We start from the raw sequence: 288358 nt of genomic DNA, 5'->3' as shown, positions 1-288358 counted from the left end.
CCTTCTCTTCATGATGCTTTTGTTGTAGTGTGGTGCCCAGTTTTGGTCAAACTCAGGTCTCCCCAGGCATTGTTCCCATGCAGGTGTCTGAGCCATGCTGCTCAGATATTCTGACTGAGCTTGTCTTGGAAATGCCCCACCATCTTCACTTTTGCAGTAACCTGAGTGTTTCTCAGATGGTCTGAAAGGGCCAGCCAGTGGGGCAACACTGAAAGAGGAAGTCTGAGGGTTGAATGAGGCCACACTTGTGGAGACCTTTGAATTCCAAAATAAAGAATTTTGACCTTGCCTTTTGGACCCAAGCTGACAGACAACCTCATGTGGGCACCTCCCCTAACTCACAGTCTGACGATGCTAATTTACCACTCTATTTCCTATTGTCACACAGCTTGCTTCAGAACCCTTTCCAACAATGCTCAAGACAGCTGCTTCCAGTTGGTTGGTATTGGTGTGGGAATGTCATCATGTTCCTGCCCTACTATCACTCAGGTGGAGCCTTTGTTGGTTTCTCTGCTGAGAAAAAAAAATAGAAAAAGCATCCATGAGCCAGGAATAGAAGTTGAAGCCATTAAGCAAATGTCCAATTATCTTTCTTGATGGTGACTAAATGTGCTTTCTGCCTGCTTATCTGCTGCTTTTCTGAGCAGCAGGCTGCCTGCCTTTGGAAGTTGACTATATGAGGATGGCCAGTACAGAGCACATGAGGGCTTTATTTTGCTGTCATGAGTATTTAATATTTAGTATTTTAATATGGATAAAGGGAATTTGCTTCCGTGTACAGTCAAAACTATTTTATCGGGCATCTTTCTTTTCCAGGACAGGAAAATCTCTGTGTTTCATTGCATCCCAGCCCCTCCAGCCGGAATGTCATTGTGACATGATCACATAGAGGAGCTGGTTAAAATTCTGCCTGAAATGCCCAGAACCCTCCCAGTGACTTGTCCTCCCCAAGCTGTGATGGCTACTAGTCTCCTTTAGCCAGTCATTAAATTACCATTTTTGCAGTGAGGAAGTTATGTCTCAGGAAGGTTAGCAGCAGAAAGTAGGCAACATTATCCTCACTACATTTGTGAGATGAGAGATGATGAGGCAGCATGGGCAGGTGCAGGCAGAAAAATCAGTGCACATCATTAAAGGATACGGACACTCAGGTGTTGGCCTGTGGCTGGCCTTGCAGTCAGGCCTGCCTTGGCCATCATAGCACTGTGGACCCTGCCAGTAACAGCAGACTGTCACTCAGCAGCACTGGCCACCTTGAGGGATGTGGACCTTTCTTGTGCTCCTCATGTTAATACTGACAGATGTCTTACAGAAGACTTTTATTTTGTTTTAAGATCATTCAAGAGCCTGTATTAAAGATGATATTTGGACCTCAAAATATTGGATTAAAATTTCTGGGACAGCAAAGGGGAGTATTTGATGTGCTGCATGTTTTTAAAAGTCTGAGCTGACTACTTCTCTGGATGCATGATCCTTGTCATCTTTGTTGCTACAAGTAATTGGTCAAGTGAATAGCCAATCTTTATGAGGCACATTTGGGCCTACTAGGGTCACATAACTGGCTGAAGTGACCTCATCTGGCTCCACCAGGCAACTCTCTGAGCAAGACATGTTACTCCTGCTGCAAGGATGGTGAGGCTGAGCCTCAGAGATGTCAAGCCATCTTCGAGAAGATGGAAGAGGACAAACTGGAATTTAAAGCAAGTCTCTGGGGATGCCCAGCTGGCTCAGTTGGTGGGGTGTGCAAATCTTGATCTCCGGACCGTGAGTTCAAACTTCAAGTTGGGTGTGGAACTTACTTAAAACAATTTTTTTTAATTTAAAACAAGTCTCTGGCTCTCATTCCTGACTCCTATTCACCACATTGTATGCCTCCCTTTCCCTTCCAAGAGCTAACCGCCTACTCCCTCTTTTATCTCTGGTTTTCCCTTTGTTCTTTCAGTTCTGGAGCAAACAGAGCTTTGTTTTGTTTTGTTTTTGTAAATAATTTCATTGAAAAATAACCAGTGTATGCCAGAGCCAGCTTGTATAAATTCCTGAGGCTTGATTGTTAAATTTTTAGGAATCTTAGGACCTGGTTGTTAACAACTATTATTAAATATTAAATTGTGTAAAACTTACAATTAAATGTTATAGTAAAAATAAAGTAATAAACACTCAAAACTCGTCACTTCCTATTTGTTTTACTACATTTGCTGATATCTTTTCTCTTGAGGGTACTTACATCTGTTGTATTTACTACTCCTCCTAACTCTGTTTGTGGGCACCTTATTAGTAGCTTGAAAGTAGCCTTTGTTGGGGATATTTATCCACAGAATTTGGCAAATACTGCAAATTAGAGCTTTTCTGCCCAGACAGCTGGTTGTTAAACACTTGCCAGCACACCATGGGGAATGACAAACATGGAGTGTACAAAACTTAAGTGCTGTACCCCTGTGTGACCATTGCCCAGCTCAAGATGTAGAGTGTTTTCTGCAGGCCCCAAGAGAATCCCTCATGCCCTTGCCTAGCCTATACCACCTACTTCCCATAAGGTAGCTACTGTTCTGACGTTTCTCACCTTAGTGTAGGTTTACTGGCTTTGGTCTTCATCTAAATAGAATAATACAATAAGTTCTTGTTAGTGTACAACTTATTTTGCTCCACTAGTATAAGTGAGGTTCATAATGTTGCAGTGTGTAGAGTGGCTTATTTCTTTTTATTGCTGGACAGTATTCCATTGTATAAAATATCCCATAATGTATTTGTCCATTCCCTTGTAGATGGACATTTAAGTTGGTTCCAGTTTGTAGTGCTTATGACTACAACCTCTGCAGATGTTCTTGTCCATGGACCTCTGCAGATGTTCTTGTCCATGGCTTTCAGCAAACAAAAGGCCCTTATTTCAGGCACACTGGAGCAGAGTGTTTGGGTTGGAGGGTAGTGCATATTTATCTGCTGCAGATGTGAGCAGGCAGCTCTTGAATGCCTACTGTAGTAAGTCTCTGGAATTGAGATTGTAGCTGTTAGAAGAATAATTTGGAGACATCCCCTGCCTCAAGGCCCATCACTATCTAAGGAAGATAGATGTGTGTGTGCATGATCTATAGCCCAACAGCATTTTGAGAGTTCAGTGAAGAAAGAAATGTTTCTTTTGGGGGGTGAGAGGGTGGGAAGAAGAGAGGAGATTGAGAAAGGGCACGAGGACAGGGAGTATGAGGAAGTGCACTTGAACATGTTCTTGCATGATAGGACAGACTAGGCTTGGAGAATATGGGGGCACAAGGTGGAAGGGCACTGTGAGCAAAGGTGTGGGGCCAGTGCATGTGGCACCACAATGAGCTTTACATCAGCTCACACTTGTGGTCCATGTCTGGGTTAATGTGCTTTGGTCCATATCCCTTGGGAAAGAAAGGAGAGGATGTTTCTCAGGTTCAGTAGACAGTGTATTTTTATTGGTACGTAAGGGCCACCAAATGAAATTCTGATTCAAAAATTTCTTTGCTGAAAGATTCTTTGACCAAAGCTAATACACAATTTGATAAACTTAATAAGCTAGTCTCATTTCCCTAGTAAATCCTCCTCTCCTTGTCCTCCACTTGCCTACCTGTATCCAGTTCCCCCTCTGCCCCTCTCCTTCTGATCCCTGTCCCTCTGCACCTTCCACCACTCATCTCTCTCCTTCCTTTGTCCAGACTCCCTACTTTTACTCAGGACTCTCCTAAGACTTCGGAATTCCTGTTGCCTCTAAAAATCCATCCCTCCCATAAGCCAGGGATGCAGGCAATGACAGAGTTTAAACTTTGGACCCAGGTTGAATTAAGATGTATAATTAAAACAATTTTTTTGATGTTTATTTATTTTTGAGAGAGAGAGAGCACAAGTGGAGGAGGGACAGTGAAAGGGGGAGGGACAGAGAGAGAGGGAGACACAGAATCCAAAGCAGGCTCCAGGCTCTGAGCTGTCAGCACAGATATCGTCATGGGGCTTGAACTCACGAACTGTGAGATCATGACCTGAGCCGAAGTCGAATGCTTAACTGACCGAGCCACCCAGGCACCCCAAGAGCTATAATTAAGGATTTACATAATCCCAGACAAGGCCAGTTATTTATAGAATAATTTAGAATTCTTTTGGGTACATATGACCCAGGGTTACTGTGATTTTATGTGTCAACCTGACTGGCCCAACTTGCCCAGATATGTGATTAAACATTATTCTGGACATGTCTATGAGGGTGTTTATGGGTGTGATTAACATTTAAATTGGTGGACTTTGAATAAAGCAGAGTGCTTTATTATGGACTGCTGCCCATAATGTGGGTGAACCTCACACAATAAGTTGAAGGCTTGAATAGAACATAAAATCTACTGCTCCCATCAAGAAGAATGCTACAGCAAATGGTCTTGAAGTACAACATTGGTTCTTCCTGGGGTCTCCAGCCTGCTGGTCCACCCTGCAGATTTTGGACTTGCCCACCCCCATTATTATGAGTCTATTCCTTAAGCTAAATGTCTACACACACACACGCACACACACACACACACACACACACAATTGTTTCTGTTTCCCTAAAGAATGCTGACTAATACAGTTACTTGACCTATATGAATGTGTGCTCATATTAATCAGAACTTCAGATGCTAAACCCTGTATGGCAAAAGCTGATTGGACTAATCTGGAAAGGGACCCACAAAAATCCTTCTTTCCACACTAAATCAGAGGGTCAACAAAAAGCCTATTAATTAGGGTAAATCCTCCTAAAAGCCATGCCTGAAATGTTTTCAGTAAAAGTCTATTGGACCATAACTGTACAATGCAAACAAAGAGAAGATAAAAGTACAGGAGATTTTAAGGATAGACTAGGAAATACATTGCTTCAACATTTGAGAATTAAAGAAGGTGCCGATTTGAAAGGGCAAGGCTTTCACCTCATTTTGTCAGTGGAGTTAAACTGAAATTGGAGGCCTAATTAAAAAAAAAAACAGAAAATAGAATAGGAAGCAAGCCTTCACCTGAAATATAGCACCTGGCAGAGCATGTGGGAAGGGCTTCAGAACAAAAACAACAGAACCCTAAATAAACGTATTATCCTAGGACCCAACAGCTACAACCAAGCACTAGCTGACAAGGACACTGTAGATTTGTAAACAGAAGGGACACTGGAATAGCGATTGTTCTGTTTTACAAAGGAAAAACTGAGACAAAGAAAAATCATAAAACGCAAAGCACCCAATATCCTGCCATACACTTAAACACTTAAAGTGTTTATACTAGAAATATAGATGGTCCACCTCATTGTTCCTGGTAGCTGTGGGTGCTATTTATTTTACGTTCAACCTTGCCACCTTTGCTCAACCTCCTAAGAGTAAACAACACAAGGTGGTAGAAATTTTAGATAACTCAAAGACTTTCCCTGTTTCCCAGGCTTAACTGTAACCCTTGGGCATCTGACCAAAAAAGGTTTCTTCCTGCTGCATGATTCTACCTCTGCCAATTTAATAGGGAGAGACTTAGTATGCTATGGAATTGTGATATTAAATGCACACCAGAGGGACTATTTGTTGAGATTTCAGAAGACTCCTTTATTCATAGACAAGTGTCTTCTCTGGATACACCTTTGCCTCTTCTATCATGTTTGATGCATGACCCTGATAAAGATGTGCCTGACATCTTGATGTGCACTGTGCCTGACACTCTATGGGCTATAAGTTCCACTGACAAAAGGAAATTAATTTGAGTAGAACCTACTAAAATTCATATATATTCTACAGAATTGTTACCCAAATTTACCCAATGTCACATGAAGCAAGAAACAAAGGAAAGGCTCAAAACTAGGGTTGAAAGAAAGTTGATATATAAAGCCTTCTTGTACACTGCACTAGCCTTAAACACTCCTGTCCACTAGTAAATAAACCAAATGGATGAGGATATCAATTTGTTCAAGATCTCAGGGTCATCAACAAAGCTGTTATCACTTGCTTCCTTGTGGTACCTAACCAAACCCTGTGATACCTAACTTAAATACCATCCTGCCATCAATTCCTCCTGAAGTAACTCGCTTGCTTCACTGAAGTGGATCTTTGCTATGCCTTTTTCAGTTGCCTCTAGGTTGGGAACTGGGGAGGAAAACAGTTCCCCTGATAGTCATGTGCCAGGGGCTCACTGAAGCCCCCCCCCCCCACTTTTCTCAGGTCCTCAATCAAGAATTTAAAGATATAAATTTTTCTTGTAATTTAGGTCTGATAAAATATGTGGATAATTTCCTGTTTTGTTTCTTTTTTTGTTTTCAGAGAAAGGAAAAGAAGAGAAGCCTATAAAAGCTTCCATTTATTTGTTCTAGCCATGGCAGAAAAGGGACAAAAAGTTCCAAAAGCTAAATTACAATTTTGCTAGATCACAATCCATTATTTAGGACATGACCTATCTAAAGAGGGAAAAACACTCTGTGATAGACAAAAGACCATCCAAGTTTATCATAGACCTGTTACAAATGGCAGTTGGGGGGATTTCTAGTCTAACTGGACACTGCTGACACTGGAAGACAAATTTTTCTGAGATTGCAACACCTCTTCATCAATTGGCTAAGTCCCCCATGAGAGAATTCTGCTCAGAGACCCAAAACATGAACAAGCTCTGGAACTTGAAGGCTCCTCAACAGCCTCCTTCATGAGGCATCCTCAACTACAAAAATCCACTTCATCTATTTGTGCATAAGTGATCTGGACGGGCCTCTTGTTGGCTAGCGCCCTTATGAGCTTCCTAGGTGGAATCTGAAACTGGCTTCTATGCACGGAGGGCAAGGAGAGGTAGATGAAAGAGGCAGGCACTCTGGGTTGGTAGGTGGTAGGTCTAATAAGTAAAGGAACTTATATAAGAGGCTTGTCTTGCGTGGTAGCACATGCTCGCCAAATATTAAGGCCTTAACTGGGTTTAGTCATGTATACTTCCAGATGGTCTCAACACCACATCACTATCTCAGAGCTTTGTCCTATAAAACAGCTCTCATTCTGGAATGCAAACTGGTGAGGCCACTGTGGAAAATAGTATGAAGTTTCCTCAAAAAATTAAAAATAGAGCTACTCTATGACCCACCACTTCCACTGCTGGAAATTTACCCAAATAATTAAAAAACCCTAATTTAAAAAGATATATGTACCCTTATGTTTACTGCAGCATTATTTATAATAGCCAAATTATGGGAGCAGCCCAGATATCCATCAACTGATGAATGGATAAAGAAGATGTGAGTTATACATATAGTGGAATATAGCTCAACCATAAAAAAAAATGAAATCTTGCCATTTGCAGATTGGATGGATCCATAGAGTTTAATGCTAGATAAATAAGTTAGAGAAACACAAATAGCATGTGATTTCACTCATGTGTGGAATTTAAGAAACAAAACAAATGAACAAAGAAAAAACAACAAAAAACATACTTTTAACTATAAAGAATAAACTGATGGTTACCAGAAGGGAGGTGGGTGTGGGGATGGGTGAAATAGATGAAGGAGGGAAAATCTCCCATTGTGGGAAAGGTGGGATTCCAAGGACAGAATTCCAAGGACAGAAATGGGGTGGCCTGGGGCCAGCTCTCAGGTGAATTGATGGTCATGGCTTCTTGATGACCTCCCTCAGCATTCCACCTCTGGTGACCTTACAATCTTTTATGACCCTTTTTTCCCCACTGGGTCTTTAGTGGTCAGCAAGGGATTCCACTAGCATGGAGGTGGTCCTTTGGCAGCTATCTGGCTGCATAAGATACCACAGCAATAGTATATGTACATGGAAAAAAAAAGATTTAGCTAATGATCCCAAAATAAGTAGCAATTTCTTCAACCAAGAGCCCCATGATCCGAACCACCAATTTAATAAGTCTCCTAGCCTAGGTGTCGTGTCACTCATGGTGTTCCTTTGTGTCCTCATGTGATTTCATAAAGATGGCACATTATGAGACTCATCATGTATGAACACACAAATTTGGCTGATAATGGCACAGGTGTCTCTCTGACTCAATAATCATGTCCAAGGCCATTCTATTCTGAAGTATGGCTTATCTCATTAGAGGCATTTCAAAGTTCAGTTAATACAGGCTTTATCAGCTTGTTGGCTTTAAGCCTTTCTGGGTGAATTTAGTAAGAGCTTCTCTATGTGCTATATTCTCCTCCAGGCCAATGGAGGGAACAAACATGGTGGTTAGATGACTGTACCAGTGGAAAACAGAATGTGTCATTCTGGCTTTGAGGAGAGGGAGGTTGCAGCTTTAGCAAGTTAACCTGTTTGTACATACCACACATGTTGACCAAGGGGAGGCAGCACTGTCAGGTCTGAGGAGATGGAGTGGGGTCAGGTTATGCCAGACCAGAACGCCCACTGCCTCCCCTCTTTCGGTGGTGCATGTTCCATTCCAAGGATAGTGCATTTCAACGGGTCTGGCTTTCAGCAGGACAATGGGATCTCAGTGGAGATTGAGTAGTTCCCCCTCAGGGTGCGAAGTAACTTAACAGCTGGGTGGGATGTCCCATTGCAAGCTCTGGATCAGTATTTCATTGAAAGTTCCAGTAGATAATCTGTTTCCCAAGTGCGATGGGACTTGGTGTTCTCAGCAGCCTAGCACGTTGGCACACAATGGGAGTTTGGGCAAAGGCTATTTCCCATGACTTCCATACCTTATGGCATTGGGTGTTTTGGCAGGGGTCTCTGGTCTGGCATATGGGGCAGTAAGCCCTTGGTTGGTCATTGAAATGCATTACTGTCTGGGACAGTAAGGCAGTTCACCTGGCCAAGGTGCTTTTGTCTGTTAGTAATTTAATCTGCTGCTTTAATCTCCCATTGTTCCTTTCCACAAATCTTGCTTCTTACGGGTTAGAGGGGAGATGGGACTTCCATTCAATGTCATATTTTTTGTGCCTAGTCTTGCACATCGTGACCTATGAAATATGACCCCCACTCACTCTCTATTTGATGAGGGTATCTGTACATGATACTCAACCTCTCTAATCCCCTAATGATGGAGCTTGGTTTTCTTGGGAACAGGGAAAACTTGGTTTAGGATGGAAGCAGTATCCACACAAACCAAGGCATGTTTAGAATCCTCACTTGAGGGAGGGGGCCAATATGAGCAATTTGCCATTTGCTCCTGGTTGGTAACTAGAGTGAATGTTCCCAGATTTCTTTGGCGGTGTCCCTAGGCACTGTTTAAAACACACAGGATGTTCTCAGTATTTGAGTCTCTTATGGTCTGCCTCCTTCCCGCTCTGTAACTACCCCCCTTTCCACTCCCCCATGGTCTTCTGTTAAGTTTCTCAGGATCCACATATGTGTGAAAACATACAGTATCTGTCTTTCTCTGCCTGACTTATTTCACTTAGCATAATACCCTCCAGTTCCATCCACATTGATACAAATAGCCAGATTTCATTTTTTTCATTGGCAAGTAGTATTCCATTGTATATACAAACCACATCTTCTTTATCCATTTGTCAGTTGAAGGACATTTAAGCTCTTTCCATAATTTGGCTATTGTTGGAAGTTCTGATGAGCACTGGGTGTTGTATGGAAACCAATTTGACAATAATTTATATTTAATATAAAAAATGTAAATGAAGCTTCCACCAAAAACAAAAAACAAAAACAAAAACACAGGGTGTGTTGTTACTGCATTCATCAAGTCACTGTATTTCAAAGGCAGTCCACCAGCTTCACTAATAGGCCATCCCACCTGGACACTCATTCTCTGTTTCCACTGAAGGGTCAGTTATAAAAGCGTATACCTGACTGGGGGCATCAGTTTCCTGATTGCCAGAGGATGTTAGCACATTATGAACAATTACGTGGAAAACAGTGAAAATTACCTCAGACTTTTGCAGGTGAACCCAAATGTCTTTCTACCTATCTTGACCCCATGAAGGTTTATTTATGATTATGCACCTTCTTACTGTCTAAGCTGTAGGGGTAATCACGTTAGAACAGCCCAGATATCAAAACAAAGGTTTGATGGCCAGGGCTCATGAGTCGTCACCAGCCAAACCACCCTGAGTTCAGTCTACTGACTTCTGTGGTTCCTTCCTGTTTCCAGCATCTGCATACCAGGCATCAGCGGGCATTTCCCCTACTCCTTCCCTACAGGCCATAGGGGTCATCACAGGAATAGGGGTAGACTCATTTGAAGAATCTATATGCTCTTCAGGGCTTGGTAGCACCCACACTTTTAGAGACAGTAAACTGGTAGACAGGGTACTCCTCTGCCCCTAGTAGCCATAGCACTTAATCAATATGGGAGTTTGAGCCATGCCAAAGATGGGCGAATGTTCTCACAAACCCCTTGTTAGAAGGGAAGCTCTTACCATGGTATGCTATTCCTCTGTGAAAGTTTCTACCTGGAGGAGCACTGTGTATATTACTAGAAAAATCATTCTTTAATCTCATTGGAAGAGACCGTATCAGGAACTGTTGAAAACAAATACAGCTGGAAATTCCAGGGAGTCCATCCTTGGATTCAGGTTTCACAACTAAAGAAGCAATTGAAAATCCCACACAATTTGGAAGACTACTCCAATAAGGGACCTCAAACCAAAGATTTTCAGAAGCAGTTGATAATTGGAAGCTGGCAGAAGACCCAAGAACTTTAGAACCAACTGATGACTTCAGATAATGGACAGCTTCTGCCTGAGACATAAGATCAGGATCTCTGTCTAATTCCTGGTTTTTTTTAAATCTTCTTGCTTATAATCATTTTCATTTTCTATTGATTTCCTGGCCGTTACCATAGTCTCCTACTTCTGTATTCTTCCCTTCTTGTTACAATGTTAGGTCAGGACATACTCATTCTAATACCATTCTTAGGTTATCCCAAACAGCACAGCCCTAAATCCTACCTATTGTTGAATATGCCATCCATCACAGACCCCATGATGAAAACTTTTGGCAATTCTGACCTCGTTAAATAAGACTATAGGAAATTATAGCCAATGGTGTTTCAGATTGTACCCATCTGGACAAATAACCTTAACAAAATAAACCTGTGACTTTTCTAGGATCCCTCTGTCCCTTACAATATATAGATCAGAGCCTGGATAATCCTAAGTCTGAATTCAACAACCTTGATGTGGTGATGGGAAAATACTTTCATTCTATAAATTACCAAGCCTGCAAATTCCAACTCACATGCAACTTCAAAATAACGCCTCCTTGATTATTCAGGCACCTTACTAATTGCTTATGCAAAAAATCAGAGTAAAGTTCCAACAGTGGGGATTTTACAAATAGAAGTCACTAACTCTAGCAGTTATAAATGGTGCCACCTCTGCCCTACATGGAATACTGATCAGTCTCAACTCATAGGCATGCACACTGGTAGCAATCACAATCACATTGTTCTAGATTCATATATATATATATATATATATATATATATATATACACACATATATATACACACATATATCTACACACATATATATACACACATATATATACATATATATATTTAATTTTTTTTGACACTAATTTTTTTTGGAGATAGAGCACAAGCCAGGGAGGGGCAGAGAGAAACACAGAATCCCAAGCAGGCTCCAGGCTTGGAGCTGCCAGCACAGAGTCTAACATGGGTCTCGAACCCACAAACTGTGAGATCATGACCTGAGCTGAAGTCGGATGCTTAATGCACTGAGCCACCCAGGCACCCAACAGATACCTTTTCATGTTAGTGTTTTTGTTTCCTTTAGATATATTCCCAGAAGTGGAATAGCTGGATCATATGGTAGTTCTGTGTTTAATTTTTTGAGGATCTTCCATACTGTTTTCCACAGTGGATGCACCAAATTACAATCCCACCAATGGTGCCCAAGGGCTCCCTTTCTCCACAGTCATGCCAGCATTTACTATCTCTTATCTTTTTGATTATGGTCATTCTAACAGGCGTGAGGTTTTAGTTTGCTTTTCCTTAATGACTAGTGATATTGAGCAGCTTTTCATGTACCTATTGATCTTTTGTAGGTCTTCTTTGGTCCTTTAACCATTTTTTAATGCCTGAGCCATCAAAAGTTAAGTCAGAAACTTGCATTAAAAAGAAAAAAAGAAAAGGACGAAAGGAGGAAGGAATGAAGGAAGGTGGGAGGGAAGGAAAGAAAGTAGATCAGGAATTGCACTATAATATGAGAAAATATATTTGCAATAGGAGGTGATTATTAATCTACCTATTTATTTATTTATTTATTTATTTTTTAATGTTTATTTTTTTCAATATATGAAGTTTATTGTCAAATTGGTTTTCATACAACAACCAGTGCTCATCCCAAAAGGTGCCCTCCTCAATATCCATCACCCACCCTCCCCTCCCTCCTACGCCCCATCAGTGCTCAGTTTGTTCTCAGTTTTTAAGAGTCTCTTATGCTTTGGCTCTCTCCCACTCTAACCTCCTTTTTTTTTTTCCTTCCCCTCCCCCATGGGTTTCTGTTAAGTTTCTCAGGATCAACATCAGAGTGAACACATATGGTATCTGTCTTTCTCTGTATCACTTATTTCACTTAGCATTACACTCTCCAGTTCCATCCATGTTGCTACAAAGGGCCATATTTCATTCTTTCTCAATGCCACGTAGTACTCCATTGTGTATATAAACCACGATTTCTTTATCCATTCATCAGTTGATGGACATTTCGGCTCTTTCCACAATTTGGCTATTGTTGAAAGTGCTGCTATAAACATTGGGGTACAAGTGACCCTATGCATCAGTACTCCTGTATCCCTTGGGTAAATTCCTAGCAGTGCTATTGCTGGGTCATAGGGTAGGTCTATTTTTAATTTTTTGAGGAACCTCCACACGGTTTTCCAGAGTGGCTGCACCAATTTGCATTCCCACCAAAAGTGCAAGAGGGTTCCTGTTTCTCCACATCCTCTCCAGCATCTATAGTCTCCTGATTTGTTCATTTTGGCCACTCTGACTGGCGTGAGGTGATACCTGAGTGTGGTTTTGATTTGTATTTCCCTGATGAAGAGCGACGTTGAGCATCTTTTCATGTGCCTGTTGGCCATCCAGATGTCTTCTGAGAAGTGTCTATTCATGTTTTCTGCCCATTTCTTCACTGGGTTATTTGTTTTTCGGGTGTGGAGTTTGGTGAGCTCTTTATAGGTTTTGGATACTAGCCTTTTGTCCGATATGTCATTTGCAAATATCTTTTCCCATTCCGTTGGTTGCCTTTTAGTTTTGTTGGTTGTTTCCTTTGCTGTGCAGAAGCTTTTTATCTTCATAAGGTCCCAGTAGTTCATTTTTGCTTTTAATTCCCTTACCTTTGGTGATGTGTCAAGTAAGAAATTGCTGTGCTGAGGTCAGAGAGGTCTTTTCCTGCTTTCTCCTCTAAGGTTTTGATGGTTTCCTGTCTCACATTCAGGTCCTTTATCCATTCTGAGTTTCTTTTTGTGAATGGTGTGAGAAAGTGGTCTAGTTTCAACCTTCTGCATGTTGCTGTCCAGTTCTCCCAGCACCATTTGTTAAAGAGACTGTCTTTTTTTCCATGGGATATTCTTTCCTGCTTTGTCAAAGATTAGTTGGCCATACGTTTGTGGGTCTAATTCTGGGGTTTCTATTCTATTCTATTGGTCTATGTGTCTGTTTTTGTGCCAATACCATGCTGTCTTGATGATTACAGCTTTGGAGTACAGGTTAAAGTCTGGGATTGTGATGCCTCCTGTTTTCTTTGGTCTTCTCCTTTGAAATTACTTTGGCTATTCAGGACCTTTGTAGTTCCATACAAATTTTAGGATTGCTTGTTCTAGTTTTGAGAAGAATGCTGGTGCAATTTTGATTGGGATTGCATTGAATGTGTAGATAGCTTTGGGTAGTATTGACATTTTAACAATATTTATTCTTCCAATCCATTAGCATGTAATGTTTTTCCATTTCTTTATATCTTCTTCAATTTCCTTCATAAGCTTTCTATAGTTTTCAGCATACAGATCTTTTACATCTTTGGTTAGATTTATTCCTAGGTATTTTATGCTTCTTGGCGCAATTGTGAATGGGATTCGTTTCTTTATTTGTCTTTCTGTTGCTTCATTGTTAGTGAATAAGAATGCAACTGATTTCTCTACACTGACTTTGTATCCTGCAACTTTGCTGAATTTGTGTATCAGTTCTGGCAGACTTCTGGTGGAGTCTATCGGATTTTTCCATGTAAAATATCATGTCATCTGCAAAAAGTGAAAGCTTAACTTCATCTTTGCCAATTTTGATGCCTTTGATTTCCTTTTGTTTTCTGATTGCTGATGCTAGAACTTCCAACACTATGTTAAACAACAGCGGTGAGAGGGACATCCCTGTCATGTTCCTGATCTCAGGGAAAAAGTTCTCAGATTTTCCCCATTGAGGATGATGTTAGCTGTGGGCTTTTCATAAATGGCTTTTATGATCTTTAAGTATGTTCCTTCTATCCCGACTTTCTCTAGGATTTTTAGTAAGAAAGTTTGCTGAATTTTGTCAAAGGCCTTTTCTGCATCGATTGACAGGATCATATGGTTCTTATCTTTTCTTTTATTAATGTGATGTATCACGTTGATTGATTTGCCAATGTTGAACCAGCCTGCAGCCCAGGAATGAATCCCACTTGATCATGGTGAATAATTCTTTTTATATGCTGTTGAATTCAATTTGCTAGTATCTTATTGAGAATTTTTGCATCCATATTCATCAGGGATATTGGCCTGTAGTTCTCTTTTTATACTGGGTCTCTGTCTGGTTTAGGATCAAAGTAATACTGGCTTCATAGAATGAGTCTGGAAGTTTTCCTTCCCTTTCTATTTCTTGGAATAGCTTGAGAAGGATAGGTATTATCTCTGCTTTAAACGTCTGGTAGAACTCCCCTGGAAAGCCATCTGGTCCTGGACTCTTATTTGTTGGGAGATTTTTGGTGACTGATTCAATTTCTTCGCTGGTTATGGGTCTGTTCAAGCTTTCTATTTCCTCCTGATTGAGTTTTCGAAGTGTGTGGGTGTTTAGGAATTTGTCCATTTCTTCCAGGTTGTCCAGTTTGTTGGCATATAATTTTTCATAGTATTTTCATAGTATTCCCTGATAATTGCTTGTATCTCTGAGGGATTGGTTGTAATAATTCCATTTTCATTCATGATTGTTTCTATTTGGATCATCTCCCTTTTCTTTTTGAGAAGCCTGGCTAGTGGTTTATCAATTTTGTTTATTTTTTCAAAAAAACAACTCTTGGTTTCATTGATCTGCTCTACAGTTTTTTTAGATTCTATATTGTTTATTTCTGCTCTGATATTTATTATTTCTCTTCTTCTGCTGGGTTTAGGCTGTCTTTGCTGTTCTGCTTCTGTTTCCTTTAGGTGTGCTGTTAGATTTGGGATTGGGATTTGGGATTTTTCTTGTTTCTTGAGATAGGTCTGGATTGCAATGTATTTTCCTCTCAGGACTGCCTTCATTGCTTCCCAAAGTGTTTGGATTGTTGTATTTTCCTTTTCGTTTGTTTCCATATATTTTTTAATTTCTTCTCTAATTGCCTGGTTGACCCATTCATTCTTTAGTAGGGTGTCTTTAAGCTCCATGCTTTTGGAGGTTTTCCAGACTTTTTCCTGTGGTTGATTTCAAGCTTCATAGCATTGTGGAATGAAAGTATGCATGGTATGACTTCAATTCTTGTATACTTATGAAGGGCTGTTTTGTGACCCAGTATGTGATCTATCTTGGAGAATGTTCCATATGCACTCGAGAAGAAAGTATATTCTGTTGCTTTGGGATGCAGAGTTCTAAATATATCTGTCAAGTCCATCTGATCCAATGTATCATTCAGGGCCCTTGTTTCTTTATTGACCATGTGTCTAGATGATCTATCCAATATTGTAAGTGGAGTGTTAAAGTCCCCTGCAATTACCACATTCTTATCAATAAGGTTGTTTATGTTTGTGAGCAATTGTTTTATATACTTGGGGGCTCCTGTATTCGGTGCATAAACATTTATAATTGTTAGCTCTTCCTGATGGATAGACCCTGTGATTATTATATAATGCCCTTCTTCATCTCTTGTTACAGCCTTTAATTTGAAGTCTAGTTTGTCTGATATCAGTATGGCTACTCCAGCTTTCATTTGACTTCCAGTGGCATGATAAATAGTTTTCCATCCCCTCACTCTCAATCTGAAGGTGTCCTCAGATCTAAAATGAGTCTCTTGTAAACAGCAAATAGAAGGGTCTTGTTTTTTTGTCCATCCTGATACCCTATGTCTTTTGTTTGGCACATTTAGTCCATTTACATTCAGTGTTATTATAGAAAGATATGGGTTTAGAGTCATTGTGATGTCCATAGGTTTCATGCTTGTAGTGATGTCTCTGGTACTTTGTCTCACAGGATCCCCCTTAGGATCTCTTGTAGGGCTGGTTTAGTGGTGATGAATTATTCAGTTTTTGTTTGTTTGGGAAGACCTTTATCTCTCCTTCTATTCTAAATGACAGACTTGCTGGATAAAGGATTCTCGGCTGCATATTTTTTTCTGTTTATCACATTGAATATCTCCTGCCATTCCTTTCTGGCCTGCCAAGTTTCAGTAGAGAGATCGGTCATGAGTCTTATAGGTCTCCCTTTATATGTTAGAGCATGTTTATCTCTAGCTGCTTTCAGAATTTTCTCTTTATCCTTGTATTTTGCCAGTTTCACTATGATATGTCGTGCAGAAGATCGATTCAAGTTACGTCTGAAGGGAGTTCTCTGTGTCTCTTGGATTTCAATGCTTTTTTCCTTCCCCAGTTCGGGGAAGTTCTCAGGTATTATTTTTTCAAGTACACCTTCAGCATCCTTCCCTCTCTCTTCCTCCTCTGGAATACCAATTATGCGTATATAATTTCACTTTAGTGCATCACTTAGTTCTCTAATTTTCCCCTCATACTCCTGGATTTTTTTTTATCTCTCTTTTTCTCAGCTTCTTCTTTTTCCATAATTTTATCTTCTAGTTCACCTGTTCTCTCCTCTGCCTCTTCAATCTGAGCCGTGGTTGTCTCCATTTTATTTTGCAGTTTCATTGATAGCATTTTTTTAACTCCTGCTGGCTATTCCTTAGTCCATTGATCTCTGTAGCAAGAGATTCTCTGCTGTCGTTTATACTGTTTTCAAGCCCAGTGATTAATTTTATGACTATTATTCTAAATTCAATTTCTGTTATATTGTTTAAATCGTTTTTGATCAGTTCGTTATCTGTTGTTATTTCCTGGACATTTTTTTGAGGGGAATTCTTCTGTTTCGTCCTTTTGGATAGTGCCTGCAGTAGTGCAGAACTCTGTTCTAGATTCTTTTGGCTATAATGTTGTGACTGCTACTGCTAATACTTCCTTCTGTTCTTGAATCAATAAAAAAGTCTGATGGAATAGGCTATATGCTTCAAAGAAGAAGTACTTGACTCTGTAAGGTTGAACCTCATGGCCTATGGGATTTGTTTTCTTGCCCTGAGTTGGGCAGTTGAGTTTCCTGGTGTGCTGACCAGGTTTTTAGCTCCTGTAAACTTGATGGTTTAACATATGCCCTGCATGAATATACCAGATACTCCTTTTTCTGAACAACACCACAATATGACTCAGTCATCTCTCCTTTTGAGTATCATGCCTTGGTCCACCCCCACTCCCTGAGTATTCTTCTCCCAGGGGTGCACTTTTCAAATACAAACTATCCCACCCAGTGTCTACACCACCCCCAACAACCAATAAGGGTAATGTCTCCTCTCCTATGCTATGTGCAGAAACCACAGGAAAGGCTTGAACTCACATGTCCTCTCTCTCTTTCCCCTGGCTCTGTGTCCTCACTCTTGGTGGGTGATTCCCTATGTGAGTTCTTTGTGGTGTGATGTGTACTCCCTCTCTTGAGAACTATAAGTATAATGAACTATCTTTTTAGTAGTAGTCGTATCCTGGTCTGTGGCTTTGCCATAACTACATAATAATAGAACACATTAAAACACCTGGTTCTTAAGCATCTTACAGACACTATTCATTGTTTTTAGTTTTGTTTTACTGGTCACAGCACTGATTCATTGTGTTCTGTTCAGAATATTAAGCCTCTGTTCAGTCCAGCTCTCATTAGGTGATGACCTTTATGATACAGCAACAAAAAGTTTGAGAAGTTCTTGAAATACAATTCATGGTGGAGAGGACTGGACACCCCCAGGCAGCATAGCTCTGGATCTCTAGCCTCTCAGAATTGGTCAAACACTTGCAAGTGAGAGAATAGCCTAAGGGGGGACTGAGGGACTGATTATGCAAATGAACAATGTCCAGACCATACATAACAACAGAACCTGACCCATACTCTGCAGCAACCACAACCTGGGGCAACAATCAGTGCCAGGGTGGTCAGAATTTGGCAAATAACTGCCAGCTTCACTGAATCTTGTCTTTGCTTCTGACTCATGACCAACTAGAGACCTAAACATGATACCCAAATAAACCACCTATCAGAAATAGATACCCTATTTCTACTTACCCAGCATCCAGCCCTCCCTGAAGCCAACAACTTTTAATCTAACTGTACCTGAAATCTTCTCCTTTTTCCCACCATAAATCTTTCCTGCCCCCTGACTGCTTTTGAGTATCTGCCAAATGCAAGTGATGCCAAACTCCTGACATAGGAAAGGAAAGATTTTATTTGAAGTGATTACTTCAAGAGGACTATTGGCATACTGGGAGAAAGACCATGGTAATAGGGGGTGAAGGATGACTGCCTTAGGGAGACCACTGTGACCTGAGGCTGCAGCATGTCCATGTCTTCCTTTCATAGGGAGAAGTGGACAAAGCTGGGAAGAAACAGCAATGCAGTAAGGTGAATAAGTGGAGGTGGCAAGAGGTGACCCAATGGCACAGCCAGGAATATGTAACCCCAACATCTGCCTGTTCTCAGAAGGGGCCTCATAGTGGGCTGTATGCTGGCTCAGGCTGGAGGTGGGCAAAGTTTAAGGTCTGAGTGAAGGAGTGACTGCTAATCTGAGTTTGACTGATAAACAATTTGTTCAGAGTGGTTAGTAGGTACCACACAGTTCAGCTAACAAGTGAAGAGGCAAAGAATGGGGATCTGGAGGGCCAGTGCTGTCTTTGTCACAGGTAAGAGGGGGGCAACATGGGTCTTATCTAACCTGTCCAAGGAAGTAGTCCTTCATAGTAAACCCTTTCAAGAACACAAAGGGTGGGGGATTCTTTACCTTCCCTGTTTTCCAGGAGCATTGGGCTCAGGTAAAGGTCAATATTGTCAGTAGTACATAGCAAGTTGTGGGTAAATCACCTCTACTTGTTCTCCTTTTCTTTTACTTCCTCAGTTAGGAGAGCTCAGGACCCAGGCTGTGTCTTTGGTTTCTTATTCACCCTCTGTTTCCATGCCCTGTTTCCTGCTTCTCAATCTTCCCCTGTCTTGGTTCACAAGCTCATTTTCCTGAAGGCTATGTTCTAGTAACTTCCTTAGACACATAATCTAGGGGCACCTGGATGGCTCAGTTGGTTAAGCATCTGACTCTTGACTTTGGCTCAGGACATGATCTCACAGTTCATGAGACTGAGACGCACATCAGGCTCTGTGCTGACAGCATGGATCCTGCTTGGGATTCTCTCTCTCCCTCTCTCTCTCTCCCTCCCCCACTGGTTCTCTCTCTCTTTCTCTCTTTCTCAAAATAAAGAAATAAATACTAGATTAGGTGTAAGTTTCCCTCCAGTTTCTCAATTTTTGTTCTTGGTCTTCTTATCTTCTGGAGGTGGCTGCGACATTCTAATGACATTCAAATAGCTGGTCTTATGTGTGGACCTGGGCTTTTTTATTCCTCTTTGAAACTGTTAAGTCATTTCTTTATATCCGAATTATGAAATGTAATGAGAATTCACAAGACTCATGTAAAATGCTTTGAAGCTATTCTTAGCTCATTTAATTATTAGCCTTTGAGTTCATTTTTGTGGTTTTCCTCCAATGTCTGGTGACCCTCACTATCTTTTTATGAATGTAAAAAGAAGTGCCGTTGGCTTGTGTTGGCCTTTCACTGATGATTTCCTGAGGGTGCAGCAGACAGAGGCTGTTTCCCTGGGGCCCTAGCATCTGCATCTACAGGCTGCACTCTTCAGCCAGCTTCCAAGGGACTAAACCCATATTTCTCTTATTACTGGGGGGCTTATGTATGTTTATTCTCTTTATATCACCTATTGGACTTTGGGAAAAGAGCAGAGATAAACTATGCATTCAGTTCATCGTTTTTAATTGGATGATCAGCCAACAATTTAAGAAAATAAGTGTTCTGCTGACCTTATTTTTCTTGCCATCTTATTTACTTATGTATGTATGTATTCCCATCATCCCATTTTATTATGTGGATATCTTGAGATGAACCTTGCCAGACCTACTCTATTCTACTTGCCTTCCAAACTTCTTTTTGGCACCTGCGTTTTCTGCCTTACAGTTTCTTCCTAGCACTTAAACTAGCCTGGAAGACCAAGAGTGCTCCATACATTGGACTTCAGCTTCAGTGGTAAAGCTTTGTCAGAACCTGACAAAGGCATGCTTTAAAAAAAAACACATTTATTTAGGATGAGCACACATCAGCATCTTAGGAGGTAAAGCCCACAATACACATTTAAATGAGTGCCCACTGTGTGGAGGGAAGCGGTGAGTGTTCATGAACTCTGGATGCAGGAAGCAAGGCAGAGGCTGCTTTCTCTGAGACTGAGTCTGGGATCCAAGCAGCAGCTCTGAGAGATAGGTACCATATGGTTTAGTGCACAAATTCATATTTTAAGGCATGAAACAAACAGCCCAAGGTGAAGCTAATTCATAGAAGTCTCTTTCCTTCAGGACTTTTTGGTTGTTAAAGATAACTTCCCCTCCACTGACCCCACTCCTCAGAAGCATCTAGAGGCCAAACAGCTTTTACTGTTTTCCCTGCAGTCTTCCATAGGACAGCACATGCCCTTGAAGACACAGACGGTCTCTTTTATGTCAGTTTATGAGGCTCAGCCACTGGGGCCTTTATCTGGCTTCTAGTGTAATTAACTTATTTTTTAAATTACCAAATCATGATAAATGCCCATAAAGCATTTAGAAAGTATCAAAACACCAGAAATCTCGACACAAAGAAGCAATGATGATTTTCACTTGGCATACTTCTCACTTCCTTTCCTATCCATTGTTAAATGTTTGCCCCAGAGATAATACTCTTCTATGCCATGATGTATCCTGCTCTGCTAAAAATAACAAAATCAAGAACAAGAACAAACAGAAAACAAACTTTAAAAACTTTAAACTGAAGTTGTATGAAGTCCAAATCATAAATGAACAGCTCATAAACTTTTTACAAGCTGATTCACCTCTCACCTTGTAAGTAGCACATAGATCAAGATGCAGAATGTCTCCAGCCCCCTGAAGCTCCTACGTATGAGGTCCCCCAGGCTGCCATGTCCAACAGCATCAGTGACTCAGGGCAATGAGACATGTTTCAATTCTCCTGCAGAAGCAGGACCATGAGTCAAGTTAGTGACAAAAATCTTGGCCATGTTGGTTTTCCTTTCTTTCTTCTTTTTCTATTTTCACTTTTTTGTTGTTCAGAATAAGGTGCTGTTGTTGAACCTTCCTGACAGACAGAATTTAATGGGGTTGGGTGTAGCTGCAGCCAGCAGGTTTGTGTCGTGATTCTAGCCTTGCAGGACAAGCGGGGCCTTGGTACTGGCTTGTCCATGAAAGAGCTTTGAGGTCAGCATTTATGGTCAGAGCCACCTGGAGTCTGCCTGTTGCTAGAATTCTGTTTCTCAGATGCTGCTGAACCTTGGTCACTAGCTGTGCTTCATATTCCCTGCAGTCCAGCCCAGGGCCAGGTGCACCTTCACTGGCCTCCTGTACACTCTGGCTCTGGGCACAGGGCCCCAACCTCACTGGCAGCAGGCATATTCCTCCTTGGAAGCCCTGGGGAGAAGGCTGTCAATCAACTCAACGTTCCCTGACCACCCTGAACCAACAATGTAGAAATACCACCTCTCAGCTTGGCATAAATGCATTTTCAAGTCTCCCCAATGGTGTTATATGAACAAACAGGACTTTGTGCTGAGTGACTTATTTTTACCTGGCACACAGGTTCTTACACATGCACATTTGATTGTACATCCATAAACCTCAAAGGTCTTAGAAGCTATCCATGTCCAAGTTCATTTTGAGGGGAGCCAAACCCCTGAGCACAGAGCAAGACCCTTGGCTGGTGGTGAGCAGAGCATGGAGCAGGTTGCAGCCTGGGCATCACAGAGCCTCATCCTTTCCAACAATTCAAGTGCACTAGGGCCACACCTTACCTTTGCCCACATGCACCCCAAGTGGTGCCAGCACACCGGGGTCTGTAGGAAAGTCAAGTGAAGGAGCAGCCTGGTGGATCAGACCTTCTAGGGAATCCTGAGTATGAATGTGGAGGAAGAGGTCCCAGGGCATGTGAGTGAAGCCTCCCTTCCAAGCATGGTAATGTGAACAAACCATGCTGTAACTCTGCACCTGTGGCTTCATCTGAAGGTGAGCCTCATGTCTACCATGAGTGATGTCAGAACCCCTAGTGACCAGGACCAGACTCTACCCTGACAACACATCTAAGACAGCTGGCTAGCCTTCCAGGTACTCTTCCTAGCTCCCCATTCAGTCTTTTCCCATGGATCAGAGTGCTGGGGACACCTTCCTATTGTCTCCTTAGGGCCCTCTGGAAGTGACCCACACACTGTTGTTCTGAAAGCCAATGTATCCTTGGCTGTCTGCCTGAAAGCACTCTCTTTCCTTGGGTACACACAGGCGGGCCGGAAGTGGCCGAGAGTGACTGTCATAGGGACCTATTTATATGCCTTATTTTATCTTCATGGCTGTAGGGATAAAGATGGGGTCTGCATCTTTCATGTCCTCCACAGTGGATAGCATGTAGTCCCACATAAGTTGGGTCTTCAATAAATACTGACACACAAACATCAATGTGGTTGTCTGGGAATTGCTCTTAAATTACCAAATTCCAAGACATCAGTGTTTTCCTTATTTGCTGTTCCAGACCCTAGAAACATAGCCAAATTAGTCAAGGGGGCACAGTTCATGCTTCCTGAGCTGATGAGAACATAACATACAATTTAAGCATCTGATTCAGAGCCAAAAATGTTAACCTCCAGTTAACTTATATCCTCCTGACACCTATAATGTTAGGATTATGCTAATGCATGAGGTTATTAATCATGTCTAATTATTCAATTACGGAAGAGCAAATACCAGTGGAGACACAAGCTTGTGAGTGATTTGCTAGAAAAGTACAGTTTGGTAAGCCTACAGCCTGCAACGTGGTGGTAAGAAAAGAGGATTTCTGGGGCACTGAGTGGCTTTCAGGGAGGAGTGAGGGATATCACCCAGCCTCCCTGGAGACTTGGGCCTTGGAAACCAGATTCTATTTGTGGGGTCAGAGCTTGTCCTGACAGAAAAGTATGTCTACCTTTTTTCCTTAGAGCTGAAGTGACTTCTAGCCCCCAGCCCATGCCTCTGCCTGTGGCTAGGTGGGCCTGTCTTGGCCTCTTAGCAAGGGGCGACCTGTTTAATGTGTATCAACTCAACACAGGTCTTGAATGTTGGCTGAGTTGTGGGTCAGACATTGAGACAATCATGGCCTGGAGAGAAATATGGACTCCAAATTAATTTGGAAACAAACAGATGATGTGACTTTTCACTTGGACACCTGAGCCCTGGGGTACACAGACTTTGCCGGGGTTCTTGGCAACAGTTACACATGCCTAGAGTTTACATGATCTTCTCACTAAGTCAGATCGGGACACATGCAGGTTCCCTCTGCCATTCCCTGTCAGCGATGCCCACAGATTCCTCATGTCTCCTATTCTGGAAAGCAGGACCATTGGAAGATTGCAGGTGAATGTGGGATCCAAGCCCAACAGAGATTTTCCCTGCATCAAACCTTCAGTGTTGGGGTGAAGTGTTGGAATGCTCAGAATCTAGAGGTGTCACAGAGTGCAGCAGAGGGATTGGTAAATTTTTCACTTAATGTTCATTTAATGACCATGTCCCTTCCATGCCCAGACTGTAGCCAAAGACTGCAATGCTCTTGGCAGACAGCCCTGTGGGAGCAGAGAGAACATCAATAAGAAACATTGCAATCAATTTTTTTCATGAGTTTAAAAGTAACAGCTTTCTCTCTAATCTTGCCAATGCTTGTCATCTGGATATGTCATTTTGCCAGAAAGAAAGTATCTCTGAACAGCCAGAGTAGTACTGCTTACAGCTTAATAAAAATTATAGTTTAAACATAATTCAAAATTTGGGAGGAATCACCAGTTTTTTTTTCAAGATACACAAACAAAAATTTGTTGATTAGAATTTTGTGTACCTTATTCAAAAGGATGTTAAAACCCATTTTATCAAATCAGAGAGTGAAATATTTGTTCAAATTACAGTCAGTCCTTATCTTTATCAAGATAAATACTTTCTTATTTTCATTAACAAAAAATTATATGCAACTGCCATACCCTTAGGTTTTTACCACTTTTACCATCTCTTTTCTTGAATACAAGAGAAACTTCAATTATTATGTCTCATAAAGCTGATGAGGCCATTTATGATTTTAATAGTGGGTTCTTAATTATTCACAAGGCTTTTATCTTATATTTTATTTTGTAAATAATCTTTCCTACATATCATATTACATTATAACAATTTCTACAATGAGAAACAGCATTTATACTTATCTTGTTTTTATAATGTTATAGCATAAATATGGAATTAACTGTATCAATTTTAAGTCTTCTTTGTTTTTTAATGTACCTTAAAGTATTATACATTATACTTTAAAAATATGCATTAATATTTTATTGTGGTAAGATACACATCACACAAAATGTACCATCATAAATATTTTTAAAATGTACAGTTCTGTGGCATTTGCACCATCCTAAATATTGTTAAGGTGTACAGTTCTGGGGCATTAAATACATTTACACTGTTGTGCAGCCACCACCACCGTCTGCCCTTCTTTTCATCTTGTAAAGCTGAAACTCTGTATCTGTTAAATGATAACTCCCTATTCTCTCCTCCTCCAAGCCACTGGAATTTGACTACTCCAAGTACCTCATAGAAGAAGAATCACACAGTATTAATCTTTCTGTGATGGACTTATTTCACTTACTGTTATGTCCTCATTAATATTGTAGCTTATCACAGACATTCCTTCCTTTTGAAGGCTGAACAATAGTCCATTGACTGTAATGCTACAGTTTGCTTATTCATTCATCCATTAGTGGACACTTGGGCTGCTTCTACATTTTAGCCATTGTGAATGAGGATAGGAGCAGGTGTGTACAGATATCTCTTAAAGAGTCTGCTTTCAATTTTTTTTTGGGGGAAAGCATACATCCAGAAGTAAAGTTGCCAGATCATGTGGTAATTCTATTTTCAAGTTTTTGAGGACTCTCTGTATTGTTTTTTGACAGTGGCTGTCTATTTGGCATTCTGACTAGCAGGGTTAATTCCCATTTCTCCACATCCTGGCCAACACCTGTTTTCTGTTTTTTTTTTTTTTTTTTCTTTGAAAGTAGCTGTCCTAAATGGTGTGTGGTGTTACCTCATAATTTTGATTTGTATTTCCCTGATGACAAGTGATGTTGAGCATCTTTTCATGTGCTAATTGGCCATTTGTATGTCTTCTTTGGATAAATGTCTATTCAACGTCTTTTGCTCATTTTTGAATTGGGTTATTTTTGTTGTTATTGCTGAGTTTTAGGAGTTCTGTATATATTTTAGATACTGATCTTTTATTAGATTAAGAGTATCATCTAAGTTTAATCTTGATTGCACAAGATACATATCCAAATTTATTTGTCAGTGATTTTTATACTATTTCTTGAAACACACATGCACATGTTTGGTTGAGCTGAGAAATGGCATGTGCCTTCACCCAGCAGGAAGTCCCATCTGGCAGTTAATTCAAGTCCGTGGAAGCTGCCATCCCCAGCTTTCTAAGCACGCCATCAGTGGTTCTCTGTCATTTGGGCTGGCTAAGCCTCAGCCTCAAGATCTTGATGAATATATATTTAAAGCATATAATAAAATAAAGTCTAATTTTTTCTCTTCATAGGTTGAACCCAGTGCCTCTGAGTGGAAGCAGTCAGGCCTGTTTGATGGTCTTCTGCAAGTTTTGTAATGGGGCCTTTGTGAAGATGTCCCAGACACTGACTAGTATGATCTGAACGACTTGATGACATATCCCCTTTTTAAGGCAGGTTGTTTCTAATTCTTTGTTTTCAACAAAGTCAAAAGGAGATATAACTGCTATACCTCAGAAGGAGTTCTAAGAACTGAGTAATAGTTGTTGGTATAACAAAATCCTCACCTACTCTCAGAAGTGAACAAAGTTTCTATGTGCTTACAGGTATAAAACAAAAAACACAAAAAACAAACGGTGACAATAAAATTCAGGCCAAATCTGCCTTGCTGAATTCTAGAAATAAGCAAAGTTTATCCATGGCAAGCCCCGCTCCACCTCCCCCCACACCCCGGTTGAAAAGACAAGTTACCCCAGCAAGGTGAATTTGTTTCTGTATGAAACACAGGAGGAGGGCCTGCAATGACCTCTGGACAGGTGGACCAGTCATGCTGTACCTCCCTTTTCTTTCCTGATCTAGGGCACACATACAAGGGAAAGATCCTCAGGAAACAGAACAACTCCAAAATCATCTCCTTAAGAGAAGCATTCCCAACATAATTTCACTTTATACATATATAATAATTTATCAACATCTTTATTCTATTATCTTGAATTGATCAATTATATATCAAGAATAATTGCAATAACTCAATCTAGAAAAAAATTTCAAACACCCAGAGCCTTTAGTTCACAAGAAATAAAATAATTTCACTTTATATACATGTTTCTGTTGCAGAGTTTTATGAGGATAATAAAGCACTTTCAAGCATAAAATTTTATGACATTAGAATAAAATTCTATGAAGTAAGTAGAGTGAAACTATGTTCAAGAAGAAAATAAAGTGGTAAGATTTCTGTTAAAGTGGATATTATCCATGTTATTTTTGTTGTTGTTCATGTATTTTTTTAAAATGGAGGGGCTCAGTTGGGTAAGCACCTGACTCTTGATTTCAGCTCAGGTCATGACCTCATGGTTTGTGGGATGAAGCCCCAGGTCAGGCTCCATGCTAATGGTGTGGAGCCTTCTTGGGACTCTCTCTCTCTCTCTCTCTGCCCCTCACATTCTCTCTCAAAATAAATAGACATTTTAAAAATGGATAATAGTGGGTTTTAACTTGTCTTGGTAGTTTTTTTCCTATTGCATAAATTCTAAAGAGAGACCTAAGAGTTTCTTTTTTAGGTGTGAATATTTACAATATATAAGAAATTGTATATTTGTGTGAAAAAGTTAGATGCAACTTTAAAACTATGTGAGAGGAGCATCACACTTGTGTTAAAATTCTGTTGAGTGCGTGAAATGGTGGGGGAGCTGCTGAGACAGAAGTTGGGGAGAGCCCACTGTTTCCAGAAAACTGCTTGAAGCTGTCTATTTAGGTACAGTGGAATGACTGAGTCAGGAGAGGGAAATATGGTGAGCTTGTGGGTGGAGAGGCATCTAATCACAGAGGTCTTGGGTGAGAAGCCAAGGATTCTGGAGTTTCAAAGGATATTTAAATAGCAGGCTAGGGATGGTGAGGGCCATTTTAGAAAGTTTGTTTGGTGCTGTGACAGTGCATTATCTGGCATATGGAGAGGACAGAGGGACAGGAAGCAGGGATGTGAGAAATTAGGATCTGAGAACTGAGAAAGGCAGACATTAGGCAGGGGTGGCAGCAGGGAGGAAAGGAGGTGGGAGGACACATATTTGGCAAGTAGAAATGACAGGTGTTTGTGACTCACCAAAACAGGGTGCAGATAAAAGAAAGGGGGATCCAGTCTCAGGTTTCTGACTGATTCTCTGGGCACAAATACTGTGTGTGTGGGGGGGGGTGGGGTGGGTGGATGGATATTAGAAGTAACATGAGGTCATTAGATGATACCTTAAACTATTTTGGGATTAAAGGAAAACAAAATCTCATCCTTGTTACCCTTATTTTTCCAAAGATGAACAAAAATGTGCTTTTCAGTCTCTCAACTGACTCTAAGTTATGGAACCAGGGGAAGAAGTCTGGAATTTGGCTCCTCCATGGACAGGTGTGCAGTGTGCTATTTTCATGTTGGGTGTCGAAAGAATAGTAAAAGTCTGTATTATTTTATAGATGAGGAAGCTGAGACAGAGAGAGAATGTAATGGACAAAATTAATAACCATTTGGTTGGCAGTTTTCTTCAAGATGCCTTGGCAAGGAGTAGAATGGATAATGGTTCATACTGTGTGGGTAGAAGGTAAAATAAGTGCTTTGCTTCTGTTATCTCTATTGAAGAAGGCAAGTTTCAACTGGTTCAAACTTTCTAATTAAAAGGCAGAGAATGGAAGAATAGATCAAGAAATATGATGCGGCCATATGATAACTAAAAGACACATTCGAGATTCAGAGACATAAATAGGTTGAAAATAAAGTATGGGAAAAGACATTCCATGCAAATAGTAACCTAAAGAGAGATGAAATGGTTGTACTAATATCAGACAAAATGGAATTTAAAACAGGAAGAGATTAGAAACAAAGGACATTTTATAATAATAAAATAGAAAATCCTCCAAGAAGTTGTAACTATAAACGTAACAACAGAGTCCCAAAATACATGAACCAAAACTGACAGAGAGAAATAGAAAATTCAAAATAATAGTTGGAAACTTCAATACCCCATTTTCACTGATGGATAGAAGATGGATAGACAGAAGATCAGCAAATAGCAAAAGACTCACAACACTATAAAAGCTGATACCTAATAAGACAATCTAACAGCAGAAAACATTTTTCCCAAGTGCACATGGAACATTTTCTGGGATAGACCACATACTAAGTTGTGAAATAACTCTTAATAAATTTGAAAGGATTTAAATCATACAAAGTCTGTTCTCTGGCCACAGTAAGATAAGTTAGGAATTAATATCACAAAGGAATCTGAAAATTTGAAAATTGAAAATTTGAAATTCACATATATAAAAAGTAAACATTACACTCCTAAGTGATCAATAGGTCAGAAGAAAATCACAAGAAATTCAAAAATATTTTGAGATAAATGAAAATGAAAACACAACATATCAGAATATATGGGACACAGTGAAAGCAGTGCTCACAGGGAAATTTATAGCTGTAAATGACTACATTTAAAACGAAGAAGTATCTAAAGTCAATAATGTAGCTATCTACCTTAAGAAACTAGGCACAAAAGAGCACTAAACCCAAAACAATAGTGGGAAATACAGAAAAAATGGAAATAAATGAAACAGCAGGAAAACAACAGAGAAAATATACAAAACCAAATGTTGGTTCTTTGAAAAGATTAACAAAATTGACAAACCTGTAGCTAGACTGATTAAGGAAGAAAGAGAATTGACTCAATTACTAAATCAGGAATGGAAAGGGGGACATTACTATGTACCACACAGAAGTAAAATAGGTGATAAGGAAATACCATGAAATGATTGAGGGCCAACATTTAGATTACCTATATAAAATGGAAAAATTGCCAGAAAGACACAATGTAATGTAACCTACTTAAGAGTAAATAGAGAATCTGAATATATTTATAACAAAGATATTATGTTAGCAATAAAAAAACTTCCCACAAAGAACAACCCAGAACCAGATAGATTCACTGATAAATTATATCAAACCCTTAAAGAAGTAACACCAATTCTTCACAAAGTCTTCCAAAAAGTAGAGGAGGGAAAAAGAAATCTCAACTCATTCTACAAAGCCAGTATTACCCTGATATCAAAACCAAATATACCACAAAATCCTCAACAAAATACTACCAAACCAAATCTAGCAGCATCTAAAAATTATCATTCACCATGTGTGATTTGTCCCAGGAATGCCAGGTTGGTTAATATACAAAAATCAATCAACATAATACGTAATATTGATAGAAAAAAAGTGTAATAATCACATGATCTTCTCAATGATACAAACTCTTGACAGAATCCAAAACCCTTTCATGATAAAAAAAAAAACAAAACACTCAATAGACTAGGAATGGAAGGGAATTTCCTCAAGCTGATAACAGCATCTATGAAAAACACATGGCCAACTTCATACTTAAAGGCAAAGGATTGAAAACTTTCCCCTAAGATTAGGGATAATATAAGGATGTCTCCTTTCACCACTTCTCAACATTGTAATAGAAGTTCTATCCAAGCCCATTAGGCCAGAAGAAGAAATTTAAAAAAAAAAATGCAGATTGGAAATGAAGATGTAAAACTACATGCATTTGCAGCTGACATGATCTTTTACATAGAAAATCCTAAAGAGTGCACAAAGAAAGTATTAGAGCTAATGAGAGACTTCAGCCAAGTTTCAGGATACAAAATCAATATACAAAATCAGTTGTATTTCCATATGTTGCTAATAAACAATCTGAAAATAAAGTTAAGTAAATAGTTTCATTTGTGATATCATCAAAACTAATGAATTTAACCAAAGAACTGTAAGGCTTGTATGCTGAAAACTACAAAACATTGCTGAAAGAAATTAAAGAACACCTAAGTAAATGAAAAGGCATCCCATATCATGGATTGGATAAATATGTTAAGATGGCAATACTCTTCAAATTGATTTGCAGATTATATGCCTTCTTAATCAAATTTTTTTTCAGAAATGAACAAACTGATCTAAAATATTTATGGAAACAGGACCTAGAATAGTCAAAACAGTCTTGAAAAAGAACAAAATTAGAAGATTCATACTTTCTTAATTCAAAACTTACTACAAACATAGTAATCAAGATAATGTGGTATTGGCATAAGACAAACCTATAGATCAGTGGAATAGAATTGGAGTCCAGAAATAAACCTATGCATCTATGATCAATTGATTGTCAATAAAAGTGCCACAATGACTGAATGAAGAAAGAATAGTCTTTACCACAAATAGTACTGGGACAATTGGATTTAGGCAAAAGAATGAAGTTAGACTTCAAACAATATAGAAAAAAATAGCTCAAAATGGACCAAAGATCCTGATGTAAGAGCCAAATCCATAAAATGTACAGAAGAAAACATAGCTATAAATCATTGTGACCTTAGATTAAGCAATAGTTTTTTTAGATATGATATAAAAATCATAAAAAAAGACAAACAAAAAATAAACTGGACTTTATAAAAATTAAGAATTATGGGCATTGCAAGACACTACCTATAAAGTGGAAAGACAACCCACAAAATGGGAGAAAATATTTGCAAATTATATATCTGATAAGGATCCAGTATCTGGAATATAAAAAGATCAAGTAAAAAGACAATAATTTAAAAAATGGGCAAAGGGCTTAAATAGCCATTTCTCCAAGAAGATCTACAAATAGCCAACAAGCATATGCAAAGATACTCAACATCATTAGCCATCATGGAAATGCAAATCAAAACCATGTTAAGATACCACTTCCTACACACTAGAATGGATATAATCAGAAAGACAATGACAAGTATTGATAAAGATATGGAGAAATTAGAACCGTCACACGCTGGTGGTAGGAACGTAAAAAAATTCAACTTCTGTGGAAGACAGTTTGGAAGTTCCTGAAAAAATTATACATGGGTTTATCTATGACTCAGGTATTCCACTTGAAAGTATATATCCAAAAGATTTGAAAACACATATTTCCCCAAATGCTTTGTAAACAAATGTTTATAACAGCATTATTCACAATATAAAGAAGGTTGAAACAACCCAAAGACCTTCAAGTGTAATGGACACACAGAATGTGGTATGCCCATTCAATGAAGTATTATTTAGCTACAAAAGGAAGAGAGTATTGATATATGCTATCATGGATGAACCTTGAAAATACTATGCTAAATTAAAGATGGCAGATACAAAAGGCCACTATTATGTAAAACTCACAATATCTATGGCATTTATATAAAATGTCCACAAGGTAAATCCATAAATACAGAAAGTAGATGAGTGGTTGCCAGAGACTGGGGTAAGGGAGCAATAGAAATGACAGGTAATGAATATGTGTTTCTTTGGAGGGGAAGTGATGAAAATATTCTGGAATTGGGTAGTGACTCTGGTTATAAAATATTGTGAATATATTGAAACCACCTGAATTTTACACTTCAAGTGAATTTTATGTTGCATAAAATTTTATACCACCAAAAGAAAATCTCTGTATGTTGTGATGATGCCAAATTACATATCCTGAGTTGCTTTTCTCAGTAAGGAGCTTGGCTTGCCTAGGCTCCAGAAGGATATATAATAGAAAGATTTATGATTACTTTTCTCTTTGACCATATGTCATTTTCTCTTGAAAGGGCTCTAAGCCCAACGCTGGGAAATCATCCTACGCTTCTGTGAGTAAACCACTTTGTCTCAGACCTGAGAGAATATTCTTTATTTTGAAAAAGGAGGACATGCCCATCTCTATTTCTCCTTTAAGCAGTACCCTGTATGTTATCTGGCACAGAGTGGGTGCTTAATTGCAGGTAACTTACCAGATGTCTTCACAGCATTCATTCATTTACTCATTTGCTCCATCCCTCCTCACTCATACATTTCGTGTCTTTAACACACATTATGTGCCAAGCACTGCCATTTTAATTAAATTCGGCCAAAATTTATTGAAGCACCCATTATATACCAGATAAAACATCTGGTGGGGGTGGTCAGGGAGTACAATGAAAGCAGAAATGAGACCCTCTAGTGGCTCATAACTAAAGAAGGGTAGGCAGTTACAGACTAAAGATATTTGTCTGTTAAAATGAGTAAAGTTAAAGTGAGTAAAAATCATGATCATGGTGGACATTAAAATACATGTCCTGGGACCTGGGCAAGTATAGCTCAGACTCATTGCGCCAATATGAAGAAGAAGGGATTCCAGAAGAACCTGTGGGCCTCTATCACTGAAGTACATAAGCCAACAGTTACCAATTGATTACTGAGGACTCAGACCTCCTAAGTTCAATGCTCTGTTGACTATGACTCCTATGTAAGAACTTTGTCCACTCTGCATAAAGGTAAAGTTTCATATGCCATCATGTGCACACCAGCATGGGTGGGAATGGTGACATTTTCTAATCTGGGGAAAGGACAGGAAATTTATACAAGCACACAACTCCCCACAACATCCTATGAGGAAGATGTCATTACTCATTATCACTCTACAAGTGAGGGCTGGAAGACCCAGGGTGACTTGCAGACCCTCACAAGACCACCCAGCCATAGGTTTCAGTCCCAGTGCAGCAAGTGGCACTCACTAGTCCTGGCCAAGCAGAGTAAGGTGCACAAACCAAAGCTCATCAGTGTCACTTTCCCTGCACCTGGCCTAATCTTTCCCCAAAATGCCTAAAATGCTACTACTGAGAAACCTTATTAGCAGTGGGGGACCCTCTTAGAAAAATGTCTGGAGAATTCATTCAAATGCTGCAGCATGATATCCACATCTGAACTAATTGATCCTATTGAACTTTAAAAATTATCATTTATACATTATCTGCTTGCAGACAGAATTTCAAGTGGCATAGAGACTTCAAGTAGATATCTACATCATAAAGGAACCAAAAGAAGCATTTGGAGAGTGAATATAAAAACTAGAGTTATTAAAATTGACCTTTATATATTGTTTTGAGTTTATTAAGAGCCAAGTTAGTAAAAAGGAAACATAATGAGTTACAGAAGAACAGCGGTCTTTTTTTGAACTCAAATTCAAAGTGTTTAATTACAATGGACCTTGAACAACTATGATGCATAATGGCTTCAATACTAATTTTATGGTTTCTAGTTGAAAATACCAATGTAAAGTTATTTATATTTTATTACTTACCAACCAAAAAGATCCCAAAGGAATGAAAAAATGGAGAGGAAGTCTCCATGTTCAACTAAGCTAGAAAAAAAAGCCACTACCTCAAACCACACACTGTGAAGAATGGCTGGAAAATAAGGTATAATTTGTACCTAATCAAAAATAAAAAAGTACAAAGTAATGATGACTACCCAGGCGGGGTAAAGTGGGAGCACACACAACCATCAATAGATCAGATTAGCTAAAGTTAAGTAAAAACTAAGTGACTATAACATGAAACAATGCACTTGTGTTAAGATGTTTTACCAGCTCAGTTTATTTCCTTTCCCTTCAGTTGGTAACACTCAGACAGGAACCAGCAACTAATGCAGTGATACTACCCCCCAAAAGAGGAAAGAACTTAAAAAACAATACATGTCTGAAGGCTTGAGCTATAAATAGAAAGGAATTTTGGACAAACATTTGTGAAGTATGTTGGCTACCAAGCTGTCTCCTCCTGGCTGTTGCCCTCCTCTCTGCTCTTTGATACAAGGTCTGGGACTCTGCAGACACATCCTGATCTCTTAATGGCTCCCCATTTGGCTTTTCCAAGAGGGGGATGTTAGAGGGAGACTTCAAGGCTGTAAGAGGGACAAGAACCCACTATTTCCCTCCTGAACACTTCCTGTCCCTGTCAGCATTACTGGAGTAACTCTTCTTCACTCCAGCGGTGGCAATTTCTTCTTATAGCAGCAGCTGAATCCTATTTACAGTTTTCTCACATTCATAGAACCCAGTCACCTCCTGTCATTCAGAGACACAGGCAGCATTCAGCTGGGACCCCTCCTTTGAGTCTGGGTCATAGTACTATGAGACCCCTCCTTGAGATCCTGATGTATCATGACCAGCCAAGCATTGCCTCTTCTCTTGTTCTTGGTCTCAACTCCTTGGACCTCTCCCTATGAGGTTAGAGAGACAAGTATCGGACAGGTAGCACCCCCTCATCAGGAGTCTTAGCTCCAGTATATTCCTCTCAGTTCCTGATATACTACCACTGGCCAATTAGTCCCACCCAGAGATATTTGGGCCACAGACCCTTGGGAAACTTCCACGGAGCTTGGAAACACCAGCATAACCAAGCAGCAACCCCTACTCAAAAGTCTAGTTTCCAGCTTGAGGATGTCCATTTGCTAAAGTTATATACCTTAATATTCCCACATTTTACTTTGATTCTCTGGCCTAAGGATGGTAGTGGCTTTCAACAGTCATTATCTTCATGATACCTCAGTGTTTCTCTTTTTCCTTTTCAGTTCTCCAATACTTGATTGATCATGTTTTATATTGATTCTTTCTGTTGACATGCCTGAGGAGGCTTATTTTTAAACTGGACACTGGCTGATGAAATAAGTTGTAAGGAAAAATAACACAAAGAAAATATACTACAAATAAGAGAAGAGGTAAGATAATGGAGGGATAATATTGGACTGGATGAGTTAAGGAAGAAAATAAAAGTAAAATGATAAAAATAAAGTCTCATTAGAAGCACAAACTGTTAAAAAAAAGCCAACATTAAAAGTATAAGCAGAGGTATGGATCATATACTTGGAAAATAACAAAGAGATACAAATAATTAGGGGAAAAATTAAAAAAGATACAACCATATATACATATAAATGGTGGTCAAGAACACAAGAATTCAAGAAGTGGAAGAGAAAAAAATATTAAAGTAGAACACAAGAAAATACTCCTAGAATAAAGTAACCTGATTGAACAGAATGAGAAGGAATGTCATGACTTAAGAAAAACCGATACAGAAAGAATATCTTCCAAAAAGTATCTTGGTGAACATTTCATTATTTGAAGATAAAGAAATAATTTTTCAGGGTCTTACACAAAATATACAGTTAATAGAAAAAGGGTAAAATCAGTTTTGTTCCAGTCTTCCCTAAAGGAAGAGTGAATGCAAGTAGATTACAATGCAATATGTTTGAATTTATTAGATGAAAAAAAACCCAAGAGTTAAATTTCTGGAAAATTTTTCTGATATAAATTTAAAAGTAGATGTTTTCAAATATACCAAAACTTGAGAAACAGCATTCATACATCAACCACTGCTGAAAAAGTAACCTTCAACTAAAAGTGGAAGCTTTTATAAAAACGATACAGAGAGACAGGAAGATGGCGGCGTAGGAGGACGCTGGGCTCACCGCGCGTCCTGCTGATCACTTAGATTCCACCTACACCTGCCTAAATAACCCAGAAAACCGCCAGAGGATTAGCAGAACGGAGTCACCGGACCCAAGTGCAGACGAGAGGCCCACGGAAGAGGGTAGGAAGGGCGGCGAGGCGGTGCTCGCTCCACGGACTGGCAGGAGGGAGCCGGGGCGGAGGGGCAGCTCGCCGGCCAAGCAGAGCCCCCGAGTCCGGCTTGCAAAAGCGGAGGGGCCTGACGGACTGTGTTCCGACAGCAAGCGCGACTTAGCCTCTGGGAGGTCATAAGTTAACAGCTCTGCTCGGAAAGCGGGAAGGCTGGAGGACAAAGGGAGGGAGAGCTGCTGAGCCCCCGGACGACAGAGCTCAGTTTGGCGGGGAACAAAGGCGCTCGCCAGCGCCATCTCCCCCGCCCATCCCCCAGCCAAAATCCCAAAGGGAACCGGTTCCGGCCAGGGAAATTGCTCGCTCCGCGCAAACACCCAACTCTGTGCTTCTGCGGAGCCAAACCTCCGGCAGCGGATCTGACTCCCTCCGGCTGCCACAGGGCCCCTCCTGAAGTGGATCACCTAAGGAGAAGCGAGCTAAGCCTGCCCCCCCCCCCCGCCGCCGTGCACCTTGCCTTCCCACCCCAGCTAATACGCCAGATCCCCAGCATCACAAGCCTGGCAGTGTGCAAGTAGCCCAGACAGGCCACGCCACCCCACAGTGAATCCCGCCCCTAGGAGAGGGGAAGAGAAGGCACACACCAGTCTGACTGTGGCCCCAGCGGTGGGCTGGGGGCAGACATCAGGACTGACTGCGGCCCCGCCCACCAACTCCAGTTATACACCACAGCACAGGGGAAGTGCCCTGCAGGTCCTCACCACACCAGGGACTATCCAAAATGACCAAGCGGAAGAATTCCCCTCAGAAGAATCTCCAGGAAATAACAACAGCTAATGAGCTGATCAAAAAGGATTTAAATAATATAACAGAAAGTGAATTCATATAATAGTGATAAAATTAATTGCTGGGCTGGAAAACAGTATACAGGACAGCAGAGAATCTCTTGCTACAGAGATCAAGGGACTAAGGAACAGTCACGAGGAGCTGAAAAACGCTTTAAATGAAATGCAAAACAAAATGCAAACCACCACAGCTCGGATGGAAGAGGCAGAGGAGAGAATAGGTGAACTAGAAGATAAAGTTATGGAAAAAGAGGAAGCTGAGAAAAAGAGAGATAAAAAAATCCAGGAGTATGAGGGGAAAATTAGAGAACTAAGTGATACACTAAAAAGAAATAATATATGCATAATTGGTATCCCAGAGGAGGAAGAGAGAGGGAAAGGTGCTGAAGGGGTACTTGAAGAAATAATAGCTGAGAACTTCCCTGAACTGGGGAAGGAAAAAGGCATTGAAATCCAAGAGGCACAGAGAACTCCCTTCAGACGTAACTTGAATCAATCTTCTGCACGACATATCATAGTGAAACTGGCAAAATACAAGGATAAAGAGAAAATTCTGAAAGCAGCAAGGGGTAAACGTGCCCTCACATATAAAGGGAGACCTATAAGACTCGTGACTGATCTCTCTTTTGAAACTTGGCAGGCCAGAAAGAATTGGCACGAGATTTTCAGTGTGCTAGACAGAAAAAATATGCAGCCGAGAATCCTTTATCCAGCAAGTCTGTCATTTAGAATAGAAGGAGAGATAAAGGTCTTCCCAAACAAACAAAAACTGAAGGAATTTGTCACCACTAAACCAGCCCTACAAGAGATCCTAAGGGGGACCCTGTGAGACAAAGTACCAGAGACATCACTACAAGCATAAAACATACAGACATCACAATGACTCTAAACCCGTATCTTTCTATAATAACACTGAATGTAAATGGATTAAATGCGCCAACCAAAAGACATAGGGTATCAGAATGGATAAAAAAACAAGACCCATCTATTTGCTGTCTACAAGAGACTCATTTTAGACCTGAGGACACCTTTAGATTCAGAGTGAGGGGATGGAGAACTATTTATCATGCTACTGGAAGCCAAAAGAAAGCTGGAGTAGCCATACTTATATCAGACAAACTAGACTTTCAATTAAAGACTGTAACAAGAGATGAAGAAGGACATTATATAATAGTTACAGTGTCTATCCATCAGGAAGAGCTAACAATTATAAATGTCTATGCGCCGAATACCGGAGCCCCCAAATATATAAAACAATTACTCATAAACAGAAGCAACCTTATTGATAAGAATGTGGTAATTGCAGGGGACTTTAACACCCCACTTACAGAAATGGATAGATCATCTAGACACACAGTCAATAAAGAAACAAGGGCCCTGAATGAGACATTGGATCAGATGGACTTGACAGATATATTTAGAACTCTGCATCCCAAAGCAACAGAATATACTTTCTTCTCGAGTGCACATGGAACATTCTCCAAGATAGATCATATACTGGGTCACAAAACAGCCCCTCATAAGTTTACAAGAATTGAAATTATACCATGCATACTTTCAGACCACAATGCTATGAAGCTTGAAATCAACCACAGGAAAAAGTCTGGAAAACCTCCAAAAGCATGGAGGTTAAAGAACACCCTACTAACGAATGAGTGGGTCAACCAGGCAATTAGAGAAGAAATCAAAAAATATATGGAAACAAACGAAAATGAAAATACAACAATCCAAACGCTTTGGGACGCAGCGAAGGCAGTCCTGAGAGGAAAATACATTGCAATCCAGGCCTATCTCAAGAAACAAGAAAAATCCCAAATACAAAATCTAACAGCACACCTAAAGGAAATAGAAGCAGAACAGCAAAGGCAGCCTAAACCCAGCAGAAGAAGAGAAATAATAAAGATCAGAGCAGAAATAAACAATATAGAATCTTAAAAAACTGTAGAGCAGATCAACGAAACCAAGAGTTGGTTTTTTGAAAAAATAAACAAAATTGACAAACCTCTAGCCAGGCTTCTCAAAAAGAAAAGGGAGATGACCCAAATAGATAAAATCATGAATGAAAATGGAATTATTACAACCAATCCCTCAGAGATACAAACAATTATCAGGGAATACTATGAAAAATTATATGCCAACAAATTGGACAACCTGGAAGAAATGGACACATTCCTGAACACCCACACTCTTCCAAAACTCAATCAGGAGGAAATAGAAAGCTTGAACAGACCCATAACCAGCGAAGAAATTGAATCGGTTATCAAAAATCTCCCAACAAATAAGAGTCCAGGACCAGATGGCTTCCCAGGGGAGTTCTACCAGACATTTAAAGCAGAGATAATACCTATCCTTCTCAAGCTATTCCAAGAAATAGAAAGGGAAGGAAAACTTCCAGACTCATTCTATGAAGCCAGTATTACTTTGATTCCTAAACCAGACCGAGACCCAGTAAAAAAAGAGAACTACAGGCCAATATCCCTGATGAATATGGATGCAAAAATTCTCAATCAGATACTAGCAAATCGAATTCAACAGCATATAAAAAGAATTATTCACCATGATCAAGTGGGATTCATTCCTGGGATGCAGGGCTGGTTCAACATTCGCAAATCAATCAACGTGATACATCACATTAACAAAAAAAAAGAGAAGAACCATATGATCCTGTCAATCGATGCAGAAAAGGCCTTTGACAAAATTCAGCAAACTTTCTTACTAAAAACCCTTGAGAAAGTCGGGATAGAAGGAACATACTTAAAGATCATAAAAGCCATTTATGAAAAGCCCACAGCTAACATCATCCTCAACGGGGAAAAACTGAGAGCTTTTTCCCTGAGATCAGGAACACGACAGGGATGCCCACTCTCACCGCTGTTGTTTAACATAGTGCTGGAAGTTCTAGCATCAGCAATCAGACAACAAAAGGAAATCAAAGGCATCAAAATTGGCAAAGATGAAGTCAAGCTTTCGCTTTTTGCAGATGACATGATATTATACATGGAAAATCCGATAGACTCCACCAAAAGTCTGCTAGAACTGATACATGAATTCAGCAAAGTTGCAGGGTACAAAATCAATGTACAGAAATCAGTTGTATTCTTATACACTAACAATGAAGCAACAGAAAGACAAATAAAGAAAATGATCCCATTCACAATTGCACCAAGAAGCATAAAATACCTAGGAATAAATCTAACCAAAGATGTAAAGGATCTGTATGCTGAAAACTATAGAAAGCTTATGAAGGTAATTGAAGAAGATTTAAAGAAATGGAAAGACATTCCCTGCTCATGGATTGGAAAAATAAATATTGTCAAAATGTCAATACTACCCAAAGCTATCTACACATTCAATGCAATCCCAATCAAAATTGCACCAGCATTCTTCTCGAAATTAGAACAAGCAATCCTAAAATTAATATGGAACCACAAAAGGCCCCGAATAGCCAAAGGAATTTTGAAGAAGAAGACCAAAGCAGGAGGCATCACAATCCCAGACTTTAGCCTCTACTACAAAGCTGTAATCATCAAGACAGCATGGTATTGGCACAAAAACAGACACACAGACCAATGGAATAGAATAGAAACCCCAGAACTAGACCCACAAACGTATGGCCAACTCATCTTTGACAAAGCAGGAAAGAACATCCAATGGAAAAAAGACAGCCTCTTTAACAAATGGTGCTGGGAGAACTGGACAGCAACATGCAGAAGATTGAAACTAGACCACTTTCTCACACCATTTACAAAAATAAACTCAAAATGGATAAAGGACCTAAATGTGAGACAGGAAACCATCAGAACCTTAGAGGAGAAAGCAGGAAAAGACCTCTCTGACCTCAGCCGTAGCAATCTCTTACTCGACACTTCCCCAAAGGCAAGGGAATTAAAAGCAAAAGTGAATTACTGGGACCTTATGAAGATAAAAAGCTTCTGCACAGCAAAGGAAACAACCAACAAAACTAAAAGGCAACCAACGGAATGGGAAAAGATATTTGCAAATGACATATCGGACAAAGGGCTAGTATCTAAAATCTATAAAGAGCTCACCAAACTCCACACCCGAAAAACAAATAACCCAGTGAAGAAATGGGCAGAAAACATGAATAGACACTTCTCTAAAGAAGACATCCAGATGGCCAATAGGCACATGAAAAGATGTTCAGCGTCGCTCCTTATCAGGGAAATACAAATCAAAACCACACTCAGGTATCACCTCACGCCAGTCAGAGTGGCCAAAATGAACAAATCAGGAAACTATAGATGCTGGAGAGGATGTGGAGAAACGGGAACCCTCTTGCACTGTTGGTGGGAATGCAAATTGGTGCAGCCGCTCTGGAAAGCAGTGTGGAGGTTCCTCAGAAAATTAAAAATAGACCTACCCTATGACCCAGCAATAGCACTGCTAGGAATTTATCCAAGGGATACAGGAGTACTGATGCATAGGGGCACTTGTACCCCAATGTTCATAGCAGCACTCTCAACAATAGCTAAATTATGGAAAGAGCCTAAATGTCCATCAACTGATGAATGGATAAAGAAATTGTGGTATATATACACAATGGAATACTATGTGGCAATGAGAAAAAATGAAATATGGCCTTTTGTAGCAACGTGGATGGAACTGGAGAGTGTAATGCTAAGTGAAATAAGCCATACAGAGAAAGACAGATACCATATGGTTTCACTCTTATGTGGATCCTGAGAAACTTAACAGGAACCCATGGGGGAGGGGAAGGGAAAAAAAAAAGAGGTTAGAGTGGGAGAGAGCCAAAGCATAAGAGACTGTTAAAAACTGAGAACAAACTGAGGGTTGATGGGGGGTGGGAGGGAGGGGAGGGTGGGTGATGGGTATTGAGGAGGGCACCTTATGGGATGAGCACTGGGTGTTGTATGGAAACCAATTTGTCAATAAATTTCATATATATATAAAAAAAAATAAAAACGATACAGTAAGACCAGATAACATGAATGAAAGACAACAATAACAATAATATTCACAAAACAATAGGATCAGATCCACAGGGGACCCAGATATTGGAGTTATTAGATATAGACTTTAAAATAAAATTATTTGCTATGTTACAGAAGATAAAAGAATAGCATGAGACTTTTAATTTTTTAACGTTTATTTGTTATTGAGAGACATACAGAGACAAAGCATGATCAAGGGAGGGTCGGAGAGAAGAGACACAGCGTCTGAAGCAGGCTCCAGGCTCTGAGCTGTTAGCACAGAGCCTGATGCAGGGCTCAAACTCACAAACCACAAGATCATGACCTAAGCCGAAGTCAGATGCTTAACTGACTGAGCCACCCAGGTGCCCTTAGCATTAAACTTTTAGCCAAAAATCAGAAGTTATAAAAGGAATCAAATTCAAATTTTATTATTGTAACATTAAAATAACTAAAATTAAGACCTTAATGAATGAGTTTAATGGCAGACTAGACACAGTTAAAAGAGAATTAGTCAATTGAAAGATAAATTCAAGGAAAATATCTAGACTGATACATAGAGTGAAAGGAATTAAAAATAGAGAAAAGATTTTAGGAGACAGGGCATATGGAAAAGATCTAACACATGTTTAATTAGAGACTGCAACAAAGAACAAAAAAATAGGGTAAAAATAATATTAAAGAGATAATTGTTGAAAACTTTGCAGAATTGGTTAGTCATCAACCCACAGATTCAAGAAGTATAAACAATATGTAAGATCTATATAAAGAAAACCACATCTAGGCAGATAATAGTAAAACTATTGAGAAACTAAAATTAAGACAAAACCTTTAAAGTATTCAGAGAAAAAAGAAATACTTCAATCTGACTTCCCAACAGACATGAAGGAAGTTAGTATGCAATGTAACAATAAAATTTAAGGTACTGAAAAAAAATTTACAGTATTTAATTCTATGCTTAGTGAAAATATCATTCAAAAATTAGTGTGAAAGATGCATTCAGAAACACCCACACACAAGTGAGAGAATAAGTCAAGCGCAGACCTACAGTAAGATAAATACTGAAGGGAAGAGAAAAAGAATCCCTGGTGAAGATTTATAAATTTGATGAGGAGCAAACATAGAATAGGTAAATTTATGGAAATTTAAATAAGTATTGACTGTATAAGAATGTCTTGTGGGGTTTAAAATATATAGTGAATTAATATACATAGTGAGTATAATTATAGGTTGGGGTAACTAAAATTAAAATGTTCAAGTTCCTAGAATTTTCTGGGAAGAAGTAAAAACAACAAAAATATGAGAATTTGCTATTGTAATTTCTATGGTAATCATTACACAAACATAGCAAAAAATGTATAATTAATTAACAAACTAATAAAAATATGATAGTGGAATGATAAACATAATCCCAAAAAGGCAAGAAATTAACATAGAACAGACAGGCAATACAGAGACTAGAAATGTGTAGATCACATCCAAACATATCAATTATTTCATTAAATATAAATGGAAAAATTCTCTAATTGGAAGATGAATAATTTTATGTTGTGTGAGGAAAATATAGCACACATTGCTTATAATAGACTGACTTTAAATATAGAGAAAGAAAAAGTTGGAAACAAAAAGATATAAAGTATATAAATGAAATCATAACCAGAAGAAATCTTGTATAGTTATATTTATATCAGTCAATATGCGCTTTAAGGCACAAAACACTTATAAAAGAGAATCTTTTCGTAATAATAATAATGGACATAATGATAATAAGGGAATATATAATTATTCTAAATTTATATTCACCTAATAATGTAACATCAAAATATAGGGCAAAATTGATAGAACTAAAAGGAAAAAAATACAAACCCACAATTTAGTGGGAGAATTCAACATCCTTCTCTCAACTGTTGATAGAATAAGCAGACAACAACAACAAAAAAGGCAGTAGGGAAATAGAAAGTTTGAACAACATTGAGAAACCTGACCCAAATTGTATGTCTAGATGTTGAACTAAACTTTTCAGATACAATTAACATTCATATTCACAGAGAGCATTAACATGGTTTGCTGCTGAGGCACAGCATGCCTCCTAAATTTGAGGGATTGAGATCATTCAAAGTGTGTTTTATGACAGCAGCTGAATTAAGATAGAAAACAAAAAAAATGACATCTAGAGAATCCCCATATGTATAGAAGTTAATCTATTTCTAAAGCAATCCATAGGAACAAGAGGAAATCAAAATAAAAATTTGGAAATATTTTAAAATAATTTAAAATTTATAACATATTAAAACTTGTGAGGTAAAGCTAAAAATATGATTAGCGGGGAATTTATAGCTTTAATTGTATATGTTAAAAAGAAAGAAAGGCTGAAATTTATGATATAAATATCAAGAAATTATAAAAGGAATAGCAAACTAAACCCAAAATAAATGAAAGGGACAAAATAACTAAAAATGCAGCAACTACTAAAGTAGGAAACATATATATATAATAGAAATAGTCAACAAAATTGAAGTTGTTTTGTTGAAAGTTTAATAAAATTTATAAACCCCGGTGAGATTGATCAAAAAATAAACCAATATCAGGAATAGCAAAGAATGTGCGGGTTTTAGAAACTTTATATACTGAAAACAGAGAAGACCATTATTTCCAATTATTTTTGAAGGATTTACAAAATCCTTCTGTCTGTTAAACTGCTAGAAAAGCACTGTATACATCAAAAGTTCTGTCTTCCTTTTTACCTTTTTGTTCTTTTTTTTTTTAAATTAATGTTTATTTATTTTTGAGAGCACAAGAAAGAGACAGAGCATGAGCAGGGGAGAGGCAGAAAGAGAGGGAGACTCATGTTCAAAGCAGGCTTCAGGCTCTGAGCTGTCAGTACAGAGCCCAACGTGGGGCTTGAACTCACAGGCTGTGAGATCATGACCTGAGCTTAAGTTAGACGCTTAACTGACTGAGCCACCCAGGTGCCCCCCTTTCTGTTCTTTAAAAAATCAAAAACCACATTCTTTTAACATAATTCAATAAAATAAACTTTGATGACTATCTAGATAATAGTAAAAATAATGTCATGTAGCTGAAGCTGTGCTCAGATAAATTTATTTTAGCCTTCAATATGTGTCTTGTTCACAAAAGTAAAGAAAATAAACTAAGCATTCAATTTGGACAAAGAAAAAAATCCAACAATGTTAGGCTTAGAAAAGATAAGGCAGGAAATTTAGTAAAATGAAAGCAGAAATTGTTGAAAACAGAATATGAGAAGTAGAATATAATTTCAGGAGCTGATTTGAATTTACACGTACATGCACATTCATAATGTGCTCCCATGAGCACGTATGCTATATGTATGTAACTACATGCATAGACACACAATTCAGCAGATTAAAATAAGGACAATTCAAAAGGAGGAAGTGGAAGAAGCCACAGATAGAGAAAACATGTTTCAAATTCAAATTCAAAAGAATACTTTGCTTAACTCTATATGAATAAATTTGAAAATTCATATAAACTAGATGATTGATTCCAGAAGACCCAAGAAATCTAAACAGATTAATGGCCAATGGCCATGTCTGCAGCTGAGAAATTGCTCAGATTATCTTCAAGAAGCATCACCAATGAGAAAGGAGATTAGGACCAGGAAGGAGTTGCATGCATCAACATGGAAAGGTCTCCAAGGTGCTTTGTCAAGTTGATCCTTCAAGGGCATGCAGGTGCACACCCACATTTAGGGTGGGCTGCCATTAGTGCAAATCATGAACATGTGCACACAAATGAGCATTGTTGTGTTACATGCACATTTTTTGAGCACCCAAGAACCTGGACTCTGGAAGATTGAGGTTTGGCACTTAAGCATGTGAGGTAAGAAGAAGCTGATTTTTCATTTCATTCTTTCCATCCATCTGAGTCATTTTTACTTTGTAGTGAAAAATATTATTATTTTCTAATGAAAAAAAAAGTGAGCACAAAATGGGTTTTATGGAAAATGCCAGAGGGATATCCCCACACCTATTCCTTATAAACACCCCAGGTACAACTGCAGAACATTGAAATGTAAGCCAAGGATGCTGACAGCTACTTACAGGTGCTATGACTGTTGGTCTCCTGTGATGACCTCTGAGTGTCCCACTAGTCACGTCCCCTTTCGGTAATAATAATAACCCTAGCTGTGAGGCCCTGATTCTCTTTTTGCCAGTGACAATGCTAACCCATTCTTTCACCACAAAGTAATAAAATTGGGTTGGCAGGATGGTTTCTGAAATGAGAACAGTGATTAATACCCACATCTGTCAGTCTTTAGCAGAAATTTGTCATATTATAGAAAGAATTAAATTCATCTTCCATTAAAAAATATGACTAAAAGAATTAATTAATTTTCAATGTAATAACTTAAGCAAGCAAATCTTGCATGACAATGAGAGTTTCTGAACTTGTAATGAACTGTTTAAAATGTTAAAATGAAGCTGAATTCAAAAAGCAGCTCTCTAATGATAATTGCTAAGATCCAATACTCCCCTAAGTGAGCTATTTGGTGAGATAATCATTAAGGGAACTGTTTTTTGAGATAAGGATTGATGAATGAGGATGAATGAAGAAGGGAATCAGAGGTCAGAGGTGATGGCAGACTGTTGCATTTGTGGCTCAAGAACCACCCTGCCTGGTGACCTTGTCCTTGCATGGCCCACCTCCCCTTGGCCCTGGGCTTGCGAATCTGACTTGTTCAAGATGGGTTATTAGCAAATGTGATGCCAGCAGAGGTTTGATAAATACTTGCACATTAGGGTTTGTCTTCTTGGAACACTCTCTCATGGAAGCCAGCTGCCACGTAAGAGGTCCAAGTGGACTGAAGCCACTGTGTTGTCAAAGAGCCTAAGCTAGTGGGAGGTAAGGTCACCTAGAGAGAGAGCTATGCGTGCTCACTTCCTAGTGGTTCTCTCTCTCCTAACTGCAGTATCAGATAGATGAACATCAGGTGCCACAGCTCTAGTATAAACTATCAGCACAGGAGAACTGCCCAGATGAGCCCAGCTCAAATTTGCTATTATGACTTAAGCTGAGAAGTTTTGAAGTACGCAGCAACAGATAACTGAAACAGGACTAGGGGTCTGAGCTGAGACACCATGAGAAAAAGGTAGCAAGCACCAACAATTAATACATAAAGAGTGATAATACTTTTATCAGTAATGGGGTTGGAACACCAACTACCTACTTCAAGAAGATTCTGTGGGTTATAGTGTAGCACAGATCCTTACCATGAAAGTGTCATCCCCACACCAGCAGCATCAACATGCTCTGGTGGCTTGTTTATTTCAATGAATAAATGAATAAATGAATGAATGAATGAATGAATGAATAGTTCAGGCCCTACCCCAGACCTGCCAAATCAAAACTTGCCTCTTCACAAAATTTCCAGGTGTTTCATGTACATGTTCAGGTCTGAGACATGCTGGTCTGGATAAAAGCATAGCAGTGTGGGCCTGGATCCCCCATCTGTGAGCCCCCAGGAATGCCTTGTTCTGAGCAGCACGCAGGCGGAAGGTTGTGACTCCCTGCACACACATGCTTTTGACATGTCTGTCTCCTTTGGAGGCCTTTGAAAGGGAGTGAGTCATCTGCTGAAGGTCTCACTGCCACCTATACATCAAACAATCAGCTTTTTACATTTTAAACTTATAATCATTACATTTACATTTACATTTTAAACTTATAATCATTAACATACCAGGCCACTGTGGCCATCCTTAGACAAAATCAGTAAATGGGGCTCTTTATTAACTGTTCAAACAGAGACACTGTATTGAGCATGAAAAGGAGGTGAAGGTAAAAGTGACCCCACCTGAGCAGAGGCTTGAGGAGAGTGGAAAGGAGTCTTCACAGTCTTCAAGCCCCTGGAGGTGTGGAGTGGAACCTGAGAATCTACATGTTAATAGACACACAGTGACAAAGTCCATGCAGGTGACTCCAGGACCATCTTTTCTAATTTAATTTGAGAAGTAAAGAAATTTGACTATACCAGGCAGTGGTGTGCCAATAAACCAGCAATCCAGAAGGAAAATAACTGACAAAGAAACCCTGACCTGTAGTGTCTTCTGACTTCTGTGGTTGATGTAAACACCCCTTCCAACAGTTTAACAATCAGCTCCCCGAAATTGCTGCCTATGTAACAGTTGGCTCTCAGACTTACCCAAATAAAACATGTGTAAGAGCCATTTTTCTTATTGTAATATTAATGCTGATAGTAACCCTAATGTTACCAACCTGCTCACTGTGGGCTAGGCAGCTTACACACCTCCTCTCCCTCCCCTGTCCCTGACAACAGCCTAGGCGGGGCAGGGAGAATGAAGGAAGTTTAGGCTTAATTCATGCTCCCAGGATTGGTCCCCCACTCAGTGACCGAGTCCTGGTCTTGGTTTTCCTCTCTATGGCACTGCTGACCCTCCAGGAAGATCACCTGGCTCCTACCTCATCTTTGTAGACCTCAGAATGGAGGTCTCTATCTGGAGCTCCCTTGCCTCCTGGTGGTGGGGATGTAGTGTCCAAGGCTCAGTGGAGGGCCCAGAGTTTTCTTGGGATTTGGTTTCCCTCCCTGGTGGCTGCTAGCGATGGCCAGATGATGCAGCCTATACGTATGAGAGGGTGGCTGTGTCATGGCATGACTTTTGATCAATGGGATATAGAAGCCAGAGGATGATTTCTCCTTTCCTCTGTGTCTGTCCCACCTCTACAAACTCTTCTAAGACAGCAGATCAGATGTCTCCCTGAGGAAGTCCAGAGACCTGTGACCTGTGGCCAGCCCAGTAATACAGCCCCTTGGTTCTGACCTTCCCTACCTCACTGTCCTCCCTGCTCATGCCTGTTTCCATCAGGTTGGATTTCCCAGGGAAGTGTTAACAGGGACACTTTTGTTTCAGGCTCTGCTTTATAGGGACAGAGATTAAGATCAATTCCAATTCCAAATCAGTGTGGTTTTACTGGGGGCATAAATTTGTGCCTGCTGGGTCATCAGCCTCCCTTCTCCCTGGTAATGATGTAGGGACTTCACAGAGTTAGTGAACCTGCTCTGGCCAGTCACCCCTTGTCAAGCAGCCTGATCCCACCTCTGGCAGGACCGAGCTTCAGGAGCTGGGAAAGCAACAATCCAGCCCACTCCCGAAAGTCCCAGACTGGGAAACTGACTGAGGCAAAGAAGTCTTTCTTCCTAAGAGACTTTTTAATAACTTTGCAATATCTCAGCTCTCCAAATATATTTACTATATAAATGTATATAATTATATAATAACATAAGATATTTAATTTTATAACACATTAAGGTCTAGTATATATTTATGTAGTATATAACATGGTATATATTATATAGTTCCAGTTTCCCAAATACATACATAAATAATAATTATATGTATGTATTTGGGAAGCTGGGATTTTGAGATGATATTAAAAGGTTCTTAGGAAGAAAGACCTCCCTGCTTAGGAAGAAAGTTCTTAAGTTGTAAGAAAAATGTTCTCTATAATTTTGCCTGGAGAGAATTACACTGGTGGTATAGTACATGTTTTGCTACAGCTGTTCTCAATAATTTATGTATGCCTATATAATATGAAGTGATCAGACTTTTGCAGCCTCAGATTTCCTTAACCGCTAGTCTCAGAGAGTTTTCCAGAGGCATTTGAGCATGTGCACCCTAAGGCTTTCAAGGGCCAGTGGTGTGCCCTTGAATGAATGCCTGTGGTTTATTTCCAGTGTGTTTAATCAGTCCCTACTGGGAGGCCTCTTGCATCTCACTTCCCACTTGCAGGTACTGTGCTGCTTTCCAAGCCAGTACACCTCAAATCCAGAAGTCCGTATGGAGAGTTAGTAGGAGATCCCAGGACCCCAGGCTGGCTCCTTGCTGGCATCTATGTCCCCCAGGGGCAAACCCCACCTTGAGGAAAATCTGAGGGGTAGCACACAGGTGCAAACTTGCTCCCATTATTTGCTACAAGCCACGCACATAATGCCATGAATTTCTTGTTCAGTTTTGCACATTTGCTGCTTTGCTGTTATTGACCATTGAGGACTCAGTGACCCAAAGAAGAGCCCAGTCACATTTGGATTCAGAGATGTGAAACAAGGACTGACAGAGCTGCCTGAGAGAGGAGCTGCTGCCTCCCCTCAACCCCTATGAGAATCCACTACAACCCCATCCTCGCTCACCACCCAGTGCTTCCTCACAGGCCACAGGCCCAAGCAAAGATGTCCTTGTAAACACACACATTGTTGGAGTTACTTTCTCTGCAAAGAACAGCCCACCCTCCTGGAGCCATGGGGGCTGCTCCCTGGCCTGAGTCTCTGCACACTTCCACCCTCTAGTCCCCAGGCTCCACCTGGGTCCCCACATGCCCATGCTTACTACAGTCATCTGTGGCTTCTTCATGAGGTTTGGCTTTTGTTCCAACTTCTAGGATGTCACATGTTCTCTTGTTACTAGAAGTTACTCTGAAACTCTGCACAATTTTTATTCGAACAAAGCAGCAACCCTTGATCATGATGTAGAAAAGGGAAGGTGGCTCCAGCGCAAGTCTACCAGTGACAGCTTTGTGAGGGAAGCAGGTGAATGATGTGGGTAAAGGACTCTGGTGGCTCACTTAGAAGGCTTGGCAGTAGGAAGCAGGGAGGCAGGAGCATGTCAACACACGTTTCTGAGAATCCCCACGCCCCCAGCTGAGAAGCCTGGGGAGCAAAGCCAGAGCTCTGCCTGCAGACCCAGCAACCTTGCCCAGAGCTGAGCCAAATTGTAGGACAGAGGCCTGTTAAAGCCATGTCCCTGCCTGGACACGGAAATGTTCATACTCTTAATTAATTTAAATGTTCTTTACTCATCCTCAAGTGGAGCTGTTGATAAGATTGCCCTGACCACTGGGTCATGAGTGAAGAACGCTTCATGCTTTCACATAGTCACTCCATACTCACATGGAGTTCAGGGAGTTCACGCTCTGAGCACTGGCCACCTACAGCAGTTACTGCAAGTGCCTGTGCCTTCTGACATCCTGAGAATTGCCCTAGTGTCCCATGGCTAGGAATCAGTGACAGCAGGTGGTCATGGCGCATTTGTAGCCGGTTTCTGTGCATCCTGTGTGCTTCACTGCACCACCACCAGGGACAGCAGGGCAGAGGCTCTTCCATCACCCCTCAGAAAATAAAACGGAGTTTCACAGAAGCTCTGTGACTCACATGAGCTCAGCTATGATTTGTCAAGGCTTCATGCCTCATGAGGATGCTGATGATATGGGCAGTTCTATGGCATCAGTGCTGAGCCATATCGGAGCACATTGTCCACCTGGTATCCCAGCAACGTGTGAAATAAGTGCAAATTGCATGGTTGCTTTTCAGCTGAGGAGAGAGGCCCAGGAATGCTGAGTATCTTGCCTCAGGCCACAGAGCAAGTGAATGGCTGAGCTGGCATTCCAGAGCTGCCAGTGCCCATGCTAGTGAGCAGGGGCAGGGCCCAGGGTGTGCTGTTTCCTGTCTGTGGTTTAGTCACCTGCACGTCCCCCCTCCCACCTGCAGTGTGTTGCAGTGCCATGACTCTGGCACTGGAGCAGGAAGGCAGGGAAAGGAGGGGAGGGAGATTTTACCATGTTCCATGCACAGGTGTGTCTGGGCTTTGAGAGCACATCCTGGAGCATGTTCCAGTCAGTTAAATATCCCAACCAGGAGTCCCCTGGTTCAGAAGTGAATTCTGTCCAGAAGCTTGCCATGTCTCCTTCAAAAGGGAGAGTTTTTCTGGCTTGTGCCAGCACATGGGGACTACACAAGAGCCAGGCCAGATGTGTGATGGGTCTTGCACCAGCTGCAGATATGCTGAGGGGCATGCAGGGGAGCAGCGAGTGGCCTGCAGCTGTTAGGAGTGGCAACGACAGCTGGGTCTGGGTCCCTATAATAAATGTTGCTTGTCCTGCTGTTCTAGCCTCCTAATTAGAGCATTCTGCTGCTGCTTTTTCAGATTTTTTTCTTCATCAGGCTAAGTAGGGCTGTTAGACCTAATCACATTAGATGATTATGGGTTACATGTGGTCAGACATTTATTCTGGGAAGTTAGATCTTCAGAGTGTGGATCTATGGCTTACTGCCCTGCCTCTGTGTTATGGGCTGAACCTGCCAATCTTAAGGAAAGGCCATGAGCCCTGGGCTGAGCAGGCACAGGGCTTGTTCTCTTGTCTGAGGCATGTGCTTGTCTCGGACTTGACCAGATCTGAGAAGCACAGCCTTTTATTCTTCTCTGAATCCCCTTGCTTCGTTCTCACAGATCTTCCATATGCCACTCTACTTCTAAGAAGTTCTGCAGATAATTTGGGTCTGCCTCAGTTAGGGTTGCTGGCTGCTATAGAAAAAAGAACCACAAATGTCCAAGTCTCAAAGACAGAAGTTAATTGCCTCTTCATTGAAAAGTTCACGATGGTGACTTCCTGGTTGGTGGTTAGCTCACCTCCATCTGAAGGTTCTTCCCAGGGATCTGTCCTCAATGTACTCCATTCCCTAGAGGTTCATTGTCCATACCTGTATCCAGCTGCAGAAAGGGAAGGAGTATGGAGAAGACATAGCCACTTCTTAAGTCCTGGACCAGAAATTGGCTCACCTCCCTCACCCACATCCCATTGGCAGGAACTCTGTGGTCACCTGGCTGCACCTGCCTGCAAGAAAGGCAGCATTCAGTTTGCTAGGCACTCAGGAAGAAGGAAAACACCTGACAGACAGGTGGGCAGGCCCTCAAGAGCGCCTCACAGCACAGGTGTGAGTGAAGAAGAGCAGGAGGGAGGAAGGTGCCTCATTGATGCCTGATGGGGACAAGCTGCTCTCATCTCTTTGCCTTGCACCTCCTCCTTTCTTCACAACCCGCTAGACAGGAACTCAGAATGTCTCTCTGTCCACAGAAGACACAAAATTCAGAGAGCTTTCTGAGATCATACAGCTAGAAGTGGCAGAGTGGGATTTGGATGTCCTCTTTCTGGACTGTGACAGCCTATAGATTCAGGGCACCTGTCCACTTGTGGAGGCAGGACAGTCCCGTTGTTCAGCCTGTATCCCTTGTACAACCAAAAGTCTGAATCACCGAAGTTAGCACAAATCCAGTTCATTGCTTCTGGTGCCTAAATAATTCAAGATAGGCAAACGGATCTCCCTGGGTGGCCCATCTCGAAGGTGGGAAGTCCCTGAGAGCAGGATGTTGGAGGTGGGCAACCAGGCTGATTGTTCCAGAGGCTGAGCTGATGTGGCTCCCTCCCTGAGCCCTTTAGTCCCTCTGCCTCCTCAGAATGTCCCTGTGAGGCCATGAGGCTGTCTGCAGGGGTGAGGCCCACACAGCACTGCCTCTTCCCAGTTCAGACACTGAGTGGAAAGGGAACATGTGCCTGACTGTGCCTGCTCTCCCACCCCCAGACTTCTTCCTGTGCCTGAGAACCACTTTGCCCTCACCACTCCCTCCACTGCACTGCACATGGCCCTCACCTTCTTGGGAGTCCAGCTTAGAGCCATTGCTCATGCTCCAGGCCTCCCCCCCTCCCCCCTTCCCCCTGTGTCTCCCACTTCATCCCTGCATTTCCCCCATGCTTCTCCCATCCTGGCAAGTACCCCACGTTAACCACCCCCCATCTCTCACCACTAGTCACTTCTGATTCCCTTCTTTCCTCCTCCATGAAGCCTGCCCTGGACTTCCCCTTAGGAGGGTCTCCTGCCCTACTAAGACCCTACTACTCACCTGCCCCCTTCCCATGGCCCCTGTCACTTCTTTCAGCTGAAAGTGGGTCAGGACCATATATTCACTACATGTATGCCCCAGAATACAGGCCACACTGCATGTTCAGCACATGCAGGAACCATAGCCGCTGATGTGCAGAATCCAATTACTGTGGCTTCCATTAAACCATACCATAGGGCTCTGGTTCCAGCTCTAGGACATTTGGGGGCAAGATAAATGGCTAATGGTTAAGGTTTAATTTGGAGGACTGATGGTGGTTACTGATGGACTATATCCTGCCTCTGGCTTCTGCTCCTGGCTGTTCCCATCATTCTACTTTGGGCATCTACCATGTTTGTCTTGGGGACTGCTTAGAGTCCTTCTGGACCGCTTCCATTTCCCACAGAACATCCCAAGCATATCTCTTAAGAAACAATCTCTTTTGGCCTAGATAGTCCTTCATGTTTGCTTCACCATATATATATTATATAATTCATATATAATCATACCACACACACTCACTCATACACAAAAGACTGACCATTCCTCCTCTTTCCTCTCTGGTGCAATCCACCTAGCACAGTGCCTGGGACATGGCAGGTGCTCTGTAATGTTTGTTGAATGAGACGATACAAGAATGAATGAATGAATGAATGAATGAATGAACTTGCCAAGAATCAATGTGTTTTTAACTCTATTTTAATATCCAACTGTGACTCAGCCATCAGAGGTATATTTAAACTGTTATTCACTATACATTTTGTGCATTTTCCTATGCTTGGCTTTAGAGGAAAATACAATTTTTGGCCATTGGGTTGGCATCTGAGTAAAATTATGTTACAGCCAGCAGACCATGCCTGATTACATCAATGCTTAGCACTGCATCATGTAGTGATCTCAGTGCTGGTTGGGTGTGGGGGATGAGTTTAAGAATTCTCTGAGCTTGCACCAATGAGTTAACAAGGCTTAGGGTGGAAAGCCAGCACAAGGCAAAAACACCCAGGATAGAACAAAGCATAGAGCACAAAGCCACTTCCACAGGATGAAAGCTTCTGAGAACAGGAAAGCCATAGCTGCAGGTTGAAAGCATCCAGAGTTAGTCATTAAGTAAAACAAAGCATAGGGTAGAAAGCCACCACAGGGTGAAAGCACCCCAGATTAGCTAGTGAGGAAAATGCCTTATTAACCCTGAGGTGGCATGCCCCATTCTTCTTAGTCCCCAGAAAAGTTAAGATAAACAGACACCATGCCTGCATTAAATGGCTGTGCCTGCAGTAAACACTGCCTGCTTGGCACTGTGATTTTGATTTGTCTTGACCCTAACCCCTAACACCGCATGTCTTTGAAAACCCCTTTTCTATCACACACATGAGTTAATGGTTACTGTTTTATTGTTTCTTTCTGCACATCCATCATGTATGTAAGCCTTCTGATCCTAATAAATACAGAGAAAGGATGCTTACTCAGGGCTCTTGTCTCCTCCCAGACGTTAGCCTCTCTCATATTCATTTCTGCATCCACTCTCTTGCTGGACAAGAAAGAACTCCAGACTCAAAGTCTGTGACAGTTGGGGAACTGGAACAAGCCAGTCATGTAAGGAATTTTTATGAAAATCAAAGATTAGAGACAGAAGTAACAAGGTCAGGCCTTAAGTCTTGTTATTAGGAAATGAAAATTGCTTTAGCTCTTGCTTGGTTTTTTTTTTTTTTTTTAATGAAATTTATTGACAAATTGGTTTCCATACAACACCCAGTGCTCATCCCAAAAGGTGCCCTCCTCAATACCCATCACCCACCCTCCCCTCCCTCCCACCCCCCATCAACCCTCAGTTTGTTCTCAGTTTTTAACAGTCTCTTATGCTTTGGCTTTCTCCCACTCTAACCTCTTTTTTTTTTTTCCTTCCCCTCCCCCATGGGTTCCTGTTAAGTTTCTCAGGATCCACATAAGAGTGAAACCATATGGTATCTGTCTTTCTCTGTATGGCTTATTTCACTTAGCATCACACTCTCCAGTTCCATCCACGTTGCTACAAAGGGCCATATTTCATTTTTTCTCATTGCCACATAGTATTCCATTGTGTATATAAACCACAATTTCTTTATCCATTCATCAGTTGATGGACATTTAGGCTCTTTCCATAATTTGGCTATTGTTGAGAGTGCTGCTATGAACATTGGGGTACAAGTGCCCCTATGCATCAGTACTCCTGTATCCCTTGGGTAAATTCCTAGCAGTGCTATTGCTGGGTCATAGGGTAGGTCTATTTTTAATTTTCTGAGGAACCTCCACACTGCTTTCCAGAGCGGCTGCACCAATTTGCATTCCCACCAACAGTGCAAGAGGGTTCCCGTTTCTCCACATCCTCTCCAGCATCTATAGTCTCCGCTTGGTTTTGTTTTAACCTCAGCAACATTCATGTGAAGCAGAAAGAGGAAGATGCCATTTCTCATTCCCACCCCCCACTCCATCATCCTCATGATGAACATCATTCTTGCAGGCAGAGAGGTCAGCTGTTTGATAACATCCACATATCAGACTCAAGGACTTACATTTGACTCCTTCCCTGTGTCCTCACTGCCCAAGAAAGTCAACCAGGACATATGCTTCTGGGAACAGCTGTGTTGGAGAAGTTCGCTCATTTCTGCTTTAGTTCCAGTGAGCATACTTTTCTTTTTCCTGTAGACTAAAGGAAGAAGTTTGTTATAGTAAAGTCATAAAGCAAAGCACCTCTAAGGAAACTTTTCTTTTTAGTTTTTAAGCAAAGTATTTTTCTAAGTGAAGCTAGTATCTGCAGTTTCCCTTTTAGGAAACTGAGGTTTCTGATGATGCTGAAGGGTTGGCTTTCATGATGGGTGGACAGCAATGCTGGACTATCTCCCCCAACACTTTGAACCTGTTTTTTTTTTTTTTTTTAAGTTTGTGGTTGAATTCTCAGATGCAGAGAAAATCCATACTCTTTAAAGTAGGCTTCCTGTTTCTACATTTTCCTTTTTCATGAGAGGAACTGCCTTGTCTGCTGAGAGGAGCCTCCATTTGGCCTCTCTGAGTCTCAATTTCCCCACTCATAATTTAAAGAATTAATGTCCCGCCTGCTTCACAAGGGCATTTTTTGAGAAGATTAAATTTAGTCAGATTCAAATATATGTGTAGAATACTTCATTTACCAAATGACAAATGCAGAGCAAAATAAAGAAATGCATAAAATAAGACATCTGTTCTCAAAAAAAATTGTCAACATACAGAGTAGTTACAGTCATGTCAACAACCATGATGTAGGGCTGAGTTAGTAATCATAATGACAACAATGATAGCATGATACCTGCTTTCTCCCTAAAGTCTGTGCTGTGCTGGGCCTGTTACCTGCCTCACCTCATCAGCAACTCACAGCAATTCTGTGCAAGACCACAGGTCCCCCACCTTAGTGATGAGGAAATTGAGGCTCAGGGGTGTTCAAGACCATGCCACCCAGGACCCCAGCACATTCTGCTGACCCTGACACCTATGAGTGGAAGTTCATGGGAGTGGAGACAGGGAGCCCTTGAGCAGAGGGGCTTTGCCTTCTTAACCTCTTCATGCCTCAAACCAGCAATATGCCAGGCACAAACTAGATCTGTGACTTTTTTAAAAAAACATGAATCATACCATATATACAAGCAATATATGTAATGTAGACTCACAGCTAGAGAGCAATCACCCATGCAACCCCAGCCAGCCTGAGAAATAGATTGGTGCCCATTCCCTCTGCTGACCATCCCCCACCCCACCATGAGAATTACCACTACCATGAATTGTGTGATTTTATGCTCCAGCTTTTCATTTTATCACTTAGGTATCCTTCATTATGGTTGGTTTTCCCTTTGAACCAGATCTAAATGAAACACAAACTGTATCTTCTGTGACTTGCTTTTTTTGCTTACTGTCATGTTTTGAGATTTGTTAAACTGTTGTTCCTTTGTTTTCAGGGCCCTAGAGTCCCTCCAGGGCAGTGAGTCTGCAATAAACAGCTGTTGAGTAAATGAATGGATAAAAGTCTACCTGTGCTGTTCAAAGAGGAAGGAGAGAGAAGTTCTGAGGCCACAGACAGCCTGAAGGCAAGGCTTGGTGGGGATCAGCATTTGCCTGGACCTCTGGCCCATCTCTGGTGTGTACCTGTGTGGGCTGGGGGCGAGATGAGGGGATGGTGGGAGACCTGGGTGGGACAGGGTGTGCCACACTTGGGGATCAGCATGACCAAGGGCAGAGATAGGGAAAAGCTCAGTGATAGGAGACTCCTGGGGGCCAAAGTTAGGATTTCAGTTCCCTGCACAGACACTGGTCCTCACCCTCACCTGGGAGAAGTCTCCTAGATGCACACTACAAGGGGAGAAAAGCTAGGCCCTGAATACATCCTGATTCTACAGTCTTTCCTACCTCAGAACAGGAGGGATGAGGTGCATACTTACTGCTCACTGATGAGCTCTGAGTCACCAGTTGCCAGTATTGGTAGGTGGGACCCCTGATGTGGCCATTCACAAGGCATAGAGAGACTCTTCCTGCATGCTCTCTGGGTCCCCAGCCTTTTGCCAATCCATGACTTTCCCCAGGACACCTCTCCACAGATACAAACTGACAAAAATTCAGTGTGGCCCTGGTCAGTGCTAGCAGGTGAGGTCCTTTGGAATACGGCCTCCTGAGCCACACGTCCCCAAACTCTGTGGCTTTCTCTGTTTTTCCTATGGGGTGGTTTCTGCTTTAGGCTCCATTCCAGCTTGGTGTTTCTGAGGTCAGAGTATGTCCTAGAAAGGGTAAGCCACAGACCGCTTAAGGTCGGATGGGATGGACTTGCCCCTCAGGCTGAGGAGATAGGACTCCACTCTGCAGGAACAGTAGAAGGTTTTCAGGCAGAAATGTGATACCTATGTGCATAATTCTATTATTTTGTGTGTGCCTGTCAGGGAGAGAAAGAGAGGCAGTTTGGTTCTGGGCCCCAGGGAAATATCCACTTTTGAGTCACTTATTAAGTAAAAAATAATTAACCTCAAACTTGACTAAAGTTAAGGAACAAATTGGTGGCTCAGTGAGCTGGCTGCAAGGGTTTATCAACTGAAAAGAGAGAGGAGGTCAAAGTCACTTTCCTTTGTTCTCACTGTTCAAGCTCAACAAAACTTGGAGAGAACGGCTCTTGGGAGATGTGAGAGGAGGCAGGAAAGACGTGTGCTGCACATTTAGGAGAGGTGTTCAGGTGTTGGGCATCCTCATCACCTATTTTCACATGTACGTACAGAGTAGAGCTGTGGTCACAGGCAGAGTCCACACACAGTGGCAGGAAATTAATCTCACTGTATTATGGTCCCATCTCGCCCACCTTCCTCCATAATTATATTACATCCTCTCTCCCCAATGTGTGCACATCAGAAAGAGAAATGTAAAAAACCCATACCTCTGCACTCACCCTCACAATGTCCCTTGTTCTCTGAGTTTCTCAGCCAGGTAGGATCACATTCACATGCTCTACTTTTGCCAAAGGGCCACTCAGGTTGGTGAAGAGCTGCCTTGGAGAGCCTGAAATGGAAGTCCCTTCCTAGAGGTCTTAGAAGAAGTTCATGTTATTGTAATCAAAGGGCTTGGAAGTACCAAGATTCAAACTCTGACAAACCAGGGCTGAAAGTGGGATAACCCCAGAGCATAGGGTGCTTCCAGCTCACCCCCCAGCATTCTGACTAGAAGATGTTGGCCCAGGGGACTAACTTTCATGACAGGGATGATGGAAAGGGCCATGGAGACAGCCCAGGTGATTGATGATCCAGTGACATTTCACACAATCTTCTATTACCGAGATCCGTGACCTTCATTCTTGAGCTCCCAGCTCTTACTCACTTTAAGATGGGCCTCTCATTTTGGGTTAGACAGGCTTAGCACATCATTCACCTGGAGAGGATGGGTATGCATAAAATCACAAATTCAGTTTAATTAAATTCAACAAACGTTTAAAGGAAGCCTTCCCTTCACATCGTTCTAGACATTACAGCAGACTTCTATCATCAAGGTATTTAATTGACCTGCACTCCACGAATGCAAAGAAATAGAGAGCTCTGAAGGCAGGGCAGAGGGAGGGACACTCCTTAAATAAGTGTTTCCATCAATGAGCATTTATCTAGAGGCCGAAAATGCAATCAAGCCTGAAAAAAAAAAATCAACGCATTTAAAGCCAACTCAGGCGAAGAATACATGAGTGATTGTAAGGTTTTCTGCCACTGATGAAGGGTTGAAAGAGGTTCCTGAGGGGATGGACAGTGTATGTGAGGTGGTGGCTATTTTAATATTCTCAAGGAAGAATCAAAGAAGCAACTGGTGGTCTGACAGAAGACTGGCTAAGGGACACTCAGAGGACCTTCTGATACACTGTCTCCAGGTAAAGGCCAGTGACCAACAGGAAAGGCTGGCAAGTTGGAATCTTCATGTACTTGCTGCACTGTTACCAGCAGTGACACACATGATGACCCCTTTGATGAATTGGGTCCCTCTGTGTGATGAGATAAACCAAGTGACCAGGTAGTGCACACAGTACTGGAGTGTTGCTATGCAGGGCTGGGAACCCCAGTTCACAGTATCAATTAAAATAATGGAAACCTCTTACATTACATTCTTAATGTATAGGATGTTTACATTTTGCATTACAAAATTTCAAGAGTAATTTTAACTGCATGAGGTTTTCACTTTATGCTCTTTCAGAAACTATTTTAAGATGCATCTCCAGGGCATCACCTGAGATCTTGTAACACCCAAATAGAGCCATCTTCATCATCTATGTTATCAGTGATTATTAGCAGAGCTGGCATTTGTCACCACTCTGGTGTGACAACCGGAACTCACCCCTCATCCTTGCCATCCTATCTCTTCTCCAGAAGCCTCCCACATCCTTTGCTGATGATTACAGAAAGAGGGACAGGGACAGTGAGTTATGTCCATGACTTTGCACACCAGGAAGGACACCAGCCTGGGTCATAGGCTGTGAATGAACCTGAGCTGACCTCAGGCACATCTGTGTGATGTCCTCATAACTGATGACACATGAGGTTCAAGAACAGGTTGGAGTATGCCAGTCACCAGGCTCTCAGCCTCTCACTATCCCAGGACTTCTGTGTATGTGGTGGCACCTGACCTGGCTTCAGGGCATCTCAGTGTCACCCCCTTGGATTGACCATCCCTGATATCCTTGACCACCTCTGCTTGGCCCCCTTCATGCCCATTCTGTCACCTGCCTTTGTTTCTTCATGACGTCCACATGTCCTTCAGTTACTTTATCAGCTGTTGGTTTGCTTGATCATTGTCTGTACCCTGCAAAGACTGGGTCTTTCTCTTATTGAGCACCATAACCTATGAGCTCAAAATAGCACTGAGGACTGAAATGAAAAGTGTTTTGGATGAATGCATGCACAGATAGTTATATACACCAATCATTTGGGAATGAGTTCTGGGGACTAATTTAAATGTTCTGCAGTTCACATAGGGTGGGATCTGTGTGGGCTATGAGAGTGGTCAGAGAAGGCTTTTGGAGAAGGTGGGACTTGGCTGGCCTTGAAAGATGGGCAGAATGGTTCATAGGCATTGGATGAGCCAGGAAGATGCTTCAGGTGTACCAAAGGCCAGTGTGGCTGGACCACCATCAGACACCTTCCAGCTGTGTCTGGGATGGGAAGAATTCTGAGTTGACTTTTGACTCCAGGGCAGTGGTATGCAGGGTGCTACCTGGGTTGGTGCAAAGCTTTGTATTTTTAAATATGGGCCAGAGTACAAAATCTCTACTGGAAGTTTGGGTCAGGAGAGGCCCAATTGGATCCTAAGGAAAAGCCCCAACATTTGTGTGTGGGGGTGGGCATTATCCAGAGGACCAACGTGGGGCTCCTTGCATTTAAGGTTGCTCAATGAAGGTGCAGAAAATGCTCTTGGGCTGCTGGGGAGGTGTGGGAATCAGAGGCCAGGGCAGTCCACTTGCTCATGGCTTCTCTGTTTTTGCACATTCCCCAAGGTCCATCTTCCAGGCTCTGTGGCTCAGCTGTGGGTGGAACATCTGGTCTGGTTTATTTTCCAAAAATCAAATTTGATTTTCTAACTTTTAAGCTGAAAAGCATATTTATTTTTCTCTTTGGCACACAACTTAGAGAGGATGAGGGTTTTCCCAGCTGTACCACGGTAATCTAGCTCTGCTTCCAGAACATTGAGCTGGGTTTTAGTCCAGGAGGGGATCTCCTTCATGTTGATAAGTAAGTGAAAATTGAGTCAGTTTAATTGCACAAGGAACCATAGAAATAAAAACAGTATAAACTGCCATGGCTCTGCAAATCATGGTTCAGCAAACATTTACACTGAACATTGGCTGCACCCTTTCTTCAGTTCTGCTAATAGCGGCCTCTGAAAAGAAACACAGGCCTACTGTCTTGGGGATAGAGAGACAGAAGCTTGAATTTTGCTGTGGAGTCTGAGTAGATTTGCTAAGTCTGTCAAACTTGTTTCAATCAAAGTGAATGTGTGTGTGCTGAACACTGACTACAGCTGCTAGCAGCATAGTGTGGCAGGAGCCCAGGAGAAGGTAGGGCACACCATGGAATGAGTCCTGGAGCAGTTATCACCAGCTCATCGCCTGAGTCTCATTCGTGGCAAGAGGGGAGCCTGGGCTGTGGGGGGGAGGGGGGCAAGGCAAGGCATGTGAAGTCACTTCACAAATGGCAGTGTGGATTGGGAGTATGATGGCGGGAAGAGAGAGGCACCTGTGGTTAGTCTGTGATGGCTCACGAATTCTGGGCATACCATTTCACTTCTTTAGGCTTCAGCTTCCTAAAATTTGTGTTGTTTCCCATAACTCAGCAGTAGGGATTGCTGCAGGCTGGGTTCTCCTGGAAGTGATTCTAAGGTGGGGGGTAAAGATGTTTATTGGGGGAGTGAACATTTGTGTGTGAATAATGGAGGAAGTTGGACTGGGCATCCATCAGGCACATGTGGCCATGTCAAGTGCTGGTAGGGGACATGGGTGTTGGGTGGAAATGGCCAGGCTCTCTGCCACCACCTGGCTCAGCTGTTGGCCAGGGCTGTCCTGGGAATCACATGGCCATAGCTCCACTGCCACAGGCTGCCAGCCAGCCACGCTCCTCACAGCAGGCAGCCAGGGTCTTGGTATAACATCTGTGTCACACACAGGGCCATGTAAGAACAGCTGAAGGGGGCTTGGCTCCTACTCTCAGAAGGTTCAGGTAGGACTTCATCACTCTGAAACTTTGGCTTGCAAAATATTTTGGGCATTCCTCAGGGACACCATCTTGTGCCAGCACCTGCAGCTGGGGATCATTTCCAATTCTCCTCTCTGCCCCACCTGGGGGATGCCCTGTGTCTAGGCTTCCCACCTGACCTGAGGAGTGCCAGGGAAATCACTGATGGGAGAAGAGCTCCAGGCTGGGATCTCTGAGTTTTACTGGGAGCCCCTGTCAGGGCTCAGCTGTGGCTGGACTGAAGGCAGGCTGAGAGATGTGTGGCTTCCAGCCTCAGAAGATTTAAACCTGTGTCCTGAGTACAGTCTGGCTCCTCCCCTCAGATGCTAGTGTGCCCTCTGTCTTCAGGATTCTGGGGGCCTGGCTCAGCCACACAGGGTCTTCAAGATCCCACACAGTTCCTGCCATGGAGGAAGTGGGGTCTAGGATACTGAATGTCCATCAAACATAGATTTGGTTGGGACCTACAAGCACAGATGCACAGATAGGCAAACATAGCTGGGGCTGAGGGCAGCGATGGAGGGGAGGGGCAGTGAGTTCCAAATGACTGTGGGTAGTGTATGTGATCGAGGGGCAGCAGTCTCAGGGATGGGAGACCTGCCAGCTTCGGTGGTATATGGGCTGCACTGTGTACCTGCCCCCGCCATGTCCATGTATTGTAACCCTAATCCCCAGTACCTCAGAATGTGACTATATGTGGAGATAAGGCCCTTAAAGAGGTAAATAAGTTAAAATGAGATCTTTAGGGTGGGCCCTAACCCAATATGACTGGTGTGCATATAAAAAGGGGAGATTAGGACACAGACGCATACAGAGGAGGACCATGTGGAGACACAGAGAGAAGACAGACATCTGCAAAACAAGGAGAGAGGCCACAGCTCCTTGCTGTTGGACTTTGCCCTGCAGATCTATGAGGAGTAAGTGTCTGTGATGCTTTGTCATTGTGGCCCTAGGAACACTAATTTAGGTGGTGACTCTTCCAGAAAATACATTTACTATCCCAGACACAGGATTTCAGCCTGGTGTGTATGTTCTCTGTGATGCCTTGTTCCTGCAGGATGTCCGGGTCTTCTGTGCATCCTTACCTCTGCTCCTGGCCTGGGCAGGGCCCCCAGGAGCCTTCTGGGGTTTGTTCTATAACTGACACACAAGTAGAGATCTGCTGGGGAAGAGACAGGTTCTTTCATCTGAACTCTGGCTTGTTGTGAACCTGCTGTCTAACAGGTAAGGTCCTGGTTCTCAGACCCTCAGTTTCCCCATCTGTGAAGTAGGAATGAGGAAACTGTGACCACCTTGAAGGGCTGGGATGAGATTTCAGAGGAAGGGGCACAAGGTGGCATCTACTATCCATTGAACATGTGCTGGCCTTGAGGACATGTCCTTCCTTCTTCCCTAGGGCCACCACCATCATTCCAGGGATGTAGGGACATGCCTTTGATTTTCCCAAGCTCAGAATAAAATATGACCCATTCTATGCAAGGAAGGGGAGGGGACTAGGGCAGTGGAGAGAGCAAGTTGGTCCTTGGGCTTCACATCTGACAGTTGATACTATTGGAAAACCAGAAAGGCCACACTGTGTTTGTCCTGAGCACCAGTGGCAAATAAACCCAATTAAACCATAAGGCATGTGTTGAGGTGGTTAAGACCATGAACCTTAGATTCAAGTAGAACTGAAGCATAATTCAGATTCTTGTTAGCTGTGTGACCTGGGACAAATTCTTCCCCTCTCTAAGCTTTGGTTTTCCTGCCAGATATGGGAGTAACAGTGGTATGTAGCACATAGCCCCTGGCATGGGCAGAAATTACATCCCTAGAGCTTGGTGACTGGAAGATGGCCCACCCTTCATAATGCTCTGATATCCTCAGTGTCACCATTACCTAATCCTTAGTCTTGGATTGATGTACTTCTCTTGACCAAAAGGGGAGGACCCAAACCAATTCTTCAGCCACCAGAGTATTATTTTGAAGCTGGCTTTTCTGGTCTGTAGGAAATGAGGCTTAAGCATTCAGCCAAGCCCAGCTCCAAGAGATGTGTTGAAGAGTCTGTCTGAAGAGAAGATGAAAATACTGTGGCCACTCACTGACCACATTTGGGAGGTGAGACCATCACCCAGTTTCAGTTAGACTTAGAGAATGTTGTCCATCTTGTCCTCAAGGCTGGGCAAGAGCAGGTGACAAATCTACCACCTGCACAAGTGTTTGTGACCATGTACCCTGGGCCAAGTTCTGCATTTGTGAACAATGTCAGTGCAAGTGTAAGAACTGAGTGAACTACCAGACAGAAGTCAGGATGGAAGTCGGGCCTTCATTGAGGTTGCTGCTCTGGGCCTGAGTAACACCCCCACTGCCACATGCTTTTGGACCCAGATGTTTTCCTGCTCAGACATCTACCCACCAGATCCTGTAACCCATCTCCTTGGGCACTGGTACCTATAGTCTTGGTTTCTACTCTTGCATTTTCTCCTGTGAGCCTGTGCACTTGCCCAGGTGTGATCGTTTTCTGTCTTTGTCACCCAAGGGCCCATCACAAACTTTGTACGCAGTAGGTGCTCAGCAAATGCTTGTGGAACTGCCCTGAGGTGAAACAGGTGTCGCAAGGCATTGAGCCTCTGGTTCTATTCCAAAGCCATGTCGAGGGACTCTGAATGGATGAATCCTGTGGATAACCAGATTAAAGCCTACAGCTCCCCATGGCCCCTGTTGAACCTCCATTTTCAAACTTGCTCTTCCCTTCTTTGCTGAGAAGAAACAGCACCCTTTCCATGACCAGCTCTAACTGTGTGGATCTAACTTCCCAGCAGTGAGCTGAAGAGAGGCGGCAGGTGGCTCCCTGACAGCATCTGGACCCGTGTGTCATGGAAATGACAGTGCACATGGCCTGGTGTGACTGCATCCTGATGGGGAGACCCGAGTCTCCTTTACCACAAACTGTCCATGATGACTTAAGTCCCCTCCACATGGAGCCCTGACTCCATCACTCATGAAGGGGCCCACAGCCTCTTGTGAACCAGAGGATTTCAGCAGCACTCAGAGATTGAGTGTACAGGAAAGCTTCCTTTACAAAGCCCTAAGTCCTGTGAGGTGGGAAGGGCATTATTACTGTCCTGTGACTATTTTACTAAGACTGAACAGGGCGATAGAGGCCGGTGGGGGTGTGGCTGGGCAGCTGCAGTGGGGCTGACTCTGGAGTCTCCTTCCAGAAAATAGGGGGTGCCTTCCTGTTCCTTTCCCCTGCCTTTTCCTTTCTCTCCTAGTGTGACTATGATAAGGGATTGCCAGTGACATGTGACTGTTCTGTGAGTGGTTCCAAGCTCACCTGGATGGTTGGTGCTCCACCTGGGTGGTGTCTAACTCAGACTTGATTTTCTAATGTTTATGCTGCAGGTGGTCAGGATGAATAATGGAGTGTAGGGTTCTTGGCCCTACTTATGTTTGGGACTGGTGGATTCTCTGTTGTGCAGGACTGTCCTGTGCTTTGTAAGATGTTGGCAGCATCCCTGGCCTCTACCCAATAGATGGGCAGTTGTGACAGACAAAAATGTCTTCAGACATTGATAATTGCCCACAGAGGGTGGGGAGAGGGGAACTGTCCCTGTTGTGTTCATTCATTTATTAGACTATCTCTGTGCTCATGGTGAGTGGTCCAGGGCTCTGGCTTCACTCTTCCCAGCCGATATGCCTCTGGCCTCACCCACTGCTGTCCCTACTTCCCTAAATGGTCTTCCTGAGTTCGGTTTCCTCATCATATAAGGCCTGGCACAGCACTGCTGTGAATATGAAGCTGGATCCATCTGCAACACTCACTTCAAATTTGAGGTTCATGTTATTTTGTAAAGACCTATTCTTTGAGAATCCACAAGGTGCCAGATGGAGAGTTGGTTTGGGTTGCTTGAACAACTGGATCAATTTAGGAATGATAATGAGGGGCATCATCTGGGGTCCTCCACACTTAACTCCATCAGGGACAAAAATGAAGGGTGAGGTATACTGAAGTGGTCTGATTTATGTTTCTAATCATGCACAGTCACTGGAAAGTGATCATCTCTTGCTTCTAATTACCCAAGGAACTCTTGAGAGAATAAATGAAAGACCCGCCTCAAGGTGCCCAATGGGGAGATTGTACAGCTCTTCATCAGTCCTCCCTAATCCAGCCTCTCAGCACTAGTTGACTTTAGCAGGCTCTTCCTACTTACCAGGGATACATCATGTACCACGCCAAGTAGAAAATGTATATTTAAAAAATGTGCTGGGACCATATCCAGGGAATGAAGACATGAGCTGATTTAGAAGAATGCTATTTCCCATCTTGTCCTATCTACAAATCTTGATTATCTTAATAAAGTTGTTTGAATCTAAATACAGATTATCTAGTGTAGAGTGACAACAGATGCAAATCACTGTTTTTCAGCTGAGTCATGAGCTGGATCAGGTGACATAGCCAAAGGCCCAAGAGAATGGAGAGCTGTATGTGGTGCAGCCCTGTGATGTCCTGAGTCTTCTCTCTCTTGTAGATGTAGAGAAATTTTATCTATATCTATCTATCATCTATCTGTCTATCATCTCTCTATCTATTATCTATCTGTCTATCTATCTATCTATATCAATCTATCATCATCATCTATCTATCCATCATCTATCTACCTACCTGCCAACCTACCTATATTTCAGATTGGCCCCAAATGACCTGATTTCATGAAACACCAGCCCCTGTCCCCAGGAGGCCATAAGGATGCAGTGGATGACCCCCTGGCACTTGACCAGCCCCTAGAAGAGTGTCTTGCATTCAATTAATTCTTGGTAGTCAGTCGGGCACATGGTTGAAGGCTGAATTAAGACAAGTGAACCTATCTCACTGGCCTGGGTAAACCGAGCTCATTGTGTGCTAGAAGAAAGGACATCTGGACAACAGAGGGAACTGATGGCAGTACTCAGCTAAAAGAACAGTCATCTTGATGCCTGTATCCTGGATCTACATAGCAGGGCCTGGTGAAGCAGCAGTAAGGAACATGGCCCAAAGGCCAGAGCAATCGCAACCCTGTTACTGAATTCAGTGCAGGCAGAAAAGCTGAGACCATGTGTCAGACCATGCCTTGCTCCTCTCAGCACTGTCTAGGTTTGGAAAGCCTGATGCTTCTCCCTGGAGGCACCCACATTCTTCTCTATCACCCCAGAGATGCCACCTCAGTCAGCCCACTGTCTTTTCTTCCTGGTGGGTTTGATTAAATCTTTTGAGCCCCTGAGGGTCTTTCCCTGCCCTGTGAATTACTTAAGACGTGTTCTCTACTACCGAGACCCGTGTGACATTTCACTCCCAGTGGTCACCATGTCCTGCTGTGTGGGCCCACTGAACTTACTCTTCTCATCTCCCTGGAGTCTGTTTAGAGGCTGCAGTGGGCCATGCCACACCTGTCATCCTTGCAGCACAGGGCAGCCGCTGGTCCACAGAAGCCTGCTGTGCCCTAAACATGGGGCTGCCAGCTCCTGCCCCTTCCTTCCTTGCCCATGTATGTGGAGCTCTGACCTCATTCTTAGGGGATCAGCAAGACAACAAATTCATTACTCGTTTTATATGTTTATCTGGAAGGGAGCCAGCAGTGTGCTGGCCCCAAGCATCTGCGGGCTTGGCGTCCACCACTGCTTTGCTAGGTTTAGTAGAATCTTTGGATTAGAACCTCTTGGGAGTGAGGTAATCACTTCTTGGGAAGCTCAGCTCATCCTGAAGAAGGGCTTTCAAGGGGTCATGGGGGACATCACAGCCACAGCCTCCTACCACTGGGTCTGTCTGAAGCTCCCAACTTCAAAAGTAGAACAGGTGGGAATGTGTCCTGCAGATAAGAGCTGGGACAGCTGCATTTTACAAGTGGGAAACCTCAGCTCAGGGTGTGAATTTTACACTTAATGGTTTATTGGGAAAATGGGTCAACAGATGTCAACAGATGTCAACCATGACAACAAATACAAGTGAACTTTCAGGTGCATAAAATTGTCCTCATAAGAGTTGGTGGTCAAGCCTGTCCACAAGGGGCCTCTAAGAGACCCAATAAAACCTCAAAGACAAGGCTTTGAAACTCAGGCCAGGGCCTCTGAAAAGCAGCTTTGGCCATGGCATCAGCTGACATAACCATTTGACATTCATATACTGGAGCAACAGAAATTCTTGGCAAATGGGCAGACTCTCCCATTGATGCATTTTAAACCCAGAGGCTTCTCTGGATGGGATTTCCTCTAGCATCTTGGGAGGTACAGAGTGACTGGCTAGGCCTGAAGAATGTCCTGTCTCAGCTTTTGGAGAGGTTGGTCCTGTTTCCAGTGGAGTCCTGTTCCTAGTTAGCTCTGTGGCTTGACTGTGGCATCTTGGGCAGCTGCTGAGGGCACAGTGATGGACAGGTGCAACCTCTCTCACCATGGTCTCCCCAGGAGCCACTGTAGCTAGACTACCTGGTGATGTGGAGAAACCAGGTGAGGACAAGATGGCTGGTCAACTTGGGGACATCTGGTGAAGTGGCAATCCTTGGTGAATAGGGGACATGGGCAGGGATGCCTAGTGAAGCAGAGGCAGAGAAGAGCTTGAGGGAGATGGAGATAGGTAGGCAGGGACATCTCTAAGGATGCAGGATGGAGATGTGTAGAGGATTAGGCCCTGCCCTAACCACCAGTGCCATAGAAGTCGCCTCAGGCCCCCAACCTTCCCCCAACTTGTTCCCATCACCTGCTGGTAAAGACACGTTGTGAAATACAAACCAAAATACCTTTTAAATTCCTAAGAGTCTTGCCCCCCAAAATGTGATCTAGGCATCGATGCAATTTTTCTTGCTTTGTAGACCCACAGCCAAGGCAGCATGGTTTATAAGAGGAAGCTGAACAGGCTTAGTATATGATGGTGGGGTTTCATCTTAATTTGCTGTTTCCCTGGTGCATGATTTTAGGAAAATTACTTACACACTCCAGGTCTCTGTCAACAAAATGCTTGTAATAAAGAGTTTTTACAGGAATGAAATGAGTTGCTGTGGACTGGGGAACTTTGCAGTCAGGGGAGAGGTAGCAGGTTTTACCTGTTGTCTGGGGGTTGTGGCACCAGACTGTGGTTCCCATCCTCACTCTACAGCTGCCACTTAATGTGGTGCTGGGGGAGTTACCTTCTCGGAACCTCAGTTCTGTCAGCTGCCCGCCGGGGTTCTTGGGACTACATGAGATGTTGTGGGTCCAGTGCCCAGGGCAGGGCCTACAGAGCATAGTGCCTCATCTGTGGCTGCACCAACTAGAAAAATTAAGGTCTAGAAAGGCATATGGGCCACAGACATGCCTAGAAGACTATTGTGTTGTGCAGCAGTCACTAACACAGCTACTGAAGATCACATTCAACCACTTCCTCTGATAGCAAGGCCAAGCCAGTCATAGGATGGGGCCACACTGGGTCTACTTGTCATATGAGCTTCAAGGCCACACATGCCTTATTAGTTGTCCTCTGAATGGTTTGGCCCTGACCCTAACACCCATAGGGCCATCTGCACCATATGCTCTTGTGCTGGTCCTTGGGAAAGTCTTGGCAGAGCTTGAGAAACCACAGAGAGGCCTGAATCCCTTTAACCTGAAGCTTTTCCATGTGGAAAGACAGGGGCTGAGAGAAGATGGGAAGGTGGTCTAGCAGGAGACAGAGCACCTGGGCACTAAGGGGCTGGCATATTGGTGGCAGTGGAGACAGTGGGGAGGACATAGGGAGTAGATTCTACTTCTTAACTAAATCCAAAGATATGGAACTTTGAGCACCTCTTGAACTTAAAATGGGCTAATTTAGGACAAGTAAAAAGATCATTTCACACAATGGCTCACGATGAATAAACCCTGAGGTACTGGGCAGAAAAAATGGAAGGGCATGAACAAGTTGTAGGATGGGTTATCCAGGACACTGAGAGTGACCACAGCCACCCCATGTCCAGCACACCAACCCGGGCCAGGCATTGGACTCTGTGCCCGTGCATTCCCCAGAAGTCCTCAGAAGTGGGCCTTAACTGTCATCTCTTAGAGATGAGGTTCAGAGACATGCACCCATATGGATCACACAGCTGGTTTGATCCCAATCCATGCACTCTATCACCAGGTTATTCTGACTCTTACAGGGATGTTTGGGCTTCTTTCATATATTCTTCTTCAGGTTAGGGTCTTAGAATATGTTTTTGGAGCATCCGCTAAGGACAAATTCTAGATGGATCTTGGATTTGATCCAGGAAGGCAGTGCTACAAATTTTCAGAATATTAAGCATTTAAGTTCAAGGGGGAGAGGGGCAGGTGAAGGAGATCAAACCCAAGTCCTTATTCCAGGACAGTGGTTCCTAACTTGTGCTGGACACTGGCATTACCAGGCTGTGGCCCTGCTCAATGACATCAGAATTTCTGGGGCTGGGACCCAGGCAGCAGGTATTTTGTAAGTGCTGTGTAAGGAACTACTGTCCTAGAGAGATGGCCCCTGTGTCCCCTAATATTATTATTAGGATGATAATATTAATGGTATTCAAAGTAAAAGTGTAAGCAGCCAGGGCTATTGTGACCCTTATCTTAGGAGACACTCCCACTTTTCCACCAGCTAAGTCTTTGGTCACTCTGTGGTTATTTAAAACAAGTGAAAAGTAGAAATGAAACCCAAGAATTGATATTCATCAGAAAAAAAAAGTCATAAGCAAAAAAGCTAAAAGATAATTTTTGTTAAATAATGAACACTCGTAAAACAGCAGTGAAATGGTATTAAAATGTCTGATTACTTATTTCTCAGCATTCATCGGATAACTTAAGCAGCATGAAGCAGTAGTTGCACTTAAAAAAATGACAAGAAAATAGCTATTCATTTAGTCGACAGGGAAGGTTCATTTCCTTTTAAAGATCACTGGTGTCACTGCTCATCACCAGGGTGAGTGTCAACACAGGTATCTTTATGCTGAGATGGTATCCACAGCTCCTTTGCCTACAGTTCCTGGAGCAAACTTCAGGGTCTTTCTGGGAGGGGTCTCGGGAGGGACTGTGGCCTGCCCCCCACCCTAGATCAACGAGGCCCCAAGACTGCATATTGCTGCGTGGTGGCTGCTGAATTTAGACATATCCAAAGGAGGCCCAATGTTCCTAGGCTGGGGGCAGCATGGAGGGAGTGTCCACTGGGCCTGGAGACAGACCCCATGTGATTCTGGACTTGCATTTTTAGGGCTGGACCCATCTGAAGACCAGTGGCAGCTGGGAGGACTGCCAGCAGTTCTGTCTCTCTTCCTGCCAGCCCCATTTTCTTCCTGCAGGGAAGGATCGTGGACAGGGAAAATGATGGAGGAGTGAAGCAGGGCCACAGACAGAAGTGACGAGTCCTCTGCCCTCTGCCTATTGCACCATATTCCATAAAAAATAAACACATTTGAATTGTTTGTGTATTGCTAATGCTATGGCATTCCAGGCACTGGCAGGCTGCAGAGAGAGCTGCACTGTCATGAATCCACCAGAATCCATCCAGAGACGGCCTTGAGGGTCAGGATCTTTGGAGCTTCCCTTTGGAAGGGTCAGCAGTGCCCATGTGCCTCGTGCTCTACACAGTGCTGTGAAAATGAAATTAAAGGGTAAAAACAAAAGAAACCCATGGGTAGAAAATCCCAGGGCTTTATGGAGTCGTTTGGCAATAATTTATAGTGTACAGCATCACACAGGTGTGTCTGTGTGTCCTCCCCTTGCCAGCCCTGCCTTCTGTGCATCTGCACACAACTGGCCCCAGGTTCTTCTCCTATGTGCCTGGAGGAAGCTCATAGGTGGTTGTTCTTGGAGAGGTAGGCGATGAGGGCCACAGCCACGCCCACGTAGATACCAGTTCCAATCGTGATGGATAGCACAGCCAGGAACAGGGCCCGCCGAGAGCTAGTGCTGGCCTGGTGGAAGTCGCCCTTGGCCACGGCTTTGTTCGTCTGTTGGAGAGAAAAGAGAGAGGAAAAAAGGAAGTCAAGATGAGCAAGTCAGAGCAAATGAAGTGACTGTAGTGTTCACCTCTGGTGCCTTTCCAACTTTGAACTTAGCTGACAACAGACAGGGAGGACTTGCCAAGGGGTAACTGGGTGTACTCCCAGGTGTGATGCAGCTGTTCTATAACTGGCAAAGAAGAAATAGGGATGTATTGCTCCCCCAGACTGCAAGGCAGTTAAAGCTTAAAAAAAGAAAAGTGTCCCCAGGAATACCCATGGCTGGCAGTACTCCACCACCAATGTGGGGTCCAGCGTCTTGGGAACCAGGATGTGAGGGATAGAGTAGATATTACAGCCTCAGCACCCTTTTTTCTACCCATAGATGATAGTTTATTTTATTTGGAAAACATTGAATTTCCTTTTTTTAAATTTTTATTTATTTATTTTTTTGAGAGAGTGAGCAAGCCAGGGAGGTACAGAGAAAGGGAGAGAGAAATCCCAAGCAGGCTTCACTGTTTCAGCATAGACCCCGATGTGGGGCTTGAACTCATGAATTTTGAGATCATGACGTGAGCCAAAACCAGGAGTCAGATGCTTAATTGACTGAGTCCCCAGGCACCCCGAATAACACTAGAATATGTTCACACTTACCTGATTTAACTTTAAAACATAGTAGGGGTGTGAGGAAGGAAATTATAGTTCTCATTTCCCAGAGAGGATACTATGGCATAAGACTGTTAAAGCAATTTCAGGATACTTAACACTTTAGTCTTCAGCTGGTGGCCATGGAACCCAGCATTCCTGACCATTGACCTTCTTCACCATAGCTGCAGTTGGTAAAATTCAACCATCAATAAAATTATGATGTAAGACCAATACCCACATTTCTGGTCACTCAGTTGCCTAATGAGGTGTTGCTTTGATAAACTTCATGTTTCTTGGGATCACAAGATGGATAGGAATGTGGAGGCTTGGGATGTTGTATCTGGTTGGGTATTTTGCAGCAGACCCTATATACTCATCCCCAACCCCTTCCTTTGCTGTCCCTCTCCACAAGTGAGACTAGAAATGTTACACAAGAGCATGGGGACTGTCATGAGTTTCAGCTGTAACCATCCTAAAAGGACCACTTGAGGAAAATGATGAATTTGGCTGATGGGGGTAGAAGCTACCAGGACCCCCTAACCCCTGGGAGGGTCAAGTGATGCTGACGAGGGTTAACCCCAAGATGGCTGGGGATTCTTTGTGGTCGGGGAAAGGCAGAGCCCACTGTTCAGGTCAATGTCCTAACTCACTCTCTGGCCCATCTCCAGAAAACCAGATCTTCCCTGGGTCCTATCTCCATGTGTCATCAGTGGTATTTCTGCATTGTGTAGGCCGGTATGGGTGTGGTATGTTGTTTACTCAAACTAAGGTATGCCAAAACCTTTGCAACAGACCACAAAGGGTTAGACTCAAAAGTAACTCATGAGATGAAGTTCCACCCTGCACAGTCCTGACCCTGACTGATGAAATGTGGAGCTCTGTGTCTGGTTGAGAAGGGACTCTGGTCTGCTTGGGATCTCTCTTTTTCCTACCTGTTGGATCCTGGAGGTCAGTTTTTGCCTTCCTCTCCTGATTTTCTTTCTTGGAAGGGAGCTTGGGAGCTCACTGCTGACAATTCTTGATGAAGCAGAACTAAGGGAATGCTGAATGAGAAGCCTCCTAGGACAATGCTAATTAATTAATTAAGCCTCAATTAGCTGTGTTTCATTTTCTCTAGCAGCACTCCCAAACACCCCAGTGTCTCATAACATGATTCCCTAGAAATGCCCATCCTTAGCCAGGCGGCCACATTCCATCAGAATGGGGCTTTGCTACTATCTCTCATTACCACTACCCTTAAGGCAATCTGCCCTGGGACTTGCTACAGGAGAGGACAGACAGGAAGGCAGGGCACACTGGGCACTCCCTCCCCCTGAAAACAGGCCCTGCTGGGAGTGCCTGTGTCCCAACTGACCCATCTCATCAAGGCTCACATGTTTCAGTAACTATGTTTAGTAGTTGCCTTCCTGGCTCAGTTTTAAGCTCCAGAGACAGGTCCACGCCTGCCTTGTCCACACCGTCTGCCTGAAGCCTGGGTGGATGGTAGGAACTCACTGAACATTCCATGAATGACCGAGTGGGCTGTACAAGATCAGCTCCCTTCAAATGCTTCCAGGTGGTACTGGCACCATGTGCACCCTCCTGGGTTCTCTGGTGGTCTGTGTGAGGAAAGTAGTGGCACTGGGCAGCCTTGACCTAAGCTCTGGCCCAACTCTGCAGACATCCCCTCTGGCAGGTTCTGAGCCCATGGTGCGAGTGCTCTAGTCCCCAGGAGCCCAGAAGTGTCAGCTGGGGAATCAAGCTCCATGGTTTACTCTCACAGTGCAAGCTGGGAACACCCTCTACGTTTTGTTTGGTTATAGAGCAACTGTTCCAACAGGAAGTGTGTTGTGTTGGAGATGCTATCTGCTGAGATGTATCAGAAACAGCAAACAGATTGGCAAGCAGGCTGCTTTTCAGCAATGCCACTCAGCATCTGCATTTTGCAGAAGCTCCTGTGAGGTAGCGATGCGTTTACACTCCACAGACTGGGCATCCTGGTCTAACAAAGGTGGTCCCTGACACACATCCTTTGTTTCAGAAAATGGATCCTGTGGCTACAAATCAGCTTGTATCTCCTTTGAGGTGCAACCTTGAAGAAATATTTCCATACTGAAAACTTCTGGGCTAAGTCTCCAGGCTTTTCTTGCTATGCAGGAGTGCAGGGGTCTGGTCCTGGATCCAGGGGTCTGTGAAGCCCTGATGCTGAAAGCAGGACTGTGTGCATGTGTATTTTTATGAGCTGAGGGTCAGCCAGGCCTACTGGATTCCCCCAGCAGCCACGTTTCCAGCTGCTCTGACTGCTACATTGGGGTGGGTGGGGAAGGAAAGGAGATACCAAGGAACAGAGCCAACCTGGCATCTCCTGGTAAGGACAGGAGGACATTGCAGATGCTTGCTTCTTGGCTGGAATAAGCAGATGTTGTTTGTTTGCCCTAACTGGGGATCTAGACTTGTCTACACCCCAGTGTGCACATGCAGCCCATGGTTTGTAAGTGAGTGTGCTGCAGGCATGCTGAGAGGCCTTACCTGGAACGGCATGTGGGTCTCATCAGCACAGACTGCACCATGTCAGATGGCTCTGCAGCAGGACTTCTCAAACTTGGGGTACATTCCAATTGCCAGGAAGCTTTGAAAACTCCTGATGCCCAGGCCACACCCTGGGCCAGGGAAGTCAGAGGCTCTGGGTTGGGACCTGGCTTCTGTGCCTTTCATGCTTCCAGGTGATTCCAGTGTGCAGGCAAGGTCGAGACCAGGGTGGCCAACTGTCCCAGTTTGCTCAGTACTGAGGGGATTCCCAGGACTTGGGACACTCGGTGCTGCAATAGGGACAGTTCAGGCAAACTGGGATGAGACTCACTGCTTTGCAAGAAGGCAGCCCTGGTCTGGCGTGGAGAGCATCCTGATGACCCACATTTTCCCAACAGAATCACCTTTCCATGTTGGCAATAGAAGGAATGAAACTGGGAGAGTTGGAGCTCAGGGGGTGAACTCAGTCTCCTGGGTGTCCCCACCTGAGGTCGTGGCAGCTGTGTGCCCTGATGGCCTGTCCATTCACCATGCAAGGCACTTCTTTGATTCCTGCATGTGGGCATTTGCAGAAAGGGAAGCCACTCACACCCTCAGCTCTCACACTTTTGTTTTTAGCTTGTGGGGTGTTATTTCTAAACCTCATTCCCTCTGGTTTATGGCCCTAAGGAATATTGGCTGGCATTTTACCTCCTAATAGCCTCCTTTCTAATGGCAACATGGGATTGACCTCTGTTTTTGTGGGGCTAACATACCCTGCAGGTGGGAGCCCCATCCTTGATCCTAGTCTGTCTTCCTGGAAAATGCCTTCTGCTGTGGAAGGTGATGTGTGCCAAAGGAAATGGACAGCTTAAACTCCCTCTCGCACTTTGTTCTTAGGCATTCAAATAACTTACTTGAGTCGTCTTGTGCTTGTCGGGGGCCCCTTCCTCCTGACTTGCCTACACCTTTCCCACTTTCTCTAGCTGCCGGCTACAGACCTTTCCACAGGTGGACCCACTCACATTGTCTCCAGCAGTGCCTGCTATAGTCCCCGCGCCCTGCAGCACAGCATGCATGGCCTTCTTGACCCTGAACCCCAATACTGCCCAGCCTCATCTTCTCCCACAGTGGGGTGACCTGCCACCAAGGCCCTCCCACTGTGGGGTCAAGGATACTGCCAGCCCCTGGGAGTGTGCGTGTGACTTTACTTAAAATCATGTACTCCACCTACTTTAAAAGGGGAAGAGGGAATCTGAGAGTTGGTGTTCCCATCTGTGCAGTGGACCAATGGGCATGACGCTTGGTCAGTGGAAGCTCTGACACTGGCTCCTGCCCTTCACTCTCCAGACCCACGCTCTTCCCACATTTACCTGCCTGTGGCTGGGAGGCTGCCCTGGTTCCTTCTCCCTAAGGGCCTCTCAGGGAGATTAGAAGAGGGGGACAGGGCTCACCACCTGTGAGGGCTGCAGAACCGATGACTCCTGCAGGTTCAAACCCTCCATCCTATTCTCTCCAGGCCTCCTCATTGTGGCTTCTCTGACATGCCCACTCCAGTCACATCCCTGTCCCTTGTGGTCCCCACGCCAGCCATCTTTGTAAATCAGCCCTCTGCAAATGATCTAATTGGGGTGAGTCATCTATTTCTTGACTGACCAGCTACAGCTAAGACAGCAATAAAATATTTGCATCAGCTGTGACGTGGCTGTGGGCCTGGGGCAGGCTCCCTGAGGACCTGACCTGCAGGCTTTTTGTTGCCTGTGAGAGGCCAGCAGGCTTCCAGGCACCCATCCCGGGCAGCCTTCTCTCTCCTGATGGCTGTGTTTATCATCCATTGCTGAGGAACACATCATCCCCAGCTTTGGCTTCAAACAAGAATAAGCCCTTCCATGTCTACCACTTTCTGAGGGTCAGGAGTTTGAGAACTGCTCAGTGAGGTGGCTCTGTCCTGACCTAAGTGGGGCTTGGGCTGCATCTCCTCTTTCCTCAACATCCTTACTGAGTTATGGGCTGAGGCAGGCCACAGGGCTGGGGAAAGGCAGGTCTCACGGGCTCAGTGTCCCCTTACTTTAAGTTTCTGGCTCCTTCCTCGAGCCTTGTTCACCTCCAGTCTGCCCGGACTCTCCTCCTAGACAGATGGCCTGTCTTTGGGCATCTCAGGATCTGCTCCTGGGGACACTTTCATGAAAGTAGCTATGGCTCAGATTGGCTCCTGCTTGCATAGGTGAATGTGAACTCCCATGAAGCCAAGGGATGCACTCATGGTGTCACAGTCAGGAGCTCCTCCAGTCAGATCAGAATCAAATCTGTGCCAACTCTTGGGGCAGTGACAATTCTGGCTCCTGGGACTAGGCTGAGAGGCAGTCCTCCCATGGAGCTCATATTCACAGGGCGGTTGCCTACAGGCAGCTTTCCCTCAGCATCACCTCTGTCACCCCTGAAGGCAGAACTGGGAGGGCCACCAACTGGACAGAAAGAAGCATGACACTGTAAGCCAGGCCCTCTGGCCCAATCTATAAGCAGCTGTTCCCATTTGTACCCATGAACAGGACAGGAAATCCACCTGCTCCTGATTTGGGGTGGGAAACTTCTCCCTTGGGGCTGGGTTTTCCTTCCCTGCCCTTCCTCCAACAGGTCATGAGTGAATTTTTTACTTTCTTTTGGGGGCCTTTTGCTTAGAAGACAGAAAGTACAGGTGGCTAGCAAGTTCTTTACCATCACCTAGCTGTACCTTCTGTGGGACCCAGACTTGCACCCTCTGCAAGGTGGATAAAGTCATAAGGGAGTGGGGAGCCTTAAAACACTGGGGCATAAAGAATCTCCAATCAGAAAGCAAGAAGCCTCAGACTCCACAGGGCACCTTGGGGGCCTGGCTCAGCCACAGGCCTGACTGGGGAAATGTCCCCCTCCCCCCTACACCTTGGAGGCGCTGAGTTCTTCAACAGCCTGCTGGAACATTTCACACTGAAACACTAAATGGGCACTCTGGTTCTTTGGTTACACAACTACCCTCATTTATCTGGTTGTGAAGATACATAGAAAACCTGACTTTTAAACTGAAGAGCAAAAGGAAAACAGTGCTAAAATTCCTGAAAACCACTGGCTTCTTCTCCTTTCTCTTGAGTGAAGGGATTTAAACTGAGGAATTAAAAATCATATAAACAAAGAATGCACAACCAGGACAAACACACTGTGGCTAAGTGTGAGGTCGGTCAGCTGTGCCACTGGGGTCACACCTCCTGAGGTGAGGCCAGGCACCAAATCAGACCACCACGTCAGGGGCACACGTCATCTATCACAAGGCAGGAAGCTTCTTATACTCATTTAACAATTTAAATTTGCTCAGGTTTTCATGATGAGACAGTCCATCTTGCAGAGAATTAGTTAAATTTACATTCCTTGGGTGGCACTTTTTAATACTTTTGCTTATTTATCCACAGAAACGTCTCTCTGTTGGTGGTGACAGAACTTTCCTAGTCGTAACTTTTAGCGGTTTCATCTGCAGGGACTGGCTTCTTCACATAGTCTCTGACTAGATTCTAGGCCCTGCTTTCCTCTGATGCTTCCTGTGTGTCCAGGTCTTGCCACAGCTGGAGATCAGCCAGGCTGTCCAATTCTTACCCACTTTCCAATGTGGCTCCCCTTCTTGTTGCCCACCCAGGTCCTGGGTTTACCTGAGATTTATAAGCCCTTGACCATATTTGTTTGATGTTACCTACCTTTCTTCTTCTGCTCACTCACAATAGCTAGAAGTTCTGTTTGAGGCTCAATATCATAAGAGACATGGTGCTGGATAGCCGCTGAACATTTCCCAATTTTCAAAACAGGAGAGGAGAACCAAATCAGATGTCTGAAGCCCTGTGTCCCCACAGAGAGGACAAAAGGGTTGGGTGTTTGGAGGCAGGGAAGGGAATTTTAAGGAATCTTAAAGCATGCTGTGAGACCCAGGCCCACTCCATTAGGAGGGCAGGTGTTTGCCTTTCACTGTAGGCCCAGGATGAGCAGGTTAAATGGGCACTGGGGTTCTCATGTATGTTCCTTGCACTGAGGGAACATGACCAATTCCCATCTGGAGAATATAAAAGGGAGATGTGGGCTTGCCAGTGGCTTCAGGGTCAAGGCTGAAAGAAGTGCTGCTCTGTGGGGACAGGACAGGCCCTCCCACCAAGAACTAGACATGGTGGGCTGCCACTGGGACTGTCTTAGATCATGCCAAACAGAGGCCAACTGAGGGGCAAGCAGACCTCCACAGAAAATGCTGACAAAGATGCATGGCTTGTCTCATGCAAACTGTAGTTGAGGATGCAGAATGCATGTGGGATCTGCAAAGAACCCACAAGAATGCTTAGATGAGAAAAAAGCTGTATACATCCTCCAGGCCCAGAAATCATGAGGCCTCACATGACAGCCTGAGTTAGGTAAGACTGCTCTACCCTCTATCTGGCCATGTCTACCATGTGAAAGGGGAAGACACCATGGCTGGCAAGCAGGGAGGAGGGGAGTGGGGGAGATACTGCTCCCCTCCTTCCCAGGTGTGCAGCCATGCCCCAGCCAAGCACATCTTGAAAGAACTGTGCTGTACACCCCCCCCCACCAGGCTCAAGTGGGAAAGGGACACGGTACCAATTATTAGTGAGAATGTGGAAAAAACAAATTCTCACACAGCCCTGGTAGGAGTGTAAATTCTTATCACTACTTGAGGAAACTATCAGTCTTCTCACAGCTGAACATATGAGCACATTATACAACAACAAACCTACTGTTAGTAAATACTTAAATATTACTTATATGTTCACCAAAGAACATCTACAAGAATGTTTGTAACAATGACCATCATAATAGCTCCAAACAGGAAGCCAGACAAATGTCCAACAGCAGTAAAAAGGATAAACAATAATGATACCCAGTAATGGTAAGGAAATAAATCTCAGAAACATAATGTGGAACAGAAGAAGCTGGACACAGGATTCTATTTACATAAGTAAAAAACAGGCTAAAGTAGTCTATGCTGTTGGCATAGAAGTAGGTTAGTGGATATCTTTGGAGAGGGTCAGTAACTAGAAGAAAGCATAGTTTAAAAAATCTACTCTTGCACCCAAGATAATTTTAGAAGAGATTCTACCAAAAATTAAATGACCATATGAGAACTATTCATAAAGAATAGAGAAACTCATTTTATGAAACTAGTAAAACCTTGATATCCAAACCAGAGAAGAGGGAAGGAAAGGAGATGCTAAATTCTCTATACACACAGATGCAAATCAAGTGAAGGTATGCCCTGGCTTCTCTCTATAGACTGCTCTCTAGCTCTGTATTTGCAGTGGCCTTTTAAATTCTTAACTCACCTACTATATCCTCAGAGAGCCTTACCTGCCCCTGCTGAGGGAGGGGCTGCTGGGGGTCCAGCACTCACCACTCTGGTGCCTTGTAGCTGCATGTTTTAGGAGCCTGGATGGGTTCAGCACAGTTTACTCCATGAATACAGAACAGATGACAGTACAGCCTTTTCTACCATGGTTTCTGAGTGCAAACACACTTTGGTCAGAAACATTTCCACTACAACAGGAACCCTCTGGGGCATCCCTGTGGCTGACAGTCACTGGCCTTATATAGAGTCTACAAGCTGATAAGGAAGATATAAATCAGGGGTATCCACAAAGGAAATATTTATAATCATGACCCCTTTCTGTGTAAGGTGAAGCCTACTTGGCTCTGCTGCTGAGCACAGGAAAGGACTTGGCTTTTTAAGTTTGGGCATGATGCAATGCTCTGCGTGACAGAGGGAGAAGGGTTTGCTGCTCCTCAAGGAATCCAGGAGAGGAAGGGAAGAGAAGAGCCAGGAAGAGGGTCAGAAGGTGGGTCAGAGAAGGACTGTCTAGTGTGTGCCATGCAGGAGAGCTTTCTATGAGGATGGAGGTGTTCTATGTCCGTGCTGTCCAGCATGGTGGCCACTAGAATATGTGCCTCATGTGACTGTGGAATCTCTCATGGGGACATACACTAGCCCCAGACCTCGTGTCACTTTGGCAAGGTTCTCTATGCCAAGCTCCATACCCCTGCTAGGACACCATCTCCCCTTCTTGAGATGATCTGAAATGTTTTAAAGGGTCTGGACTCTGGTCCTTCACACATGGGCCAGGAACCATGGGCCAACATTTGTCTTAGCTCTGGGTTGAGTTTCTCACAATCTTTGTCAAAGTCTTCACTTCCCTTGGCTATAAGTATTGTTTGAGCGTCTAGTAAAATCATGATTTTCTCTTAGAGACACCCTGCTGCTTTGGTTCTCTTACACTCATTTTGAGGGGAAGAATAGGTAAGGTTGGATGTTTCCATGTTCCACATCATCCACGGACACATTCATTCCATTCCTGTAGAGGAGCTGGGTCCAGGCACAGCTGGGAGGGCCTGAGCAGAAAATGCCAGCACCTAACACCAACCTCCAAGATTTGTGACAGGCTCCTGAAGACACCTGCTGCCTCCAGAATCATCTCTTTGGAAATTTATAGAACTTTGGATATTTTATGACTCATTTTTCCTCTAGTACCAATATCTGTCTGGCTGGATTACATTGCTTTGCATTATTGCAAAGGTTATTTCCATTATTCATTACAGTTAACATTTGGTATGTACTAAGGTACTCAGAGCTGTACTCAAAGAAGAGGCAGACTCCATGTAACATTCTGAAGGAGAACAGCAAGATAATTGGGACATAAGCCACAAGAATGGAAGACCTCTCAGAGGCAGGTGCTCTCACATCAATCCTCAACACGCGTGTTTCTTTCCTCACATGTATTTATTTTCACATGCATTTTTATGATTTCCCCTATTTTAAGCCATTTAAAACAACAGATCTTCTATTGCTAATTAGGTCTGAACAGCAGAAAAGAGACCTATTAGGAAACAAATATACCGATTGTGTTTGGGTAAAACCTGACTCAAACCTCAGTCACCTGGGCATGGGCACTGAGCACCGGCCTTCCAGGAGCCACTCCACCTACCTTTGGTCTGGGCCCCTGAACTCAGGGGGGAGGGAACATCCTGTAGAGATGTCATCAAAATCATTTCTTCTGTGGATCTCATTTCACAGAGAACACAACTGCAACTACACACACATCAACAGTGGCCACTGTGCCACGCTCATGTGGGATGTATGAGCTACTGCCACCTCGCATTCTCCATGAGGGCTTAGAGAAGCCACCAAACCCTAGAGGGCACTCAGCTCCTGCAAGTGCTTCCCAAAGGGACTTCCACCCTGTGGCCGAGGTTGCCAACTCGTTCACACCCTTTCTCCCCCACAGGCTGGCCTCTGGCCCCATCCAGAGAGAAGACTGCCTTGGTTTCTCCACACACTTGTTTGTTTGCCTGTGAGGGGAGGGCTGGAAGGCTGGGACTCCTCAAGTGAGAATCCAGGGAACCTGAGTGGAACCCAGGCAAAATGGGAGCCCCTGGGGAGGGTGAGGAGACCTCCACTCTGCACTGTCTCCTGGTGTCTCCCACTGCCACCTCCTTGCCCAGGCCACCCTCTCTGTGCTCCTGCCCAGTGCCCCCAGCCCCACCTGCTTCTTCCAGGGTCACATGTGGTCAGAAAGCAGATTGTTAGGGAATAAAAGTGATCATGAGATCATAGGAAGTTCTATTATTAAATAAGAATTAGAGACAAAATTAGCAGGACTGAAAATTGTCACCCTCCCCATTTCTCAAATTTGAACAGCTATAAATGGCTATACATTTGGCTATTGGCTTATTCTGTATCTTTCATTATTTTAAAAATATGTGCTATATAAATATATATGTGTATCTGTATATACATAGACACACACATACCATATATTATATATACATAGACACACACATACCATATATATATACATATATATACATATATATATATATATATATATTTTACATGCACACCTTCCCCAAATATGACATTCATAGGGAAAGTGCACAATTCATAAGCATACAACTTGGTAAGTTTTTACAACATGCACATACCTGTGTAACCAGCGGGTTACTGGTTGGAGAGCAGAACCGAGTCAGCTCCTGGAAGCCTTCTCTGGCCCCTTGCTGTCACTCTCCCCCAGCAGTTATCACTTCAGAACTTCCTATAACAGATCCTAGAGTGTAGACACTAGTGTGTGTGGCTTCCTTCACCTGTGAGATTCATCCCTGTTGGTTATATAGATAATTTATTGTCTAGTGTCCTACTGTATGAATATTCTGTAACTAATTTGCCCATTTTCTTGTGCAAATATAATTTCCAGTTTCAGGCTATTATAAATAAGGCTGCTACAAACATTCTAGTACTTTTTAATGAACATATATACTTATTTTTGTTGGTATGCAGCTAGGAGTAGACTTGTTGATAATAAGGTATGCATAATAAGGTTCAGTCTGTAAAATAGATTTTATACTCACAGTAATATGCATGCAGGTTTCTAATAAACCAATGTTAATACATTATCATAAACTAAAGTCCATGTTTTAAGCTTACTATCCACCTTCTGTCCTGGGATCCCATCCAAGATACCATATTGCATTCAGATATCATGTCTCTTTAGGCTCTTCTTGGCTATGATAGCTTCCCAGGCTTTCCTTGCTTTGGATGACCTTGACAATGTTGAGGAGCACTGGTCATACATATTGTAGGATGCTCCTCTACTGACAGTTGTCTAATGGATTTGAGGGAGGAATACCACAGTGGTAAAGTGCCCTTCTAATCACTTCATGTCAAGAGTACATCCTATCAACAGGACTTATCACTGGGCATACAGACCTTGATTGTCTGGCAGAAGTAGTATTTATCAGGTTTCCCTATTCTAAAGTCACTCTTCTTTCTACCTTTGCATACTGTCCTCTGTCAAAGGAGGTCACTGCATAGCCCACACATGATATGAGATATGTGCTTTTCTTCCTTCAGGGTGGAGTGTCTACATAAATCATTTGGAATTCATCTGTAAGGGAGATTTGTGTGTTCTCCCCCATGAATCAATTCATCCAGTCATTTATTTATATCAGTATGGACCCTGATATTATACATTATACTTTGGCTTATAATTCAATACTATTTGTCACTTTGACCATGAAAAGATTTTTCAGGCTGGCTCCTATGTCCCCTTGACATGCCCCCATCCTTTTGATTTTGGAGCACTTTTCCCTTTTTGTACTGTAGGATGCTGCTCCAGGCTCATCTTGTATATTTCCTGCCCAAATCCTATAATCAGCCATTTCCCCATGGACCCCTGATTGCTTTTATTGGAAAATTGGTGTTAGAAACAAAGATCTGGGCACTGGGTATGCTTGTCACTATAGAAGTGCCATTGATTATGGGCTTTCTCACTATAGAGTTAGGAAATTTCAAATCTATGTATCATCTATCTATTATCTATCTATCTATCTCCATGAGCATCTAGTAGTTGTCTCAAACTGTTTGGGTACTTAGCTAAAGGGCAATAGATTGCTAGAATGTTCACTACTCTGTCCTAGGTACTGTGTTTTAGTATCAAGACCTTGTGACACAGTGACTTTGCTTATCTTCAGTTACAGATGAGGAAAACGAAGCACAGGAGGGGCAGTAACTTGTTCAAAGTCATACAACTATTCAGCAATAGATCAGAAACCTGTAGGTACGACTCTAGAAAATTGATCTTGCATTAAGCCATGCTGCCTCTCAAAAATGCTTGGGAGGCACTTTGAGAAGGAAACTGTAGAAAAATTAAAAGTCATCAGCCATACCACCTGAGATCACTGTAGTCAGATGGATGATGCTGTGTCAGAGTAGTTCTCTCCTGGTTGGTGGACTGAGCCTCTTGTTAGAACAAGTAAGCCAAACTGTCTTTGAACACGCTTGTTCATTACAGTTATCGTTATTGTTTCAATTGAAAGTATCTGCATCCTGTTGGATGTGGATCATCTGAATAGGAACATCATCCCATTTACCCAAAACACAGCATAAACAGACCAAGTAGTCAGCTTTCCAACCACTAGCCAGCTTTCCCACGCTGCCAGTCAGGATTCTGATGGCTGAATAGGCACCGTCTGTTCCTGTGGCTGTAGCTCGCACTGGAGTAGCTCAGCAAGGAAAACCAGCTCAGGGCTTCAGAGAAAGGAGGGAGAGGGGGGTGATGGAACAGGGAGGAAAGGAAGTAGGAGGAAGAAAGCTCTTGCTAGTGCGTGAGGCAAGCCTTCAGCTTTGAGAAGGATCTCTGGCAAATTAAATGTCTGCATTACCAGATGGTTCTGCTGCCCGTTTGGCCTACAAGCTGCAGGTCTACACCTGGGCTGAGAATGGTGGAGGCTGGGGAGAGAGAACCTGATACCACCAGTATATATGGCTACCACTGAATTTATCTTATATTTGCAAGGATAGGCATTCTCAGCAAATCCTCATGTGATACCATCTCAAGAGTTTTAGAAATGAAAATATTCAGATCCTGGTTCCCTCCTCCTTAACTCAGTGGGCTATAGTGAGAGCTCCTGGTTCTGGCCAGCTGCAAAGGACAGGCTTTTTTCTCCAACAGTGGCTGGCAGGAATTGAGGCACGCTCTCTCACCTGGACAAAAGCCAAGCTGGAGGCTTGGCTGGGGATGGATCCTAGCATGTAACCTTGTTGCACACAGAGCTGCTTCCATCCTTTTTAGCCTCCAGGAAGCTCCCCCATCCACGTCTGAGCTCTTTTCCAATCATATTTGATGTGAGAGTAGAAATCTGCCCTCTGACACCCAGCATCTCATTTTGAAACCCCAAATTCATGTCTAAATGTCATTCTGAGGAACCCATATTTCCCCTCCGATCTGGGAGAGCCCATGGACAGACCAGGGAATGTGTACACACTCCAGCACACGACCAAGCCGCATTGCCTGCTTACAAGGGTGGTTTTTAATTACTGCCCCAGGGCATTAGAGGACGTTTAAAAATTTCTTCTATTCTTTTAAAACCAATAAAAGAAAATTTCTTGTGTTTACTTTTGAATTCATTCGACCCAAGCAGCTTCTCATTAGCTTGCATCTGACATCTGGCACATCATTAGAAGGTCTAATAAAGAAGTCAGCATAGGCATATTTGTGATTTTGCACTCTGCTCCCAATCGGTGGACCTTGGGGACCAATGTGGAGTAGTTTGTACACACACGGCAGAGTGAACAACAGTGCTTTCTCCGTAGCTTGAAATCCATGCATCTGAGCTGAAATGGCACAACAGATGCAGTGGAATCAAGGGGAATCTGTATGTTGTGCATTAATATCACATCAAACCAAGCAGGGGAAGGAAAAGTAGCATTAGAGAAACATCCTTTTTGAATGAAATGTTTCCCAAAATGTGGCACAGGGGATGTGGCCCAACAGGCATTTGTGGAAAAGAACAGGCATTGTTCACTTTAGGTTGAAATATCAGGATACTTCTCACATGACATCTCCCAAGGACAGGGGCAGCAGGAGTCACCTGGACACATTTCAGAAAATAATCCTACTTATTATGGCTGGCCCCACTGGAACCTGGCTTCCAAATAGAAATGTCTTTTTTCATTTGAGAAAAACAACAAAACTTGAGAAATGAGTATTTTATACTTGTAATTAGGTACATGCAATGGAGCCCTATGGGAGGTTGGGATGCACTGGGAAGTTTATATCTTAGTTTGGCAAACTACCTTAGTAGGGGAGCTTAAGCAACAAACTCATCTTTCTAATGGTTCTGGAGGCTGGAGGTCAGATCAGGGTGTCAACAGGGTCGGGTTCTGGTGTGAACTCTCTTCCTGGTTTGCAGACAGCTGCCTTCTTGCTGTGTTCTCACATGATTGAGCAATAGCACAGTGGTCCCTTTATCCCCGTACGAGTGAACTAATCCCATCATGGCTTCATCCCAACCCAATACCTCCAGAAGGCCTCACCTCCTAATGCCATTGCATTGGGGGTCAGGGTTTTCACATTTGGATTTGGGGACACAAACAGTCTTTGGCAGTCTGGTTCACAGGCATGCTTCTGAAGGACAAAGAAGCAAAGTCAACTGAACTGAAGCCCCTGTCTTGAAGTGGACACTTTTCCTTTTAGCAGAGGTGGTTTGTGAAGGCTCCTGTGTGTCCCTTGGGGAGTTCCCCAGTGTCGCATCCGAGTGACTCCTGCCATGACCACCTCACCTTTATTCCACTTGACTTAAAGGTAAATTCTGAGACCTAACTCCCTCTTTCCCACTAAGTCATTGCACATTTGGGGTTGCTTCAGGTCAGGAATTCTTTAGCAGGAAAATAAAACAAATTACAGGCCCCTTAGGGAGTCGAATTGGAAAGTGCACCCCCCCCCCAGCTGGCAGGCTGTGCAGCCAACCAGAAGGCAGCGAGGTTCCCCACAAAGAGGACAGACGGCCAGGAGTAAGCCCAAAACAGGGACCAGCATGGGCTACTCACTGACAGCAGATACTAAACAAATTTGACAAGTTCAAATCCAGCTCCTTTGCTAAGCAAGTCATCATAAGAGGGAAGACTGAATATTAGAAATGAGTGAGAAAACCAAGTTCAGCAATACAGAGACCAAACCACCAGAGCCAGATGCAATCTCAGCAGTAAACACTGTGATGCTCATAGCTTGAAGGGGGAAGGGCGTGTCTGCAGGACACATCATTGTTTCATTCACAAGTCAGCACACAGTTTGAATTAATGTTGGAAAAGGCACCAGTTCACTCAAGTGTTTGGGATATATCTGCAAAATTATTCCTTAACACTCTTCATTCATTAAAGGAATGTTTTTTAGTGTCATCCTCCTGCAGGGTTCTGTGTTAAGTGCTGAAGATAAAAAAGTCAGTGAGAAGGCAGCCTTTGTTTTCCTGGAGCTTATGGTCTAGTGGGGAGCTGACATTAATGTTGTAAATGGTTCCATGAAGGCATGCCTCAGAGGAGCATGATCGGACTTGGGGGCCAGGGAAGCCTTCCTTGGGGACTCAGGGCTTGAGCTTGGAGATGTCCTGTTGTGGGACTAGGGGAAGGTGCACTTCGAATGAGGGTGGAGTATAGGGAGAAGAGACTGGTGGGGCTGGAGAGGAGAAAAAAAAAATGAAGAGGTAGGGAGGCATAGACCACCCAGGTCTGGTGTGCTCCTTAAGAATGGAAGATACTGAGGGTCTGCTTGCAGAAGAAAGAAGGGAGTATGGGTGGGAGAGCAAGAGATGTGCATATTTCAGATGTTCCCCATGCCTCTTCCAGACAGCCCAAGTGAGGGACAGGGATAAAAGACTGTGGCAAGTCAAAGGTGACACCAGTGAAACAAAGGGAAGTATGTATATTTAGTGGAGCAGGAGCAAGGTGATGACAAAGTTGGCGTTTGGCCTAGGATTCAAGGTTACCTTTCAGATATCCAAGCAAAGACATGTATTTGTCCATATGCATCTGCACTGGAGTTAGGAACCAGAAGTTACCTATATGTAGGTAAGAGTCAAAGCTGTGAGTAACAATGAGATGGCCAGGGGTAAAATAGTAAAACAGGGCTATGAAGGGCTAATCGCTAAGCCTTTTGTTGATTCTTCCAATTCCTCCTCTACAGCCCCACCATGATGTATCCTTATGTGTCATTAAGCTTACTTTCCTCTGCTCAGGACTCAGGAAGTGAGCTACTCCATCTGATGATGTATACCTGTCTTCACTTTGGACAATTTTCAGCCATTATGACTTTAAATATCACTACTATTCCATTTTGTCCTCATTTCTGTCTCTCTGGAATTTCTATTGGTTGCATGTTGGACCTCTTCTTTCTGTGTGCCATGTCTCTTTCCTGTTTTCCATCTCTCTTTCTGTGTTTATCTGGGTGATTCCCATGTATCTATCTCCTGGTATATAAATTCTTTCTTCAGTTGCATCCAGTCAATCTGCTGCTTAAACCAAAAATGTTTTTTTTTTTGTTATTATTATTACAGGTACTCTATACTTCCCAATTCTAAAAATTCTACTTGTGAATTTTCCAAGTTTGGATTTTTAAAATATTTTTAACTATGATCTCTCATTTGTTCACTATGGATCTCTATTCCTTCTTAATCACTTAAATTATTTTAATTATTTTAATCTCCTTGGGATTATTGTAGAGTTCTATAATAATCTCAAAGAGATTAAAAATGAATTGTTTTTGTTAATTGAATTCTGGAAGTAATAGTTCTGCTTTAGGAAGAAAATCCACTGACGACCCTCTTGTATGTCTTTCCCCTTCATATAGATTATACATTTCTTTTGTGTTTTTATTGAGAGCTAGGATTAATTATTTTCCTCCTTGCTGGTTTGCAAAACTTTCATTGTCCTTAGGAAGCATCTTTTTATTGTCCACAGTGTGAATCCTGAATGTACGTATATTTTAATTTTTCAGTGGGTATCCTGCACCATGCTTATATGTAAATTGAGGGCCCACACCTAGGATTAGCCTGGCCCTGAGGTTCTGACTGTGCTCTGATGGTCCAGAACAGACAGAGAGCTTACTTCCTGGTTTCTGAAGCCTGGGGGAGAAGTTTCTAGCCTCTTTCATAGATGGCACACTCTGAGGCTATGGGATTTGTACATGGTCCTCCCTGGTCAAACACCATGTTCTCTCTCCCCTCAAAAGAATGAGAAGCCCAGCCACAGCTCCCAGACCCATCTCCTGGAAATGAATTACCCTTGGTCTGCCATGTTGGCAGCTTGCCATCTTTCTGGAATGCAAGACATATTGTCTTTCATGGATACACCAATGGCAATAACAGGTGTTGCAGAGATAAATATTCTTGAGAGCAGGCCTGAGATCCAAGAAACAAAAACACAGGGAATAAAAAGGAGCCACAACTACAAGGGAATCAAAAGGTTAAAGGGATGGCATCAAAGAGCAGTCAACTTAAATTGGAGCAGGAAGACAGAAGACCCCAGGAGTGTGGTCTCCAGGAAAATAAAAAAGAATCCATAGCTTATATGATACATTTGGTCACATCATGAAAAATTATATCTAGAGGCTATTGATGAGTACAGTAAAGAGAAAGCATAAGTCCATGAACTATACTAATTGAATTGAATAGAATTGAAAAGCAACAATACCCGTGCACTTGGCTTAGCAGTGACTGGGCATCTGTAGTCAGATAATGAATTAATAAGATGCTGTGATGACCATATTGAGAGGATGGGGATGGGCAGAGGTGACATAGGGCAGGGGGGAGGGAGGCCACAGGGACAGAGAACTTTTATAGGAAAGTGAGTCTTCATCCATCACAATAATTGGCCTGTGATAAATAAATGGTAAACCGATAGATTAAGAAATTAATAAAATATATACCTTAAATTTAGTTTTTAACTTTTAGAGAGAGAGAGAGCACATATGAGCCGGGGAGGGGCAGAAGGAGAGAGAGAATCCCAAGCAGGCTCCATGCCCAGCACAGAGCCTGAAGTGGGGCTTGATCCCATGACCCTGAGATCATGACCTGAGCAGAAACCAAGAGTTGGATGCTTAACATACTGAGCTACCCACGCACCCCATAAATTTTATAACTTTTTAAGAAATTACTAAATACCAGACAGACTTACTAAAATGTTCAAGAGGTGTCTTTGGGAAAGGGCTTGGAAGCTGGGGAGTACTGGTGACACTTCAAACCTTTTGTACAATGTATTTTATTTATTAGTTGTGACAAAGGAACTACACCCTAAGATGTCTTCAAAAGAAGAAACTGGACAAGGGGCAGATGGGAACTCTCTGTACTGCCTCTGTAATGTTTTGTAAGTATAAAACTATTATAAAGTAAAAATTTATTTAAAAAACGGTCAGGGTACTGGATGTAAGCATGTGGGAGACCAGGAACAGTGACAGATGCAGGCCCACCCTCCTGTGCTCTGTCTTGGAGGACCTTGAGGGCAGGGCAGGACTTTGGGAAAGGTACTCCTGGCTCAAATCCAGGGCTGACATAAACTAGCTCAGCCCTTGAACTACTCACTATTTTTTGAGTATCTAATTTTACTTTTCTCCGTAAAACAGAGTTATGATACCCATCTGGCTGGTTGTTGTGACAAATATTAGCAACAATAACACATTACTTCTGCTTTATGTGAGACTCCACACTGAAATTCTACTTGTCTCATCTCATTACTCCTTTGCACAGAACCTGAAGTACACACCATTATTAATACTCTTTTCTAACAATGTTTTATGAAAATTATCAAGCACACAGAGAAGTTAAAGAACCTACAGTGAATACCCAGATATCCACCACCTTAGCTGGCCATTAGGATATTACTATATTTATGTTATTAGATGTCTATTCATCTATACAACTATTCATCCATCAATCTATCTTTTCTGGGGTACATTTCAATGTAAGTTGCAGATACTTCCTGCTAAACATGTCTGCATGTGAATCCACTAATGAGACCCTGGAAACACAGAATTAAGGTTTTGTGAGGTGAACTTATCCAAAATCACATAGCTGGTGAGGGACAGCTTTCACCTCAGAACTATATAACACGTGCTCATCTATGGAAACCACTGCTCTCATTCTCAGTCTCTAGGCAAAAGTCCCTCTTCTTTCCTGAAAATAAATGGGGAGGAGATAGGAGATTCTAAAAGCTAGGGGAGGAATAACAGATATTTTTCTTAAATACTCATGGGGAACATATAAACATTCTTGGGAACTGGGGCATCTGGGTGGCTCAGTTGGTTAAGTGTCCAGCTCTTGGTTTCGGCCCAGGTCATGTTCTTATGGTTCATAGGATTGAGCCCTGTGTCCAGATCTGTGCTGACAGCTTGGAGCTTGCTTGGGACTCTCTCTCTCTCCCTTTTTCTCTGCCCTTCCCCTGCTTGTATGCATTCTCTCTCTCTCTCTCTCTCTCAAAATAAGTAAATAAACTTTAAAAAATTCTTAGGAACAAAAATGAATGTTTTGGCACTGTGTGGGTGCACACTGGCCAATGTCTGCCCCGTGCACCAGGGTGCTCCTCTGTGTGCGGTGCCTCCCTGACACCTGGGCAACAGCTGTTTTGTGCCTGTGAAAATCTGTGAGGGAGCCAGTTCAGTGTCACCATGGAGCAGGGCATCCACCCCATGATGTTTACAGAAGAGACCCCTTGAACTTGAATTTGTGTGCACCCTAAACTTTCTCATAATTGCTATAGTATGGGTGACATGTCAGTTCTTTTGTTCTCCTCTTTATTCCCTCCTTCCAGTCCATTTCACAGAAAACCAATTACATAATAAAGAAAACAAATCATTTTTAAAAGTCTTCCTACAGAAGGGCTACTAGATAACCATGACTTAATGATATTAAGAAAAGCTTGTTTCTTAAGAAGTGACAGTAAAGACTAGCACAGATTTAAGTAAAAAATGAAAAAAAAACCCCACAGTATTACTTATTAGAGTGGAAAGTTGGGGGAAGTGTAAGTGCCTTAAAAGGTGAGTAACTAAATAATCATGCTATCTACCTATGGTGGGCTATCTGGTAAATATTATGCTTTCTGAGCATTGCTAATTACATGAAAAATGCTCTCAATATCAGTTATAAAATGGCATATTTTAAGACATAATCTTACTTACATACAGAATAATGCATAGAATAAAAAAGGATTGGAAGGAACACACTAAATTCTTAAATGTAGTTGTTTTTAAAGTTTACCCTATTGTTTTCATAGTTATTCCAACATTTCAATGGTGGTAAACAGAAAGTGCATATTGATACTGCAGATGACATTTTCTCCTAGACAACATCAGGCTGGCCACTCAATTTGTTTCTAAATGAATGCAGTGGAGAGGTGTTAGTGAGGTCCTTTGGGTCAGGGGAACTCAAGTACAGTGACCCTAAATATTCCTCCAGCACTGGATGCTGGGACATGGCACAGACCCAGTGCCCTGATATCTGGGTGTCTGTGTGAGGGTAACTTACCTTGGTATGACTGTCCTTTTCTGACTCTGATGCACAGCACCTGGCTGGATCCTGGGCGTGATTCCCTGGGGGATGTAAATCCCTCATTAGCCATCTGACAACTCTCTCCTGAACTTGGTTACACTCTCCTTGGTCACCACTCACCTCATAGAGAGCCAAAAATTCTGTGCTGCTCGGTATCAACCTCTTCTGTCTCCACATTTCAGATTGCAGCACATGTAGCAATCATGTGAGGACCTCTGTTATTCCTGCCTGAGGACCACGCCTCCCTCACCTCTACTTCCTGGGCCCCTGTTCATCTTTCTGAACCAGCTACCCCTGGAGACAGGAGTCCTGTGAGGAGAACAGGGTGGCTTTCCAGGCCCCCACTGCCTGCTGATTCAGTGTAAGGCCTGAAAGCCTGGACTTTGACCTTGTGCATTTGTGGGTCACTGAGGTGATATTTCATAAACAACTCTGTGCGCTTAGAAAAAGAAAGGATCACAGCCCTGAACAGTGAGCCTTTTGTATCAGCATCCTGGGCTTTGGTTTCACATTTACTACACTATTTATCTTGACAACTGCTCTGCCATTTTCTGTGGGTTGATTGGTTTGTTTTCAGTAGCAATCACATCTATAGACAATCACCCAGGGGCACATAAAAAAACAAACAAACCACCAATTCTATTTTTACCTTCTGCCATATTGCTGTTCTCAATATATTTGCACATTTGTCAGTTATTGTCCTGTCTGGTAAAACATCCCATTTTGCAACTGCAGCAGAAAGAGGAGGACTGGTGAGCAGGTGCCTGTGCTCTGGGGGGTGACCTCACCTGTGTGCCAGGGCACGAGCTGCTCTGCGGCCTCTCAGACTTTCCGCACCACATTGGGTTATCTATCCCTTCCCTTTCAGCTCCTGCTCTTCCCAAGCTGAGTGGGGAGGGGTGTTTTACACGTAGGATGTTGTTATGGCAACACAAGGCCTTTGACAAACTTGGCAACTGGCTCCCACTTCTGTGTCCTGTGAGATGAGGTGAGGCCAGGTTTTGCCTTCTGAAGCTCAGAGAGTCTCCTCCTCTGAAGTCCCACTCCCCCTGGCAAGCAGCATTGGGTCAGGGACCAGCTCAGGCTTCCACACATGCAGGGTCGAGATCTTTGGCCAAGCCTTTCACTGGGTGAATATTTCCACCAAGTTGTCCAGCCTTACCCATCCACCTTGCTTTCCATGGGAGCTGGCTTGCTTGTTCTAGCTTCGTCTGGGTTCTCTGTCACTATCTGTTACTTTCAGCCTACAATGTCACTGAGGGGCTTAGCTCCTGTACGAGGTGGCAGTGCTGCACTGTGCTGGTGGCTTTTCTTCTTCACTTAGGGGACCTGTTCGCCTTCACATTTTATGATCCTTGTGAGGTTAGGAAATGTGACATCTGGAGGGAGCACTCTCTGGCACTGGATAGGCATGTAATAGTCTTGGCTTGGCCATTAACCAGCTGTGGGCTTTGTCAAAGCATTTAATCCCACAGGGTCTCAGCAGTGTCTAAGATGTTTCTGCAGGAAGTCCAGAGAGTCCACAGAAATGGAGAAGTTTTCTGGGAGAAGGGGTGGGGGAAGTGCAAGGTGCACCAGGTAGGTAGAGAATGCACCCGGCCACCTTGGTGTGTATAGAATGCAGCCCGCCTGCTATCATCCCTGTTCTTGTGCCCCCTCTTCCTGGGGAGAGACCTGCTGCCTCTGGGGTCAGATCTCTGGGTGGTGCCTGTTGGGGAAGCATCTGTTCTCTTTGCTTGTTTGTTTTGCTTCTGGAACATCTGTCTTCTTTTTCTTGATTTGAAATTTAGGACTTTAATGACTTGGTATGTATCACATCAAGGGATATCAGCATTTGAGAAAGCTCTCCCCTGTGGCAGGAGGTTAGGGGGGCCTGCATTTTTCTGGGGTCTTCCAGGTTAGGAAGAGGCTCTTGAAGAATATTTGATGACCAGGTTGGATGTGAGGACATGCTTCTCTTAATTGGGGGATTTCCATTGCAAGTCTAGTTTCTCATTTCTCCAGAATGCTTGCTTTTTGCTGGGAAGAGATTATTTGAAGGAGGGAAGGGGGAGGGGAAGAGGGAGGATCTCGAGGAAAATGTTGCTCTGGGTGGAAGGAATTTTAAGTTAGCATATGAGACGCACACATGCATAGTGCATTTGGTTGCTTGCTTTTCTCTCACTGGCCTGTTCGCTATGTATTGGGCACCTATGCTGTATGTGGTGAATCCTGTTGGTGCTGTGCCCTGACACTTCAACCCCTCATCAAGACCAATGCTCCAAAGGACAAGCTGCCCATGGCTCCCAGGGCACTGCCTGTGGCTTCAGTAACTCTCCTGCCATAGGTTCCCTTTCAGCAGAAAGTCCACCAATGACTGCCAGATGTAGAAGGGGATGTTCTCGAAAGAGTTGCCTGTAGGATTGACTAGGGCCTCAGTGGCAATTTAAGATTTGCTGCTGCATTCCAGAGCCCATCTAGGTTTATTTGTGTAATCAAGATAGGGTTCCCTTATAATGCTACATTAAAATTGTTTTCCAAGTATGTAGGTTGAAAAGGAGTTAATTTTTTCCCACAATAATGGAAGGATCCTACTTGCACTCTAGTCTTATAAAGCAGTAAATAGAGATATAAGCTTTCACTAAAGGTCACGTTTGACTGAATCTTTGTTCACAGTTTCTCCCCAAACCCAGAAAGAGTAAGTTCACAGTGATGGAAGACAGCTGAACAAATTGTAATCGTCTTCAAGTTGATTACTTCATGGGCATTTAGACGAGCAATATGGGTTAAGTAAGAAACTTCAAAAGTGTTGGGAAATAGTGTCAGGGAAAACAATGAGATGCAGTGTGTCAAATCTTGTCCAATTTAAAAAATATGATAGGACGCACACATAGGTAGATGTGCTTGGTGCAAAAGTACATAGATGTGCACATACAAATGGCTGAAGATAGAGGGGCAATGATGGGCAGTTGAGGTGGTTAACGTAGGCACCCAATGAGGGAACTAATGTGGGGACCCAAGCAGAACATGGAGGGAGAAAAGATGGCACTAAAAAATAAGAAGCATGTGTGAATAATTGGATTTGTGCAATTGTGCACAATTATGTATGTTTTTTTGAATGCATAAAGAAATAAAGCCCATAAAAAGGTATCCAGATTGGCCAAGAGGAGGTCAAACTTTCACTCTTCACAGATGACATGATACTCTATATGGAAAACCAAAAAGGCTGCACCAAAAAACTGCTAGAATTGATTCATGAATTCAGCAAAGTTGCAGGGTATAAAATCAACACACAGAAATCGGTTGCATTCCTATACACCAACGATGAAGCAACAGAAAGAGAAATCCAGGAATCGATCCCATTTACAGTTGCACCAAAACCCATAAAATACCTAGGAATAAATCTAACCAAAGAGGTGAAAATCTATATGCTGAAAACTATAGAAAGGTTTATGAAAGAAATTGAAGAAGACACAAAAAAATGGAAAAAAGTTTCCATGCTCCTGGATAGGAAGAACAAATATTGTTAAAATGTGGATACTTCCCAAGGCAATCGACATATTCAATGCAATCCCTATCAAAATAACATCAGCATTCTTCACAGAGCTAGAACAAATAATCCTAAAATTTGTATCAAAGCAGAAAAGACCTCGAATAGCCAAAACGATCTTGAAAAAGAAAACCAAAGCAGGAGGCATCACAATCCCAGACATCAAGCTGTACTACAAAGCTGTAATCATTAAGACAGTATGGTACTGGCACAAGAACAGACACTCAGATCAATGGACAGACTAGAGAACCCAGAAATGGACCCACAGATGTATGGCCAACTAATCTTTGATAAAGCAGGAAAGAATATCCAATGGAATAAAGACAGTCTCTTCAGCAAATGGTGCTGGGAAAAGTGGACAGCGACATGCAGAAGAATGAACCTGGACCACTTTCTTACACCATACACAAAAATAAACTCAAAATGGTTGAAAGACATCAATGGAAGACAGGAAGCCATCAAAATCCTCGAGGAGAAAGCAGGCAAAAATCTCTTTGATCTTGGCCGAAGCAAATTCTTACTCAACATGTCTCCAGTGGCAAGGGAAACAAAAACAAAAATGAACTACTGGGACCTCATCAAAATGAAAAGCTTCTGCACAGCGAAGGAAACAATCAGCAAAAGTAAAAGGCAACCAACAGAATGGGAGAAGATATTTGCAAATGACTTATCAGATAAAGGGTTAGTATCCAAAATCTATAAAGAACATATCAAACTCAACACCCAAAAAAAACCCCAAATAATCCAGTGAAGAAATGGGCAAAAGACATGAATAGACAGACACTTCTCCCAAGAAGACATCCAGATGGCCAACTGATACATGAAAAAATGCTCAATATCACTCATCATCAGGGAACTACAAATCAAAACCACAATGAGATACCACCTTACCCCTGTCAGAATGGCTAACATTAACAACTCAGGCAACAGCAGATGTTGGTGAGGATGCAGAGAAAGAGGATCTCTTTTGCATTGTTGGTGGGAATGCAAGCTGGTACAGCCACTCTGTAAAACAGTATGGAGGTTTCTCAAAAAACTAAAAATAGAACTACCTTACGACCCTGCAATTGCACTACTAGGCATTTATCTAAGGGATAAAGGTGTACTGTTTCGAAGGGACACATGCACCCCCACATTTATAGCAGCACTATCAACAATAGCCAAAGTATGGAAAGCACCCAAATGTCCATCAATGGATGAATGGATAAAGAAGATGTGGTGTATATACATATATATATATATATATATATATATATATATATACACACACACACACACACACAATTGAGTGTTACTCAGCAATCAAAAAGAATGAAATCTTGCCATTTGCAACCACATGGATGGAACTGGAAGGGATTATGTTAAGTGAAATTAATCAGAGAAAGACAAAAATCATATGATTTCACTCATATGAGGACTTTAAGAGACAAAACAGATGAACATAAGGGAAGGGAAACAAAAATAATATAAAAACAGGGAGGGGGACAAAAGGGAAGAGACTCATAAATATGGAGAACAAACTGAGGGTTACGGGAGGGGTTGTGGGAGAGGGGATGGGCTAAATGGGTAAGGGGAACTAAGGAATCTACTCCTGAAACCATTGTTGCACTATATGCTTAGTAATTTGGATATAAATTTTAAAAAAGTAAAAAATTAAAAAAAAATAAAAACAAAAACTATTAAAAAAAAGGTATTCCTTTGGCCTCCTCATTAAGATGTTTTTCCAATTTAGAAACACAAGTTTTTATCAGGAAGCAGGAGAACTGGAGAAAAGACCATGCAGCCCCTAGGAGATACCACATTATCCATTTAGGAAAGTGGACAATGTCCAACCACGTCTCCAAGTAGCTTTTATCATGCTCATTGCATCCATTCTTCAATATCCCAGCTGCAAAACCATAAAAGACTATCAGGGAATGAAAAGGCCAGCCAGAAAAGCAGAAAGTTACAAAACCAGTGAACAAGATAAAGCTGCTTTGGTAGGAGGTTCTGTGAAGCATATACAGGAGGTGCATATAGAAATAAAATGTGAGCTGAGCAGTGGGTTTTATGTCAGGATGACAGGGCTCTTCCATACACAACTTTCTCCTTTTCTGCCCTCATCTCATGGTGGGAAGAAAGTACACACAATTCCACATGAGTTCATGACTCACCAATGTCAGGAGAGCACCCGGCCCCAGAGTCCAACATGGAACAAGTGGTGGTCTTTACTACTTTTCTTTCCAGGAGGGCTTCCTGCTGGTGGCAGGGGGCAGTTGGAAGCCCATGCTTTCTTCCCATCTGGGAAAAATAGGAGGCCACTGAGTCACACAGGTAGGCTGCTCTTGAGGCTGCTCTGTGGGAGACTCTCATTCAGATAGGGTCTTTGAACACGGGCACTGCCTTCTGCTTTCTGCTAGGTTGTGGTGAGATGCCCATATCAGCTATACATGGACCCCATGCTTTCTGATTCCCTTCCAACAACCACAGAGAGATCCCAGGACTTCTACTGACACCACTACTGACAAGTCCACTGGAAGAAAATATGATAAAGCTAATGGCCAACAGGATAATAGCTACAATATACAAAGACTGCCTACAAATCAGTAAAATACAAAAGCCCAATAAAAATAGGTAAGAGTATGAACCAGCAATTTATAGAAGAAATAATAAAAATAGCAAAGATATTTAACATCATAGTAATCGATGAAATGCAAATTGAAGTGACAAGATCTCTATTTTTATCTACCAGATGAGGAAAAATTGAACTCTGAGCCCTAGTGGAGAAGACAGTAGCAAGGATAAATTTTCTTAGCAAGGGTAAAAATTGGCACAGACTCCTGGAGGTCAATTTATAGTATCTACCAAGTTTGCATGTGCATAATCTTTGGTTCAATGGGATTTCACCTGTGGGTGTGCTTGCAAAAGGAGAAACTGAAACAAGTTGTATGCTCATTTTAGGGAAATGATTAGACAGTGCACATTCATACATAACACCACAGAATCACTAAAAATGTTGATCTCTACATATTGATACCAAAAGTATTTACATTATGTGAAAAAGAAAGTTGCAATGCATGTTGGTTTATTTTTAAACCCAAACTACATGCATGCACAGGTTTATAAACTCACTGTATGAGTAGGTCCCCTTGGGGGAGGCTTTGAGGAAGGGGAAGAGAGAGGGAGATTCACTTTTGTCCTTGTTTCTTCGATCTCTTGCTCCTTCTGTTTACCAGAGAGTGTAGTCAGGTAGGTAACAAAGGCAATGAATGAATGGTGCCATATGTCCATGGGGTTCCCTGATAGTTAAAGGAATACAAGGCATAGGGTAAGGGGTGCTGGTGAACTTAAAGGAGATGACAACTGACTGTGATAATGGGAGTCCTCAACCATGTCCCAAAACAGGGCATCTGGTGCAGGGTATCAAGCACTCAGCTCCCATTTCCTTGTGGCGAAATGCAGAAGCAGAGCAAACCTGTCCTACTCAAAGCCTCATCTATGACTTAAACTTTGGTTTTTATTTTTTTCATAACACACTGGTTTCTTTCTTTCTTCTTTCTTTCTTTCTTTCTTTCTTTCTTTCTTTCTTTCTTTCCACTTTTAGGCAATCTGTTCAGCTAGAAAGGTAAACTTACATCACTTCCCTCCACCATGTAACAGAAAACTGCCTGTTAGAACTCATCTCTCCAACTCAATACTGAACTGAGTCCCAATCATGTACCAGCCATGGGAACAGATGACAAGACACCTGAACAGATGGGAGCCCACCCCATCTCAGCCCACAGGTGAGAGCAGAGAACCACACCCTATGTGAAGGGGCCTTCACAGGAGCCTGTGCAGACCATCACGGAGCAGGTGGTGGGGACACCTGACTCAGTTGGGGTTGGGGGTGGGGTGGGAAGACTTCTCACCATTGTCATAAGGAACAACCTGGTGATGAGGGATAGAAGGCATTCCAGAACACAGTGCATTGAGAAAGTCTGGAGGTGAGGGAAGGTCTGGCTGGCCTGACATCTGGCTCAGAAACTTCCAGGTTGGGCACAAGGGGAATGCCAAGGGGTGATGTTGGAGAGGAAGGCAGATGCCAGTGGTCCCATGTGTGCATTTAGGGCTGTAACATCTGCTCAAATTAGCAAGGCAAGGGCATTCTGGAGATGCCCTTGGAGATGATCTCTGGTCTGGAGATGATCTTTGATCAGCAAGAGACAATTTCCAGGCCTGCCTACTCACCGAATATTTATAATGGCAGCAAACTTGCCACAGGCTACCAAACCACATTGTGTTCACATTAAACACAATCCATTCATCACTTCTGATTGTCCTGAGGAGACAAGGACCAGAACAGAACATGAAGAGCCACTGGAAATGATGGAGAGATTACTCTGTGATGAGGAAGCTGACAGTAAATTCATTGGCCAAGAAAAAATAAGAAACATCTCATCATCCATGGCAGTATCCTCTAGGGCCTTTGAAATGCCATGGTTTCTTTCACATTGTTTTAGCTTCTCACAAATTTATTCCAGAAGGAAGAAAATGTTTTGTGAGGCCCTGTCTCTCAAAGGCTGTGACTCTCTCCCACGCCTACCTTTCTCAGTGCTCAGCTCCAAAAGACCTGTTTCCTGGTAAAGGCACAACTATTTACTGCCCTCTTCCCCAAAACACTCATGAAATACCTGACAGAAAAGGCAGTTTTCTGCTGCTTTTCCTGGCTCACCCCACCAGTGGCTCAATTACCCTTTTGGTATCTGGACTCCTTACAAAGAAGAAGAGGGACTAGAGTCCCTGGACAGTTTTGATAAAAATCTCATTGAAATGGTGCAATTAGAATCTCCTGTGTATTTTCACTGGGGTTGCAATGCTGTAAATTAGGCGCTAAGTCCAGGCAGCAAGGGTTTCACATGGCTAGAAAGGTTTAAAATGAATAGATTTTTGAGCTCCTCACTGTCCACGCTGCCCTCACCCCATGGCCAGCCGCCTGCATTCCAGCTGTACATTTAGAAAATGAAGCACCATTCTGATCTGGTCTGAGGACAGAGGACAGACCACAGAGACATGTGAGGTAGATAGTACTGACCTTTTTCCCACAATTTTCCAGAGTCCTGGTTAGCATAACTACCAGAAATCTAAGCTGTCATCCAAATGTTGGGCCCCTGATTCCAGAAACCATCAATACTGCAAGCCCACTATTAAAACAAAAGTCAGGTGATGGTGGGGTATAGAAACTGCCAAGGAGGTTTATTTTATTACAATTCATTAAACTGTCATTGAAAATAAGACTGACTTCACAGGGTTTGCTTTTGCATATTATTTACCAAGAGGCAAGGGGAATCATTAGGCTCTTTTCTACAATTTTTACTTTGTTTCCAGGTGAGACCCTTAAAGGTCCAGATACCCCAACACATCTTACATCATGAAATTATGCTTTGAAGTCCTTTCTAATATACTGATAAACTAATGTTGTTCCACCTTGTCCATAATGTATAAATCTCTCTTTTCTTTGAAAATAAAAGTTTTAGGAAATTTGTTCAAGAAGGAGGAATGTTGTGTTGGAAGCTGGCAGTCCTGGGGAGATGTGGCCAATTGCGTTCTTTTTCTGGATGAGAAAATAAGTCCACAGTGGCTGCAGGAGTGGGCAGTTGTGGCTGCTGAGGCCTTCCATGGCCCTCCATGACCCTCTGCTGTCCATCCACCCTCCACAGCCCTCACACCCACGCCAGGGCAGCTGAGCTATGGTAATGCCACAGCATGGTTTCAACCTCACGTGGGTCTATTGCCCGGACATTCTATAAACCTGTTCTCCAATTTCCCTCAATGTTGATTCGAAGCCACCTGCACCATAGCCCCTTCCTGGATTTCTCATGGCTTCTACCTATAGACAGGTAGAGGCTCACCAGGTGGGGCTTTTAGGGGCAGTAGTGAATTCTCAACATCATCCTAGGGAACAGTAATGCCCTGTAGATGACATAGGGATCTGTGACCTCCCTGTTTAAAAACTCACCCTACTTCATAACAGCAGCCAAGCAAGTAAAACTTCCGGACCTTGTCATTGCTTGATGGGCTGTCTTCTAATCTTTATAGTGTTATTTTTGTCACTCTTCACAGCTTTTTCCTTAGAGTTTATTTGTCTGGTATTAACATCACTGCAGCTGGATCCTTCAGAGGCACATAGCTCCTAGACAAGAAACTCCATAACTCAGGGGTTATTCTAGAAAAGCAATGGAAGGGAAATGGAACTCACAGCATAGGTGGCTCAAAGTGGTAACAACCAAGGTGCCAATGGACGAAGCTGATGCCAGCTCTGAAGAATAGAATACAAAGGCTTCCAGGAACCAGTATCTCAGGAGCATGGGCACTGCAGCAGCCCCAGAAGGGATTCTGTGTTTTTGAAACAGAAGGGCTCAGGTTACCCCATCAAGTAAACCATTCTCTAGTCACAGGAGCCTTTAGGTCTCTGGCTGTTCTTGGGCCTCCAGGCTGTTTCCAGTTTGGGGCTATGGAAGCTGCTATGAACAATCTTGTACAGGTATTTCTGTGTGTCCCTCAGTCCATTTCTCTTAGGCAAATATCTGTGTGTGAAATAGGGAGATCAATGTTTACATTTGTAAGGAAAATGTAGACCATTTTCTGCAGTGGTTGTAGCATTTTACACTTGTACCACAGTAGGTTTGGGTCCCAGGCCTCCAGCCCCTCCCCAGTGGTGTGATGTCAGCATTTTTAATGTTTACTGTTCCACTGGGTAAGCAATGATGGTTTTCATTTGTACTCCCCTGATGATAAATGGTTATAGCACCTTCTCTTGTGCTACTTGGTCCTTCATGTATTTTCCTTTGTGAATGAACTATAAAGATTTGTCTTATTATTGAGTCATTGCCATTCTTTCTATAGTCTCCATATTACTGTTTTTGTATAGGTAGCATCTCCCATTTCATGGATGAGTCAAATGAGACATGGAGAGGTGAAGCATCCATGCAGCTTGTCTATGTGGCAGTGGGATCCAGCTTCCTGACTGTGTAACTGTATGTGGCCCAAAGTGCAGCCCTCCTGACTGCACAGCAGAGTGTCTGGTGAGGAGTGGGGCAGGGGGACGAGTAGCTGCATTGTCTACCTTGGCTGCTGGTGCTGTCAGCTCTTGGAAGCTGCCTGTGTCCCTCACTGTCATCAAACTCCCTGGAAAGGGTGCTTTAACATGATTTTGCCAAACCTCCACTATATTGATTTCCCTTTGCTGGTATTATGCTGGGCTATGTAAATCACTTTCAGTTTTTATGACCCAGTGCTTTGCAAATGCATGGAAAGGCCCCAGATTGCATGTGTTCCCAACATACAGCATGGCAAAGACAGCGGTGAGCTTGTTCTGTGGCGTGTTTATACACTGTGGACTCTAGAAAGTTCAGGAACACTGGAAAAGCTAGGGTGCATGTCCTTGCCTTTTCCCTGTGATCTCTATTTTTCTTCCTGCCTGATTTTTCCTTCCTCTGCTTTCTCCCTCCTTTTCCTATCTTCCTCCTTCCTATCTCTATCTTTCTCTTTCGTATACTGTTATTTTAAAATTGCCATCATTCTTTGAAAGGCCTTGAAGTCAAAGGCATCATTTTTGACTGCCTTGCCTAAGAAATTGGACATGGGACCTGTCTTCATCTCAGGACATGGCTCAGGAAGTCTCATCAAGGGAGGTAGAAGGTGCCATCTGTGTAATTCTAGAGGAACACTTCCCTTACTCTGGAGAGTTCTTTCTGGCTTTAGTGAGGGAGATGCACACCCATAGGTATATGGCAGAGTGAGTCCTTGCCTACCCTGCCGTCAGAGTGGCTCATGTGTAACAGGCTGGAATCCCTCTTTCTCATCCATGTGCTATGTGCCTTTCATCAGCCTGTCATCAGGATGCCCACCACCATCACTTGTTCAAAACTGTTCAAACACTGCTTTCATTTAGCCCCACTGGGTCGTTTGCATGATGTTTGATGGGGACAGATACAGAGAGCAGTGGTGGGCACAACTCTGCTAAATCTCTAAATCCCATATTGTTTTCTGAGGAATGGCAGACGTTTCCTTATCAACTTGATCAGAGTTGTATTTCTAAAGAGTATTTCAGCCTCTGTTCAGTACTTGTGCTGCCTCCATTTCAGGCAGGAAGTCAACCTTTGTGTATAATGTCAGGCCAGCAGGTCCCCAAGGGCTGTTGCCAGTGTCTGCAGCTCTGTGAGAAGGAGCAGCAGAGGCAGGGCAGAGCAGATGCTGTGTCAGAGTATCTCTGGTCGTGTGGCCTTGAGCAGTCACTGATGTCACCTGCTGGGATCTCCTTCTATATGATGGCTGTGGGCCCCACCCTGCCTGCCAGGGTCTCCCCTAGCAGGTGTGGAAGTGTGCTCTGGGGGGATTCCAAAGCTGCAGAGCAGTGCTCCCTTTCTCACGATGACCACTGCATCCAGAAGATCCCTCACCTTTCAAGGTCCAGATCTTATAGTCCATATGGGGACTTTGAAGAGGATACAACATGGACTTGATCTCCCTCCTACCTGAGCTCTGAGAGCTGAGGCTGGCTTTCACTTTTGGTTCTGGGATGACCAAGGGAAGGCTGGAAACTGTTTCATATACATGTCAGTGAGCCATAGAAAGCTTTCTTCACTTAGAAGTCATTTCATCCCTTCTGCTGTACAGCAATGAACCCTTGAGTGAGGCAGCCTCAAATAAAGACTCACATCAGGGTGCTAATTCTTCTGCTTTATTCTCCTACAGATTTTTACATGAGGAAGCAGGGACTGAACACACCAAGGACAGCCTGGTGGGGAGTTGTGCAGACAGACTGCCGAATGTTCTCTACACAGTTTCCTCATTCCTGGCTGGGGACCAGCCCTCTGTCATCTGAGTGCCCTAACTACAAATGATCAAAAATGATTTCACATCCACATTGTACACCCATGACATGAATAAAAGATCTGAAGATACTGTCACAGCCAAGAGTGGGTACTCTTCAATTTTTTATCACCACCTTTGCTCTCCAGGCCCTGAGGATTCCACGCCAAGCAATTGTGAACACTTAATTCCATAATGCCATGTTTATGCACGTCTGTGTGAAGAGGGCCTGCTCACAGGGAGTCCTGAAGAGGTGTGCTCAGTGTGGCTGTGAGACTATAGAGTCAAACACAGGCTCACCAAGGGCCTCATTTGTAGTTTGGCAGCAGAGAATTTTGTTGCTGAGGATGAACTATTTCCCATTTCTAAGGCTGGGTACAAAAATCAGCTCTAATCACAGGAATTGGGGAGGGACTTCATGCTTTTAACTCTTCAAATAGCCATGAAGAGAAAGGCATATGAAGAGTGGGGAGACACCATTTTGCTCAGTGGACCTCAGAATGTGGAGACATGAGGCAGCAGTAGTTTGGTTGGGCATCTCAGTTACACGGGGATGGGTCCTAGCACCTAGGTGCTCAGGCCCCACCCCAGCCATATAAAGATCGTTGAGAGCAGAACCCAGGCATCAGTAGGTTTTAGTTTTCCAGGTAGTTCCAACATGCATCCAAGCCTAAGAACCATGGCTTTCACAGCTGTAGGGCAATTCAGATTATCCATCAGTCCTTCAGTTAGTTTTGGCAGTTTGCTTTCAAGGACTTGGTCCCTTTCCTCTAAGTTATTGAATTCACTCTCAGTGAATTCTCTTGTTCTCTTTTTAATATCCAAAGCATCAGTAGCCATGACCTTTCACTCCTGACACAGATCATTTGTGTTCTCGTTCTTCCTTTCTTGGCATGCCAGCATAGAAGTTTATCAATTTATTGATCTTTAAAATTAAAACAAAATTTAATGTTTATTTATTTACAGAGAGAGAGAGAGAGAGAGAGAGAGAGAGAGAGAATCTCAAGCAGGCTCTGTGCTGTCACTGCAAATCCTAACTCGGGGCTCAAACCAACAAACTATGAGATCATGACCTGAAGCTGAAATCAACAGTCGGATGCTTAACCAACTGAGCCACCCAGGCACCCCTTGATCTTTAAATTTTTTTAATGTTTACTCATCTTTAAGAGACAGAGACAGAGTGCAAGTGGGGGAGGGGCAGAGAGAGGGAGACAGAATTGGAAGCAGGCTTCAGACTCTGTGCTGTCAGCACAGAGCCCGACGCAGGGCTCAAACCCACGAACCATGAGATCATGACCTGAGCCAAAGTTGGATGCTCAACTGACTGAACCACCCAGGCACTCCTGATATTTAAAAATTTTATTGATTTTTCTTTTCAAATCTTTTCATAGGACTGACTTTTAATTTTGTTGATTTTTCCTACTGTTTGCCTGTTTTCAGTGTTATTTTTCTCTTCCCGAATTTTAATTGTTTTCTTCATTCTTCTTGCCTTAATTTATTCTTCTTTCTCTAATTTTCTAAGGTCAAAGTTTAGGTTATGAATTTTAGATCCATTTTCTTTGCTAATATATGAATTTAATGCTATAAATTTCCCTCTAAGCACTCCTCTAACTACATCCCACAAATTTTGGTTGTTTTATTTTCATTTTTAGTCAGAATATTTTAAAATTTCTCTTTTTTATGATCCCTTGGGTTATTGAGAAGTGTATATTGTGAAGTTTCAATCATCTAGGAAATACCCAGCTATCTTTCTCTTCTTGGTTTCTATTTTGGTTTCTGTGTGATTTAGAATGCACTTTGTATTATTTGTATTCTTTAAAAATTTTTAGGGGTTGTTCTCTAGTCCAGAATGTGGGCTATCTTGGTGAATGCACCATGCACACTTGACAAGAGGTTTTCTGCTGTTGTTGGATGGGCTGTCCTTTTAATGTCAGTTGGGTGAAGTTGTTTGATAGTGTTCAGGCCATCTGTGCCTTTACTGATCTGTCTGGTTGGTCTATTCAGTACTGATGAGGGTGTTGAAGTATCCTGCTGTGATGGTATCCAGTTCTCCTTTCAGTTCTACCAGTTTTTGCCTCATATTTTGGTTCTGTGCTTAGATGCATACACATTTAGGATTGTGATATTTCCTGGAGAACTGACCTTTTTATCACTAAGTGGTGTATCTCTTTATCTCTGATAATCTTCCTTGTTCTGAAGTTGGCTTTGTCTGAAATTAATACAGACACTCCAGCTTTATCTTGATTTGTGTTAGCATGGTATAGCTTTCTCTGTATTATTATTTTAAATATTTACTTTTAATCTATCTGGGTCTTTACCTTTAAAGTAGGTTTCTTTAAATGTAGATGATACATAATTGATACTGTGGACAACATACAGTTGGGTCTCATTTTTCTTTAATTTTTTTAATGTTTATTTATTTTTGACAGAGAGAGAGTGTGAGCAGGGTAGGGGCAGAAAGAGGAAGAAACAGAATCTGAAACAGGCTCCAGGCTCTGATCTGTCAGCAAAGAGCCCAATGTGGGGCTCGAAATCATGAACTGTGAGATCAGGACCTAGGCTGAAATCAGATGCTGAACCAACTCAGCCACCCAGGAGCCTCTCATTTTTATTTTTTTAAACCACTTTGACAATATGTTTTTCAACTGGTGTGTTTAAACCACTTACATCTAAGTGATTATTGATATAATTGGATTAATATCTGCCATCTTTGCATATCTGTTGTATCTGTTGTTTCTATTTTCCTCTATTTTTTAGGCTTCCTGGTTTTAATTGACCACTTTTTTTAGGATTCCATTTAATATCCTCTATTGATTTATCATTTATACTTCTTTTTAAAATACATATATTTCGGTGGTTGTCTCTGGGTTCATAATAACACTTTAAACCAATCTTAAGTCTACTTTCAAATAACACCACATTGTCTAATGTGCAGTGCAGGTACCTTATGACAGAACACTCCCAAACCTTTCCTCTGCTCCCTCATGACACTGGTGTTACTTCTCACTTTCATGTGTGCTATAATCATCTGATGCACTGTTACTGTTCTTGCTTTAAATGGACAATAAACTTTGAGATAAATTCAGAAAAGTAAAAGACTACATTTAACTTCTATTTATCCCCTTTTTTGCTGCTTCTTTTTTTTAAAATATAGATGTAATTTTCTAACCTGTATCATCTTCCTGCTGCCTGAAGAACTTTCCTTGGACTCCAGGTCTGCTGTCAGTTAATTCCTCCAATTGTCTGAAGTAGTTTTTATTTACCTTTGACTTTTGAAGGTTATTCTCACAGATACTCTTCTCATTGAAGGATATACAATTCTAGATTTACAAGTTCTGTTTATTTGTTTTAGTCATTCAACACTTTAAAAGATTGCACTCAACTGAATTCTTAGTTGCATGATTGCTGATGACAAGTCTGCTGCAATTTTTATCCTTGTTTCTCTAGAGCTCAGGTGTTTTTATTCACTTTAAGGGATCTTCAAGATTTTTCTGTTTTCAAATTTGTAGTTTAAATATGTCATATCTATGTTTTTGTTTGTTTGGTTTTGGTTTTTGTTCAGTTCTGCTTGATGGTCTCTGTATATTTCTTGCAACAGTGGTTTGGTGTCTGTCACTGATACTGAAAAACTCCTGGCCATTATTTCTTTAAATATTTCTTTTGTTTCTCCTTCTTTTAATATTTCAATTACATTATACATGTCACACCACTTCTTCATACGATCCCACATTTCTTGGGTGTTTGGTTTCTTCTTTCCCCCATTCTTTTTTCCTCATTATGTTTTAGTTTAGGTGACTTGTCATCTAGTTCATTGATTCTTTCATCAGCTGTGTTAAGCCTACTAACAAAAATGCTCTTCATTTCTGTTACTGTTTTTAACTTCTACCCTTTTTACAGTTTTCATCTCTCTGTTTTCATTACTCATCTGTTCTTGCATGTTGTCTACCTTTTCCATTACAGATTTAACACACTGATCACAGTTTTAAATTCTCTGATAATTCCAACCGACCAAGATTGGAGTCACATTTGAGTTTGGTTTTTATGATTGCTTTGTCTCTTCAGTCTTTTCTTGACTTCCATCATTCTTTGCAATATTTTGTTGTACAGGGCAGTAGATACTGAGGTAAATAAACCTTTAGTGTGACAGTTTTTGTTAATTTGCCCAGGAATGGAACATCTTTGATTTTTGTTGTAGGCTTAGGCACAAAAAGCTTCAAAGTCCTCATTTTCATCTTTCCTCTTGGCTTTGGGGCTTCCCTATGTACTGCTCTTTAAACAGAGTCTCTGTCTTTCATCTTTCCCTGCTCAAATCCATGGTTATTGTACTGGAGGCTTATGCAGCAATGACAGGGTATGGCAGAGGGGTGTTCTCTGATCTGATTAAGTCTCATTTTTTTGGAGTGCATAATGGACCTGGAGTACACTGCACAAAGAGTGATTAACTCTGTAACCCTTTCTAGGGTAGAGATTTCACCCTATCAAAAAAAAAAAAAAAAAAAAGAAGCCAGAGACCACCTTGCAGCAGATATGAATACAGAGGAGGTAATGATATCCTCACAGACACCAAAGGGGTTTGGGACCAAATAGCAAAAGAATTATTTAAAAATATGAATAAGCAGGGTGTTGACTTAGAAATGCAGTATTTCAGCAAATCTGAAATGATACATTGTGTAAATGGCCATTTAAAAACAAGACACTGTGCCAAATTGGTGTTAACCTTGTGCTAAGCCAAGCTCAAACTTTTGAAGCAAAATGCACTTTGATGTGATAAATTATTTACTTAAGTAGCAAAAGCAAATATTATAGGTTTTCCTGGCACTTTGATTTTAGAATAACAAATGAGATTCATGTTGAAGATGAATAAATGCTTTAATGTGGTTCTTTTGTTGATACATTTCCATTTCTTTTGTCTACATACACATAGCATCACATAGTAGATATTTATTTTTATTTTTTAATATGAAATTTATTGTAAAATTGGTTTCCATACAACACCCAGTGCTTATCCCAACAGGTACCCTCCTCAATGTCCATCACCCACTTTCCCCTCCCTCCCACCCCCCATCAACCCTCAGTTTATTCTGTTTTTAATAGTCTCTTATGGTGTTCCTCCCTCGCTCTCTAACTTTTTTTCCCCTTCCCCTCCTCCATGGTCTTCTGTTAAGTTTCTCAGGATCCACATAAGAGTGAAACCATATGGTGTCTGTCCATATAATCCTGTCAATCGATGCAGAAAAAGCATTTAACAAAATTCAGCATCCTTTATTAATTAAAAACTCTCGAGAAAGGCTGGATAGAAGGAACATACTTAAACATCATAGAAGTTATTTATGAAAAGCCCACAACTAATATCATCCTCAATGGGGAAAAACTGAAAGCTTTCCCCCTGAGATCGGGAACATGACAGGGATGTCCACTCTCATTGCTGTCGTTTAACATAGTGTTGGAAGTTCTAGCATCAGCAATCAGACAACAAAAGGAAATCAAAGGCATCATAACTGGCAAAGATGATGTCAAGCTTTCACTTTTTGCAGATGACATGATATTATACATGGAGAACCCGATAGACTCCACCAAAAGTCTTCCAGAACGGATACATGAATTCAGCAAAGTCACAGGATACAGAATCAATGTACACAAAATCAGTTGCATTCTTATACACTAACAATGAAGCAACAGAAAGACAAATAAAGAAACTGATCCCATACACAATTGCACCAGAAGCATAAAATACCTAGGAATAAATCTAACCAAAGATGTAAAAGATCTGTATGCTGAAAGCCATAGAAAGCTTATGAAGGAAATTGCAGAAGATACAAAGAAATGGAAAAACATTCCATCCTCATGGATTGGAAGAATAAATATTGTTAAAATGTCAATACTACCCAAAGCTATCTACACATTCAATGCAATCCCAATCAAAATTGCACTAGCATTCTTCTTGAGGCTAGAACAAGCAATTCTAAAATATGTATGGAACCACAAAAGACCCCGAATAGCCAAAGCAATATTGAAGAAGACCGAAGCGGGAGGCATCGCAATCCCTGACTTTAGCTTCTACTACAAAGCTGTAATCATCAAGACAGCATGGTGTTGGCACAAACACAGACACATAGACCAATGGAATAGAATAGAGAACCCAGAATTGGACCCACAAAAGTATGGCCAACTAATCTTTGACAAAGTAGGAAAGAGCATCCAATGGAAGAAAGACAGTCTCTTTAACAAATGGTGCTGGGAGAACTAGACAGCAACATGCAGAAGAATGAAACCAGACTACTTTCTTACACCATTCACAAAAATAAACTCAAAATGGATAAAGGACCTGAATGTGAGACCGGAAGCCATCAAAAGCCTAGAGGAGAAAGCAGGAGAAAACCTCTCTGACCTCAGCCGTAGCAATTTCCTACTTGACACATCTCCAAAGGCAAGAGAATTAAAAGCAAAGATGAACTATTGGGACCTCATGAAGATAAAAAGCTTCTGCACTGCAAAGGAAACAATAATCAAAACTAAAAGGCAACCAACGGAATGGGAAAAGATATTTGCAAACGACATATCAAAGGGCTAGTATCCAAAATCTATAAAGAGCTCACCAAACTCCACACCCAAAAAACAATCCAGTGAAGAAATGGGCAGAAAACATGAATAGGCACTTCTCTAAAGAAGACATCCAGATGGCCAACACGCACATGAAAAGATGCTCACGTCACTCCTCATCAAGGAAATACAAATCAAAACCACACTCAGATACCACCTCACGCCAGTCAGAGTGGCTAAAATGAACAAATCAGGAGACTATAGATGCTAGCGAGGATGTGAAGAAACGGGAACCCTCTTGCACTGTTGGTGGGAACTGGTGCAGCCACTCTGGAAAACAGTGTGGAGGTTCTTCAAAAAATTAAAACTAGATCTACCCTATGACCCAGGAATAGCACTGCTAGGAATTTACCCAAGGGATACAGGAGTACTGATGCATAGGGGCACGTGTACCCCAATGTTTATAGCAGCACTTTCAACAATAGCCAAATTATGGAAAGAGCCTAAATGTCCATCAAATGATGAATGGATAAAGAAGCTGTGGTTTATATATACAATGGAATACTACTTGGCAATTAGAAAGAATGAAATCTGGCCTTTTGTAGCAACGTGGATGGAACTGGAGAGTGTTATGCTAAGTGAAATAAGTCATACAGAGAAAGGTAGTATATATTTAAAGAAATATTCCAACTTTAGTTTTAAAAATCATTTAAAATATTTAATGCTATTATTTAGCCTTACCAACATAATGCTGTTTGCCTTGCTGATTGGAGATTCACAGTCTCCAAAGAAGGGCTGATTTTTAGCCCTTCTGTCTTCATTAAGCAATGTGTTTATCATCATTGTTACACATGCCGACCTGTGCTAAGTATAATAGCTTCTGAGTAAAGATGCCTGTAATAATGCCATGACCTCAGAAATTAGAAGGCATTTTAGGTCTCAAAAGTGTTAGTTTGATATATTCTTCTTGAATACAGTATTTAGGAAAGAAATTTGTTCTGTCATTAATCATTTTCCTATAAAATTAATAATACAAATATGTTGTGAGTATAATTTTCTTCATCCCTACAGATGCAGCTCTGACAGACTAGTTTTACCCAAAATGGCTGCTGCAATATTTCCCATCCCTCTTATTCTTCTCGAGCCTTGAGGTCTACGTTTTCTCTCATGAGTCTGGATGGATTTTTACAAATTCTTCTTCAAGTAGAGCCTGGCAGAAGTGATGCCACATGGTTTTTAAGCCTGGATCATACAAGGTCTCATGCTCTACCTTGATAACTTGAGACACTTGCTCCTGCCATTCTGTGAGTTCAAATTAGTCCATGTGGAGAGACAACATGGAAACACCATGAAAGGGGTACTCCTGTGGACAGTCTGGTTAAAGTCATCAATTACAAGACATGGGTGTGAAGATACCACAAATGTTTCCAGCCCAGCCTTCTCAGACATTTAGGAATAGAGACAAACTGTCCAAACGGTGCCTCCTGAACTCCCAACACACAGAGACTGTAAGTGTAACGAAACAGTCATTTTCTGCCACTACGTATAAGGTGGCTTGTTTTCTAGAAGTAACTGGATTATAAAATTTAGAGGTTTACCAGAAAACTGGAAGCAGTTGTTGCATGCAAAACTCAACTTTCACTGTAAAACCAGGAAGAATTACATAGACTGTAGAAGTTTGCAGGAAATGATACGAGGTTCTTGAGGTAGCAGAATTCACCTCCTCCTGAGGGCAATTCTCCTCTTATTAGTGGGTAGGCTTTTGAGTCCATATTTAAATTGCCTGGCTCTCAGCTGCCTCACATGGAACCTGAAAACATATCTTGGCTCATGCAGACTTCATGAACACACAAGGCTTGGCTCCACCCCTTCTCCTCCATACCAAGGATGGTCTGAACTAGACAATAATGAACTGTGTAGTTTAGAAAGGGAGGCTGGGTTGGGTCATACCACACAGTGTCAGGGATATGGCATGTTCTGGTGACTATTTAGGAGATGGCTTCCCTTTTACCCCTGGAGACTTATCATTTGGTAAGCTGATGAAAATATAAACAGTAAGGGATATACTATTATATGATCACAATGATACATTTATTTGACTTATAAACATTAAAAATAAATACAATATATGGTAAGATTCTTTTTTTTCCAACATGCATTGAATATTAAAAATGCATCATTTCCAGGAAATGTAAAGGAATAAATTTTTTGTCTTTTTATATCAAATATAATTCATTGTCAAATTGGTTTCCATACAACACCCAGTGCTCATCCCAACAGGTGCCCTCCTTAATGCTCATCACCCACTTTTCCCTCTCCTCCATCCACTTTCAACACTTAGTTTGTTCTCAGAAAAAAAAAAGTTACAGAGAGGGAAGGAAGCAAACCATATGGTAAGATTCTTACATTGTGTGTGTGTGTGTGTGAGGGGTGTGTGTATGTGCACATGCAAATGCATGTTCCTTTTTATGTCAAATAGATATCAGCTGCAATGAGACTCATCTACGAACAGGAACACCTGGATAGCAGGTGGACGGGGAAGGCATTGGAAAGGAGTATCTGAGAGCTGTCTTTGGCCCATGAAACTTTCTCCCTGTTCTTCTTTGGTGTGTGGCTGCCCTTTTTGGAAGCCTCAATATCCTTGCCACTCACTTCCCCATTGTAAGAAACAAGCAAAATTTCCAGAAGAAAAGGCCCTTTCTGGCTGGAGAATTATTAAGGACGGAATAAATACTCGACACTTTGCTCCTTCCTACTTCTTACTGACTTCCAGACCATTCCTTTTGGTGAATCCCATGCTGGGGCCAGATATAAACAAGCCAACCTATGTCTTGTTTCTCTTGTCACCTCCCGAATGCTGAAGAACAAAGGAGGCATGATTTATGCTGTACAAGTGACTTACTGCCTCCAGTTCCCTTAGTAATGGCAACATTGAAAGAACAGACTTAACTCTAACAAGTGACAGTTGAACACAGAACAGCCCTGGGGTTCCTGTTCTTCAGAGGGGGTGCAGTCCAGGCTGCTGCCCTGTGAGGAGCTTGCAAGGATACACTGCCCCTACCCCGTCCACATCCTTCTTTCTCATCCTGGTTAAGGATCCTTCGCACCCAATAATGATCATGTTCAGCTGGGGGTTCCAGTAAGTCAGATTTCCAGGCTTAATACAGACTTTTATGCTTTTCCAGCATTCAAACAAAGTGATACACTGTATACTTTGTGTGAATTTTATTTGTCAACTATACTTCAATTAAACTGGAAAGAAAAAGAAAGATAAACTCAAGACAATAGCCTCCCTTTAGACCCTTTTGACAGATCTAAACTACAGGAAGCTGATTGAAACAAAAGCCTCCCCATCTGGGGCGTGAAGTGCACTCCCAGCTCTCCCCAAGATGTGAATACTCTCATACAAGAGCCTGATATTTTGCAGAGGCCATAACTGAAGGAAATGAGTGCTTTTGTTCCCCTATTATCTGATGATTTTCTTTGTTGTTGTTGCTTAAATTGAGGAAACACTAATTCCAGAAGATGTCCTGGTCATTTGGCTATAGGGGTCTGACATCTAAAATGAAAAAGAAAAACGTGGAGAGAAGGAGTGAGAGAGTCAAAAAAAATAAGAGGCTCTTCCAGAGAGAAGAAAAGGTCACTGCGTCTATTTTCAGTCTGTAAAATATTCCATTAGCTTTATTATGTGGAGGACATTAGCATTATGCACGGCGGGAAGGAACATTTTAATACAGAACATCTTTTCCTAGTTTCAAAAGACAAGAGTAAAATATAAAGGTAATGAAATTGCTGTAGGGGTGATGTCTTTTTCTCTTCAGGGGCTTTGCAGGCTGGCAGAGTAACATGCTAACAGGAGCATAATTTGACGGGTCAGAAATAGCCCTGGCAAGAGAAGGAGAGGCAGGTTGGGCCCTCAGTGGCAGGGAGGCCTGGGGCTCTGACTTGCAGAGATGCTGTAGGACCCCTGTCTGGGGCTCCCCTCCACCCTTGGTTAGAAGGAACTGAATGGCTTTCCTGGGCGAGCCCTGGGACTCTCATCTCCTCCGGTTCCCTTACGGTTAATGGGCCTTCCCTTGGGGCTTTTAAATTCACAAAATAAAATGCAAAAGGTTACAATAGGAGCCAAATTACTGAAATATACGGTGGAAAAAGTCATAATTGTGATTATATTAACATATGTGCTACTTTATTAAGGAACTAAATAGTAACTAGTACTTGGGTTTAGGTTTTCAAAGTAGTGAGAAACGTAAGTAATATTTTGAGATCTCTATCATGTGAGTTCCCCTGATGATGCACCCACAACAATGTGTTTGTTGCCTGCATTCATAGTAGAAGGAAATGCAACATTTCAGTTAGAGGTTGGTAAAAATCATGACGTACCTCATTTCCCATCTAAGCTCATGGGTGCTCCAAATGATCTCCACCGACCTCTTAGGGGTCCAGGGACCTCCCCTCTGGACAAGAAAGGAGAAGGGGGACAAGCCTATGCTCTGGGGAGCACCATGTTGGGTGGATGAAGTGGAAGACAGAAGACCCTGATGACCCTCTGTCTCAGGAACAGCAGTGTGTGGTAAACTGAGGACCTGTGTCCCCTCTGCAAAGGTGCCTGTGAGGAAAGACCACCTGGAGAGAGGCTGGAGTGTGTTCTGCATGGGGAGTAAGGCTGCTTAGATCTGGGCCATGGGGAGGACAAAGTGGGCACAGCAGGCCCCCCAAAAGTGTCAGGTAATTCAGGAAAAGTGGCCTCCCACACAGGGATAGGAGGTCAATTCAGGAAGAGGAAGGGGCTGTAGAGAAGAACCTTGAGGAGGCAGGATGTAGAGTTAAGAAGACCTGGACTGAGTCACGAGTAGGGATTTCTGATGGGTCATGCAGTATCTCTGATTCTCAGAGATGTGTCTCCTGCCACACTGGAGTGATGCCTGTCCCCTGGCTCATTTCAGATGGGTGTTAGGATATCTGCAGCTTTGTAAGAGCATCGCATGGGAGGGGCAAGCTATTAGGATAGAAAAAAACTATGGCGACCCATTAAATGAATGTTAAAATATTAGCAAGGAAGCTGCCTTACCTACTTGACACCACAGTCTGTAGGAATTTGATTAACATGTACAAATCATTTGTTAATTTCAAAGATTAGCTTTCATTTATTAAAGTCGGCCACTGAAAATACTCCTTTGAATTATAAACTAGTTAATTTCCAGGTGACAGAAGTCCTTGAAAGTAATAATGCTGCATTAAAATTCACCATTCACATCTTTTAGGACTTTCCCCCACACATAGCCCAAATCTAAGCTATTACTACATTCTTTTCCTTTCTTTCCCCAACATGCCCACCCTTGTTGGAAAGGACAGCTTGTGCCTTTGGGTTACATTAATGTACACATGATAAATACTCTATATTCTGAGCATTTAACAGGAAAAGCAGGACTTCTCCTTGATGACAATTTGTCAATTAGTACTTTAATCATATTTATATCTTATTTATACTCTGACAACCTCCAAAATGATTCCAGCAGAGGGTTAGCTCATTTCCTGCATGTAAGTGATGCTTTCTCATTGCATTCCCCTAGCCCCAGTTTCTAAGGTCTAATTGAATATATTGCCTTGATCGCTCCAGAATCTTAAATTAGGGGCCTTAAATTAGTTCCCCAAGATTGCCTTTTTCAACCAATGAGCGTGGATGGCTTTTGAGAAAAGTGCTCTTTCATGCCAGGTCTTTTTTTCTTAGATGTTGCTTCCATGTCTTACTGTTTACACAAACCAATCAAACACATGAAAGTGTATTTATTACACTCCTTTACCAGGCCACAGATCCCATGAATACTAAACACTTTAATAATACACGTTAGGGTTGTGAAAGGATGCACGACCTCATTGATCACCAGTATGCTCTCCTTTGTCAACTTTAATTGGCACGGTGACTAGTCCAACCTGGGAGGCAGCACACCCTCTCCACCAAGCCACCCCCAAAGTCTCAAAAGCCCATCCCCTCCTGCCTCAAGATGCTAAGAATTCAGACTCCAAACCTTATTTACATCCTTGTCATCTGGGGGTCATGGTCCCATCACGTAACTGGAGAAGGGCTTGCTGTCCAACGGGCTACAGAGTAAGGCAGGCAGCAGAACTCAGCAGTCAGAGGATCTTTGGAAGGATGGTAGCAAGGAGGTTACTCTCACTCTTATATAAGCAGCTGCTCCTACATAAAGATAGGAAAGCAGGCAAGAAGGGAGAGCCTCTTGGTGGGGACTCAAAGGCAGGTGGGGCAGGTGGCCTTGGCAATTTCAATGGGTGGGAGTACTAGGCTGGGTATAGGCAAGACACGGCTGCAGACATGGCCTCACCCTGGCAGGTGTTTGTGGGGCAAGTGTTCTATCCTGTTGGCTCTGCAGAGACCCAATGCTCTTAAGCAGGGGTCCCACTGACAGGTGTTGTATCTTAGGAAGCTGAACATGGGGCCAGCAAGCAGATTTCTTGGGGCTTGGGGATGTTACTCTGTTCTGAGAGGCATATGTGGATGTGGAGAGGTTGTCCAGGTATGAGATGGTGCCATTCCACTGACTATGCAGAGCATGTTCACCTGCTGTCACCCAGTGCATACAACTCTGGCTGTGGTGCCAGATGGGACCCATAGCCTTATCTGACCTAGTCTTGTCTTACCTAGAAGGCCACAGAGGGGTAACTTGCTCTGGATCACCCAGCTGGGAGCAAATGTCACTGAGATGGTCTCCAAAATCCCAACCCCAATCACCCAGATCTTTTATCTGAATAGCATGGAGATACGTTACCTTCTGGTTTGCTTTGCAGGGAGGCTGTGTAGAGACATGTTGGAAGTGTCTGCTCTGAGGCAGGTTTCCAGTCCAGGTCTGTGTCCTGTGCACCTGCCTTTATGGCTGGGGCCTCAGACAGGTTACCCGATCTCTCTGAGTCTCAGTTCCCTTGTCTGCAAAGTGCTCTTCCTTGTCACCTCAGAATCGTTGGGGGACATATGTGATAGTGAACATGCAAACACCTGAGAAACAATAGCCACTGTCACTATTACTACCTCTGCAGTGGGTGGTGGGGGACATGTCCTGTCCCTGAGTGGCCAAGAGCGATGTTCCTAGTTCAGGGAACCTCCCCAGACACCGAGTACCTGACTTGTATAATTATCTCTTTCTCGACCCCCATGAGCTGAAACCCTTAATTCCTCCTTCTTTATGGTCACAAATTATTATTTTGATTCTATGTTGGGAGCTGAAGGGGACTCATTTTGAATTAAGATGCAGTTAGAAGCACAGCTAAGGTTGACTCTGCTTTAAGCCTTTCCCCTAGCTTTTGAGTTCTGTTAAGTTCCTGGGACATAAGATCAGTCATTCTACAGGGTAGCAAGAGGCTGTGCTAACATTGCTTTTAAGCCCAGCTCTGAAAGCCCTTCTTTGGTTTTCTGGCATGTGACACTCCATGCCACACAGGATGGGCTCGCACTTCTTTCCTCCCCTGCTCTAAAACAAGAACACCAGGAGGTCTACATCAGAGGGCTAGTCACCATCTTCCCAACAAGACTCGGGCTGGTGTTTGGGGTGTGCTGGATTTCTGTCTTGGCCACAAAAGGTAAAAATCCTAAATCAAAGCCACCACCTCCTCCTCATCTTCACCTGGAGTCAGATTGTTTCTATGTAATAAAGAAGCAGAATTTATTCTGGGGACGAGATCACTCGCTGGTGAGATGTACCAAGTCACTTTGGGGCCTCCCTGCTCCTGAAGTGATAAGGAATAACAAAGAATGTTGGAAAAAATTAGTCTTTCTCATGAAAGGCTCTTACATCAAGAATGGAGTCAAGCAGAACTCACCTGCACTTAACCAGTCATGCGCTCAGAGAACTTGATGGATAAATTAATGCAATATTCACCTGGGCAATATTTTCTTGCCATTGCCATCAAGTGTTTATGTACCCATTAGCATAGTTATGCAACGGACTTGGATGAAGCAGAATACTCCCAGGAAGATGTGTAATTACAGGACAACAGTGAGAGTTCCGTGTATTCCCTGGATTTTATTTTAGAACTCCTGAATTATAGGCCCATTCCCTCCTGATCACATCTGACACCCACAGGAAGATGGGTCTGGCCCAATTCCCTGTGTGTCTTGAGCCAAGCTGGTCCTCTCATGTGACTGAGATGGGTGCCAGGGAACAGAAACAACCAGAAAGGACCACAGTGTTTCCCTGGAGGGGCTGTACAGGAAGAGGCTGAGAGAGAGCACCCTACACACATTTTTGCAGACCAAATGGAAGTCCCCAAGGTAGGAGAGCCAAGGGTTCCTGGGGAGGTGGCATGGGGGCCACGAGCAGGTCTTGGGCTGAGGGAAGGACAGGCTGTTGGAGGAAGAGACCTGAGTCCACAAGGGTTCCAGTCTGCCCTGAAGACTAGTGGGAGCCCAGGCAGTCTGTGAACTGGGCCTATCTGCCTAAGGAATATTAACTCAGGGTGTTGGCAGATATATTAGAAAGGGAGACTCTGGAACAGGACTGTGAGTTGGAATATGTTTCATTCTCAGAAAACAGCTCACTAGGCTTTAGAGTTGGGCAAAGTGACTGAGGGAGGCACAGTGCCGACAAGACCTTTGCACAGAGAGGTTTTGAGGATTCCTAGCAAAGAGGATGTACTGAGCAGAGGGGAAGGGCCTTGTATGATGGCAAATGTTACTTCCATGAACAGAAATTCAGAGAACACTCAGGAGGCACCCAGAATATCCTAAGCATCTCATGATTCACACATGGGAGCAGATTCTAGATGATTTGTGCCTGACAACCCACTGTGGACAGAAAACGTCCCTCTAACTCAAGAACTGAGATGCCAGATCTTCCCCGTTGCTGTAACTGGGCAGAAGGGCATGCAGGAAAGAGATAGGCCTTCTCTAGAAGGCCAGGCTTCTTGGAGCAACTTACTTTCATTCATGGGCACATCCTCCCCTTCCTGGGAAGCGATAAGCCCACCTCTGGCAAACAGCACAGGTATCTGAGCTAATATACAGCACCTGTGGGACAGGCCAGGCGCCTACATTCAGTTTGGGGCTCTGGCTTCCTTCAGACTTGAGCATGTCAGCTGAACTTCAGGCAACTCCATTTCTCATGATTCAATATTCATGCATAATAAATCATGCCACACTGTGAGTGTTCCTTGTGAGCTACCTTGCCAATTACCTAAAAACCAGCTTAAGGGCAGGAGCAATCAGGCGCTGCATAAATCTGAGCTTCTTTTGTGGGTGGTGTGCATGACTCAGGCACCCTGCAGTGGAATCAGAGATGGGGCTATTACCCAAGGTCTGGCTGATTAGCGCTTGGCTCCCTCATGTGCAATGTTACATGCATAAATATGCTCCCAAATGCCCTTGACAGGGTGACCCCAAATCGTTGTATGGACACAGATGGCTCTGGGAGGAAGATTTGTCACTTACAAGATTCATTTTGGTTTTCGAACTCTGCATGTCATTTCCAAAGGAATGCAAGGCACTGAGCAAAATATTCAAAATCATCTCAGGAATGCAGAGAATTATTTTAAATTGAGCTCTAGGGACAGTCTCAAAATGTCTCATCTGTTTCACCAACCTATTATGTCTCCACTGTATTTAGAAGGATATCTGGGATGACCATGAAGTACTGCCAGTCTGTTTTTGATTTCTGTGCCTGTGAACTGGCCCAGGACAGCCTGGAAGCTCCTATGGCTCTTTTGTTGATAAAAAAGAGACCACCAGAGACCCCAGGTGGTAATGGTAGGCAGCATGGGCCTGGAAGGGGGTAGGTGGCCTTGGAGGGTAGCAACATAGCAGGAGGCTGGGGGATAATGAAGAAGCCATGGGGTTCATGCTTACTTTGAAAATACCCAGTTTGGATGGAGGGAACAGTACCAGGGAGACTGTTGAAGAATGCTACTGTCTAAGTGGGCCTTATAAGGGGAGCTCAAATAAGAAAGTCAAAGTGTCCCAAACGATGGGACTTTCTGGAGAGCCACAGCTGTGCTGAGATGGAGGATGGCAGGGGTCCAACGAGGTGACTGGCACCAACAGCAGCTGACTCATACTCAGAAATTCACCACTTGCATTTAAGTATGTCCCAGTGCACGGCCAGTTCTAGAAGACACCTCTCTCTCCCTGCATGTCTTGCTGTTGCCTAGTCCCCTAAATAAACCACAATCATGTCATCCAAGAATTCATTGCTTCATCATTTATCTTTGAATTATTTCTGGGACAACCAGCCCTCTAGCTCTTCCCTGCAAGCTCACAAGCTGAAGACGTGGGCTCTCTGCTTATGTGTTGGCTGGAACATTGCTGCCACACAAAGCTCAGGTGGACAGAGATACAGACCAATGTAAACACATTCTGTAGTCGCATTTCAGAGACTCCTTATTATCTTATACATAGCCTCAACAGGTTAAAAATAAAGAGTTCTCCATATAAAAGTAGGGAAGGAAAATAAAAACAAGGAGTATAACACACATGCTCTGCAGGTCATACTACATGCTGTGCTCAAAATAATTTTTTCAGCTCTAAATTCAGCATCTGCTAAGCTCTATGTATGGGGTTCATAGAACTCTCCATGTTCCAGGAAAAGGTAATGCTTATCAAGGAAGCAAGAAAACAAGGGGATTGCCAAAAATAGCCACCTCCAGAGTTGCCGGGCAGGGCCCTGTCCTCTTGCTGGACCATTTTTTGTGCAGAGGTGCAGATGGCAATGTTATAAGTACCTTTAAAATAACCACAGAGATGAGGTGCCTGGGTTGCTCAGTCAGTTACCCAGCTAATTTCAGCTCAGGTGTCGGGCTCTGTGCTGACAGCTCAGAGCCTGAAGCCTGCTTCAGGGATTCTGTGTATCCCTCTCTCTCTGCCCCTCCCCCACTCATGCTCTGTCTGTCTCTCTCTCTCTCTCTCTCTCTCTCTCTCTCTCTCTCTCAAAAATAAAAAATAACCATTAAAAATTATTTTTGAACACCCACAGAGAGTTGGCCTGATGGGTGAGGTAGCCCAGTGAGAGGGTCTCTATCAGTGAGAAAGACTGAGTTCCACTGATGGCAAAATGAAAATATCAGAGATGTACCAAATATGGGCCTAGATTCCTATGAGAATGTATAATGTACTCATCAACCAATGATGTATCACAATCCTTCTTGAATTTGTATGTTCAGCTTGCATCAATATACACATGAGTCAAAATATATGCAATTGCTATCCTTCATGCAAAGTGGCACTTAATGCTATGCAAGATGCAAGGTGGATTAGTGGCCTTGGCCTGTCCGTAGTTCTGAGGGAAGGCAGGAGTGTCCCACTAACTGTCACAGTCATATTTCCAACACACGGGGAGCCCTGAGATCTGACTTGAGGCCATCTGAGGCTAACAGGGGCTGTCCATGTAGCTGTACCCAGAGACACTTGTGATGACCCTTTGTTGCCTCTGTTATAAACCAGTGCATGCCTAGCCAGGCTGGACTCAGCTTTTATAAGCATAGCCAGGGGCCAAGGGCCACTGCACAGAACCAGGAGCTCCTGGTACTGCACCTCTGTTTGGTTCTCAGGATGTCACAGGACCTGTGTGGGGGCTTTAATCTTAAAAGAGATGCAAAAGAAACATGAACAACCTTGCTTTTAGAGGCATGCTATATCCTCAAAGTTCACACATTTGGAAATGTAATTTGAGGTGACCCATAAGGCCAGATGGAAGAATGTAAAATTTAATACATTGAGATTTTATCCTTAGATTGGGGATCTGCAGGCAATCCCTGGGCTCTGCTCTTGCACAATCAATCAACATGTGGGTTTCTATGCTACAGACAAATAATCACAAAGTCAAGATACTAATTACTGAAACAAAACATCACCTATAACTGAAAAAAAATCCATACAATACACTCCAGGGAACAAAACAGACATGATGTATTTGTTCATTTATATACCAAAACTAGTTAAAATCAGTAACTTACATCCAGCATAGATTCCAGATGGCAAAAAAAAAAAAAAAAAAAAAAAAAAAAAAAAAACAAACACATCAGAAATCTGATTTGTCTTGGCTGCCCCAGATCATTAATACTTATATGGAGTTGTTTACATCCAGAAGTTGCAAAACAACTCTCAAAAGCTACAATCAGCAATTAAATGTGCACATGGAGATAGAGATATCCAAGGAGGAGGGGGGAGAGGGAGAGAGAGGGAGAGAAGGGGGAGACAGGGAGAGAGAGGGAAAGAGAGGGGGAGAGAGGGGGAGAGGGGGAGAGAGGGGGAGAGGGGGAGAGAGGGGGAGATCTGATCTTTTGATGTCCACCCAGCTGCCATTGCACATTTTCTGATACAGGTTAAAATATATCCAGCTTAGTCAGCTCATCCCTCAGCCATGTTTTTAAATCATTGTCTGCAAGTCAACTCTGTTTCTGTGCCTACCTGGGCTTTTGCAGCCCTGAAGCTCCCTCCCCAAAACATTAACTGACACGACACTCACCTTGGGAGGCTGAGATGGACCTGTTCCAAGCCCCTCCCATGCACTTGGTCCCTTGGTAGCATATTCCTCCCCATGTGGTCCCTTCACTCCTGTTTCTCTGCACCTCCCAGGTCTGGGACATGCTTTGCCAGGTCTTTTTCCCAGACTCCAGCCACAGAGTTGTTACCTTGCTAGACCAGAAAATCTCTAACTCTCTGCCTCTAACTCTCTAACTCTCTTCAGTTTACTATGAATCAGGGGACATTTGAGATCATGAACTTGATGACAAAAGAGAGGGGGATGGTGAAGTACATAAAACATGAACTCCAGGACGTGTTGATGATTATGAACAACACCACTCAGTGTGTGGAATACACAAGGTTCTGGTTTTATGTAAATGCACCTGTTCTAAACACACAGTTTTGAAGCAAAAAGAATAGTGACAATTTTGGAAGTCTGCCCCTGTGACAAAGTTTATATGGGAGAACATGAAAATGCGGTTTGTTTTGGGAAAAGAAGTGGCTAGAAAGATGGACAAGTGACAGCTTCTGAAAACACCCAGAGCATTTTTCTTCAAACATCTGAAAAGGTCCTAGTTCATTTTCACACAAAAGATTTACTGTAACTACGCTTCTGGCTGATGGGAGGGTGGAGGAAAATGAACAGTCTTGGGTCTTCCTCCATGTACCTTCAGTGACCCTAAGGGTGTACAGGAGGCATCCACAGACACCCCACAGTGCCTGACAAATATGTCTGCTCATTTTCTTGTGAAAAGATTTTTTAATCTAAAGATAAGTTTATTTTAGAACATACTGTTTCCATACTGTGCTTCCTGACTAGTTTTCATGGTGTTCTGCTTCTAACCTGCTATTCTCTGGTTTAAAATGCTCTGTTAATAGGTGGACTCTCTGTATTCAAGACAGACTCTCTGTTCCATGTTCAAGGATCTCTGGCATTCCAGGCTGACTGTCCTATGTCAGTCTACTTCCTTCTGCAGCATAAAGTTTACATCAGTGTGATTTACTCCTCCCCTCACCCTCAGGTCACCTCTGTCTTTATCATTTCCAACTATGATGCAGGAACAAGCCAGATGGTCCAGAGGACAGTACGAGCCCTCAACCCATGACTGATGGCACCTCCCTCTGTAGGTGGAGCACCTTGGAGGAATGAGATGGGTTCTGTGACCCAGAGGATCCCCGTGGGCTTAGTACCAGTTGTCCACAGTCCTTCATGGGTCATGTTCCCAGAGTATTTGTTTGGAGGACTGATTTGATCTCAGTCATTGCCAACTTCTTTCAGCTGTCTGGAAACTCATTTATAAGCCACATGGCTCATCTTTAGGAAATGACCAAGTGGAACATAGGTATGCACATCTCTGCATCAGGCACAAATACAACCAGGACTTAGTGAGCATCTAAGAAGTGCCAGACTGTGTGCTTGGTATCATTTACACAGGGATGCTGCTTCCTATGAGAGTGAATGAGGCATATACGGTCTCTGCCCCATTTTCTCACACACCTGTCAACCTTGGTAACTTTGTACTTGGTCACTCATGCACAGCAAAGAGCCCATTCAACTTTCTGTTAGCACCAGAAGGAAGGGGGAATTCGAGCAATGGATAATCTCAGTTCTTCAACCAAGCCTTTGACTTTCTAATAAAAAATTCCTATTATGAAATAAATATATTCCCCATATAAACAATTAAGGAAAGAGACATGTACACTTATGCTTCTGGTAATGCTTCTAGTAACTTCCCTGCAGAAAGACAGCTAAAAACCCTAGAGCAAATATTAAAGAACATTTTTAAAAGCATCAAAAAGATAAGAAAATGAGAGGCTATTAGGCCAAGGCCCAGGAGAGGAAAAGAATCTTGTGGTACAGGACAGGCACAAGGAGACACTTCTGCCCGGGTGATGTGTGCTGACCCAAAAGAGGTGGCTGAGAGGCAGCGTTTGGGGTTACTTTTGGGGCACAAAGTCCACCAAAGAGGAATATCCTAGCAAACTAGCTGCTGCCACAGGATCGAGCAGCACAGACCTAAGCCATAGAAGAAACAGTGAAGTAGATGTATACCCACCCTCCCTTGAATTACAGGCTGGCTTTGCATCTGCTCAAAACTTGAGCTTGGACTAAGGTGACCCTGAATTCTCTGTGCCCCACATCCCAGCAAAAGCAAAGAAATACCTCAAAATATTCCATGAATACTTTTTATCCCCAAAACAATGACCAGCATGGGATGCCTGGGTAATTCAATTGGTTGAACATCCAACTTTTGATTTCAGCTCAGGTCATAATCCCAGGGTTGTGGGATCAAGCCCCATGTCAGACTCCGTGCTTAACATGGAGCCTGCTTAAGATTCTCTCTCTCTCTCCCTCTGCTCCTCTCCCCCACACACTCTCTCTCTCTCTCTCTCTCTCTCAAAACAAACAAACAAACAAAGAAACACACCACAAAACAATGACCCATATACAACAAAAATCTAAGAAAATATGTCATAAGTGAGAGGGAAACAAAAAAATAGACTTGCAGGAGTACCCAACATTATAAGCATCAGTTATGGACCGTAAAACACCTCTGCTTATGATGTTCAAGAAAACAAAAGAAAAAGGTTTGAAATGTTGGCAGGTAATTTCTATAAAAAGTATAAACAGTGAATGGGTTTATCAGAAGCCTCAACACAACTGAGGAGAGAACTTCCACTCACAATTCCATATCTAGTGAAAACACCTTCAAGAATAAAAGTAATAAAATGGCATTTCCAATGACACAAAACAGATAGAATTTCACCAGCAGACTCATACTAAAGGAAATTCTTTAGATAAGAGGAAAGTTATTCAAGCCATAAGGTCAAGGATTCAGGAAGGAATAAAGAATGGAGTAAGTGGATTTTGCAAGTATATGCAGATAGATACTAACAATATAAGATGGTAACAATAATGTCTTCTTGGTGGTATCTATATCTGTCTATCTACCCTTATATTTATATTTAAAAAGGAAATAAGAAAGGCCCAAATTTATAATTTGAAAAGATTTATAAAACTGATGATTTAGATGAAACTGACAAAATTCTAGAAAAATACAATGTACCCAAATGCAAATTAATTAGACTTATCAATATTAAATACATTCAATTAGTAATTAAAAATCTCCCTATAAAGAAAGCTCCAGTCCAAGATGACACCAACAGTGAGTGCCATAAAAGGTTCAACAACTAAATAATTTCAGTTTTATATAAACTTTCAGAGAAAAGAAAGAAAATGCAATAAATGCAAGGTCGGTTTAACATTTTCGAATCAGCCAATGCAACTCCTCTCATTGTAGATTGAAGGAAAACATTCACATAGGTTTCATTTGCACAAAAAGCCTTTGAGAAATTCAACATCCTTTCTTGATCAAATAATAAGGTATATGGAAGGTTCCATGTACTATTAAGGTTGGAAATGTCCCCTTAGATACCCAAGACATGATAAGAATGTCACTTATATTCAGTGTAACTCTTGCAAGTCCAGTCAGGAAAGATAAAGCAATGAGGGCTTGGGGATGCAAGCTCAGGGGGTAATATCATAAAGGTATTCAAAGAAGTGAGTCCTGTGGAAGTCTCCACAGTGCTCACTGGTGGGGACAGGGGCGGTGATCAGGAGGCAGTATGGCAGAGGACACTGGATATTCTATTTCTTGACCTAGGTGATGGTTACTTGGCTGTGTGTTTTATAATAATTTGTTCAGCTATACAATTATGTGTGTGAGTATTATTTTCAAAGTAAAATTGGATTGAAAAATCATCTTCAGATTAATGGTGTTAAAACAAACACACAAATAGGAGTAGCTGGCTGGCTCAGTGGATAGAACATGAAGCTCTTGAACTCAGGTTGTGGGTTTGAGCCCCACGTTGGAGATAGAGACTACTTAAAAATAAAATATTAAAAAAAACCACAACACACAAAAAACCAACAATGCAAACAAAAACACATGTGTGGAAAGGATAGAAAAGCCAGTCATTGCCTATTTGGGGGGTTATTTTCTTTCCAGTCCCTTTCTGTTTTTCTGACTTTCAAAAAATGTATAACAATATATCCCACATCTGGAGAGTGCAACATTTTATTTATTTATTTTTTTTTTAATTTTTTTTTTCAATGTTTTATTTATTTTTGGGACAGAGAGAGACAGAGCATGAACGGGGGAGGGGCAGAGAGAGAGGGAGACACAGAATCGGAAACAGGCCCCAGGCTCTGAGCCATCAGCCCAGAGCCCGACGCGGGGCTCGAACTCACGGACCGCGAGATCGTGACCTGGCTGAAGTCGGACGCTTAACCGACTGCGCCACCCAGGCGCCCCAACATTTTAAAAACTGAAGACATAAAAAAGAAATCATTTGACTGATTCTTCCAACAAATGACCATGGGATTAATTTTGAAGCCACAAACTGGCTCTTTGTTGAAAGGACAAAAGGGGACTGATAAGAAAGTTAATAAAAAACAATTTCTACAAGAGAAAAGTAGTAAACCCAAATCAATCTGCATTAAATTGAAAACAAAAAGCGATCATAGATGAGACTGTATTAGAACTTCTAGGAGCCAAAGGTGGGCACAGAGGGACTTTACTGGTATTGTGGTGTTTCCTTGGAACCTCACTCCCTGTGAGCCCCACGCTACTGTGCAGTTAACCTGCTGTGTGATCCTGAATAAGTTAAACAGCCTTGTTGAGCTTCAGCTTCCTCACTTGTGGGGCCAGAGGGAAACTGCCTCTCAGCCAGTGGTCCTCATGAGGATGAAAGGTGATCCACTGTAAACTTGTTCTGAAGTGGCTCTGAGTGTATCTGAAGGATTCATAAATAGCACATACCCTGATGTGAACAGGGTCTACCCACCTTTTTCATCTGTGAAATGGTGATAATACTGGTACCTCATTTAATAGGGCCATTGTAATAATTAGGTGCCCATAAAGTACTTTGCACACTTCCCAGCTCAAATTTAAGGCAATGCTCTTACTGTAGTTCTGGTTCTATGGAGTGTTGCTGCTCTTGCCTTGTAAAGAATAAAGGTTGGATGTTACCTTATTACTTATTACACTTTACTTTTGGTGTCGGTCTGGTTTGGGCCACAAGTGTTCCTGCTACGTTTTCAATACTCCTGTGTCCTTGGAGGAGGGGCAGTCCTTGGAGGATAACAGGAGCTAAAGCTTCAGGTTGCTGGATGCCCAGGTGATTAGCTCAGTGCTTTCAGGAGGAGAGACATGAGACACATCTCCTGTGTCTCAGAGCCCCTCAGGCTCCTGCCTCTGGCTGGTCACTGCCTCCTCTGTCCCAGGCCTCTCCTCCACTACATCCCAGACAGGCACATCACTCTACCTGTGCAGGGCCATGGGAGCAGGATGAAGTTCCCTCTCCAGTGGCCCCTGCCAGAGAGGTCCTGAGTGCTGAGCAGCCAGCATTCCTCCACTGGGAGGTGGTGGCCAGCATGGTAAGGCACCCACTTGCATTTCTTTCTTCCCTTCCATGCACCATTTCCATTTCCCTTCACTTTCGTTGACCTGGGGTTGTACCTCCAAATAAAGCATTAGAACCCCAACTTTGCTGCAGGTTCCATGTTCTAGGGAGCCTAGGGAAAGTCCAAGAGGCTGGCAAATCTTTATTCTCGGTGCTCATTAGTCTGCTGCTATGGCATTAGGCATCTCCCAGGGTCCCACAGGGGAGGCAGTGACCCCCGTCCCAGCCCCCACAGGCTGGGCCAGGGCCACACTCAGCCACTGCAGCTAGGGCTCTCCCTCTCCCAGCCCAGCAGCTCCTGATGAATAAGGCCAAAATTTGTACACTCTGTAATAACTATAGCTCTTTCACAATCATACATAACATGGAATGGGGCAGTCCCTGGGGAGGTAAAATGTGTTCTGAAATATTAGAACAGAAATAAGGAAAAGCACATGCAGCCCTTCCCATAATATAAAGACAGAATCTCTTGTGCTCAAACTATTTCTTCCTTCTTAGCTTGCACTTTTAGCTGCAGACAAATGCACAGTGGATATCCATCATCTGTCTCCTGAGCAGTGCTGCCAAGACAGCTCCTCTGAATGCATTGTGGAAGACCATGAGAAGGGTTTGAGTGGTAGGCTGGGGGTAAGGAAGGAAGGTGGAGGAAATTTAGGGTCCATCTCTTCCCTGATCCCCCATGGAGGAAATAATCCCATTGCCTCAGCACCCCCAGACACTGCATGTACCTCTCTGTGGTGCCAGGAAGCTCTGCACCTCAGCAACAAGAATAGCAGATGCTCAAAGTCAGATGCTCCTTTGCCTCTTGCACAAGTCACAACACCTGTGGGCAGTGAGTGACACCCCTGTGGTTGGCACACAGACTAACCACATAAATGTGAAGGTGTCCAGTTGATGGTCATTGACATCTGAGGGTGACTTGGGGGAAGGGCAAGGACTCAGAAACCTCATGTAGAAAAACACATATGTGGGTGCTGTGAAGAAGCAATGTTGCAAGGAAGAAGATTTCTTCACATTTAATCATCTCTCCAAGTTGCTCTTAGCAAAATAAACACACACACACACACACACACACACACACACACGAGTTATTCCAGCTGCAAGACATCAAAAGTCTAGGTAATGAGCAGAAGTCCCTAACAGTTTCCTGCTCCCTATTTTCAAATCATCTTACCAATATCACATTTTTCTAAGAGCAGATCAGTTTGTTCTTTCCATATCAATACATAGGAAGATGGGGCAAGTCATCTATGGCCCAATGTCCCAATGGCCCCATGGGTTGGTTCTTTTTAGTACCAATAATGTGGTGGCTCAAGAACCAACTACAACAGCAAATCCAGAAAATGGCATTATTTGGCAATCTCCAAGGAAACCATTCCCTCACTCTCTTTGAGTGGCACAATGTCTTGAGTGACTGCAGAAAAGTTTGGGTTCTTTCTGGGAAATTGGGTGAAAACATTGTCAAGAATCCTACAAATAAGCCATAATCAATTAGTGTTAACATCCAAGGTGGAGATTCAGGAGGGAAGCATTTAATTCCCATTGGACAGTAAAGATGTTCCCCATGTCTTCAACCAGGGCTTATCTGAGTGACAGGTTTTCACACCCCAAATGCCATAATTGTCTCCCTCCACCTTTGCAGAATTTGTACAGCCACTTATTCAGAGGGAAGAAGACAGCCTGCAATGTACTTGACTTATGTTTCTACTCTGCTAGAGAAAGTCAAATTCAGGAAAAAGAACAAGTACCTTTAGTATATATTATTACTCAGGACTGCTTTGTTCTCTCCTATAATTTAATATTATCAGTCCTACTGGAGTCAGATGGGGGAAGGACAGGCATATCCCTAGGAGCTATAATCAGGGTTGTTATTTCACTGAGAAAACAAGAGGAAAAGATCTAAGACTTAGATATTTTCCCCTATATGAGTATTCATAATGTCTAAAGCAAGGCCCAGAGTTTCTCTAACACTTGAGTGCTATTTGGGTGGAATCAGTAATCAAGTACATAATTACTGAGCAGCAACCTGGACAGTGATGTTGGGTGAGGGGCTGGGGGCTGATCCTGGCTCTGCCCCTGGAGATGTGACCTACTTGATTTCTCTGGGCCTATTTTATCACCTGAAAATGGGGACAGGAGGACTCTCCTCAGAGGCACAGGGAGTGAGTGAGGGCATAGTGCCTGAGCATAGCAAATGTGTAGTACTAGGGCACTTATCACTGCCCACCCCCCACTGCCCTCGAATCCTTCCTTCCCTTCTTATTTTGTCCAAATTCTGCAGCCCATCCTCACACCTACTCCTTTGCCTATGTACTGAGTCCCTGAATCCCTTGCTTGTGGTCTTCTTCAGGCAAGTTGGCAGCCCTGGTGCATCCCCTCTGCCTGGGCCCCAAAGAATTAGGCAGGGGAGCCCTGCAGAGAGTCTTGCTGCCAAGACATGCACAGGGGCATCAGGGACCACAATCCTGCATGCTCTCCCTGGCCCTCAGTTCCTCCTTCCTTCTAGGACTTCAACCCCTGCTACCTTAGGAGCTTCCTGTGCAACTCAGGAACCTGGAGCCCTAAGATGAGGGCTCTGCACCCCACCTGCCTCCTGTGGCTCTGCATGAACTAGGGAACTCTTAAAGACAACAACTGCTTCGGGGCGACTGGGTGGCTCAGTGGGTTAAGTGTCTGACTCTTGGTTTTGGCTCAGGTCATGATCTCACAGTTTTGTGGCTTCAAGCCTTGCATCAGGCTCTGTGCTCATAGAAGAACCTACTTGGTATTCTCCGTCTCCTCTCTCTGCCCCTCCCTTACTCGTGCTGTCTCTGTCTCTCTCAAAATAAATAAATATTTTTTTTTCAAAGAAAGACAACTGCTTCCACTTACTCTGCCTATCCACTCAAGATCATCTCTCCAGAAATTCTCTTTCACCAGCTCCCTCTTCCCCTCGAGTGCCAAGTCAATTTCCCCTCTCTGTTGGATCATGTTCTTCAGCATACAGATATGCTATGATTTCTTCCACTTAGAATAACTTTTCTTAACATGACATCTCCTATTAACTATTCCCCCTTTCTCTTTCTGTTTACAGCAAATTTCTTCAAAAAAGATAACTTGATGCATCATATCCAATGGCTTTCTTCCCATAATCTTTAAAAAAAATTTTTTTTGGTTAAAATATACCTACAGAAAAGTGCACAAATCATTAATAAATGACCAGTTTTCACTTACTGAGCTTTACCTTTGTGGGAATACTGGCACGTGTGTAACTAGCACCTGGGTCAAGAAATGGAACATCCCCAGCACCCATGACCACCTCCCATGCCCCCTGCACAGTGCCTGCCATTCTAGTTCCCAGCAGCACAGCTCAGGGATTGTTCTTTCCTGTTCCCTCTTGAGCCCACAGACATAGCCTTTCACTTCCAGCACTCTGGAAACTGCTCTTGCCAATGCTGCCACCAGCCTCCTCATCGCTGAGACCTCAATGTTTAGACCTCATCCTCCATTCCCATCCCCAGCCCAGACTTCTCTCTTGAATCCCAAATTCACAGAAGACAGCACACAACAAGCTGCCTTCTTAGTGTCTCCACTTGGATGCCAGCAGGCACTGAAAACCTGACAGGTCAAAGTCTGGTTCCATCTGCTCCTGTGGCACACAGCCAGCGTGTCCCCCCAGCCAGCGGAACCCATTATCCAGTAGTTCCTTCCCTTCTCTCTGTCTCACACCCACAACTGAAATCTGTTGGTCATTCTTCCAAAAGCCATCCTGGTGTCTCTACCTCTCACTAAATTCCCAACCATGACAGTGGTCCAGATCACTACTGGATTGTCTACTCCTGGATGGTTATACCAGACTCCAACATAGTGTCTCCTATCCTTATGTTCCACATGCTCCCCTGATAGAGTGTAGACAGATGGTGTCTTTCCTCTGCTCAAACATCCCAGTGGCTTCTCAGCCCAAAGAAAAAGCCCAAGTCACTGTTACAACCTAAAAGGCCCTGTGGGCTCTGCCCCGCCTCACCCCTCTCTTGTCTTATTTACTCTTCCACAATCAAAGGTCACCTGCTGCAGCCACACTGGCTTCCAAATCATTCCCTGTATGTACCAGGCATGTTCCTCACTCAGGGCCTTTGCACTGGCTGTCCCTCTGCCCAGAAGCTCTTCCTCAAGTGGTCCTCATGGATCAGCCTGTAGTTTCATTATTAAATGTCACCCCCTCAGCAAGTCCTTCCATGGCCACCCTAATTATAAATGTATGCCCATATCCATTTCCAACTTAATTTTTCTCTTTTATAACATAACACTATTGGATATGCTATAAGTTTACTTTTGTATGTTCTTTGCTTCTCATCATGAGAATGTCAGTTCTGTGAAGCTGGAGTTCTGTTTTGGTTATTGCTATATCCCTGCACCCAGAGGATGGCCTGGCACGTAGTAGGAGCTCAATAAATGTCAGATGAATGACTGGATTTTAAGGGCACTATCATATGCCAGGTTGGACTCTCATTCTTTTTTTTTTTTATATATATATGAAATTTATTGACAAATTGGTTTCCATACAACACCCAGTGCTCATCCCAAAAGGTGCCCTCCTCAATACTCATCACCCACCCTCCCCTCCCTCCCACCCCCCATCAACCCTCAGTTTGTTCTCAGTTTTTAACAGTCTCTTATGCTTTGGCTCTCTCCCACTCTAACGTCTTTTTTTTTTTTTCCTTCCCCTCCTTCTTCTTGGTTTTATACTATAAAGAGATTCCTCTTTCCTCCCCCTAATTTGTCCAATTCCCTTTGCTGGTGCTATTCATAAGATTCATAATCTTATTCTTAATACCCATTTTTCATTTAATTACTGTTATGATATTTCAGTTAGTAAAAGAAAGAAACATTTTATGAAATGAAATGAAATCAAGACATAATAAATACTCGAATTCAGGAGACATTTGCAGCAGACGCAGCACATACAAACCTCCGGCCTGCCCAGCACTTGAGCCCAGATCCAAGGACTCCTTGGGGAGGGCCCCCAGCCTCTGCCTCGTTAGCACCTGCCCCATGGGACTTAGTGAGGCACTGAGGGTCCACTAGAGTGGATGTGTCTTTCTCACTTTACCCTGCTATAAGTGGGGTGAGGGATGGTGGATTTAGAAGCAAGTCCTGTGCTTCTAATTTTGTCTGCTAACAGATAAAAGTCAATATTATGTTGTAGAAGATTGCATTTTAAGGGTTAGAAATACTGATATTTGCATCATGTACCCATACTTGCTACCTCTCTGATTTCTGTCATTTAATCCATTGAAACTTCAGTTTTGTCATCCACAAAGTGAGGATAATAACTGTCCACCTTTCAGACTCATTGCAAAGGTTAAATAAGAAAAAGTGTGTGCAATAAGTAGCTCACAGCAGTCACTTGGCAAATTATGGATTCATTTCCATCCTCCACATCATTGAGAAGCATTAGTTCCTAGACGAATCTGCCAAAATTGCATACAACACTTTCCCCTCTATAAACTGGTTTACAGAATCTGCTTGCATTGGGGGCTGGATCAAACAATTAATGTTGCTGGAGTAAAATAAGGTTGTGATGAATGCCATGCTCATCCCCCCACTGGCCTCCACATCGAGCCCTCCTTCCTGATCAGGCCCCGCCAGCTGCCTCTTCCAAAGTTGGCTCCGAGCCAGGCCATTCTGGTAATCCCAGCTCACTGTCAGCCACCTTTGGCCTTAGGACACCATCTGACTTCACTGGACCCCGGTTTTACAACCCACAGAGTGGGTACCATATGATGGTACTGCTGCCTCACAGTCTTCCTATGTTCAAATGCAGATTCGTGGGCTCTACCCCCAGATGCTCTGATCAAGCAGGTCTGTGCTGGGGCCAGACAGTGTGCATTTTTGACAGCTCTGGGTTTGTTGATGCTGCTGGTCAGGACCACTCCCCAAGCAGCCAGGTGCGCAGTATTTAACATAGGACTTAATAGGTGCTCAGCAGATGTCACCTGCTTTACTAACACTTTCAGTACTATTGTTACTGGTACTTAATTAACACCTTTTTAATTATAAAAACTGTTAGAGAAAATATCCTGTCTCCTTCCAGGTATCCTTTCACCTAGAGACCCACATGTATACAGACAAGTGGGATTTCCAGTAGAGCATGATCAGCACCTGCTTCTTTGCAGGAACCTTCTGGGGACTTTCTCTCTAACTTCACTTCGCTGACTTAGCTAGCTGCATGCTGTAGGTTATTTCAATACTGTTTTATGGATCAGGAAACAGGCCTGGCAAAGTTGCTTGCTGACCTGGACCCAGCCGGAATAAGGCAGAAAAAAAAAAACAAAAAAACAAAAAACTGGGTTTTGTAAGTCCAGGGATCCTATTAATTCTCCTCCCCACTTCTCTATGTCATCTAACCACTGAGATTTGCTTTGTTGTGTTTTCCTGGAATGGACTCACATGTTACTGAGTAGTCCATTGAGTGGATATTTTGACAATGTACAGACATCATCTAATTGTCAGTAACTATGCTGAGGTATGATCTATGATAAAAAGAAAAAGAATACCCTAAGTCACACTTAGATGTCAAAGATTTCCTTGTGAACCAGCGTTTGGAACCTAGAGGTCTCCTGGCTTCATAGATAGGCTGTTTGCTCCACTCTGACATCACCATCCCAGCCCCCCAGCCCCTGAGGGCAGCAGGAGGTGCCTATGGCCACCAACAAAGGACCCTGCAGAAACCGGCTCTGGGCTATCCTCTCTCCAGTGCCCCAGGGAGAGCTCCCAGCTGGCCTTGCCCAGGAAAGCACTGATTTAATTTAGTGTAATGACTCTCGGAGTGTGTCTGTTCTACTGCGAGCCGAGTGCTCTCCCCTTGGCAGCTCCCCTCCAATGCCTGCTGCAGACTTTGTGTCTGCAATTGGGCCGAAGAGACACAAATAGAATGCCCGGCAGCCTGATGGCTGGACTGGAGTGCTGTGTGCCCAGGCTAGTTGTCTCCCAGGTCTGCAGGAAAGCCCCAAAGTGCCACAGCTGTGGGCTATAAGCAGTGAGCTTTGTGGGCATGGGTCTCAGCCCAGGGAGAAGGATCTGGACACAGGCCTTGTGAAGGGCACTCACCTGCAGAGTTCTCTATGAAATGTGGCACCTCTTCTCTGTTGGGGTTCCCCTGAAGGAAATCCATGCTCACAGCATAATGAAAAGGGGGACTGAGAGCCCGGGATCCCCTGGAAACCCTCTTCTAATTCCAGTGCTGCAAGAAACCCCTAAACTCCTCAACAATGTCTGCTCTTCACCTCAGAGCAGTGTGAGCAGAGGCCTCCATAGACACTATATTTCACATTCACTATTAAACAAATACTCAGAATCGTCTTTACCACTGAAGGTATTAAACGTCTGATGCATCAGGCCCAAGTAAAAGGTTCTTAAGGTGTGGAGAATAAAATTACTCTCCAAGAAAGGATCTAAATGCCAGCCTTGGCAACTGTGGCCTCGGTTTTTCAGACAAAGGTGCTGTGCACAGCTTGCCCTGCTCCAGAGACGGGGGCCTCACCCAGGATGTGGAGCAGCCAAGACAGAGGCAGCCTCTCCCTCCTTTCCCTGTGCCCAGCCATTTACTCGGTGCTCATTTCATCCAGCACCCTGCCTACATGTTTATGTCAATGTTGGATGTTGTCCCTTTGAACACATCTGTCCCCATCTAAAATTTGGCAACCAAAATATAGCTCTGAGTACTCCCCCCACCTCCCAGCCAGGTAGGTAAAGGGCTTTCTTGGCAGGGTTGACCCAGGAGACTGGGAGTGACCCACCCTGCCTCACCACTGCAGGTAGCAGGACTGGGATATGGGGGGAGGGCTTAAGTTGAGCTTAAGGGAAAATCTGAATGGCCTGTGATGTGTGAGAAGCTGTTTCTCTTTGCTCTGCCCTCCTGACCTTCCTTTTCTTAGTGAAACTATCATGGCCTATTTGTAGCATGCTAATCCAGGTTCAGAGTGCAGTTTACACAGGAGCAGGCAGGCTCTATGTTCTACACACAGAGGGCATCTGTCCACATACTTTTCTCCAGGTCCCACTGTGTGTCCTTAGCCCATGTAGTGCCCATGTCCCCTTCCTGGGGTCTGGGTATACCTAGGCCTGACTCTGCCCCATAGCCAGGCTGACCTCTGCCAGACCTAGAGTCTTGCTTCCTGTCCCATGCTTGTTCCCCCAGAGAAGGGGGTCTTTGGCATTTGTGGGATAAACTCACAAAAGTGAAGCTCAGACAGACCTTCCAGGCCAAGCTGGAACAATATGGAACAGCCACTTAGCCCAACCGCAGCAGTGCAGGACTGGCTGCCAACATACCCCCCACTGCCCCATTATCCTTTAGAACCAGGACAGCAGAGCAGTGCTGACTGAGCAGGGCTCTGCCTCATCCCTGCCTGGAAGGGCCTCTTGAGAGTTCCTGCTAAGAAGCACCTGCTTTCAGGGGCTCCAGCATTATTAGCTGGTCCACTGCTCTCCCCTGTTCCTCTGTGATGTCATGAAAGGGGGAAGGGAGAAAGGACAATGTATCAAGGGACTCTTCTCTCCCCAAACAAAATGAGATCAACACAGAAACCAGTAAGAAGCAGTGAGAGGCCATGCTGGGGTCAGCCAGGACACCTGTTTTCAAGCCAGGAGAAATAAATGTTTCAGACACCAAGCCTGCCTGAATCTGCTGTTTTCAGCTTGAGCTCCAGAACCCTGGATGCTGGAGAGGAAGCCCTGAGCGCTGCGCACCCAGAGGACACACATGAGTGTGGGCACCACACTCTCCACCTTGCCGACCCAGGGAGCCACCTTGTCTTCCTCTGGTTGGGCTGGGCTGAGGTTTTGGGTGTGGTAACACTGAAACACACTGTAACTGGCAGGTATGTGTCAATTTGATTAATAAAAATGGGAACGGAAACTGTTTCTGCATGAATAGTCTTCATTTGCTAGAGAACATCTTCCAAAGCCTGGCTTCCATGAAGGCACAACAGGGCAAATGCTTTGCATGAAAAAGACCTGGGAACCAATGCCTTCAGAAACCTTCACACTGGAGGAGGGAGGGCGTGATTCACCCTGTGATGGGCCATTCCTCTCACCGAACTTCAGCTGAGGAGTACTGAAGTACAGGCAGCAGACACTATAACCTGTTTTATATGAATGAGCCTGTCACAGACAGAACCACTCCTCACCTGCTGTCCTTGCCCTGGGCACAGCGTCTCTCAGCGCTGGGTTGGTCCTGCTGGCACAACCCAGGCTCCCGCTCACAGGCAGCTTCGGTCCCAGATTTGTAAAAAGCAGCAGAAGACTCCAGCACTCACCAGTCCCAGCAGCCTGAGGTGAGGCCCATGACCTCCCTCATGGGCCTGTCCTCCAACTATAAACTGCAGGCCCCTCAAATAGCAAGAGCTGAACAGGCTTCTCGGGCTCTCCTCCTCAGTGACCCGGGTAGGCTGTGTGTGTGGCCGACAGAGACAGGCTTACCTCGTGGGACAAGTAGAAGGCTGCAATGCCCAAAGGCCAGAAGCAGCAAAGCATGGAGAAGACGCTGAGGCCCAGGTGGTCCCTTGGGGGCATCATGAGGAAGTTGTCCTCACTCTCTGTGTCACTCGAGTAGTCACTCTGCAAGACAGAAGAGGACAGGGATGGTACAGAAGAAGAGAGCATCACTAGTGGAATCACTGTACGATGCCCCTAGACATGGGTGCTGAGTCTGGAATGGAGAAAGCCCCTCTGGGAAGGTCACTGTTGTTATTGCCTACAAGTAGACTTCCCCCAAGAAAGGAAGCCCCCAGTTGAGGAGATCCTTATCAAGAACAAAAGAGGAGGATTCTGGGAAGATGGCGGCGTAGGAGGACGCTGGGCTCACCGCGCGTCCTGCTGATCACTTAGATTCCACCTACACCTGCCTAAATAACCCAGAAAACCGCCAGAGGATTAGCAGAACAGAGTCACCGGACCCAAGTGCAGACGAGAGGCCCACGGAAGAGGGTAGGAAGGGCGGCGAGGCGGTGCGCGCTCCACGGACTGGCGGGAGGGAGCCGGGGCGGAGGGGCGGCTCGCCGGCCAAGCAGAGCCCCCGAGTCCGGCTTGCAAAAGCGGAGGGGCCTGACGGACTGTGTTCAGACAGCAAGCGCGACTTAGCAAGCGCGACTTAGCGTCTGGGAGGTCATAAGTTAACAGCTCTGCTCGGAAAGCGGGAAGGCTGGAGGACAAAGGGAGGGTGAGCTGCGGAGCCCCCGGACGACAGAGCTCAGTTTGGCGGGGAACAAAGGCGCTAGCCAGCGCCATCTCCCCCGCCCATCCCCCAGCCAAAATCCCAAAGGGAACCGGCTCCGGCCAGGGAAATTGCTCGCTCCGCGCGAACACCCAACTCTGTGCTTCTGCGGAGCCAAACCTCCGGCAGCGATTTGACTCCCTCCGGCTGCCACAGGGCCCCTCCTGAAGTGGATCACCTAAGGAGAAGCGAGCTAAGCCTGCCCCCCCTCCCGCCGTGCACCTTGCCTTCCCACCCCAGCTAATACGCCAGATCCCCAGCATCACAAGCCTGGCAGTGTGCAAGTAGCCCAGACGGGCCACGCCACCCCACAGTGAATCCCGCCCCTAGGAGAGGGGAAGAGAAGGCACACACCAGTCTGACTGTGGCCCCAGCGGTGGGCTGGGGGCAGACATCAGGTCGGACTGCGGCCCCGCCCACCAACTCCAGTTATACACCACAGCACAGGGGAAGTGCCCTGCAGGCCCTCACCACACCAGGGACTATCCAAAATGACCAAGCGGAAGAATTCCCCTCAGAAGAATCTCCAGGAAATAACAACAGCTAATGAGCTGATCAAAAAGGATTTAAATAATATAACAGAAAGTGAATTTAGAATAATAGTCATAAAATTAATCGCTGGGCTGGAAAACAGCATACAGGACAGCAGAGAATCTCTTGCTACAGACATCAGGGGACTAAGGAACAGTCATGAGGAGCTGAAAAACGCTTTAAAGGAAATGGAAAACAAAATGCAAACCACCACGGCTCGGATGGAAGAGGCAGAGGAGAGAATAGGTGAACTAGAAGATAAAGTTATGGAAAAAGAGGAAGCTGAGAAAAAGAGAGATAAAAAAATCCAGGAGTATGAGGGGAAAATTAGAGAACTAAGTGATACACTAAAAAGAAATAATATACGCATAATTGGTATCCCAGAGGAGGAAGAGAGAGGGAAAGGTGCTGAAGGGGTACTTGAAGAAATAATAGCTGAGAACTTCCCTGAACTGGGGAAGGAAAAAGGCATTGAAATCCAAGAGGCACAGAGAACTCCCTTCAGACGTAACTTGAATCGATCTTCTGCACGACATATCATAGTGAAACTGGCAAAATACAAGGATAAAGAGAAAATTCTGAAAGCAGCAAGGGGTAAACGTGCCCTCACATATAAAGGGAGACCTATAAGACTCGTGACTGATCTCTCTTTTGAAACTTGGCAGGCCAGAAAGAATTGGCACGAGATTTTCAGGGTGCTAGATAGCAAAAATATGCAGCCGAGAATCCTTTATCCAGCAAGTCTGTCATTTAGAATAGAAGGAGAGATAAAGGTCTTCCCAAACAAACAAAAACTGAAGGAATTTGTCACCACTAAACCAGCCCTACAAGAGATCCTAAGGGGGACCCTGTGAGACAAAGTACCAGAGACATCACTACAAGCATAAAACATACAGACATCACAATGACTCTAAACCCGTATCTTTCTATAATAACACTGAATGTAAACGGATTAAATGCGCCAACCAAAAGACATAGGGTATCAGAATGGATAAAAAAACAAGACCCATCTATTTGCTGTCTACAAGAGACTCATTTTAGACCTGAGGACACCTTTAGATTCAGAGTGAGGGGATGGAGAACTATTTATCATGCTACTGGAAGCCAGAAGAAAGCTGGAGTAGCCATACTTATATCAGACAAACTAGACTTTAAATTAAAGGCTGTAACAAGAGATGAAGAAGGACATTATATAATAGTTACAGGGTCTATCCATCAGGAAGAGCTAACAATTATAAATGTCTATGCGCCGAATACCGGAGCCCCCAAATATATAAAACAATTACTCATAAACAGAAGCAACCTTATTGATAAGAATGTGGTAATTGCAGGGGACTTTAACACCCCACTTACAGAAATGGATAGATCATCTAGACACACAGTCAATAAAGAAACAAGGGCCCTGAATGAGACACTGGATCAGATGGACTTGACAGATATATTTAGAACTCTGCATCCCAAAGCAACAGAATATACTTTCTTCTCGAGTGCACATGGAACATTCTCCAAGATAGATCATATACTGGGTCACAAAACAGCCCTTCATAAGTTTACAAGAATTGAAATTATACCATGCATACTTTCAGACCACAATGCTATGAAGCTTGAAATCAACCACAGGAAAAAGTCTGGAAAACCTCCAAAAGCATGGAGGTTAAAGAACACCCTACTAACGAATGAGTGGGTCAACCAGGCAATTAGAGAAGAAATCAAAAAATATATGGAAACAAACGAAAATGAAAATACAACAATCCAAACGCTTTGGGACGCAGCGAAGGCAGTCCTGAGAGGAAAATACATTGCAATCCAGGCCTATCTCAAGAAACAAGAAAAATCCCAAATACAAAATCTAACAGCACACCTAAAGGAAATAGAAGCAGAACAGCAAAGGCAGCCTAAACCCAGCAGAAGAAGAGAAATAATAAAGATCAGAGCAGAAATAAACAATATAGAATCTAAAAAAACTGTAGAGCAGATCAACGAAACCAAGAGTTGGTTTTTTGAAAAAATAAACAAAATTGACAAACCTCTAGCCAGGCTTCTCAAAAAGAAAAGGGAGATGACCCAAATAGATAAAATCATGAATGAAAATGGAATTATTACAACCAATCCCTCAGAGATACAAACAATTATCAGGGAATACTATGAAAAATTATATGCCAACAAATTGGACAACCTGGAAGAAATGGACAAATTCCTAAACACCCACACTCTTCCAAAACTCAATCAGGAGGAAAGAGAAAGCTTGAACAGACCCATAACCAGCGAAGAAATTGAATCGGTTATCAAAAATCTCCCAACAAATAAGAGTCCAGGACCAGATGGCTTCCCAGGGGAGTTCTACCAGACGTTTAAAGCAGAGATAATACCTATCCTTCTCAAGCTATTCCAAGAAATAGAAAGGGAAGGAAAACTTCCAGACTCATTCTATGAAGCCAGTATTACTTTGATTCCTAAACCAGACAGAGACCCAGTAAAAAAAGAGAACTACAGGCCAATATCCCTGATGAATATGGATGCAAAAATTCTCAATAAGATACTAGCAAATCGAATTCAACAGCATATAAAAAGAATTATTCACCATGATCAAGTGGGATTCATTCCTGGGATGCAGGGCTGGTTCAACATTCGCAAATCAATCAACGTGATACATCACATTAACAAAAAAAAAGAGAAGAACCATATGATCCTGTCAATCGATGCAGAAAAGGCCTTTGACAAAATCCAGCACCCTTTCTTAATAAAAACCCTTGAGAAAGTCGGGATAGAAGGAACATACTTAAAGATCATAAAAGCCATTTATGAAAAGCCCACAGCTAACATCATCCTCAACGGGGAAAAACTGAGAGCTTTTTCCCTGAGATCAGGAACACGACAGGGATGCCCACTCTCACCGTTGTTGTTTAACATAGTGCTGGAAGTTCTAGCATCAGCAATCAGACAACAAAAGGAAATCAAAGGCATCAAAATTGGCAAAGATGAAGTCAAGCTTTCGCTTTTTGCAGATGACATGATATTATACATGGAAAATCCGATAGACTCCACCAAAAGTCTGCTAGAACTGATACATGAATTCAGCAAAGTTGCAGGATACAAAATCAATGTCCAGAAATCAGTTGCATTCTTATACACTAACAATGAAGCAGCAGAAAGACAAATAAAGAAACTGATCCCATTTACAATTGCACCAAGAAGCATAAAATACCTAGGAATAAATCTAACCAAAGATGTAAAGGATCTGTATGCTGAAAACTATAGAAAGCTTATGAAGGCAATTGAAGAAGATTTAAAGAAATGGAAAGACATTCCCTGCTCATGGATTGGAAAAATAAATATTGTCAAAATGTCAATACTACCCAAAGCTATCTACACATTCAATGCAATCCCAATCAAAATTGCACCAGCATTCTTCTCGAAACTAGAACAAGCAATCCTAAAATTCATATGGAACCACAAAAGGCCCCGAATAGCCAAAGGAATTTTGAAGAAGAAGACCAAAGCAGGAGGCATCACAATCCCAGACTTTAGCCTCTACTACAAAGCTGTCATCATCAAGACAGCATGGTATTGGCACAAAAACAGACACACAGACCAATGGAATAGAATAGAAACCCCAGAACTAGACCCACAAACATATGGCCAACTCATCTTTGACAAAGCAGGAAAGAACATCCAATGGAAAAAAGACAGCCTCTTTAACAAATGGTGCTGGGAGAACTGGACAGCAACATGCAGAAGGTTGAAACTAGACCACTTTCTCACACCATTTACAAAAATAAACTCAAAATGGATAAAGGACCTAAATGTGAGACAGGAAACCATCAGAACCTTAGAGGAGAAAGCAGGAAAAGACCTCTCTGACCTCAGCCGTAGCAATCTCTTACTCGACACATCCCCAAAGGCAAGGGAATTAAAAGCAAAAGTGAATTACTGGGACCTTATGAAGATAAAAAGCTTCTGCACAGCAAAGGAAACAACCAACAAAACTAAAAGGCAACCAACGGAATGGGAAAAGATATTTGCAAATGACATATCGGACAAAGGGCTAGTATCTAAAATCTATAAAGAGCTCACCAAACTCCACACCCGAAAAACAAATAACCCAGTGAAGAAATGGGCAGAAAACATGAATAGACACTTCTCTAAAGAAGACATCCAGATGGCCAACAGGCACATGAAAAGATGTTCAGCGTCGCTCCTTATCAGGGAAATACAAATCAAAACCACACTCAGGTATCACCTCACGCCAGTCAGAGTGGCCAAAATGAACAAATCAGGAGACTATAGATGCTGGAGAGGATGTGGAGAAACGGGAACCCTCTTGCACTGTTGGTGGGAATGCAAATTGGTGCAGCCGCTCTGGAAAGCAGTGTGGAGGTTCCTCAGAAAATTAAAAATAGACCTACCCTATGACCCAGCAATAGCACTGCTAGGAATCTACCCAAGGGATACAGGAGTACTGATGCATAGGGGCACTTGTACCCCAATGTTCATAGCAGCACTCTCAACAATAGCCAAATTATGGAAAGAGCCTAAATGTCCATCAACTGATGAATGGATAAAGAAATTGTGGTTTATATACACAATGGAATACTACGTGGCAATGAGAAAAAATGAAATATGGCCTTTTGTAGCAACGTGGATGGAACTGGAGAGTGTGATGCTAAGTGAAATAAGCCATACAGAGAAAGACAGATACCATATGGTTTCACTCTTATGTGGATCCTGAGAAACTTAACAGGAACCCATGGGGGAGGGGAAGGAAAAAAAAAAAAAAAAAAAAAGGACGTTAGAGTGGGAGAGAGCCAAAGCATAAGAGACTGTTAAAAACTGAGAACAAACTGAGGGTTGATGGGGGGTGGGAGGGAGGGGCGGGTGGGTGATGGGTATTGAGGAGGGCACCTTTTGGGATGAGCACTGGGTGTTGTATGGAAACCAATTTGTCAATAAACTTCATATAAAAAAAAAAAAAAAAAAAAAAAAAAAAAAAAAAAAAAAAAAGAACAAAAGAAAAAAATACTAAGTACTTGGCTCTTGAGTCATTCCATTGAAGATCAAATTTTACAGAAGCCCATTATTTCACAGATCTTTGGGACCTAGTGACACACAGTGGGGATAAAGTTTTAATCTATGCGAGGATGGGACAGGCACTCTCAGAAGGCCACACAAGGATGGGACTCCTCTCTTTATTCTAAGACTTCAAACAGGTTTATAGGACAAGGAGGGCTGGTGTTGGGCAAGGGGACACCGTCTCTGAGCCCCCTTCATTTCCCTAGACTTTGATCTGAGTTAGGACACTGCTGGGCCTGGTGTCAACCCCGGGTGAAAGTGCTGTCTCCAGAGGAGCTGATGGCTGCTTTGTTTGGAAGCTTCTCTGTGATGAGCCCACTTAGTGGGCCTGTGAGCTCAGCACAGGTCTGCCAGAGCCTCCTAGGGAGCCTGAGGTAGGGGGTCAGGGACTGGCACAGGGCTTTGTAAAAATCCATGGAAGACTCCATCCCTCACTAAGCAATGACAGCCATGGACCAAACTTCCCTGCAGAAAATCTCACTACTAGCTCCGCGCACTAAATGGCTGCTGTCCTGCCAGCACCTCCAGGTCTAGATGTTATGACTAGAGGATGCTTTTTGCCTAATTGGTTATTCCATTTGCTGGGCCCCCATCATGAATTTTCTCTCCTCATCAAAACATGGCACACTCACGCTGACTCATCCAAAATCCAAGGCCAGCCTCTCTAACTGCTTATTTTATGCAAAGATAAAAATCTCATTTTACTCCAGATTTTGTTTCCTAAAAAAGAAATGGAGCATTTCTTTCTGAAAGAGGGTCATTAGCTTCCTCACTCTCTTTGCCAGAGACAGAGGTTGTTAAACACGCAGCCTCTGGATGCAGGCTGGAGACATTCAGTGCTCAATGCAGCCATGCTGGCTACTTCCTCAGGTGGCTTTAGGGGCAGGCAGTGACCTGAGGCACCAAACACTCCGGTGGATACCCCATGTGAGCGCTGTGCTGCTGGCATCGCTGCCCGGTCCACCTCCAGCAGTGCCCCCATGTGCCTCCCCTGACATTCGCATGCACACACAAAGCCCACGTGGGACCATGGTCCTTCTCTTGGTTAACTAAATGCACATATCACTGCCAATCAGAGCCTCTAGTCAGCGTGCAGACAGACAAGGAGCTGCAGGGAACTAATGGAAACTTCCCGTTAGGACTCTGTTTCTATGTAGTTGAAGAACAGGCAAATTCTGATGATCTCATTCAAATCACAAACAAGGACCTTCTCCAGAGGGCCTGTGACTGAAGTGGGTGATGCGCTAGACAGTGGGTGTGGACACACTCTCACACATGCGCACACACCTACACACCCCGGCGGGTCAAGGACTGGAAGGCATCACTTCTCACAGAGGGCTGGCTCCTTTCCACTAGGCAGGCTCTCTGCCCTGGGGAGTCACCGGCCACTGGGGCAACATCCCCTCCGTGAGTTTGGGACTGTATGGCTTCTCCTCCATAGAGCCCTGTCTGTGAAATTCTATTCTTTTCACTCTGCAGCACTGCTTTCCATGTGGTCTCCTAAACAATGATGGGAAATGAAAATCACTGTCCTTATGTCTGTCTGGGGAGGGCACTGAGCAGCCCCAGGAATGCACAATTCATGGGTGAGACCTGGGCCCAGAGGGCTAGCCAGGGAGAGATGTACCTGCTGGGATGCCGATATCTTTGATCTGAATGAAGGATGTGCAATGTTTTAGGCAGAGCCTGAGTGTCTTCACAGCTGTGCATCTCCAGACAATGCTTGGCCTCCAGACCTTCACTTTGGAAACAGGAGTTGGCTGTCAGCACTGTGTATGTGGCTGAGCCATACCATGAATGGGCCTTTGCATGAGATGCTGGTGATCTCTGGGAAGGGAGGCACCTACAGTGACAATCCCAGGGCAACTCGTGAGCAGAGAGCCCCTGAGACAGGTAGAGGACCAGGGATAAAAGGACAGCCACTTCTTCCAGCCCTCAACCCAGACCCTGAGCTAATAATCTTCACACCAATGAGTCAGCGTGCTGCAGGTGGATATGCTTGCACACAACCAACAACTTTGTCTATGAGTATTTCAGTTTTTTGGCTTTTGTGGGACTTCTTGTTTGTTTTATTTTACTAAGAGTTTTATATACCAGCACTCTGGATTCTCACAGCAACTCTGGAAATAAGTGTTGTTACTATTTTTGTTGTTGTTGTTCTTTTTATTTTATGAAGGACAAAGCTGGGCTCTGAGAGCTAAAAGCCTTGCCAAATCACAGAACTGCCCAGTCAGTGGCCACTCCTTCCAGAACTCTATACTGTAAACTGTGCTGGGCAGTAACCACTTGGCTCAAAGCAAACCCCATTTTGGCTAAATTTGCTTCTTGCGCAAATGTGAGATGTCTTTTCTGCCTCGCCTGCCCCAGTGATTACAATGACTGCTTCTGGACTGATATGTTTGATGGCAGCAGTGGGATAGCCAGTGGCAGTAGTGGCCAGTAAGAGCCTTCTCAATCACGTTGCCAGAGCATGTGAATTGTTGCTGCAGACCACACAGGTACGCTGAGCTCTGGCTTCTATTTTTGGAACCTACTTAGAATTACACTGCTATCCCCATGAAGCAAAGAATTAAACTTCAGGGCACTCCCCCAAAATCTTCACAGACTTTTATTTAGAAGCATAAGGGAACCACACTCTGTAAATTGCAAAGTTGCGGCTACACGGTACCAAAGTAATTAGTCAATTTTGATCAAAATAGATTTTAAAGATTCAGACAAATTACAGGGCAGACAAAAACAGCCCAGTTCATTTTATGTTCTGTCTTCCACCGGCGGCTGTTCTGTGGGTATAAGCAGCCGTGGACATCTTGCCATTAAACAGGGAGGAGAGGAGAGGAGATGAGTCCAGCCTGGGCAAGGCTGCATAGATACCAATAAACCAAATAGGGAAAACACACAACCACCAGTACCAAGAAATTCATCATGCACAGCAGCTGCTTCTAAAAATCCTTTTCATGGATCATCAGATTGGAGAATTGCAAGGCAGACTAAAAGCATTCCAAGGAGACTTACAATTCCTGCAGACGCCCCTTCTGAGGCAGCCAATGCTGGGTGGGCAGAGGAAGGGGCTGCTTGGTCCCTCTGCTGTGCCTTGCTGGCCCACTGGTGCCCCACACAAAGGACCCATTCTCTGCCCATTTCTACCACCTCCACTCAGAAGTTGTCCCCTTGTTTTGTTTTGTTTTGTTTTTTTTTTCCTTAGGATACTTCAATAAAACAATCATAATGCCAGGCACAATGCCCAGTGTTTTGCACATAACGATTCACTCAGCTATGTGAGTCTGGGCTGTGAGGATGCCATCTTAGGGATGCAAAGCTGGGCTCAGCCATGTCACTTGGTGTCACTCAAGGCCTCCCACATCCCCTGCCCACCCCCTCTGGGTCTCACACTGCCTCCCCTCCCCCACCCCCAGGTATAGCTTGCTCATCTGCAGTGCGGCTCCACGTGGCCCCAAGGAGAGAGTGTAGGTGCATTGAGCAGGATGGTACAGCAGCAGGCCTTGGGCGGCTTGAATGCAGGGTTCCCCATGGAGGCTTACTTCCCAGGCATGTAGGGGGTTGGTTCTAGAGTGTTCCTGACAGCACTGTTTAAAAACACCAAAATTACAAAATAATTCTACGTATAATTCTATATAATCATGGAAAAAAGATTTCAAAAGGAGAAAAAAAGAAATCTATATAATCATGGAAAATGATAATATAAATGTTTATTTCCTTAGAAAGATGTTTATAAGAACTTAGGTGAAAAACTAGAGTAGAAAGTGGAATAAGTCATATCCCTCCAGGATGTCAGAATGTGCTTCTGGATGGCCAGGATATTGGTTATTTTTTTTTCTCTCTGCATTTCTGGGTTTTAGCATTTTTCTATACTAAGTAAGTTCATTTAACAGTGAAAATTATCAAGGTGCAGATGTGCTAACAGGTGCGGGAGCTTCCACCATTCCTTCATCCTCACTTAGAACCCTGTGGACTATGGTTTCAATGAGACTAGGTACAGAGAAATCACATAACATGGCCCTGTAGCCTGAAGAGCAGCTGCTGGATCAGGACTGGAGCTCAACACAACACGTGAGCTCACTCACTGAGACACAGGTCAGACCTGACCTTGCCACTGGTCCCTCGGCCTTATCTCACTGAGGGTCAAGACCAGAGCCCTCAGAGCAGCCCATGACACTCCTCTGTGTTGACTAGCATGGCAGCCATAGCCTCGTGGATCTATTTAAACTTGAATTACCTAAAATCAAACACACCCAACAATTAGTTCCTCAGCCAAACTACCACATTCCAAGTATTCGGCTGCCACAGGTAGTTAATGCCTATCACACTGAGCACAGATGTAGAACATTTGCAGTATCTCAGAAAATTCTATTGGACAACACTGTCTTCTAGGATCTGACCCCTATTAAGTTTGACTTCATTGTCCTCCACCCACAGGCAACACTCTGATATTCCTGCAACATGCCTCTAGGGTTTTGCACTTGCTGTTCTCTCAGCCTAGAATTCTCTACCCCAGAGACACATATGACTGGCTTCCCAACTTCATCTGGGGCTTTTCTCAAATGTCACTTGTCATTATAGCCTTTCCCAGATACCCCATAAGGCTGTCACTGCTGTCCCCCATTACTATCCCCTTACCTGTCTCCTTTGCACTACAGGTGACACTAGTTTGTTTACTGTCTCTCTTCCTCTAAGCACTAAGAAGGCAGACAATTTTGCATGTTTTGGTCACAGCTGCACCCTATGTGCCCAGAACAGTGTCTTGCACATAGTAGGCACCCAAAGCACATGTGCTGAAAGAAAGAATTCACATGTACATGAAGCCAACATGGACAGTACCAGCTGAAGCAGCAAAACTCCCAGAGTTTGCCCAGAGTGCACTGGAGTAACCAGGGGATTTGCTCTACCTTGTCTCCTCTCCTTCTCCACTGGAAGTGCCTTCCCTAGTGCCCTCCAGAATGCACATCCTAACCATCCATTTAGGTGAGACCACAGGGAAGGTGGGGGAGAATGATGACACGGTCAGGTTCAAGGCTGTCTTAGGACAGCTGATGATACGGATAAGCCACTATGAGGATGTAGGCAGATGGACACAGCTCCCTCAACCTCTGTGTGTCTGTAAGAGGCACACCCAATGTTCTGTGGTCTTGTAGCCAGCATGGATTGTGAGATCCCCTGCCTATATGAGAGGAGTGAAGTGTGGGTGAGTGCCTTTGATACCCCAGAAAAGTCAATATCCAACAAAGCTTCCACTTCTAAAGGAGGAAATAGCTCCTAGTGAGCTATGTTGGCAAGGTCAATGCTAGGTTTTAACTCCCGAAGTCCTTGCAGGGCCAGAACTGGGACCACCTGCCCTCACCTGCACTATCAGGTGGGTCCCAGGGATCCACCTGTGTCCACTTAAGGGTTTTCCATGGCCAACTTGTCTGTGGAAGACCCTAATCCCTTCATCATTCAGTCAACTCATCTCTGAACCAGGCTTTCCCTGACACATTGAGGTCCACTGGCCTCTCCTGTATTGACATCAGATTACATAAAAACAGCAGATGCATGCTGAGTACTCATTCTGTGTAATGTACACATAGCTTACAGATGACAAGGTATATAGACACCTGGAATCAGATCAGTAACACAGAATATGTTAGTATCTAAACACACTTTGTCCTAAATTATTAAGTAATTATTTTGGGCATGTAATTTAGTTTCTCCTACTAGGTAGTAATTGTCTTGTAGACAGAGATTATTTGCTATATCAGTGCAATGGGGGCAAGAAAAAAACCAACAAAATCTACTTGAACACTGAAACTGCCTCTTTGGGACACTTTGAAAGAGCTTGTTTGTGGACCGTGTTGGTACATTTGGATGGCCCAGGTGGAGACTGTGGAGGGGACTCCACTGTTTGGGGGTTTCCTCAAAAGCCTGTGTAGGAGGGGTGAAAGGGGGATGGGAAGGGAGGGGGTGAGAGGGTTAGGGTGTCAGGAGCCTGGGGCACTATTAAGGGAGAGCAGCAACATCTGGCATGGTCTTAGGATGGGAGCAATTGTATTCTTCCTCACAGGAGTAGAGACAATCCCAGAAAGAATCCCAAGTTCATGTATGTCACCCCTTCCTGGTGCTCGGTGAAGGCCAAGGAAATTGTGACTTCAGAATTTGGGAATCAGACCAGACAAGGAGCAAAGCAGATTATGAAGCCAGAGCCTTGGCCTTTGCCCTAATCTCTTTCAAGTATGGGATGCTTGGAGCACATGCTCCCTAGTGTCCCAAGTGAAGACAGCCCAAAGCAGGTATGACCAGATTTCCCCTCAGCAACTCTCAATAGCCATCGCTCCCAAACTCATGCTCTGCATCATCATCAGACAATGAAACTATGTGCAATGTCAGTAAAGTATCACATGCATTTCACTCTCTAGTTCCTAAAACCTGGGAATTCCGTTTTTTCTGTTAATTAACTCCCCATTGGTCAGGAAGTTCAATGAATAGAAACACAAGGTTTCCTAATATATATGTATTTTTCACAACATGTTCAATTTTCCGCCAATAATGACAACCTATGCATTTATTCTTTGGAGGAACATCACAGTTTGCATGACAATGCAGGTTGCATCATTTTCACTTAATTGGGAGGGGGCGTGTTTCCATGCTACAGTTCATGCAGTGTGCCAGGGGCCTCCTGAAGGGCAGGGGAGGGGTGGAAGCCCTCAGACCCAAACCCCCTGCCTATGCATAAACAGCTCCACTGTTTTCTGTGTGTGTGTTGGGTTCCCAGGCAAACTTTGGTAAAACAAATGACACTCAGTGAAAGAAGGAAGAAAGAAAGAAAAAGAAAGAAAGAAAGAAAGAAAGAAAGAAAGAAAGAAAGAAAGAAAGAAAGAAAAGAGGAAGAAAGAAAGGGAGGAAGGAGAGGAAGAAAGGGAGAGAGAAAGAAAAAAAGAAAGGAACAAAGAAAGGTTGAAAATGAGAGAGTTAATGCATCACTCAGAAATAATTTTTTTTTGCCTCCTGGTAATATCTGGCATAATATTCCCTAAATGATTTTATATTCCTTGAGGAGGGAGGTATTTTTAGAAGACAATAATCCAATTAAGAGCATAAAAATATGAAAATTTTCCAAAGATGGGGGAGAATAAAGTTAACTCAGAAGGGATATCAAATACTACATAAGCATCTTATGTTTTCCAGAATGAATGAGACCCAGTCCCCAATCTGTATAAACAGGCGCATGCAACACTGGGCCAACCATGCCTCAGTACTCATTTCGCACCTCGTCCTTCTCTTTGGGAAGCTCCCAGCTTGATTCTGGGTATCGAGTGGATGAGTGAGTGAGTTAATATGTGAGGAGATTATTTGCAAGGAGACTGTATGGAATAGACCAACATGGTGTACAAACATGGGATAGTGGAAACCAAACAGACACTGCTTGGTGGGTCACCTCCAGTAACTGTGTTCTTCTTTCTATTGCTTCCAAGTTTGTTTTTTCCTTTGTGGTGGGGGCTTCCTGTCTTAGTTCCTAGTATAGTCCCATGAAGGCTACATTCCCATAATCAATAGATTTGATTAATCTGTGACTTTAATTTCCTTTTATTTATCTATTTTTATTATTATTTAAATGTTTACTTTGGACAGAGGATCAGAAGTGGGCTCAAACCCATGAACTGTGAGACCATGACCTGAGCTGAAGTCAGACACTTAGCCAACTGAGCCCCCCAGGCACCCCACTTTAATTTCCTTTTAAAAAGGCTAAGCTTCTACACATCAGGTTCCAGGAGGGCTTCAGGAGGAGCCCCTGCCAGGCTGCATCCTGCATTCATTACCTTCAGAAAGCAAACTCAGTGGAGGTTGACCTGATGAGGCTGGGAACACACAAACAAGGTTTTCAGGGCCAGGTCTGCAGCATTCTGGGGAGACAGGCATTCCTTCACACAGAAAAGCTCTCAAGACAGAAACTTCTGCTGCTGGTTACTTGTAATGGACAAAGTGCAAAATCATCTCTTATCTGAGAACTGTCTAATTATCATCTAGGGGTGGTTGTAGCCTTAGGACCTATAATGTTCTGGAAGCAGGAGCAAATGAAGCAAGGTTCATTAAGATTTATGTCTGGGGGTCACTCCTGGTTTATCACTGCTTATGAAAGTGGGGTGTGATGGTAACACATGAGCACACTACAGGGCTATTCCATATGCCTGTATTAATTTAAGTGCTTGTTTTCTAACTAAATATGGGTATTTATATTATGTTTTTAAATGTTTTATTTATTTATTTATTTATTTATTTATTTATAGCAAGCTGGGGAGGAGCAGAGAGAGAGGGAGAGAAAATCCCGAGCAGGCTCTGCACTGTCAGCACGGAGCCTGACGTGGGGCTCAATCCCACAAACTGTGAGATCGCTACCTGAGCTGAAACCAAGAGTTGGATGCTTAACTGACTGAGCCACCCAGGCACCCCACTAGGTGTGAGTATTTAATCCAATGGTTAGGTTAGGAGAACCAGCTCCCTCTATGACTTCCCCTACCAGGTCAGGTCTTCTTGCAGTCTGAAAGTGCTCAGGGGCCCTGGGAAAGAATGCTTAGCAAAATGCTTTTTTAAGACCCGCGGTAGCATAACTCCTCTTAGAAACAGACTTTGAGTATAGAATTGGGGTGTGTTGTTTTCCTGGGAGATGAGCACAGGAAATATCACAGGGCAGAGAAGTGGGACATGTCTGGGAACACCACCAATACACCACCAATAAAGGATGTGTATTGAGGCAGGCACCTCTATGAGACCTCTGGGGCTTGGTCCTGCTGGGACCTCAAGGGGCCAGAGTGAGATCATTCCCAAACTACCTCCTGCTGGTTAGTGGATGAGGGTTGTTCCTGGGGCCAAAGGTTCTCCTACACTTTGCAGATGGTCTCTCAGGTCCCCAGAGAAAGTCCTCAGGTAGGTGGAGGCCAGGCCAGGGGACCTTCTCCTGAGGACTACTGATAGCAAGTGCTACAGAGCCCAGGGAGAAACTGGGAGTGTTAGACACCCTAAAAGCTTGAATCAGGGCAATGCTACGTGGAGCAAGAACCACACTCAGTGAACACCTGGGAAGGGTGAGCAAATGGGGGCCCACAAGGTACGTGGGCATCCAGGATGATAAACCCCATCCCTACCAAGTAAATAAGCACAAAGAAAAAACATGCATCATGTGTGTAAGACTTGATGTAAAATAACACCACACAAATGAGGTAAAACTGATCTAGGCATAGCAAGTAATCATTGTGTGTTGGTAATTAGGTTACTTTTTCACTCATGTTTTTGTTTTTAATCCACAGTGTGGATGCAGCTGAGTTGTACACTGGACTTCAGATTTTGTGAAGAAATTGAGATTTCCATCTGAAGGTCCCTTGCTCAGTTAAGGACCTGGGCGCAGCATGTACAAAGGCCTGGGTGAGGAGTACTGTACATGCATAAGGCTCTAGAAAGAAAATGGTGTGAAGTGGGAGCAGAGAGGTGCTCACAGCCAGACCATGCAGAGTCCTGGTCACTTTTCACTGCTTGAGAAAACCAGGTCTTACCTTACATCAACCAAGTGACCAGGAAATAAACAGGGACCTATTCTTTTATGGCCAACCCAGAGGGCTGGTTTACAACTAACCAGCCCTAGCATGTCGAGTTATCACTAACTGTTGATCCAGTTTCTAAACGTGCATCCCTGCTTTAGTATGATTCATTATTGCATAAGGTAACGATTGTCCTTTTTAGATTTTCTTGCTTCCAGTTTATGTTACATTTGTCTGAGGAACTCAACACATAATCTACCCAGTTCCTCACTGTTTTCAGGTGAGAAGTCCAAGTAGTTGTAACAAGGTGAATTTGGACTGGTTTGAAGGTAAAGAGGGAAACAAGGACTGAAATCTTAATCCAGCCTTCTTGCCACTGTGGTGTGTCTCACTCCCAGAGTCCCTCATCAACAGAAGTATCTAGATGGAAAGCCTCCTGAATTACATGGCCTGGGCTCTGTGCCTGCCTCACGAGTCCAGGTGGAATCATACTCAATCACATTCACAGAAAGGACAAGGAAAACTACACCAAGACACCACTTTTCACCTATTGTCAAAAATTAAAAAGCACAATCAACGATATTATTAGGTTGTGGGGAAACAGGCTGATTGAGATGCAAATGGGTGCAGCCTTAGGAAGCATATTTGTCAATATAACATAATTAAATATGTGTTTATTTTTGGCCCTGTAATCTCATTTCTAGGAATTTATCCGGAAGATTCACCTCCAATAATATGGAAATACATATGCATGAGGTTATTTGCTGCAGCATTATATGTAATTCCCAACTACTAGAAATGACTGAAGTGCTCATTCAAAGGAGAGTGTTCACATAAACTGTGATGCCTCTACACAATGGAATACAATGCAGCTTACAAACATATGAAGTGCTCCACTGTGAGCTGGCTGGACTGGAATTGAGGGTATCTGTTTCTACCTATCTATAAATAGATCAAATGTGTGTATATATATGGATACACACAGTTACACTGATATGTGACATGTGCACATAGGTGTTTTCCATCTAGGTTTGCTGAGAGTGCCTGGAAACAGTGATCTCCATCCCCAGGGGCAGTGAGCAGACTTAGCACCCAAATGTTAGTTTTTAAATACCGTTCTCCAATAAAAGCACCCAGGGTTCTTTGGAGAAATGGCTGATTTCAGGGCTAGGATTGCCAACACAACAGGATACATCTAGAATAGCTTGCTGTACTAGGGAATGATGATTAAAGAATGATGAGTTACGTCCAAAGTGCACAGAAGCCAAATTGAAGGGGGCTGTCGAGTACATAACAAAGTACCACAATAAATAATGTAATAAATGGAACAGTAACCCACTGAATAAAATAAGAACCAATTGGCCCAGCCTGAAATAAAGTTCTAAATGAGGGAAACAATAAATATGGGGGAAGGGAAAACTCTGCTTCATAGTGGAATGCCAAGTAATAAATACAGAACGAACTATGGGGTTTCCAATGTGTCGGAGAATGCTAAACCTAGATGGATAACTACCGGGACATAGGGTGCCCCCACAGTCTCAGAGTATCTACCTACCTACAAGATACTAATTAATTGCAAAGAAACACCATCTCTTGGCCAGTGAGAAACTTGGCCAGCACCACTGTCAACAAGTGACTAAAGTTATGGGTCACACTGACACCGTGGCCTCCTGATGCACTGCACTAGGAAGGGCACAGCCTCACTTCTGTGGTGGTCCTGACAAAAATGCAGCCACATGAATTGTCAGACAAACCCAAACCTGGGTCTGTCTGTAAAATAACTGACTGTACTCTGCAACAATGTCAAGGTTACGAAAGAGAAAGAGAGACAGAAGAAGATTCCAGATTACAGAAGACTAATGAGGCATGGCAAAAAAACAGGAATATGGGATTTTGAACCCAATTTTTTTCTTTTACTACAAAGAACAATATTGAAAGAATTAGAAAAATTTGAATAAATCTATAGAACAGATGATAGTATTGTAATAATTTTAATTTCCTGACTTTTATAAGTGACTTTTTTAGAAAACACATATGGTTCATTTAGTGGTAAAGGAAATTCATGTGTGTAACTTAACTGCAAATATCTCAGAAAAACTTGTGTACAGCTGACCCTTGAACAATCTGGGTTTGAATTGTATAGGTCCACTTATAGGTGAATTTATTTCAATAAAACAGTATTGTAAATATATTTTCTCTTCCTTATGATTTTCTTAATAATGTTTTCTCTAGCTTCCTTTATTGTAAGAATACAGTATATAATACATATAGCACATAAAACATGTGTTGTTTATGTTATTGGTAAGCCTTCTGGCCAACAGCAGGCTATTAGCAGTTAAGTTTTGGTGGAGTCAAAAGCTATAAATTTTTGACGGTGTGGAGCCAGTGCTCCTACTCCCTGCATTGTTCAAGGACCACCTGTATATAGATAGAATGATAAAGCAAGTGTAGTAAACCATTGAGGCTGAAGAAAACGGGTGACAAACATACAGAAGTTCTTTGTACTGGTCTTGCAACTTTTCTGAATGTCTCAAATTATTTTAAAAATAAAAAGTTAAAAAAATCCCTCCTACATACACCATTGTAGAAGGCAAAAATTTTACTTTAAATTGATTTTTTTCCTTTTTTGTATATTGCTTTCCTTTTGTTGTTAAGTTTATTTATTTTGAAAGAGAGAGAGCATGTGCCCATGCAAATGGGGTAGGAGTTGGTGGGGAGAGAATCCCAAGCAGGGTTTGTGCTGTCAGCGCAGAGCCCGACATGGGGCTCTATCTACAAACCCTGAGATCATGACCTGAGCTGAAACCAAGAGTCAGACGCTTAATCACCTGAGCCACCCAAACACCCCTGTTTTCTTTTCTTGATTGTGTTTTTTTTTTTATTTTTTTTCCAACGTTTATTTATTTTTGGGACAGAGAGAGACAGAGCATGAACGGGGGAGGGGCAGAGAGAGAGGGAGACACAGAATCGGAAACAGGCTCCAGGCTCTGAGCCATCAGCCCAGAGCCCGTCGCGGGGCTCGAACTCACAGACCGCGAGATCGTGACCTGGCTGAAGTCGGACGCTTAACCGACTGCGCCACCCAGGCGCCCCTCTTGATTGTGCTTTAATGAAAACACTGTGAACATTATGGGGAAAACAGGGAAGAAAATACTGAATTTACTTTCTTCATGAAATATGAATAATTCATTTTACGTTGCAATTTGGTATTCCATGAAACCTGTCCTTTTCATGTTTCCACAGAGAAGCTACTTGGTGGCATTTGATATCACACACCTGCCCACAGGAGCTCAGAGAGCTCACACAGAGAGGTGTGCCTGAGCTAAACAAACCTAAGGGGGCTTCCAGAATAAAGCATGGATGCCATGCATAGTCAGAGGTATCATCTCACAGGACAGGGCAACTGAGTGCCACCTCCAAGGGCCCATGTAGCAAAGACTTCCTGGAAGAATCTGGCAGAGGATGGCTCATGAGTGCCAATGCTATTCACACAATGCACAACCTCAGGAGCTCAGAGAAAAACAATGCATGAAAGTTCAGGCTGAGAAGTATGAGGAGGGACAGGCTAGAAGCCAGAGGAGCCTAGCAGAATGTGATCCCTCCTAAGAACTATGGGCAAGCTTGGGGGAATGTGATATCACCCATCCACAACTATCCATGTACCCAGCAAATAGTCTATAAGCTCTAATAAGTGCCAGAGATTATTCTAGATACTGGGGGAGGGGTGCAGGTGAACATCACAGTGCCCTTTCTTAAGAGATCAGTGGTCATCTCTGCTTCCCATACCCTGTCCAGCCCTGTGCCCCATCACAGAGTAAACCAGAAACCTCTTTTGCTTGAGTGAGAGGCATGTCCACCTTGCTCCAGAATGGGCAGAGTGTAGATCCCCTACCCGACTTGTTCAATGTCTTTTTTGTCCTCTCAGAGTTTCAGTCACTGGCCAAAGCCACCAGCCCCTATACACTGTCAGATCCCTGAATCCACATCTTCCATCTCTACAATAAAAAACGACTTCCTGAAACAGGGGATCAAGGAGAACCTTGTGTGTAGGCGGTTCCAGAAGTCACCTGCCCAGTCTCTCTTAGTTCACTGCTGGTCCATGGAATACAGCCCCACACATCTGGAAGCACCTGTGGCCCAAGTGGGCTCCCTAGTTTGTAAGAATTAGAATTTTTTCCAAATCAAAAGGTTGCTTCTGTGCAAAATCCAATTACAGTAAATATCTGGCTACATATCAAGGGACTGACTGGGGTGTTCTAGGTAATCAGATATCAACTATTTAAAAAAATTGTTAACTTCCCAATTTTCTTTATTCTAAAGTATTCTGCTTTATTGAGGGGAAAGAATATATTTAAGTTGTATTAACATCCTATAAAAAGAATGTTAAAATTCATTAAAGAACCTCATGAAATATGTATATGTGTATATATGTATAAACTATTTCAGTGTGTGTGCAATTGAGACAATTTTAGACTCACATAAAAGTTTCAGAAATAGAACAGAGTTCCTGTAGAAATTGCAAAGATAGAACAGAGAGTTCCCACATACCCTAGAGTGCCTCTTACATAAGCACAGCACATGATCAAAACCAGGACATTGACATGGAGAACAAGGCTAAACCACAGACCTAAATCAGATCTCACAGCTTAACCATGCCCTTGCTTTTGTTTGTTTGTTGTCTAAAGGTCTGTGGGTTTGCTGCATGTGTGACTTATAAAACCAGTACAACAATCAGGATACAGGAAGTTCCTATAGCCTTAAAAAGCTCCTTCATGTTATTGCTGCCTTTTTATAGTTACCTCCCTTCCTTCACCTTTGACCCCAGGCAACCACAGAGCTGCTGCCTGTTGCTACACTTTTGTCTTTTGGAGAATGTCAGAGCAATGGAATCAGACAGTATGTGACTGTTAGAGACCCACCTTTTCTGCTCAGCACAATACCCAGTACAATACCTGGGTATATCAGCAACGCATTCATTTTATTCCTGAGTAATATTGCATGATGAGGAAGTGCCACCATCCATGAATGAAGCTCATCCATTCATCCACTGGAGGACATTAGTTTCTAGGTTTGGGTTATTACAAGTAAATGCTGCGATGTACAGGAACAGGTTTCTGTGTGGATGTAAGTTTTCATTTCTTTAGAGCAAATGCCCAGGAGTGGGATTGCTGTGTCATATGGTAATTGTTCAGCTTTGTGAGAAAGTGACAGCCTTTTCCAGAGTGGCTGTACCCTTCTGCATTCCTACCAGCAATGAATGAGAATTAGTTGCTTTGCATTTTCACCAACACTTGGTAGTGTCTGTTTTTTGGATTTCAGCCATTGTTAAGAGGTGTGCCCTGCTATCTTACCATGGTTTTAATCTGCATTTCCCCGATGGCTAATGATGTTGAATATTCTTGTGTGCTTACCCACCATCTGCACACCCTATTTGGTGAAGTGTCTGTTCAAATCTTTTGCCATTTTAGAAGTTGGTTTGTTTATTTTCCTACTTTTGAGTTTAGAGAATTTTTAAATATACTTTGGATACACATTATTTGTCAGACATGTGACTTGCAAATATTTTTCTCTCACTCTGCAGCAGCTTGTCTTTTCATTATTTTACATGTATTTTGTAGAGTAAAATTTTAACTTTGATGAAATCAAATTTATCTATCTGTTCTTTTATGGATTGTCCTTCTAACTTCACATCTAAAAACTTAAAAAAAATTAATGTTTACTTACTTTTGAAAGAGAGAGAGAGACAGAGTGTGAATGGGAAAGAGAGAGAAGGAGACGCAGAATCCAAAGCAGGATCCAGGCTCTGAGCTGTCAGCACAGAGCCCAACATGGGGCTCCACCTCATGGACTGCGAAATCATGACCTGAGCTGAATTGTATGCTTAACCTACTGAGCCACCCATGTGCCCCTAAAAATTCTTCACCTAACTTTAGGTTACAGAGATTTCCTACATTTTCCTCTAAATGTGTTATAGTTATACACTTTACATTTAAATGTAAATGTAAATGTGATGACCACTTCTTTTTTCAGAGCAACGTTGCTACCATTTGTGCAGTAAATTAAGTCAGCTACAAGAACACATGCTTGTCAACACAAACTCCAGAAATGAAATACAACACTGGGGCTGGTGTATGATAATTGCAAAACAGAAGGTTAAAAATGGATTAGCTCATAAATGGTGCAGTGATAACACCTTTCCTATTCCTTGCATCAATATGCACTCAAATAGATAAAACATACATGACTGAAAATAAGCATATAGTGAATGCTCACGTATCCTTCACTCAGACTCTATTGTTAGCATAGCTACTATACTGACTTTATCAGATATTTACCAAGTTGCTCATCCTTCTGTCCATCTATTACTTTGTCTAACCCTCTTTGGGATGCATTTCAAAGTAAGCTGCAGACATCAGTACACTCCCCCTAGACACTGAAGCATGCATGTCATCAGCTGAGGTTCAGATTTGTTTTCCAGAGTAAAAATGACAAAAATTGATTTTAATAGAAAACTGGAGTTTCTAGATCTAATTTAGATAATTCAATCAACATGACCCAGAGATTCAAGTTACTTATTATGGTAGAATAGAAAAAGTACAGGAATTAGAGCTAACATTTGGTCTATCCTTCCTAGCTGTGTGACCTTGGGCAAGTCACCAATGTCCTGGGGTTTGGCTATCCTTGGGGGCTCACTTAGGGGCTCTAAGATTCCTGATGCTTGGGTCTGCTGATGCTCTAACCATCAGGGATTTTGTGTTTTATACTTCATTGTAAGTTTTATATGTGATTCTAATATGCAGCCAAGATGGAAAACCACTGGCTGGAACCTCAAATTCATGATCTATAAAATAGGGGTGCCTACATCTTCCTGATCAAGCTAGTGAAAGCACTAGGGATGGAAACATATGGGGCATGAGTCCCTCTTCCTGCTACATAGTACCTGAGTATTGACTTGTTTCTTCTTGCCTTTTTTGCCCCATATAGAAATTCTCCTCATATGGTCCAGTCATAAATACCCTTAAAAATTTAAGAGTAGGGAAGAGGATTAACTGTCAGTTTGAAGACATTCCAGCACCTCCTGAGTAATAATTTACCTTGTTTATATTTCTGATACTGACAAGCACCCATTTCCCTTTCAACAGGTTGGCTCTTACAGAGCACATATACTTTCTGCCTCCTGACAGGGGGCGAGATATTTTCTCTAAGTAGATTCTGTGATAAGCTAGTACATATTAATTCTGCCATACACCTATCTCTCACCCTTGTCACAGTGTCTTCAGTCTTTACAGTAAGTTATGTACTTATACTATCTCAGAGAACTACAGTTTATGAAGTAGTGGACTTGGTGACTCCTGACACTTCTAAGAGGTGTGACTAGTGGGTCCAGGATGACCATCTGTTCAACTGAACCAGTTTAAGCTGCATTGAATCTTCTGATTGAAAAAAAAATGTACCATTGTTTTATTTCGTCCCCATCTTGAAGACTAGTTCTTAGAGATACAACAAATGTTATTAAGGCTACCTTTTACTTATGAGAGCACATTTTGAGTATTTATGGAAATGGAGATGACTGGGATGGCATGTGCCTCTCATTTGTCTGGCAGCTGCCTCTTTCAAAACTTTCCTCAAAGTCCATATCACTTTATGTAAGGTCTTCCAAATACTGAAGTCCTGCCAGCCAGAGTGATTCCAGGTGCTATAAGAAGGACATCAAAATGGGCAGATCAGCATTTGGCCAGCTGAAGAGATAGCTTGCCAAGGGCATCCAGTTCTAGAAGCCTGATATTCACACCTCTTGCCCAGTGCATGCTAACAACAGACAGATGGGGCTGTTACAGGGGACAATTGCAGCTGGAACAATATGGCCCAATCTGCTAGCAAAGCAAAGAGAGCTGTGTAAGTCCTTTTCATGAGTGCATCTATCTCCTCCAGGTCACTGCCTGAAGCAACAAGAAAGCTCAAGCCTCTAGGAGCCACTGTGCAAGGATCTCATCTTCCATAAAACTGGACCAGTGGCTGCATTTTTAGAAGCACACAGAGGACATAAGGTGTAGAAGATCCCAGTCCCAGTTACACTCAATACCTCAACTTGGAGGCTGACTGTAAAGCAGTGTGAGATATCCACCCTTGTTCCAGAGCCACAGTGGGATGCAGAGGGAGGCAATGATGGAAGCAGATCCCACCCAGATGAGCACAAGGTCCTGGCAGAGCTCACAGGTCACAAGCAGGAGGTGTTCCAAGGAGGGAAGTAACCAGGAGAGGCAGGGGGCTTCAGTAGGCTTCTGGATTATCCATTTCTCGGCTCATTTCATAGGGGATCCAGAGTGACCTAGATGGCCAGAAGAGTAGAATACCATCATACCAGGAAAAGTGGAGACACTGGCAGTGTTCCATCCAGGGCCTGGCAGCCTTGCTGGGGAAGGAGAAGGGTGTAAGGGGCCCTCCTTAGAAGAAGGTAGACATGGGTCCTTGGGCTTTCAGAAGGGGCTGTAAGGGGCAAGTCCACCTCTAGAGATGGAAAATGTTTCCAGTAAAGGTTGATCTTGAATCTTCTCTGACAGTAAGAGGATTAGAAGAAGCTGTCTGGATCACTGGTCAGGGAAGGTCTCTGTCCTTGATGCTGAGTGTGGTCTAGGGGCAGCAGCAGCATCCACTGGGAGATGTTAGAAATGCAGACCCTAAGGCCATACCCTGGACAGCCTGAACCCACACCTTCAATTTCAAGCCCTTCAATTTCAGGAAGTGATTTGCTCACACACTCAAACTGGGCAAGGCTTAGGAAAAGTGCTAAGGTAGATGAGGAGTCACCAGGGATGGCTCCTTTCCTGGGAGCTCCTCTACAGCATAGAGCTGAAGGGAGTCCCCTAGCTGGGACTCTCCCCAGCTTTCTGCCTGAGCTACTTTTTTGTCCAGCCTCTATTTTGGCAAACAAATAGCAGCAACAATGGTGCAACAAACTAATAGCCACTCCCCTTGTTCTCTGTTCCATTCTTCCTTCAGGATCCTCAGACCCTATGAGTTTCTGCATCTTGTTCCAGATGGAGTCTCTCCAGGTGACAGTGGCCCTCTGGAGCTTGTCCGCACTGACTTCATCCTGCGACATGATGCAGGTCCTCATGACAGGGGCTAGCCCAGCTGTCACTAGGTTCTTCGCTGCCACTTAACTCATCTGGCGTGGTACCAATCTGCTTGGGAATAGCTAGGTCAGCGTGTGCTGTGGCACACTGGTTCAGGAGGTCAAAATAAATGGTGTTTTGAAAACCAAGGGCTCAGAGTCAAATTAACCCAGGAATCACTGAATTAAAGTCAGCATGTGAATTCCGGCTAAGCCAAAACTGACCTGTAGAACTTGTGGGGCTGTAACTCTGTAGGGAGTATCTGGAGTTTCCAAGGGTTTGCCAAACCCTTTCTATTTTCCCATATGAGTGCTCCATGGGACACACTTTAGGGAACCTGTGCCAGGGTTCTGACTGCCTCCACATCTACTCAGAAAAAGCTCACAGTTCATGTGATAAGATGACCAAGAACAGCTGGTCTGGCTAAGATCGTGGCATATGAGAACATATGAATGCCATATCCGACTGGTTGGGGGGGGGGTCTTAAATTACAGCCACCTACAGGCATTAAAGAAAAATATTGACTTTGGAGATTGTGATTTAATTGGTTTTGGAGTGTGACCTCTGAATTACTGAGTTTAAAAGCCAAAGAGGACACAGATGCCAGCTGAGGGAAGGGCTCTGGGCTGAGCACAGGCCCGGGGACAGGGTGGGTACTGTCTGGGCCCCCAATGCCTTCTGGTTGCTCCAGCTTTTCTGTTCCTTCTTCCTACTCTACAGCGCACAGAGAGAGATCTATCTGGGTAAAATGACTGCGGGATTTCTTTTTTTTAATAAAATACCAATGGCGTGTCATTTATAATACTCTTCATGTCATGATTTCTCCTTATTCCTTATGTGGAGTCTGTCTTTGTTTTTGTGGTTTGTGAAAAACACAATCTGCTCTCGTGTTGCAACACAGTGCTGAACGTTGCTTGGGAGCAATTTAACATGTGCCACTAACCAGCAGTCCCCAAGACAGGAAGATACAGGGATGCTACTGCAGAGCAGCTCACCATGTACCAGGAGGCCCCCTGTTCTATTTCTGTTTCTTGCACTTGACACAGGTGACTTTGTAAAGAACTTATTAAACCAAGTCAAGGTCATATAAAATTCTCACCAAGAAGACTCTCAACGAGCTTGGATGCTCACACAGTTTGGCTTCATTTCTATTAAAAAAATCTTTAGAAATTGATCCTGGAGTTCTTTTCCCTCTGACAGATTCATTTATTCATTCATAAATTAATGAGCACAAATATTAACTGCATGCCTAGACTGTGGAGCTATGGCCTAAGCACTGGAGACATATGCAGGAGTTTATGCCTCTGTTCCTCACCTTGGAGGCTGCAAACCACTCACCTACAGCCCCTGTGGGAGAAGTGGTCTTCAGACCACCAGCACATAACTTACACTCAGGTCCCCAAAGGGCCATACTGAGGCCTCCTCTGTGGAACTTAGCCTGAAACTCCCTTCCTAGGCTGTGTCCTCCATCTGGCTGGCCAGCCAGTGTTTCCTGAGTGTATTTCCTTAGTCACTTGTTCATGAATCCTCACATTGTTGTCTGTTTCTGGTGAACTCAACCTAAGACAACTGTGGCAAAGAAGTCAGAAAATAAATAAGTAAGCAAACAGACAATGAATTGAAATGGCAACATTGATTCTGAGAAGCCAGCCCAGTGAAGGGCAAGGAAGAGAACATTTCAGGCATCTGGGATGGCTATAAAAGCCCAAATGGAGGTTGAGAGACTGAAGGAGGCCCCTGAGGTTTGAGATAGTAGGGAAGGCATGAGTGGTGTGGAGGCTGTGGGAGAGGAGCTCTGCTCATGGTGTCCCTGAAAGCCCACAGGGCGTTCATTTTATTGAACTCTGTTTGGGTGATCTGCTACCTAGTGATTACTTAAAAGAGATAAAAGCAAAAGTCCTAGAACAGGAGGCTCAATGATTAATGAATCTATCCAAAGACTTTACTTTTCCTCTATTTTCTAGAAGAAGCATCAGAGTAAAATTCCATATAATCTACCATATTGAAACACATCCTGATTGCATCCAGCCTAGGCCAGCACAGCATGGGCGGTTTGTTGAAAAGAGGGCTATCCTCTGGGATTTGATCTCAGTTTAGATGGACCCTCCACCAGAAAGCCTCCCCAAAACACCCTTATCTCTGCTAACTCATTCCTGAATCTATATTTCACAATCTAGACCTCAATGGATAATAACCTTATATAAGGTTATAAGGTTCCAAGCAATGTATTATGTTTCTAAATATGTTTCTCATAACTGTTAGGAATGTTCCCTGACTCCACACATTCTATTTGTTTTATGATGGAAAAGACTTCCACCATACCCCTTGGTAGTTCTCACCTTCCCAAGCATGAGATGTCTAGTTATTGGTCTTCTGACATGTTGACACCAATGCAGACTGACTTACTTACACACACCTATTAAAAAGTCACCAGGACACTGAGCTTGGTGGAGGCCTGGAGGAGAAATGTTTTCATAAACCATTGTGTACATCTACATTATACAACTCTAAAGGATCCTGTCTGTACTGGATTTCATTCAAATGAATATGAGGGGAGATAAGTGGCCCTTCGGCTAAGCTTGGGGAAACTTTATTAAAGTAAAATTGGGTTTAGAATAAACATTTTGCTGATATTTGTTCAAAACTGAGTATGGAACATATTCATCAGAGGCTTTTGGGCCTTCTCTTCACTATTATTCAGACTATATTTACGCATGTTAGAAAGCACTTAGTTCACAGCAACATGTAAATGTATCAAAGCAGATTTCATTACAAGAAATAGTCTTACAATGACAGAAGATTCCAGTTCTCTGGCACTGATTCCCTTCATTAAGGCAGCTGTAGATACAACAGGCCCCTCCTCACCTACAATTATGACTAGTGGCTCAGAAGCCCCAGTCAAGAAATCTTTTCAGCACAAATTTGAAAAATTAAAAAGGCTTTTATTTATTTGACACATGAATTTGGTTTGATGCCTCTTCCCTTTTACTTATCAAAAAGTGTTTCAGAGGAATATGAAAAATTATCAGTCTGTATTAATTATTATGACAGATGGATTTATGATCTTGGGAGACACTTTCCCCATCAAATGGTTATAGTTACACACTTCAGTGCCTTTTATTTATATATAAGATGAGAATATGTTAGATGAGAACATAAGAGATAGATTTTTAAGAAACATGCCTTGAATTCCACATTTAGATGAGAGTTAGCCTTGATACAGAAAATTAAAACAATAAATGGCATACTATTATGCCAATCATGTTTATGTTTCACAAAATATTTTTGAATTTTTCTTTGGAAATTGTATTTAGAATGCCCTTACTGGTAACTATTACTTATTTCATGTACGTAAATTTAATTTCTAGATGAATAAAAGTTACTCATACATTGCCTCTTTACAGAATAAGGTGGTTGCTGCAGTTTGGGCAAAACAAAATGGGCTATGACTATAAGGAGTGAAACTATTCCCTTGTGTGACTGATCCACAGGTAGATCCACAAGAAACTGGAATATCTAAATATAATTCTTTATAGACTATCCCAAGGGAGGAAAATGATAATTTGATTTTCTAATGCTATAAGCAAATATATGTCATATTATTTGAAGTAATTAATTTGATTAAAATTCTTAACCATAAGCCATCTATGGACATGTGAACACATTCTTTGTTTGAATCTAGTGATGCTGGAAAATGCACATCTAGGACTTCAGGCAGTATCTTGGCAAGATTTCTTATATGATAGTGTCAGGAGGTACGCATATCTTGTCTTCCAGAAATAACTGGAAAAAAATATCAACACAGCCTTATACAGCCTTATACACTGACCAGTCAGTGTAAGGTCAGTATATTGAAAAGTATTTACTTACCAACAACTGATGAAATTTGAGTAAGAAAAATTAGTATCTGTGATGTTGTTACCATGCTTCATGCCAGCTTGGCCCATGCAGTATTTCTGCTAGGGTGGACCTAGCCATGGAAACCATTTGCTTTATTATTGAAAGGGGCTTAATTGATTGGGAGTAGAAAATCCATTCCTAGCTATGAATGGGAAAAGTCTGAAGCTCTCCCAACCAGTGGCTATAGTCCTGGTTGGGTCAAGTGGCAGATGGGAGAATAACCCAGGAATTTAAAAGGGAGCTCCTGGAAATGAGAGAACCACAGAGGGACTTGGTAAGCTCTCCTCACATCCCCGGCTGACATGGTGGCTAACACAAGAAAAGATAAAAAGAAAACAACAATAACAAAAACAAGAAACACATAGAAAACAAAAATCAAAATGGCAGACATAAAGCCAATCATATAAAAATTACATTTAATACAAACGGACTAAATATTCCAATCAAATGAAAGACTGTAAGACAACAAAAAAAAAAAAAGAAAAGAAAAGAAATGAGATTAACTACATGCTTTCTATAAGAGACATACTTTAAATTCTAAGATAAAAATAAATTCTAAGTAAAAAGATAGAAAAAGATGTATCATGGAAAACGTAATAATAAAAACATGGGAGTGGCATATTAATGTCACACAAAATAGACCTAAAGACAAGAAATATTATTAGACATAAAAAGGAACATTTTATGATGATAAAATGGTCAATACTTTAGCATGATATAACAGTAATCATCATCATCATCAACATCATCATTATCATCAATGTGCATGTACCTACCAATGGAGCCCCAAAATACATAAAGCAAAAACTGACAAAATTAATGGATAAACAGCAAAAACAAAAGACATGAATAGCATCATCAGTCAACTTGACCTAACAAACATTTATAGGATACTTCACATAATGACAAAATATACATTCTTTCACAAGTGTGCATAGCACATTTCCCAGAGCACATTATATGCTATGCCTCATATCAATTCTCAATAAATTTAAGAGAGAAATTATACACACTACATTTTTCAACCACATTAAATTAATTGAGGAGTAAATAATTTAAAAAATTGGGACATCTCTGAATATTTGAAAAATTAAATACTTTTATTTATTTATTTTTTATTTTTTTTAACGTTTATTTATTTTTGAGACAGAGAGAGACAGAGCATGAACGGGGGAGGGGCAGAGAGAGAGGGAGACACAGAATCGGAAGCAGGCTCCAGGCTTTGAGCCATCAGCCCAGAGCCCCATGCGGGGGCTCGAACTCACAGACTGCGAGATCATGACCTGAGCTGAAGTTGGACGCTTAACCGACTGAGCCACCCAGGCGCCCCAGAAAAATTAAATACTTTTATAAATAACCCACTTTAAGAAAGCACAGTGGAGTATTACTTGGCAATCAAAAAGAATGAAATCTTGCCATTTGCAACTGTGTGGATGGAACTGGAGGGGATTATGTTAAGTGAAATTAGTCAGAGAAAGACAAAAATCATATGATTTCACTCATATGAGGACTTTAAGGGACAAAACAGATGAACATAAAGGAAGGGAAACAAAAATAATATAAAAACAGGGAGGGGGACAAAATAGAAGAGACTCATAAATATGGAGAACAAACTGAGGGTTATGGGAGGGGTTGTGGGGGGGGTGTGCAAAATGGCTAAGGGGCACTAAGGAATCTACTCCTGAAATCATTGTTGTACTATATGCTAACTAATTGGGATATAAATTTAAAAAAAATAAAAAATAAAACAAGTTAAAAAAAAAGAAAGCACAATCGATATTAGAAAATATTTTGAACTCAATTAAAAATGAACACAATCTATCAAAAATTTGTAGTTAAAACAGTATTTGAGAGAAAGTATAAATTTAAACATATATATCATAAAGGGGAAAAAATCTCAAATGGAAACTAAGCTCCCATGTAAAGAAACTAAAGAAGAGCAAATTTAACCCAAAGGAAACAGACAGAAGGGTATCATAAACACCTAAATGAAAATCGGTGAAATGGAAAAGCAAAAAACAAGAGAACAATCAGTGGAACCAGAAGTCAGCTACTTGAAATGATCAACAAAATTTATAAACCTTTGGCTAGACTGACCAAGGAAGAAACATAAAGCCTTTAATTACCAAAAGTATACATAAAAGAGGCGACACCACCAACCATACAGAAAGTAGAAAGATTTAAGTGGAATATTATGAACAACTCTATGCCAGCAAATTACAAAATTTGGATAAAATGGACAAATTCCTAGAATGACACAAATTACTAAAACTGCATCAAGAAGAAAGGAAAATCTGAAGATTTTCTTTAAAATAATAGATTTAAAACAATAAAGAAATCATCTTATTTCTTATTGATTTGATACTGATTTCAGATCAGTAATAAAAATTCTTCCCACAAAGAATAGCCAAGGCCCAGATGTCTTTACTGATGACTTTGAACAAATATTTAACAAACAACCCCCCCCAATACTATGCAGATTCTTTCAGAAAACAGGAGGGAACACTTCTTTACTCATTCTATAAGGCCAGTATTACCCTGATACCAAAACCAGGAAGAAATATCACAAGAAAGGAACTACAGACCAATATCCCTCATGGACACAAACATAAAAATTCTTAACAAATTATTAGTGAGTCAAATCTAGCAATCTTTAAAGAGGAGTATATACCATGACCAAGGGGGATTAATCCCCCAAAGTAAGGACACTTTTATATCTGAAAATCAGTTCATGTAATGGATCACATTAATAGAATAAAGGACAAAAGAAAAATTTACACATGATCATCTAAATAGAGAAAATGCATTTGATGAAATGCAACACCTATTTTCTTATTAAAAAAAAAAACAACTGTTCAACAAAGTTGTGATGGGAGGGAATTTCCTACTCCTGCTTAAGAACATGAACAACATTATCTTTCATCAGGAAAGTCTGAGTGCTTTCCCAGGATTAGGAGCAAGGCAAGGATGCCTCCTGCTTGCCATCTCCCTTCAACATCATATTTGAGGTTCTAGCCAGTGGCAATGGAGAAAACAAAGAAAATCAAACCTCAAATCGCCCACCCCAAACCTCTCTAGGGGAGACTAAAAATATTTTCTATATTATCAATTATTTTCTGAATTATTTATTTCCTCTGGGTCAATTTCTCTATTGTTTTTCTGTTTCATTCACTCTTTTGAGTTTTCTTCAAGTGTTTGTTGAGTCCTCCCTCTTTACTCATGTTTATGAATGGAGCACCTCAGTGCTAAACTGAAGTTGTGAAATCCTGAATCTCCTGACAGGCTTCAAGTGTGTAATGGGAGGGCAGACTCCTGATCTTGGGGAGGCCCAGCTGCAGCTCAGGGCAGCGAGGGAGTGGTCTGTGACTGCCCCAGCTCTGCCTCTTCATACTTTACCTGTGGATTCTGAAACCGCAGTTCACTGTAACACAAACTTTTCCCCCCTCCTAATGTTGGAGGAACAGCATCACCATTAGGAGGCAGGAGTCTGAAGTCAGCATGTCTCAGATCCAAGAGCTGCCGGTACATCCAACTGTGTGACTTTGGACACCACCCAAACTTCAGTGTCATTTGCACAGGATGAGGCAGGATTAACACTTGTGGCCCAGTGTTGCTGTGGGGTTACATGGCAGAGGGTGCATGAAGAGCCTGACATAGATGCTCCACCAGTAGGTGCCTGCCGTCTCCTTCCTTCCTGCTGCAAAGAAAAGGCTCACCCACCTTGGTCACTCTTTCTAAGTGATGACATTCCATGTGCTCTAGGATCCTGAAGGAGTTGCATTATCACAAATAAATGGGTCATAGTTGGCCTTTCAGCATTTGATAAGCATCTCTAACAGCAAGGGGGCTCTTAGGACTCTCTAGCCCTGAACTTCACCTACTTCATTTCATAGCTTTAAACCCAAATTTTATATTTCATACAACTGCTTTATCACTGGTGCCTGAAGTCTCTGAGTGTCTGTGTATGAAAAGGAGAAGTGTTTTCCTGCTATTGATGTTCCTAAAAGATGTAGTTTCACTGCAGTCTGGGCACTAGATGAAGTAGTGGTCAAACTCCAGGGAGGAGGCCCTGGAGCTGTAGAGCACCAGTCCCAGCATCATGCACCCAGAGTGCCCTGAGGGTGCCCACAGGGAGGCTTGTCTGGTTACACTGAGTGCAATGACACCGAAAGATGAGCAGCCACCTCTGCATTCCTGCAACCCCTCAGAGGCCCCCTGAGATCTCCCTGTCTGATTTGGAGCCCTGACAATTCACCATGACTAGCAACTCCCTCTTGGGTAGAGCAGAGCAAATCTCAATTTCTGAGGCCCTTACATAAAGATTCTTGAAATTAGCTACAGAACCTATTCGCATAAGTATGACATCAAAGGCTAACTGAAAACTTCATATGTTCTTGTAGAAATTTGTGTCAGGTGAGCAAACCCCTCTGGATCAGGGACTCTCCATTATAAATGTCAGGGGCAAACCTCTCCAGGTAGAGTGAGAAGGGAGCAGGTAAGAGGAAGGTTTCCTTGTACACAGAAACTTCAAGGACAAGAACCCCTTATCTTTACCAGGGCAATGGCTTTCTGAAAAGTACAATTTTCAGGAAATGGCATCAATTTGCTATAGACCAAGTGAAGCTATAGAATTCCCTGAGAAGTTAAATTGTCATTTTTTGTTGTTGTTTTATCTGAAGTAGTACTGCCTTCTGGGATGAGCTCCAAATCAATGACTATTGTATTTTCCGTTTAAGTGACAATATAACCATGACTGTTGTCACTCTGTTCAATTAGATGATCTTAAAAATATATATATGTCAAAAAGGCAAACTTTTTTTCTCTATGATAGACTATAGGCTGCAATAATTGGCAACCAATTTGTTGACACTTTCTTATATTGCCACCCTAAAACGTCCTTCCCACACTGACTTTGGGCTTAGCTGTGTGTCTTTCTTTGGCCAATAAGACAGCAACATGCCTAACACAAGCAAAGACTTGGAAAGCCCTTGCACATTGAGACTCACCCTCTCTTGCTGCTCTTGGAATCTCTACCATGACTGCTATGTGATGGAGTGACCTGCTGGATGAGAGTCATGTGGTCCAGCCACTTCTGTCATCCCAGCTAATGGCCAGCCAGCATTCTCAAGTACAGCTGGGTAGCTGAGCAGCAGCTACCCACAGACCAGTGAGGAGACACAGGTAAGACTAGCAGAGCAAGAACCATCCAGCTGAGACTCATCCCAGTTGCTGACCCTGAGAATCATGACCTAAATAAATAGTTGTTTTAAGCCACTAAGTTTTTGGGGATTTGTAATGCAGCAAATGCTAACTGATACAGGCCCCTTTATTATTTCATGGAATAGAAAAACAATCAACCTTAGAACAGTTGCTCCATGCATGCTGACACTTTTTTTAAATCTTTATTTATTTTTGAGAGAGAGAGCGTGCAAGTGGGGGAGGAACAGAGAGATAGGGAGACACAGAATCCGAAGCAGGCTCCAGGCTCTGAGCTGTTGGCACAGAGCCAGAGGAGGGGGCTCTAACCCATGAACTGCAAGATCATGACCTGAGCTGAAGTTGGACACTTCACCGACTGAGCCACTCAGGTGCCCTTGCATGCTGACACTTCTAACCACTCACTTGTTTGTTTGTTTGTTTGTTTGTTTGTTTTCATGAATAAAGAGTGCAATGGCTGCACCATAAGAATGTTGCTGAGAGAATATCTTATTTTTACAGAATTCCTAATGGACCAAATCTGCCACTTTGAATGACCCTCTAGAATATTCTATGGCTATGCTAGACAGCAATGAAGGAGTGCCAACTGCCATAACTGTGCCTTGATACCTTCCCCTCAGAGCCTGTGGGAAGATCCATCTCTTGGTTTGGATTTGTTCCCTGGATATCAAACAGAAAGTCTTGTAAGAGACAGCCCAGCTTTTAAAGTACTTGTTCCACTGATGTCTTTGGGTGGACCCTTTCTGGCAAAGGTACAAATGCCAACATGCTCTGCCTTACCCCTACAGTCAAAGGTGACTACAAAAATATTAGTACACAGTAGGCACTATAATCATGACTGAAGATTCCAGCTGCTGCATCATTAAAATAATTGTTTCTGATGGGCTGCCTCTACTGTTGCCAGGACAGGGAAACAAACTGGGCGGCAGAGCTCACCTCCCCAGAAGCCTGCACTATCTGTCAAAGTCTTAGACTAACCAGATAAAAAATCCTGTTGCCCCAGCCACCCATATCCTAACATTTAATTTAAAATATTGACTCTAAGTAGGTTGTGGTCCTTTGCAAAGTTCTAAAACCACATCTACTGGCTGAGGTCACTTTGTGAAAATTATTGCAAAAAAATGGATTCAGTAATTGATTGACAAAAATGTGGATTAAGACATACTATGAAAAGAACACTTGCATTTAAATAATGGTTGTATTTATTTGCAAGCTCAATCTGAAGCCAATGCAAGTCTTAAAGGAAAAGGAGTAAGATTCCCTTCAGTGTAGTTTGTTGTGAAGCCACAGAATGGAAGTGGACTAAAGACCAAGAAGATGTATAATTCACTTGTTCATCTTCACTGATACTGATGTAATGTAGTTATTCAAGGATATGGACTTTTAAGTGCATGGATACAAGGAAAGGGAGGGAGGAATGAAGCCTACACAAGTAACAGAGTAATGATAGAGATATTCAAGAATCCCAAAATTGTAAATTCTAATGGATATTATATATTGGAGCTTATTTTCCAAATATTCTTAACAAAGCTGAAAATCCTCTGCTAGCCAGCTTGGCCACTTGGAGGCTTAAAGACATCTCTGCACAGGATAGGCCTGCCCCCTTCCTTTGCACCATCTCCAAACAATGGCACACTTCACTTTTTAAGTATTTCTTCAGTTCTACTGCTATCCTGATTCTCTCCCTCACTGTGTCATATGACAATTCCCAAAAGCTCTGTGCATCCAGTTTGGTCCTAGCCCCATGTCCCTCCCCTCACCCCTCCATCTCTCCATTCTGTCCCACTGTCCCACTCTGCAGCCATAGCAGCTTCCAAAAACTTGAATCTGACCCCAGCTCTCCTGCCTGAAACTCCTCAGTGGTTTCCATGGCCACAGCATCCTTCAAGGTATCTAGCAGCATGGCCTATGGGGTGGTAGCTGAGGAGGGCTGAAGCTGTAGATGGGTGGGCCAGAGCTAGTCTCGGGTCACACCCCTCCCTAGGGCTCTCTCTTGATGTTATTACATGTCCTTCCTTCTTGTAAGCATATGGGTTTGTGACCTCACCTAAAATCCAGCCTCCCTTGGAAGGCTGGTACAGTCCTCAGTTACAGGACTTTCCTTTTGGTCCTGTGTCCCGACTTCACCATGATCCATAGGTCTTACAAGTATAATCAGTTACTATCTCCTGCTGACCTAGGTTGGATGCTTCTGTGCTTTATCTGCTCATGATGTCCTCTTTGACCAGAATTCTCTTGCTAACTCCCCACAAGCCCTCTTGCTTAGAGTCTGGTTCTTTACCTCATGATGCAGTGCAGGGAGTGCTTCCTCTGTAATGACTGCTGACCCGCCACATTATGCTTGGAGTCCCATCACCCTTACTTTGGATGCTCTCAGAGCAGACTGGGTACTCTACCATCATAACTCCTGTGTTATGTGGCAACTGCACTTTTGTATATCTGCTTCCTGAACTTCAAGCAGTTCAAGTGTCATCTATATGTTTGCATTCAACAAAACTGTCAGGTCTTGGAAAAGAGTGGACAATTGACAGTGGCTTGTGAATGCAAGCCAAAGTACTTCTTGCAGCTTTCTCAAAACTTTAGAATGGCCAGAGATGATATCCTTCTCCTCCCCTTAACAGGTGCCACCAGAGGGTGTGAAGGTTCGCTCTGATGGCCTCTCGCACAACTTGACTTCTCTGTACTCCCTGACAGTTGGTTTTCATGGGCTCTATTCACAAGGATTGCTACATGACATTTCTCATTTCTGAATTTCCCTTCCGATTAAAACCGTCTCTCTCCAGCTGCTTCTGGTTCTCAGTGCACTTCCAGGCCTGATGCTTCTGGTCTGCTTGGCTGCTGTGCTGTGTTACAATATGTCCAAAATGAATGTTTCAGAGCATGTAATCCAAATGCCCTTACCTGCCCTCCAATCTCCTGAAGAAATGACTCTTGAAACAACTCAACTCATCTTCCCTTTAGGCTAACACTCCTACTATTTCTTCCAGCAGGCTTTAGCTATACCAAGCCTCCCTTAGAAGAAACTCTAGAATGCCAAATTAAGGAAACTACATGTGGCAGCAAAAACACTTCTCAAATTGTCCCTACACATGCCTTTTCAGCCTAATGTGGCTTTAGGACCATAAACCTCCCTCTCACCTTGATCACTGTTGCCAATAACCCCTCTCTCATGAGTGTGGGGTGAGCAGGAATACCCAGTTGATTTCCAGTGCTGGCAATCTTTAAATCCACCAGTAGCTCCAGTCTTATGGCCATTACCTTGTGTTGTCTCTGCCGGCATCCCTGCTGAAGCCCCCACTGGGTGTTGGTCACCTAGACTTTCTCTACTCCATTTTCAATGTATATTTAAGGATGATTCAGTTTCTCTGCATTTTCACACACAAGTTTCATTCCCTAACTTTTGCTAGGCGCTCATGGGTCCCCACCCAATCCCCATTCCCCATTCCCAAAGGCTTATGATAAACACATCCTCTGACCTCCAGCTCCTGGAATTCCTCCTCCTCCTCCACGTCGTAGGACAGTGTGTGGATTTTGATGTCGTCAGGCGAGAGGTCAATGAACTTCCCATCAGGGTACTCCAGGCTCTCTTTGGTGGGCGACCGGTCCTCAATGAAGGTGGTCTCACAACAGTCGGCAGCCACGCCATCCCCCCAGGAGCGCAGCACACCCTCTGAGTAGAGGATGATGTTGGGACGGAAATGGGACTCCACAGACTGCGGAAGGGTGTTGGGATCCAGCAGCTGCTGTACTGGCTCACTCCTGCTGCTGTCCAGGGTGGCTGGCGCTGCACTGCCCACCACCCGGCAGCTCTGGTACTGTGGTGCTGGGTAAACAGACACCAGGCCATCTCTGCTCTCAGCCATGAAGTTTCTGGTGTTAATTAAGCCATTCCTCTTGCCAGCATCACTGATTTTACTGTGCACCAGCACACTCTTCTGTTCAATTATGCCATCCATGGTGCTCTCCCTCCTCAACTGGGTGTAAGGCTGGCAGGCTGCACTCCAGGGTCACACTTGCCTCATGGGACCCATTTCTCCTGAAGGCAGAGGAAACAGAGATGAGACAAGAAAATCACACCTGACAAAAAGCTAATTACCCGGACCGTCGCTGTTTCAGCGTGTACTAGTCAGCCAATATGCACAGAAACTGGGGGAGTCAGATGATATTCTAGTCCTACTTATTCTACCAATTTTATTTTTTTTTTCAACTTTTTTTTTTTTTTTTTTTTTTTTTTTTTTTTGGACAGAGAGAGACAGAGCATGAACGGGGGAGGGGCAGAGAGAGAGGGAGACACAGAATCGGAAACAGGCTCCAGGCTCCGGGCCATCAGCCCAGAGCCTGATGCGGGGCTCGAACTCACGGACCGCGAGATCGTGACCTGGCTGAAGTCGGACGCTTAACCGACTGCGCCACCCAGGCGCCCCTAGTCTACCAATTTTAAAAAGGCTCTATCTGAGCAGCCAATCAGAGAAAGCCAGATATTGATTACTCACATCTCTATAAAGACTTTGCTTCCAAATAAAGGAGACTTTGCAGGAATTGGAACCACTGTAGCTCTAGAGAAACCTGTGATTGCCGGCAGACATCTTGAAATCCTTGGGTAAATCCAATCACATTAGCATTGGGCCAGGCCAGAAGGAAAATAAGGCTGTAAATCTGTAATGGGGATTGACTCTTCCCAGGTCCATGGCTATTTATTCGAGCAGAAAACACATGCTCAAGGAAGAAAGGGTTTAAAATAATGTCCCACACAGATTTAGAAGATAAATGACAGGAAAACCCACTTTATTAGTACCATGTATGGACAAAATTCCCCAACTGAGGAAACACTCACATGTATATTCAAGTACATTCTAATGTATGTATGAGAAATGCCTACTGGTCTTCCAACACGGGCCCAGGAATTGAACTAGAAATTCCCCTGCCTTAATAGCCCTCAACTTAGAGAAACATCTACATATTTGGGATACAATTAAGAATGCTTCTAAATTGTTTCTAGCTAGATCATGTTCCTTTCTAGGGTTTTGAATATTTAAAAAAAAAAAAAAAAAGGGAGGGGAAGGAGGAGGAGGAAAAGAAAGAAAGATACCAAAGATTAAGGTTTTGGAGATAATGAATATCCTTGAACAGCAAAGGAAGCCATCAACAAACAAAAAGGCAACCTATGGAATGGATGATGATATTTACAAATGATATATCTGATAAGAAGTTAATATACAAAGAACTTATACAACTCACACCAAAGAATAAAACAAAACAAAAGACAATCTGATTCAAAAATGGGCAGAGGACCTAAATAGACATTTTTCCAAAGAAGACATACAGATGGCCAAGAGACATATGAAAAGATACTGGACATAACTTATCATCAGGAAGATGTAAATCAAAGCCATGATGACATATAACCTCACACCAGTCAGAATAACTAGTATAAAAAAGACTAGAAATAAAGTGTTGGTGAAGATGTGGAGAAAAAGGAACACTTGTGCACTGGAGGTGGGAATGTAAACTGCTGCAGCCACTGTGGAAAACAGTATGTAGGTTCCTCAAAGAGTTAAAAATAAAAATACCATATGATCCAGTAATTCCACTACTGGGTATTTACCCCACAAAAATGAAAATGCTAATTTGAAATGGTATAACAACCCCTATGTTTATTGAAGCATTAATTACAATAGCCAAGATATGGAGATGATCCAAGTGTCCATTTATAGATGAATAGATGAATAGATAAGAAGATGTGGTGAATATATGTGTATATATACATATATTATATGTATATAATGGAATATTATTCAGCCATAAAAAAGAATGAGATCTTGCCATTTATGACAACATGGATGGACCTAGAAGGTATTATGCTAAGTGAAATAAGTCAGGTAAAGACAAATACTATATGATTTTACTTATATGTGGGATCTAAAAAACACAACAAGAGAACAGACACACTCAAAAACCCAACAGACTCCTAAATACAGAGAAAAAACTGGTGGTTGCCAAGGGGAAGAAGGATGGGGAGGTGGGCAAAACAAGGGGATTAGGAGGTACAAACTTCCAGTTATAAAATAAATAAGTCACAAGGATGAAAAGTACAGCATAGAGAATATAGTCAATATTGTAGTAACATGGTGACAGATGGTGATTACACTTATCATGGTGAGCACTGAAAAATGTATAGATTTGTTGAATCACTATGTTATATACCTGAAACTATGTGGTATGTCAACTACAGTTAAATAAAAAATTAAACAAACATTTTAAAAATTTAAATAGAATAATTTAGAAGTATTTGAGTAATTTTCCTAGAAGTAAAAAAAAAATAATAATGATTTAAGAACACTTGCACCTTTTCTCAAGATTTTATGAATGCTTAAGGTTTTTCCTAACAAAAAGAATAAATTTCCTCAGGCATTTCCTGTTTGCAAGTTAATAGCTATTATGTATGAAAACACTTTGAGTGTTGGGACTTTGAGAACTCTGGCTTTCTATGAGATTTCAGAATTTTCTCATGTTATAACTGCTTTATTTGGTGGTAGCTACAAGAATTCAAAATTTTAGACCAACCGAGAAATAGGGAGGATACCTTTGTGACTAAGTAGAAAATAACATTTTAGTAGAGTTGACAAATGACTAGTGAAACTACAGCATAAGCACAGAGAGATGGTGGGTATTATTTATGTGACACTGTGTCAGATTTAAGACAGGTCAAAAAACTCACTGCCACTTCTGCTGATTTAGCTCTGGTGTTTAGCATCTTAAGACTGAAACCATGAAACTATTTGGACAAGATCTTTTGAGTACCTGCAACATGTGAGGCACAATATATGTCTAAGCATCATCTTTGGGACTGTTCTTCTTCCAAAGCAGCATAATATGCTCATTGAGGTACTTGTGGTCCAAACCCTCAGCTTCTCTAATCTTCTCCTTCTACAGAGAAGTCACTGGGTTGATCTCAGAATTGGGCCCCTTGTATGGTTTGTGAAGGCCAGATGTACCACCAAGCTTAGGATAACCTTCTTGAAGTATAGTTCACTTCTCAGACTGAGCTCCTTCTTCTCAAATATGTATTAAGTATCTTACAAAAGACATGTGGTTGCATGTGTTCAAACCCCATCTCTTCAATGGAGTCACAGGCTCTTGCCCAGACGAAGGATCTCCCCTTTTCTGGTGTGTTCTCAGACACTGTGCTACAATTTCTGTTATGGGTGCTGTTACATCCTCTTCTGCAAACATCAAAACTGCTAATGTCAACATCTTCCTCCAGCCCTTGCCCCTGCAGGAGGCAGTTCACCTTGAGCTGCACAAGCCCCAAATGTGAATCTGATATTACAGCATCTTGAGGCATGCACAGCTTAGGTCTCTGAGGTGCTGTCCACAGTTTGACACCTATAATGCTTAGCTGAGAACTGGAAACATGAGCACCACCTGGAAGTTTGTTAGAAGGTGGAATCTTCAGTACACCTTGAACTACTGAATCATAATATGCATTTTAACACCATTCCAAGTGATTATTTTGCACATAAAACAGAGGGGTGCTGTTCTATCACGTATAGTGCAAGTTTTGGCTAGTTGCACAGTTGGCTTGACTATACAATGGATTATATACTATCTTTTAAAAGAGTATTCAAATTAATATATCAAATATTCTTAAGGGCTTTGTTTTCTTTTTTTATATTTTATTTTATTTTATTTTATTTTATTTTATTTTGTGTGTATGGAGCTAGAGCTTAGAGGTCTACTTTATTTCAACACTTGGAATTCAAAGTGTCCCTAACCCACAATGAACCAGCTTTTCATGGGAATCTTACATTTATGGTGAGTGCAAATGGCAGCTAGTTTGGCTTATCTTCCACACTCCTGTGTTTCTATTGAAAACTACTGTTGATCCTTGACAACGTGGGATTGAATTGAATGGGTTCATTTATGGGCAGATTGTTTTTTCTTTTTTCTTTTTCATAGTTTCTTTTTTTTATTAACTTGTTTTATTTTTTATTTTTTTAAATTTACATCCAAATTGGTTAGCATTTAGTGCAACAATGATTTCAGGAGTACATTCCTTAGTGCCCCTTACCCATTTAGCCCACCCTCCCTCCCAACACCCTTCCCATTACCTTCAGTTTGCTCTCCACATTTATTAGTCTCTTCTGTTTTGCTCCCCCCCGTTTTTATATTATTTTTGTTTCCCTTCCCTTATGTTCATCTGTTTTGACTCTTAAAGTCCTCATATGAGTGAAGCCATATGATTTTTGTCTTTCTCTGACTGACTAATTTCACTTAGCATAATCCCCTCTTGTTCCATCCACGCAGTTGCAAATGGCAAGATTTCATTCTTTTTGATTGCCAAGTAATACTCCATTGTATATATATACCACATCTTCTTTATCCATTCATCCATCGATGGACATTTGGGCACTTTCCATACTTTGGCTATTGTTGATAGTGCTGCTATAAATATGGGGGTGCATGGGTCCCTTCGAAACAGCACACCTGTATCCCTTGGATAAATGCCTAGTAATGCAATTGCTGGGTCGTAGGATAGTTCTATTTTTAGTTTTTTGAGGAACCTCCATACTGTTTTCCAGAGTGGCTACACCAGCTTGCATTCCCACCAACAATGCAAAAGAGATCCTCTTTCTCTGCATCCTCACCAACATCTGTTGTTGCCTTAGTTGTTAATGTTACTCATTCTGACAGGGGTAAGGTGGTATCTCATTGTGGTTTTGATTTGTAGTTCCCTGATGACGAGTGATGTTGAACATTTTTTCATGTGTCAGTTGGCCATCTGGATGTCTTCTTTGGAGAAGTGTCTATTCATGTCTTTTGCCCATTTCTTCACTGGATTATTTGGTTTTGGGTGTTGAGTTTTATAAGTTCTTTATAGATTTTGGATACTAACCCTTTATCTGATAAGTCATTTGCAAATATCTTCTCCCATTCTGTCGGTTGCCTTTTACTTTTGTTGATTATTTCCTTCGTTGTGCAGAAGCTTTTTATTTTGATGAGGTCCCAGTAGTTCATTTTTGCTTTTGTTTCCCTTGCCACTGGAGACGTGTTGAGTAAGAAGTTGCTGCGGCCAAGATCAAAGAGATTTTTGCCTGCTTTCTCCTCAAGGATTTTGATGGTTTCCTGTCTTCCATTGATGTCTTTCATCCATTTTGAGTTTATTTTTGTGTATGGTGTAAGAAAGTGGTCCAGGTTCATTCTTCTGCATGTCGCTGTCCACTTTTCCCAGCACCATTTGCTGAAGAGACTGTCTTTATTCCATTGGATATTCTTTCCTGCTTTATCAAAGATTAGTTGGCCATATGTTTGTGGGTCTATTTCTGGGTTCTCTAGTCTGTCCATTGATTTGAGTGTCTGTTCTTGTGCCAGTACCAATACTGTCTTAGTGATTAAAGCTTTGTAGTATAGCTTGATGTCTGGAATTGTGATGCCTCCTGCTTTGGTTTTCTTTTTCAAGATCGTTTTGGCTATTCGAGGTCTTTTCTGATTCGATACAAATTTTAGGATTATTTGTTCTAGCTCTGTGAAGAATGCTGGAGTTATTTTGATAGGGATTGCATTCAATATGTAGATTGCCTTGGAAAGTATCTACATTTTAACAATATTTGTTCTTCCTATCCAGGAGCATGGAATCTTTTTTCCATTTTTTTTTGTCTTCTTCAATTTCTTTCATAAGCTTTCTATAGTTTTCAGCATACAGATTTTTCACCTCTTTGGTTAGATTTATTCCTAGGTATTTTATGGTTTTTGGTGCAACTGTAAATGGGATCAATTCCTTGAATTCTCTTTCTGTCACTTCATCGTTGGTGTATAGGAATGCTACCGATTTCTGTGCGTTAATTTTATTTATGGCAACTTTGCTGAATTAATGAATCAATTCTAGCAGTTTGTTTTGGTGGAATCTTTTGGGTTTTCCACATAGAGTATCATGTCATCTGCGAAGAGTGAAAGTTTGACCTCCTCCTGGCTGATTTGGATGCCTTTTGTTTCTTTGTGTTGTCTGATTGCAGAGGCTAAGACTTCCAATACTACGTTGAATAACAGTGGCGATAGTGGACACCCCTGTCTTATTCCTGACCTTAGGGGGAAAGCTCTCAGTTTTTCCCCATTGAGGATGATATTAGCATTGGGGCATTCATATATGACTTTTATGATCTCAATGTATGCTCCTTCCATCCCTACTTTCTTGAGGGTTTTTATCAAGAAAGGATGCTATATTTTGTCAAATGCTTTCTCTGCATCTATTGAGAGGATCATATGGTTCTTGTACTTTCTTTTATTGATGTGAGGAATCACGTTAATTGTTTTGTGGATATTGAACCAGTCCTCCATCCCAGGTATAAATCCCACTTGGCTGTGGTGAATAATTTTTTTAATGTATTGTTAGATCTGGTTGGCTAATACCTTGTTGAGGATTTTTGCATCTATGTTCATCAAGGAAATTGGTATATAGTTCTCCTTTGTAGTGGGTCTTTGTCTGGTTTTGGAATCAAGATAATGCTGGCTACATAGAAAGAGTTTGGAAGTTTTCCTTCCATTTCTATTTTTTGGAACAGTTTCAAGAGAATAGGTGTTAACTCTTCCTTGAATGCTTGGTAGAATTCCCCTGGAAAACCATCTGGCCCTGGACTCTTGTTTTTTGGCAGATTTTTGATTACTAATTCGATTTCCTTACTGGGTATGGGTCTGTTCAAATTTTCTATTTCTTCCTGTTTCCGTTTTGGTAGTGTATATGTTTCTAGGAATTTTTCCATTTCTTCCAGTTTGCCCATTTTATTGGCATATAATTGCTCATAATATTCTCTTATTATTGTTTTTATTTCAGCTGTGTTCGTTGTGATCTCTCCTCTTTCATTCTTGATTTTATTTATTTGGGTCCTTTCCTTTTTCTTTTTGATCAAACTGGCTAGTGGTTTATCAATTTTGTCAATTCTTTCAAAGAACAAGCTTCTGGTTTCATTAATCTGTTCCACTGTTTTTGTTGTTGTTATTTTGATAGCATTAATTTATGTTCTAATTTTATTATTTCCTGTCTTCTGCTGGTTTCGGGTTTTATTTGTTGTTCTTTTTCCAGCTCCTTAAGGCGTAAGGTTAGGTTGTGTATCTGAGATCTTTCCTTCTTTTTTTTTTTTTTTTTTTTTTTTTTAATTTTTCAACGTTTATTTACTTTTGGGACAGAGAGAGACAGAGCATGAACGGGGGAGGGGCAGAGAGAGAGGGAGACACAGAGTCGGAAACAGGCTCCAGGCTCTGAGCCATCAGCCCAGAGCCCGACGCGGGGCTCGAACTCACGGAGCGCGAGATCGTGACCTGGCTGAAGTCGGACGCTTAACCGACTGCACCACCCAGGCGCCCCAGATCTTTCCTTCTTTAGGCAGGCCTGGATTGCTATATACTGTCCTCTTATGACCACCTTTGCTGCATCCTAGAGGTTTTGGGTTGTGGTGTTATCATTTTCATTGGCTTTTTAATTCCCTCTTTTTATACTTTTTAATTCCCTCTTTAACTTCTTGCTTAGTCCATTCATTCTTTAGTATGATGTTCTTCAATCTCCAAGTATTTGTTACCTTTCCAAATGTTTTCTTGTGGTTGATTTTGAGTTTCATAGCGTTGTGGTCTGAAAATATGCACGGTATGATCTTGATCTTTTTGTACTTACTTAGGGCTTATTTGTGTCCCAGTATATGTTTTATTCTGGAGAATGTTCCATGTGCACTGGAGAAGAATGTATATTCTGCTGCTTTAGGATGAAATGTTCTGAATATATCTGTTAAGTCCATCTGGTCCAGTGTGTCATTCAAAGCCATTGTTTCCTTGTTGATTTTTTGATTAGATGCTCTGTCCATCACTGTTAGTGCGGTGTTGAAGTCTCCTACTATTATGGTATTACTATCAATGAGTTTCTTTATGTTTGTGATTAACTGATTTATATATTTGGGTGTTCCCACATTTGGTGCATAAATGTTTACAATTGTTAGGTCTTCTTGGTGGATAGATCCCTTGATTATGATATAATGCCCTTCTGAGTCTCTTGATCCAGTCTTTATTTTGAAGTCTAGATTGTCTGATATAAGTATGGATACTCTGGCTTTCTTTTGTTGGCCATTAGCATGATAGATGGTTCTCCATGCCCTTATTTTTAATCTGAAGGTGTCTTTAGGTCTAAAGTGGGTCTCTTGTAAATAGCATATAGATGGATCTTGTTTTCTTATCCATTCTGTTACCCTATGTCTTTTGATTGGATCATTGAGTCCATTGACCTTTAGAGTGAGTACTGAAAAATATGAATTTATTGCCATTATGATCCTTTCTAATCTTTGTTGCTATATATATATATATATATATATATATATATATATATATTTCTCCCATTTTTCTCCCAAGAGTCCCCCTTAAAATTTTTTGCCGGGCTGGTTTAGTGGTCACAAATTCCTTTAATTTTTGTTTTTCTGGGAAACTTTTTATATCTCCTTCTCCTTCTATTTTGAATGACAGCCTTGCTGGATAAAGAATTCTTGGCTGCATATTTTCCTGGTTAAGCACACTGAATATATCCTGCCACTCCTTTCTGGCCTGCCAAGTTTCTGTGGATAGGTCTGCTGCAAACCTGATCTGTCTCCCCTTGTAGGTAAGGGACTTTATTTCCCCCGTGCTGCTTTCATGATTCTCTCATCTGAGTATTTTGTTAATTTGACTATGATATGCCTTGTTGATGTTTTTTTTTTTTTTTTTTAATCTAATGGGGGTTCCCTGTGATTCCTGGATTTTGATGTCTGTGCCTTTCCCCAGGTTAGGAAAGTTTTCCCTATGATTTGCTCACATAACCCTTCTAACCTTATTTCTCTCTCTTCCTCTTCAGGGATCCCTATGATTCTGATGTTGTTCCTTTTTTTTTTTTTTTTTTTTTTTTCTTTAAATTTATTTTTGGGACAGAGAGAGACAGAGCATGAACGGGGGAGGGGCAGAGAGAGAGGGAGACACAGAATCGGAAACAGGCTCCAGGCTCTGAGCCATCAGCCCAGAGCCCGACGCGGGGCTCGAACTCACGGACCGCGAGATCGTGACCTGGCTGAAGTCGGACGCTTAACCGACTGCGCCACCCAGGCGCCCCTGTTGTTCCTTTTTAATGAGTCACTGATTTCTCTAATTCTTAAATAGTGAACTTATGCCTTAATCCCCCTCTTTTTTTCTGCTTCATTATTCTCTATAAGTTTGTTCTCTATATCACTGATTCTCTGTTTTGCCTCATCCATCCTTGCCGCCACTGCATCCATCCGTGATTGCAGCTCAGTTATAGCATTTTTAATTTCATTCTATTTTTTACTTCTTTTATCTCTGTTGAAAGGGATTCTAGTCTATTTTTGACTCCAGCTAGTATTCTTATTATCATGATTCTAAATTCTGGCTCAGACATCTTGCTTGTATCTGTGTTGGTTAAATCCCTGGTTGTCATTTCTTCGTGCTCTTTCTTTTGGGGTGAATTCCCTTGTTTTGTCATTTTGAAGGGAGAAAAGGAATTTTTGAGGTAAAAAAATTAAAGTTAATAAATTAAAATTAAAAATTTGAAAAAGCACACACACACACACAAATCTAATAAATGCTAGATCCTAGGTGTGTTTTCGTCTGGGTGTTGAAAGTCGTTTGACAGATTAGAGAAAAAAAAGGGGGAGAAAAAAAAGGAAATCGTTTGAAAATTTGAAAAAATGAATACACTGAAGTAGACTACAATGACATGATGTGGGTAAAATAGAATTTGAAAAATCTTACACAAAGGTAAAGAATATAGTAGGAAAAAAATTAAAGAAAAATATTTGTAATAATAATGATTTTTTTCTCTTTCTGTATTCAACAAAAAGAAACAAAAAAGAGAAAAAAAAGAGAAAAAAAAAAGAAATCATTTGCAAATTTGAAAAAGTGAATACACTGTAGTAGACTAAAATAAAATGATGGAAGTAAAATAGAATTTGAAAAAAATTTATATAAAAGCAAAAAATATAGTAAAAAAATTAAAGAGCAACATTTTTAACAGAAATTTAAAGTAAAACTAAAGTTTTTCACTTTCTCTATTCAAGAAAAAGAAAAGAAACAAAAAAGAGAAAAAAGAAAAAGAAAAAAGAAAACAAGGAAATCGTTTGAAAATTTGAAAAGGTGAATACACTGAAGTAAACTAAAATAGAATGATGGAAGTAAGATAGAATTTGAAAAAAAATTACACAAAAGTAAAAAGTAGATTAAAAAAATAAAGAAAAACATTTTTAATAAAAATTGAAAATAAAAATGAATTTTTTCTCTTTCTGCTGGACTCTGTGGTTCAGGTTGTGCAGATTGTTGTGTTAATCCTCCAATAAGTTTTCTAGGTGTGTAAGATGGTTTAGTGTTGGTCTGGCTGTATTTCATGGATGTGAGACACACAAAAAACTTCCATGCTGTTCCACCATCTTGACTTCTCCTCAACATTTTATTTTTAAGTAATCTCTATACCCAACATGGGGCTTGAGTTTACAACCTTGAGATCAAGAGTCACATGCTCTACCCACTGAGCCAGCCAGGTGCCCCAAGAAGTTTTGTTTTTTTCCCTGAAGTAGATTTTTTCAACTTTGGGCATCATAAGTTATTATTAAATTTGAATAAAAGAGGCCAAAATTAGTGGAATTTTACTTTTGTTACTGCAGCATCCGTCAATATTGTATTTCACATAATAATTCCTAATAGCTTATTTCCTCTGTTACTTCTACCACCTCCTATCTGATAACAGCTTTCCCCTAGCCAGAGTTTAGCACCTCAGAAATAAAACAGAAAGAAAATGCTGCTACATTTAAGGATAGAAAATGCTATCCTTACAACACATACATATATATGCACATATATATGTATATATATATATACACACATATATGTATACACACACACACACACACACATATATATATATATATATATACTATAATTGGTTATATTGTATAACAAATAATATTTTGCTTATTTTGTATTTTTTTCTCAGTTCATGATATTCAGAACCAGTGGTTGCCTCTCACTTGATCCTTTGCTTAAACAGACTTTGCTATGTCTCAGATGCTGCCTCCTATTGATAAAACTCTTTTTGGACTGCATTAATGGCCAAGCTCCCAATTTTGTTCTCTGGGTGAAGTCTTGGAAGTTGTTTCTGTGAGTCTAGCAGAGAAAGCTACTAGAAGGGCATCATGTCAGTCATGCTACACCTGCTGCTTTTACAGCTGCTGGCAGGTGAAAGGGGGAGGGGCCCCCATGTCTCTGCCTATAATCCCCAGTTATTCATTCTTCCCTGGTTCTTACCCTCTGTACCACTGCTCAAAGAATCCTCCTACCCACAAGTTTAATGAATATCAGGCAGATAAGAAAACAACAATTGGGAAGAGGAAAAGACAAACAGAAAGTAGTTATGCAACATCCATACAAACTTCGTATCATATAGAAACAGGTTTTCCTTACTTTGAGTAAGTCATGATATAAAAAACACTATACTAAGAACCAGGAAAAAAGGGATTAGCTCCAGCTTTGCTACTAAATGTTTACATAACCTTGGGCAAGTTGCTTATGAGAGTGGAATTATTAATTAAGCAGTTAAGCAAGAGAAACTTTAAGGTAGGTGCTTTTCAGCTCCATGATTTGTACCTCTTGGCCCATGAGTCTTGGGTTTCATGGGATTAGATACAGCTTTTTCAAAAGGTGGTGAAAAATCTCACATTGATCATAATATGCTAGGTTTAATTTCAATAAAATATATATTTATCAATGGTTTATTATTGTAAGACACTATGTTAGGTGCTTGCTGGAAATAAAAAGATGCATTTCTAATATTAAATGTCAAATCAATGAGAAGGAAAGCAATTACATAAGTCACTGTAATAGCAGTTGGACAATAAACATACCAGAAAGTCATGGTCATGTGAAACCAGAATCTGATATTTCAAAATGAGCTAAAGGCAATTGAGAAAAGATATAAATTATGAGAGAACAACATATACCAGAACTGGCGAACAAATCAGAAGCAATGTAATTTGTGAACAGAAAGAGATGTGAACAGAACTTGGAAAAATTAGAAATAAAGTAATTTCAGAAATCAAGGCTAAAGCAGAAGGGAGACATGAGTGAATAAGCACAGTGGGTCACACCTTAAAGGAAAGAGAATATGGAAAATAAAAAAATGTGTTAAATTTAAAAAGCATGAATACTTTAGTTTATATAAAATTCAAGAGCAGACAGTTTTGTATTACAGAAGAAAAGGCAAGGTTGTCTGGCTCAGGGTGGGAAGAGCTCTGCATGGACAGGGCATGGGGGACATCCCCAGGTGATGCACACACACTGCGTCTTGGGGGAGCAGAGGTTACACAGACATATGCATTTTCCAGAGCTGATCAAACTGTAACACAAAAGACCTGCATTGCACTGTGTGCATTTGAAGTGCTGAAAACATTTTGAAAGAAAGTAACAAATATAGAATAAGGAAAGCACCATATGTATATAAAGGGAGACCGTAGAGTAGAAAATAATGGATAAAAGCAAATACTATAAAACTATGATTTAAGAAAATTTTCCTGTAATTAATGTTGAAAGTACCTGGGAAAACTGACCCAGAATGACCAACTCCAATAGAAATTATAGTAAGTCTACTAAACTTTAAAGGAAAACAAATATAAAAACACCTTTGGTTATCCAGAAATTAAAAAAACAGAACAGCCTGAGCCACTAAAAAAGATAAGAAAACCAGATTATCATTAGACTTGTTGACAAAAATGCTTAATAACAGAAGCCAGTGGAGTGAAGTACTGGATACTCAATGTACTAAAACGTGCATCAAGGATTTTATATCTAGCCAAACTGACCTCCAGGTTTAAAGGCTGTAGGTAAGCTAACAAAGAACCACAGAAATGTTCACACAAGATCTTCCTGTGGAATCTAAATGAATATAAGCTACAATCAAAATGACCAGCAGATGTTACATAAGGGCTAGTAGCTATTGATGGCTGTGAGCAGGACAAAAATAAGGACAATGGGACATTACATGCTTTCTGTTGGAAATGCATGCCATCACCCATTATAAAGGAAAATTCCAACTTTTAATGTTTGTGAGCCCTGCTCCTGGTCTCCTGGGGAAGCTATAATTTAACATTTACCAAGGGCAAAATGACTTGGCAAAACCTCAAAGCATGTGCTCTATTTCTGCCTCCAGAACACATTGTACATCTGCTTTGTTACAAAAAAAGTAAAATAAATAAATAACCAAAAGGAGTATTCCAAGCATAAATATAAAACACACACACACACACACACACACACACATATCCTCCCTAGTTCCCATAAGATTAGAGTTCTACAGCCTTACACATACTAAACACATAAGATAAAGTCTATACTTTTCTGGAATGTCCTTTGTCATGATGATTTGTAACTCTTTATGTAAAAACATGTATAACCCTGCACCAACCATTCTTTCCCCAGATCACTCTCTTCTTTATGAAGATTGTATATCCCTGGCAGCTGTCCTCACTTGGACTCAAATAAAACTCTTTTCCTTTCTCTTTAAAATGTTTTAAAAGTTTTGTTCATTTTGGGTCAACACCCACAAAAGTCTTCTTGCCAAAACAAAGCAAAATGAAACAAAACATAGCCTTATTTTCATCAAATCTCTGTACCTAACTACCAATTATAGGAAATTCAGAGGTTAGGGGAACATGCCAAATGACATCATAGCTGTATGCAATCAGTAAAATCCAGAATGTGGACAATCTACAGGAAGAATGACCAGAAAATTTAAGAATTAAGAAACAGAGAGAGAGAGAGCAAGAGAGCACACACATGCAATGAATAAAGAAAGATTCTATGTACTAAAGAGACTCAGAAGATATAGCAACTAGTTGAATATATTAATCTTATTTGGATCTAATCAAACAAATGAACTGACATGTTTTTATATGTACATATGTATGTACATGTGTATGTATACACATATGTATACACAGAAACATTCATACACATATTTATATACAACATCTCTACATTTATGCATATATTCACAAACATGTTGAGACTTTGGAGAAATGAGAGCATTAGCTAGGTAGTGGATGACACTAAGGAGTTCTTGTAATTTTTTTCAGGTATTTTTAATTTTTGAAGGTATATGATGAGGATTAAAAAGAGCTACCTAAAAAAAAGAGCTACCAACTTCTAGAGATTCATACTGAAATATTTACAGATTTAATAAAGGATGTGATGGCTGGGATTTGTTTAAAAACCATCTGTTTTGGGAGGAGGAGTGGGTGGAGTACACAGAAAACAAGTTGGCCATGGGTTGATAATCAGTGAAGTTGGTTGGTGTGAACATGGGGTCCGTTGTCTACCTCTCTCCACTTTCATCTGGGTTTGAAATTTTCTATAAGAAAAAGTTTTGTTTTGTTTTGTTTTCTTTAAATCAACAGGTGAAGATATAAGAAAGATGTTCTAGGTAGAGTGAAGTGCATGAGACCAGGCAAAGTGGCAGGGACATGTACGGGTGGTGTTGGGGCAATTCTGGCAGAGTAGGGCCAGGAGATAAGTTAAAGGGGCAGAGGCTTTATTACAAGGATGCTAATGTACAGAAAAACTTTACTTTGACAATCAATGGGCATTGTGGAAGAAAGGCCCTTGAGTGGAATATGACAATTTCAGAGGCAGGTGGGTCTGCGGACAGCATGGGGTGTGGGTGGAGGAGAAAACACTGCCAACACTGGGGGCCTGGCTCTGATGCACAGAGCACTGTGTGCACGTTCAGCCAGCCTCAGTGCAGTGGGGAGGGACCAATGCCCTGCAGGAACCTTTAGGGTGACATGAGCCATGAGAGCACTATGATTCCTGAGTTTTGTGTATTCCATCTCTGACAAACCGATCATAAAGAGGCCACATGAGTAGTGACATCAGTGGCCAGAGCATTCTCAACCAGCAGTTCCTGTGCTGCTGTCACAGCAGATGATGGAGGCCTTCCCGAGGAGCACAGGTACTTAGAGACCCTGCTAGAAAGCATGTGCTCCTCACAGTGAGTACTTCCTATTTAACTGTGGGGGTCTGTGTGGGGGTCTCTGTGGGGGTGTCTGGAAGGTAGGGGTGACAAACACAGGTGACCTGTGTCCCTCTCACTTACTCATCATAAGTACAACCATTCTTCCAGCTGTGGGTAGTTTTTCACTTTTCAGAAGACTGTGTTTAGGTAGGATTGTGGATGACAGATGGGGTTTCTAACACTGAGATGGCCTGAGACTGACTCCCAGAAGCAGGGGGAGAGCTCTGGGCTAGGGACACAGTGCTCAGAGCACAGCCCCCATGACCCAGGAACACTGAGATGGGGCCCCCAGGGCCCTGAGAGACAGGGCAGCTGGAAACCTCACTTGCTCAGGGGTCTCTGAGGATCACAAGCTGAGTACTAAGTGCAGCTCATTCACTGGTTTGGAGGCAGAGTGGGGCTCAGCCAGGAGGAGATGAAGGCAACAACAGCTGGCCTCAACATCTATTGCTCCTCAGGTCCAAGAGACAGGATTTACCCAAAACCATTTCTGAATAATTCATGGAAAAAGAGCTGTGAACAGCCTCCCAGACAGAGAATCCACCCAGGAAGAGAAACAGCTAAAGCAGGTAATAATGAGGAAGGTGGGGGCACAAAAGTTGGGAACAGGGCTCAGGATAGAGTTCTTGGTCCTCCCACTGTTTGTGTGTGTGTGTGTGTGTGTGTGTGTGTGTGTGTGTGTGAGTTGGTGTTTGATTCTTGGTGCTTCTGTTGACAACAAACTAAATTTCAAAATCACTCTTCATACAGGTCATCCCTTCAGAAGCCATTCTTAACTTTTACTATACCCCTCTGTCCCCTGCAATCACCAGTTCTGTTATACCTGACACATCCCTCAGATTCAGGCCACCCAGAGAGCCCTCTTCAGCTGGTGGTCAGACCAAAGGTCTCCACATCATTGCCCCTGGCCCCCAGACCTGGCAGGGTGCACCGCCGTCCAGCTTGGGGGCAGCCGCTGGCCCCTGACACCTGCTGCCTCTGCCCATGCTGAATTGTTTCCACGTTGCCATTTCTAATTTTTCAAAAGACACGGTAAATAGAAATGTTTATGAAAAATCTCCCAAAATTATTCACATTGTTGCATTTTTGTAGAAAAACTATGAATGGTGCTCTCTGAGTGGACAGATACTGTTGCTCACCAAGTCCCTCCCCAGGGTCATTGGTGTGAGGGCCAGGATTACACTGGGGCTCGTGATTATATCTCTCTGGAGAGGGTCATGTAGGCCCACTGTCCACACTGCAGACTTCAGGTTGGACTACAAGGCCTGATGCCCCATGTCTCATTTTCCTGAAGACAAATTTATGCTCTGAGCTGGTGTCTGCATGTGCTGAGCCCACTGCATCTATCTCATTCTCCTGTCCCTCCTCTCTTGTCCCTGGCTTTCTGCTCACTCCAGAAGCAGTCTTTGCTACACATTACCTACCCCACGGAGCAATGTCTAGGTCAGACGTCTGTGACAACACCTGCCATGCTCCCTCTGGGATTCACGTGGGACAGGGCTTTGCCTCAACTGGTTTGCAAGTTCCTCCAGGTCAGGAACCAGTTCTACCATCCTTGCAACTCAGAAGATGCGTCCTGGATCATCCATTGAGTCCACGAGGGCTTGATGAATAGCTAATGATGTTTTGCTACTATAGGCTACAAATGAACCCTCAAATACATGTGACAAGAACTGCACTGATGAAAACAAAACATTCTTTTTTTATCAATTAAGGGAAATTACCTGTTTAGCCATTAGCCTAGAGAGGTGTGTCATTTAAAAGCTCACCTATGTTAGATTCAGTTATTGAATGCTATGGCTTTTTTTTGATTCACAAATAATCTTTTTACTTAGGAAGAAGCTATTCCAGCCAGAAATTCTATATCATATAGGGAGAGAGCATATTTCCATATATGTGGTGATGAGGGTTGGACTTTCATCAAGCAATTTCCCAGTACTTCCTTTGGCACAAATAGCAAGCATTTTGTTCTCATCTAGAAAGTTTGTGCACATGAGCCAGTGGTAAATCAGCAAACTACTATGATCCTGCTCCCAAACAGGTAATTATTCCCATCCCATAATTATTTTAATTAAAGAGAATGATGTCTACAGATAATAGCAGCTCTTTTTCCGCATGAGTCTGGATCCTGAAGGCTTTTTAACCCGGACCAGCAAATGTCCCCCCCCAAGTGACAGTGATCTCTCAGTGCAACTGAAATTCACCCTGGGGTTGGAGAATCAGGCTCCAGGGAGACAAAAGCCAGATCTCCAGAGCAGAGGTAGCCTCAGCCCCTAATGCAACATCACCTGAAAAGTTTCAAAATAATTTGAACTTCCTCCCCCAAAACCAGAAAGGAAGGAAAACGGCATGTATCCAGCACTAGCACATGGTAAGCACGTACCAGGGACTTCCATGCATCCACCTGACAGACATTTTGTGGGCACAGGAGAAAAACTGTCTTTGAATAAGCACTAAAGTATACCCAGTACTCTAGACAAGGAGAAGCCTTCCTTTTGTGAATACACAAGAAACTGGGTGCAATAACCTGGCCAGGGGATTGGGAAAGAGCCTCCTGTGGAGGTGTCATTAAAGATAAGACCTAAAGGGTGAGGAGGATTTCAGGGTCAAGATGGGAGGAAAGTGTTTCTAGCTGTCAAATGCTTTAGGGCTCTGAGGCGGGGAACAAGCAGCACAAAGGGCAGTGTAGCTGGATGGAGCAGAGGTCTGGGAGAGACAAGAGGGTGGGAATGGTGGCAGGAGCACTGGAGCCTATCCTAACAACCTCAAGCATCCAGTGAGGAGCAGCAGGATGGAAAGGAGGAGCCTTCATATGTGTATCTGAGAGGGCTGGAGGCAGGAATCCTGACTGAGGTGCTGGTGGCTAGACTTCAAGAAGGCCCATGAATGGAGAGATGTGTGCAGTCCAGGAGGCAAGTAGGAGGCAGATTCAATAGGCCTGGGTGCTCTCTTGAATATGTATAATGAGGCAGAGGAGTGGAGAATGTGCAGATGAAGCACCCCTCCTTCTGACCTAGGCCCCTGGTGGACGAGATGTCACCAAAGTAGGAAACAATGGGTAAGGGATGGATTTGGAAAAGTTGAGGGATGATGATGATGAGTTCACATATACCAGGTGAGCTAAATCCATGGGTGCCCCTGCTCCTACCCCTGCCCTGAGTCCCACCATTCCAGGAACTGACCATGCTATCTTGGCTGTCACAGGCCAGGTCAGAGGGGTTAAGGCCCCTGGTGCAGCTTCCATTAATGAGAGATGGGAAGTTGATGGATGAATGCCCTGCCTCTTTGTCCCTTAGTGGGACAGTCTGAGGCAGGTGTTCTGCATACTCTATTAAGGCCCCAGAAGGCCTGCCCCCTCAATTTCCCAGAGATTATCTTACTGGGCAACATGACATTTGTTGGCACCTTCCCTAACCATCTCGTTTCCCTTCTCTTCTACTGGTGCTCTTGAATTCTTGTCTTGGGACCTGCTTCTTGGAGAAGGAACCCAAGGCATCAGACTAATATCCCACAAGCCTGTGAGGTGCTAGCACCATTTCTATAGAGAAAAGGGAACCAAGTAAACCAGCTTATATGTCTACAAGCTCACAACACTATGATATTATTGAATGACTGAACTCGGTTCTCTTGTCAGAACTTAGAGAAAAGGTACCTATTTGCCTTAACATACCCAAACAGAAGCCATCTAAAGAGATGGAAACCCTCCTAGGCCAGCCACAGCAAAGGATAACATGCTGGCTTAGATGAACATTTTATTGATAAATACTGTTTATTTATTTTTAATTTTATTTTTTTAAGTTTATTCATTTTTTTTTTTTTGAGAGAGAGAGCACACAAGCAAGGCAGGGACAGAGAGAGAGGGAGAGAGAGAATCCAAGCAGGCTTCATGCTGTTAGTACAAGTCCAACATGAGGCTCAATTCTATGAAGAATGAAATCACGATCTCAGCAGAAATCAAGAGTTGGATGCTTAATCAACTGAGCCACCCAGACACCCCGGATTAACACATTTTAAAACAAAAAATTAAAAACAAGCCTATGAGACTGTTAATTCTCTTTGAAAATTCATAAGCTGCCTTATTCCAGGGACAGGGTGTGTGGGGTCATACAAGCTTCATGCTCTTGGTCCCCAAGAGAGTGATTCCTCACTACTAATTGATAAATTGGCAATGTGGGTCCATAGAGCAGTCTCAGGTAGGATAATATAAGCCTTCCCTCTAAAAGATGGATTCTCTCACAATGAGTTGGGGATCAGGTTTTCTGGCCTCTAATGCACAGGTTAAGACTGATTCACCAACTCTTCACCAAGAAAAATAAAGCCCCCAGCGGCCTCAGCAATTCCGGGGTCATGTCTCTGGTGGTGTCTTTCAAATTCTACAAGATCCTAAATCCTAACAGTGAATGATCTAAATATATACAGAGAGGATACTCCAGTGAGGCAAAGGAATAGGTAGGATTTGAACCCAGGTATATCTGTGTCCAGGTGGAGTCATAGTGATGCATCACCTGAGAAGCTGGGAAGCATGTCAGACTGTGGGCCTGCATCATCAGCGATCACATCTGAAGAATATGCAATATTTCAGGAAGATCCTGGTTCTGTTGCTCTTTTTTGTTTTCATTAGTAGTTTCATTCATTTAAAAAATAATTATTCAGATATATCACTACCTTTTAAAGTGCATAATTCTGTGGCTTGTAGTATATTCACAGAGTTGTGCAAGCCTCACTGTTATCTGATTCCAGAATATTTTCATCATTTCATATCCATTAGGCAGTCCCTCCCCTCCCCCATTCCTCCCTTCCCCGGCCCCTGGCAGCCACTAATCTACCTTCTGTCTCTATGGATTTGATTATTCTGGACATTTTACATAAATGGAATCATGCAATATGTGGTATTTGTGTCTGCCTTCTTCCACTTAGCATAATGCTTTCAATGTTGCTGTATGTATCAGCACTTCACTCCTTTTATGCCTGAATAATAATCCATTTTAGGGATATACTGCATTTTATTTATTGCTTTCATTGGGGTATGGTTGTTACCACTGAGCTCCTATGTGCTACTGGGCTCTTATTGCATCTCTCTTATTGAATGGTTGATAAAATAGTGCATTATTTTTCTGGCAAATATATAGTGAGAATGAAATTGTCTTAAGAACAAAACAAAACAAAACAAAAACCTTCAGTCTGCCCCTCTGCAGGAAAAGGCATTTCATGTATGGCTGGGAACACAGAGTGACAGGTGCCATAGATGTTTGGTAAGTAGAGATGGAGTCTCTCAAACACTAGCTGGACCAGAGAAGTCCCACTGACAGGCAGGCCATGTGACCTGCTAATGGAGAAAACACTGCAGGCTGAGCCTGCCTCCTCCCTGTGAAATGGAATACTCAGATACCCAAACACAGCAGATGCTTAGGTATATCAGAGTTTCAAGTCAGAATAAGGCAGCCCATGCTGCAGCCAAAGCCTCCCTCTTCCTCACTAAGAACAGGATCTGAGCAATTTTATGTTCTGTCTGCTTCTAGCCCCTACAACATACACCCTTTTTAAAGAATTCTAGCATGCTCCACCAGGAATTACATACTATCAATACAGCAGAATTACACATGGACCTATCCGTGGAGAAATTGGGATTGTCTCTAATGTTTAATAGATGCTTTGCTCTGAGGAAATAACTAGAAAAAAATCAAATATAAATTTTGGGAACCAGTGTTGTAAGTATAGTGATTTCCAAACAAAGGCATCAACACAGAAGCAGAGACAAACGGAAGTACTCTGTCTCGTATTTTTCTTTTTTCTGAGTCTGTGAACAATTCTATATGTTTAATGATTCTGTCTCCTGCCCCACCCCACCCACAAACACACCCCTCCCACAGGAAGATTGAACCATCTGCACTGTGGGCTTAGGATATGTTTAGTGTGGAGTAGAAGGAGTTTTACAAAGCAGTATCTAATATCTGTACTTTTGTGGCTGATTAAGAACCTTTATATGCCAAGGATTTTGTGTAGTAACAGTTACATTTAACACATAAAACAACCTTTAGAGCAGCATCTCCAAGTAAAAACGGAATAGAGCAAACTATGCAACTGATGTGGAAAATTAACTAATTAGCAGATTAGTTTAGCCAGAACGCTTGGGATGTGTGACAGGCATGGATTGCTCCTAACACTTTTAATCCCTTCTCATACAGCTCAATTAAGGAAACCATTAGGGCACCAGGTGCTGGGTCTTCCCTAAACCCTAGCACTGTTAGAAGCCTTTTGTGTAAACAGAAATACTTGCCTCCTGCTAAGCAAATGATGTATGTGTTTCCGCCAGTGCCCAAGTGTTGAGAGAAAAGAGCTGCTTGCAAATCCTCATTAAAACAATTAAAGTTTGCCTTTGGCAGAAACTCATAGAAAAGCCTGTGATTTGGCAGTGGAGACAGTTAATGAAGCATTCAGAACCAGATCAGTTATTGTTATTTAACATTTAAATGGAACATTACAATTGCAAAATGCTGCATCATCGAACTTATCACTTTTGGTGACCTGGGACTTCCTGTGCACAAAGCCAATCCAAACTTCTGGTGAGCAAGGCTTTGTTACCATACCTCTGGGAAAGGATCTGCAGGAATTCTAAATCTTATTCATTAATGGTCAGAGAAGTGTAGAGGAAATGCTGTGGTACTGGAAATAAGAAAAACCTGTGTATTAGGGCCACTGCTGCCTATAAAAGTTCTGCCAACTTGCTTTAGTTTTGTGAAATTCCATCTCAGTTTTAAGAAAGATGTGGGAAGTGACTTCTTCACCAACAGAACCTACATACCCACTTCTACCAATTCCACCACTTTAGGAACATCCTCATCCTACAATCACTACCAGTACCTTCACTGCCACCACTTTACCACTACCACCATCACCACCACCACCATCATCTTCATGACCACCCATCATCACCACCACCACCACCACCACCACCACCACAATCTGCATACCACTGCCATCACCACTACCTTCAGCACCATCATCAATACTACCATCATCTCCATCACCACCATCACCACCTCTACCTTCACCACCTTCTTCACTACTACCTTCACAACCTTTATCACTACCACTGTCATCACGGCCACCATTACCACCACCATCATCATCATTCTCAACACTATACTACCACCAGGAACTGGCAAACTAGCCCACAGGACAAATCCAGCTTGTTTGTATTGCCCAAAAGCTAAGAATGATTTTTGTAAATTTTCAAGTGGCTGAAAAGAAGTATTTTCCAACACACATGAAAACCATAAAATATTCAAATGTCAGTGTCCATAAATCAATTTTTGTTGAATCACATCCAAATTCATTCATTCATATGTGCCTATGGCTATTCTGCACTAAAAAGGCAGAGTTGAGTAGTTGTGCAGAGACCATATGGCTTGTAAAGCCTGAAATATTTATTATCTGGCTTTTCACAGAAAAAGTTTACTAATTCCATAATCCCTCCAATATCACCATCACCACCACCCACAATCAGTACCATCATGCCACCACCATTAACACCACCACTATCATCAGCACAAATAATGCCACCTCTATCTACCATTACCATCAACAGCAGTGACACCCCACCTCCAACTCAAATACCACTCTATGGTTTGGAGATATACAGGCTGCCCATGTGATCAACGAATTCAATGAGAAGACTGAATGTGGACACAGACTCAAGCAAGAATTTTTCCTCTCCATCAGTGAGTGACAGAGACAGAAAGCCTTGAAGGTATTCTTGTCTCTAAAATTCTTGTGGGTAACCCGATGCTTCTAGAGGGTGCTAGGATGACTTTATCTCTGAGAATTTCTAACCACAAGTCTGCACTCACACTCAGATTTCCCACTCTCAATGTGCCTTGAAAAATGCAATTGAACTCTTATTTTGGAGAGTTTGGGGCTGAAACCTCACACCCGGATTCCTGGCACAGGCAAATGCAAATCCTTTCTGGAAGAATGTGTTAAAGACAGGCTTCAGAAGATGTCCATAGACAATGTTAAAAGAAACCTCAGTTTGAAATTAAACACATAAGGAAATAAGTCACAATTAGTAAGGGTGAGCAAAATTACCCAAATTAGGTCTCAATGACTGCAGCTATTGATATTATCAGATAAAGGTTATAAAATAAATGTGCTTAATATGTTTAAAAATGAAGGACTTACAACTTTAGAAACAAAAAAAATACATTTGTCAAATTAAAACCTTAATGGGCAGAGTGTCACTTTTAGCATTAAAGATGACTAGAGGCTCTGAGGGCTTCTCTTACTACAAAATAAGACCCTGGATTAGAATATACTTTGAGATACTGTTCGTTGTGATGGAAAACATCAAAATTACCACCATCCTATAAAACATTTCTAGAAGGGGCAGAATTACATTGATTTACAATGCCAACGGTAACTGATAGTAAATTATACAGGCTTGGTAGAGAAACAAGATGAAGAAGTTGAGACTGAACCCTCATTCTCAGCTACGATTCTTCATAAAAGTTCTCAAATTTAAGCATGCCTTAGAATCGCCTGGAGGGCTTGTTAAGTATAGATTTCTAGGCTCCACCAACAGTTTCTTATTCACTGTGGAAGGGTATCAAAAATTTTTCATAGCTAAGCAGTTCCTGGGTGATGCTGATGATGCTGATCCAAAGATCACGCTCTGAGAGCTGCCATTCTGTAGGTTCTGACATAGTTTCAAGTAAGTGATGAGCCCTGGCTACCAGCAGATATAGATTCAAACCTCTGTGGTGAAAAGATCCCCATATTCAACCGCATAATCGAATCACGCAATGAGCTGACAATTAAAGATCAGCATGCACAAAAGACTGCATGCATGTCACTGTGAGTGAGAATCAGTAGGTAAAAAATAGCTTTGGGCAATCAAAGATTTTAGGTAATGAAATCATAAGAATATAGAACAATTATTTATAAAATATTTATGGAAATATAGAAGAGATAGAAATATAAAAATGATTTATAAAATATTTACAGAAACAGATAAATAGAAATATTTAAAAATGAGCAAGTAGCAAGAGACTATAAGTAGAAAAATGAAAATGGATTGAACTTCAAAAACTGAAAAAAAATTCAATTGAAATAAAAATATAAAAGAAGAACTAAAATTTATAGAGCAAAAAGACACAGATGGAGGAAAAAAAAGATAATCTAGAAGGTGGACTCAAGAAAAATATAGGGATACCTCAGAGATATCGTGGGTTTGTTCCAGACCACTGCAAGAAAGTGAATGTGCAATAAAGTGAGTCAAGTGAATATTTTTGTTTCCCAGTGCATACAAAAGTTATGTTTACACTATACTGTAGTCTATTAAGTGTGCAACAGCATTATGTTTAAGCAAACAACAATGTACATACCTTAATTAAACAATAATTTATTGATAAAAAATGCTAACCATAATCTGTGCTTTCAGTGAGTTTTAATCATTTTGCTAGTAGAGGGTTTTGCCTCAATGCTGATGGCTGCTGACTGAACAGGGTGGTGGGTGTTGAAAGCTACGATGGCTGCGGCAATTTCTTAAAATAAGACAACAGTGAAGTTTGTCACATTGATTGACTCTTCTATGAATGATTTCTCTGTAGCAGATGATGCTATTTGATAGCATTTTACACACAGAACTTCTAACAACTGGAATCAATCCTCTCAAACCCTGCTGCTGCTTTATCAACTAAGTTTATGTAATATTCTAAATCCTCTGTTGTCATTTCAAAAGTCTTCACAGCTTCTACACCAGGAGTAGTATCCACCTCAAGGTATAACTTTCTTTGTTTATTCAAAAGAAGCAACTCCTTATCTGTGAAAGTTTACCATGAGATTGTAGCAATTCAGTCTCATCTTCAGGCTTCCACTTCTCTCACTGTTTCCACCACATCTGCAGTCACCTCCTCTGTTAAAAGTCCTGAACCCCTCAAAGTCATCCATGAGAGTTGAAATCAACTTCTTCTAACTCCCAATAATGTTGATATTTTGATCTCTTTCCATGAATCTCACAAATGTTTTTAGTGGCATCTATAGTGATCAAGTCTTTCCAGAAGGTTTGCTATTTACTTTGCCCAGATCCATCAGAGGAATCACCTTCTATGGCAGCTATAGCCTACTGAAATATTTCTTAAATAATAAAACTTAAAAGTTGAAATTACTTCTTGATCCATGGATGTTGGGTGAGCATGCACAAAAACATCAATCTTGTTGTAAATCTCCATCAGAGGTCTTGGGTGGTCAGGTGCACTGCCAGTGAGCAATAGTATTTTGAGAGGAATCTTTTTTTCTGAGCAGTAGTTCTCAACAGTGTGTTTAAAATAAACCATGTTGTGAAAGATGTGCTGTTATCCAGGCTTTCTTGTTTTATTTAGATAGAACAAGCAGATTTAGCATAAATCTTAAGGGCCCTAGAGGTTTGGAATGCTAAATGAGCATTGGTTTAAACTTACGTCCCCAGCTGCATTAATAAAGTCAGCCTGACCTTTGAAGCTTTGAAGCCCAGGCATTGACTTCTCCTCTCTAGCTATGAAAATTCTAGATGGCATCTTCTTCCAATAAAATACTATTTTTATCTATATTAAAATATATTGTTATTGGAGCCATATTTATTAATTATCTTCATTACATCTTCTGGAGAACTTGCTGCAGCTTCTATAGCAATGCTTGCTGCTTCACCTTGCACTTTTACGTTATGGAGACAACTCTTTCTTTAAACCTTATGAACCAACCCCTGTGAACTACAAACTTTTCTTTTGCAGCTTCCTCACCTCTCTCAACTTTCACAGAATTTACTTTGCTTTGCTCTGAATTAGGCTTTGGCTCAAGGGAAGATATAATAAAGAAAAAGTTTGAAATATTGTAAGAATTACCAAAATGTGACACAGAGACACAAAATGAGAAAATGGTGTTGGAAAAATGTGCCAATAGACTTTCTTGACACAGAGTTGGCACAAGCCATCAATCTGTAAAAAAATGCAGTACCTATGAAGAACAAGAAAATGAGGTATTCTTGTATTCAGAATGTATCATTAGCAGAAAAAAAAAGATAGAAAAATTGAATTGGTAGTTAAAAGGATGGAGTTTGGAATAAGAAGATTTAACCTACTTCTCGGAGGAGTTCCAGAAAAAGAGAAGAATCTTGGGGAAAAGAGAAGTAATGCTTGAAGGAATGTCACCTATGATATTTTCAGAACTGATAGGTAACAGAAATTTACTGATAAACACCATATCGACATGTTGTCATTAAATTGATGCACACAGAATTGAAAGGCAATCCTAAATGTGGTGAAAGGTAAAGGGAAGATAATTTACACAGCAATAAAGATGAAAATGGTGACAGACATGGACGATCATTGAAGCCAGAGGACAATGGACTAACATCTTCACTATATTGAGATAAATCACCTGTTGACTTTGAAGAGTGTACAACAAAACTATCTTTCACAAAGTGAAATAAGACATTTAAAGATCAATAAAAAAACTGAGACCTAAACCAAAGGAATTTTAATATCTTTTTAAAAATGTTTACTTATTTATTTTTGAGAGAGAGAGAAAGATAGAGAGAGAGCACAAGCAAGGAAGGAGCAGAGAGAGAGAGGGAAACACAAAATCTGAAGCAGACTCCAAGGCTCAGAGCTGTCAGCACAGAGCCTGACACAGGGCTTGAACCCATGAGCCATGAGATCATGACCTGAGCTGAAGTCGGATGCTTAACCGACTGAGTAACCTTTCCTAGTAGTAGTAGTAATACTTTCCTAGTTGGGACCAAAGAAGAATTAAAACAAAATGAAAACTTATTTAGAAATGAATCATACTGAACAACTACACATCAAAACTATATACAATGAAGTATTACTCAGCCACCAAAAAAAAAAAAGGAAAAAAAGAAATCTTGCCATTTGAAATGATATGGATGGAGCTAGAATGTATTATGCTAAGCATAATAAGTCAATCAAAGAAAGACAAATATCCTATTATTTCATTCATATGTGGAATTTAAGAAGCAAAACAGATGAACATATGGGAAGAGGGGGGAAGAGAATAAAGGGAAACAAACCACATGAGACTCTAAATGATAGAGAACTGAGGGTTGATGGAGGGAGGTGGGTGGGGGATGGGCTAGATGGGTGATGGGTAGTAAGGATGGGAACTTGTGAGGAGCACTGGGTGTTGTGTACAAGTGAGGAGTCACTGAATTCTACTCCTGAAACCAACATTGCACTGCATGTTAACTAAAATATTTTTTAAATAATAAAAATTAAAAAAAAGAAAACCAAACCAAACCACACAAAATACGGTTCAAAACCAAGGGATGCAGCTGAAGCAATACAAGAGAGAAACATAGAGGCTTAAATTCATTTATCAGGGAAATAAAGGCCAAAAAGTAAGGGGTTGACATCTAAATAAATACATTAGCTAAAGTAATAGTAAAAGGAAGTAATATATGTGACGGGTGGTAATAAAGTTAAGAGCAGAAACTAGTGAAATAGAAAGCAAAGATACAACATGGAGAAACAACAAAGCCAGAAGTTTGCTCTCTAAAAGCAAGGCTCTAATAAGACTAACCAGAGAGACAGAGAATACATCCATAATGGGGCCCTGCTTCTGATGCAAGAGGAAGCACTGAGCACACATTATTTTTCTTCTGTCTCTTGAAGAAGACCTCATTAAAATGTTTGCAAAAGAATAAAAAAGGATTTTAATAGAAGTGAAAGTAGTAACAAATACTTAACAAAATAAAGACTTAAAAAGCCACAGTAGACGAGGAGTGGTTCAAATTGCTGAAGGAAAGTCAGTGGAAGCTGCAGCCAGGACTTGGTGGGGGAGGTAGATGGTGGCCAAGGGGACAGAGGCATACAGGCTGACATTGAACTTTCCACTACAACAACACATGTTGGAAAGACAACCAGCAAATGCCTTGAGAGCTGGAAGAAAAAAAAAACTTTTTTTCCTATTTTTTGGTTAACATTTTTAATTAAAAAACTTTTTTATTTGAGTATAGTTGACACACAATGTTACATTAATTTCTGCATGATCTCTCTTACATGTGAAATATAAACAAGTTGAACTCATAAAAGCAGAGAGTAGAATGATGGTTGTCAAGGATGGAAGGTGTGGGGGAAATGGGGAGATGTTGGTTAAAGGTTGCAAAGTTTCAGTTTAGAGCATGAGTAGGTTTTGGAGATCTAAATACAGGGTGGTGATGACAGATAATGATACTGTATTGTACTTTTTGGAACTTTTCTAAGAAGATAAATCTTAAATCTTCCCAGCATATGTGCGCATATGTGTGCACATGAACACACCATACAAAGGTAACCCAGTAGAGGTGGTTGGTAAGTCATTTAGCTGGACTGTGGTGATCCTTCCACAATGTATGAACATGCAGGCAGAAAACACTTTTTAATTTATGCACCCAACCAAACAATCATTCAAGTGTGAGCAAAAGCAAAAAAAGGAAATCAAACAACAACAACAAATATTTTCAGCACTCATAAAATTTTTCTCACATATACTCTCCCTAATTAAGTAACTTACAAATTCACTCTAGGGAAAAACAAATGATAATGGACACCAAAGAAGTGGATAATCAGGGACAAAAGATAGAGTGAATAATTCCGGAAATGAATAAAAAAAATCCCCGTATGGCAGCTGTCCATCAACAATCTGTCCAATTTATAACAAACATGTGTGGGCTTCACAAAGGCCATATTTCTGAGGAGGAAAGATCAAATACAAAGCTGGAAGATACCAGCTATTCTGGGAGGAAGATGCAGGTTTCTTCCCTCAATGTTAAAGGAAAGTCATTTAGAAACTCCGGGAAAAAACTCCACACAGCAGAAAAATTGTATAAGAATTCCACGGATCTAAACGCAAAAGCAAAACAAAATTTCCCATTATTTTAAGCAGCTATGAAATATAAAAGAATGCACTTGATCTAGATACTAAAAATATTTTCTTTCTTCTAGTACAGGTGGTCATGATACAGGAAACCAGAAGAGAAGAAATACTGTTTTATCACTACAACTTGGGTTTATAGTCCTAGCATTTATAGAAGCATGATAATAACTGTTTAATAATTTAACATTTGGAATCTATACAATTAAAAAGCAGATTTTAAAGGTTACCAGTCCTGACAAAGTCACCATCAACTCCATAATCATAATTGTCATTTTGACCAGACACCTAAATGCCAGACACTGTGCTAAGATCTTTATGAGGCTTATCATGTTTAATTTTCTAAATAACCCTGTGAAGTAGGTATTGCTGTTACTTCACTTCACTGATGTGCAAACTGGGGCACCAAAAACCGAAGTAACCTGCTCCATGCCTTCCCCCTGTAAGCAGCAGAGCCGGAATCATGTCCGGGAAGTCTGATTTTAGGGTCTGACTCATAGCCATTAAGCTAGACTCACTTCTAATGTAAAAGTGAGGACATAGCCAACCTCCATGGGAAGGTAAATGGGAACAAGGGAAGCAGCGTGAAAAAAAACTGCCACCCACAGCCTCATCCTGCCTTATAGGAAGACAGGATATGGAAGTTTAAGATATAATAGGAACCTATGGGAGAACTCAAAATTATACAATGCCAGAAAGTTAGAGGAGGGGAGGAGATGGGGAATAGTGTTAGCGAACTAAATGCTAACCTTGAGTGACCTAAATTCTACCTTTTCAAAGCAGGAAACCCATTGGACAGAATATAAACTCAACAGATCAAGAAATAACTGGATGAACATAGCAGTCAAGGCATGGCGTAACTGTCAAAAGAGAAAGGTGAAAAGGAGTTGCCTCTGGGAAGCAGGTTGGGGATATGGCACAATATGTTAGGAGTCGAGGTGAGAGGTTTGGAATTTTCATTATTGATTTTTGCATACTACTTAATATTTTACTTGAGCTTCTTATCCTAGTCAAAATAACCACGAACAAAAATATTTTTTTAATCATTTCATCATGGAGAAACTGGAAGCCTCATATATTTCTGGTAGAAATATAAAATGTCATGGCCCCTGTGGAAAACAGCTTGGTGGTTCCTTAAACATTAGACATAGAATTTCCAGAATATCCAGTAATTCCATTCTGGGTATATACCCCAAAGAACTGAAAGCAAGGTCTCAAAGAGGTATTTGTAGACCCATGTTCATAGCAGCATTATTCACAATAGCCACAAGATGGAAGTGACCTAACTGCCTACCAACAGATTCAGGGATAAACAAAATGTGAGCTACCCATACAATGGAATATTATTATTCAGTTTCAAAAAGGAAGCAACTTATGCTACAACTTGCTATGTAGCACAGCTTATGTAGCAACTTGCTACAATATTGATGAACCGTGAAAATATTATGCTAAGTGAAATAAGCCAGACACAAAACAAATACTATATGATTCCACTTACATGAGGTACCTAGAATAATCAAATTTATAAGACAGAAAACAGAATGGTGGTTGCCTGGGACCAAAGCAAGGGAGAAATGAGTACACAGTTTCAGTTTGAAATGATGAAAAAGTTCTAGAGATGGTTTGTGGGCAATGTGAATGCACTTAATGTCATTTCACTGTATACTTTAAAATAGCTAAAATGATAAATTTTAAGTGATGTATATTTTACCATAATAAAAAAATGACTTTCTTTAAAAACATAAGCAATAACTTTGGTGTCCAAGCCAATGAGATATGGTACCTTTGAACTGATTTGGGTTTAATATAAATTGGTTCTTTCACCATTTCCTGAAAAATACAAGAAACTTACATGTTAAGTCTGACCACAGTCTTTCTATCTAGCACTGCTGTTGTCCTTATTTTAAATGGTATATAATATATAAAATATTATTAAATAGATATCTATAATTGTATTTAATACATATAGTTAGGCCCCATAATACTTTATTGTTATTGCTTTATACAGTCAATATTCATTTAGATTTACTCACTTACATAAAGATTTGTTCAGGGGAAAACCTTGTCATATTTCATCAAGTCTCAGTAGGCTTTGATTGTAAGATGCATCCCTATTTCAGAATTTAAGAAATGTTAAAATGTGAAAGGAATATGCATGCTACAATTGGAGAATTTCACAAGAATAATATGCTTCAGGGGTGTCTGGGTGGCTCAGTTGGTTAAGTGTCTGACTTTGGCTCAGGTCATGGTCTCACAGTTTGTGGGTTTGAGCCCCGCGAAGGCTCTGTGCTGACAGCTCAGAGCCTGGAGCCTGCTTCAGATTCTGTCTTCCTCTTTCTCTGCCCCTCCTCGGCTTGCACTCTCTCTCTCTCTCAAAATAAATAAATATATTTAATTTTAAAAAAGAGTAATATGCTTTATACTTTTCCAAGTTCACATAAATGAACCCAAAAGTGAAAACATGGCCAGGTCAAGGTCATCATCCACATCATAAATCATCTACCAAAAGATACTTAGGATACAATGAGATCTCAAATATCCACAAAAACAAAACAGTGATTTGCTATTCCCCATGCATTCGTTTTTCTAAACCTCAGATTTGCTAAAATAAACTGAAGGTATAAAAACTAAAAAATGATATCCCCCCAGAGTTTTCCAATAACCAAGTGCTTCTTCAATATAGAAACACGGTTTCTTTATTACAAAGAATCAGAAATGAATGCACAATCTCATGGGTGGCATACATGGCCTACCTTCGAATTAATTAGCAAAATAAACTCTCAGGCTGCTTCCTGAACTTTCATGTGACAGAGGACAAGCTCAGCCTGAGAAACACATAAGAAAAATCAACAGCTGAAATTAATTCATCAGAGCTCTGACATAGAAAATGAGTCACATTTCAACCCAGCATTCCTATGCTAATATCTCAAGTTTATTCCCATGGCCATTTACTCTTCAGTTATTCTCTGCCCATCAGTGATGGCTTTCACAAACCTAGTGAAGGTCAAGGGGTACAAATTGGAATGAGGCGCATGCTCCAAGGACAGGCTGGGCCAGCCTTGGTTCATACTGGGGTGTTTAGACTGATAAAGGGTGAATAAAGGCTCTAGAAGAATAGGGTGGGGATGGTTCCTTGATTTCATTACATTGTCAACAGATGGGAGCTGGCTTTTTCTTAGGTGTATTCCTTAATGAGCTTTAAAGAGTGAAAACACAGTGTTAAGAGATATACTCAAGCGGTGAAATGTGGTGAGTCACATATATGACAGCTTTATGGTCCTTATGAATCAACCCGGCAGGAAACCAGAGACTGGGACACTGGAAGGTCCAAGCACCTAGTTATCCCTTCTGCAGGAGCTTCAGAAGAACTGAGGTTTCTTTTGGAACAAGGGATTTCTCTTTGACAAAAACAGTTCACTTGAAGGTTAGTTAAGCCCTAAGAAGTGAGAAAACTGAAAATCAACCCTGCTGATTGCTACTGATATAATGTTTCCAACAGGACAGGAAAAACCCCACAAATCATGTTCTTGCACAAGAAACCTACTGCAGCTATAAAAGTGCTTTCAAACTTTGCTTCTGAGCAAGTGCCCTTCTTACCAGTGGTGGCTCCAACTCTGCTTAGTTCCTCAGCCTCTTGAACACAGGTTACTGAAACATCCAATTACTGAACTGTATTTATGCTTCTCCACTGTATCACACCTATGGCTGCTCCTGCCCCAAATGCTCCTGAGAATAATTTAGCACAGCTCTAATCCTTTAAGGACCTTTTCCTCCCTACTGAGGATGCTCCCAAGATCCCACGTTGCCCATTTGGCTTGCTGTGGGGGCTAAATACAAGAAATTTCATTTGACTACAGGTGCTCATGTTGGTCTTTAGCAGGTGGGCTTTGACAGAAGAAGCCTCAAAGTTAGGCAATGTAGGCACCATATAATGCTGGATCATAAATGCCAACACAGGGATGAGAAAAATATTGCAAGTTATAACTTAGAGACTGAACAGAGCACACTCCCCCGCTTAAGGTTCTAGCCTATTTCAGTCCTGCTGAAACAGACCTGGTATTGCCAGATCTTCAGATCTCTCTGGAGAAATCTGCTTTAATCATGGAGACTGACTATACAATGTGAAAACCTCCTGAAACACAGTATCTAAGCATGTTGCATAATACAGCAAAGATTCCTTTAAAGGTATAGATGAGCTCACAAGAAAGCTAGGGAAATATTCAGGGACAAAAATTAAAGAGAGAAGTGAAATACAGAGCCAGAAATGTAAACTGATGTTGCTGCATCTTTGAAGAGAGAGGTAAGTCTCAGTAAACAAGCCTTGGGTTGTAGTGGTCGTGTAGAGAGAGGAGACAGGCCTTGGGTCTCCTCAGAGAAGGAGCAGGAATTGAGACCCCACATAAAGATGGGACCCCCAGTAAAAGTGCTCACTCTGCCCCATCAGTGCAATGAGGGAGAAAACAGGGCTTGGTCCACATGGCCTGAGACTGGAGAAAGTTCTCTGCTGGAAATTCAACCCCAGGGGGAGCTGAGGTTTGAGATTTTAATGTCATGATCTGGACAGCAGAGAAACTCCCATGAAAAAGTAAGCTCAGGTCAGTGAACCCCTGGGGTACCTGTGTGACACACCTTCACCTCAGGATATCAACCAAATTTTCAGCTAGAGTTCCGGTTAAGAGGGTCACAATTCAGAAATCTAAAGTTTACTAAGAAACAATCCACCATGAGCCTGGGTTAACAGATTAAGCAGCTGCCCAAGAACTTGAGATAATAAACATTAAGACAGAGGTAACAAAATAAGTCTCTCTGAAGATTTTTTTCAAGGAATACAGGAAGGAACTAAACCCACCTAGGGGAAAATGCTATCAAAAGAGTCAAGGTAAATTGGAATTTCCTGAAATAAAAATATATACTTAATTTAAAACATGATGGACAAGTGAATGAGCAAACTGGAACTATCCCATGAGGGAATAAATGAACTGGAATGTGGAACTAATGCTATTACTTGGAATTCAGCATAAAATGGAAAACATGAAAGACAATGTAAAAAGCATGAAGATAAAAATGGCAATGTCTCTTAGTCAACCAACAGAAATTCTAGAAGAATAGACTGGGGATTCCTGAATGAGATAACACTAAGATTGGGGAAGAGGCAATGTCTAAAGAGATTTGAGAATTTATCAGAACTAATGAAAGATGTGAATTTGCAGACCCAAAAACACATAATACAAATTAAACTAAAGGGATTCCACACCTATAGATCTTATATTAAAACTATATAAAAATATGACTTAACTAAAGAAAAAATATGTACATTCCCTATATGAAAAAAGCAAACCAAGAATAGATTTCTCAGTAACCACCATGTAAACCATACAAAAATGAAAAGTAGTTTCAAAGGGGCGTCTGGGTGCCTCAGTAGGTTAAGCATCTGACTTCAGCTCAGGTCATGATCTCTCACGTTTCAGGAGTTCAAGCCCCTACTTGTGCTTTCTTTCTCCCTCTCTCTCCAAAATAAATAAACATTAAAAAAAATACTTTCAAATTTCCTGAGGGTAAAAACACTTTCAACCTAGAATTCTATACCTAGTTGAACTATTAATTCACCAATAAGAACAAAATGCATTTGGCCAAAGACTGAAAGAATGAACCACTAAGAGATTTTCACTAAAAGGATGACTAAACCAGATTCTCTGGACAAGAGGAGATCCATCACAGAAGGCAGAAATAGATGCAAATATAAGGTAATTGAGGAATATGAGACATCTTTAATAAGCACTGAATATATAAATAGCAACAATAATGACAATAACAAGGATGAATTCTGGTGTGACAAAAGTAAGAAGGAACTAAAATACTGAACAATAATGTAACTCAGAAAGGGGATTCTAAGATCCTTATATTCTTGAGAAGGATGGTGATAGCATTAATTCTGGAATTTGCACATTAAGGAACACATATTAAAAAATTAAGACTAATAACTAATGATATAAATAAAAATGTACATTTTAAGTAAGTTGAGAGAGAAGAAAACAACAGAGAGCTCAAGAGAAACTTGGATCCAGGTTTATTTTAAAATGACAGCTGAAGTGTGTGTGTGTGTGTGTGTGTGTGTGTGTGCGCGCACATGCATTCATGTGAATCCCCTAAATCCCTCTAGGGACTAAATAAAACATGTCTATAGAGCATCAGGTCATAAACTCTGAGTGACAGTTGTCTGTGCCAAGAGTTCCTGCAAAAGTTACAAGGACCCAAGGACATCTCATGGGAAACTGATAACTCACTCCAGAGAGATTTACACATCAAGCCAGTGAAACACTACATATATTTTATGTATTATCTTTTTACACTGTACTGGTTTCTTAAATAACTACGAATTCATTATGTTGTAGGACTTGGCATCTAGGCAATTGTGGTTTTTATTTCTTATTGACCTGATATCAATACTCTTAATTTAATCTTCAGGCTCCTTACTTCTACCTCTATTTATTTCCTTTATCCTTCAATACCCACAATTATTCCACTGTGTGCCTGTAGGCAAGTGAGTTGGGAGCCAGAGAAATCACACTTTTTTTTTTTTATCATTTTAAAGAACTGTATGCATTTTGTTACCAATTCCTAGTCTTGTTTTAACATTTACCTGTTCGTTTCATTTTTGTTTTTTCTTTAAAACACAATCTTTAACTTCTGGGTTTTCCCCTTTGCTGGTTCTGTGGTTTCTTTTTTACATTTTAATCTTTTTTATTTCATATATCTTTTTCTTCTTTGGAGCTTTTAAATCATCTGACATTTAAATATTATCCCTCTTAATATTAACTTTCTACTCACCCATTATTACTATTGTGTGTTAATCTCTTAACTTTCTCCCCCCTTTCCTTTATGCCCTCTTCCTCTCTAGCAGTTTTCTTTCTTTTTTTTTTTTCTAGCTTTTTTTAAAGCACACATTAAGATGCAGATCCTTCTCTTTACTTCTGCCCAAGTGACCACTTCAGACTGGGGCTCTTATGAGGGTCCACTGACCTACTTCCCTACTTCCCTACTTAGTGGTTCTTGGATTTGTGAACAGTGCACCTCCCAACCAACCCCCCTGGCTCTTCTTGGCAATGAGTTCCTTGCGTGGGATCCACAGGTTGTGGGCAAACTGTGCCCACAGCGTGTCCTGGACAAGGAGGAGACAGACAAGCAGCAGGAGACCACTGGAGGCTGCTTCTCTTATGTTCAGATGATGGAGAAGGCTTGGCTTAGTCACTGGTGTCCTGCTTATGCCTGTGACGGTCCACTTTCTTTTCTCCATCAGGGAAATCCTCAGAAGCTACAGGAGGAACCTACAGCCCTGTGGACACCTGCTCTGTGTGCTGAGTAGGTGCCTTCTCATGGGCCCTACAACTCTCCTCCCTCTGGGCTCCTGTACTGCTCAAAGTAGCCCAATAATGGCAAGATTTGTGTTCTGGGCTGGTGCCCAGGGGAACATGCCTTTGTACAAAGGAAGAGCCTAAGTAGTGAGCTCCAACAGCATCTTCCAGAAAAGCCAGGGGTCTCAATAGCAGGGACAAAATGATAATGACTATTATTTGCTCCTCCCTCTGGAACTGCTAGGGAATATAGATGATTAATCAGAAAGTTGAGGCATTTCTGGCATTGCAGATGTGATGGTCCCTGCCTGTATACCCTTTGCACTCATCCCCATAGCATGCACTGATGCATCCTACTGCAAGCAAATGAAGGTGCTGTCTTGGTCCACATGCTGGCAAGCTCAGGAAGGAGTCAGTGCCCCCAGAAGCAGCCTTGGCCACTGCGGACTGAGGTGGAGAATGAATCCACCAGCCCTGGACTGCAGGTGTCAAAATTCTGAAGAGGTCCTACTCTGTCTCCCAGAACTCACCCAGCAGGACTGATCCCAGCCACCACTCACCCATGCCTGTGGTGACTCTTGATAAAGAGCCATTATTTGGCCCTCTCTTCCCTTCTCACTTTTCTACTCTCACCCTAATCATTTCCCAAGAAAGCCACACACACACCCAAATCCTTTAGCCCAATCTCTCCCCTGGACTGAATGAGGGGCCAGGCTACAGTCTGCCTTGCCCTCTGCCCAGCTGCTCTCTTTGTATAGTGGACTTGCACCTGCCCCTCCCATGTGACGTGGGTGAAAAGGTGCCATCTCTGTCAGTTCTGGGAACTGTGTGGTCTGCTGTGGGCCATGCTAATTTGGCTTAGTAGGTCAAGGAAGAGCCACTGCCCTGAAAATCACAGCATAGCAGACTTTAAACAAGCCAGAATGAAACCAGTAGGCATTTTAGTTTAGGGGAGTACAATTTCTGGATTGCTGGCCACAGATCCGCTGCAGCAAAGAGGCCATTCTGGAGCTTCCAGATAAGTGCCTTTTCTGGTGGGTGTTAATGTTATGTGACTTCCAGAGACGTGAATTTTAGAAAGTTTATATGTTGAGATCTCATTTCTCCAGCTTTCAAGGAAAAATAAGGTGACAATATACCAGGCCATTGGTCACTCTGGTGGCATCAGGAGGACTGCTATCACAATGTCCATATCTTCAGGAGGATTTCTTTCTCTCAAAGCTGACTTGGTTTGCTGATGACTTGGATGTACTCCCTCACTTACATTTTCTTTTCTGGGTATGTGGGTCTGCTGCTGTTTGGATGTGTGGCATGTTTTTGGATAAAGATTTCACTTTACCTTATTCCATGTGTCCTTGGTCTTAAAACCTGCTGAAGATAAGGATGCCTAGAAGACAGACCCCTTGCTGGGCATCCTTCCAGTCACGGGGGGGGAGGTTACTGATAAATGGAACCATGTAGTACCAAAATGAAACACTTGAGTTAAATTGATGGTATGGAGGGACTAATTCATACCCCAAACCTCAGGGTCAGCATTGAGATTATGTCATAGCACTCTTTTATTTACTGTCATGCTGGGACACTTATTCTGGACTGGTTAAAATAAATCATTTCCCTGTAGCAACACTGTTCTGAGGCCAGCCTCTGGCTGGTTACCACTAAGCCATGGCATTCAGCAGGATAGAGACAGTGAGACCACCAAGAACGGATGAAACTTTTAGTGACATGTCACTAGCTACACACTTAAAAACTCACTTCAAGTGTTACAAGGTAATATCTAGCCTCTTACTTCCTGTGTTGTGATTTCTGACCCACTCAGTAAGCTCTAGCCTCCCTATGCTCTGATGTCTATGGTCTGGTTCTTCAGGATGATGCTTTGATTAGCCATCAGCAGATACGCCTTAACCTGGTGGATGGAGTAAACTATGAAACAAGTATGCATGGAGAACACCTGGGATTCTACTAAATTTAAATTCTGTTAAAAATATTGCAGTGCCACCGAAAACCAAATCCCATGGTATAAGAAACCAATGTGGATGCACCAGATCCACCCAAATTGAGCTGCAAGGTTGAGTGAAGAGGGCAAATCTGGGGCAGGGGTGTGCAGGAACCAATCTGGTGCCCTCCTGGCCATTCCACCGAGAAAACCCATGGCCTAGATGTCAATGAGCCAAGAGGATATGTTCTCACCTTCTCAATGCTTGAGTTCTCAGAAACATATGACCCCTTGGCAACTTCCTTCTCCTCAAGATAATTTTTCCCATGGCTTCTCTGGCTGCACTTTTTCCTGCTTCTCCTGCCCCCTCCTCAGGTCTTCCCACCCATTCTCCACCAGGTCATCCTTCTCTGTCCAGCCTTTAAGTGTTGTGTTTAGATCCTTTCTCACTCATCAGTCTCCCTGTAACCCATGGTGCCAACTACTGCCCATGTGCCAATGACCACCAGACCCACTGGAATCCCCACTAGGACTTCTCAAAAGAATCAGATTCAATGCACACCAAAACCTAACTTGTTCCCTTCCCCACTCCCTGTGTCCACGAATCACTATTGGTCTAAATCCCAAACCTTGGAGTCTCTATTACCACCACCTCCTCCTCACCATCAAAATAGTGTCATCAACAAGTCCTGCTGATCCTTTCACTCATCTCCCTTGTCACCATAGAGCCAGCTGTTACCATCTCTCACCCAGACCACCTCAACATCTCTTAGCTCCTCCACAACATCTACCCCTGGCCAATGCAGCAGATAAGGGTCTTTCAGACATATAATTGATCTTGTGACACCCCTGTGCATGTTCCTTTAGTGACAGTGCTCCTGGGGTACAGTCCAAATGCCTCAGTGTAGCTTAGGAGGCCCATAATAAGCCAACCCCTGTTTTTCTACCTCCATCCCAACCCCTAGACACCATCTCCATCTGCAACTTTCTGTTGGTCCCACTGGCCTTCTTTTACTACTCTGAAGTAAAAGCTTTTTCTTATGAACTACAGTTTCCAAGTTTAGAGCTTGATCTACCCTGAAGAAAACTGAAAATTAAGAGTTTCTATGCTTCACAACAGGGCAAATAAACCCCAGGACCCAGCCCCCAGTAGCTTCACAGCCATAGATGGAGATCCACAGCCAAGGCTAGGGCTGGTTGGCACACAGGTACCTGACAGTTACCCAGTCCAGCTTGCGTGGGTCCCTTCCCTTTCTCAATCTCCAAACCCACCCCCCATTTTCTTTCAAGGGGCTTCTTTAAAAATTTTTGTTATTTATGTGCTCCATTTACACATGTGCATTTTTATTTGATCCTTGGACTAGATACACCACAATCCACATTGCACTGAAACAAGCCATCAGAGACCCACACACCAAGAATGTCTGCAGAGCATAAAACTACCCTTGCCAAATCCCATGGATCCACTCTGTAAGGAAAACTCCTAACGAAATGAAATTTCTTTAGTTCAATTATTCAACAAACATGCCCTGACCACCTGCCCTGTACCAGATGCTGTTACCCATGCTGGGGGTGCATCAGGGAGCCAGTCAAAGCCTCTGTCCTTGCCAAGCTTATGTTCTACATAAGGATGGGATGCAGACCATGAATTTAGTTAGTGAGTTATGTAGATAAAGGTCATGGAAAGCTAGAGCACGGTTAGGGAGACTGGAGAATTGGGGGAGGTATTCCCGCTAGGGTATTTTGGGGGATGCTGCTTATTGCAGTGCAGTGTTGCTTCAATGAGAACTTTGCATCTCATCTCAGGAACAGAAATAGATGAGCTTCTCATGAGTCCTTGGTCTATTTTTACCACTTGGACACTGTGAGTCATGTTTCTGATTGTGTCTCCCTCTTTGCATTGCTGCTGGTGAGCTTACAGCCAGTTCTGGACCTCAAAATATATATTTGGAGTATCACCTCTGTCCTGGTTTTATTTCATTTTTTCTCTCATCTTTTCCCTTAGCCTTTTTGGAATTACCTATTTATTTAGTTAATTGGTTAACCCATCTTATTATATTGCCACATGTCTTTGTCATGTCCTGGATGATAAATACTATGTGTTAGCAACCCACTCCTGAGGTAGATTTCCATACATCAGCAGCCCTTCTTCTAGCAGCAGAAGCCAGCCTTCTTCCATGGTCCTCAGGGAGGTCCTCCCAGCCACTGAGAGGAAGGGAAGAGGCCCTGGTTCACTCACCAGTCTTACTTGGCCACGTTGCTTCCGAGACCTGACCATGAATCTGGGGTAAAGGACCATTCACATATCTGGGATGAAGGACCTTTGAAATCTAGAAACAAATGCTATGACTTCCAAATGAGCATTGAACATAGTTTTGTAAAAGTCCATATCCACTGAAGATCTTAGTCAGAATTTGAAGTAGAATACATATAAATACAGATAAAACTCTCCTGAAGGTGCTTTCCAGATACATCAGAAACATAGATCTGATGATACTTTATAACATGGTTGCTGGCATGCTATCTTACTTCAATGACCTTTGTATATTATTACCTTTACTAGCAGAAGACAGTTCTACAGGCCTTCACTTTTTTTCTGATCAGAAGCCAAATGGCAATACACTGTGGTGGATATGCATTTGATCTGGAAAAGCAAATAAGCAGTTCTTAAGAGATTTTGGATGAGATATCCATGGAATGACACTTAAAAGTTATTAAAATAGCTGCTGAGGCCAAATGAATGATTGTCTCCAAGTCATATTCTTTCTTATTAGACTCTACAGGGGAACATTCATTTGTGAGGATCCAGAGAGATTCTACCTCCCTGAGATTCACTCTTGTTTATGCCTGGGATATGATTTACCCTGAAGAGATTTGACACTCTGTGGATCAGAGCAGTATCGATTCATGAGCAAAGCCACTTCCCACATGACACTGTCTCCCAGTGTGACACCAGTCCCTGTTTTCCACTGGTTCTGGGACAGAACTCACTTAGTGAGTAGGAGAGAAGCACATATGCAGAACAGTCCTATCATTTCAGTAAGGCTATGATTCTTATGTCCACGGTGATCCCCAACTTCCCACTAGCAGGCTCTGAAACAAGGATTGGAATATAAATTGTTTATTTGGGAGGTAGTTCCAGGAAGAGGTGGACAGGTAATAGCGAGAGAAGCCAAGAAACTATGTGCTAGCCAGTTTCTGCTGCAGGCAACTAGGACTCAGGCTTGCTGGGGAAGTCTGAGAGAATGTGTTGAATGTGCACTCAGAGTAATCTGACCTAAGGGGCAAGGGAACTGGGGCATTTGTATGCCAACTCCCTGTCCATCATTGTTCAAGAGTTGATCCCAGGGCATTCACTCCCTGGACCTTGCATCTTACCCTGGTGTATGCTGAGTGGGTTTCCACTTCTGGGAAAATGGTAGAAAGTCTCAGGCATTAGCTGTAAGAAGTTTGGGCTTATAGAGGCAAGTGTGCAGAAGACACACCTGCACATAAAACTCCTGGATGAGACACGATGGGTGGAATTCTTTAACTCCATAAGGTACAGTGTGATGGATGGATAATATCTGAGGCAACATGGACCAAACACCTCACAATTCAGGATGTCACAAGCATCCTATAAAGTGGTTATTGTTATTACCACTGATATTTTCTGAAGAGGAAACTGAGTTACATAGAGGTAAAGTCATATCTGATGGTTAGACAGCTAGGAAGTGGGAAAGCTGGAATTTGAACCCAATCAGCCTGGCCTCAGACCCGCTGCCCCAGCCTCTGCTCCTTACTGCTCCCCATCAGAAATACAGTAGGCTGGGGTGCCTGGGTGGCTTAGTCAATTAAGTATCTGACTCTTCGTTTCGGCTCAGGTCACGATCTCACAGTTTGTGGGTTCAAGCCCTGCATCGGGCTCTGCACTGACAGCATGGAACCTGGTTGGGATTCTGTCTCCTTCTCTATCTCTGTCCCTCCCATGCTCTCTCTCTATCTCTCTCTCCAAGTAAATAAATAAACATTTAAAATTATAAATACATGGGGTGTCTGGGTGGCTCAATCGGGTGAGCATCCGACTTCAGCTCAGGTCATCATCTCGCGGTTTGTGAGTTCTAGCCCCGCGTCGGGCTCTGTGCTGAGAGCTGGAGCTGTGTGCTGACAGATTGGACCCTGCTTCAGATTCTGTGTCTCCCTCTCTCTCTGCCCCTCCCCCACTCACACTCTGTCTCTCTCTCCTTCAAAAATAAACATTAAAAAAATTTAAAAAAATACACACACACACACACACACACACACACACAGTAGGCCATGCAAATGGACACACCTCAGCTCTGCTCAGCTTAGCTTAGGGCCTGAAATAAGTGGAATCAAGCAAATGAGTGGGAAAAGACTTCATTAGCTGCTCCTAGTCAGCAGTGTCACATATATGACACCATAGCCACTACCTGGGGCCAGTGTACTATGGATGATCGAAAGTCCTCTTGGGCTACCATCAAAACACCAGAGAATAGGAGGCTTAAACCACATACATGTATTTTCTCACAGTTCTGGAGGCTTGACCAAGGTCAAGGTGCCAGATGATTTGATTTCTGGTGAGGGCTTTCTTTCTGGCTAGCAGAAGGCCTCTTTCTCCTTCTGTCTTCACATAGCCCTTCCTGGGTATGCGCACGTGGGGAGACAGCAACAGCTCTCTCCCTTCCTCTTGTTATAAGGCACCAATCCCATCATGAGGGTCCCACACTTAGGACCTTAACTAACCCTACTTACCTTCCAAATGCTTCATTTCCAAATACCATCACACTGGGTGCTAGGGCTTCAACACAGGATTTTGGGGGGTGGGGGAGGTGTGTAAAACACTCTGTCCATAGCACAATGGGATAACAACTTTTAGGAGTCTTAATATGGCATCTATGGAAGTATAGTTCTCAAAGCAAAGTACCTACTACTATGTAAAGTACAAAATAGAATTTATAACATGATCAAATATATGAAATATGCAAGTATGTTATTTGCCTGATTTAGTAGATAAATATATATATTTCTTTTTCTAAAGCTTCAAATTATTTCAGATTCTTGCTAGCTTGAGGAAATTTCACTTTTTCCACTTTTAAAAATGTTGATAGGGGCGCCTGGGTGGCTCAGTCGGTTAAGACTCTGACTTCAGCTCAGGTCATGATCTCGCAGTCCGTGAGTTCGAGCCCCGCGTCGGGCTCTGGGCTGATGGCTCAGAGCCTGGAGCCTGCTTCCGATTCTGTGTCTCCCTCTCTCTCTGCCCCTCCCCCGTTCATGCTCTGTCTCAAAAATAAATAAACGTTAAAAAAATTTAAAAAAATGTTGATATAGTAGAGTTGGTAAGCTATCTGCTTCCATTTTCAATTTGTCTTCACTAATTAGAAAATCCTTCCATGGGCCCCCCCTTGGGGTCTGGAGCACAGGTCCTAGCTGTCAGTGTCAGACCATGAGTGCAATTCATTTTGCTTTATGGGAAACAGATCTCCCACAGCACAGACTTCCTGTAGAAATCCCGTATTCTTTGTCTCATGCTCTGATAGACAGGTCTGATATGGTAAGCATTTTATTTTATTTTATTTTATTTTTTTTATATATGAAATTTATTGACAAATTGGTTTCCATACAACACCCAGTGCTCATCCCAAAAGGTGCCCTCCTCAATACCCATCACCCACCCTCCCCTCCCTCAGTTTGTTCTCAGTTTTTAACAGTCTCTTATGCTTTGGCTCTCTCCCACTCTAACGTCCTTTTTTTTTTTTTTTTCTTCCCCTCCCCCATGGGTTCCTGATAAGTTTCTCAGGATCCACATAAGAGTGAAACCATATGGTATCTGTCTTTCTCTGTATGGCTTATTTCACTTAGCATCACACTCTCCAGTTCCATCCACGTTGCTACAAAAGGCCATATTTCATTTTTTCTCATTGCCACGTAGTATTCCATTGTGTATATAAACCACAATTTCTTTATCCATTCATCAGTTGATGGACATTTAGGCTCTTTCCATAATTTGGCTATTGTTGAGAGTGCTGCTATGAACATTGGGGTACAAGTGCCCCTATGCATCAGTACTCCTGTATCCCTTGGGTAAATTCCTAGCAGTGCTATTGCTGGGTCATAGGGTAGGTCTATTTTTAATTTTCTGAGGAACCTCCACACTGCTTTCCAGAGCGGCTGCACCAATTTGCATTCCCACCAACAGTGCAAGAGGGTTCCCGTTTCTCCACATCCTCTCCAGCATCTATAGTCTCCTGATTTGTTCATTTTGGCCACTCTGACTGGCGTGAGGTGATATCTGAGTGTGGTTTTGATTTGTATTTCCCTGATAAGGAGCGACGCTGAACATCTTTTCATGTGCCTGTTGGCCATCTGGATGTCTTCTTTAGAGAAGTGTCTATTCATGTTTTCTGCCCATTTCTTCACTGGGTTATTTGTTTTTCGGGTGTGGAGTTTGGTGAGCTCTTTATAGATTTTAGATACTAGCCCTTTGTCCGATATGTCATTTGCAAATATCTTTTCCCATTCCGTTGGTTGCCTTTTAGTTTTGTTGGTTGTTTCCTTTGCTGTGCAGAAGCTTTTTATCTTCATAAGGTCCCAGTAATTCACTTTTGCTTTTAATTCCCTTGCCTTTGGGGATGTGTCGAGTAAATGGTAAGCATTTTAAAGGCTGTACTTTAACTAAGCATGTGGTGGAGCTGGACGGGAAAGTCACATCTATGGCATTATAAATAATAGGAAGGGGCACATCACTTCAATCAACACAAAAGCAAACAGAAGAAGAATATTTGCTTCTGTTTGCCAACTAGAAACATCAGATTCTCTAAGTTGATACAGAAATGCCCAAATAGCCCAATATTTTGTGAAAACTCACAGAAAAGGGATTAAAAACAGAATTTGATTTAAAGGAAGGTGCTGGGTCCCTTTTTTGTAGTATATAAGGTATTTCTAGTTTTTCTGGCATTTCTTCCTATTATATTTATTCCAATTATATTAACACCTTCCAGTAGTATTTATTCATTTTTAAAGAAACATTACAGTCACTATTTGGCATCTTTTAAAATGCCATTCATGAGACATAAATGTGCAAACCAAAGCACTACTTGGAGGGCAGGGATGACAGCACAGACCCCATGCTTTTGTCTGTACAGGGGTACAGACACTGGCTTCTCAGCCTGGATAGTGAAAGGAGAACTTGCTGGTCTGGCCCTCTGACTTCCCACCTGACCTCGGGACAGGACAGGGCATGCAGGGAGTGTGACTCTGGCATTTCTAACTTAAGGTATTTCTATTAGAAACATACTTTGGTCAGAATCATCAAAATTAATGACACGATTCACAAGGCATCTATTATCCCTGTTCCCTCAGCTGATAATCGGAAATCAGCTTTTTGTATATTTTTCAACCATTCATATTAGTAAAGATTTGCACACCGTACTACAGATTTTTTTAAATGATAGGAGAGTGGTCAGTGTTTGTTTTATCAGGAATACCCCTTTCCCTTGCTTTTCTCCTGCCCCCGGAGCAGCCCCTGCCTGCCCAAGGCAGGAAGAGCTGTTGTTTGCACAGTTGAGAGTCTCTGCAAAGTTTGTAAAGCTGGACTGGTACCGACCCATCCTTTCCATGTGATTTCTAATCATTAACACTAAGTAACATAGAGGTTTATGTCACAACAGAATGTTTTATGTTGGCAGTTCTCACGTGCTCATATGGCCTGTTTACTGCAGCTTTGCCTGGAGCAGCCGAGGTGAGCACTGGTGAATGTGAGCCCATTACCTTTCACTTCTACCTGAAACTAAATCTGAGTCACTAGGTGTGAGACGCCTCATTCTTTTGTTCCTCTTCTGACCACACATGCCTGTGAAATCATATCAGGAAGGCCTTCTGTCTCTCCCTAACAGGGTAATGCTCATGCCCATCAACATGCTCCTTCAAGGTCTAGGCTGTGATGTCACCACATGGGGAAAGCCCTGGGAGCAAAGGCTGTAGGATCATTAGGTGTTTATTTCAATAACCTGTCGGTGTATCAGGCTGATGACAAACACCACCTTGTATGACATTGTGTATTATTTCCCATGAAAAAACACAGATTTTGACAGTGCACTTGGGGAAAGCCATTCCTGTTAGTGCTTAGCCATCATTCTCCATTTAGTTGCAGCAGCAAAGTGAATGCACATGTTACATTTAAAATCAGCACAGTGAATGATCTTCAAATTCTCAACAGTGTGGTCAGCTAAACGTGGCTTGTCAGCCCCTGTTGCTGATACTCTTCACTAGTTCATGGGTTTTGTAACAGCAACAGTCCCCAGTGTTGGTTAAAAACCCCTATTTCTATTTAACTTTGGAAAAGAGATCCAAAGTTCCTGCACAAGTTCTGGTTTTACAATTCCATACACCTGTGTGCTGGTGATGTGTGTAGTGTGGGACAGGGGAAGATGGCGTGTCCTTTCAAAGCCAGAGGGTCAGTCCTTCACTATGCTGCTGAAACCCAAGTCTCATGCAGAACAGAAAGCACTGAATTAAAAGAAAGGAAAGAAGCTGTCTTGATTTACAGGGACTGGGCATCAATCACCACAGGTATTTCATTATATTCTTAAACATGATAAAACATATTTAAAGACAGAAGAAGAGAAGAATGACATTCTGATAAAATCCCATGCCTCTAAGAACATATGAGCCAGTAATGAGATATTAAATGAAGTGAATTGCGTTAGTGCTACTTTAGAAAGATAAAATTCTTTACTAAGCCAACAAAAGGTGGATGTAGGTCAAAGAAACTCAAGGGGAATTTTTTTGAGGGGGAGAAATTGAGAATTAGAAATAGATAAAATTTTATCACTGAAAAGGGTGAAAAAGTATTTTTAAATATGTAAAGTACAAAGTAGGCAGGCGTGTGTCCCCCAGTGATGCTGGTGGTATTTTAATGCAGCATTTGCAAACAAGATATCCTGTGTGGGAAAATAATAGGTCTTGCTGTGGACTTAATAAATGGAGGAACACAACCAATATTCAGTAGCACTGTGCTGCGTGCTTTCACAAGCATCACCCCACATGAGCAGCCTACCTGCCTCAGCAAGAATGAATTGGGATGCCTCCTTTTAGATGAGGAAACAGATGTTCAGAGAAGCCAGTATCTTGCCCAAGGTGACAAAACAAGACCATTAACAGAGCCAGAATTTACACCCAGGTTTGTCATATGCTGATGCTCATTCCATTTTTGAAAACATCACACTTTCAGAACCCAGTTGAATAAAATCCTCAGGAATGCACTTAACAAAAAGACATGGAAAACTTGTACACCAAAAGCTCTAAGACACTGTTGAAAGAAATTACAGAAGAGTTAAATAAATGGAAAGGCATTCTGGGTGCTCGAATTGGAAAACAGCATTGCCAAGATGGTAATAATCTGCAAATTGATCTACAGACTCAATGCAATCCTATCAACCTCCCAGCTGGCATGTTGGCAGAAAAAGACAAGCTTACCTTACAATTCACACAAATGCAAGAGACAGGATTCCTTTCTTGCTGATCCTGCAATGTGCAGTTAAACCTAACAGCTTTTGAATATTAAAAAAATAACAATACCCATTTATCAGGCAGCTACTATTAGCCTAGGGAGTTATCACACTCTACCAATGTGTTCTTGCTTGAATCCCCCCTATCCGTAGGATTGTATCACTCATTTTATGTTTAAAGAAAGTGTGGTTCAAGTCCCTAGATTTGATCCTAATTCTGTCCAAATAAATTCCCACTGGCATTGTTAACAGAGGGACGCTCTCTACCATGTTTACTCAAAGTGTGACCAGCACCATCTAGGATTTGGATTGTCAATTTGGGAAGTCTCAGACAGAAGCAGTGTATCAGGGCTGCCCTTCCCACCCTGCCTGTGCGACATCCCTAGCCTCACTGCCATTAACCTACAGGGAATCAATCAGCTCGGGGAATGGAAAGACATGGTCTCAGATTATAAACCAGGGTTATATCTGAGACATAAGTAGGGGTAGGGGCAGGTGTGGCAAGCAGAGATGGGTGTTTTGTATCCCTCCCACCCAAAAGGCACTGATAGACATGGGAGCTCAGTAATGGTCATCAAGTAGCTGACCTTCAGCAAGCATGGAGGCATGGTCTGAAGTAGGTTTATTGTGTACAGAGGGCAGACCTGTTGTCTGAAACTTCTGACAAGGAACCCATTCCATCTCTCCATGTCTCAGAATATGTTGTAAATGCCTACCCCCCCCAAAAAAAAATTAACTGGAAAATCCCATCCTGGTATCTCCTGGCCCCATATGCTGGAGCATTCCTCAAAACTATTTTTTTAATCAGTTTAAGTGTTATGTAACAAATGACAGTTGGCATTTCTGGGACCTTGAATTAAACAGTGTACACCATTTTTATCAGGGGATCTTATACAGCCACAGAAAGAGCACTGAACAGGACCTCCATGGAGTGACCAGTGGGACCTGCCAGAAGGAAAAAGGGCATTTGTGGGTCACATCAGAGGGTATTAGGGGCTGCCAAGTGCCTCCCTCAGGAATGGAATGAAAGCCAGGACTACTTGGTGTCTGCCACGTGCACAGTCACACCATCCAGCATAGTGGGGGCTCTGCTGGGACAGCCACTCTGGCCTTCCATAGGCAAAGCAGCAGGGCAACCAGATTGGACCCCCAGGGTCCCAGGTCCACCCCTGTGGCCAGTCCCTATTCTGCCACTTCCACCCTCCCAGAGTTGGGTCTTCCTTCCTCTGTCCTGGTCTACCCATCCTTTAGGGCTCCACCTCAAGAGTACCTTCAACAGAATCACTCACAAATGGACATGGAGAGTGTCAGCACCTGGCCACTATCTCTTCTCCTTCCCATACTCATGTCACTGTTTTGTTACTTTACTGCTCACCCTCCTCCCTGGCTTCTCAAGGGCTTTATCTTCCCACCCTAAAGACCTTTTCCTCCATTGCTACTCTGCTCTCCACATACACTTCTCTAGCTGGGCCAGCTCCCTTGAATTCCCTCACCTCCCCCCAACACATCTCCCTAAGCCCCACATCTGAGTGAGTAGACACTGTGGTTGAGACACCCTAGCTGAGCATCCACAGGACAAAGGATCTCAAAGGGATCCCACAATGTCTGTGGCTCTTTATTCCCAGTTTCCAGGGTCCATTCTCCTCTTCCAGATCTCCACATGCCGGGATGACTTCAGGGTCCCTCCTTCATCTTTTCTTCTTCCCTTCCAGTCTCAGTAGGCCTAGCCAATCCTAGGGCTCAATGGCCTCCAGATGTGGATGTCCACAGGAGCACCACCATGCCTCCCTCTGGGCATACAGCCACCTGGCACCCCACTGGGAGAGAGCCCCTCAGTCTCAGAGCCATAGACACTACCCCAGTCTCCCTCCACCACTCACCAACTCCACACAAGCATTAGAGCACATGCCACATGCCAGATGTAATCCCACAGCCTGGCACAGGGAAGTGAGCAAGCTAGACAGAACCACTGCCCCATGGATCTTATAAGTAAGTCCATCAATGCCAAACCCCAGAGTCATCCTCCATTCGTCTCCATTCATCTCTTTCTGTCTTGATTCTCAGCAGCCCAATCCTACCACATCCATCTCCAGCATCCCCAACACCCAGCTTCAACCACAGCCATGCCCACCTGGACTAGGGAAGTCACTTGCTTCCCCTTGGGCCTCCACATCTGGTTCTCTTGGAGCACAAGATGTCTCTAGAAATGCTAAGCAGACCCTCTCCCTCCTCTGCTTAGAGCCTGCAAGGGCCTCCATATGTATTTAGAATGAAGTCCAAGCCCATCAGCCTGGCCTGAACTCCTGCACAATCTGGCCTCTACCAGCTGCCCCAGGCCCACTTCCTATTTCTGTACCCCCTGCACCTAGAGGTCCTCCAAAAGCAGCATCTACAACACTGGCCTCATGGTACCTGCTCCCGAAATGTCCATTTGTTCCTGGTTGGGCCCCACTTCAGGCCTTTGTATTTGTGCCTGGACCCTTTGCACACATCCTGGCATGGTTAGATCCTTCTTGTTTCAGGATCTTAGCTCCAAAATCATTTCCTTAAAGATGCTCTCCCTGACTACCACATGTATTTTCCACTCTTCCCCAGTCAACCTATCACCTGAACACTTTTTCTTCATAGCACATATCACAATCTAAAACTTCTAGGTTGTTTTCTGTACCTGTTTCTCTACCTGCCCCAAGGGAGTGTGCACTCCATGATAGCCGAGACCTTGTCTGACCCACTGCTTCTGTATCCCATGCACCCAGGACAGAGCTTGGCACATAAAAATACTTGACTGTTGGTCAGATGAAAACACTAAATCTTTTTGGAAGGTACCAGCCCACACTTTTCTATGCTTCTTTCACTTCCACTTTTACTTCATACTCTGAACATTTTGATTGACTCTGGCATGTTCATGATTTATCCAGACCAGCCACTTGTGGGCATGGAAATGGCAGTGACCAGAGGGACACTAGGCACCCAGGTCATGAGGTCACCCATTCGGGTCTGCTCTTAACCTGTCTAGTTATAAGTGTGAGTGTCCATCAAGCATTTGATGACAGTGGTGCTAGCTTTACTTTGTCACGATTCTCCCACACTCGGCATGCCACCAGGACAGAATGTGAGCTCACAGCATCTTCTCCAGCACAGGAGGTGAGAAAATCACAAGCCAAAGTAGTCAAAGTAGCCCTGTATGTGAAACTTTTATGAAAGATGACCTGAAAATCTCCAGGAACCTGTGTTAATATAAGAGGTTACTGTTTCCAAAGAATATTTGATATTGAGGAAAAATCCAGTTAAAATTTAAGTCCACTTAAACCAGCAACCAAACTTCACAATAGTGTGCATGTGCACATGTGGGCTTTATGCCAAAAAAAAAAAAAAAAAAAAAAAAAAAAAAAAAAAAACCCAAAGCTATGTAAGTGAGTTCATTCCATCTTTAACAAGATTTACATTATAATTACAAATGTGTGCTAATTCTCAGAGCAAAGAATGACAGAGTGTTATTTAGGTTTGCTGGTGTACTTAATTCTTCCAGTGAAACTGACTTTGATAAGAATTCGAAACAGAATGATTTGGGGCAAAGTATTCAAGGCTTCCCTAACTTTTCTGAGGACATCTCAATACTTGGATAGCCTTGTATTGCAAAGTGCCTAACCTTCCTGAAGTCATAGATGTTCTCTTCCATTACTAATGGGTTAGCACAGTGGGACTATCATAATCACCATTTCACATGAAGCCAGCACCAGAGTCACCCACATCCCCACTGTACTCCTGCCACTGCGCAAGATGCGTGGTTTCCCTTTGCTTGGAGGATCTGGCTGGCAGCAGGATGTTCCTGCTGGATGGCAGGGAAAGTGCTGCTATGGGAAGGGCAGGGCTGCTTGAAGATGGTGAGCTGGTCAGTAAGCCCCATCCCGGTCAGCCTCATGACCAGGGAGGATCTTCATCCTCCATGGAGAGGGGGAGGGCACTATTCAACAGTCCTACCTGCCCCTGTTCTTATACTCTCTGTACTCAGTGGTGTGGGATGGGGGATTCTGCAAAATCTGACTCAGCCCATTCTGTGAAGAAAACAGAAGGCATTCCTGTCCTTTATCCTGCAAGGGGGTGATGATGACATTTTGTTGTTTGTTTTTCCTTTGGGACTTGGAGGTTTACCAAAGTCTCCTAAGCCAGGATGGAAATACAAATGTCCCCTGGGGTGGGCCCTGCAGATCTCAGACCAGACATTGGAGAGGCCTCCAATGCTGCAGCTGAGCTGAGCCTACCCTTCCTCTCGCTCACCTGCCCAGCTCACCTCTCTCCTGTCTAGCAAGTGCCCACCTCTGACCTCTCACAGCAGAGCTAGGGGGCTGCTTCCTGGGTTCAGTGTCACTCTTAGCAGGACCCTGACACTGACAGAAAACCATAATGTCTACCAGGAACCAGCAAAAGGAGTGGGCATGTTCTGAGGGGCGTGGATGGAGAAGGTGGTACTCAGTGCCTGTGTGGGCGCCTAGTTTACCACAAGCACAAAGGCAGAGAAGCACAGTGGTCAACAGCATCAACTCTAGCTGGGCCCTGTTACCTGGGTCTTTTGAGCAGACTTGTGCCTTGCTGAGCATCAGGTGCTCTGTCTCTTAAACAGAAATAGCAGGATGTCATAACGCACCCATAATGGAGTATCTATTTTAACTCTATTTTTGTTCCTTTTACCCATCTTTGCCATTTCTTTTTCTTCTTACTTTTTATACTTTTTGTGTTTTTGTTTTTGTTTCCAAAATGTATTTGCATCAAAGAAAACTATCAGCTTCCTGAGGGAAGGTACTGCATCTTTTATTTTATTGTGTTCCCAGAAAGCACATAACACGTAGTGGGTGCCCAATGACTTGGCACTCAGTGAGCAAATGAATTAAACATCTTTACTCATAACCATATCTCTAATTTTCTTCAAATACTCCCAAATACTGTCAAGTGATGTCCTTTGCCAACAGTTGATTAGTGTCATTGTTTAATCTTAACATAAATGTTAGCGTTGGGTCCCCACTTGGGAGCCACTCCTAGGATGTACCCCACATATGTCTATACCTCCAGGTTTCAGGAATCCTTGATGTACTTTGCCTGGGTCCACTGTGGGAATAATGCCAAAACCCCTTTGCATGCAGCAGCTCCTATGACTAGCGTTGCCTGTGGCCCTGCAGTGGGCCCACCTCTGTGATAATCAGGGGCTGATAATGTTCAGGCAATAGCATCTGAGACTTCCCCCCTTTAATCAACTGTACCTGTCAACCTGTCAACCTGTCAACCTGCTGAGAGTGAGTGTGCATTGTTTTGACATGACTTGTTCTGCACAAAGACCCCACGAATGTCCTGCCCTCTCCAAGCTGTTTGCAAATGGTATTCTCCCAGCCTGTAGAGATCTCAAATCTTCAGGGGCATCCTTTATTATGCTCTACCTTTTTAGTATTCCACTAGTCACCACTTATATGTTCAAAAAGCTCTCAAAACTGATTGCAACCAACCTCACATTCACCCCAGCCAATTGGTTGGCATCTTAAAGAGCAAATCCACAGGGCCTGTTGAACAAAGCATATTTGGCCTATTGAAACCTTATTTTCTGTGAGTTTTATGATATCAGCCACATGAACAGGTCCACCTACCCTCACCTGCTGCAGCAGTTAGACCCATTAGGGAGAGAAGGGCCATGAGCCTGTGGCACCTCACTATGGGGTTCAGCCATCTTTGCTGGACTCAGGAAGGTTGGTCTGAGCCAGCTCCTCTGGGATTTGCTTCCTCCCTGGCTCTGCTTCCACTCAGATGGTTTTAGTTCATGAAATGCAGGCATGGCATCTGCCTCCTCACCTTCTGTGCCCACCTGGAACTTGGCCCCCATGCTGCAGCATTGCCTCATCCACTATACCAAGGCTTCTGACCAGCCCATCCTCTGGAGCTTGCCTCTGCTAAGGCCCCATACAAGCAAATGTAGTAACAGCTATGGCATGCTGGCTCCAAGTTGGCAGATCCTACTAAGGGCTATTTATCTCTCACCTCATGTAATCTCCATGACAACACACACCAGAGCAACTGGTGCCTCTTTTTCATTCACACAGAAACTGAGGTACAGAGAGGATGATGATTTCCCAAAAGGCAAGGGACAGGCCAGATTCATACCTGGGCAGAGTGACTACAGAGGCCCCAGGCACACACTCATTTACACCCCATACCTTCCCCTTCTCCCTGCCCAGGCCCCAGCTGACCCTCCATCAAGCTGCTGTGACTTGGTTTCCCCTCCTCTCTGCCTCTCTCCATGTCCCAAATGCCACAAGTGAATCCCATCCTTTCAGGCTCATAGGCAAAGCATACATAGGAGTTTTAGGTGAAATAACCCTCTATAAATAAAAATCAAGAAGCCACAAAGACAAGCTTTTTCTAAAGTACTCAAGGGACTGTAACCTGTGTGCTTTTCATTCAGTCATGGAAACAAACTGATCTCCCCAAAAGAACCAGGCACAACAGAAGAATTCCTCTTTGCTCTCCACCCCAGTCATTACTAGGAGCAAAATAGAAAGAATCCACTCATATTAAAAGCCTGGGGTCCCAAATTCACCCCATGGTCCTCACCTGACAGCTTGTGTTCTAAGGCTCCTGGCTGCCCTATCTCTCTCCCTGCCACCCCTCTGCCATTATTTATAGGCAGAAGTTCAGTGGACCCATCTTTGAGTACTGTGTTTAGATCCTGCCAGCTAGATGAACCAGGGACTCAGATGCCCCCAGGGCAGAGGGTGTTGCTTGGTGAAGACATGAAACATGCCATGAGGCTTTTTAACAGTCCAGGGGCTGTGGACAGAAAGTCTCATCCTTGACTAGGTGCCTGCAGCTGTCTGTGTCCCCAGTGCTGTACACTGGCTTATTGCCTGCCAGACTTTCCAGTGGGAATCCCAGGGCAGCAGTGATGTTCACAGTGACTGGGTTTACTGCTCAGGATGTGTGTGTGTGTGTGTGTGTGTGTGTGTGTCCATGTGAGTGTTAATGTGTGTGTTCATGTCTCTGTGTGTATGAGTAGGTGTATCTATGTATGTATGTTGGTATGTGACTGCCCATGTAAACATGTGTATGCACATGTTTGCCTATGTATCTGCATGAAGGAATGTGGATGGGAAGGTGGCCTCCATATGTAGAAAATATTGTCTCATAAAAGAAGCTGGACATCCAGTTCTAGGTCAGGGCACCTGCAGGAATCTTGGCCTCCACAGGCATCTTAGACTTGCCAAGATCACGAACAGGGCCGAGTCACTGCAGGGGAAATGATAACTAACACAGAAAAGGCTTTTTACATACAACAGGGGGGAAATCCTGACCCAAAGATCAATGCCCCATTCTAGAACAGCAAAGCAATGCCAACTCTTTTTCATCCCAGAGCCCAGTCATGCCCTGGCACAGGTCTGGCATTAAGGGCAGTGGAAAGTTCAGGGGTGATGTCTCTAGCTGAGAATCCTGGCAGAGAGTCTTATTCCATATTTACCTCCAATTCTGCAAAACACTCACACCTTGGTACCACTTACCTCATTGATATGACACCCTGGGCCTGCCTGAGGAATGGAAAGCTCTCATCAAAGGCTGCATAAATGGAGATTCATCTTCCAAAGCAGGAACCTGTGCAGTGCATAGGGGAGGGCTCCTTGAACCCATGTCTATAGGTACCAGGACAGAGGAAGCCTGCCCCTTTTCAGCTTGTCACTGGAGTTCCAGGAATGGTCTGGAGCCTGAAGAAGGGTTCAAAGTGGTGATTTATCATCACCCTGCTTAAGTGCTTGTACATCTGGTCTACCTTGTTCTCAACATACCATCAGGCAGTATGAACTGCAATTATGTGACAGTGGACATCAAGCATGGACGAGAAGAATAGTTTCTCTACAAGGCACTGTTTTAAGCACTTTGCAGATAGGAAGGATAAGAAATATCTGTTTATTTTGGTTTTCCACTTCAGTGTGAATGCAGCAACTTGCATGATCCAGCTTGGCTAGTGGGTAAGGTTCAAACAAGTGAGTTCAGGTTGTGCAGGCTTTGTGGTGCTTGGACTTAGAAAAAGTGCAGTGCCACCCCCACTTCACTATGTTGGTCAAAGTCAGAAATACAGCCATCTGGATTTTCGAGAGGGGAGAAATGGACTATACTTGATGGGAGATGTGAGTGTATCACAGTGCAAAGCAGGATATGTGGGGAGATGAGAGGAGTCACTGCAACCCATTTTTCCAAACAATCTACCACACCTCACAAGGGCAAAATATTATAGAGGGGATAAGATAGGGAGAGGAGGTTGGCATGTGCATGGTCATGCATGCAGGCACATGTATACATGAACATGTGCGTGCATGCAGATACATGCATAAACATACCCATATAGGCAGGTACATATTCATTTAGCCTCATGCATACCAAGAAGTGTGCTAGACCCTCTGCAAACTTCACGTTGTTTGAGATAACAGCACTTGTCTCCAATTTAGAAGTGAAAAAACTAGAGCATAGAGGTTAATTAGGTCAGGAGAGTCATGGACCGGTCCCTTCTGAGCCTGGGTTCTGACTATGTCTCCTTGCAACATTCATTCCAATGAACCCAAAGATGCAGTTGTCTCCAACTCTTGCATTGTTTTATATCTCTGAAGATTTAAATAAAAAGGATGCTCATAATTCATTTTTATTATGTATTACATAAGACAAAATTTAAGCATATTATATTTCTTGACCCCAAATCCAGGTTATATAAGTTTACCTAAGACAAGTAAAACCATATGTAAGAGTCTTCAGCAAGCCTACACTGTTGGCATCTCCAGATGAACAGCTGCTACCCTCCCTTGGCTCAGACCAGGGACAACAGAGGTAGTCATGCTCTTCTGTGCTCCAAATACCCCCATCTCTTCCCCCTACCCACTCCTTTTACCTTAGCTCTTTGCTACCTGGCTGCTTAAAGTGCAGCCCAGGAACCAGCAGCATTGTTATCACCTGACACTTGGTAGGAATGCAGGCTTGCAGGCTCCAGCCCAGACCTGATGAACTAGGGTCTGTGTGCCTGCAAATCCCCAAGTGCTTTGTGCATGTATTAGTTTGAGGAATACAGCTTTAACAGATGCTTCAGCAAGCAAAAGTGATTCAGCTGCTCCTTTAATATTATTGACCCAAATCAATTTATATTCTTTACATGATTTGCACGCAAGCCAATTTTTCAATATCCTCAGGTGAACCTACTGTGCAGTCAAGTCTGAGCACCACTTGGACCTGGGCTACTCAGAATGAGGCAATAGCATGAGCTAGGAGCATGGTGCAGGTTCAGGATCCCCCACCCCAGCTTCCTCAGAACCTGCACTTTACCAGCACCCAGATGTGCTCACTCAAGCTGAGAAGTTCTGCTTGGCCTCAGTCCAGGTTCTCTGCTTGGCTTCCCCAACCCAAGCTCAAGGTTTGCTGCCTCTCTTTTACCTACCTCACTGCCATCCCTCCCACACACACTATGCACAATTTCAGAATCATCAGCAAACCAGTGACTGTTCTTTTTTGTTCAGAAACACACATGTTCTGAACTTCCCACCTTACATCTATCTCATGTGTCTTGGGGTGGGTGACAATCACAGGCTGAGTGGAGAATGCACTCTAGGATATCACTTTGGCCCACGTTCACTTGGAGGCAGGAAAAGCAGTTCCTCACCCTTACTCCAGGCATTCCTTTAACCAAGAATGGCTGCAGACATGGTCTAGCCAAAGAAACCTGTGGACAAATGTCTTTGGGGGACTCTGGCCACCTCTCCCACTTCTTGCCTTGATCTCAGATGTGATGTCTTGGGTTGCAGCAGCCATCTGGGACCCAGGAGGATGGCAGAGCTTCAGCCCTGAGTGCACTGAGCTGCTGAGTCAGCCCCTCCCACCTCCAGCATCTTCAGCTAAAAAACTGCTACCTTCCCTTGACTTGGGCCAAATAGCAGAAGCAGTCCTCCTCTCATAGGCTGGTAGCTCGTCAGAGTAAGAAACCCCAGTGTTCAGCTCCTGTGTCCCTGCTTTTCTGTTATTCTTGCTGTTTCAGTTTGTGAAACTAAAAGAAACCTCATTTAAAATAGGGTCAAGAGGGGTGCCTGGGTGACTCAGTCGGTTGAGCGTCCGACTTCGGCTCAGGTCATGATCTCGCGGTCCGTGAGTTCAAGCCCCGCATCGGGCTCTGTGCTGACCGCTCAGAGCCTGGAGCCTGTTTCGGATTCTGTGTCTCCCTCTCTCTCTGACCCTCCCCTGTTCATGCTCTGTATCTCTCTGTCTCAAAAATAAATAAATGTTAAAAAATTTTTTAAAAAAAATTATAAAAAAAATAAAATAGGGTCAAGAGAAAGAATATGGAATGGGAGGAGATATTTGCAAATGACATCTGATAAAGGGTTAGTACCCAAAACATATAAAGAACTTATAAAACTCAACATTCCGAAAACAAATAATTCAATTTAAATATGGGAAGACCACATGAATGTACATTTTTCCAAAGAAGACATCCGGATGGCCAACAGACACATGAAAGGATGTTCAATCACTCATCATCAGGGAAATGCAAATCAAAACTACAATGAGATACCACCTCACACCTGTCAGAATAGCTAATATCAAAAATACAAGAAACAAGTGAGGTGAGGATGTGGAGAAGAAGGAACCCTTATGCACTGTTGGTGGGAATGTAAACTGGTGCAACTACTGTGGAAAACAGTATGGAGTTTCCTCAAAATATTAAAAATAAAACTGTCCTTGGATCCAGTAATCACATAACTGGGTATTTACCCCAAAACACAAAAACACTAATTCAAAGTGATATATGCCCCCTTATGTTTATTTCAGCATTATTTACAATAGCCAAATTTTGGAAGCAGCCCAAGTGTCCATCAAGAGATGAATGGATAAAGAAGATATAGTATATATATGCAATGGAATATTATCCAGCCATAAAGAATAATGAAATCTGCCATTTTCAATCACAGAGATGGAGCCAGAGAGTATTATCATAAGTGAAATAAGTTAGTTACAAAAAGATAAACACCATATGATTTCACTCATATGTAGAATTAAGAAACAAAACAAATGAGCAAGAGTAAAAAATAGAGAAACAAGAGACACTTTAGAGAACAGATTGATGGTTAACAGTGGGAAGGGGAATGGAGGGATGGGTGAAATATGTTATGGGGATTAAACATTACACTTATCATGATGAAAAAATAAATTAAATTAAATTAAATTAAATCTAAAAAGTAAAAAAAATGCAGACTGGCCACATTATTCTAATAAATGGTAGCATAATCATAATTCTATCTGAACTTGCAAATAGATGATCATTTCCATAATATTTTGTTCGTTGTGAAAAACACACAATAATATGGTTTTCACTCAAAGCCCTGGATAAGTTAGAGAATCATAGCATGATGCTTGAGACCTTCCAGTCTTCTACCTCTTCCAGAGTGTCAATACCATAAGTGATAATGTCTATCATGACAAGCCAAACACAATGCAAGACAGTCAGTGCTTTCTGAATTGCCACTCTATTAGGAATCATTTTAGTTTAGCTGTATTTAATAGTCCTAATAGTTATTAACTAGATTCTAGACAAATAAATACTTGCTTACTGTACAAAAGTATAGAGAACTACTTTATAATTCTAATGAGGTAATATACTACTTGCATGTTGCCTGACAACTTACAGGCCAAACTGCCAGAATGCATGTCATCACAAAAAAGAAAAAAATAAATAAAAATAAAATAGAGCCAAGAAGTCAGAAGGGGGATCACACATGCCCTCCCACCCCTCAATTGCAGACCTCAGGAGGAAGGTACCTTGCATTTTCCATCAGGAAAAAGCCTACTTTACTAGATCCAGAAGGAGTAGGAAAGATTTTCTCCTTGCCCAGCAACAGTCCAGCCAATGAGAAACTGCTACAACTCAGCCAATGAGAAATCATCACTCTCCTAAATTCATGTTCCTTCCATGGACTTTCATTAAAGCAGCCCCTCCCAACTTCCTCCTTTTTCTCTATAAAGTAATGGCTCCTCTCCTTTGTCTTTCAGACTTGCCTTTAGTTTGGCCATAGCCTACATGTCTCAAATTACAATTTTTCTGCCATTCTCAAATAAACCTATTTTGTTGGTAAAATAACCGGCTGTTTTATTTTTAAGCTTGACAATCTCTAACCTATGTACTCACACAGTTGCAAAAAGAGGTCTATGTATTTTGCACCTCAAAAAAAAAAAGACAAAAAAAATCAAAAAGCAAAAAAGCTAGATCCAAATCAGCTTTGCCACTGATTTCTGTATAAATCTAGAGAATTTATTAGACATACAAGGACATGAAACTTCTAATTCTTTTTCTCACCTTTCCCTTCCATCTCTTGAGTGAAAATACTAGAGAATGATGGAATTGAGCAAAATTCCTAAGACCTAGAATTCACTTACACAATAACTAATGCACTATATAACATGCAATATTGGTGCTATTAACCTATGCCCCAGTTTCTGATTATGGACCTAACAGAACATCACCCTCTAGAATATACTTTTGAGACATAATTTGACACACTAAGAATTTATGTTGATACTGGAAAATAAGTAATGAGGTGTGGAAGAACCCACATACTAAAAAGATGGATCTGGATCATTTGCTGTTGAGAAAGGTTCCACTTTTATCTGTGATCTAAAGACCTACCAAGTCAGTTTGCTTTTAAGTATTTGTGTCAGATCATATTTCCCAAGGATGGACATAACAGTATTTTGCATCCCACAATTACTTCACAAAGTTGCTTTGGCACTCCTGTCATTGGGAGGTGGGGGCTCTGTCCCCTTTCCTGAATCTAGGTGGGCTTGTGATTCATGTGTAATTGATGAAATGTGGTGGGAGTGCCATTATGTGCCTCCTGAGGCAGAAAAGTCCACATGACTTATGTCTTCTGCTGGAAGACTCACACTGGAATGCTGAGAAGTCACTGAGGAAGTCCAACATCTTGAGGCCACCATTCTGCAAAGAAGCCCAATACAGCCCACATGGAGAGGCCACATGGAGAGTTCCAGAGCTGCCCAGCTGACCTCCAGCTGCCCAAATTCCCCAATCTCCCAGTGCTAGATACCCTCTGTCTGCACCCTAACAACAGACCAGAATTGGATGCAGCCAGCTGTTCTCTCCCAAACTGTCAACCCTCAGACACTGTGAGCATTTTATGGTGGTAAGTTTTGGGGCAATCTGCATGCAGCAATAGAGAGCCACAGTTGTTTGTGAGCTAATTTGACTGTCTACAGTTTCCCATCCAGTCCTCTAGACCTCAATAAACACTATTGGTGCAGATTAGGTTCTGAGGCCATACAGAAATGCCATATCTGATCTTTGACCCTTATCCTGAACTCTCTGCTGGAAGATCCCTTCTTTCTACTTCTCTGGTCTAATCAGTCTTGATTGAGCCTTGCCAGAATGTCCCCACCCCTCGCTCTGACTGAGGTCTCTTTCCAAGCCCCACAGCCCGTGTACTCACCTGCATCATCTTGCTTGCAGGCATGTAGAGCAAATGAAGCCCCATCCCACCAGCAAGACAAGCCATTGAAGGTACAGTGAAGGTCCCCAAATATTCCTCTTCTCTCTGACATTTAACACAAGATAGAGTGCATGGTAGGCACTTGAGATATGTTGAATGAACTACTTCTAAAGAGTCTACACGGTTGTGGGGCATAGAGCCATGGGAGAGGGCTTGCATGACTGTGCACAGAAAGGATGAGAACTCACTCAAGCTGGGGATGGTGGGCAGGAGAACAGAAAAGCTTTTGCCAGAGGAGGGCATGGGGTTGAGTGGAAATCAAGGAAGGCCAAACATGGACTGAGCACCTCCTACTGGGTGCCAGGCTCCAGGCACAGGGTATAGGAGTACAAAATAACGTCTTTTCTGATTTTTTAGTTTTTTCAAACAGTAATAATTAATCAATAAGAACATTAGAAAAGTACATAAAGAAAAATCTGCATATAATGTTGGGGCCTCTTCTCTAGTCTTCCCCAAATACATATGCATTTTTCTCCCTCTACATGTAAGTACATGTGGTTTTGAGTCCTGCTTTGTCACTGTAACCTGAGCATGCATCACTCACTCTGCATACCTTTTATTCCACTCCTAGGAGGCCCTAGGTTTCCCACTTCCCCCAAAGTGTGTATGAACATGTAACTAAAAAACTTTATCCAGATCTCTTATTATTTCCATAGGATAGATTTTTGTTTAATTTTTTATTGTAAAGGCAACACATTTACTTTTGTAAATTTAAACTATACCAATGTCTAAAGTAAAAAATGAAAGTTCCTACTTCTGCCCTATTCCTCATAGCTATGTACTGTTAATAATTTGGGGAATAGCCTTCCAGCAATTTTTGAAGGAATATACAAACTATCCCCACCACACACACAGCATAACACATTCACACATTTTTTTAACATATTTTCTCTAGATTTCTATCTTTATTAGCCTATCATGGACATGCATCCATACAAATAGATACCAGGCATGGCCCTGGTCAATGAACCAAGTACTGAGTTTATCTTATTATTTATTGGAAGAACATCATTTCTACATGATATTTAATCCCTTCATGACAAGCATTTAGGGTTTTTTTCCCTGATATTTCATTACTTCAGGTGCACATGTGCATGTTTTGCAGGTACCTTAGAACTGCAGTCTAATGGGTTCATGCATGGGGTCCAGGAGGTAACAGAAGGACCTGGATGAACATGTCAAATAGCTTTTGAGACAAGGGCTGACTCAGCTCTCCTGCACAGAGAATCAGAGAGCCCATGTTTTCTTCAGGCATCCTTACTGACCTGAGCAGCACCATCTTTGAATCTACACAATTGTTTTCGAAGGAAGATATGTCTTCCAAAACTAAATTTTCTATTTTCACAATTATAACTAAGGATAAACACTTTTGCATATATTTATATATCAGTCATTCCCATTTCATCTCAACTTTTTCTCCATGGCACATGCTCAGTTTTCGATGAAGTTGTTTGGTTTCTTATTGCTTACTCTGCAAGGATTAAGCATTGTTACATTTGTCATAAATGTTTATTTCCAGGCTATTTTATGCTTTTTTTTTTTTAATTTTTTTTTCAACGTTTATTTATTTTGGGGACAGAGAGAGACAGAGCATGAACGGGGGAGGGGCAGAGAGAGAGGGAGACACAGAATCGGAAACAGGCTCCAGGCTCTGAGCCATCAGCCCAGAGCCCGACGCGGGGCTCGAACTCCCGGGCCGCGAGATCGTGACCTGGCTGAAGTCGGACGCTTAACCGACTGCGCCACCCAGGCGCCCCGCTATTTTATGCTTTTTAAATTTTGCTTACAGTGTTTATTGCACAGAATGAGTAACATATATTTGGTTATTCTTTATCAATATTTTCATTTGGAAATGCTACTAAGACATTCAACTGTAGGCTGAATTTATTTATGCTTTTTATATGTATTTACCGATGTTTCTCTTTATATTCACTCAGAAATTTTCATAATGTGGAGGGATATAATTTGACTGTATATCCAAACAGCCAACTTCCTACATGCCAGTTGTTGATCAATCCAGCTCTTTCCGATTGCCATGCTGCCTTTGCCAATACAATAAGCTCTTGGGATCGGAATCTATTCCAGAGTTCTCTATCTTACCTATAATGGCAAACTGAATGTGGTCACAAATTCTTTGACACGTCTCTCTTTAGGAAGTTGGATCTAATTCACCTCTTCTTTAATATGGGCTAGTTTAGACACTCACCTATTAAAACAAAATGGAGTTGGGCTGAATAAGCCTGTATTCTGTGCCTCATTCATGCTCACTCTTGGAGCGCCAGCTAAGGCACACAAAATCTACCTTGAGTCTGCCATGCTGTGAGGAAGCTCCAGACAAAGGCTAGGTGTACGCACTCCAGGTGACAGTCCCATCTGGGTTTAGCCTTCAAGTGAGCCCAGCCCAGGCACCTGCAATATAGAGCAAAGAAGCCCCAGTGACTTCAGCCCCAGCCATCAGTCTTCAGAGCTGAAGCCCCAAACATTATGGAGCAGATACAAGGCATCTCTGCTGTGCTGTGCCTTTTCTGAATTTCTGACCCACGTATCCATGAGCACAAAATTCTAGAGGCAGTTTGTTATGAACAATAGATAACTAGAACAGTCTGTCAATTATTTGCTAGTAATTAGAACCTTAGAGCTCCAATGAATGTGAGATTGTTTTTATTGTGATAAAAACATAACGGTAGGTGCACCTGGGTGACTCAGTTAAGTGTCCAACTCTTGATTTCAGCTCATGACTTGTGAGTTTGAGTCTCATGACTTGTGAGTTTGTAACTTGTAAGTCTCATGACTTGTGAGTTTGAGCCCCGTGTCAGTCTCTGTGCTAATGGTATGGAGCCTGCTTGGGATCCTCTCTCTCTGTCTCTCTCTGCCCCTCCCCTGCTCTCTCTCTCTCTCTTTCAAATAAATAAAATAAACATAAAAAAAGACATAACACAAAATTTACCATCTTAACCATTTTCATGTGTATAGTTCAACAGTGTTATATTCATATTGTGAATCAGATCTCCAGAATTTATTTTTGTGGCACTGACTCCCCCCCACCCCCCACTTCCCACACCGAACTTTTTTCTCTACTCTATCCTTTATTTGCATTTTGTAGTAACTCCATGAAGGACGCAGGTAGGTACCCTCACCATTTTACAGATGAGAAAGAACCAGAGTCAATGTCCTCATATTGTCCCCTGGGATCTTAAGTGACAGGCATCTGGATCATCTGGTACCAGAGAGCCCACAGATTTTGCCCAGAGATGGAGTAATCAGCCTGATAAGCAGCCAAGCAACTAGTCTCACCATTGTGGGTTTTTAAATTGAGATATAATTGACATATAACATTATGTTAGTTTCAGGTGTATAACATAATGATTCAATATTTATATTTATTATAAAATAACCTCAATAAGTCTAGTTAACATCCATCACCATGCATACTTGCACTTTATTTTCTTGTGATGAGAACTTTTAAGATGTCTTAGCAACTTTCAAATATTCAACATGGTATTATTAACTATAGCCACCATGCTGCACATTACATCCCCAGGACTTATTGATTTTATAACTGGAACTTTTTACTTTTTGACCCTCTTCATCCATTTACCCCACTCCCCTCCCCCTCCTCCTCTGGCAACCACCAATCTGTTTTTAGCATCTATAAGGTCAGTGTTTGTTTCTTAGGGAGTTTAGTTTTTGTTTTTGTTTTTGTTTTTAGATTTCACATACAAGTGATACCATACAGTATTTGTTTTTCTTATTCCACTTACCATAATTCTCTCAAGTTTTATCCATGTTATTGCAAATGGCAGGATTTCCTTTTTTATGGCTGAATAATATTCGTGTGTGTGTGTGTGTGTGTGTGTAACAAATTATTTATTCACTGATGGACACTTAAGTTGCTTTCTAATGCTTAAATGCACATGGAGATGCATATATCTTTTTGAGTTATAACCTAATTTTCTTTGGACAAATACCCAGAAGTGGAATTGGTGGATTATATGGTTCTATTATTTATTTATTTATTTATTTTTTATTTTTTGAGGACCTCCAAACTGCTTCCTATAGTAGTTGCACTAATTTACATTCCCACCAATACTGCACAGGGGTTCTCTTTTCCACATGGTATTTTTTGTTTTTTGTTTTTTGTTTTTTTGGTAATGGCAATTCTATTAGGTGTGAGGTGATATCTCATAATGGATTTGATTTATATTTCCCTGATGATTAGTGATGTTGAGCAACTTTTCAGGTACCTGTTGATCATCTGTATCTCTTCTTTGGAAAAGTGTCCATTTTTTAAATTTTTTAAATTTACATCCAAATTAGTTAGCATATAGTGCAACGATGATTTCAGGAGTAGATTACTTAATGCCCCTTACCCATTCAGCCCATCCCCTCTCCCACAACCCCTCCAGTAACCCTCTGTTTGTTCTCCATATTTAAGAGTCTCTTCTGTTTTGTCCCCCTCCCTGTTTTTATATTATTTTTGCTTCCCTTCCCTTATGTTCATCTGTTTTGTATCTTAAAGTCCTCATATGAGTGAAGTCATATGATATTTGTCTTTCTCTAAGTTTGCTTAACATAATACCCTCTAGTTTCATCCACGTAGTTGCAAACGGAAATATTTCATTCTTTTTGATTGCCAAGTAATACTCCATTGTGTGTGTGTGTGTGTGTGTGTGTGTGTGTGTGTATCTCACATCTTCTTTATCCATTTATCCATTGATGGATATTTGGGCTCTTTCCATACTTTGGCTATTGTTGATAGTGCTGCTATAAACATGGGGGTGCATGTGCTCCTTCAAAACAGTATATCTGTATCTCTTGGATAAATACCTAGTAGCGCAATTGCTGGGATGTAGGGTAGTTCTATTTTTAATTTTTTGAGGAACCTCCACACTGTTTTCCAGAGTGGCTGCACCAGCTTGCATTTCCACCAGTAGTGCAAAAGAGATCCTCTTTCTCTGCATCCTCGCCAACATCTGTTGTTGCCTGAGTTGTTCATGTTAGCCATTGTGACAGGTGTAAGGTGGTATCTCATTATGGTTTTGATTTGTATTTTCCTGATGATGAGTGATGACCATTTTCTTGTGTGTTGGTTGGCCATCTGGTTGTCTTCTTTGGAGAGGTGTCTATTCATGTCTTTTGCCCATTTCTTCACTGGATTATTTGCTTTTTGGGTGTTGAGTTTGATAAATTCTTTATAGATTTTGGATACTAACCCTTTATGTGATATGTCTTTTGCAAAAATGTCCATTTTTAATCAAATTGTTTTTGTTGTTGCTGTTGAATTTTATGAGTCCTTTGTATATTTTGAGTATTAACTCCTTATCAGATATATGATTTACGAAACTTCTCTCCCATTTGGTAGGCTTCTTTTTAATTTTGTTGATGATTTCCTTTACTGTGAAGAAGCTTTTCAGTTTGATATAGTTCCACTTATTAATATTTGCTTTTGTTGACTTTGCTTTTGGTGTCAAATCCAAAAATCATTGCCAAGACCAATATAAAGGAGGTGACTAACTGCATTTTATTCTAGAAATTTTGTAGTTTCAGGTCTTATGTTCACATCTTTTGCCCATTTTGAGTTAATTCCTCTGTATGGCATAAGACAGTGGTCTAGTTTTCCCAACAACACCTACTGAAGAGACAGTTCTTTAGCCATTATATATTCTTGGTTACTTTGTCATAATTAATGGACCAAATATTTATTTCTGGGCTCTCTATTCTGTTCCATTGATCTATGCATTTTTGTACCAATATCATACTGTTTTAATTATTATAGATTTTGTAATAGGGCTTGAAATCAGGAAGCATGATGTTTCCAGCTTTGTTCCTTTCTCAAGATTATTTTGCCTATTCAGGGCCTTTTGTAGTTCCATAGAAATTTGAGGATTGTTTGTTCTCTATGTGAAAAATGCCATTGGAATTTGATAGGGAGTACATTGAATCTGTAGATTGCTTTGTGTAGTATGGACATTTTAACAATACTAATTTTTCCAATCCATGTGCACAAAGTATCTTTCCATTTATTTGTGTCTTTTTCAATTTCTATCATCAATGTCTTATAGTTTTCAGTGTACGTGGCTTTCACCTCCTTGCTTAAATTTATTCATAGGCATTTTATCCTTTTTGATGCAATTGTAAATCAACTTTTTTCTTAATTTGTATTTCTTATAGTTTGTTATTAGTATATAGAAAGGCAACAGATTTTTGTATATCAATTTTTGTATCCTACAACTTTACTGATTTTGTGTGTGTGTGTGTGTGTGTAGGATTTAGTGTTTTCTATACATGATATCATGTCACCTGCAAGTAGTGACAGTTTTACTTCTTCCCAGTTTGGATGTCTTTTATTTCTTTTTCTTGTCTAATTGCTCTTGTTAGAATATCCGCTATATTGAATAAAAGTGGTGAGAATGGGAATCTCTGTCTTGTTCCTTATCTTAGAGGAAAAGTTTTCAGGTTTTCACTGTTAAGTATGATGTTAGCTGTGGACTCATCATATATGGTCTTTATTATGTTGAAATATGTTCCACCTACACCCATTTTGTTGAGAGGTTTTATCATAAATGGATGTTAAATTTTGACAAATGCATCTGCATTTTCGGCATCTACTTAGATGATCATATAATTTTTCTCCTTCATTTTGTTAATGTAATGTATCACATTGATTTGCAGATGCTGAACCATCCTTGCATCCCAGAAATAAATCCCACTCAATCATGGTGTATGTTTCTTTTAATGTATTGTTGAAGTCAATTTGCTAGTATTCTGCTGAGGATTTTTGCCTCTAAGATCATCAGGGATATTGTGAATTTCTTCTTGTGGCATCCTTGTCTAGTTTTGGCATCGGGTAGTGTTGGCCTTATACAATCAGTTTGGAAGTGTTCCCCCTCTTCTTTTTTTGGAAGAGTTTGGGAAGTACTGGTATTAATTATTCTTAAAGTTTGGTAGAATTATCAGTGAAGTCATCTGGTCTTGGACTTCTGCTTTTTGGGAGATTCTAGAATCTTTTCATTTCACAAATCTGTAACTCCATATCCATTAAACAATTCTTCCTCTTTCTTGCCCCCATGTCCTAGTAACCATTGATCTATATTTTGTATTTATATATTTGACTCTTTTGGGAACCTCACATAAACAGAATCATACAATATTTGTCTTTTTACGACTGGCTTATTTCACTTCTTATAAATCCTCAAAGTTCATCCATGTTGTAGCATGTGTCAGAATTTTCCTCCTTCTTAAGGCTAAATAATATTCCATTGCATGCATATACCATATCCTTTTATTTTTTTTATTTTTTAAATTTAACTTTTAGTTAACATACAGTGCAACATTGATTTTAGGAGTAGAATTCAGTGATTCATCATTTACATAGAACACAGTGATCATCACAAGTGTCTTCCTTAATACCCATCACCCATCTAGCCCATCCCCCCCACCTCCCACCTCCACCCACCTCCCTCCATCAACCCTCAGCTTGTTCTCTATCATTAAGAATATCTTGTGGTTTGTTTCCTTTGCTCCTCTCTGCCCCATATCCCATATGTCCATCTGTTTTGTTTCTTAGATTTCACATATCAGTGAAATCATATGGTATTTGTCTTTCTCTGATTGACTTATTTCTCCTAGCATAATACATTCTAGCTCCATCCACGTCATCATAAATGACAAGATTTCATTCTTTCTGATGGTTGAGTAATATTCCATTGTGTGTGTGTATATGTATATGTGTGTGTGTATTGTGTGTGTGTGTGTGTGTGTATATATATATATATATATACAGTATTGTATATATATATATATATATATATATATATATATATATATACAGTTTTTTGAGGAACCTGTATATTGTTCTCCAGAGTGGCCATACCAGTTTGCATTTCAACCAAAAGTGCAAGATGGTTCCCCTTTGTTTGCATCCTTGCCAACACTTGTTTCTTGTGTTGTTAATTTTAGCCATTCCAACAGGTGTGAGGTGGTATCTCATTGTATACCCACCACACCCTTTTAAAATTTTTTTTTCAACGTTTTTTTTATTTATTTTTGGGACAGAGAGAGACAGAGCATGAACGGGGGAGGGGCAGAGAGAGAGGGAGACACAGAATCGGAAACAGGCTCCAGGCTCCGAGCCATCAGCCCAGAGCCTGACGCGGGGCTCGAACTCACGGACCGCGAGATCGTGACCTGGCTGAAGTCGGATGCTTAACCGACTGCGCCACCCAGGCGCCCCCCCCACCACACCCTTTTAAATCAATTCATCTATCAATGGACATTTGGGCTGCATACTTGGACTCTACCTCTTGGCTCTCATGAATAACACTGCTATTAACATGATTATGCAAATATCTCTTCAAGATTGTGCTTTCAATTCTTTAGGAAATATACTTAGAAATGAGATTGCTGGATCATATTATAATTCCATGTTGATTTTTTTGAGGAACCTCCATACTATTTTCCATAACAACTGCACCATTTTACAGTCCCACCAGCAATGTACAAGACTTCCAATTCCTCCACGACCTCGCCAACACTTATTATTTGCTTTTTTAAAATTTTATGATAGACATCCTAATGGGTATAGTTTGATGCTCAGTTTCATTATCTGGGAGGATAAGCCCTCCTTCATTCCTCTACACTTAAATAAACTTAGCATCACAGCCTGATTATTCTTTCATGAGGTTTTGAATAATTGTGTGAAGTTCAAAAGGCAATTATAACATCAGGATTCTGATTGAAATGGCATTAAACTTGTAAATTAACTTGGTGAAAATAATGTCATCTTGTTACTATTGAGTGTTCTTATCCCAGAGCATTGTATTTCTCTCCATTTATTAAAATCTTCCCTTATTCCATGAGTAAAATTCTACAGTTATTTTGTATGGTTCCACATATTTCTTGCCAAAATTATTTCCAGGTATCTCTTACTTTGGTTGTTTTGCTCATGCCACACCAGAATGGGGTGGGCCCAGGTAACAAGGAACCCAGAGGCAGGGACACTGAACTTTGAAGGAAGGGCACCAGGTATGGCCAAGCTGAGCCTTGAAGAAGATTAGCAGGAGGTGACAACCAACATGGGGAGAGGCGTGAAAACATGTGGTATGTTGGTGGGGGTATGAATGGCCAGTGTTATAGGAACCTATGGAGTTGGGGAAGAAGCTGGAGGGTGGACAGGACTGTCATGGACAGCTTGCTATCCTCCCCAGGCAGCCTTCCTATTTAACTGGAGATGAGAAGCCAATGAAGGCCTTCGAGATGAGATGTGCATTTTAGAAAGCTAATTCTTCCAACAGTCCTGGAGACCGGAAATGAGAAGCACATGGGAGCAGGTAATGAGACCTTGCAGGAAGCTGCTGAGAGAACCTGGAAGGAGGTGAATGTCCAGATGGAGCTAATGGTGGAAGATATGCAAGGGAGAGGTAAAAAATATTGAGAAGGTAAGAAATCTGGTGACAAGGAAGAGGTAGGAGCCTAAGAGGTGAGCAATTTTCTGGATATCTAGGTTGCTGTGTGTCATCACTAGAGGAAGGGCATGGGCAGGGAGTGTGAGGGCCTGGGGAAGGCAGAGGGAGGTTCTCTGAGGCAGACTTCCCCAGGTGAGATGCTAGTGGGCATGTGGATAGACAAGGCTGAGCCTTGGGAGGGTTTAGGAATAGAGAAAGAAATATGGGAGCCAGCTGCATATAAATCACAGCCAAAAGCAAGACCACAGGACAGTTTAGTTAGAGTATGGGGAGTATGAAAAACAGTGGGCTCTTGCCAGGGCTCAGCCCATTCTGCCAGAAAGGACCTGGTCAGTGAAATCAAGGAGGGTAAAAGAGGGGAAGGAGGTGTCAGAAAAGAGGGAAGTGCACCATCAGGACTATGCTCCCAAGACATCTTCCAAGGCTAAGCCACACCACAGTGCAGAGTCCCTTTGATTTGTGCCACAAGAAACAATGGAGTTCATCTGTGTTTCATTCTCTAATAAAGGCACCAACTTGGTCCTAAGGAGGGAAACATAAGCAATGGATAGAGTCCAACTCACCAAAATATATTCCTGAAATATACAGTTCTGAATACAAATGCCAGGAAGACCAGCATTTCTGGGTAGCATCGAAGGAGACAGGACAGTTGTATCTTCTGGGAAAAGCCTTGAGTGCCCACAAGGTCTCACTAGGCAATCTGCTATCCTGTTTAGTTTATTTTTATGTTCTCTATAAATGTCTGGGGCCCATGGCATTTAGAGGGAATGGGTTCTCCCTCTCCCCCCCCCCCCCCGCCACCCTGACTGCTGTATATTCTGCAGGAGATTTCTGTTCTGAACTTTTCTAGGCACACAACTTCCTGGTCTGGCCCAACCCAACTCCCCCTTCCCCCGCACCATGGGTCACAGTTTGCTGACATGCTCTGGGCACTGTCCTCCAAGGAAACTATCAAAAAGCACAGATGGAGAAATGACCTAATTACATTTTGTCCTCCTTGGTGTTTGCTGCAAAATGGAAGTTTCTGTCTCTGTTTGTCTGTCCAACTATTGCATAGGATATGTTATTGTCTTAGGACAATACATCAGATACTAGCAATGTAAAACAACAACAACAACAACAACAACAAATCCCTGAGTATCATGCGTGAGAAAACATGAACTTTGGAGACAAACACAGAAATAAATAAACCCTGATAAACTCTGTCCATGCCCAGAGGCCCTACAACCAGCAGTGACATTACAGAGCAGGTTGAGTAATCCCTCTGAGTCTCATCCCACCAAGTGTATAATGGGGGCATCTTAGGAGGTTGCTAAGGAAATGAAATGGAATAATACACATGTTTCAAGTCTTCATCCTTCCCCTCCCTTCTCTTCCCTTCCTCTTCTTTCCTGGGAGAGAGGCACAGACAGTACAAGAAGGCACAAGCAGTAGGAGGCATCCATTGGTTATCCTGATAATCCTCATGACAAGCTCCAAAAAAGCTCTGCAAGCCTGAATCTGGCCCTTCAAACCTGAGCTTACTCTGCTTCTGCAAATACATTCACTTCCCTAAATTTCATCTGGGAAACAGAAGGATGAGGCTTCTCCTTTCAATGTAGATGGCCCCACTTTATGTGTGGTGCAACACCTCCCCTCAGAGAGAAATGTAAAGTGGAGGTCCACCACTCGTGGAGTGGTGTCCAGATCTAGCCCTGAGAGCCAAATCCTGAAGTCAGGAAGGCTAGAAGACTGCATTGGTGTCATAGGTCCAGACGGGCCAGCCCCTGGCATCTGGAATATCTGCAGTCATACAGAAGTGAGGTCATTCCTCAGTTTGGAATGGTCCAGCGTTCAGCTTTCATGAGCCCCTGCATCACTCACCCCTCACTACCAGACAGCCTGAATTTCCATTGAAGTGCTAATGCCCCAGAGCCCGTGGCTGCCTCCAGCTCCTCCTCTGGTGCCCAAGACACACTGTAGTCAAGGGGAAGTGGGATGGTATGTGCTCCATTGAGACTCACTGTCTCCCATTCTCCCTGATGGTCAGACCTCTGCCACCAGCCACAAGCACAGTCTGGAAACTCATGGTCATCATGGAGTACTTCTTCTGCTCCTAAAGTAGGCCCATTTCACCTTGACACTGCCACTCCCCAGTCTCTGGCATGCAGAGAGCACACATACATACATACATACATAGGCCTCTGGCCCCTCACCTGGAATATGAAGAGACCCCTTCCAGGTCTGAGGATGAAATTCCCAGGGAGGCCACATGGCTTTCTCCTGGGAGCTGACAAGGCAAGCCCAGGAGCTTCAATCCTGAGTTTGGGGTTGCCTGTCAGGAGCAGACAAGCTTGAGACGGTGGAACCTAGGGCTAGAGTCAGGGACTGTGGTATGGGAAGGCCTTCAAAAGTTACCAGAAGGATCTACTGGTTCATCTAGGTGCCTGAGGGCTGAGGGTCCCTCTCACCAGGCAAAGCTTCTCCAGCCCTAGAAGTAAGCCTAAAATTAGATGTAACTGGCAATTCTAAATTGGATTAGGCAATTGACTATCTGAAGGACACCAGAAAGTTTTGCTGGTCCCAATGGATATTGGAATAGCTACAGAACAAGACATGGGGAGGTAGGGGAGTTCTACATGGGTTATAGCACAGCTAACTCATCTCTTTTCAAGGGGTCACCAGGAAGTCCCTTGCTCACACCATCTGTGAGTTTGGTTGCTACAGTGCTGGGTGCACAGAGCAACTGGAGACAGGCAGTCCTGAACTCTGAGTGGGAAATAATGGCAGTGGACCATCAATGGGAGGTAGTCTGCTTGCAAAGGAGCTTCCAATTGGGGGAAGGCAAAAAGGAAGGGAGGAAGGAGGTGCAAGCCAGGTGTGGTATTATAAAGCATGACCTTTCCAAAATAGAATGCTGGTGTCATGAAGTTATCAAACATGGCAAAACATCTCTTCTCTGGCAAAGAAAGAGGGTCTTTGAGGCTGGACCATGGCCAAACACTAACCAAGAGAAGGCATCACCATGCTGTTCACACCTTGCACCAGTGACACTCACTGTGTTGATATGTACTATGGTCCTGTTGGCCTGCAATGAACAACAGAGTAATTACTGGAATCTGGATTGCAAATATATGTTTGGGACACAAGAATCTGAAGTACATACTTTTCCTGGAAACGTACTTGGCAATTCAGCTACTCAAGGCCTACTATCAGGACAGGAAACTACATTGTTCTGCACATTTTGAATCAAGACATATATTTTTCCTTGTGCTTTAGAATAGACTGTGATGTTCCAAAATATATTTGATGCTCCTATTCACAGTTAATATACCTACACCAAGAACATTTAGATTAGCAATTGTGCCAATGAATATTATGCAAGAGGACCCCAACAAGAGGGGTCACAGGGCATGACAGAAGGACCAAGACCATCAAAACAGTGACCACCGTCTTCCTTATTCTGAGTTAGTGAGTGGGACATGGTTGCAGGTTGCATGGCCCTTACTGAGCCCAGATGCAGTTACAAGGGATTTCCAAAAAGAACCCCAATGATCTCATTCTGAATAAAGAACGACAAAGCAGTTGCCCCTGTGCAAAGGTGGGACCCTTATGTTCGCGGCTTAAAAAAAAATCAATATAAGAATAAAAGGAAGAGAATGAACTTAGAAATAACAAAACAGATGATTCCCCTTTACTTAAAATTGGCTTTCAGCGGAAATCCATCTTTGTGAGGGAATTTAGAGTACTGTACTATGTGGCAGTACTGATAATGAATGTGCTATGTCTCTGGGTTTAGTGTATGAAAGAAAAGCTGTGGGACAGTATGCCCGTTAATTAATCTGCTCATGGTTCTTTGTGGAGGAACTGCTTTTATACCAAAGAGCATTATGGGAAAGGAAAGAGATTGGGGGAGAAAAGTGAAAATAGGATTGCATGCAGGCAAGGAATGCTGGAACGCATTTCAGGACTGGGCTGGGAGTGAAGGGACTGACCAGTGCAGGGTCCTGTCCACTGTCTGTGTGCATGCAGGGGCTACTGGAGACCTGGGGCTCTTAAAATGCATCTGTGAATGTCTGAGTGGCTCTCAAAATACGTGCACAAATGTCTGAGCTACTAGCACAGGCCATACCCTGAGGTTAGACGGTGCACACTGTTTACCTGTCACATCTCAACTTTTCTGACTGCCATACAGGACACAGCCCCATTATCCCAACTGGTAAGCATAAGGTCCCTTCTACAGGAAACGCTTAGGGGCTAATGCTCAGATTTCAGGTATTAAGGTTGCCTTCAGAAATGCTCTCCCTGATCCCTGGTTTCACTTTTTGCAGTTTTATTTACAAACCATCAACTGAGGTCCAGAAGTAGATGACCCTCTCATACTGACATAGTGAGAAGGTCAACGGTAGCCTCCATCACAATGCCTACACCATTCACCTCACTTCATCTCATCACCTGGGCATGTTATCATCTCACATCATCACAACAAGGGTGAGTAGAGTTCGGTAAGATATTTTGAGAGAGAGAGACCACATCCACATAACTGTTATTACAGTATGTTTTTATAAATCTTCTGTTTTACTATTAGCTATTGTTGTTAATCTCTTCTTGTACCTAACTGATAAATTAAACTTTACCATAAATATGTATGGAATGTATGTATAGGAAAAAAGGAGTATATAGAGGACTTGGTACTATTCACTGTTTCAGGTATCCACTGGGTGTCTTGGAACGCATCCCCTGCAGATAAGGGAGGACTGTATTTAAAGGCAATTTTAGACACTGCAAATAACAAAAGAATTAGTAGCCATCAATGGTAAGATGAGTTAGGCATCCTTGAGGTCCATTCCAATGCTACACAGAACCTGAGCCTACCCCTCAGTGATACTACAGGGTTTGCTAATCCTGTCCCAGGACTTAATCCCATTAGGACCCCAAAAACAAACCCTCTTACTTCAAACACCTACACCAGCTATAAGTCTATGCCACCAAGGTCTGAGGATAAGGTCATAAGAATAAGTAAAAAAACTGCATATTGTACACATGGCAGAAAGGTGAGTTTATGTAACATTTTTTTCTTTGCTTCCCTAAGCAGAGGTGAAGCTCTAGGATATTTGAGGTAAAATATATTTTTCTCTTTCAGAAGTATCTTTAATTTAAAGTTGAGGCAATGGAATACAATGCTTGTAGTTCTGACATCTGAAATGTTTGTTTTTTGGTTTATTTTCAACAATGACTTTCCTCATTCTAGAAGATTAAAAAGGGACAGATAGAAGATACATGTGAAAGTAGTTACCCAATGAGGTCGAAGGCTTGAGAAGCAAAAATTTTTTTAAATAGGAATTTAGAGGCAACTGGGTAGCTAAGTCGGTTAAGCATCTGATTCTTGATTTTGGTTCAGGTTATGATCTCACCATTCATGAGATCAAGCCCTGAGTCAGGCTCAGCACTAATAGTGTGGAGCCTGCTTGGGATTCTCTCCCCCAACATCCTCTCTCTGTCCCTCCCCTGCTTGCTCTCTCTCTCTCTCTCTCTCTCTCTCTCTCTCTCACACACACACACACACACACACACAGAATAAATAAACATTAATAAGATAAAATAAGAATTTTAACTAGGTGGGCCCTTTCTGAGAGACTCACCATGCAATCAGTAAATCACTCTGTTTCCTCTTCCTCAGAGTCACACGCCCTAAATGCCATCACATTATAGCATTATCGAGACCTAAGTTTCAAATATCTTTGAACAACTTGAGAATCAATTGAGAACTAAAAACTCAAAATGTTTCACACTGACTGAACATTGATTTTAACCTCAAGGGCAAAACTCTCCATCTTTCTGGAATAATGTTAATTGAACTCCTAGATAAATCATTCTCATGCAAGTAAATATGCAAAGCCGTCCCCTGGCTTGGTCTGAAGCATGCTTTCAGAAGCATGCTTTATCTTCATTATTTTCTATGTATGTATATTTTTTCCTGGTCATGTTATTCTTGGTTCTAACAGTTATCTTGGATCCCAATGCTTATTTGTTGTTGTTGGTCTTCAGTATTTTATTTAATGAAACTTAACAGGTTTGGGTCTTCAGTATTTTATTTAATGCAACTTAACAGGTTTGGTACTTTGTAGCTTGTTGATAATCTGCTTCAAAATGTTTTCTCCTAGAGAACATGCACCATGTAATTTCTTAAATGTGATATGAGTCTAAATTGAGTTGTGTTAAGGATATATTTCTGCTCACAAGCTTTTCTTGTACATTCCCTTTCAATTCCCTGACATGAATGTCTACATCACCCAAACACATTCCTACATGGGAACGCAGGCTCACAAGGAGGAACGCACAATGTCCCCATTCTGACTTTTGCTGCAGGTACAGAGCAGGGGCTGGACTCACTCCCAGCGCTCAGAGGGACTCAGAGGGATGGGGGGGGGTACTTCACCTGAAGAGACATACAGTTAAGACATCAAAGTGTTCTCAGTCCCGCCTTCCCCATTTAAAAAAACACTGTGTCAACTATAAACATTGTTTTCAAAATCCCAAAAAGAAGCAGATGAAAAGAAACAGAAGAAGCTCAGAAAAGCTAAGTGAAGTCTCTAAGATCACCCAACAAGCAAGCGTCTCCTCACAGGACCTTCAGGAAAAGCCTGTTGGGTGGGCAATCACAGGACTGGGAAAATTCCAAATCACCCCCCACTGTCTCCCCCTATACATCCAGCTGAAATCCAGTACACAGGATGGCAAAGAAAACCACTGTGGGGACACTGATTGTAGCCCAATGCCTAAAAAAGTTACTCAGCCCCTCTTTAAAACACATTTATGGGGCGCCTGGGTGGCGCAGTCAGTTAAGCGTCCGACTTCAGCCAGGTCACGATCTCGCGGTCCGTGAGTTCGAGCCCCGCGTCAGGCTCTGGGCTGATGGCTCGGAGCCTGGAGCCTGTTTCCGATTCTGTGTCTCCCTCTCTCTCTGCCCCTCCCCCGTTCATGCTCTGTCTCTCTCTGTCCCAAAAATAAATAAACGTTGGAAAAAAAATTAAAAAAAAAAAACACATTTATGAGGGGCACCTGGGTGGCTCAGTCAGTTGTGTTCAGCCCCTGATTTTGGCTCAGGGCATGATCTCACAGTTTGTGAGTTCAAGCCCCACATGGGGCTCTGTACTGACAGTGCAGAACCTGCTTAGGATCCTCTCTCTCCCACTGTCCCTCTTTCTCTGCCCCTCCCCCATTCTCTCTCTCTCTCTCTCTCTCTCTCTCTCTCTCTCTGTCTCTCCCTCCCTCAAAATAAATAAATAAATCTTTCTTAAAATTAAAAAACTCACACAAATTTATGAACTCTCAGGAATAATTGGAAATGTCTAAGTATCTTGCACAGAGAATGCTTAAAATCATATTTGTTAAAAACCACCTGCTACTACCTTCATTATTCCAATTTTGGTGACACAGGCAGGGACCTGGTAAGTCCATCTTCAATATTTGGGATATTTAATATATGCACATCTTCAACGTTTTGCTTTTTTTGACATGTTGGCACAATGTCTCAAGTGTGGTGATGCCAAGTCAAAAGCTATGGCTCCAATACCTCCTCATATCACTATGTTTCAGCAAAACAGCTTCAGGACTTCCCACTGAATGTACAGGCTGTTTTGCTACTCATTTTGTCCCAGTGCTTTGCTGATGCTGACAAATGAACACCCCACCCTTCAATCCTTGCCACCTTTGCCCACTTACTCAAATAATTTTGCTGGTAACATGAAGTCTGCTCAAGCTACAGGTCACAGTATTACAATCAGTCCATGTGGGTCATGAGATTCTCCAGTGTGCATGGGGATCTGCAAAGGCCAAAGTGAGGGGCTCAGGGCCATACTGGTATCACAGAAAGATAAGGTTTTATTTAAAACTGCTCACTTACAGGATGGTTATTCATATTACGAAAGGTTAACTAAGGATGCCTTTAAATAATGCACTTCATAAAGGTATTCAAATGTCTGACTGAATCCTCTAAGAACATTGACAATTTTTAGGAACAGCTTTTATATAAAGGGAAGGCACAGAGGTGGCAGGGTGGGAGGGAGCCATGTACAAATGTGGGGGGAGCACCCTCCCATTGTCTCTAGAGGCCTCACCATGCTATTCTCCTCCAGCCACCAGAAACTACACTTGAGCTCAAATCTGAGCAAGCTAGTGTCTCTCCAGAGGGTGTATCAGATGTGGCTAGTGTGTTGACCAAACATTTATTTTCTATTTGAGAGATGAAATATTCAGTACTGCTCATGAACCCCTGAATAGCACTGGCTAGTGTCTTGGATAGAAAACTTACATAAGAAAATACCTTTTTATTCTCTTATAATAGAAATAATTCCCTAGAAAATACAGGTCAGAGTTAATGAGGAAGATGAGTCAAGTCCAGTGTGTAGCACTTTTAATTTATGTCATGCTAAATATGGAATTAATTAATTGCCTATGATTTATGAATTGAGTTTAAAGTTTTTACGAAAAAAAAAATTCTTTTGCCTCTCATAGTTCAGCTGGAATCTTGTTTATTCCCTGAATATCAACTGGTATAAATGAAATCTAATGGTTTCAAATGTCTCTTTTTCTCAGGATCTAGATTTCTTTTTCTTCCTTCAATTCCCCCCCCCCATACCTCAGGGAACATCAGCAAGTTTGACTACCCCAAAATGGAAATGGGGTTGCCTTCATTTCTATTTTAAGATAGCAAGATTCCCGTTCTAATGGAATCATTTAAAGCAGTCGTTTCTGGTGATAGGTGAAATGGAATGAAATATCTTCAACTGGAGATACCTGGGGTTGCATTTAGAGATGAAGTGGGCTTGGAATGGTTTCTTAAAATTTCATCAAACACGCCTCCAAAACTCTGAGGAGAGGTGGTTGAAAAGAGGCCAGGACAAAGGGCCAGTGAGTGTGGTACTGGATGAGGGGTACACCTGGGGTTCAGTGTATTATTCTCTCAACTTTGGTGTACTATTGAAATTTTCAATCTTAAAAAAAAAAAACCTTTAAGCACAGATTTTCCTATTTTTCCCGTTTATTTAACAAGGTCCTCTTGATTATGGCAATTCCATTTTTATGCAGTGGGTTTGGGAGGGGTGGAAGAGGGGACCAGACCAGCTACAAACCAACTTTTGCTCCATGAAAAGGTGCCAGGGGTGTTGGAGAGAGAGAGGGAGGGAAGGAAGGAGGTGGAGGGCTCTTCCTCACACCTTCTCACAGGCCTGGTGGCACCTGTGGTCTGATCTCCAAAAAGACACTCCACACAACCACCAGGCACACAGCATGCAATAATTCATCTGAAAATTTGGCTCCTGCTACTTCCTGTCCTAGCAAGAAGGGACATCAGACTGCTGCGGTGCCACCTCGGTGGCATGTCTTCGGTTCTGCTGTTGTGAGGATTTTTGAACCGGGCCCTTCTCAGAGGAGGACCACATCCCAGCACCACGCAGACTGTCCTGGCGATCACACCTCGACAAGGAAAAGTTGGCCCGCTCTGGGGTTCGTTACCAGGCTGCTCACCCCACAGGCTGCAGGTCTGCGCAGCATGCCTCTCCCTTTGGGCTCTGACTAAACACGCTGGCCAGTAGGAGGGAAACGGACAGATACACAGACACGCGCGCACGCACCACCGCCTGAGCCTGATTCTAACCTGAAAACGGAGCTATCCACCCTCTATCCCTCAAAACAACCGAGTCCTCGACTTGCGTCTGCTGCACTAAACACCGGAACGAGGCCAGAGAAGGCACAGACATTGAGTCCGGGCCACTAGCCACGAGGCGCCAGAGCATCTGACGCCGCAGAAAGGCTGCGCTCACCTGAAGTCTGGGTGCCAGGCGCCCACGCCTCTGCATTCAAGGGGATCCCCCCACAAGGAAATGAAGGCGACCAGATGACGCCTTCCTCTAGTCTTTCAGAAAAGCCAAGCGACCCCACTGACAGCCTCTCAAAAGCAAGGATGCAAGCACCCACTCTGTTGGAGTCTTTCAGAAAACGCACAGCGATCAAAGCCCCTTCCCTAAGAAAAGTGCCCAACTCTGCCTGCAATCCATTCCTTCCTCCGCAGCAGCTCGGAGAGCGTACACCAAGGGGCAGAAATCATGCCTAGGGAATGCGAAACTAGAACTTGATCTCCAAAAGCGCGTCCACTCACTCGGTCCCCTTTCTGCGTGGGGCTGGCGGCTCCCAAGGCTGCGGGCTGTCGTGGCTGCCAGGGACCAGACAGCTCGCGGACACGGGGTCTCCCGGAGTCCCCACCTCCGTCCCGGTCTCGGGTTGGGAGTCCCCATCCCAATGCTCTCGCACCCTCGCCTTCCTTTTTCCCTTGGTTTGGCAAAGACAATTCAAGCCGGTTTCCCTTCCCAGTCCCAGTTGGACCTCGGTCCCCAGCTCCGCGGCTGCCCCGCTCACCAGCCCCAGCTGGTCTCCTTTGGGTCGCTTCAGGGGGTCGCCCGAACCTGCAGAGCCAATGTCAGCCCCGCACCGTCAAGGCCTTGGGCAGTCCCGCTCCACTGCGCTCCGAGGTCTAGGTCTCACTAGCTCCCACCGACTTTGCACAACAGCCCTTCCGCGTCGCCGGGGCGACTGGGGTGGCGAGGCGCCAAGCTGCAGCCGGGGTTCACAGCACCCGACCCCTTCCTCCGCATCTTCCTCGCCAGTTCCGTTCTCCCCTAGATCCTGGCGACCCCGAGCCTCCTAGGTCCCGCCACAGCGACCACCCGGACTCACCGCGGGCGTCGCGCCGCCGCTGGGTCTGCGCGCTCCGAGGCGGAGCCTGGGCGCCCTCCCGCGTGAGAGCCGCCTCCTGCGCCCGCCTGCCCACGGCCCCCGCCCGGCTCCTGCCAGCCCCTCCGCCAGCCGGCGCTGCCGGGACGGTCGGGACTTACCTCCCGGACAAGGTGACCCAGCCAGTGCGCCCAGGAGCCCGCCCGTGCGTCTCCGGAGCCAGTGAGCGTGCGGGGCGCGGGGCGGTGCGGCGCCCGCCTCTGCTCCTCAGCTCCCCAGCTCTCTCCTCCTCTGCCCTCCTCTTCTTTCCCTTCCCCTCCCCTCCGCGCCGCTCCCCGCCCTGCACTCGCCACCCGCGCCCCAGGCTGCCCCGAGCGTGCAGGAGCGCTGGGCTAGGGGCAGCGGCGGCAGCCCGGGGCTGCGGGGAGCTCGCTCGAGGCGACGATGGGGCGGAGCCCGGCGCTCCAGCCCCCAGGGGAAAAAAAAAAAAAAAAAGGTGCGGGGAGACTCCCGCGGCGCACGCCTGGCGGGCTTGTTGGGCAAGGGCCGTCCCGGGACGCGCCGCTTGGTTGGCCAAGCCTGGCGACACGCGTGCTGGAGGAGGTGGCCACGGGCCCCGAGGGAGAATGAGCAAGGAGGAGAAGGGAATGGCTCGGTGAGAAGGCGGCCGCCAACTTTGCCCCAGGCCTATCGGGCCCCGCGGGTGACCACGTCAGGCGGTTGGCCTGGGGCCGCTGTCTGGGACTGTGAAGGCGACAGAGACTGGGGGAGGGGGGCAGCCGCTGGGTACTCAGTGGACAGGGATTTGCAGCCTGGCTCTGAGATGGTTCCCCTCGGTCCTAAAGGCCTCCCCAGGCTCTTGTTCGTTTTGAGGTTCGTAGGACCCACTTTATAGGCCTGGCATCTGTTCACGTCCTGAGCAACCAGCTACCCAGGAGAAACCAGGTGCGGGCTCAGACTCTCAGACCCCCTGCCCAGCCCCAAACCGGTTTGTTTTTCTCACCAGGCAGCCTCTTGGCTGTTGGAATTAAAAGGAGCTAGGGCTGTGGGGATGGGTGAGTAGAGGGCATAACTGTGGTGAGCAGAGTGAATAGAGGGAAGTAGAGCCAAGGAAAGGCCACCTCCCAAGATAGTATCAATTTCAAGTGTTGGGGGATGGGGGAAATAGTGTTTTCAGTGTGAATTCCATAGAGAAAGAACCAGGAAAGAAAGGTGTCTCAGAAAGGGGGTCGAAAGTGATTTAGGAAAACAATGTTAGCCCATTTCTACCCCAGGGGCAGACCTGCCACAGTCTAGCCTTGCCAGCCTAGGCTCTGATAATCAAGGCTGGTTATACCCCGATGAAACCCTGCTTGGTGAGGAGCCCTGCCTCCTCCTGACCTAGTAACCAACGCTTTTTGCCCCCCTCATCCCCTCAGAAAGCACTACTTCCACTGCCAGGCTGCCTCTGTTAGACTTTGCAAAGGGCAAGCATTGCAGGTGGTGCCAGAACCACAGGTCCACCCTGTCTTGCCTTTGTGGGGGACTTGGCACCTGTGGAGCATCAGCCCCACAAAGAGAATGCTAAAGTCAGAGTGGGGCTGTAAAAAGGCAAATGGGTGGAGGAGCAGGTCAGCAGAACCAGGGGCATCTGTGGTTTCCCTTTATCAACTTGAACTGTGTTCCATCTGCAACTCTGCAGCATGGCAAAGCACAGCTGGGGATTCTTCTTCTAGATCCCCAGAGCTGCAAGTCCCTGGTCTGCAACACTCAGAAAAGAGCATTGTACATCTCTCTCATCTAGGAGAACTTCTCAAATGGGAGGAAAATGCCCCCCTTGCCCTTGCCTTAGTAACGTTGCTAGTTGTTCCTGAAGTCCTTCCCTAAACAGAAAATTCTCTCATCTGAACCACTGTTAGACTCATTTGAGTTGGATAATCATTATTCCCGTTTATCAGATGAAGCAGCTGAGGTTTTTCTTTACAAAAGTTAACTAAGATTTCTATAGCTACAGAATATGCAGAAGTAGCCTGGAACTCAGGTTCCTGCCTTTCAGCCAGTGAACTTTTGCTTACTGGTCTTTGGGTTGGGCTTTGGAGGACAGTTTTGTTTTGCTAAGAGAGCACCAGCCTGGGTTGCAGCTGTGACTTGCCTCTGACTCTAGGTAATGTTTGAATTTTAAATTGGGTTTGTCCTAATAGAGTAGTCAGGCATCCTCTTTTGCAGTGTAAAACATGATCACTGGTCACTGCTAGTTGCCTGTAAAGTATTCCTTCCAAAAGTGAGTGTTGCAGAATTTAAAAGAAGAAAATGCCTTTGTATTGAGTGTTGTGGACTGTCTTCATGTCCTAGGTGCTTTGAAACTTTGTAGGTTGATGTTTTGGAACTATATGTATGCCCTGGCTCATCTGGGTGATGGATTGAGCATGGATACATTGATGGGGGTATAGGGGTTGTATGCTTGTATTTGCTAAAATTTTCTAAGAGTTGGTTTTCATAATGCTCCTCATTTGGTGTAATATTTAAATATTCACATTTATTTTTGTTGTGGAATGAATATGTAACTTCTTTCTGAAAGTTATGGGTGGGCTCCGATAGGTTACTGCATTCACAATACTGACCAAATACTCAATGATTGATAGTTGTCAAAAAAACCACATTGGATTGTGGGGTCAAAAACCAGATGTCTCTGAAAAAACAGAGTAATTTGAAAGAAAAAGGAACAGTTCACAATGTGGTGAGTTTATTTCTTCTCTTCCTCCTCCTATTCCCTGCCTCTTCTTATTCTCCCATGCCACTCACAGAGCTTCAAGATCTACAGATGTATTCTTTCTTGACACTACCCCCTACACACACACACGCACACACACACACACACTTAAGTATTTCTGCAATCCTAATTGACCTTACACTTTACTGCAAAAGAATCTTGCCAGGACCAGGCATTTCAAACTTGAAGAGAGGAATGTCACCTGCTTACAGCAAATGTGGCAGCTCAGGGAGGGATCCAGGGCTCCTGGTGGGCACCTTGGCTGATCTGGAATGGTAGCTACACACATTGGGCAGTTTGTTTGAAGTGTGCCTCCCTACTTGTTGACTGGAGTGTGATCATAACAATTACACCATGATGTAACATTACAATGAGAAAGGGAATGAGGGGTTGCCAAGAGTTGGGCAGTGGGACACAGTAGATATTGCCAATTTTCCTGGAAAATGGGAATCCTTCTCAACGATGCTTACCTCTTAGAAGAGATTCTAGAACTTTCAGAGCTAGGCAAGATCGGTGGGCCCAATTCACATGTTGTGAAGAGCTGTCACTAAAGCATTGAGCCAGCGGTCAGTCTTCTCAGCAACTTTCCAGAGAAGCTGTTACCTCCCTAGAGATAGGTGGGCTTGATGAGAGGAAATATATATTTGAGTTTTTCAAATAATAAATATTTCTTAAAATGTCTCAAACTGAAAGCCATTAGCCCAGGGGCTATAGTGCTGTGCAAGGTGTCTGGAGGTCAACAGTGCTCATTCAGAAACCATTGTAAGATGAAATGTGTAAAATGATCTGCCCCAAATGTCAATTGTAGTATTAAAGATGATGAATAGTGTATGCAATTTTAAAGCAATCTAATTAATATCATACGGTTTTTCCCTTTTCTGTCCCCCAAATCTATTACTAAATTGTTTTTCTTAAGTTGATGACATCTGGGAATTGAAAAGCTGCAGTGTCTTATGATAGTAGAATCTTTCTGACTTAGAAAGATGGGAAGATGAGCATTCAGATATTCAATGTAAACATGATGGGCAAGATTCTAAGAAAAAAAAAGCATGAACTGTAATCAGAAATAAAGGGAGAAAGAACCAAAACCTAGGATAATTTCCGAGGCTGTGTTGACATGAGAGTTTAGAATAGGAAAAAAAAGATGCAGTAGAATGTCAGAACGTTGTAGCTGGAGGAATTCTTGGTGACCACCTAGGCCCATCCTCTGATTCTTCCTGTAAGGAGACAGTTCCAGAAGGGCTGCATGGAGGAACAGTCAACCCACATCTAGGTTACTGATTTCCATATTAGCAGGTCTTGCCTCTGCATCCATTACATCACTTGGAAAGAATCAAAGAAAACACAAAGTTAATGTGTTATAAGCAACCCTATAGTGCCAGAATATCCCTCGTCTACTGCTACATAACAAACTTCCCCCAAACTCAGTGGCTTAAAATGGCAACTACTTACTTGCTCACAATTTTGAGGGTTGACAATGAGGGCTAAGTCCACTGGGATGGATTGCCTCTTTTTCACATGATGTTTCCTGGGCTCACTTAGGCATCTGTAGTCAGCTGGCAGCCAAAAGCCTTACTCACCTGTCTGGGGATAGGTTGGTTGTGGACTTGGTGATGGGCTGACAGGGCTATAAGTCTGCCCTCCAGAAGGCTGGCCCAGCATTCCTTACAAAGTGGTGGCTGCAGGACACTCAATGGCAACAGGCTTCAATGCACACAGATTTCAAGCTGACTTCACATTAGCTAATGTGTCATTGACCAAAGCAGGTCAGGTGGCCCAGCTCAGATATAGGAGATGGGGAAATAGCTTTTACCTTTGATGGGTGGAGCCATAAAGTCACATTAGAAATAGGCATGTGATGAGGGATGGGAGGAATTAGGGACCATTTTTGCTATCTACTGCACCTAGAAATGAGATAGGTTCTTTATACGTAAAAGCTCACTGAATTCTGATCTGAGCTCAATGGGCCTGGTAGGAGTGATCCCAGGAGCTGAAGAAGCTGAGTGTGAGGGACTGAATAGTTCACCTGTCATCATATAGCTAGTGAGAGGAGGAGTGAGGTGCAGATCCAGCCTGTCTTCTACTTCCCTAGTAGACAACATTAATAGAAGGTGTCTGTTAGGAGTCGGAGGAATGCTTACCATCAAGGTTATGAGCTCAGACATTTACCTAGGCTCCAAGTAAGCATTTTCTACTTCCTATCACTTTGTCCTCACTTACTCCAGAGCCTGGATTCCTGCATATCTAATATGAGCATAATTATAATATCTGTCACCTGACATTGTATGAGGCATGAATGTGGTTCAATGCACTCAGCATGTTTTCCTGACCAGAGTTGGCTGGTTATTATTCTTTTTTTTTTTAATTTTTTTTAACATTTATTTATTTTTGAGACAGAGAGAGACAGAGCATGAACGGGGGAGGGTCAGAGAGAGAGAGGGAGACACAGAATCCGAAACAGGCTCCAGGCTCTGAGCTGTCAGCACAGAGCCCAACGCGGGGCTCGAACTCACGAACCGCGAGATCATGACCTGAGCCGAAGTCAGACGCTCAACCGACTGAGCCACCCAGGCGCCCCTGGTTATTATTCTTAAAGATAGCTTGGAAGACAAGGTTGCTGGGTACTTTTTTTCCAAGGTAGTTGAGGGGAATGGCAAATTCTACATTTTTAACACAAAACCTATGCTGGTGATTGGAAGCCCCCCAAAATGCTACATAAGAGGGGTGATTGATGCTATCTCTCTCATCCAAGTTTCTTCTTGTTTTGAGGGGGCAGAGGCTGGGTGTGGCCAACACAGTTGTATTCCTTCAGGTTCTCCCAGATCCCTTTAGCTGACTGATTCCATCTGCCCACTCTCCAGTTCTGTGGACCTTGCTGATAATGACTCATACCTACATATTTCGATGTTATGCCAATTCCTGAGACAGCCTTAATTTCTCTTGTAAGAGCATGAAAATATGAGTTTCCTGCTCCACTCCACCCCAGGCCTTTAAAGCCAGAGCCTGGAGAGACACCTGAGCACGTCTGGGACCATGGTATAGTGGACATTCACCCAACTCCTCAACCTCTTGAAATGTCAGTTTCTCCATCTACAAAATGGGTATGACAACATTTGCTATGGAGAGCTAGTCCAGGGCAATTATAGGAGTGGAGATGCCAAGGAAGAGCTGGGTTGTTGTGAGCATGATGAATTGTGCTGGCGAGAGAGTTCTCCCCCCTTCCCTCAAGACCCACTGAAACTGAAATCTGCCCATCCACTGTTGGCATAGTTTTCCTCAGTGGAGCTCATGATTTCACACACCTGAATTACAAAAACTGTCACACCTCAATAAAGCAGAGGTGCTGCAATATAGAGAAAGGTACCTTGGTCTGGGTCTCCTTTTCGGAAACCAGAGCCCAACGGTGCAATCAGGCAGTTTACTGGGGAATGGATCCCAGGAGCAAAAAGTGAAGGACCACCTGCATGGTCCATGGGGAGGAAGGGGGAGCCAGTCTAAGGAGGAATTAATTCCTGAGGTGGTCACAGTAGGTAACAACCAGCTCTCTCTCCCCTTGGACAAAAAGTATTTCTTAGAATCACCCAGGAGAGGGATGAAGAGGATGTGTGTGTCCAGAAGCCTCCATCCACCCCACATTTCTGGGCAGTGTCTGTGTATCAAACAGGCTTCCTCTGGCACAAGAGAAGTGACTAAGTAGGATCCTGGAAAATTTTGCTGCATGATTTAGTGTGTGAAATTCTTATATCATTTGCGTGTACTTTAAGGATGTGCCTTTTACTTCAAGATGTTAGATGTCAAATTGCTGTTTATTTGAATGTGGCCCTGTGTTGAGACTCAACCAGAGGCTGGTCATTTTTGTGGGTGACAACTGATAAACACAGAGACAGGTTTGGTTACGCTATCCAGTTGATATAGGTCCTCTTCCTTTCCCAGCAAACAGGCCATACACACCATGCAGCCAGAGATCAATCAGTAAAGAGAGGTCAAGTTCAATGCTCCCTCTGTGCTCACTGCAAATATTGTGGATCCTTACCGCTGTTATCTGCTTGTTTCCCACCCTGAATTTATTCCTTCTACTGACTTCGACAGTTCATTTCTTCTTCCTAGACTGTCACACATTCTCTTGGGCATTTCTGGAGATGTCAGGTAACAGCCCAGCCTGTTCACACCAGAGCCTCCAGCACTTACTCCCTGTGTCCCTGATGTAGCTTGTCCTCATATCTCCTGACATAACCCTGTCCTGTCTTGGCAGACAACTCCTACTTGAATTTTATCTAGTTACTAATTTCTATGATCTAATTAATGATCCATAACATAAATCTATTATTATGACAGAGTGCAGTATCAGAATAATCAGTATCTTTGAGAAAATGTATTTGCCAAACATTGGAAAATATAGCTGTTTCCAAGACTGTTAAAGAGAAGAGAAATTAGAAAAGAGGTTAGCTTTGCAAAACCTTACTATCAGGATCAACAATGAGGCCAGAATTTTTAGCATGTGCTCAGAGCACTAGCCTCAAAAAATAGATTCAGTTGTCCACTTCAGTCTACATGCTGAAGTGGACAGAGCGATGTACCTTCACTTAAATGGAAAGAGAGCATGTTTTCCTTGCTGTACAAAAGAACTACATGTACTAGTGCAGCTCTAACATAATGACGAACTAAGAGGTTGGGATCATTGAAAGCATTGCTGGTGCAGAACTAAGCATTTAAACATGTCATTAATTATTAGCATGATTTCTGGCACTTTCTAAAAGGTCTAAGAACTTGTTTTTGGCACAAGAAAAAATATTTTTTGCTGCATGTGCTCTTTTTTTCTACAAAAAGAAAGAGTTCTATTATAAAAATAAGCACTTCTGTAATTTTGCAGGATGTGGAAGTGGAGGGAAAAGCACAAAGGTAAGCAATTTCACTTTTGCGATTCCCAGTTTATCACTCATATTTCAAGAAAAGAACACCTCTTAAACAAAGAACCTTACTAGGCAAGTGCCAGAACCAAACCATATGGCATTCTCCTCTGCACTCTAGGTGTATACCCTGGGTGGTTGTCCTACACATGAGTAGGGGCCCAGAGAAGCAGGGCTTGGCAGTGCCACAGCTGTCCTGGCAGCTAGCCCTTCCCAGGGTCACTAAAATGTGGTTTCTTTGATATCAGGGCACTAGGATGCCATGAGGATCTCCTCCCACAGCAGAGATTGAGCATGGCCACACACAATCTATACAGCTTGGAAGTGCAGGACAAATAAACCCTGGCTGGTGGCATGAAGGAAAGAGCTCCCTTGGTTTAAGGACCACCTGACAATCCAAAATATACGCCAAAACAGGTTTTGTCAGCTAAGGTGCAGCTTGCCAAATGTACTTAAATTATATCCCCACAGACATGGAAAGAATAACAAAATAAAATGATTTAACAAATAATAGAAAGCGGCAGTATCTGATATAGTAGACTGCTCTGGGCAGCCAAGTAACTGGATGGGTCTTTCCTAGTCTGTGTGTTTGTCATTGGTTCAGCAACGTTTGGTGGTGTCTGGACTTTCTGAGCTATGTATCTGCATATTCCCAGCAGCAGCTGCCCTGAACCCTGTTTACCGTAAAACCTACAAAGCATTAGAGCTGAGTGCATACCATTGAAAACTGCAGGACATTCTAACTGCAAACAAAATTACTTACTTCCTAGAATTTATATATATTACTTGGCCTTTTCTTTCCTACACAAATATATTTGATAATTAAAAACTGTAACAATAATTTTAACAATTTTTTGTCAAGGTTTTCATTGCTGCAGGCTTTCAGCACGGGCAACTGATCTCCCGCTAAGCCAGCAACAGGCAGTTCACCTCTGAGACACTGGAATAGTCAGCGGGGCCTGCTGGAATTGAGCCCGCCCTCTCTTACTCACCCACATAGACTGGCTGCATCCAGGATAATGTATTTCGTCTTGTCAAGAAATCCTGTCTAGGTACCAAAAATGTCAACAGGTAGAAAAATACATTTTGTTGCTTCACTAAAGACACTAAAAACACTTTTTAATAGAAACATGTCTTTTTCCTGCAAATCAACTATTCCCTAATTATCAAGACAAAGGCAAATTCTGGAGAAGCAGAGGATGCCAAGGCAGCTGCTTGGAAGTGGCACCTGTAAGCCTGCATCCCGTTGCTGCCCTCTCCTCTGTGTCTGTTCTCAAGACGGTGTGCAGATGGAAGGGACATGCAGGGTGGAGGCTGTAGGTTGGCACCCGCGACAGTCTCATGGCATAGAAACCACAGCATGATATGGGGTGACCAGAGGCCATGGTGGCATCATGCTGAGAGGAAGCTGCTGGCAGGCTGGCAGGCTTCCCCACACCTTCTAGAACTAGCAGCAATTTGTGCTTAGACAGGGCATTCTAATCTCTGTCTTTCTCTGGAATCTCGTCTGATTATTTCTGCTCCAGTGCTCTGTCGCTCCAGCCTCTCCAGATCACCTCACTGCCCCCCGCCTCCCACTGCCCTTCTGACAAGTTCAAGGAGAAAAGAAAAGGAAAAGTCAGGATCTTTCAGGTGGCCTTATGTCTGCTACCCCCTACCCCCAGTGGCACAATAAGCTAATCCTCCCAGCTGAGTGGATGGGAAGTTTAAAGAAGCAAGACCCACAAAGCTTGTTTGCCTGAGAAACAAAGGATGTTCACATCTTTCCTTGACACAGTCTGCAGACCCCTGAGCTCTCACTGTCACAGAAATAGCTGCTAGCCAAAACCAAAATAGTAACAGGAGAGTCACCAGTGTCTTCAGATGCAAATGCCAACGATAACTTGAACTATAACTTAAAAGGAAGGATCTGGTGGGGATCCCCTCACAGCTTAGCCATATCCTCCTTGAGGGGGCAAGAGGGGCTTGAAGGGCCACCTGGTGGACAGAAGCAGGGCCAGGCCAGATGCTATCTTACCTCCACCTGCTGCAGAGTGACCTTGGATGAGTCAGTTCTTTCCCTTCCCACATTCTGTGTTGTGAAGAGTGAGTGAATCCGAGGATGTAAGACTAGTACAAGAGCCCACAATATACAGTTGAGAACATCTGCAGTTTCTGGGAATGGCTAGGTGGTGACAGGGGAGTCTCTGCCTTCTCCAAGGAACCCAGAGCCTCCCTGTCCACCAGCACTTAGCAGAGGCCACTCATACCTGTTGTCTCTGCTCCTCAGGGGTGGCCCCTTTCACTGGTATCATTGACCCTGTTTGAAGGGGATATCTGGCTCCTGGTTGCTGCCTTGCTGTGCGAGAAGCTTTGCTCTGAACCACACTCCAAAACCTGTTTTTGCCCCTGACTCTTCTTGACTTTTACTTTCCTAGCTACTGACCTAGTTATTTACTTCCATTATCCTCGTTGGGAAGTCTTTGGACTTAACATCGTTTTCCCTGTTTCAGACCTCAGCTTCTCCCAGCCCTATATCTGATGCTGGACACCAGCTGTCCTGCCTTGGCCAACCACTCTCATAGCACAATCTGTGTGAGCAGGGGAGGGGGCAGCACTCAGACCTCCCTGTGGCCCACAGGACCCAGAGTGGGGGGTGCCAAAAGTCCCATTTGCAAAGAGGCAGAGACGGTATTGCATCCAGGCCTCCAGACCATGGGTTTTCTCCCATCCTCAGCTGTAGTCCAGAGGTGGCCTGCACGTGTACCCATTCACCTTGGAAAGCTGTGCTTAAGACTGAAAATTCCCCACAGTTGATGCCTACTCTTGCACCCAGTGAGCTGATTGGATGGGTGATAATGTGCCCGACCTGCTATATGCCATTTGTTTACTGCTCACGGGGCAGGGCTCGGGGTATAAATCAGGGTGCAGTGTCAGATTCTGTATGCCAGATCCTTGGCCTGAGTTCTGAGATTTCCATACCTCTCCTCCGTGCTCATTTGTCACTCCTATCAAAGAAAGCTCCATTCATTTTTACGAAAACATGAAGAAAGAAAAAAATACATATCAGAGCAGGCTGAGGAACAAAGTGCCTTGCAAGCGTGGCTTACAAAGTGGAGACTGGAGATTCAAGGAAGGAAACCAGCAGCAAAGCCTGCTTTTGCTCCACATTCAGGAAGTGGTGACTTGATCTGTTTCTCAGTTTCTGTATCTGCAAAATGGAGATGCTAATTTACAGATTTTAGCTCACATCCAAGGACGTCGGGAGGATGAATGAACTTGCATTTCCACACAGCACTGATGTGATGGAAGGTGCTATGTCAATAGCTGGAAGAAATATAAGTAGGGTATGAACCAGATATTCAGGATGCTTGGGTGTCCCTTGATGATACTGTATTGAATCAAAATAAATTCTGCTCTAACAGATGAGTTTTTTAAGCAACGAACGCCACCTTTCCACCAAGCATGGGCATGCATTCACATTTAAAGAGCCCTCCTAGTTGTTCTGTGATTTGTTCCCACCTCTAAGTGTGTCTGTGCCCACTGATGGCATCTGGCAGAAGCCTAGCAAGGCAAGGACCACAGCTGCTGACATTGCTCACACAATGGAGGGGAATGAGGTCCACAGAGGTTAAATAATGTCCTGAGGTCACTCAGCTGGCAAAGGTCATGATCTGGAGCATCCTGATATCAGGCCCATGCTTGGAAGGATAAAAGTGCTTCCACTCCCCTCACTCAGGGCCCAGGGTGGGTGTAAAAGGTATGCTATTCCAGTTTTAGTTGTAGCCTTGTCTTCATGTACTTCTATTCCCAAATATCCATCCTTCAGAGATGCTCAGAAATGTCTTTGTTGGGGCACCTGGGTGGCTCAGTCTGTTGAGCATCCAATTCTTGGTTTCAGCTCAGGTCATGATCTCACAGTTTTGTGGGTTCAAACCCCACATGGGGTTCTGAACTGGCAGGGTAGAGCCTGCTTGGGATTCTTTCTTGCTCTCTGCCCTCCACTACTCACACTTTTTGTCTGTCTCAAAATAAATGAATAAACTTAAAAAAAAGAAATGTCTTTGTGGTCATGCTTTGTATATTCACAGGCAATCACTTCAGAGGGACCCCGTGTCACCCGCAGAACAGATCCTAGGTGTGATGAGTGCCCATCTCCTTAGTGCCTTCTGAGGCTGCCCATTCTAATGTCAGACATTTTCTTGTACATCCAGTTATATATCTTTGTTGCTGAATCAGCGATTATTGTCTTTGTAGTAAGCCTCTGTTTACCTGCATGTCGCTGGATCATTATTAGTCTGCTTTTGAAGCTATTAACCATTCTAATTCTGTCAACCTTTCTTTCAAAATCTATTTCCAATATTCTTGACCAACTTCTCTGCATGATTTCAGATGACTTTCCCTTCCCTCACTCCCTCATGAGGCTGTGGGGCTGTGTGGTTATGGGGCCTGCCTCTGGCTCCATGTGAAAACACCATACTAGTCACCAGGGGTCCAGTGCAGCAGTCTCCATCCAGACACCCCTCACTTCTTTATCTCACCTGTGTACCCACCCTGCAGTTTCTATATGCTTTTCTCCTAACTCCAGCATGTGCACTGTCTTCAGAGAACTTGGTCCACTGGAGCTTGGAGAGCTGGGGATGCTTATGGGTTGATGTCCTCCCCTGTGGCCAGTAACCAGTAACAGACCAGTAAGAGTGTGAGAGTCCAGCTCCCTTGCCTCAAGGCAGGATGGACTCAGAGGCATTGCTTACCCTCCAAAGCCCTCTGCAGGGTCAGGCTGAAGCCTCTCTGTGATTTTCCTGACATCCTGCACAAGCTTGCATCCCTCCCTTTCCAGCCTCCCATCCTGATCCCTTACTGTCTCCCCTGGGGGACTTCTTCCATAATCAGTCACTGGCCCATTGATCCTCACCTGGGGTCTGATTCTGGAAGAGCTTGCATAAGACACTTGGGTTTCAAGACTGGATCAAGGTCTGGAAGGCTGTCTAGTTAACTTCCTCTGTGTGACCTTGGGCACTTTGTTCAGCGCTGCTATGCTCATATTTCTCACTTGACCTAGAGTCTGCCAGTTCTAACTTCCTAAGACTCTACACCTAAGGAACATAAAAGGAGACTGCTTTTAGAAGGCATTATAACATCCTACTCTGGAGGTAGATCTCCAAGACAAAAGGCTGCTCTGCCTTATTGCTGTGTGTGAGTGTGTGCACACATGTATACATGTATGTTTATGTCTATGAGAGTGAGGGAGAGATCTTGGGCAAGCTGCTTAATCTCTTCAGGCCTCCGGTCTAAACCGCAAAATGGGGATAATAATACCATCTTCACCATTTGGGAGGATTAAATGGGATCACCCATATGTCTGTGGCATAGAGCCTCATGCTAGCGTTCAATATGCATTAAATACCCTATCCTTTACACTTTTCCCATTGAAGTCATAGGCCTGAAGGCATCTGGTAATGTTTCTAGGGGATCTCTCTCCCAGTCATGAATCTCTGAGGCCCTGTCTTATTCCCTGGGGTTGGAACAGGTGGAGAGACTCATACATCAAGAAGATGCTGTCCCTGGCATTCTGTAAAGGCACACTGGGAGCCAGGAGATGCACAGCCCATTCCGAGGGTGAAGGAGACAGAAACCCAACTCATGGGCTGTGGGGTGGGCACAAGCTTCTGTCACCTGCTTTTGCAAAGGGTCAGAAGAAGGATGGCTTCGGCTCTATGAGGCACATGAACACATCCATCTGTGGGGTCAATAGTAAAAACAAAAGTGAAGTAATTTACCCTTCCCTTTGGCTCACACAGCAAGCAGTGCTTTATAATTAGAGGATTTTGCCAGGGAAGGAATGTCAGAAATTTATGGCACTAGTGTCTGCTCATTGGATGCCCACATATAAGAGAAAAAAAGGACAAAACACTTAGGGAAATTAGAAACCATTTAGAAAATAAATCCCTGGGGAATCTTTTGAATTTCAATTGGCAGAAGACAATTGCTATTTTTTTCTACTATACTATCCTGTCTCTTTTCTTTGCCCCAGTCAGGCCACACTTTTGAAGGGATGACTGAATCTCTGGCTATTGATCAGCAGGAACTCCTGAGTAGTCATAAAACCATGCCTTGAGAACGTAGATTCTGCATCTACAGAAAGCATCCTGCCTTCAGATCAGTAGGCAGGCAAGAAACTCAGTTCGCTCAAACATTTAGTGGGTGAAAATGTCTTAAATGTTACAGAGGATATAAAGATGACTACAACAGAGGCTCCAAAAACATCCAAAGTAAAGGGAGAAAGTGCTATGAAGGAATTGCCAAGTGGGAGACGTGGGGTCAAAGAAAGGGAAGTTGTGCCTGACCTGAGGGCTGGGCTGTGCACAGCCCCTACCTCACCACCCCTGCCTACCCCACCCCCACACCAGCTGGTTTCCAGGCAGCTGGAAGGAGCCTCTGGGGTCATACTGCTTATCTCCCCACAGAACCTTTTAATTCAACATGTGGCATAAAAACTTTAAAAGTATGCATTCTTGCAGAGATAGTGTTTTGTTTTATTTTCATGTAGCTTTGTGATCAATTTAAATATTTTCATGATATAAATGTCCTTCCCAGAAAGAAGATTCCATTTCATTGCATCATGAATACAGAAAGTAAAGTTCTGAATCAAGATGACTTGATTGGGAGCTCCGACTCAGTGAAGTGGTCAGTTAGCTGTTGTTGTAGCTCAATTTGAGAAAGCATTTACCAAAACTTTCCCGATTGGCTTCTCAGCTACAACATCACATGCTCATGCTAGTCTTTCTGGACATGGCACAAGTGGCTGATGATACTTATTTCCACAGGGTCACCTCTGTGAGTGTTTTCTCTTGGCGGAACACTAGGTAAATAACTGTATTTTCCTAGCTTCAACCTTCTACGTATTTAACAAAATCAATATTTTTTTATGATTTTCTCTAATCAGTTTCTTGATTTCAATTTTTAATTAGATGCAGCATCATTATGTTGCATTATTTAGAACAAATCATTTGATTCACTAATACATTCATATTGTTAATATGTTTCACTCATTGTAAAAGCGTTAGATTGATTCATTAAACTATGCTTAATAGATTGAGTTATATCATTAATCATGCAATGGTTTAACATTGGAATAAAAATTAGTAGCTAACCCAGAGAAGCAAGAAGTCTTTCAGGTCTCCTCCCCTGGGGACTGTGGAGTCAGCTACATCTGCTGAATCTCTGATCCTTTTTTCCATTTATCCTTTTCTGAAAAGACTTCTTTTTGCACCCATTCAACCTTGCCTTCCTTGTGATTAATGCTGAGAACTGAAACCAACATGATTTCTGGTCCCATGTGAGCGTGGTGGAGGCAGCCAAAGAAGCCCAGACAGGTGACAACAAGGTGGGTGCTGCAGGAAACTCCTCCTCCTGGAATGCAAAACACCACAAAGATTCTGCTCATCAGGACTCCCTTCAACACCCTCTGTTTGCTGTGCCCACAGTCCAAGGCTGTTATGTCAACTCTGCCCAATTCCAGTCAGTTCCTCACTTTTCAAGACCTGCCTAAGAATCCCTGAGCTCAGACCCTGAGACGGAGAAATGCTGTCCCTGACTCTGCTCTGCAGATCGCTGCAGACACCATGCAAGTGGGCCTGCCTTACTGTTTCAGGGCTTCTCCTGGAGGCCTTTTGAGAAGTTGGTAGTGGACAGTATTTGGACCCAGGTCTGAAACCTCCAGGCTTGGATGCACAACTGGTTCACATTTGTAGCTTTAACAGACATTAATGCCTGGACCTTCCCCCAAACAATTAAATCAGCAATTCTGTGTATGGGGCTCTAGTATTCATATTTTTGTAAAGCTCCTAGTTGACTCTTTTGTACCTCCAAGGTTGAGAAATACAGAAACAGAAGGTCTACATTTATCTCTTGATTATTGAGTCATTCACTTAACAAATGATAGTGGCTACCTTATACATGCCAGGTCACTTTCTGGCACTGGAAATAAAATCTAAACAAAAGCAGCTTAGTCCCTGTACTCAAGGAACTTACATTACATTGGGGGAAGAAAGAACACAGTCCCATGGTTATAAGTATCTATGAGGACAATAAAGACAGAGTGGTGGGTGATGGATGAGTGGGATAAGCTTCTGCTCTACCTCACATGGTCAGAAACCTCTATGAGGAGACACCCTGGGAGCTGAGGCCTCCTGTTAGAAGGAGCTATCATGTGAACATCTGGGGATAACACACAGGCAGAAGGAAGGGCATGGGGAGAAACTAAATCAGATGTGAGCCTGGATTATTTACAGAACAGAAAGCAGGTCAATACAGCTGGACTACATGGGGCCAAGAGAAAAGTGGCCTACGAGAACCTCATAGGCCATGGTAAGAAGGTTGCATGTTACAGCAAGTCCAGTGAGAGACCTTTGCAGAAATTCAGGTTCAGGGAGGGTTCTCAACAAGGCTCGTGCCCTGATCTGACATCTCTAATGCAACCACACAAGTTGCTGCTCAGAGAATGGATGAGAGGGAGCAGGGGATGGAGCTGTGAAAATAGTCGTGAGGCTACTTCAAAGGCCCAGTGTGGGATGATAGGGACATTGACCAAGATGGGGCAGTGGAGGTAGTAGGGAGAGTGTACCTGTCTGACATGTACATCCAGCAGAGTCATAGAACTCAGCTGATGGTGAAAGCAGGGCTTGAGGGAAGGAGAACAATCAGGAGGAATCCTGGGTTTGTGGCAACCTGATGCTGATGCTGCCCATCACTGTGACTGTCAGCACTGATGAGGGGCAGAGGGCATCTGGGCTGAGTTCCAGGTGTCTTTCCACCTCAAGGGGGGGGGGGTGTCAGAGAGGCAGGTGCTGAGAATTCAGGTGGCCTTCTAAACCAGACTGGAATATGCGAGGTGTGGGAGTTGCCACGGGCATCTCAATGCATTGACACCCATCTTGCTTGATGACATCACCTTGACTAAGAATGAAGATAGGGCACAGGACAGGGTCTGGGACCAAGAGCTAGAATAGACATGTCTCCAGAGGGACAGCAAATGAGAGATCAACAGAAGAGGTGGAGGATGGGTGACCATGAGGATATGGGGGAGGCAGGGGTGAGCCATCCTCACAACCAAGAAGAGAGAGTATTTCTACAAGCAGGAAATGTTGAATAACCTAAGCAGAAAGGAGACCCCTGGACTAAGGAGGATGCAGCCTGCCAGTCGCTTGTCTTACCCAACTCCATGGGGCACCAGCACACCTCTCTGTGACACCCCAGAGTGCCATGCGAGAGATATTCCCTGGACATGAACAGCTCTGAGCTGGATCTCAAAGAGGTCACTGTGGCCTGGGTGACAGCAGGGTCAGGGCAGGGGTGAGGCCAGAACACCATTGCAGTTGGGTGAGAGATAGTGGCCTCTATCTAAAAGGAGGGCATCTCCCAAGTGCAACCAGAGCCATGTCCTATATAAAAGCAATTATTTCCACCTATATCTGCCCTTGGAAAGTGGGTTATGTGTTGGACTCTTTTCAAGACAAATCTGGAGTGAGGCTGGAAGAGGATCTGGAGCAGCAGACAGAGCAGAGGTGGCAGAAAGAATTAAGGAGTGAGTGCCCTCAGGAGGGGCACACAGAGTATGTGGGGGCACAGTGCCCAGGGTGGAACATTGGAGGTATGTGTGAGTATTCAGGGGATTGTGGGTGGTCATGAGTAATAGCCACGGTGGCAGAAAGGGGATCTTTGGCCTCATGCCACAGACTCAGTCCCTGGTCTGTCCAGTCTACCTTCTTCACAAACAACTGGTATGAGCAAACTTACCATATTTAGACACAAACACAAATTCTGGGCATGGAGGATAGAAATGCATTGCTGATTTTCTCTACCACCTTGCAGGATTCAAAGTGGCCTTGAAAAGCCAGAAGCTGGCCCTGAATTGAAAGGAACAAATTTAAGAAGTCCCTGGCTTCTCTCTGTTGAGAGGGACACTGATAAATCTGACTCTGGTACAGAGGGTAGTCACACGTGGGAGGGATGCATAAATGAGCACTCTGGTCAGGAGGGCAAGGGACATGACCTGGCACTTTTAGCCCAGAAAAGAGACATGGCCAGAAGAGCAAGGCAGCAGTATCTACATGTGTGCTCAGCTTGGGGATTGGACCTGTTCTGCTTCTAGCTGAGTCAAAAGTGCCAGTGGCTGCAGGGAAGGAGTCAGCCTCAACAGTGTCAACAGCTCCTGAGGGAAGGCCTGCACCTGCAAGTCTGGTTCTGAATGGGCCACCGAGGGTGTCCTTGTCCTAAGTGGCTGAAAGTACTCAGGCCCTTTCAAATCAAAGATTTTATTGTTGAACTAATAGTGAGAAAGCCAAAGTTCTGTAAATGGGGAACGTGAAAACACCCTCATACTGGAGACAGTAGAAGACTCACGTTAACATCCAAGGCTGTGTGACTCTGAAGGAGTCATTTAACTTCTCTTTGCCTCCATTTCTTCATCTGTAGTATGATTTTAAGTATTCTAATGATTTCCAACACCTAGCGGAGTTTTACAGGGGAAAGATGAAGGAAAACCTCAGTAGCTGTCAGGCACTCTTGGCCCCGGCCATGCAAAGCGCAGTAGGGTCTCAGTTACTTACCAAGAACAGTGTAGTGAGCAAATGAAAGGTGAGGGGGTGAACAGAGGTTGTGTCACATCTCTCCTTTTCACAGTTAAGGTTTCTTATGGCCTTCCAGCTTGCTTTAACCTTGTATCATATTCCTTGTTGGAAGACCAAATTGGTGAAGAGGACCCAGTCTTCTAGCTTTTGGACCATCTGACAGACACCCAGGGGCCAGGTACATAGCAACATTTCAGTTTTTTGTTGGTAAAAGCTGACCCAGAGAATGTGAGTTGAAGTTGAGGCAAAAACAAGGCTTCATACACCTTTGCCACAAAAGGAACTTACACCTAAGCAGGCACAACCAGCTGGTCCTCAACTCATATATAAGAAATAACTAACACCCATCTGCTCTTCCAAAATGAAACACAGGTAGGGGCGCCTGCGTGGCTCAGTCGGTTAAGCGTCTGACTTCGGCTCAGGTCCTATCTCGCGGTTCGTGAGTTCAAGCCCTGTGTTGGGCTCTGTGCTGACAGCTCGGAGCCTGGAGCCTGTTTCAGATTCTGTGTCTCCCTCTCTCTCTCTGACCCTCCCCCATTCATGCTCTGTCTCTCTCTGTCTCAAAAATAAATAAACGTTAAAAAAAATGAAACACAGGTAATATACATCAATTACATAGGTACATCAAATATACATATAAAATATACATCAAAATGTAGGTACATACATCAATTCAAATTTCTTTTTTTTTAATTTTTTCCTTTTTTTAACTTTTTAAATATATTTTTAATATGAAATTTATTGTCAAATTGGTTTCCATACAACACCCAGTGCTCATCCCAAAAGGTACCCTCCTCAATACCCATCACCCACCCTCCCCTCCCTCCCACCCCCCCATCAACCCTCTCAAATAATTTCAAACTGAAGTCCATTTAATGCCCTAATTGTAATATGAATGAGAGGTGAAAAAGAGTAAGTTGTGATTATCCCCCATCATGTAAATTTTTGGGTGTGAGCACACAAGGTGGGGAAGTGAAAGCCCACTGATGTGAATACCAGAATGAAAACCAGTCACTGGGAAAAACAATTAGAGGCCAGAATCATTGTTTGTATTTGCTGGGAGGATGAGGGGTCCCACTGTCACTGAAGCAAGGATAAAAGGGTGGGGGGGAGTGAGGCAGTATGGCACCTGTGAATGTGCTGGGTCTACTCACAAGCATAGAGTCATGGGGCTTTCTCACACCCCAGGTAGTGTGGACATGAGTCCCTATGAGATGACCTGGAATAGGGGTAAGGATGACATGGGGCCAAGAAAGCATACCTCTTGTCTTAAAACCCCACACCTCCAAGCATTTATTCAGTCTCCAATTATGAGAGACCTCGGGTACCATACCTTTTCATAGTTGGCAGAAAAATAAATTTGGTGTTTTCCAGTAAGACCCATAAGAAAACAACTATGGCCCCAAAATAAAGAAATACATTTAGTATGTTATCTTCACAACCTAGATTTTCTTGCTGTGGTTACACACACACACACACACACACACACACACACACACACACACACTTACCCACACATACATTTTATGGTGATTATATAAATTTTCTTTTAAACAACTTATTAATGAAATCAGGCAAGATCCCTGCATTTCATGTGTCTCTGCCAACATGAGAGTACCTGTCTGTAAGGCCGCATGAAGGATCTTCAGTCTTCTCCTTACATAGTGACCACCAAGCCTCCATAGGTCCTACATGAATGTCCCAGTCTGTAGGGTAGGGGAAGGAGCAGAAAGGTGTAAGGGCAGGAGTGGGCTGTGTGTTTAATAAATATCCATTAGCTGCATTACTTGCTTTTTTTTTATTTGAATGAGAGAGAGAGAGATCGAGAGAGAGCATGAGTAGGGGAGAAGGGCAGAGGGAGAGAGCGAATCTTAAGCAGATTCCATGCTGAGCCAACGCAGGGCTCCATCCCAGGACTCTGGGACCATGACCTAAGCTGAAATCCAGAATCAGATGCTCAACCAAAAGATCCACCCAGGTGCCCCATAGCTGTGTTTCTAATATAAAAAAAACAGTGTATATCCATTTAAATTTTCTTTTCCTTTTTTTAATTTTAAAAAAAATATTTATTTATTTTTGAGAGAGAGAGAGAGAGAGAGAGAGAGAGATGGAGTGTGAGTGGGGGAGGGGCAGAGAGAGAGGGAGACAGAGAATTCCAAGGAGACTCCAGGCTCTGAGCTGTCCACACAGAGCCTACGCATGCATGGCTGGAACTCAGGAACCATGAAATCATGACCTGAGCTGAAGTCAGTTGCTAATCCAACTGAGCCACCCAGGTGCCCCCATTTAAATTTTCTTTATAAATATGTAAAATTACAAAAAAATAAAATTTCACCCCTAATTCCAATGTCCAGATAAAACCACCTGTACAATCTTTTTTTGTCCTTATATTTCTCCTTTAATGAAATTGGATTCATACACTATAGTTTTGTTTTTTTTCACAAAACATTACATTATCACAATTCAGTCATGTTACCATTCCTTGTATACTTTAATGTTTTTATTTATTTTGAGACAGAGAGACACAGAGTATGAGCAGGGGAGGGGCAGAGAGAGAGGGAGACACAGAATCCGAAGCAGGCTCCAGGCTCTGAGCTGTCAGCACAGAGCCCGACATGGGGCTCGAACCCACGGACCGCGAGATCGTGACCTGGCTGAAGTCGGACGCTTAACCGACTGCGCCACCCAGGGGCCCCCCTTGTATACTTTATTATTAGATTATATCATTTTTGTTATCTGATCATACCATATGCTTCACCTTCTGGTGAAGCTCCCAGATGACATTTTTTTAGCAGTTGACTAGCTGGACTGTCCCATTTTACTGTAAGGAATATAAGTATCATAGTATTTCAACTAATATTTTTTTTTCTATTTGATTTCCATTAAAAGCATCACAAAGCACAATAAAAATAAATAAAAGCATCAATTTTTCCCAATTAACTTAAAATCATACTGAGATCTGGGATACCTCCCAGGAAGTGACACAGAGAAATTTGAAAACTTGTTAGTACTTCTCACAGACACCCTACTGGGAGGACAAATAAGGCATGTAATAAGAGGAAAGTAACAGGAGTAAGAAATGCTAAAAATTATAACTCACCTAGATGGTTAAGAAAGTCCAAAGGCCTAAATATGTGTGCTGCAGACACAGAAGGTGGGACAAGGCTTTCCCAACCTCTTTAACAGGCATAGATATGCACTAGATTCCCAGGTTCTAAAATGCACAGGGGATATGACACCAAAAGCACATGCAACAAAAGATAAAAGAGAGAAGTAGGACTTAATCAAAACTAAATAGTTTTGTGCATCCAGTGGCCTTATCAACAGAATGAAAAGGCATCTAACTCATTTAAGGGGAGAAAATATTTGCAAATGATAGGTCTGATAAGAGGTTGATATCTAGAGTATATAATAAGCTCCTACAAATCAACAACAAAGCAACCCAATTTAAAAAAATGGGCAAAGAAAGGCATTTCTCCAAAAAAAGTAAATGGCCAATAAGCACATGTCTTCAACACGTGCTAATGATTAGGGAAATGCAAATCAATACCACTTCTCACCCATTAGGGTGGCTATTAAAATAAACAAAACTCCAAACCAGAAAATAGTCAGTGTAGGCAAGGATGTGGAGAAATTGAAATTGGAACCCTTACACATTGTTGTTACGAATCTAAAGTAACACAGCTGCTAGGAACAGTCTGGCAGCTCCTCAAAAATTAAAAATTACCATATGATCTAGCAGTTCCACTCCTATTATACATACTCAAAAAATTTAAAGCTGAAACATGATCAGTTATTTGCACATTTATATTCATAGTATCATTATTCACAATAGCCAATGGACAGAACCCAAGTTTCTATTGATTATGAACAGATAAATAAGATGTAGGATCTCATGTGATGGAATAGTATATACTACAACATGGATGAATCTTGAAGACATTATGCTAAGTCAAATAAGCCAGTCACAAAGGGACAAATATGTGATTCCTCTTATATGAGATACCTAGGAAAGTCAGATTCACAAAGACAAAAAGTTAGAATGGTGGTTCCAGGGGCTAGGAGAAGGGTGAACCAAGAGTTACTGTTTAATGGAGACAGAATCTACATCTGAGATGTTGAACAAGTTCTGGAGATGGATGGTGGTGACAGTTGTACAATAATGTGAATGTTCTTAATGCTGTTGAACTATCCACTTAAAAATGGGTAAACTATTAAATTTTATGTTTATGTATATTTTACATAATAAAACACTTCTTGGGGTGGTGGTGGTATAACATGCTGTGTCTGTGGTACAACAGTGACATAGGGTGGCAGGCAGTGGGGCAGGGATGTGTGGATCCAGGGTTACATAGGGGTCTCGAAGCCACACCTTCTAGGAAAGCCACAGTTTCTGGGGTAAAGTGATGTACATGAGCTAACATTTGACCTGAATGGAAAGAACTGAACCAGTTGGGTTTGGGATAAAAAATAAGAATGAGAGCTTATGTCACAGGCCACAACTTGAATGAGAGAGACAGGAGGCTACTGTGGGGCCACTAAGACAAGGACAGTGTTGTCACAAGATGGCAGAGGAACCAGACAAAGGACAATTCACCTTTACCCAAACTTGGCAGAGGTCACCTTGCCCTGTGGCAATCCTGTCCAGACACCTAGGTTTGCCTTGCAGTGTTGGAGACTAATTTTTCTCAAAGTCTGTGCTGACCTTCTACAAGGTCATTCCTACCACAGGGATAAAATTCTACTGGAAAGGGGATTAATTGCATGATTTAACATGCCTTCTTTTTAATCCTTCCAGATAGAGTAAAATAAAAAATAAAAAAGATAATCATTAAATATAATAGAAATTCACTTTTGAGATTCACAGTCTGTGGAAATCCACATGGAAAACGCATGGCTGAACAGCAATCATCTTTCCTAGGCTTTAGTCATTTTAAGACAATTTTGTTGAATTCCCTACTGGAATTTCTTTCTTTTTCATTGCAACTGAAAACAATAACTTGACAATCTGCTGTGACTCCAAGGGCAGTTCATATTTACTTTCAACAAGTGTTTTGGCTTCCTCTTTGCAATCTGAAGCTTGTTGATGTGTGTATGTGTTTTTTTTTTTTTTTTCTTTTCTGGGTGTAGTACAGAGGTTTTAATGGTATGATGAGGGTTCAAGGCAAGGTAGGGCCCTCCAAGCCCTTGCTTCAGGGGGTTTGAGATGAGAACAGAGTAAAGGGTGGGAGATATTGTATGAGGGTGAGTTGTGTCAAAGTGTCCATAGCAGCTGAGCAGCACCTCTTCCTCTCATGCTGTTGTTGGTGCTGGTGGTCCAGGGGTTTTACTTCTTGGAGGCCATGAGGACCATAGGGCCACAAAGTGGTTGTTGTAGCTGAATTTGTTATCAAAACAGGAAATGAGCCTGACAAATAGGCTATCCAGAGTAATGCTAGCCTCAGTGCTAAGGTTGGGGGAGTGGGTATCACTGTTCATGTCTCAGAAGTTGACTTGGTCCTTACTGAAACCAGAATTGCCCATTGAGGTCCCTCTGATACCCTCTTTACAACCTTGTTGATGTCATTGTATTTGGTATATTTCTGTAAATACGCAAGTCAGCTCAATGGCAGACCCACTGGGTATAGAAGCAGGGAAGGCTATGCAGTGAGTGCCCCATTCAGGTCAGGGGTGACTTTAGCATGCCAGTGGATGCTGGGGTGGTGCTTGGGCAGCTTCATGTCCTCCTAGCCATAGTCATCCAGAATATTCTGGGTGACAGGACAATGTAGACCCCAGTATTGAGACACTCCATGATGCTAACATTGCCCCAGGGAAGGCAAGACAAGGGGTTCATCGTGCAGGAGGAATTGTTGAGTCTGGAGGGAGTTGTGCACATATTTGTTATCCTCCATCACAAGCAAGGGAATCAGCAGAGGGGTTGAGATGATGATTCTTTGGCTTCACCATTCAAGTAAGCCCTACCTTCTCTAAGGAGGTCATGGTACAAGTGGACTTCATAGAGCTTCCCTCACCCATTGCATGCCTGTAGGATCCTATGCTTATGCAAGATGAGGACCACAGGCTTCTTTCCTGTGTTTGACTTTGAAGGTTCCCCTAAACTTGTCATGGGTAGGATTTTACTGGACCATGTAGACCACGTAGTTAGAGTTAACACAGAGGTCATTGAGAGCAGCTGTCTGCACTACATCATTATTGGAAGCAGCTCTGGTTACTGCACCTAGTCCAAGCCTCACAAAACATGGTAATCTTTTCAGCTCCAAACATCCCTCCTATCTGATCTCTTCCATATGTGGCACTGGCCTAAAAACCAGAAGGAAATGGTGGTTGTCTTCTGGGTACCTGGTGACTACTGCTTCAACTCAGTTCATGGAAGCCCTCCCCCTTTCTTGTGTCCACCCCCAGATGAGGAGTACAAAGTCTGACTACATTTTGGGGAAGGTTAGGGAAGGGCAGGAGTCACTTGCAATCAGAACAAAACACTTGCTATTTTAATACAACTTGTGGTTGCACTGAGTCTTTATCAAGTCTTATGAGTGAGCGGAATCATTAGTGGTGACCTTACTTCACCCAGCCACAGGAAGTTCGACTTCTGGCCCTGTTGGACAGCTAAGTATGGCTCAGCTCCAGAGGGGGTTCCAGACATGGGCCACGGGGTCAATACTGGGGGCTGAAATGTTGGCTGTGTAATGAGAATGTGGTCTGTCCTGGCTGATAAGCCTGGAGAAATGGGAAACTGGGCCTCACACATAATCTTGGCTGTTCAACCTTCCATGATCTCTTTGACTGCAGCAAGACCATGCACTGACTTAGCACTTTGTGCTTACTGACTCTCTGAGGTCTTTGTGTACCTGCCTGTCCCTACCAAGAAGGAATGCCCAGAACCTGACTCACTCAAAGCTGGCTAAATGGATAAATGCAGTTCCAGTTGATGACTATGATTTCTCCATTCAACTGACCCACAAATTGCCATGATGTACATGTACTGTGCTGCTATTCTTGCAAATATTTGCCTGCACTTGTTAACAAGATGTAAGAATCAGCTGTTGTTACTTCCTCTTCTGGTTGGCTTTCTAATTTCCACATTTCTCTTCCTGGACCCGAGGACTTGTACTGTTTCCTTGGCAGCATCTTTAATCCATGGCTAGCCATGGGCCCAGGCTGCCTTGGTATGTGGTCTCTGGATTTCTCCCAGTGGGACCTCCTTGGTGAATGTTCTTTTATTGCCTGCCTGGCAAATTCCCTAGTTGTAATGGCAGATTCTTGTCATTTTCAGATGAGGCCAGGAAGGAGAATAGTATTCCAAGGGGCTTTCATCAAGGACTACACACCACAATTCCCTGAGGAGGGACCCTTAGAAGGCAGACGGCCCACACCTCACCCCCAAGCACCCATATGGGAAACCCTGGGGCCCAGGACCTTCATCTGAAAGGAGCCAGCTAGTTTTGGTGGAGCCAGACCCGAGCTAGAGCACATATATAAACCCTGGTCTATGGCAAAGACACAATTTGTTTCACTTGGTGAAAAATTTAACTCAATCCTGTTCAGTCACGTTATGAATATTTGTTGCACTAGTTTTGTGTAATGTGGTTGTCAGAATTCTAGGATGGTCCCAAGGGTCCTGCTCCTGGCTGTGCACTGCATCCCAGTCACTCAGCAAAGTGTGACTCTGGGGAGTGCTGAGAAAGAATCTCACAGATGTAATTAGGGTTTCACAGCTGTCCACTTTAAGATGGGAAGATACCCAGTAGGTCTTATCTGACCACAGGAACTCTGCCAATCTTGTCTAGAGATCAGATACAGGAAGTCAGCAGGAGAGTTCTCTGCTGAGGACTGAGTGGTCATGTGGCAGGCACCTGAACATGGCCTTTAGAAGCTGAGTGTGGTCCCTGAGACCATCTAGAAAATAGGAACCTTCATGAGCCTGGAAGAAGGTCCCCCCACCCACAGCTTTCAGGTGAGAACTCAGTAGGCCTGGCTGCCACCTTGGCTTCAGCCATGTATGAATCCAAGCAGAGAACCCCGCCACGCTGTGCCTGGCTCCGAATGACAGAAGTATGAGGCAACAAATGGGTGCTCTTTTAGTGTCTCGGTCTGTGATAATTTGTTATGAAGTGAGAGAAAACTGATACATGTGCCACTCATAGGGATCCCCCCACCACTCCAAGGGGTAAAGATGAATAAGCAACTCATCCGGCAAGAGAGAGCTAGAAAAGAGAAGAGAGCTTCTATGATATCGGAAGCTGCTATAAAAGAAATAAGGGCCATGTGCACGAGGAACCAGTTAAGCACTTAGAAAACTGAATCAGGAGGATGCTGTGCAAGCATTCAGAATCACTGGTAAACTTTGTGGGATATTAGTACAAAATTAGGGGCCCTATTTGGTGTGGATGTGGCTGTGTGGGGCTCTTGAGAGTGTAGGTCCCTGGACGTGCTCTCTCATGCCATAACCTTCAGAGTTTAATGAAGGAAGCAGATGGGACTTTCCAGGAAGGTCTGTCATATCCAGGTCTAGCTCTCTAGGAAAATTTCTTTATGTTGAGAAAGTATGGCTTTGCTTCTCCTAGCAAAAGAGGCAGCTCACCTGTCACACAGTGGTTAAACTGGTTTACCAAATGTAACTGGATGATAAAACTGAAACCAGCCGTTAGTGACATCATGTTTATATCACACTTATAATCACAGCCAGTTTTCCAGAGCACCCTCTACACATGTGATCCCATTCACACTTACAGATGCCTCCAGGAAAAGTTAACTATTGAAGTCACATTTCTAGTTGAGGAACTGAGACTCAGAGAGGTCAACTCACTCACTCATGTTTGCACAGCTTTGTGATGGAAAAATGGGCTCCATTTTAGCAACCCTTCTGGCACATCCTGGTCCTCCCCTTTCTAGTCAGCACTTCCTGAGTAATACCCCTTCTCTAGCAGGGCTGGGCCAATGCCTGGCTGGGAGCTTCCCTTTGCTGCTGTCCATGCCCCATGCCCAGACAGGACAGACTGTTTTTCACTAACATGACATGGCACACAGCATGTGGGCAGAGGAAGCAGTCATTGCTAAGCTTCTAACAGATGGAAAAGACCCACCACCTTCCCACATAGAGCTGAGACAACCACGCAGACACACTCTGATGCATGCCCTGATTATGGGGAAGCAGCCACCGTATGTTTACCTGTCACTGAGGCTTTCTCTGCAGTGAGCATCTGATTGCAGCTTTCTCATGGAGCCTGTGGTAGGGAGCACCTGCCAGCTGCACTCACAGAGACTGCTCTGTGACCAGCCCAGACCGGCATCAGGGAAAGAAGAAATTAGGAAGGTACTGTTCTGATTCACAGGTGCAACTCTGACCTAAACTACATGGCTAGGTGGCAGGGGGACAGGCCAGGACAGGGATGCCTCAACAATGGGAGGAATATAGCATTTCAAAATTTAGTTCTTTTCCTTATAATCTTATGCTTATTCCTTTACTCATGCCCAGGTATCTCTGCTAACCAGATAGGAATTCTCAACTATTTGTTCCTTGCCATCAAAATGAATGCTATTTAGCATGTCTCTAAGCTGTCATGGAAAGTGGCTTTTAATAACATCCAGCTATTAACACTTGTGAATTTGCAGCGTGATACCTTGGGTCCAGTTTTCACTCTGCTGAGTGGGAAGAGGTAGGTGGAATAGCAGCTCTTCTTTTAGGTGAGGAGATATATGTTTCAGGTTAGGGGCACTGCAGCATTCTGGGATAAGATCTTCAAAGAGAAGGTGCACAAGGATGAATGTGGGAGACACCACTGAGGGTTTGTCCCTGGGGACCCTGCATAGTATAATTGAAATGAGGGCTTCTTGAGCACCTCCCTGGGGAAGTGTGAAGACAGAGAGATGTTTAAACAACTCGCAGTGAAGTGTACTGTACTGGCCAGATGGTGTACCCAGATTAGCAGCAAGGGAGCCTTTCCTGATGGGGGAGATACGGCATTTTCTTTCTTGGATTGTTCTTTATGCTCTTAAGCCTGGCTCACTGGAAAGACTGTGTGTTTAACTCCCAACTGAAATGAAATTGAGTCCTAGTACTTGTGTCATAACTAATGCATGATCAATCTTTCTCGGTCTCTGATCCTACACCCATATAGCAGGGACATTTCTTCAAGGTTGTTATGAGAATAATCAAGGTGGCCACCAACAAGCCAGCAATCACATACAAGTACCCACCATATGGTTTATTGATTATAGTATATTGTTGATTATCATAGTACATGATAAAATAATAATACCTCTGTGTCCTGACATT

General features: G+C 42.8%; 1 protein-coding gene across 1 annotated transcript; it reads right to left on the bottom strand.

Annotated features, from left to right (window-relative positions):
• Window positions 1-71644: 71644 nt before the first annotated feature.
• On the bottom strand, window positions 71645-178328 carry SYNDIG1 (synapse differentiation inducing 1). Its single transcript, XM_032592745.1, has 3 exons — window positions 177774-178328; window positions 140150-140287; window positions 71645-72848 (listed from the first exon to the last, which is right to left on the bottom strand). The coding sequence occupies exons 1-3, from the start codon at window positions 178251-178253 to the stop codon at window positions 72690-72692; spliced, it is 777 nt and encodes a 258-aa protein (XP_032448636.1). The 5' UTR covers window positions 178254-178328; the 3' UTR covers window positions 71645-72689.
• Window positions 178329-288358: the final 110030 nt, after the last annotated feature.

Source organism: Lynx canadensis, chromosome A3 (assembly GCF_007474595.2).
Source record: "Lynx canadensis isolate LIC74 chromosome A3, mLynCan4.pri.v2, whole genome shotgun sequence".
NCBI lineage: Eukaryota > Metazoa > Chordata > Mammalia > Carnivora > Felidae > Lynx > Lynx canadensis.
This window is presented reverse-complemented; position numbering and strand designations above follow the sequence as displayed.

Bases quoted from the DNA above. Each gene is read 5' to 3' on its own strand.
- SYNDIG1 (XM_032592745.1), bottom strand. From the start codon at position 178,253: ATGGATGGCATAATTGAACAGAAGAGTGTGCTGGTGCACAGTAAAATC. The intron at 140,288-177,773 runs GTCAGAGGATGT...TCTGTCTTGCAG, and splicing joins AGGAATTCCAGGAGCTGGAG to AGTGACTACTCGAGTGACAC. The intron at 72,849-140,149 runs GTAAGCCTGTCT...TCTCTCCAACAG, and splicing joins CCTTCTACTTGTCCCACGAG to ACGAACAAAGCCGTGGCCAA.